This window comes from Symphodus melops (genome assembly GCF_947650265.1).
Source record: "Symphodus melops genome assembly, chromosome: 18".
NCBI lineage: Eukaryota > Metazoa > Chordata > Actinopteri > Labriformes > Labridae > Symphodus > Symphodus melops.
The window spans coordinates 8323669-8612026 of NC_136708.1; the positions used below are offsets into that span (position 1 = coordinate 8323669).

Genomic DNA, 288358 nt, shown 5'->3' on the forward strand with positions numbered 1-288358 from the left:
TCCTGCAGAAGATTTTTAATTTTGTGATACAATAAACATCAAGATTTGAAAGTGAAAATAAATAAATAAGCAATCTCTGTGCTGTCTTCAAACTGGCTTGATTGACTTTATTGTGTGTGTGTGTGTGTGTGTGTGTGTGTGTGTGTGTGTGCCTCTGTCTGTATCTCTTTCCCCAAAAGTGTATAAGAGAGCTCTGAATCACCTTTCATGTCTCTCTGAGCTTCTGATGGAGCTCTCCATGGTGCTCAAATCTTCCAAGAGATTTGCGTGTGTATGCGCTCGTGTCTCTCTTTGAGCCCGTTTGTGTGTGTGTGAATACCTACAAGCACGACTCCTAAGCTTCAATATGCTTTCCATGGTGCTAAAATTGCAACAAAATTGGCAGATGCTCTCCATGCCTTTCAATCATCCAACTTCCATTATGTCACCATGTGGCTTCCCTTTCACTGTTTATTTTGAGTAACAAGGTCATCATTAGTGAGCATAACCAGGAAAGATAATGAGAGTAGTCATCCATGTCCACTGTCCAATAACACAGTTATTTGAATGGCTCAGTGGGCTTTACACACCAGCAGCTCTAGTCGGCCAAAGCTCTCTAAGACAAGACAACGGAATAAATGACAAATAATAGGGGCATCATTTAGGCTCAAGAATAAGCTGGTAAATTTCCATCTGCAAAGTCAGACATACAAGGCCAAACAAGGGGTCAGGTGATGAGAGTACAAAGACTTAAGTCAATAAGGAACCTTTTTTTAATGGCATTTACCTTGGTTAAATAAGATTGCGTATAGAGACGGGAAATATAGAAAGAGAGAGAGACAATGACATGCAACAATGATGACTGTGCTTCTTTACACGTGGCGTGCACTCGGATGACGAGGCTTAACTCGTGCCCCGATAAGTCGCACTCTTAATTCATCTTGTTTTTAAAAGAAGAAGAATGCCTTTATTGTCATTATACACATTGTACAACGAGATTACTTGGCTTCACTTTAAAGTGCACACAGCTAAAAACAAAAAACAAGAATATAAAAAAAGTGACTCTAGTAAAATAAAGTGGGATATGTGTGGTAAGACTCATTTACAGTTAGCAGCATAATACATTTGAATGGATATAACAGACATATCAGATTAGTTATTGCACAATATTAAATGAAAACTATAGCAGGGTGTAAAATATAAATATTGCACTGTATGAAATGTAGTTTTAGCAGTATATAAAATATAGACATAAGTATTTACACACTGTGAATTGTGATTTTAGCTGTATACAAAATATAAAACAAAATATAAAAATATTTGCACTGTATGACATGTAATTTTAGCAGTACTGTACATAAGATTTAGAAATATAAATATTTTTTCACAGTATGAAATGTAATGTAGTGTAAAAAGCGGCTATATGTAACTTTCTCACATAATTAAATGGCGTTGTATCGCCCATAAGTAAGAGAGCAGTTAACTGACGTTAAAAATGACACATTCACTGTCTATCTGTGTTGACTGTATGACTTTTTATTTTGTGACGAACCCGGGTTCGTTTTCCCACGAAAGCTGCAGGATGCGCGTTCTCGATGTAATCCTCACACAGCTCCACTTACGGAGACAAACAGTTGTGCCTGACTGGATGGAGAATGAAACCAATATGGAGTCTGTTATTACATATAAACCTGACCGACCTCTCGCAAAACACAGACTCCTTCGCAGACTCCACTTAAGCACAAGAAACCAAAAAATCGGTAGAAGCCTATCGAGCCAAACTAGAATCTGACCGGTGTCAGGGCGTAAATTAGAGTGAACACGGGAAAGCTTTTTATTTATAGAGAGAGCTTTGATCAGGTTTGGTTGTTAAAACTTTCAAAATTGAAATGGTAAGATAATTCTTCTAGACCCTTTGGATTTTGTAGCTGATGAAGATGCTCGCTCGTGTGTGGACGAGCACGACAGTGAGAGCGAGCAACAGGATGCTGGTGCAATTAGCCTAGCTGCTTGTGGTTTCACTAGATAAGCAATATTTCTTTTAAAGTTACATATAGCGTCTTTAAAATGTGCCTGATGGGATTAAAAGCGTTAAATTATTCCCAGCATTTACCTGTCAGTGTGCTGGACAACAGCTTTGCGTTGACTTAAGAACAGAGAAGAAGTATACTGCTTGAAGCCTCTGCCAACGATCCCCACTGAACAGCACAGAGAAACTTTCAAAGTGTCTGCCAAGAGGGTTTTAAAATAAACTGTTGTACACAATGGAGCATGTCCCTTTCTGGTTTGGTTGATATCTACAATACTGCCTTGCCAACTGGTTAATGTAGATATTTGAGAGATGTTTACATACTGTCCTATATATTTGGTAAGAAGAGGTCTCCTGATTGTCTGAACATTATCTGCTTCTCCTATTAAAATATTCAACAGTATCAAATCCCTTTTTTCCAATTAGCCATAGGAAATGATAAATTGTAAGAAGAGATTCCTATCAGTCAGTAAGTGGATTGAAGGTGGTGAATGGGGAATTTTCCATCAATGTTATGTAGCTGCAGAACTAAATGAGATGGCATGTTCTATAACGCTTATAAATGAGCGTGATTATCACAGAGGCAGACAGTCTCTCTTTTGATCTGCTTTGTGCTTTCATTTGGTCCAATTTGGGAGCCCACAAAATGTGATTCTCAGCAGAGTCCTCTCAGGCGGTTAGCGAAATGTTCCTCGAAAGAGCTTTCGAGCGGAGGAAAATGTAGGATTTGAAGATATTTTTGAAAGTATCAAAAAAAAAAAAACATTTTGCTTTTGCTCCTGAAATGTTTTATCTCATAGAACCATTGCATATATACTGCAGAATAAACTTAACAATTAATTAGGCAAATATGACAAACTAGCTCATCCCAGTTCACTTTTTAATCACATTTTTTGAAGCTCTGCAGCAAGCTAATGTCATCTTTCCAAACTAAAACGGAGAAAAAGTAGAGAGATTAGGTCTCAGTCGAAGGCACAGACATGATCAAAATCGAGAGCATCCCACAGAGTCAAAGAAAGTGTCGGAATCAAGAGAAAACATTGCCTCTTTTTTTTTTTTTTTACACCAAATGTATGGCCTCGCAGTGCCAATAGGTATAATGTATGGGCACTGACACACTGTAATCTGGCAGACACAGTCCCACTCCCATGATAGCATTTAATGTCTATGTATCATCTGCAGTGTACTGCTCACATAGCCCATCGTGAAGCAATTTTCAAATCTGGCTTGTGAAAGTAATACTGTCCTCTTTTGTTTTCAGCGGCTTCATTGTCACACAGTGTTCCTCCATCTTCCTGTGTTTGGCAGCACTTGTTCTCCGTAGTTGTTGACTGTTCTTCAAATAAAAAAATTTTAAAAAAAGAAAGAAACTGAACAGAAAAGCTTTCATATTCAAGAATGACGATTGTAATTAGTTAAACCACGTAAATGTGCAGGAACATGGATAACCAGATACACAACAGGAAGAAGAAGGCAAATGTGGATGATGGATGAATAAAAGCTGTACTTATACAGCTCCTCCTTCTCCTCCTCCACCATCAAGCCTTCAAAAGAAGCATCCGTCCCAACACTTTTTATTCATCCATATGCAAATATATGCAGCATGGTTCTCCAAAATGTAATCACACCATCTACCCTGTAGGAGATGCCTGCATTATAAGTTTGGGACTGTAACTTAAGCCAGTGAAACTTTAAGGGACAATTTAGCTGTTGAGCTGCATCTAGTTTTGATGCATCAGTCCAAAGTGGAAATATGAAGCCGATGCAAAGTGTAAGACACTGCAGTGGCTGGAGTGTCCGCTGAAGGGCTGGCTCCAAAAGATCCCTATATAAAAAAATGCCCGTTCTTTTTTTCTTTTTCTTTAACAAGGATAAATTAACCAGTTTACAGACTGGTACAAAAAAACACTTTACTGGCCTTATTATTTATTGTCTTCATGGAAGCACATTGTTGGGGGGATGCATTTCTTTCTATGGAGCATCTGTTTTGATTTTATCTACAACACAAGTTCTGAATGGTTAGGAGTGTCTGATCTGATTGACAGGTGAACGCAATGTAACGATTTGTCAAGAGGCAGAAAACCCGCCTCAGCTCCAGCGTCTAGCCTGGTGTTAGGTTGACTAAAAGTTTGGTTGAGACAGCATGTGACTTCATACACACTATGTCCATGAATATTATAATAAACAGTGTATGATTAAATAATGCATTGTGAATAATTGACACACTTTTTCTTGCACTCTCTCTTGTGTCCAGAATACAGCTATTTTGTGCGTTTTGAAATTAAATACTGCTCTAATCTGGTACAAAGCATTTTTTCTCTGTGAGATTAAAGTTATTTTTGTATATGATCTCTGATAACTAAATTAAAATGGGTTTTTTTCTTGTTTATTCAGGACTTTTTTATTGTTAGTTATTTGCCATTTGTACTTCTAACTTCTAATGAAAAGTTTACTTGAATTTGACTAAGTTTTGATTGAAGAGGACAAAAAAAAGCCATTAAAAAAGTATTTCATGGTGGGCTGGTGTCCCAGTGGTTGGTGGGCTCGCCCCATGTTCAAAGGCCATGGTCCATGCGGATGGCCGAGGTTTAAATCCAACCTGTGGCTCCTTCACTGCAAGTCATTCCCCACTCTCTCACACACACCAATGTCAGACTCTATCCACTGGGATAAAAAGTTCAAAAATAAATCTTGTGCACCGTGCAGAAATTTGGTTAGCACTTTGTTAAAACCTAAAAGATTTTTTTTTTATCTATTTAAAAAACGTGAAACACTTTTGAAAATAAGTGATCCTTTAAAGTCTATGCCTCATTCTGCTAATTTTGTGCTCTGTATTCGGAAACTGCGCGTGCTGACGTCACGACGGGCAATGGAAGCGGGGGTAGGAAGAGCACGAGGGAGGGAGAGAGGAGAGGAGGGGTTCCGCTGTGAACGCGCCCGACGGATCCCCGGCGGAGGGCAGCGAGAGCGCGCATCTCTGTCCTCCGCTTGTGAAGCGACTGCAGGGGAGCCAGATGCCCGACTGTGAGCCGCTGCCTGTGGATGCCCATCCCGAGTGCCAGCGCAGGCGAGAGAGACACAAACACACTTCCTCTGCGTGGGAAGAGGAGATGTGCAGTGAACGGAATTGTTAATTAATACATCTTCTCGCAGTCTCTGTTTTAATCTCTGCTTTAAATGAGGCGCTTCCTCGGACTTGGAGTACTGGGCATCAGTAGAGAAGAAAACCGTTATCCCACTCTGCCCCTGCTGCTGCGGCGCTGCTGCCTGTGAGCGCGTCCTCTCTTTGCATTGGAATATACAGCGTGCCTATATGCGCAAAACCATGGAGATTATGTGACGTGGATGTATCTTTGGAACAAAAGTGGACATCTACAACAGTAACGTCCCTTCTTCTTTTCATTTCTTCTTTTCATTGCCTTTTTTTTCTCTTGCGTCGCTCTGTTCTGTTCGTGTGTTTTTATATCTATGGCCACTTTATGATTTCATGTCCTTATTTATTTTTTTTATTTTTTTTACCCCACTCTTATGATTTTTTATTTTGGTCCGTTTCGGGAGGCATAAAAGTGGAATGCCTCACAGTGAAGAACATTTGTCGGGAGAAGATTCCGCGCAGCAGCGAGGGATGAATGAGTGATAGTCTCTCCTCTCCATCTGAGACGTGCCATGGATGGGAAACTTAATTTGTATCCACGGAACCGAGCGGGGAAAAGCCGTCGGATCGAATAACTGCTGCTGACAGCGATCAGGTAATTTTTTTAATCCATCAAATTGTACATCTCTGTCAAGAACCGTTTGTCTGTAGAGGAATAAGGACTACATGGCGCAAACAAACACTCTGCTGTCGAGTTTGGTCATTTTAATCCAGACTTCCTCGTGTCAAAATCACAGTTTACACGTGTACATACTTTATGGACGCATGCAGGCAAGCCATCGCTAAAGTATATCGATTGTTCCGAGGGGATGTGAGATCTGTGAACCTTAACAGAAGTACTAATCACAGGAAATGAAAAAAACAATTCCATCTCTGCTGGTGAAGAGGAGCCCATTAGTTGAGCACAGGTGGAGAGAAAAAGCCCTCTGAACGCTGAATCCCTCAGTTGTTGCCTCTCAAGCCGCTGGCAGACCTGTAACTTTGCGCAGTGGCCAAAATAAACACACACACACACACACACACACACACACACACACACACACACACACCCACACTCTGTGCGCAAACCAGCTGCACAGACTTCTTTTCTCACCTTCCATACCTGCTCTCTATTCCCAGCCAACACACACGCTCGCTCACTAAAACACACGATGCTGGTGTTGTCAGTTTCCACCATACCATTTGGAGTTTAGGCGAAGATGGTTTCATCACAGCTCCTTTAACAGCGCTCCTCTAATGGCTTGAACTGATTGAAATCGGGACGGTGTCTGCTTCGTGTATAAAGCGGGGGCTTGGAGTTGTGATAGCGGTGTTACTTCCCCGCTCCGTGCGCACTGTGCGCCTGGGTGAGTGGGTGCCTTCTCCCGCTGAATGCTAAAGAGGCAGGATGTACCAAAGACGCCAGTGAGCGTGCACTTTGAGAAGGGGGGTGGGGGAGGGGGGGGGGGGGTTGAAGGATAGGAGGGGACTTGACTTACATCCGTACTGGCATCTAACCAAGCAACAGAAAGCCCTTTGAAAGCTACCTGATCACGCACTGAGGTCCGATTTATTTGTGGCTGTCTGCCGCAGTGCCGCTTCTCGTTACCATTCCTCCGCCCCAGTCTATCCCGGGTTATTTTCCGTTTAATGATGAATATATGGGGTGTTTAATGGAGTCTGTAAGAGAGGTTCTCGAGTCTCTGGCCTTGACTCTCCCTCTTCAGAAGCGAGCAGGTGGCTCCGGTGACGCTGAACTGGAATGACAACCCAGGACGAGACAACGGGAGTGCAAAGGAGCCTCGGAGAATCCTCTCTCTCTCTCTCTCTCTCTCTCTCTCTCTCTCTCTCTCTCTCTCTCTCTCTCTCCCTCTCTCTCCCCCTCTCTTTCCTAACCCATCTGTTGAGCAGGCAGCTCGTGCGCTCTCTCTGCACGCACCTAAAAAAATAAATAAGTAAAAAACTCCCATAGATACAACCAAATCCCCTTAAAAAATGGAAGGGAGCGCACATGGCAGCATGAAGCGACCTCCATTATTTTATTCCCCAAGTAGCCATCTGTGGCATGCTGAACAATTTCCCTACAAAAAATGAGCAGAACTCTGCTGTGGCAGCCTGTGGGGGAACTGGTGGAGCCTGTTTAACAGGAACACTGATTCATGAGCTGTCTCTTTAGGTCTTGGCACATTTAGTATTTGGATTAACAGGTCACATTAAGCCTGTAGTGTAACTCATGTTTCCAACAGAAAGTTAAGTCCTTCTGTAATCATTACGAAGGGAAACTATACAGTACGACCCCAGAACATTATTAAATGGATGTTGGAGTGGCTGTGTTGTGTCCCTGCCTACGCCCTGAATGTAAGCTGTGAACAACCATACCCCCCCCAGCCTCCTCTCTTATTAAAACACACTGACTAACCTTGTTCGTTCTGGGGGCTTACTGCTGTCGGAGCTAATGGAGCCTGCAGGGCCATGTCCCCTTTTAGCAGAAACGAGCAAACCACCGATGACGGCTGAAGCTGGATGTGAGAAAAGTCTCCTTTTTAACCCTCAGCTAGGCCGAGGACAAAGGGTGGGCAGGGGGAAGCACTTGGTCTCTGTGTTAAAGCAGTATGAATTTGTAACCAAAACACTGAGTCGGCTTTTAGTGTCCATTTGTAGGATTCGTATGTTCTTTTTTTGTGTGTGTGTGTGTGTGATTTTTTTGTACTCAATTCTCTGCTGCTATGACTTCTTCGAACAGCTACATCAACTACAAGAATTCATGTTCACATCAGAACTCTATTTGCGTCACTGACAGTTGAATCCCACTCAGTAATTAACTCTTTTCATCTCATGAAAGCATTTCATGCATATTCCAGATATTTATTGTCTTTAAATATCCAAAATCCAAAGACAGTTTAAAGACAAACTAAGACAGAGGCCAGACTTGTCTTTGTGTGACAACATGAACAATTTCAGCCGGTTTTAAACAAGCGAACCCAAAAAACTAGAAAAGTAATCTCACGTCGCAAAGTCCGATGGGATTTGATTGACCATATGACAAGACTGGTTGGGATGCTGGGCTGGTAAGAGGGGAGAATCTACATGAACTGATCACAGGTTGAACAATTTGTTTTACCAAGGTTGACATTACTGGAGAGTAGGGTTCAACTCCATGACAAAAAAAAGAAGAAAAACAAGCTTTTCTGTATATGGTATGGTAGTTTGGTAAGGTTATTGGTCAGGTTGATGAGATGAAGACAGTTATTGTCCATCAGTCCCCACCAATAGGATGCAGTGAACGTTGGACGTGCACTCAGAGCAGCCTCAGATTCAGCACCATGGAGAGCGCTCAGGGCAGCCTGTTTCTACAGGAACAGTGAGTGGATTATCCTGGATTACTCACAGGCCACATTAAACTTGCTTCATTTGAAGTTGTCTATCAAAGAAAATGCATCGTACCCCCCTTTTTTTAAATCACTGTTAAAACCATGTGTTTGGGTTACCCAGACTAAGAGCTGCTGTTTTAAATTCAGCTATTATTTGTGGATTTTTTTTCAGCAATTCCAGCTCAGTTGTTGCCTCAAAAACAAAGATAACCTAAACTGGAACAACAACAAATCCTTTATACTGCTAGAGCAGACGGGAAATCCATATTTATGTAACTTGAACATATGAAACAGTCATTTGATAACAGAAAACAAAGAGCCTGACACTTTAAGATGAAGAAGCTTCTAATTTAATATGTAGTTATCCATGTTAGCCTTCCGTTATAGGAGTCCAGTTCAATGGCTATCTGTATGTGTGGACAGTGCTGACATGATTTACAGTGATTAACTGTGATTGGGTGATAACAGGCAAAAGAGCATGCTGAATAAATGGCTTGTCTTTTCGCAGAGCAGGGCTGCCATCTTTTTTTTTTTTTTTAATTGGACAAGGTCCACTACCACAACCCTTAAGCTCTGCGTTTGCATTGTCCGTCGCCAAGACGGCCAAAGCAAATGTTTTCAGACACCTCTGGAGATCTCCTTCGCTCTTTTCGAGACGCCTCTTGAAGTGCACAGGGAGATCTTTGTGATTCCACAATGCATTTCCTCCATTTTACCAGACCTAGGACTCGTTACGAGATGTGCAAAGTGTCATCATGACACTGATTATTGTACTGATTCAGGTTTACTTGGTTGAAATAATTGGGCTACATAAAAGGAAAGAAGTTGGTTTTCTGAGAAGGACAGTTGGCTCTAACTCTCCCCTTTCAACATATTTCAAATAAAACATAAACGTTCAAGATAAAGATCATTTGTTTGTTTGTATGTTTAGATTAATACTCAACTTGGAAGGACATCTGAATGCCTCATTTCAAATAAGCACAACACATTTATTGTTGAACTACATTTAAAGAAGTGCGTCAACCTGAAGCTCAGCGGGAAGGTTAAACAGGACGGACAGATGAGACTCCACGTAATGGCGGCTCCATCACTAAATGATCATCTGAGCAGCTGCTGGAAGAGCAATACAAATGACAGCGTGACACGTATCAGCTGAAGATGTATGAAAAGCAGCCGGCTCTGTGGCAGTTTTATAAGGCCTGTAAATGTGATACTAATAACATCTTCAATATCCGCCCACATGTCATGCACTAATGCAGGCAATGCTAAATCTCTCTCTCTCTCTCTCTCTCTCTCCCGCTTACACACACACACCTTTGCCTCACCCATTCCTCTCTACTTCCTCGTTTAGCTTTCACTCAAGCTGCTCCGATCAGCTGATGTGCAGGAGCTTAAGTCAACACAGGGAGAGAGATAACGCGGTAGTCAAAGGGATAGTGTTACATAAAGCTATACGTGTGTGTTTGTGTGAACATGCATGCTCTTAAAATGTTGCATATGGAGCAGGGGCTGGCGACAGCTTGGTCTTGCCTGCATCACTGCACCCTGGCTGGGCCATTGTTCCTTTGAAACCCCCTACGCACACACACACACACACACACACACACACACACACACACACTTCCTCCCCTTTCTCTTAACATGCCTCATGCTAATTTCTCCCTCTCCTCTCACGCTTCCTTCTCTTCTTCTCCTCTCCATCCATCCTGCTGTTTTTGCCTCAAATTATTCTCCAGTTGACTTCTGCGATTTCCTAATCAAGTCCCCTTGCTGTGTCACTGGTAATGCCCAGGCTGGTGTGTTATTTTAAGTCGTGTATGCCTGTCTTCATTGTGCTTGGATGAGCCGGTAAGAGTAACATGCCCCGACACCGGGGCTTGAGACTTTTCATCGTCACATCTCGAGACAGCGCTGTCAACTCGCTGCACATCAGCCTCCACCACACAGACCTTGGCTCAGCAAGGACGAGAAGGCAAATGCGGGATGTTGTGGGTTGGGGAATTCCCTCAGAAAATTGACGACTAAGTGGTTTAAAGTTTGGTCAAAAAATCTGTCTGGAGGCTTTAAGCGATCCAGGAGCGAATGTATTTGCAGTATCTACTTCCCCTTCTCCCCTCTTGTCGTTGTCATATATTCTGCCCGCCTACTTCATATGCTCTGCCATGCTCCATTTGGAGCCACAGATGCCTCTGTCGCTGGGGCGGCATTCATTTGGCGCAGTCCCTGAATGACTGTGTCAATATTTGCAGCGAGTGCCATTTCGGTTCGGGGCGCTCTGTTAACGTGAACTGGGCTCGGGCTGAGGCTAAAGCTAAAGAACAAATCAACAGGAAACAAAGAAAAAAAGAGAAAAAAAACCCGGCCCTATAGACTCGCTAGCTACAATTAATTAAGCTTTTTGGCAAGAAGAAGTGGGAAGATGGTGCTTCCTAGGGAATAGATATGGGTTTGAGTTGCAAGAGGATGAGGAAGGGGGGGTTGAGAGAAAACAAAACAAATTAATTGCCTGGAATTGTGGGGATAATTCACATCTCTAATTAATATTGATCACACGTGGGATAAGAAAGTGCCACAATGTAACCATAGAGAGCAGTTTATACGATGAGTTTTTGTGTTAATAACTCCATGAAGAAGGAGTTTTTGTTATGTGAGGAGGTGACTGTGGAATTCAAGTGTGTGTGTGTGTGTGTGTGTGTGTGTGTGTGTGTGTTCTTGTTTGGTGCCTGTGTGTCCCGGCAGCAATATTCCCCTCTTTTTATGTAATGTTTTTTCATAATGCATGGCCCCTTGGGGGACAGAGAAAGAGCACGAGCTGGCAGATTGTATTGATTCAAAGCATCTAAAGTTGCTGTTTTATTGTGCGGTACAGGAGGGCCTGTGAGGATCGTCTGAGCTGCTGTTTTTTTCACGATTGCCGTTTCTCGTGTTGCGACTCAGCAACTTACAAAGTCTTGCCTTTTCATTTCCATCTCATCACTGTGCATCTCTCAGCATGAAGAGCTCTCTCTTTCTTCCCCTCCATTCTCTTTGCACCTTCCTAGCTCTTTTTTTTCCTGTTCATTGCATTATGTAACCGAAAATGTCCAGACTCCCAGTTTCTTTTTTAGAAAGACACACACACGAAGACTAACACACACACACACACAGTTGTTACCTTTTTTTGCAGCTCAGCCACCAGCAGGCAGCTCCTTTCACTGCTAAACTCAAGCGTTCAGAGGCCACAGACTCATCTGCCTTCCCACACTGGCCTCATCATCCACAGAGCACCCTGCTGTGACATCCAGCGGCCTCTGTTACGGCTCCTTTTGAAAGGATGCCTTGTGTTTGCAGGCCAACAAGTGGAATGCTGCTCTCTGCCGAAGCAGACGGACGAAGCCTGCCCTCCTTTTGTGGTGTGAGCTGATGGGATGTGATTGTGTCAATGTGCAGTGTTTGGTAAATATGATATTGCATGCATCTGAGTGATTGTAGAGGACATATATCGAGATATCATGACGGTAGACTCAACTGCAGGATTTCATTTGAAAATACTGTAAAGGGAGGAAAAAAGAAAGTCCAGGTTCAGAAAGGGTCAATGTGACGTTTTTTATAAATTATTTGTTGCTCCACACTTTCTTTCCCACGTTTTTTTTTTTTGTCACACACACACACACACACACACACACACAGGCCCATAACTCCTGACATCTCTTCACATCTTAACACTAATCCTCAGTGAAGGAGAGAGAGAGAGAGAGAGAGAGAGAGAGAGAGAGAGAGAGAGAGAGAGAGAGAGAGAGAGAGAGAGAGATTTATGACAAAGTAAGATCCCACAATTATCTCGAGAAAAAAGGGCTTCGCAAACTCCCCGGGCTGTTGCTGTAAATAAAATGTGTTCTTGGAATGTGCTCAGCTTGCCTGTTGGAATAAAGGTTAAGACAAAAAAAAAAAAAAAAAAAAAAAAAAAATCTGCAAGGCATTCAGGAGTAACATGCTGTGATTTTCTGTGCTGCCAGTTTTCATGTTTCATTAGTTCTCTGTGACCCTGTGCGCTATATGTGTGTATGTCGATGCATGCGCAATTATCCATGCTTGAAATGTGTGTGTCTGAAAGGGTGTGTGTGTGTGTGTGTGTGTGTGTGTGTGTGTGTGGAGAAGCTCCTGGGGTCTACTAGCTTGTCAAAGCTGCCACTTGTGTGTTTTTGGAGGAAACACAGTGGACAGGTGGGTTTCCAGCCTAGGGGTTGCTGGGTAAAATCACAGTGCGTCAGGCGTGTGTACATTTAACAGTCTACAGTCGCCGTGGGGACGATTAGACTAGTCCCAGTATTGCTTCGTGATTTATCACATTTTCTGTCCAGGAAGAATCATTTTTAAAGACTATCAATGACAACTGACTGTGTTTCTTTGTAAGGCAACATGCATCCTTCACTGTCTAATTCCTGATTTCCACAGAGACAGACGAGCGAGGCAGAAGAGAAACAAGTGAGAGGGAGGGTTGTTCAGAAGTGCTGTTCTCATAGCTTCAGACTGCAAATGTCTGTATATAATAATGAAGTCATCTTTGTTACTGTCAAACAGATTCATCAAGGAGACTTGAGATCGGAGGCAGGTAAAGAAAAACAAATCCAATGGAAGAAGTGTAATTTCTTTTCGGTGGGAAGGGTAGTCAAAATGGCATCCTAATAAGTTATCATTTTAATCTTTTTCCAGTGATTACATGCAGTCAACGGCTATCACAAGAGCAGTCTCTCAACATACAATTAGCTCACATCAGCATTTTTTTAATTAAACCAGGGTTTCCCCGAATCCGACACGTAGATCTAAAACTGGATGGGCTGCCCAGGTTTATTCACCCACCAGTTTTTGTATTTCTGCATGTTTTGTTTTTTTTACGTTTTGAAAATTGCCATCAAAGGTCGATGAATGGCTGGACAATCTCCCCTCGCTCTTTCCTTACTCCTCCCATACCGCTCGCGAGTAGCATCTGTGTGCTGCGCAGGTGGTCAGAGAATGAGACGCTTGTAATAAACATTTTGTGCAGCTGGTTTCGCTGATGTGATTCTGCACTCTCTCAGATTTTCTGTCGCCTCATGTGGTAGAGAAACTTTTTAAAAGGAAAGTTGTGTTTGGGCAAACGTCTGTCACCACAGTGATAAGTCTTGTTGGAATCCATAGAGCACACTGCAGATGATAAAGAAATGATTATGCAATACATTGACACTCAAACGAAATGCTTTTTGACTGGTGTATAAATCTGCTAATTAGCCGACACAGATAGTAACTTGGCTGATATTAATGACTGGACGATTAATCGGTCAGGCTCTAATTACAACTATAGGCAACAATACAGTCAGCAGACAGCTCAATGTTTACCTCAGTGTTATTGGTCATAGATCCGGTCCAGTTTGATTCTGCGGCCCGGGCTGTTGGGTTTTTTTTTTTGTTCTGTTTTTTTTGTTCTTTGCCGTTTTAGGTTCTTTTCAGAGGAACAGTTCTCTCAAAACTATTTATATTCCATTTCTTCACATTCCTGCTGCATGGTTTCTACTCTCAGAGAAAAGAAGGTTGATGTTTAGGTCGTGATATGTTGACAAAAAGAAAGACATTTAATTACTTAAAATATTTGTATGTATACATATTTTTGTGTGCTTTCACATAGAAACAAGTGGTACAACATTCATATTTAATTTTAAACCTTTATTTATTCTCAAAAGGACACTGAGGTTTCCCTCATTTGCAATGCCATTGAGATTACAAGCTCAGTAAAACCGGCAAAAAACACTCAAAAAACACAATCAGTGGAAAACCACAGAGAGCCGTAAAAAACTGTTGCAATTGGAGACATAGTGGCTCAAAATCAATTGGGCTAAAATCAATTTTAGCCAAACTCTTTAAGTGTTTGTATTTGAGTGGGGAACACATGTAAAACAATGTTTGCAGATAGCTATGTTTTGCTCACTGTTCTCTTCCTTGTCATTATACTGAACCCTGAAACCAAAATGTCCCCAAAGCACTGATTTAAAGGATGGCTGTTTTTCCACCTACTGCAGCCTCATCACACTGCCTCTTAAAGTAACGTGTGATATCCGACACTGAAGTGTTGTCAGCTGTCCCCAACTTCAGCGAATAGTGATTGGATATTAAGTCACGAGGAGTATTGCATGGAAGATAATTGTAAGCACATTGGATGCCGTACCTAACTGTTTAATATTGTGTTGACTATTGTTACATCTATAGTTTTAATCCAGTGTCTATGAAACTTTGTTAGGACTGCTCCTCTAACAAAAAATCTCTTTAATCAAACTCAAATACAACCACTTTTTTGTTGGATTACTTTTGTCAAAGAAATAAAGCACACTCTACAACATCATCTAAAACTAAATGTAACTAAAAGCAAAACTTGAAGTAAATCCAATATTTCATACAAAACTTCAGAGGGACTATCCATAGAATATTTTCATACAGCTCAGTAAGGCTTCTGTGCAGATATTGACCAGAAAAAAAGGCAGACAACAGGGCCAAATTATAAAGAAATGGTTGTTGCTGAAAACAACAGAATAAAACCTTGTTAACTTGGAGGCACAGTTTATGGAAAATGTGAATGTTTAATACCTGAGGTGTATGTGTCAACCAAGCCCATAAGCTTTAGGAAGTATGGCTTTATTTGAATTTGTAGACAGCCACACGGCTCTAAATCGGTTTTGATTGTCCAATATCAAAAACTCCTTATTTCATGTCCTCAAAATACCTCCAAGGCCGCCCTACATCTGAGACTTCACAAATCCATCTACACTAATCCATCCAACAATGTCCTTACCCTGAACCTCAGTTATAACAGCCCAGTGCGTTATAGAGGTGATAGGTAGAGCTTGTATAATTGCACACTTTAAGAACTCCTTCAGTGGTTGCATATGGATCCAGAAAATGCAGAAAGTATACATACAGTAGTAGCAAATCCCAACTTCCATCCACATCAATTTTCTATTCATATAGGGACCCAGACCTCACAGTGTGTGTAAGTGTTGTTAAGTGGTAGCAAGTACAGTGATGTGATTTCATGTGAAGTAGCTTTCTTGAAAGTCATGATGTTGGTTTTCTCTCTAACTCCCTCGAAGCATATTTGATGGCTCTTGCATTTTTTACTGTCTGTGCCTCTTGGCCACCAGCATCAGGAGGATGTGTCCCTACATAGCAGTGCAGATGTTTGCTTTGACAAAAGAAAAGTGACTGTTTGCGTGTGTGACAGTTCAGACTGACTGTTTTCAGACTTTAAGGCAGCTTCCAATTTCTCTTATTTCCCCTTGGACCATCATCCTTCATTGCTGTCTCTATACATTCATCAAGCGGAGAGTTACAGCACTTTATAGCTCGGGGTAACGTCAAAATGGTGCTCAAGTTGAGACATTTCCATCCTGAGTTGAGGAATATTTTTTTGAAGCCTGCAGCAAATCTGGACCTGTGTGCCTCCTTCAGCATCCTCACATACATTATGTGTGTTTATGTTTCCTTTAGATTCGGCTTTGTACTGTGTTATGCAGCGGAGGAGCCAGATTTCAGCACACTTACTACGGGGAAGGACTGTGGCGGCTTTCTCCCAGTATGACTGGGGAACAATAGGGGAACAGCCAATAGGGAAACCATCAGCAGCTTGGGGAGAGTATGAATTCAGACAGTTTAGAGGAGTAAGGGATTGTACCCATTCTACTGTGTTCACAAACCGTGGGATTATGTTTGCTCAATTTAATGACATTTTCTGCAGAATTTATCTATTTACGCCTCATCCCTGATATTTGGATTTGCATTGGTTTACCTTAAATTATAGTATCAGGCCTTGATAAAAAAAAAAAAAAAAAGTTTCCCTTCCTATTGGCTCACAGCATACCGATATTTTGAGTGTCTATCAAATGTGGATAGGAGCTAATGTCTTGACCAAGTTTTTACAGACATAGTCCTGGAGGCTAAGGCCTAAAAGGACGTTGAGGCATTTTTAGTGGTGGTGTATGAGCTACTTATAATTTATTGCCATAATATGCTCAGTGGTTACTGGTCAGCAAAGCCCCCATTTTGGAGTTCGGCCAGGGTAACAACAGCAACCTGGGTAGGAATGTGGAACTGAAATACAGTTGAGTCCCACAAGAAAGGGCTTTGTGCTAGCAAGGTAATGGAAATACATTTGGAATTATTCTGTTTATGACCTGAACCTTTTTTTTTTCAGTGGTTATTTTTAAAAAACATTGTTTCAGATTCAGAAAGAAAATCAGTCAAACAATAATATCCCCAATAACATTGGTGAGTCACAAGGTCTCTCATGGTTCTAGTGTTAGCGTTTTATCATTTTAAGGGAACCCAATCAAGTGAATGAACATAAAAAAGGTTAAAAAAAATCAGTTCTGCAAAGCAAAAGTCTTGCAGTTTTAAAACACTCAGTATGAGTTATAGTTGTTAATAAAATGACTATGGTTTTCATGCAGGTTAGGTTTAGAAGCCACACTGAGGTCCCCTCACAGATGTGTTGGGTAATTTACTGTCTCCTTCTAAACATCGTGACCGAGGCTGTGTCATCTTTTGCCCCCCTTGCTACCTTCAAAGCAATTAGACAGGTAGATGTAATGAGAGTGTTGCAGAGGCCAGCTATGTAATTAAACTCGGAATAAGAGGCCACCAGGCTCATATGAAGTAATAGGCCTACCCAGCTCGCCCACAGACTGTGTAGAAACAGGGATTGCCGCAGTGTGCCATTCATCAATACAGTTCCATATTCCGGTGAAGACAGAAAAGCATTAATTTCAACTCATAGATGACGAAATATCTACAATATATCAAAGATGATCTGCTCTGTAAACGTTTGCCCCTTAAAGCTAAGCAATCTCTAAAGATAAGTACATTCAACAAGCATTGCAGTTGCTATATGCAATATTCTGGTATGTAAGAACCAGAAATCGTTATTGTATATAGTGTGATTCACTGTTAGCATTTGTCTGTGTTGCAAGACTTATGCAGACCACAGACAAAGGACTGGATGGATTTATTTCAAACTTTGTTGGTTGATAGACATTCGGGTTACCCAAATAAATGTTCAAACAAATGAGTCTCTCTCCACATCAAAAAGGATCAACTCAGCTATAAGAACAACCCACATGATTGGTCATGTGGGGTGAATAGAAAATGAGAGGACCACAAAAAAACAACTGAAGCTATGATTTGTCTCATCACATCTAGTCTGAGCGTAGAACACTCCCCTGAGTGTGCTCTGTTGACACGGAGGTGTTTCGGCTTGTTGTAAAAATAGAGGCTGTAAAAGGCCAAATAAAATGGCTTGTTGGCCAAGTGAGCTTAACATTTGTGACATACTGCTTGGACAAATATTGTCTGCGCTCACTGTAAACTAACTTTTCTATACAGTTCAATTTGACTTGCTAATCAGTTGGCGTTTCCATGCTTGAATTACTACAAGTTGCCTCAGGGGTCTTGCAGAACCCTCATGTGTCTTCAGAGTTTTTTTTTATGATTTGGAAAAGCTTAGGGTGATTGTTCCAGCACTGAACTTTGTGAATGCATGTTTATTCAGTAAAGCTCAGGCAAAGAGAATTATAAAAGGTCTTAAACAGCAGATGGCACAATTAGAGATAAAAAGGGTTTGCATGGATGTGGAGGATTGTCATTTATTTTTATTGATTTTATCTCGAAGCTAAGCCAAAAATATTGCCCTTTTTTATATTGCCCGTTTTCTTATCATATAACGGTAATTCAATCAGTAGGCCTAATAAATTCAACTTTTTTTCCATTGAAAATCAAAAAACTTGACTGTCTTTTTAAGGTTTTAGGCTACCTTAAAGCATGTTTATTGATTCTGATGACACACATACATATTCTCATGTCACCTTTCATTGCATATTTGTATATTCATATAGCCAAATTAGATCTACGGCAAATCATTGTATTACTTGCCATTCACCTTACACCCTTAGACTATACATCTTTATACAAATACTAGCTGAGGAAAGCTCTGTCGATGCATATCCAGCAGATGACATCTCCATCTTTTCTATTCTTTCTCTGTTGACTTCACACTTTTCTCCTGAGCCTTGCACTGTGTACAGTCAAACACGTATAACTAGGCTTCCCATGTAGCTCTGCTAACCACACACTGCACAACTTTGCCTAAAAGCAGTGAATTGATAAAGTCATAAGACGGGACCCATCCAAGTTCTTTCCTTGGTGTTTTAATTGAATACTATTGAATACTTTTGACCTCACTCATTTGCTCAGATGTCGAGGTCTCACCAGCGTGATCCCGAACATAATCTGCTTTTAGATACATATTGAGTGCACACTCGCATCCGGCTGCTACGAACATTTACAACCATCCATTAAGACCACAAGACCTCTATATTTGCTCTAGTAAGGAAGAAAATCCTCAGTGACACATAGATAGTTTTCATTGCTTGCAGCCTGACAGCGTTTTTTAATTCCCCTTACGGTTCCAGTATCACAGCAGCCCAATCTCCCCTCACCATACCATCAGCACCTTTCTCCTGGACCCAATTTAGTCTGTGATTCTAAAACGAACACGCAAGACACCAGAGAGATTCAGAACAGTGCTCTTTGTGGAATAGCACCCGAGTAGGATACCTTAAAGGAATAGAACGCTTCAGAATGTAATTAGATGCTGCCAATCTCTGGCAATGACTTGGGACTAGAGCGAGTAGGTCTCTTAATGGAGACGGTTTCTGCATGAACATATCCTTTGGAAGTAGAGCAGTACTAAAACCGGCATGTTAAACATCAAAGTATCCCGTTTAAATGCCCCTTCTTATGAATGTCCCTCGTTGGATCCGATCTCATTTGTGAAATGATGCTTTGTTTAACTTGCACGTTGTAAAACAAACTCAGAACATTCACAACCAGACTTTCTATAATTAGGAAAACAAGAGTATTTGCATTTTTTACTTTCCCCAAAAACATAAATTCATCTATTGGGAAAATTGAAAAAGCAAAGTCATTAAATATCACACTCTCCCAAAATAAATTCTGATTACACAAGGTTTGGTGTTGCCTCAACATTTTGGGCCGACTGTGTCTCAGTGTTAGGGTCGGCAATCTCTCAATTACAAAGTAAGGGGAGGGTTTTTAATCCCCAGCGCCTATAGTCACATGTTGAAGATTCCCTGGGCATGACAACAAACCCTATACTTGCTCCTGCCACTCGCTGTGTGTGAATCTGTCAGAATGGAGCTGTCCAGTTGGGCACTTTACATGGAATCCTCTACCAGCAGTGTTTGACTATGGTGTAAATGGTTTGAATGTGACATGCAGTGTAGTAGTCGGAAGACTAAGAAAGCACTTTACAAGTCAAAATCCCAGTCCATTAATATCACACAGTCTGGTTCTAATATCACAAGTACTGTCATGTTGTACTTTCCAGACAGCTTTGATGGCGGGTATGATTACAACTGAATCATAGTCGCTGATGATGTGTTAAACCCCTGCTATAAATGTGGTTAAAATCCTCCAGAGCTTAATCTATCATGGAGTTTATGGCACTCTTGTCTCTACAAAATGTATTTCATTAAGCGCTACTGTGAAGGCTTTTCAGGGTACTTATGATATGACAAAAACATAAATCTCTATCAAGGACCTGATAGCGGAAGATTAACCTGTAAAAGCCCTAAATACAGGAGACGCTCGATGACTCGTCTAAACATGCCCTGCTAATGTATGTCGGCATGTACGTACAGGCACTTTGTAGTGTCAAGGATGGACTCCACTGCACTGGCGTTGTTGTCCTTGTAGTTCCTTAAGGCAGTGTTAAATGGGTGTAAATGCCTATTGAGTGAAAGAGAGTCCAGGTTGGACCACATGAGTCATTGTGTAAGTGTGTATAAGCCTGTGTGTGTGCGCATGTGTGTGTGTTTTAGTGAATGGTTCTCAGTTCTATGGATTTGCCTATGTGAGCGTCTGGCAGTGCAATGATAGAGATATGCCTCTGTCTGCAGTATAGCCCATATCTACACTGTTTCACTCTCACAGGATTATATTTAACAACCTGTGTGTGTGTGTGTGTGTGTGTGTGTCTGTGTGCATAGAGGTGTTGGAGTACTGTATGTACTGAAGCCTATCAGCAGTGAGAGCCGCTGTCGGAGCCGGACAGCAGAAGGTGACGGCAGGAATACGAGGCTGCTGGCATTATTAACCCCTCACTGAGTTGAGTGGAGCAGGCAATTACAAGCAGTCATATGGCTGTCACATTGCCAGAGGGAGACAGCTCAAACACACATGCACACACACAGGAAATAGGTGATCTTTGACTTAAGGGATAATTAAAGCTTAATATGTATGTAAAACAGTGGGAAATGAATAAAAAGATTTGAAATGTGTAGATGACAGAATTTAAATTTAAGCAAATGCAGTTCCAATCAGAGCGATGTACAAAAGTTTTAGCCAGATATATAAAGGTGGTGTAAAGTAAGGATACCTTCATAAAAACTGATTATTTTTGTGTGAACTAACAAAAGAAAGATCTGAATCAAATCAATATTTGGTCCAACTACCTTTTGCCTTCAAACCAGCATCCTTGACCAAGGGGAGGTTATGGAAGAGAGTTTAATGTCACAGGATATGCACCATGGTGAGACGGGGCACAAAAACAATACACAAAAGTAGTTGTACAACATCAAAAAAGTTTCTCCAAGGCAACGAATCCCAAGCAGAACGGGTTTCCAGATGTGCTGTTCAAGCTCTTTTGAAGACAGATGCAGAAACAGGCAACGTTGAGATCTTCAGGCTTAGCGGTGGGCCATAGAAACTCTTGCAGCTGATGAAACATCATGCTAACTTCCCTTCGAAATTGGAAGATGTCAAGCGGTGCCATCAGCTCAGAACTGGCAAAAAAGCAGGTGGGACTCAGGTACAACCTACTGTCCAGTGAAGTATGGTCAGAAGTGGACTTTGTGAAAGCATTGTGGCCGAAAAGCACCACCTCCGACACGTAAACAAGGTCAATCGACCCAAATATGCACAGAAGCTGAGGAACTGGGGTGCAGAAAATTGGCAGCAGGTGCTTTTGACTGATGACTCAAAATGTGAAATATTTGGCTGGAGCAGGAAGCTGTTTGCTTGCGGAAGGTTTGGAGAGCATTTCAATAAGTGTGCCTGCTGGCAAAAGAAAGCATAGTGGAGGTTGCTTGCATTTTTGGGGCTGCATTTCCAAACTGTGCTGTCAATGTCATCAGGAACTACCTTCAAGTAGAAACGAACAAGAAGTCCTGGAAGATATAAATAAATACTACATAGTCCACAAAGTTGCTGTTGCAAAAGTGAGGACCTAGACAATTATACAAAAACAGTCAATCTCATCCTTTTTATCTGTTCTTTAATAGTCATTTACAAAATGTGTATTTTCCAACCACTGCTGACACAAACATCTGTAAAAAAGGTTTCCCCCTTAATTTAACATACGCAGCATCTTCCCTTTTCTCTGAGCAGCCCAGAATACTGCTTCCTTTCCTCATCACTGTATTGTCTTGTACACTTTCCACCCACACGGACTGTCTCAGTCTCCTGTTCTATTTCAAGGTGTTAATCTGCTGAACATGACCAGACCAACTTATATCATTAAATCTGATCAAATCAATACCTATTTCTTTCTCTCACACTTCTTTTTCCTATTCTTTGCTCTCGTTTCGGACTGTGGCTTCAGCCATGATAAGATGATCGGAAGGCGATACATCCACCGAGTCTGTGGTGACTGTATGAGATAGAAAGGGGGATGGGGGTGTCATCAGTGAGAGAAGCTTTGTCATAGATCACTGCAGTAAGGTGTTACCAGATCCATCAGTGTTGCGCGTTTAGTGGAAGCCTAAGCTGGACTCACTCGTCTTCCCTTCACGTCCCCATTAACAGCCTCACAAGACCAATAAGGGAACAGCTTGAGTTGTCTTTTAACACCCACAGAACCTCAGCAACATGTCAGCCATCTGTCAACAGTTTTCAGTTCCTTTCCTTCCTGCCCACTACTGTGTTTTTCCTTTGGTTCCAATATTTATTTTAAACATTTAATTGTATCTTCAGTGGGGGCTGAATCTTTGTTTTGTCTGTCGAGAGACATTTATTATTACCCAGGTTTAAGAAGATGGTTCACTTTGTTGCAGAAGTTTCTGTTCAAATTACTGAGTCTGTTTCCTGCTTGCGGTTTGTGTTTTCATGCTTTCACAACCCTGATCTTAAACAGGTAGCTAGCAGCAGCCGGTACACTGTGAGCATATGTGGGGATCTGTGCCGCCTTTGTTTTTGCTCTTTTATCATCATCTGAAGACTCAGCCTGTGTTCACACATGCACCTCTGTGGATAGCTGTCCAGTCCTATCACTCGAATTCGTGCCGGCCCCCTCCATGCTGTCATCCTCCGTTGCACACTCCCTTTAAAGGTCTCTCTCTCTCTCTCTCTCTCTCTCTCTCTCTCTCTCTCTCAGACCGATTAAATTCAATGTAAGCGGAGGAAACAAAAAAAACTGAAAAATTGTTGGTATTTTATTCACAGCTTGTAGCAACAAAGCCAAAATAGTTGATCCTTACACAAGACCCTCTGACAAGTCAAATAATCAAAAAAACAATTGGTTTGAGATTTTGGATTGACCACGCCCCTTCCCCCTTTTGTCTCCCAGAGGGTAGCGGGGAGAGCCACTGGTTTAGCATTTAATACAAGTTTGTAATCTTTTCATTAGGAAAAGTACAAAACCTGACAAGAAAGATAAACCAAGGGGAAGTCCTGCTTGAACTCATCTAATTGGGCAAAGTGATGCTCCAGTCAGGCAGAGAAAGCTAGGACTTAGCTTTTTGTATTTAAAAATACTTACAATGTGTTAATTGTAGATAAGGCACAGATTGCAATTTACTAAATTTACTAGATTGTAATTTGTAAATTTTCTGCGACAATTCCACAATTAATACAAACATCCAGATAATTGTGCCAAAGTCTGTCACTTTGCCTCACCCTCTCTTCCACCAGCTCTCCCATCCTCCCATGTTTTCCCCAACTTTGCATTTCATTTTGCCCAGTAACTCAGTGCTAGTTTTGTGGATTGAATCTTCACGTATTTAAGAGAAGCACTCCAAATCTAGAGAAGGGGTGCTGCATCTCCTTTTTCCCCCCCTTTGTGTTGGCCCTCATCCTCTCTATCTCTTTTCCTTCCAACTGATTTCCTGGAAATGTTCCTCTAAGGTGCAAAATGGCAAGACCGAAAAACCTGAACCCAATCGAGACATGCGCTCCGATGGGCTGACAAACACATCCCCTTTGCTTGGGATCAGATTTTTGATAAACACTCTTGCATAGACTGAATTTAAAAATAGCCCCCCAAAAAACAGATGCGTTGCCCTCATTCCCAGGAACATATCGTTGCTTCCTTTCCCTGAACATAATGACTATGGCTATGGTCAAATTAGTGTTCTTTAAATGACACCCTTTTTGTTGGTTCGTCTCTGCATGCATGGTTACAGGAGATCAATTCATGAGGATAATGGTCGCCCCTAAATGCAGAAAATGTGGCTTTAGTTTGACACATAGCCTCCAACGGTACATATGGTCACTAACTCTTAAAGACCAGGGTCCATCAAGAACCGTATAGTAATAACACTTTCAATAAAGCACAACCGAGTGTGAACAATGCAGAATTGTGTGGCTTTGGTGTCGATTTTGTGCCTCTAAGTCTTTCTTCAAGATGGGGGAGTACAGTGGGTATGGATTATAATAAGAAGAACCCTCTACCAGCATTAGGAGCTGTTATCCTAAGCTTATCTTGAGGAATTAGCTCCAAAATCTGCATCATTAAAATGAAAAGTGTAAACCATTTGACTTAAAGAATAAGAGCATAATCCTTGTTTTATTAAAGGCTGAACAGCCCTTTTGATGGAGACACACATATTAGTTAACTATTAGGCTGACTCTTTTTGTTTATGTGTATTAACTGTTCAAGCACACTAATGTTTCTATTTGATGTTCTTTTTATGTATTAATAGTACATTGTTTTTTTTTCTTTTTTCAAGAAGTATAGACCTTGTGCATTATTGGCTAAAAGTGGGATTAATCTAGCTAATGAGGAGGGGGGGAATCAAGTCTTAAAAGCCTGAAGAAACTCTGCCTGAGCTTATTTAAAAATCACTAAGCCAGTACTCAGCCCCTAAAGAGAGGAAAGTGTTTGGTCAAATTAAGACCAAGAGGAGAATGACTCTCAAGATGTTTGCTGGCAATAAATGTTTTTGCACTTTTATTCACCTCATAACTCTAAGTCAGATCTGTTGTCATTGATTTCCCTCGAGTTTCTTCCTCCTTCTTCTTCCTGGGTTTGACGGCCTATCTCTGAGCTTTATGTCTGACTCTTACTGAGTTTGGCCAGTGTTTTCCGATATCTTGTAGTTTTCAATCAATTTTTAATTATTTACGTTTGATTTTTCTGCTGTATTCTTTTCATCATACTTTTGTATCCTTTTACCTTTCTCAAATACATTTCTGCTATCTCTTTGATTATAGTCTCTCTTCTATGAAAGCTGCAACTCTTTTTTTTTTTTTTTTTAAATCTTTTACGATTCATTCGTGCCAGTAAAATCCGGGGTCAGCCCAGGCCGCTGAGTAATGAATTATGGCTGTAATATCTTCCACTGGCTGCCGGCCAAATCTCCTCTCTCTACACTTTTTAAAGGTGTGTGCGTGTGTTTTTCCCTATGCACTGCTGTATCAGGATGATTCTGTGTGTGTGGCTGTTAGCTGTTTAAGTGAAATGATCTGTTATCACCATTCCTGTTCTGCTACTCACCCAATTTTCCATCATATGCAAAATACAAAAATGGACAGTCCTGCTCCTGCTTTTTTTGCACTGTGAGGATTTTAGAACCCTTCCTAAGTTATAACCTCATCCACTTCAATTAGAAGAGGCTACAAAACTTTGTTCATTTAATAAATTCTCCTAGATTTAAATCTACGACCAAATTAGTAATCCTCCCATGTATCAACCAATCTAATGCCCTGTTTGAACATGTGGTCAGATCAATAGTTGACTTCCCGATAAGCACAGGTGGAAATTCACTCAGGAGGCTTTTACAACATCAGATCACTAACATTTTGGAACAGGCATGGAAGCGTTTGTTTTAATGGTTGGATTTTAGGCTTGTCTGCTGTGTCTCTCATGGGTTTACAACATATCTGTACTAACTTACTTCCTCTCTCATGCTCGTCTATCAGCAATCTTTGGCTTTGTTTAGACTCCTGCCCAAATCAGATTTTTCCCCAAATCTGATCAGAATCAAATCTAACTGACTGACTGTCAACATTACAAACTGTAAGTGACCAGGTTCAATCTGCCTGTCTGTATTGACAGGGTCTGATTCACATTGATTTCTATGGTAACAGGTTACGTCTAGGAAATACTGTAGTGTACAACCAATAAATGACTGGACTGACAGAGAAGTGTGTCTATTTCTGACATGAAAAATCTTGTGGAGCAGTCTGTCCATGGGCTTGTTTACTAAATGTGTGTTTTTATTCTTGGTGTTTTCTCTGCTAACTTCCGGCTTGACAGATCTACATCGTTGTTTTTATTGTCAATGGTGTGGCGTTGCGAGTAACGCAGAAGACACACTGAAGCGACCGAGACGTTTAGCTTGAGTCAAATCTGTAGGAATCAGATTTGAATCGCATTTAAAACCACCTATGTATGTGGTTTTATTCCGACTTGAAAAAATCTGATCTGATTAGGCTTTTTGTGTCCAGACTGAAAAAAAAACAAAAAAACTGTTCCAGAGTAGCGCCAACGCTATGCTGGTCTACAAGACATAAACACTGGACTAAATGTTGGGTTATATTTACCAACCTGGCAGGGTTTTGTTTACTGTATAGTCACACAGGAAGTGACGATTCTTTTAACCAATCAACGGACTGCAGTGTCTAGCTCCACCTTTTTGGGGTTGGCTTGATATTCTTGGCACCCCAACGGAAGGGTCACAAAAAGTGTGACGGTACGGGTTGGTTATTTGGGAATCTTTCCCGGGATCAGTCCATGGAAACGCCGCAAAATGTGCGCCGTACCGAGACGAACTGAGCCAGACCGCTCGGTGGAAATGGGGCTTTATCCAGTTATGTATGCAGTGGCGTAATAACATGACTCTCAAGCATTGAACAGCAAACAAGTACTTAGATGGTTTGCAAGTTACACCAGCACTAATCGAGCACTAGCACCACTCCAGAACCAGCCAATGGTTCAACTTGCTAGAAAAGGGGTATATCAGGCAACATTGTTTTTAATCAGTTGAATCAAAATGATAGGGGCCATGTGTTTATGTACATATGGAGTTAGGCAAACCTTATTATAAATGGTCACTGCAGAGGTCTTATTACTTCGAGCTGTCCACTTCTGGTTGGATCACCTAGGATACAAGTTAATACCAGGTGTAAAAAGGGCTTAAGAAGAGTCCACTTTAATGAGACGGCTCTGGGTGTTTAAGTTGACGTTAATTCTTAATAACCACCATATACTCCGACAGTCTGCAAGTAAATCTTCTTGGCAAACAGGCAAGCTTTTATACAGTGTGAAATATGTCCTGGGATGCTGCCTGTTTTTTGGCAGATGTCTAAAATAACTAATCCTAATTGGTGTGAAAGGGCCAATCCCACAGTTGGTACTTAGTCATTCAGCTTTAGACCTGACGACATGCAGAGTGTTTGGCCAGAGAGGCTAAAATGTGCCCAACGTTTATCTGTGCCACAACATGAAATCATTTACATACTCATACAGGACATGTGATAAGCATTCATGAATGTTTCCATGCGGGAAGAAGTGGTGTGTATGCATATATGCGTGTCGAAAATGCAACCAACTGGATCTTTCTTATGTACGCTAATGGGAGAACAAGACAGATTCATTATGTTTTCTAATGCAGGGCTTTAAACATGAATAAACACTGACAACAGTGTCATTCATCCTGTCAATTATGTGCTCGACACATGTCTCTGCTGGGTTAATGATAGTGATCGAGTGTTGTTTGTGTGTACATTCAATGCACAGACATGGCGTTTTGTTCTGGTGATTCCTGTTTTGTTGAGTAGAAATTAAACCGTTCACTTTGTCACCATGGGGGGGGGGTTCAAAATCATCAGTGTCTAACTCGTGCTTTTCTTTGTCATTTGCGCATGTGTTGCTGCTCAACAATTAAAGCTCTTCCTCTTTGTTAAAAGTCTGGCACCGTAACCAAGGACATGCACAGCAGTCATTGTAACGCAACAATGATAAGGCGAAGCAAGAGTGTGGGAAGAACGCAGCGACTGAGCGTCTGATTTGGCTGTAGTGCTTCCTTCTGTCTGATCTTCAGCTAAAAAGGCCCTAACTCCTACAACAGGCTTATAACCCCTCGCTAATCCCCCCTTCTGACTCATTTCACTGCAGTTTGAAGCCCTCTCTTTAAATCTCTCGTTCACTCGCTGCACTGCACTTGCACACACACACATACACACATATGCCAGAGTCTGTGAATAACAAAACCCTTCAGTTGAAATGGAAATGTCTCGCTGGACCGGTAAATTGCACTGTGAGAAATATCTTTCGCCAAATGTTCGCGCACAGGCACAGGCACAGGCAGATACACAAGTTGACACTGCAAATCCATTTGATGATTTTGTGTGCTTAATGATAAGTGTGTGGATGCTTGCCCTGCGTGACCTCCATTACTGCCGATTTTTGTTGTTTTTTTTGTTTTCTTTCAGCTTATGTTAAATGTTTTCTTGTTTCAGATCATAATGCTTTTTCATGATGAAAGGAATAAGGACCCACTCAGTGGATATTCACAATACGCGTGGGTGCACACACACAGGGAACAAGATACAGGCCCTTATGTATGCATCAAATCACCTCCTCTTTTTCTTTTTGTCCTGTTGAGTGAAAATCAACAGATTTTTTTTATCTGCAAACGGAATAGAAAAATATATTGAGTATTATTAGAAAGTTTGGCTGCCAAGGGTTGTAAAAGGACAGAAAGTACCCCCCCAACAGAAGGCCTTTGTGTCATTATTACAGATTAATGTTTCTACAAGCACCAGAGGAATTAGCATTAGTGACGGTTTTAGTGTCAAATGCTTGTTTCAGAGCTGTCACTTGCGCCGCCTCTCGAAAATGAGACGACTTAATATCATGGCATTAATAATACCAACCTCATCATAGTGCCAAAATAGCAGATCACAGACATGGGTTTTAGTGGTAGGGGAAGAATTAAGGAGAAAAGACATGGTTCTGTCACATTGCACCACTGATGGTATTCATGGGAGGCTAAAGCTATGTCTTTTTTAGGTTGGTTTCATTTCTGATTAGCACTATTGTCTTTTAATTTAAGCATTGGCCGGAACATAAACAGATCATTTTTGCATCCTTTCTGTATAAAGATATGGAACACCAGGGGTTTAACAGACAATTAAGCTGCTGATTTGTGCAGATTAATGCTAAATGACAACATTAGGTCAAATAAAAATAGTCCCAGCTTCTATAAGAAGTACTCAATAGCCTTTCATCTCTTTGTGGTATAAGCTCGTCTATAAGAGGTCCCTGCACTCAGTATAATGCAGAATATTCCTTATCCCGCAGACTCTCAAGTAGCTCCAACTGATATATTAGGCTGCCTTCTACGTGCCGCTGCAGCTGCACTCTCCATCTTCATTGCCCTATGGAATTGCATTGACCACTCACATGTGAATGGGAGGAGAATACGGTTATCCAGAGATGGATATTTACCATGCAGAACGTATCACCATCTGTCCCACTCAGAACCATTAGTCTCTATACTCACACTATATCTCGACCTCTCTTTAAGGCCAGACTATCAGGGGCGATTCTTTACAGAAACCAATTACCTTTGTTCATCAGACAGGAGTGAAATGTCAGTGATTCTCGTCGTAATTTGTGTGCTCTCAGACTCATGAAACACATGCTTGAACCCAGATACCAGTACTCTCATGTAAAATGATTGTGTAATAGCTGAGCGATGAGGGTGGGCTTATCATCAGGATGTATGGACCATTTAGACCCCCATTACAACCATGAATATACTGTATTCAATGAGCAAAAGGCCATCTTGATCTTTAGTCTGCATGCTGTGTTTGAAAAGATCATTGGTGGAGAAACTCTAAGCTCTCAATCTGCGTTAATCAGTATTTTTGGTAATATTGAGTCAAGTGGCATGTGTAATGGGAAAGTGCTCCCTTTTAGTACCTACTGTAAATCATTGTATTAGCATTATTGTAGTATTCACAGCTAACCTTGAAGCGCCCCATAGCTCTTTTAGCTGCGTGGGTTCATAGGCACTTTATAATTGTGTTTGAGCAGCTTCATGAACTTTAGCTGATTGCAATATTAAAGCTCCCACACACTGAAATAATATAACATGTGCTTTATGGCAGAAAATGTTAGCACGTAGATGGCTGATGCTTTTTTTTTTTTGGTAGGGACAAAAATAGAACCAAATCTCTATAAATCTTCAAACAACAAAATGTAACCTAAGATGTGAAAAAAATTGTTGATTGTTTCTCCGTGTTACTTAACTAGGAAATTGGCCACAATAACTTTTTTTGTCATTGTTTTGTTTTCATGTGTTGTCTGCCCCCTGGTGGCCAATATTTTAAGAAAGCAGCTTTCAAATTGTGAAATGATACATTTTACGACCAGCCTTTTCTGCATTCATAATTTTTTTTAGTGCCAAATTATATTGATGTGACACAAGTTATGACAGTTGCATACTTTATCAATTCTAATTCTCATTGTAGCAATCCTCAGTTGGCAATAGAGTATTTAAAAATAAAGTTTCTGCTTTTTGCCCTAAGATAAGGACAGTCTGTTTACCTCAAATTGTTAATTTGCAAACTATTCTAATTTGTGTTTATTGTTTTAATTATTAACTAACAAATTGCTCTATAAATCACTATTATATAACTATTGTCCAGTAAGTCAGCTCCATTTTAGCAATGAAACAGCATAAAACAGAAATGAGCTTTGAGCTGTGGAGTATGTTATACATTATGTTCCCATCCTTTGCATCATATTTCAGTCTTCTTGTTTGCTTCATGTCAGCGTCAGTGAGTTTAAAGTTTACAATTGATTCAAAGAGAAGATTGTCTTTAAAAAAGGCTTTCACCCACAATATACAGATTAACGGCTTACTGATAAACTCATTTCTATATTGTTAATTGTATCACAGTGTGATCGCTCTAATACCCTAATGTCCTTGCTTTGCATCTTTGCTGTACCATTATAACACCTATATTTGCTCATGTTAAATGCTTTTAGAATTAGCTCTATGCCTATGAGAAAACTGGGTGGTATCGCACTAGTTGGTATGCAAGCGGAAACTGTTGGCGATTGAGGCTTTTCAACCAATGTCGATGTCGGTTAACAGCTTGTCCTGATTGAATAAATATAGTCATAGAGAGCATTCAAGGATGAGGAAGATGAGAGAGTACATGTTTGATTAGCCTCTGAAGAGAAAGATGTGCCTTTAATCCCCCCCTCTAACTAAGCCCTCTCCTCTTGGAGGGTCCTCACTGCCTGGGGCAAAAATGTTGTTAAGTCCTGAGTGTGTAGCCAGCGGTCAAACTGTGAAGTTTTTTCACATTTGTACATCCATTTCACACTGCTTTATGACTTCTTATAAACCTAGGACATTGAACCAAGGCGTTTCATTTGCAGGCAGAAGTAGATATGTTTACCAATTATGTTTCATTGGAATAAATACAAAGTCTTGCTACCCTTTTTCAAGCCCAGCACAGTTTAGCAGATGGCTGTTCCGTCATGAGCCCGGGTCTGCTGAAGATTTCTGCCTGTTAAAAGGAAGTTTTTTTCTTGCCACGCTATGACGGATTAAGCTGGGTTCTTGTAAGGTCCGTAAGTAAGGTCCTTTACCTGCTTTTTGTAAACATAATGATGAGCATGGTCTTGTTACCTGCTCTTTCGTTAAGGTTAGCAGACAAACAGTAAGGTCCTTTACCTGCTTTTGTAAAGTGTCTCGAGATAACGCCTGTTATGAATTGACGCTATATAAATAAAGATTGATTGATTGATTGATTGATTCTGTAATCATTATAAAGAGTGTGCTGGGGGTATGGCTCTGGGGAATATGTTTGTCTCTTGGTCCAGAATGAATGAGCCCATATTGCAACATTTTGAAGCCTAATTAGTCAGGGGATTGGCACATATGCTTTGGTTTTGGTTAATGACTGAAGGCTTGGAAGGCATCCCCTTCAACTTCAGCTGTGCTTTGGATGAAGCGCTAAAAACCAAAGAGGAACATGCTATCATGTACACTAAGATTGGCAGCATGATTTACATTTGAGTTTATAAACATAAACATGGTGGCATTGCATTGGTTTATTGTCATATTTTCAGACCCAAAACAAGGCACTGGAAGTCTTCTGCACTTTCATGCTTTTGCATGTCTATTTGTTGATGCACTAACAAAAGGCATGATATCAAAAAATGTCAATTTTTTCTAATTATATTTTTTCCACAAACCTGATTTATTGATAAAACTGATGTATCGCCCAGATCTAGTATAACATGAGCACACCATTTTCATTACCTAGTTCTGAGCGAATGAGGGAATACACCTCCTGGAGCTCTACCGCAAAAAGGCCAGCTAAACATTAGCATACTGAGTTCTGTCAGTATGCTAATGCTGCCAAAATAGCTTCAAGGGTCATGTGACTCAACAGCTTTGATAAACAAAGGTTGATTGACTGACTCAAAGATGGACTAGTCAGTGTTGAATTACCTGTCTGAATTCGCACGCTACATGCTGAAGACAAACAAGGAAATTGATTGTTTACAGACCTTTAAGTCAGAACTTGACACCCTGTTGGACATGGTATCTTGTTCCCATTAACTAAATATCGAACAACACTATAATGAGAAAAACCTCATTGTTTCCTCTAGTTTTACATTTCTTTGTTTCTTGTTTTTTCTTTCTTGTTTTTTTTTTTTTGGGGGGGGGGGCAGACAGACACCAACATGAACAAGAAAAGGAATCTTGGGATACATGCTTTTCTTTATTTTTAATGACAGCCCTCTTGTTCTATCGGAAAGGTATCCTTAAATGATTTCATTTGGGTTCTGATGCCACGTAGAAAATGTCATTCAAATTAACTTGGGGATTAAGGTTCCCTGATTTCTGAATCTATCCTCTAACCTATCTCTACAACGAAAACACTGCTTACTTACAGTGGTGCAGGGTGACCGTAGACTTAGGAATATTTTCCGTTTTGTGGTTGGATTTGGATTTACACCACGCATGTTCTCCAAATTTAAAACAAGTATTTCATCATTTGAAAGGTTTTTGATGTCACTTCAGAAATATGTTCTCCTGTACATGTGTCCTTCTGATGCCTTGAGGAGTTTAATTTTCAACAAACAATTTAAATCTTCAATTATAGAGCAGGATTCAGGGGAAATGTGAAAGCTGAACTCCCGCACTTGGGCACAGCATTTTTACTATGCAGCAGAAAAACCTGGCAGCAAAAGCTAATTGTGAATCCCCATTCACCATTGGAAGTGGAAACCTCAGCTTGTAGTTTTATCCTGAGTACTGAGCCTCAGCTGCCTGTTCCCATTATGAGCTAACATGCCAGAGCATATCTTGTGCTGCGCAATTCAATTTAGCCAAATGAGTATCCGGGCTCCAAATAGTATGCTCTAGTAGCTCTAGCAAACCTCCACGAAGACAGCAGCTGTCAAAAAGGACTAGTCGCTGTGTAGTATACCAAATGCTTTGCCGGTGGTATCGATGTGTGATCAACATGCAATAAAAACTCATTAAAGCATTCTGTGTTCTGTCAAGGAAATTAATTCCAGAAGACAAATCTGCGATATGTCACCCTGGATATGATTTCAGTTCATCCATGCAGAAAGAAGTTATTTAAAGCAAGAAATTGGATATGGAGTGGAGGAAAAAGGGGGAGAGTAAGAAGAGGTAGAGACAGAAATAAAAAATAAATAAATAAAAAACTGAGTTGGAGAGAGAAAATGGGAGGATGAGAACAACTCATCTGGAAGAGAGGAGACAGAAAGACTATATGACAGCCCAGCATAATGAGATTTGGTAGTCTGTGTGGCTTCCTATTCACCTGAAAGAGAATTAACATAAAAAACACTATTCTCCATTCTGCTCTCATCTTTTCAAACCATAATTGCTGCACATGCGTACCCTCCCACTCAGTGATTTCAGCATCTGGCAGATCAACCATCTGACTGTTTATTGCAAATGCTTTTTTTTTTTTTCATACGCGGTTTAAAAGCAGCAAGACAAAAATGAGTCTAAGATGTGTGATCCAACCATATTTTCCCATGCAAACAGGCAAGTGACTTTCCCCCAGCGGGATGTTGGTGAACAACGTTTCAGCAAATGCTATTTCGGTTTAATCTCGCCTTGTACGACTGTTTCTTTTTTGGATACTGCTGTGAGCTTTTGGGGTGGAAACATATGCAGACTCAATTTTAGTGCAGGATCATCTATGTCTGCGTTCTGCTTTGCTTGGATAAGGACCCAAAAATACAGCTGCTTCAATAACAGCTCAATCTATATGATAAAACCTGTTTGCTGTCGAAGGCAGACCTCCTCCTGCTGTGCATGCATGATATTCTAATTTCACTTTTGACAGTCAATGCATGTACGTTTTTTTTTTTTTTTTTTTTTTAGGAGGGTTGGAATAAAAATAGACATGCAAACATGTTACAAAAAATACTTTAGCCTACGCTCGCACCTTTCCTCCTTCTTGATTTCATCCTCTAATCCCACATTACTCTGATACACATTAATATGAAATATGTTTATTGATCGCCTCAGTTGGTCCCGTTACATTTTCCTATATGCCTACAGGGTAAAAAAACCCACTATAACAGACACTGACGGCCCGATTTTTTTGCACATATTTAAAAGTTATATGAATATTGATCCATTCTTGGCTTTTATCTGCACAGGGTCTTACTCCTCTACACGGCTCCAGGACTTTTTAAAGATGAAGCGAAAGACACATGCTTGCTAACTTGCCAAACTTTGACTGATTTAGCGTTGCTAGAAATTCTGGAGGTCTTCAGTGGTATGGACACTTCTCCTCCTCTCATTTTCACCTTTTAATCTGCTCCGCTGAGCTGAAATAGTATATTGATTCTCGTTGCATTATAACAGTCATCTCGTTAAACAGGTTTTGAGAGCAAGAGCTGCTGTATGCACTCACTCCTGATCAATGCTGCAGATTACTTACAAAAAAAATTGCGAGCTCACAATCAATGTAAATTACACCTAATCATTTCGTCTACCTGCCGCACTTATTGGTACTCATTTAATGTGCCTGATGGTGGCGCAGCTGTGTCAAGTCGTGACGATTTTTAAAAGTAGAACACTTTCTATTTTCCATCATTATCTTGTTTTTGTTTTTATTTCCAGTGTCGAGCTTTAGCTTTTGTTGGCATGCTGAAGGACTTGTAAAGAAGCAGAGTAGAAAGGGTTTTTTTGCGTGTTTGAAGGTTTTTTTTGTGTGTGCATGCTCTGACTGCAGTATTTTTTTTTTTGTTCTGAGTCAGATCCTTTGAATAGCTTGACTAATTTTTCCATTTATCCCTGACTCTGCGTTTACAAATCGGCCCTGTCACATCCTATTCATCACTTCCCTTTTTCCACCCTTTCATTTATTCAACATCCATCCCTTTCTTTTATCCCGTTCTCTCCCGTTTCTCATTTTCTCTCCTTCAACAGATGGGGCCGATTTACACAAGGACACACAGCCAAACGCCACACAAATAGTCCATGTATGTGAAGGATGAGAAATCCTAGCTTCATTCAGTTTCAGTTCAGCTTCAAGTCTTTTTCTGTCCCCGTATAACCCTTCTGTCCTTAATTTTTAAAGTCAAATTTATTTGTTTGTATTTGCATAACACTTTAGGATATTTAGTTTCCATTTGCCTACATTAGGCATGTGCACAGAAATAAAAAGCCTTGGGAATAATTGTATTCAGAATTGCTTAACAACACACCGGGTCATTGCCATGTAAAATCACAGATGAATATTTATAATTCCCCCCCATCTGGTCGATGACTAATCATCATCGCCATTATTTGCTTTGACAGTAGCCTTGGCTCATCAGCCAATCACAGCCCACCTTGACCTGAAGGCCTGCAGTCAAAAGTATTTTTTTTAAAAGATGAGTAGACCAAAAGCTACTCATTATACCGCAGCACAGATTTAGCTCTTGTTGCTACCTGAAGTTGTATAATCTTATCCGCTGCCATCGCTGTGGCTGCGCATACAGATCCTGAATATCACTCCATTGAGACGGCTCATGGGAATTCATTGAAAGTGTATGAATCCAAGCATGTCTGTCTTTTCTGTCCCATCCGTCTTCCATTAGTCTGGGTTAGGACAGTGCTCGGCGGATTGATGAATGGGGGAAGTGGCTGGCAGGGCATTTCCTTTACTACTCCTTTCAGCTCCAGCACTGAAGCCTTGCCAACTTGCCTTTCAACCGGTTCAACAGTTTATGGCAGCTTAACACTGAATATGTGCTTCCTTCTGTTTGTATATGAGCTCATGTGGAAAAAAAAAAAAAAGCATACACAAAATAAATCTCATGTGGTGGTTTACGTATATTTCGGACTGTGTTTATGTGCTAAAAGACCTGCTGTCTACGAAAAAAAAGAAATGAGGCTTTTCACCATCGAAAAACCCAGTGACAGCAATACGTATATGGCTCAGCTTTCACCGCCCAGGGCTTCATCTGAATTGACTCGTATAAGGCTTGTTTACTCACGTTTGACTGCAGCAATATCGCCTGTCTATGAGCTATAAGCCATATCTGGTTTTTCATTACCTAGCTTCTTCTCAGAGATGAATAAAGGTTATGCATTCATCTCTAAAAAGATATATGTGTAACATTTTATTTCTCTTTTTGAAGTGAAGGCCATTCAGAAGGCATTTGACTCAGCACTAAATCTGCAGCTTTTCTTCTGGGCTCCAGAAGAGCAAGTGCACATAAAACATGCTTGGGGAAGTTTATTAAAACTTTAAAGTGCTCTGTCTTTTTCTTTTTTCTTTTTTTCTTCTGGTACATACACATACATTTTTTTTAAAAGACAGAACTGAAAGTCTTGTGTCCTTTTCAAACCTTTTTAGTGTTCTAAAAAAAATGGATTATATAACTTTTGCTGAACACAAAGCACTTGAGCTGCTGGTGATAATATGTGGACATATGCCTAAATCTAAAGGCTCAAATGCAGATTCATTCAAGTCTTTGTATTTCTTCTGATCAAAGGTTTGGGGTTTAAACATGGGAGCAAGGAATAGCGTCAGGATTTCTACTGCCACAAACGTGCTTTGCACAGCGTAAACAACAGATAATTTGAAGTTGTTGAAAAGGCTTATCTCGACTTCAAACTGGCCCAAGGTTTACCATGAGCTCCTTTTACAAACTGAACTGGAACGCTTTGTTGTGTCTTCAAACTGTCTAACTTAGCAGGGCTTTAAGCGACCAAAACATTGCTTCTGATGCTCGCCTGACATTTGAAAACCTTGGAGATGCAGCCAGCAGGAAGCTTATTTGACAATATATTAAACAGTGTGATTCATTGAGCTCCAAATGAAAACAGAGCTCAACGCGTGACACTGAACACACAAGACAGGTCTAAAAAAAAATACCATCTAACACATGATTTAAAAGACCTAATCAAATTCACCATAAGCAAGCTCAGCAGCAGCTCTAAGGAAAAAGTCCTTTTTAACAGAGAGACACTGAAGCAGAATCCAGAATTGGTGGGAAGATTGCTGCTAGTGATGCATGACTTATAATTAGAGCAGAACGACAAAAGTTCCTTCGAATGAACTGTGGCAGTGTTTGTGAACAGTTGATGCTTAACTATTCGTCATACAACCTGCGTCTTTGCTTGTTTTCTTTTACCACTCAACCAGCAGTGTGCCTGCCAGTGGATGGTGTGTGTGTCCTGATCTGCATATGGCCGCCCCATGTTTGTTGTGTATGTATTTCTGTTACAGTGGGTCCCTATCGCAAAGAATCCTAGGAGTAGAACACAGCTGTGGGAGATTTTAATTGACTTCAGGGCAGCTTGGAGGCTAGAGTAGCAAGTGTGTGTGTGTGTGTGTATGTGTGTATGTGTGTGTGTGTGTGTGTGTGCATATATGCATGTTTGCAAACAGGCACATTAATGGTGCGTTAACGTAGCTATTAATGTCACAGCTGGACGGGGGGGAGCATTAGCGTGGTAAATGGAATTTGTGTACTTTCATGTACGTGCATGTTTGTGTGTGTGTGTGTGTGTGTGTGTGTGTGTGTGTGTGTGTGTTTGCAGGTACATGTAAGGGCGATGTGAAATGTCACACCTCATAGGAAGCGGGAGGTTTTGATGTCTGCGTGTGAACCCTAAAATATCTCCTGGGTGTCTTATTATCTCTGTGAGGATGGAGCAGGGTGTGTGTGAAGGGCGTTGGAAAAAAACCCAAACATGACTGGCCTTCTTGGAAGAAGCTCGTCAGTCGTTTCCAACCGGGAACATGCGACCAATCAAGAAATTTATAAAGCGTCTTGCGATTGATGCCAGAGCAAGAGTGATAACTTTCACTGTTCACCAGAACACAGAAAATAGGTCAGTCTGTGAAAGGCTTTGACACTAAGAGAGCATGCATGAGAAATGGGGATTAGACAAACACAGACGCGCTAAAAGAACAAAAAAAACAAAACAAGAACACACACTCCAGCTGTTATGTTCCCTCAGTAGACCCCAGTCTCCTCCACCTCTCCTCTGACCTGAAATTAAAAAGACCCCCATATGCCCATTTTCTCTTCAACACGGCCTCTGAAAATGTCTGCTATGGTTCGATTGGTTTTCAGTTATTCTCAGTTATTCGTCAGGTCTGTGTTTGTCATAAAAATATTCAAGCATGTTGGGTTATTTGTATAATGGTTCAGCTCAAGTTGGTTTAAAATTGATGAAATCCCAGTTCCACTGTAGCATCAAGGCTGTAAAATATTCATTTATGTGTCTCTAACCCTCGTAACATTTTTTAAGTTTGAAAGTTCAGGTGTGGCCAATGTTGAAGTAAGACAGTGCTTGTCCTGAAGTCTATCTATCTAAACAACTCGTGGATCTCACATTCTGTTTTTTAACTGAGAGAGAAAGATTCCCTCTTAGGTGGGCTTGTCATACTGTCAAGGTGGGAATTTTAATAAGAAGAATCTGGTCACCACATTTACCCAAAGATCAAATCAGCTCAGGTGACGGTGAAGGATCTAAGAATATATCGTTCATCCTCTTTGAGGTGATTCATCATAAGAGTCTGACAATACCGTGGAGAAGGGGAAGAAAAAAAAACCAAAACGTCAAACTGTCCAAGTTTTTTAATAGTTGGAAAGAGTGAAGAAGAGTCAGTCAGTCAAAGTCGAGTTGGAATGTTTACGTCGATAAGTGGCTGACAAGCAGTCAGCGGCTGGACTCGCGCGCACACACACACACACACACACACAGTGAAGCACAGTCTTCACTGAGTCCAAGTTTCTTCAAAGTTTGGAACTGATCAGTTGGGGAAGGTCAGTGAAAAAGGTTGGTTTGCATTAGCGCCTCAGAGCAGTGTTTTTCAGAAGGGCTCAACCGAGATAATCTATTCTGTATCAGATGGACAGAATATCCCGCCTGGCTGTGTAAACATGACCACTTTAGCTATGTACGAAGCCATTCAGCCAACCCATATAGAGCTCTGCCAGCTTTGGTGAAAAGGTTGCCCACTTACGTGAGGCTGACTGAACTGAGAAAGCTCAAACATGAAGTAATTTGCTGGTGTTTTCACACAAGGTGAGTCGTACTTTTGAATAGTCTACTGAGCCATCGAGGAGGTTTGGTTTCTTTTTTTTAAAGTGAAATAGGCCAGTCTAAAGCACAGTGGTGTCATTATTTTCTGTCACAGCTGCAGAGAGATACTGCAGCACTAAAGGGACAAAATCGAATGTGATTATGATTTTTTTTTTTTTTTAAATGTTTGGACATTGGACACTTATTTCACATTCTTCACATGCATGACCTCAAATTGCTCCTGCTGCATCGGCACATTTATGGATGGGGTGAGTTACTTCTGATGGACACTTGACATAGAAACCTCTGCCATCAGTGTGAATGGGCAGGTGACGGTGTGGCATAGCGTAGTGCTCCGAGCAGTCAGACAGCACGAAACAATCTGAAGTCCGTTTACTATTCAGCTGTTTGTATTAGCACTGGGAGACAGCTAGGACACATACGCAGGTGTGCACAGTTTATACGCAGCCTCTTTCGAGGGGTGTGTGTAACCAATCCTCGACAAAGATCGCAGACAGATTTGCAGTGAATCGGCGGATTGGTACAAGATAATTATGCTCTTGTGGAATCAATGAGTGTACGAAGAGGTAATGATGTGAGCTCGGTAACGGCCTGTTTAAAGAATAACAAAAAAAAAAAAAGTCTGAAAATGTTTGAGGATTCGGTAGCTAACTAAAGGGGTAACGCTAGTTCTGAACATCAAATCATAATTAAAACGAGAAAAGTAGAAGAATTACCCAAAATTAGAAGGAGAAGAGTCCTTCCAGCTGCTGAAAATCAAAGAGAGTGTGCTGCACCTCCATCTTTTCAACGTGAGATAAATTCTGTGTTTTGCTTAAGAACAAGGAATGTAAAAAAACAAGACAAATAATAACTCTGCTTGATCTTATCACTTTAAGCTGTTGGTTTTTCATTTTGTACAAGCTGATATGAAGCCGTTCTGTCACAATGCTTTCCCCATTCAGTGGTAGGAGGAGGGTGCCGCTGCCCTGAAGTGTAATCCTCTCACACAATAATACATTTATTCAATCCACAGCGAGTAGATCCATGATGACATTTTTGCTCTTATAAGCTCCTTCTTTTCTCCCCGTGTCTCTTCCTCCTCCCGTCGCTCCAGCTTTCACACATACTGTTATTTTTTGGGGGGTTCGAGGAGTGAGTCACTTGTTACTGCTTATCTCACCTGTTACATCGTGAAATCTTACACATGTGCATTAAAGACAGGGAGACACAGATGCCCGAGTGAATAGTGCGGAATATAAGGATGGATGAATTCTCGAGCTGCAACACAAAAGGGAGAAAAGAAGGAGGGAAGGGCGAGGGATTAAAGGGGTCGAGGAAAAGGAGAGGAGAAAAGGATGGAGGGCTGAGGAGTGTAGATGACAAAAGAGAGCGAGGGGGGTGGGGGGGAGCTTATCAGCATTCACTCACACTACAGTGGATGAAATTACCCTTCTCTGTCTCGCTACGTCCGCGGACACTGCTATCTTCCTGAGCTGGGGATTTGCGACGGTCATAAATCTGTTTGTGTGTGTGTGTGTGTGTGCGTGCGTGTGTTTGAGCGAGATGTGTGAGAGTGCAGGGTGTGTAAGCGCAGGTGAGTGGAGGGTTTGTGTTTGGATATTTTGTTGTTAAGATGAAAAGACTTTGTGTCCAGAATCACAGAAATGAAACTGTGGCGTTTGGAATGAGCACTCATAAATCATAGGTGTGTGTGTGTGTGTGTGTGTGTGTGTGTGTGTGTGTGTGTGTGATGTAGTAGTTAAAAGGAAAGCAAGGCCTGAGATGCTCTTCTTTCCTCAGCTTGCATCGAGTTAAATAACATTAGTAACTATTAAGTGTGGGAGTATTCATCTTTTCTATAAGCTTTGTGGGTTATTCTTGATGTGTGTGCGGATTAGCCTGCGTTGAGACATTAGTTAAAAGAAGCCTCCGGTTGATGAATTCTCTTTAGTGAAAAAGCTGATTTAATTGGGTTGCTCTCAAATCCTTTCACCGATAAGGAAGCCTTGATAAAAAAAATAAGTCCCCCTTTTTTCTCTTTGCTTCCTCTTCTCACATTTCTCGCCTGTGATTCCTTATCTGCCTTCTCTCTTAATTTCTTTCTCTATTTTTTTGGTTTTGCATATTTTACCTATTTTACCCCCCGCCCCCCCCCCCCCACACACACACACACACACACACACCTTCTCTGCATCTACAATATCTTCGTCTCTTGCTTTCCAGCTTCCTCTCTTCTCCCTTTCCCTCTAATTTATTTTCTCTCTGTGCTGTGTGTGAAATGCTAAATTAGGAGTCGGGGTAAAAAAAAAAAAGATAGAAAGAAAGAGGGCCTCGGAGCAAGAGACATCAATAGCTTCCTTTTCATTCTGAGAACTTCTTTGCCCCCACTTTCCTCTTTTTTCTCTCTATCCCCTTTCCTTCTCTCTCTCTCTCTCTCTCTCTCTCTCTCTTCCTTTTTTTACCCTGCTAATAAAGCCAAATTGGCATGAAAGCTAGTGACCTCTTCCCTCGCTTTCTCTCTTGTCTCTGCCGAAAGAACCAAGTCGGGGTTGATAAAACGACAATGGCAAAAAGCCTGATGTCGTTCCTCATCCAAAAAAAAGTATCTCTTGCATCAAGTTCCTTTTATTTTTCTACCTTTTTTTTTTTTGACTTCCTTTTATGCAGCTGTACGTCTAATCTATTTCCTTCAGGTGCCACTCATACACGCCAGCCCTCTCTCACAAAAGACCTCAGTATTTCCTTTCTTCATTTTATAAGGTGTTTTTTTTTATGCATTCTCCAGAGGAATAGCGGGTTTGAATTGTTTTTTTTAAATGTCTTACTCACTTGGAGTGGATTAAGTAAGGCTGCCTGTCAGCTGGGTACCTGCCTGCCTCTCTGACTGTTCCCCTATTGAAAGCGTCGGCACACAACCTGAAGGTTGGCACGACCCTCACAGACTTTAGATTTTAACAATCACACTCCTTCTTCTTTTTCTTATCTTTTCATTGCTGTGTCTTGTCTGACCTTGAGGGGCTCCATTTTTTTGTTGTTTTTTATCTTTTTTTCTTTTTGACTCCCTGTCACTTCCCTTGCTTTGTAGAAAGAAAGAAACTCCTCGGTCCCTAAACTCAGAGGGGGGATGTTTTTGAAATTCCATAAAGGGCAGGCGAGAGTTGAGCACACCTGTCATTCGCTTGTCCTCCCCTTTTCATAACTTTGGCTATGAATTATAAATACTGCATTCACTCTTTTTATTCTTCTCAATGTGTGGTGGACACACACACACACCATGTCCCTTTTGGGTTATTCATATAGTGTACATAACAACACTTGACCCATAGCTTGTTTGCATTCCTTTGTTCTCTGACTCATTTTTGGTCACCTTCTTCTCTTTCTTTTTTTTTTTTTTTTTTGCCCATTTCTTCAGCCTTTGATAGAATGTGACATAAAGGGCAAAAAGTTTGGAGAAGTATGTTTGCTTTGTCCTCTTTGTGTGTGTTTGTGTACATTCCTGTGTGTTTGCACTCAGCCTGGCTGTCTCTGCGAGTAGGTCCTGTCCCTCAGAGAGTATTTACACATTAAGTTTCAGCCTGTGATTATTTTGACTCGATAGCCGTGTTGTACTCAGAAGAGCCGAGGCGCTAATATAATTGGCAATTAAATTAAGCAGGCAAGCTTTCCAAACACAATCCCCCCCCCCCCCCCCGGTGAGTTTGAACAGTGTCTCCTGAAGTGCTCCGCACACTTGCATTCAGTTTTGTGACGTACACGCTCACTGAAGTAATGAGATTGCTAAAATTGTTGGAAGATATGTTTAAGCGGGATTGTTCTCAGCACTTTACCGAGAGAAGATTTTTTATTTTTTTTCCCCCCACAATCAACACTTGAACACGAACCAGAGCTTAACTTCTTGGGGATTGAGTTTGATGTGTTGAAATCCTGTAATTGCTTGATTAAAACACGTCTCATTCAGTTCAGTCTGTAGTTAAGCTTTTAGATATTGAATGAATGGTTGGTTTCAGTTATGTTTACAGTGTTGGAAGACGTGTGAGACATCATTTGTCAATGCATGAAAAACACTAGAGAGTCACACCTGCTTCAAAAAAAATAAAAAATCATATTCAGGTCAAGGCAGGTAAGATGATTGGAATCACGACTTCAAATCAAAGATGTAAGCGTATGTCTCTATTTGCTGACGTTCAACTGTCCAATCAATACGTGCCCCCCCAAAAGAAAAGAAAAACATTATTCGATAGTACAGAATTCCTGGAGCTGGGGGCCGAGGGATTTAGGATAATGAAAAATTCCACATTTTGACCTATATAAGTGTTTTTTACCATTTTCTACTTTTGTTAACATTTATCAATCAGTGAAGGTTGTAGGTTATAGCAGGAATGCTGAAACACAGAGAAAACTCAAACATGACGAGCACTGATTACCCTTTAGGAAGAATTCATTAGCTTATGAGGTGTGTTCGACTGGTTTCATCTTTTAGCTTGTACACTTATTTCCAATTATTATTGTTTTTTTATGACATCCATTGACATGAAAGAAACGATCCTCTCAAATATAATAGGTTTAAGCCCAAAGTCTCTCTAACAACACAATTGTTCTCAGGATAGTTCTGTTTAAAAAAAAAAAATCCAAGTAAAGAAATCAGAGCATTTTCACTCCGTACTTCCACTTTCCAAGGCTCGACAGTTCACAGAGTTAACATTAGCATGTGATACATCCCCTCTCCTCAACTTTGTAAATTACACTGCTCTGCCCATTAGTGGGTGCCCAATAGGAGTCGTGTTTGTTTAGCTCTTCTCCAACGGGAGTGCATGTTGTTTGAAGGCGAGCCATTTCAATCAGAGTTGTTGTTCAGCTGTTGTTGTCTTTTGAGCAAACCTGGTCAGGCATGTTGCCATGGGGACACATGTGGTTTATCACGCCTGTAATTGGATTAGATTTTGCGTTCCCTGCATTTTCCCTTTTTTTTTTTTTTTTAATTAGGAGACAGTGCCACTTAAAGCTGGTGGGAGAGCAATGGGAGGAAGGATGGGCGAAAAAAAAAGAAAAAAAAAAGAGGAAGACAAGACATTGTGCCCAAAGAGAAGTTGCATGGTGATTTGTGAATTGGGAAAAGGTGAGCAAAGTTCATTGGTAATATGGGTGTTTGTCAGTTTACAATTAGTCTCAGTCCTTCTCAAGGGGTGGAAGCATTTTATACACAGAGTTTTTTTATTTTTTTATACAGTGCCAATCTATTCACCTTGTATGCAATTGAGCGTCTCAGTTCCATAGTGAGACTGAGGCTGTATAGAGGAGGGGAGGCAGAGATGTATGCAAGGAGCTGCATTGATTATGACATGGCCTCTATCTCAGGGGAACCCATGGTCAGACCATTTGTTTGACAGGAAAAGATAGGGGGAAGTCTATTAGCGGGGTGCCTTCATGGACTGATGACAGGCAGCTGCAGTGGCACGGGCCGAGCCTGCAGGGACTGACCCCTTCAACCCACCCCCACCCCCCACTGCTGGTAGAGGTTGAAAGAAACGGGGTGAAAGATAGCGAGAGATGGGGGGCTAATGACACTCCCAAAGGGTACTTTGAAGGTCAAGTTCTTTGGACAGCTCCACATTTTGTCTCAAGAGAGAGAGGACACACAGTGTGTTTGACGAGAGACAAAGAGGGCGGAAAGGGCATAATAATGGGTTTCACCTTCTCTCTTTAGTTACCAGACACGGAAAGGGAAAAAAAAAGCTATGGCAGAGTTTTTGTTTTCATTTCTTATCACAAATTGTTCTTCTTGTAAAAATCCATTTTAACTTGAAACAACAGGATCACATTCTCGGTATTGGTAAATGGTATTTCTCTTTACATTTCCAGGGGGATGATATTTTCTGCTGCAGAGGTTTGAATTGATGTTTTTAGAAAGGCTAAATTGATTTTGCGCATTGATTGTTGGTTACTTGACAAGTTCCTCATGGAAGTCTAACCAGATATTAAAAATGTATTCTCACTTGACGGGGAGCCCAACACATCCAAAAACGTATGCAATAAGCTAAACTATTCTGAAGCATTTGACAAGCAATGACCAGGCAGCCTCTCACCAGGCTTCCAGATGAAGAGCGTAAAGAGGAGAAATAGTTAGTTACAAATTCCAATCACAACAACACAGATTATGCTTTTAGCCATTAAAGCTAGTGTAAAATGTCCATTAAAGTAGCAACAGAGGGGTACAAAGAGTTAAAGTGTGAAAGTAATCAAGGAATTCAAAGACATGGCCCAAAATATTTTACCTATTCTACACAAATGGATTGTTTTGTTTTTTTCAAAGCAAAAGGCACCTGACAATCAGAACTTGTACCATCACACATTTAACATACTAGCTGCAGCTGGAGGTTGGATTTCAACGCATCAATTGAGAATGAAGAGTGGCAGACAGGCATTTATGGGTTTATTGCTCTGCGCCGGGAGCATTTGAGTAGCCACGTGCAGTCGAAGCTTCTTGGCCTCCAAAAATAACCTCGGCAGCTTCCTCCCTGACTGTTCTTGCTTCAGCCTCTAGCAGCCCCTCTCTCACCGTTTTCACTGTCAGAGATCAAATTTGGGTCCTGATTCCGACTTATTCGAAATGTTCTCCACATGACTGTCCAAGCCCAAGCACACAGCCCTGTGCTGAGCTCGAGTTAACAGCACAACTTTTTTTATTTCATTTCCTCTGAAACTGACTCGCATTCTGACATCTTACTGCCCTCCACGCTGCTACCCACACAACTTGAGTGGCAATGCTTCGCCCACAGCATCGCACAGTAATCCAAGTCTGGCACTGAGTGACCAGCAGAACAAGATCATTATGTAGGCTGAAGAGCCATCACAGCTGCCATACAGTGGGATACTTGAAGAAAGAACATTTGCCATGTTGATTTTGTGTTGATGGTTGCAGCTATAGGAGCGGAGAATATCTGCTGTGTACTTTTAAGACGGTGGGAAGATGGGTGAAAGATGTGGCTTAAGCTGTATACAGCAGGTCCGTTGATGTGTGCACAGCAATTGGACGAGTGTTTTTGAGAAAACACCAACAGAAAGGGGAGAAAAACAATTTTCTTGTGAATTTTTGGACCACTTGTCTTTAATTTTCCAATCTGTTGTTACAGTTCCACATGGGCCCGAGCCCTTGACTCCCACTCCCCCCCCCCCCCCCCCCCCCCCCCCCCCCCCCCCCCAAACAAAGTCAGCAAGACAGAAAAGTGAGATTGATTTTTGTCCCCAGGGTGCAATCTGAGATTCAAGCATAAACACAGTAATTTTCATAGCAACTCTGAAAGGTTATGTTGTCTGAAAAGGATTGAAATAATGAATAAAACTGAGCGCTTGTCTCACAACACGCACAGACTAAATTGCCACCGAGTCAAGTAAATTGCCGTTAACGAAATAGAGTCATGATTGAACCATTTCAGTGACAGAGAAAACACAGTGCATTTACACGTTACTGGAGTGAAGTGGATTTTTTTTCAGGGAGAAAAAAAACCATGTTAGGTGATACGTGAGGACTGATGCGTAAAATGCTTGTGCTCCCTTGAGATTATTCCCACAATGACTCCCAATGTGAGAATGTTTCAACTTCTCAAACATCTTCTTTCCCGGTCGCAAAGAGGAATTTGAGGATGTGCAGTCGATTGAGTACAATCAACTTTCAGACGAGTATAGGGTGAAGTCATTTATTTTCTGATCTATCTGCTCTGTAGTTTGTAAAAGGAAGATTTGCACGTCTTAAAGAGCTTTATTTGAAGAGCGTAACTAGTGACATGGAGGAGCCGGCATTAACCATCCTGAATTCACATTAAACCATGCTGAACTCGTCACCTTAGGAGATTTCTCATATTGGCCTGCATTTTCAACACCTGGGAGAATTCAAAAGGGTTGAAAACCAGAATCAAGAATAGAGGGCTAGGGCTTGAAAATGTGGGCGTTTTTGTGCTTGATCACACATACGTGTCTCGACCCGAGATGTGACTGATTAACAGTCATCAACCTTCTTCACCAAAGCAATGCGTAACCACGTTCAGCACAGGCACGTAGAAGTTAACCTGCAAGTAGAACTGAAGGTGTGGTAGCACTGCTATGGTTAGACGCTCTTAGAAAACCAAATTAAATAGAGTTTAACGCAGAGATGAGGTGCTGTGTTCAACGGTGTTAAACAAATTGTGCTTAATTTAGATTATTTTCTTAATTCAAGACAAGTACGCAAGTCCAAATTTAGATTCGCTTTTAAGTGACAATGAAAGTGATCGTCCTGGGCTGGACTTGACAGCCAACTGTTTTGGTCGGTCTGTCATCGTCCTGCTCTGCTCAGCAGTACTGAAATACCCACTCAATCTCTTTCTATCCCTACACACACACACACACACACACACACACACACACACACACACACACACACACACACACACACACACACACACACACACACACACACACACACACACACACCATTCTGCACACACAGTCTCATTCTGTCTATTCTGTTCCTCTGGCCAAAGCTGACTCAGGATATATGGCAACCAAAGGACCAGACAAAGAGCTGACAACACCAGGTCATTTGGCGGCTTGGAGAAAAGGGTCACATCAGTTTACAACTCGGGAGGATGTAGCATTTATGAGCTCTTCATGGAGTGAGATGTTTCCATTCGGGCATTTCAACAACTAAAACAAGCTTCCAATGCCTCCACATTGAGCATTTCATCCATCAAAGCTGGACTACTGATATTGAGCAAGATGAAATGATATTCAAGGACAAGACGTTTCGTTGACCAGAACCACAACAGTCAGCATTTCCTCATCTCATCATTGATTGGATGCTGGATTAGCCACCCACTTTGACCATCATGTGGAATCGACTGGTTGTCTGTCACAGCCAAGAAAGACTCGAGGTGGAGGATACTGAAACTGACCTGGCAACCTCTGAACCTCAGATGGGTGTTTAGTCGGTTACAACAAGGTGTCATTCTTCTGTTGGTGCTCCAAGTGTCTCTCTGACGCATACACCGTTACTCAACATAAAACTAATTTGGTTCGTCGTAGTGATTACTCCCCATGAGGAATGCATTTATCAGCCTCGTCTTTATGTATTACTTCTGCATTACACCCTTCAAATTGCCAATTGCGTTCTTGGTGACCTTCTGAAATGAAGATAATTCAGTCGTTTCAGCTGAGTGTAAATGATCAGGGAATCCAAATAGGTTTAATGTCCCATAAACTATGTAATGTTCCAGCTGAATTATGTGGGCTGCTTGCGAGAGAGATACACCAGAGTCAAAGTGAATGTCTTTGTATCTCAGAATGCATGTTTGGAGGTATCACAGTGGACAGTTTATGGGTAGGTAGTCAATGTTAAAGTTGTTGTTAAACAGCCTCAAAACACTCCTTTGAAATCGGTCCTCAATCAGATGAATATTTGTTCCATCATAAACTATCTCACAAATACAAGTCAACCAACTGTAACCCGTGATTTCTCGAGTTGTATGCAAAATGAATGCATTCCAAACAGCCTAGCTGTTCAGGTTTGCTTCACTAATGCTCGCACGAGGTCAGCAGCAGATGCTTTTCAGAGGTGACACCCACATCTGCTGGAAATCTGTGAAGCCAAACATGATGTAATCAAGGGCAGCACGCAGTATAAACATTTAAATGTGATCAGTCAGAGGATAATAATCCCCTTCTTTGTAAATAAATGTCCTCTTCAAGTATATAAGGGAAAACTGACTGATACCATGTCTTCGTTGCAAAAAAATAAAAATAAATGTTGCGCACTGTGTTGGACTCTGTGGAGAGCTCAATTGATGCTGACTGAATAATCCTGGTTAAATAAAAAAAAAAGGATTTAGATTAGGCATGTTATTTTTCCTCTTTCCTCTTGAGATTGTTTGACTCGTCATCACTATCCAACTTTACTTTACAAAATGTGTTTTTGGGCGATTAGAAGGTAAAATATGTCTGGTGTCTGTGAAACTGTGATTTTATTGACTTTATAAGTAAGCAAATTCTGTTAAAGATTTGCTTAATATTAATCTTGGAGATAAGAATTACTCCAGAGTAGTCAAAATGTTCAATCATTTGCATGTACTGTAGCTTTTTTGGACAGGTGGATCTATTTATTGTCTACTCATCCTAATGCTTGAAAGAAAATTCCAAATGTATTTAATTTTTTTTAGGTTTTCCCACACTTTATTTCAGGCTGTATTCAAATCATTATGTACTCCTGATTTATCTTGTCTTGTTTTTTTTACTCTAGTTTATATGATGTATAAAAACATAACGTGTGTGTCCCCCCTGCTGTGTATGTGGTGAATCTGTGAGTTGTGCCTGTTAGTGCTCGTCCTATCAGCTTGTTGCAATCAGCAGTGTGTATGTGTGTGTGTGTGTGTGTTTTCGGGCTTCGTGGGGCCTTTCTGGCGTGCTGTTGCCAGCCTGCAGCTCGAGATAAAGTTCTGGCCTAAAGGAGAGACGTGGGCCACATCCACCCTCTCTCTGCTTAATCCGCCCTCTCTCCCTCTCATCCCCTCCCTTGTTCCCTCTCTCCATCTCGCTATCTCTCCTCTTGCTTACCACCTCTCCGACCCGTGTCCTCCAATACACCACACACTCTCTCTCTCTCTCTCTCTCACCAACTTATTCACCCATTGCTTTTTTCCCCTTGCTTCCCTCCTCCTGCTGCTCCCTCCCTCTGCCCTGTCTGTCTACATTTTATTTTCATTTCCTTCTATCTTCCCCTGTTGCTCCTGTATCTATCTCCTCTGACTTTGTCAATTATTTTGTTAAATGTAGCTTGAATCACCCCAGAAGGTGGACAATCTTTTCCTCAAAAAAGCTCTGTCGTTACATTAGTCAGGAATCACTTGTGGAGGCTTTCCTCTTGGTCTTTATTTCCCATATTACTATTTTTTCTTGCTCAGGTGAGGAATTGTGTTCGTGTTCATTTTTGAATCAAATGTTTCATTGTTTCTCATGTCTTCAACATAACTTGTATAAGACACAAGTTGGTGGAATATCTATGTCAATAATCTAATCAAAGCATGCTAGCTAAAATATACACAAAGAATACATCCCAAACATGTAAAATACATGTAAAAGATAAAGACTGTGATTTTTTTAGGACTTTATTTTCAGAGCAGTGTGCTATTTGCTGGGTTGAGACGTTTATCACTTTTTGGATTTGTTACTCCATACCTCAAAAGGTCTGTATTTCTTCATTATTGAGAAGAAAAAAAAAAAGCAGCTCACATTGTAAAAAAAAGTTGGGTTAGTGTTCTTATGAAAACAGAAAGGACCGTGGGAAAAATGTAGTCATTGGCACTAAACCGTAAAGATTCTGCTTATTGCCATTTGCCAAACAACGTTTATTAGTAAAGAAAAAAAATAAAAGGCAGGTGAGAAGGAAAATAGAGAGATGTGGCTTTCAGTTTTCTATGAACTTCCTCCTTCCTCCTTCCTCATTTGAACTGGTGAGGATGAGCAGGTCAATAATTTCCCCAGCTAAAAGCATTTCTGGCTTTAATGATCGCAGAGGAGCATTTAAGATACTATACCAGACATTTAAAAATACATTTATTGAAAGTAATTGGGCACTGTGCTTGTCTGACACGCAAGTACACCTTTTTTTGTAACTTTTTTTCCTGGTGATACATTTAAAGGAACTATATATATATATACATACATATATATATATATATATATATATATATATAGAGAGAGAGAGAGAGAGAGAGAGAGAGGCTGCAAGAGGCTGACATGATATCCTTTCCCTGGTGTTGTTTCTTGAGAGAATATCTCCTCAAAGATAGAATCTGTCTTTGTTACGAAAGGGAAAAAAAATCTGTCATGCACTGTGTTGGACTCTGTGGAGAGCTCAGTTGATGCTGAGTTGATAATCCTGGTTAAATAACATAGTTTTTTCTGGTACATTTGTTCTTTCCCCTTGAGATTATTGTTTGACCGCTCATCGTTACAAAATGAATATAAATATAATATATATATATATTTGCTTTTTGGTGACTAGCAGGTAAAATATGTCTGGTGTTTGTGAAACTGGGATTTATATTGACTTTTGGACTCTGTACACAGCATATACACGACCCAACAACTCAATGACAAAGCTTACTTCCTGTGAAAGCTGGTGTTCAGTCAAGCATTTTTCAAGTCAACATCATGGTAAGACGACATCACTGCCACCCACAACGGACTAGTCATGCCTCACTGATTGTTTGCATGGTAAAAAAAAGGGAAGGGAAGTCACTTTTTAGCCAACAATGGTTGTTCTTTAAATTGTTTCAAGGCTCACAGTTCACTTAAAGAAGTCTGCAACATACTCAGACATATTGGCATGCATTTCTTTATCATTAACTTGACATTCCTTCTCTCTGACTTCTGAGTGAACTTCGCTCACTGGCTACTGGCAATCTCGACGAGTTGGAATAAATCCATCTCGACGCCCACCCAATCTCTACCCTTGCTTGAAATATTTGGCGTTTCTCAAAGTTATGTCTTTTAAGGATGGCCTTCCGGACTCTGTTCAGAGTACTTGTCGACAGTTTGGGCAAATCTTGAACATATTAGAGATGAATGAGTCCAGAATGGAATCTAGCCAGATTTTTCAGTGTGATTTGTGAGCTAAAATGTGTGTCTCTTAGTGTCTGTGTGAGACTGATTGTCCTCTGCCACTGTCATTAACATTTGCATTTCAATAGTCCTTGCTTGATTGAACACCAACAGCAGCATAAGTGGTTCAGCATGGCAATTTCCTTTTTGCTTCAAAACAAACATCCACCCTTATTGATGTTTCTCTTCATCAGACGCACGGCTCTGACATTGTGTAATGCTTTCATTTTGTCTGCTGAAGAATATTCCATCTATATTGTCGTTTGCATTTCATGTATCTCTTTATCATTTAATTCAATTTTCTGTCTTGGATACTGACTCTTTCATCATAGAGGCCATAGACTCATTAGAGTTTACATTTGATATCGCTGCTATGTGTGGGTCATCCACATGCTTGTTTACTTATTATGTGAGGACTGGCTAAAGGATAGATTGTACACTTTGTCACAGACATGGATAAACTCAACAGAATGTAAATAAATGTTAAAAGGTCATTTTCACTGTTGGCTAAGGTTGTCGACATTTTTAATACTCATACTTTTTAATGCCACATGTCTAAAACAGTAAACAAACTCGATAACCTTGAGGATTTTTGGTATCAAAAAGTACTCAAACTTAAAAGAAAGGCAAGCATACAGAAGAAGAGTGAGAGCAGCAGCGGTCCATTTATAAAAAAAATTGCTTACAAAGAGAAGAGAGGAGGTGATGCTTGCTTGCTAAAATGCTATGCAGCATTTCAAAAAGTTGCCAATGTTATTGAGGAATTTCAATGGCTTGACAGAATGTGCCAACTATTCATAGCGATTACCATAAAGAAATAAACCAACACTGAGTTCTTACTATTTCTATGTGTTGCCTTTGTATTAATATTGTTTGAATTATATTTTGCTTTTAGAATTCTAGTGTCGTGACAGCCCTTATCCATGAAAATACTTGTTTATCCATGATTCAAGGATTGAAACTTGGATACATTTCTAAATATACAGTATATATTTTCACATTTGATTCAAAACTCCAATTGGACTAAATAGACAAACTGATACAATTTTGTTTAGTTAAAGGTCATTCAAGGTCAATCTTGTGACTCATCTGTTCGAGTGAATGACAGATTTGGATGCTCTTTTGAATCTCCCGTAAATGTTTCTGGTAACTGTTGTCAAGATGGCGATGGCCAGTGTTCAGTAGACTTAGACTTAGACTGAACTTTATTGATCCTTTGGGATGACTCCCTCAGGAAATTTAGGTTCCAGCAGCATATACAATAAAAGTAAAAAATAAAGATAAAAATGTAACACAAAATACAAAAATGTATTGTAAGTAACAATATAAAGAATAATATATTAACGCTAGTTTAGTGGAAGAGAGCACAGAGGGAAACAATAAGTGGTCTTAAAAATGACTTGATGGATTGCCATGTAATGTTAAATGACTTACTTGCTTATCCCAACCCCTAACCCGAGCACCCACAGCAGGTTATTTAAATAATCCAGTGGAAGATACCACTATCTACTCGAAGGATTCACATTAAGTTAGGAGTCCTGATGTTTTTGGGGATTCCCGACACTTCCAAAAGGGCTTCTTGATGTCCTCTTCCTAAGTCATTGTTTGTCGTTTATTTACTAGATTACTCATAAATACCCATCAGCTTTCCATTTAGCCTCAGTTTGACTTTGTTGTTATTGCTAATGAGCAAATATTGGCATGCTTACACACCCGAAAATATGCATTCTGATTTTGAGGATCTTAGCATTTAGCTAAAAAAGCTCTGTGCTCCAGTTGACCTACAGCAGCATTAGCGTTTCATTTCCTCTAATATACATTTGTGATGAGGCTACAGCTTCTCAAAAGGGACTGTTGGGCAATCACATTCTGATTTAGAAAGACTCTGAGAGACACACTGCAATCAGGCACAGACGTGAGTTCAGAGAAAAAAGCGTTAGCCTTTACAAAAGGTGACATGTTCTATCTTCTATAATAGACCTGTACATGTGAGTTGCAGACGTGGGAGCAGAGATGTGTGAAGATGGAGCCATGCTTGACATCATTCTGTTGCCTCTATGTCTCTATCTGCCTCTTCCTAAGTGTCTTACCCTTTATACAACATGTTACATTTACTGCTGTGTCTCATCCACAAGTCTTTTATTTAATCATCTCATTATCTATGACCATCTGAAACCAATGTCAGCTCTCCTTTTCCAAAAGGCAAACTCCATCTATCTCCCAACTCTTCCATCTCGTTCTGTCCTTCCTCCGTTTCTTTCCCCCCATTGCCACCTACATCTCACTTTGATATATCTGACCGTGCATGACGTGAGGAAGAACTGAAACCGACAAGAAATGCATCCCGGTGAAAGACAGGTCTGGATAAATAAAGAAGAGGTATACCCAGCCCTACCCAAGGGAGACGACGAGAGGGATTTTTTTTTCTTCACTGAGGGCAGCTGTCAAGATTTTGAGAGGAAAATGAATGGGTGGGGGGGAGGTAAAACAAAGGAAAAGTTGCGTTTAGAGAAGATGTGTTGGGCTGGATGGGATGTGAAGAAATTGTGATAAAGTAATCTCCAGAAGAGGAGACCTCTGGAGGCCGACGAAGACGCTGAAAAAGTCTGGGGGCATGACTGCTGAACTGAATTCGATGTAAGTTACAATTGTGTAAAACATGGTCAACATATTAACAATGAGGGTGTTTAATAATAACGTGTAGAAAGAATCAAAACACGGACCAAAGGATTTGGTTTAAGGACATTTTTCACATCATTCTCATCGGGTAAAGAGCAGATAACCTCAAAATGTCAGCTTTCCAGCAGCTATGAAAAAGTGTTTTCATGCAAGTAATTAGTTCTGAAAAAGGTGTTTAAACCCAACAGCTATTCCCTCAACCCGCCAAGGATCACAGACTTCAGGGAAAGTGAAAACTTAAAAACTAAAAATTGCAATAACAAGTTTTTTTTGTTTTTTTTTACCTGACAGCCTTGATATGTCAAATTAGCAACGTGCCAATGGGCACTCACATCACACTTTCTGGACTCTTAAGTAGATCTACTTCAGTCCCAACTCCACTCCAAATTACAAAACTTTGAAGATGAGCATTAAAGTTTGTTGTATCTAAAGGTCTGGATGTGTACTCTTTACGATAAGCATAACAGCCTCTCCAAAGAATCTAAGTGATATCTTCCCAAAACATGAAACATTGTTTTTTTGTTTAACTATAACTTCCTTCAGCTGTCTGCCATCAAGTTCTTCTGATGCATACTTATAAAACTTATACTTATAATTTAGGCTGAAATATTTCCCCCTATGCAGTAAGTAGAAACTTGAAGGGGGACTCAGTTCATTTGGACGCTTGGATTGGCAGGTACTTCAAATAATCCCCTTGTAGAGGGGGAAACATAGTGTGTGTAAGTGTAGGAACATTGTGGGATCTCTTTTTGAGCTGAGCCTTTCTGACTGTGGAGTGCAGGTGTAGCTTTCCCCCCCTAAAGAATGTCCTTTGCCTCATCTATGCGTTTATCATTCATTCATTTTACATTAATTGTGCTTTCTTTCTCTGAATTATTTGAGCTTGTGTAACAAGCAACTTTAATTTGGTTGTTCGCGCACACACACACTTGCTCGTCTTAAACACAGCGGCTGGTCGCGCCCCGCTGTATTCTGCAGTTTTCTTTTTGTTTGTCACTGTTTCTGCTCCTTTAACAACTATTCACCAGCAATATGGTAAAAGCACTCAAATAACTTTACACACGTTTTAAGAAGTTTCACTTGACATTTGGTTTATCGCATCAGATGATCCACATTAGAGGAGGCTTATTGATGACGGTGCGTTTGACAGCAATCACAATCTACAAATGCAGGCAACATCAGCAGCTGGCTACTGCAACACGTAATACAAACCAAAGCAGGAGAAGAGTGAGTGTCGTTGCTCCTCAATCTGTGTATTTACGCCAGGACTGTACGGCCATTGTACCTGACACTCTTCGATGCATGCTGCAATTTTATTAAAAGATTTTGCCTCAGACTAAATTCTAAATGATGCATAAAAAACTGTTAGTGTTATAATACAACACGCTTATAAGTCATTCTTCTAAGTCACACAATGCAGGAGATCTATCTTCTTTTTTGTTACATGTCAGACAATACTAGAATATATTCCAGAATCTGGACTTGACTTTGCTAAATGTGTTCTTAACAGGATACTGGCTGTTGTCCTCATTTGTTCCTCACTGTACTCAATGAGAATGTACTTGGCAAACCCGGTGTTTTCCACTGCAGTTTGGCAAACCCAGTTTTCCCCTGTTCTGGGATTACTTGTTCTTACAAATACAGTGTTGCCGTCAGGATTTCCTCCTCATTTCCTTTTAAGACATATTCAGCAGAGAGCCAAGGTGTACATTGCCAACACTTGTTTGGCGATTGGAGCACTAAGAATGTTGGCGTTTATTGACATATTGTCCCGTGAAGATTATTAAGGCTGTGAACGAGCTAAAGCACTTTGGATGTGTTCTTTTCATAAATTTGATTTGCTTTCAAGTATGAGTAAAATCTGAGTCAGCTAAGTGTGCTGCAGGCCACATTATGACCCATTTCTTAAATAATAATGAATAATAAAATACAAGAATAGTAGCAATTCTCTATACTGATAATCATATGTCAGGCTAGTCATATTGAAAGCCTACGGCAAAAAAAAACAAAAAAACATTGGCTCTAATGTTAGTTTGTTGCTAATTAAAACTGCAGGGGAGTGTTTTTTTTTTATTCTATTGGCAAAGTCCTACTGAGCATGTGTGTAAGCTGTAAAATGCAACTAATTATCTGTGGAGCGCTTCCATTTTTCGAGTTAACCAGCCCCCATTACACAGTAATGGTTAAAAGCAAGGATCACTTGGGTTACTTAAAAATCAGCTTTCCAAGCATTAAGCCTCAAACCACAGCTGAAAAATAGTTGTGATTAAAACTTTATCAGATACTTTTGCCGTCAGTTCAAGGGCAATCACGTCAAGGGGTTCATGTCAACATTTCTTTGAATTCCCCCCCCCCCAGGGATAAAAGAAGTTTTTTTTTTTTTATTTCATCAGAATAGACTTTATTGACAATATGATGATTTTTACCTATTCCGGCCTTAAGCAGTCATGTTGACAGCACAGCATTTTCCGCCTTACTATGCGGTTGGAAATCAACCAAAATCTTAAAAAGTGTATCTGGAGAAAATTAGAGTGTACATTATGGAAATTACTAGTACTTCTCGCTTTTCTGACAATAAATTACTATAAGCAAAGTGGGATTTTCTGGCACAGATTCACCAACTACCAAGGTGAAGATTAATGGGCTTGAAGATGTAAAATAAAATGATTCTATCAAGGCTACTTCTTTAAGTCAACGTGCATCATGTGACCACCCACTCACTTTGCAGTCCGATCCATAAGGTCCATACGGATCACACATGCAGATCATGTACTTTGGCCTCCATGACTGCAATTAGTTTGTAGCTTAAAGCTATCTTAATGAAGATACCATGTGTGATTTCTTTTAGAAGGCTAAAGGTTATGATATACTTCTGTGCAATTAGAGTAATTAGTGCTAGAAGATAGCTGTCAAATCCATCTGCAGGTGTGAGCTCCAGAAATAAGAGAGATTTTATAGTTATATACGACACCATTTTGATACTATTTCTCATCATGTGTATGAAGTCCTTTTTTTGACTATATTTGTAAAAAAAAAAAAAAACTGCAAAAAAACTGCAATACTGCTCCATCCCGACATATTGCGCGCTGGGTCGATAGCTGTATGTGAAAGGTCAGCACTCCCCAGAGGCCCGGTGGGTGTTACAGCTTCATTGTGGACACGGCTGACTGTAACCCCCTGAACCCCGAGGAGGTGTGACACGTGTCACAGTCACAGGGAGAAAGGTCAAACACAGATGAGGGTGCTCAGTAAACGTGTGTTTCCTTCAAGGTTTCATTGTCTTCAATGATGACGTGATGGACACGTGTAGGTGTGGAGCAAGCTATGTTGAATACAGTATGTTAATTGTTTCTGAGTGCTTGATTTTATTTTTATTTTTTTTATTTTTTATGAGTAGGCTGTATGAAAAAGACTGATGCCTCAATATGACCTGCAAAAGCAATCCCAACACTGCAAGGGTGGAGTTGGAAAGAGAGTTAAGGCAAACCGCAATTTTTTTTTTCGTTTTTCCATTGCATAAAATTGACAGTGGCACTTGTGACTGTTATAATAAGGCAGGATGACATTCTTCACCATAAAACCCTTTTACATATGTGCAGGCGATAAGATATTTTGCATTACCACCAAAAACAATGCGCACCAAAAGTAGGCTACCTCACAGGAGCATCTAGACCTCAAAGAACATTAACATGTCATCCTTGACATAAAACACATCTCCAAGTCGAGACAAGAACTATAGGCTATGTGTCTTCGCTTTGCAGGATTACTCGTTTTCCCATCCCTGTGAGAACATACGAGGCGGAAAAAAAAAAAAAAAAAAAAAGGCTGTGAACGACACTCACTCACACACAGTCCTGAGTTGTTAGACCTGCACCTGCAGCGTCAGCTTTCTCTCGCTTCGGCGGCTGTCTTCCTCTTGATACCGAGCCCTAAAAACAAGACGAGGAAATAGAGAGGGAGAGGAGATAATGAAATAAATACCCTGCCTGGCAACACTTCAAAGAGACCTGATGTGCTCTGCTACTGCAGCGAGCAATGTTACATAAAGTGAAAAAGATGGGAGATAGGAGCAGCGAGCACTCTCACACACACACTCTTGCAGAAAATCACAATGAAAAATTTGACTGCTTTGGAGCTTTTTGGTTCATGATCAAGTGCATTGTTTTGCACGTTGTTTTAAGTCCCTGATCAGCTTGAATTCATATTCACATAATTCACATCCTATCCCACCACTCTGGCCATATAGGCTGAATGGATCCATGTTTATTTCTGGCGTCGAGCAAGCACAAGTTTCTTTAGCCCCACGCTCTCATGTCATTGCTTTAATCATTCATGTATTCATGTTGCACTGGGGCACAGGCGGGCAGGAGAGGTTTTGAAATATTCTTCGATGTCCACAGTGCCGTGAGTGTGTAAAGCTGTTGTCTCAAACGCTGTTTCCACTTTGAGGTCATGGTCTGCACTCACATGTAACGTGACAAGTACATACGTCTGTCGAACATAAATAGTATATATTTTATTACCATGAACAGAGGTGCCTGTTTTAGTATAGAATATTTGAATGGAAATGGGATTTCCTTCAGTTTTGACAGAAAAAACAAACAAAAACAAAACCACATGGACACTTATTCCATGTCACAGGGGGCAGGGGTGACCCCATCTGTGGATGATAACAATGCAATAAAAGAGGACAAATAAGAATACAGAATATATTTCTTAAATATGTGATACACAGAGGAAAAACAACGTTTTAAAAGTCAGAAAACACAATACTCTATGCAAACAAAGACATCAAGTTACAGAGAAACTTGAAGTGAAGAAGGAAAAGAAAGTGTTTACCTATATACACAGATACTGTGTGTCTTCTCTTGTAGTGCAACTTCTTCTGTTAGCCACCCACCTACATAGTGATGCGTGTGCAACTCCCCTGCTTCAGTCTTGCATCAGTTTACACACCCTCAGACTCAGGACTACACACAGACAAAGAACCTTTCTAATATGCACTCTATCGTTCCATCTCTCTTCATTTTGCCCCCTTTAAGTGTAATATATCAGTTGACATTAACAATGAATTTCTCTTTGGCTGGTTTTTATCCATCATCCCGAGGCCACAATTATATTAAGCACACTTTTGCTTTGTGAGACATATTGTCTTTTTTTTTTTTTTCCTTATTTTTTTTTAATGAATGTCTCTACACGCAGCCACTCCGTACTCAATCAATGAGTTTCAAAACTTAGAAAGTTTCTTATAATGCCTCCAGTATCCCATTTAGATGACCTTGCTTTTCATGAAAAGTGGTGAGCCACATTCTTCAATATCTCAGGCCTTAATCAAATTGAAGATCAGGTTTGCAGCTGGGGAATCGGAGCACTGATGCGCAGCTTTCCCTATTTACACTGGCAGGAATCAATTTTTGCACATATTTTTTTGCCTTGAAAACTAATCATTTGCTCGCAACATGTCCCCTTAACACAGTCGCAGAGGAAATGAAATTCTAATTTTTGAGTGGCTCTGTTGTATGCTCAAGGTCCTACATAAATATTTATTTTTTTCTTTATTGTTTATTCTGATAAACCTAATATTAGATTCGACAGATACCTGTTTACTGCACATCTTTGTGATCTTTAGCTTAAATAGGAACTCCTTCAAGTATTACCATAAGTTTATTCAAACTTAAAAATCGTTGTCGGGTGTTTTTAATCGTCTCGTTTTTTGTCCTCATAATGACTTCTTCAGGGCGAACAATTTCCTTTTTTTAATTATGTCTGGGAAACAGACTTAGCTTCTACGTCTGCAAACTTTATAATTAAAATAGACTATTTCCTCTTCAGTAGGTCTGCAATTTTGGGTTGGAATTATTTGTGTGTGTGTGTGTGTGTAGGTGTGGATGTGTGTGTGTAGGTGTGTGTGTTTGGGACTTTTGGATTAAGCCTCTGAAACACAAATCACTGAAAATTAGGAACCGAGTTTTCACCAAAGCGTTATGTCTGTGTTTCAGCCCCGGTTGCACATTTTTACAGTTGTTACTTCCAATCCGCACCGTGCATCTGTCTTTTTGAGAAAAAGAAAAGGGAAAAAAAGACGTGCGTAAGCTGAGATGTTGGCAGGAATACATCGCAGAGCAAAGCCGATCAACCTCTCCCTTATTCTGGGATTGTCTTTTTCACAATGAAACCCTGAAAATTCCCTCCAGGGCCCAAAACAATACGTCAAGGCCCTTTTCCAACGCCTCACTGGACACCCAGCACCCCCACCCTCTAACTCACACACACTAAAGACATATTTATGCAGATGTATACATGTGTGCGTACAAATGCCTCTGTGTTCTCGACACAAAAAGGGAATTGGTCTGCTTCATTTTCAGTTCAATGGAATACAACTGTGTGTGCATGTGTGTCACATCACATTTGGGTCCAAACACTCAACAGATGGTGACATTTAGATATCTTTCCCCCACCATGACAACAAGGTTAAGGGTGTTCTGCCTGAGTGGGTGTGTTGGGGATTTTTCAGGGTCAAGCCTGACATATGCTTCTGCATCTGTAAATCTATCATCTGCTAAAACTCCCACTTTATGAGGAATCACATTGATTACCTGCTGAAGGTTAGGTGAATGAAAATGTAGCAGACACTGGAGTGGCTAACATTTTGATAATGCAGCCACTTTACGACCCACACTCCAAAGATATTACCCATGCTATCTTTCACCAAAAAAAAAAAAAAGAAAAATCAAGGCTAAACTAATATTAGCCAGCTAGCTGCCTTAGCTCTTTTTCTATGACCCCAAGCAAGACATATTTAGCCAGCTAGTCAAGACAGTTGATAGAGTAGTAAAAAAGGGAGAAAGTGGGAGCCACAGTTTGGATTTGAAAGCTAAACCACCTGCCTGGAGGATCATAGCCTCTGTACATGGAGCGATGCTAGGTCATCTGCACCCCGACAGAGATATAATTTTAATTGTTTAGCAATGTTTTAATCTACATCATGAAGTGTGTTAGTGCTGTGATGAGGCCAGAGATAAGCCTGTGGCAGCAGTTAGACTAAGGCTGAAGGTGAATGACACTGAGGTTGTGCATTCAGTAGACCTGTGTCACCTAAACATATCCATCATCATCGCCAACATACAGTTTACATGTCTCTGGATAAAGAGCAGGCTTGTCCCCTCAAACCGTCTCCCAGTTAGGTGACACTCCCACAGCTAGCTGTTTATTCTATCCTCTGAGTCTGTCTTCTAACCATAAACACTTGGACATCGTGTGAGAAAGCCAGAGCCACCCAAGTCCTTTTAGAGAGGGGTGTGGTCAAACACAGCTCATTTGCATTTAAAGCTACAGCTGCAGAAACTGCCTGTTCTGAGCAGCGCTGAAATAGATGTCTACATCAGGCATGAATAAAATACAAGCTTAAAGAGGAATTTCGGCCAGAAACTTCACAGACATGTTTTAGAGAGCTCTGAGACATATTTTAACTGGATAAAAAGGATTATAATATGTGACCTTTAAAGTTACTCAACAATGATTTAAACAACTAATGAAAATGATGAACGCATGATTATTTTTAAATTATTCCGTTTGCTCAGTTTAAAAAAAAAAAGAAGGAAAAAATGTCAATGTTTGTCTGCAACACGATGAGTCCTTCACCATGGATTTGGGCGATTGACGTGAGGTTGCACACTAATATCCGCTCTTGAATAGGCCCTTAGTGTGCATGTCTATGTACATTTGAAACACATTGTGCATGACGATCTTTTTTTCTGTATTTAGAAGACAAAAAAAAATAAAAGAAAGAGGGGGAATTAACCTCCACACATATTGCTGCTCTGCAAGGCATTTCTCACCCTTGTTTGCCACCATGTCCAACACAGTTTTCTAATCACTTGTGTGAAATGAATGGGCGCCATTTTCAATATCTCCCTTTGAATGCAAAAGCGATCGATCTTGAAATTAAGATTTAGAACATATTGAATAAACGTTATGGTGCCAGCAAATTGTTTTCAAGAGCTATTAGACCATCTAATAATGAGCTTGAATGTTTTACCCCTGAAGTGATTGGATTAATCTCTTGCTCTAAGTGTAAACATATGAGTCTAGACACTGACAAATGAGATGAAATTTTGTTGCAGCATTGCAAGATGACATGTCAATGAATTTCTACCACAATATCACATTACTAATGGCATTGTCATTCCTTCTGTTTGTTTACGTAGTATGGATAATGACACAAACTGCACTGCATAATACAGCTCTGATATAGGAAAATGAGATGCAGCAAGCTCACAGTTGCTATTGGGTTTTATCTCACAGAAAATAGCTTCCTGAATCCTGATAGTGTTGGCAGCGATGATAGCCATTTCTGTCCCGTTTAATCAGAGCTCATTTTCTCTGCTTATACTGTCTGTTTCTGTTTCGCTGCTGATTACAGATATTATGGATCTCATATCGGTGAACATTGCAGTTATGGAGTTGTTATTCAGGAGGTGATGCTTTGCACTGACAACACACAAAACATATGCTGTCACCTTGTTCTACTTACTTGAAATCTTTTTTTTGCAGACTCCTTAAGTGAACATTTTAGTTTGATTAGCTTTGAATAAAATTAACTTTTGTATCTGTAGATTCTCCTTACATCAGTTCACCTTTCCTTCCATCAACTTTATTTGTTTTACATTCTGTTATTGAGAGACTTGCTTTTCACACACATAGGCCCGGTATACACACGCATGCTGGACCTACAGACAGAACAGAATGACCTGGACGGTGTCCAGTCAATTTCAAAATAAAACACCACATACAGACTTACAATCGTATTTTTATTTTATGTAACAACAGGCACCAAATTTAAAAACAAAGCAAGCTCAGAAACATAAAGCAACGTGTTGTTTGCCATTTATTCCTGTGTGATTTTGTAGTTCTCCTATGATGTGTGTACAGTTGTGGTTGCGCTCCGCTATGATCAAGAAACGGACCCAGTGGAGCAGGGAGCGGGGGGTTCAAGGGCGCAAAACCCTGGGGCTAGCCCAATCGGAGTATGTGGGAATTGGCAGTTAGCTTATTGTATTGGTCTTTGGGTGATTGTTGCTTGTTGATTATATATAGCACTTCTATCTTCTTTGGGACAAACAAATCACCTGACTTATTTAAGATTAATAATCTCTGTAAATACTTCACTGGTGTTCTTTTGTTTTTAGTTCTGGGCCTTTTGTCATTCCTTCAGCACAACTTTACTCAGTGTACCCAGCTTGAGTTTGTGAGTATTTGAATAAGTTGAACACGTTTGAAAATAGAGGAATAATTATGCAAATCCACCCAACCTGATCCCCTGAAGGCAACACAGGGGATCTCTGATTTATAAAGCATTGTCTTCATTCAAACTCCACTGAGGTCTCAGGTGCATTACACTGCAGTCTCAAAGCTGCAATCACATGCTTAAAAAAACAGTATTATAACTGTTGCACAGGGAATTCCTATTTCACTGTTAAGTCCTCAGTTCTGTATGTCATGTCATGACGCCCTCCTGCACTGGATTTCATATGCACAATTAATTCCCTACTCAGTATTATCACATGCTTATGATTTATGCTTTGTTCTCCCATCACCACACATGTCACATGGCATGCTGACATTAGTGTATGAATATTTATGGGGGCATGCATGCATGTAAGTGTGTGTGTGGTTGGTGTACGCCATAACCTGCAGGGGAAAAAAATTGTACTTTGATGTGATTGAAGGGTTTAGTAGTGCTGTCTCTTTTCACAGCATGAGATGCTCTCTGCCTGTCTGCCATTTGTTAATAACTGATAAGGCAGAGTGAAAAGCACTGACTTGATGGTATACTGGAGTGAGCTTGATAAAAGGACAAACAGAATATTGACTTCCAGAAATGTCAACCAGGCTTAATCACTCCAACAACATTTGGTTTCTGGTTTACATCCAAAAGATCATATCCAGATAAAAAGACTGAAAATGAAGCAGACATGGGTGCCTGTTTATGTTGGTAAATAAATTAAGTTTTGCTTTGAGGATGGCTGAGATTTTTGAAGGTTTGGAATCTAAGATAAGAAGGGTTAAAAGTGAAGTTTTTCTTTTCTTTTTTTTTTCCTGCTGGAACGTGGAGACAGAAGATGCACATTTTATGATTGGATCATTAGTAAGATAGATACTTCAAACACTTGTTAAAAGAATGCAGGCTGGAATGAGTGGCACATGCAACAATGCACATTGGATTAGTCAGTGTGCATTGTTTGGCACATGTGTGAAAGCTTACACAAGGCCCACATGCTGCTCTCCACTGAGGACTGCAAATGAGAGAAATACTCCACATCAATAAATCAGACAATAGAATTCTCCACCACAGTGCACTTAGATGTCTGTGCTTAGAATGAGAGATTAGGATGGAGGCAGAGGCAAAGAGGAGGGAACCAGACTGAGATAAGAGAGGGTGTCATGATTCTCAATTGCAAACCTGCAGTAATGCGTTTCCCCCAAACACAAGCACCCTACCCAGGGATATTATTAGCTCTATAGAGCCCAAAAGCTATTTCATTCTATTATTTCTCCAGAACAAGAAGGTTCATGGGAGAATACTTGAAGTGTCATGCATGAATTGCTTCTCATCTAGCACTTTTTTTTATTGAATAAGAATGTATTTACTTTAGGGATGTTAAACAACTAAAAATAAAGCTGTGCTTTGAGAAAGCACAGCAAAAAAAAAATCAACGTGTAATCACAACCACAATTAATCCTTTAAAATTCCAGTTTTTTGCAACTCAAAAAAAAAAGTCTTTAATGCTTTTATTTTTGCAGTCAAATCTGCTTTTATTTTGAAAGAAAATAAGGAATTTGAGCTAAAACACTAATTAAACCATGGGGAAAAAAAACAAAAACTTTTTATGGTCAGGAAAGTAAATGAAAAGAATTACAAAAAGGTTAAAAGTTTAATGTCAAAGGATGGAAATCAATTTTTTAAAGTTTTGCAGTTCTGAAATCATTCATAGACACGTGCTGTTCGTTGTCATCACTGTGGGGGACGTCGATGTGACTGCAGTGGCTTAATAGAGACAAACTAGAATCTCAATCTCAGTCACTGTTCATGGTCCTAGCATGTAGATGATCAGTGTGTTTGAGTTTGGCTCAAGCAGCAACATCCAGTATAAGAATAGCAATCCAATCTGAAGGTAAAAAGAAAATGCAATTCCTGAAGTCTTCACTTGAAGATTGCTCAAAACTTCAAAATAAGGGTTAAGTCTAAGCCTAATAAAATGGAAGTGCTTTCGTTCAGAATGAAGGTCAGATCGAAATTCTGCAGAAAGAAATGCTTTTGGTTAATCAGACTTATTGTAGCAAACAAGTTTCACACAAGTATTAGGTGGGGTATAAACAGTATGCATTGTGCAGGGGTAACATTTATACTCTCAAGAATGAAATCATTTACCTTGCGTTTTTATAATTCGATCATTCTAAGTAGTTTGTTTTTGTGTGTTGTTTCACACCATGTTCGTTTCCATTTTGCCACAGCTCGATAGGATCCTGATAAAGCCTTCCAGTATGCATAACAAAACCTTCCATAGACGGGCATGAGTAATAGAATAATCTTTGATAGTTTCCAGTTGTCTTTACCATCATGGAAAATGTGCAGGCTCACAGTGTGTCAATAAAAACAAGAAATATTAAGAATAAATAAATAAATAAATTTCAAGCCTTTCCGAAGGGTAAATAAATAAATGGGTGCACAGGCAGGTCACATCTTTCACTTTTATTGCAAGTTGATTTTTCCTTCAAATCAGCACACTCCGTCTCGTAACAAAGACTTAAAAAAGTTTCTCCTCTGAAAGTAAAGCACTGAAAACACAGCGGATGTTTTAAAGCAAACGTTAAAACTTGATGCCGCCATAGAGTATCATGAATATTTGGTGAAATTATCCCTTATGTGGGCTCGGTGATACTTTCGGAGCCTTGATAGTAGTTTTTCACTGGAGTGTCCCAGCACTATTTTCTCTCCTGTATGAATTTTACAGCGGGAGAAAATAAATAAATAAATCAGATCAGTCATATTGTCACTTCAGTGCATTAAAAAATGAAAATGGAGCCGAGAGGAGAAAAGCAGAAAGGGGGGCGGGGAGTGACAGGGAGTGAGGGATATACATATTTTGCCATCCTTGGTGATAACATTACTGTCAAGGTGGAAGGGGGAAGGAAGACATCAAAGCTAATGAATATTTATGGATGCCCACAGTAAAGTGCTGTTTTAGAGTGAAGTGGGACAGAATGGCCTCATGAAGACAGCACTTTAGGGCCTACTCTTGCACAGACTGTGGCTCTATGAATATTCATTGTTCATTGTCCCAAAAACAATTTGCTTAACGCTTTGGACTTCTTATCATCCGTATAATGTGCGCGCACAATTTCACCTATGCATGGTTTGGCCTATAATGCTAATTTTTTGGACCTTTGATATATGTGGCAAAAAAAAAAAAAAACTTTCAGTCCTTGTACCAATTGTTTTTATTTTTCATATATAGCAATCTGTTTGTATCAACCAATTCTCTTCAGTTCCAGTTGGAATCAGGCGAAGCTGTTTGTCATTCTCTATACAACACTATACATTCATTTCTGGATGTTACAATTCAGTGACACATTGCTAGCAAGATGTGTTATCATCTGCAGACAATGTAGAAGATATATTATATTACATATGTTTGAAAGAACAAGATTGCGCTCCAGTGGCAGAGTCTATAACCCTTTCATATGTAAGACAGCATGATGTCCTTGGGCATATTTCACAACATGCTACATTAGTCTTCCCACAGCACTACTGTGCAACAAATTTGTCAAGGTGTCACCACGGCCCGAGCCAGTGGAGTTAAAAAAAAAAAAAGAAAAACCCTTGTGTCAAATGTTTTAGAGGGAAATATGTGAATGATGTTCAAAAAACCAAAACAATAAACAGATCCAACAGTGGAAAAGATAGAGAAAGTAGAAAAAAAAAAAAGAAGAATAAATAATACATTTCCAGGTCAGGAGATAAAGAATGCCCCTCACACATAAACCACTGTCTATTGAAAGAAAGGGGCTTTTATACTTGCTTAACAAACATGTCTCTGGCTGTCAAGCAAATGAATGTGAAAGAAAAGGCTTTGGAAAACCTCTGTGAAGCGTTGTCGAGGAAAACCAAAGAATGGTGTGCTATTCTATCCAAATAAACTCTACCTCTGTAGAATCTTCCACTCTTCACTCTAGAGCCACACTGCCATGTTTTACACAGTGGGATGATTTTACAGTTGAGAACTCCCCATGACCCCGTGGTAACAGCATCAATGCCTGTCCATCGAAACATGAGGTGTAGAGTCATTCTTGAGCATGACAGTAATCGCTTTTGGATTGTGCATTACTCTTACTGAATCGTATGCTTTCGTTGCGAATAGAAATATAATTTTCGCTTTCCTTTTTTACATGATAACCAAATGTAAGAAGTGTAATTGGCTCGAGCACAAATGAGGCGAAATTCATGTATTCAAACCAGGTGAATTTATCACCAATAAAAGGTACGCATCATGTGCAGCTACGTTTATGTTGCAAGTCAGAGTAGCAACAGGTGACAATGAAGATAAACGATGTATAAAATTGTCTTTGTTCTAGAAATTGTCGCTGTTCCATCTTTTTATGAAACACAGTGTGCTGATCTCAAACTCACCAAGACATGTTTTTTGGTCATGCTATGCTAACATTTCAAAGATGTCTTTAATGGCCTGATGTAATTTATTAAGAGTGAGGTTGTGCCCTGATCGCTTTAGGGAACCAGCTAACCACCGGAACACAATATAATAAGAATGATGATAATGCTCATCACTCCTCATGTATCCTGCTCATCCTTAGACATGTTGTGTAACCATCATTAAAAGCTCCCCTCTAAGTGTCTGACTGGTGTAGGTTTACCTCTTGACATGGTGAAGTAAGTACTGTTCCTATAGGGTCAGCTCTTACCCAGGCCCTGTGGACTAGGTGTCTAATACTGGTGAGCCTTTCCAGACTTACATAAATCCTGTCAAGTGCAGACTACTGCTGTGTTTCATTAACCTAGGCCTTGGGGAAGTGGAGTACCTGCTGTAGTCACACACACGCTTCATACTGAGGCTCTTTCAGTTGTGTCACATGTTTAATAACCTTGGTTGGTGCTGGCTTGAAGATCAAATTGAAACAACCAGGCGAACAAAGGACATATTGATGTTTAGCTAGTGCAAAAAAAAGGAGGACTGCTTGTTACATTTTCTGCCAATTTTTGGAAAACTTGACAAAAAAACAGCAGGTCTAATCTCTAGCCTGAGCCATGTAGTCCACTTCAATTCAGTATGTTATTTTGAAAATAGTGTTCAGTTCAATAAAAAAAAGTCTCCTTCCCCTATAGCCCTACATTATTAAGCTTTCTAGCCAGAACACGTGCATTTAGCAAAGGAAATGCTAACACTAGTGTCTACACAATACGTTTTATTGATAAAACATAACTCATGCTACATTCCCTTTCAAACCATTTCAGCTGAATTGGATTGATAAGAAAGAGCTAAGTGAGCAGTCGTACACGATAGTGTAGCACATCCCTTGACTCAGAGTCTTACAATGCTAAAGAAAAAAACTTTTTAAGCATTTCCCTAAAACAGAAATGGGAGCTGTATATTTCCTCCTTATTCAGTATAGTTTGGCTGTCTGTAACGTGTTTTGGTGGATTTTCAGGCTGAATATAACATTTGGAAAATAATTGATTACCTATTTTTTCTTCATGATTAGAATGAACCACAGGTACTGTATGATATATGTTACAATTACTATCAAGTAAAGATATCATATTTCAGCCAGCAGACACAGAAAAAAATCTATTGTTTCCAAATGTGTTAACATTTTCATTTACACAACTACTGTGTTCATTAGATTAAATTATTAAAACTTCCAAACTAGTGGAAAAAAAAACCTGTATGTGCTGTAGTTTTTTTGAACTATTTCTTCCATCGAGTACATAAAGTTGGATATGTGTTAAAACTAAATGTTGTTTTTCAGAGCTTGGTGATACTTTAATAAAAGTTGTCTGGGTATCATGTTATGAGGTTATCGATAGAGTGGTTCATACATTTCCCATCTCCCACACATCCTCCTCAAACTGCATTTATGTGGAGCCACTCAAAAATCCCAGGTGATGGAGCAGACACAAGTGGCGTATAAAAATGTAGTGGATATTGAAGTGGTTTCAAGCAAAAATACGAAAACACAGCATGCTGTATATGGCATTTTGTCATCAGTGTGTTTGTATTGTGTGAGTCAAAATCAGGCTGTTGGCGGACCCTCACTGTGTCGGTGATGGTAATAGTTTGCTGGAGCCTTGGGGGAGCTGCTCAGCAGGCGATGCTGTGTCTGTGTTTGTGTGCACATAACAGCAGGAAAGGGTAGAGCAGGCCCCACAGTGCATGTCTCAACAGCCAAGTCATCAACCTTTTTAATCCAGCCCAGCAGGGATGTGTTTGTGTTTTTGACAGTGCATGTGTGTGTGTCTGTTTGAGGAAGAACTTTGTGACAGCTGCTGCCATAAACTTGGCTGTGCTATACTCTGAGACAAGATGTTAGTCCGTCCAGAAATATTTCCAAACGTGAAAATCTTTATTCCAAACAGGAACATTGATTAACTCTTCGCCTCTCTATAGTTTTTTTCAGGTTGGGTTTGAAGATATTTCCTTGTGCGTCTCACTCACAACACCATCTAATACTCAACTCTTCCTTATTTTTGTCTTGCAGGACGAATGTCATAGGATGAACACTGCTGGTGGGGTGTGTCTGTCTTTGCTGTCCTCGCTCCTGGCTGTGGCTGGAGCCCTGGTTGCCTTGTCTGCCCTCGCCCTAGCTCCTCTCTCTGCACTGGCTGAGGCTGCCCATGGGGCTGCCGACGGCATCCCCAGCAATGGGGCAGAGGGCGCCCCATCACCCGTCTCCTCATCATGCTCCAGCCTTGTAGCTGGGGTGCTCTATGGCTCTTTCTCCCTAAGGGAGCTCTTCCCCTCGAGGGCGCCAGGCTGTTCCTGGTCCCTGGAAAACCCGGATCCCACCAAGTACTCCCTCTACCTCCGCTTCACTCGGCACCCTGTCATCTGCAGGACGCACTCCCCCATGCTACTGTCCCTTGACCATCACCAGACCAATCAAAGCTGTCCCCCTCATTTACAGACAGCTACTGTCAGGGATCAAGAAGTCATTGATCTATGTGGCAGCCAATATAACTCAGATGGACCATACTCGTTCTTACAGTTTGACAAAAACTTTGTCCAAGTATGTCTGACCAGACATCCAGCTGCAGATGAGCCTCAGGTTACGAAGGATTTGCTGGAGTTAAGATTGGTGGAGGTTTTACTCATAAACAATGAGAACTCCAGTCAGTTTACCTGTGGCATGCTTTGTCGATGGTTCGAGGAGTGCCTACGGACAGGACACAATGGAGACCAGGAGATTTCTGATGGAGATGGCTGTGGAATGACCCAGACGGGATGTATCTGCCCAAACCACAACATCATGGCACCACCTGTACCATTACTTCCCGAGACCCCCCACAGTTTCAGCAATGGTTCAGTATTTCCAGACGACTGCTGCGTCACCGAGCTGCATTCCAATGATGCAATCGCCATAGCACCCAGAGACGTCCGACAAGGTAGGATTATGACCCATTAGCACACCAATTCAGTACACCAAAGGCTCACTTTTTTTAGTGGTTCCCTATTATTAAAACACGTCTGTACACTACTGTGTACCCACTACTACCCAGCTCGCAGTAACGGCAAATAGACAAGGAAACTTTGCCCTGTCATCCTGCCCTTTGATGCCACCTCAGGGAAGTCACAAGCCTCCACTTGACAGAGAATCTGTTATTTGGATTTTGTTTGTTGGCCTTTAATTAAAAAATGAAGCAGTTCAAAGGGAGACCATTAAACCTCCCATCAAAAGATTTGTAAATGACTGTCAAAACTTCAACCGTCTGATCTATTTTTTAGAGATCTCCCCATGTGGGCAAGAGGTGCGGACTTCAGTTTCCATGCTGCACATAATTGTGTGTTTATCTGTGTGTGTGTGTGTGTGTGTGTGTGTGTGTGTGTGTGTGTGTGTGTGTGTGAGAGAGAGAGAGAGAGAGAGAGAGAGAGAGAAAAAGAGTGAAACCATCTGTTGACGATGTTAAGACAAGATCAGATTTGACACCGATGCACACATATGTGCACATGGTCATTCAAACATCAGTGGGTCGGACATGAAGCTGATGATCCCTTTGCACAGTAACACATGGGAATATGTATGCATCTCTGCATCTGAATGAACCTCTGTGAGTTTCATTGCGTGTGCCATGCCTATAAAAGACAGAAAACTGCTTTTATCATACAAAGCTTGACACATACGAAAGCATTATTAACCTTTATTCTAGTTCGTTGAATTTGGAGAATAGTGTTTCCTGAGAGTCAATCTAGACATGAGCAATCAATTGAGAACAAATGTGTTTTTCATCGCATAGTTCCCAGAATTATGTAATCATATTCCATAGGGTGTATCCAGGCATGTTAGCATAATGAACAGCACTAATTAGAGGCTGACCATCAGTCTTCTTATTGTAAGACCCTTCGCAAACACACTAACATACACACTCAGCGCTCAAGGGGAAGTGTTACTTCGCTGATGGGAAGGTTATCTTTCACTGGATTTAATCAGCAGAGGGGTTGTTATCATTTAATAAACCCAGAGAGGGGGGTAAGGGAGGGGCAGAGCTGAAGCGATGGGGAGAATCTCTCTCTAATTTGAGTCACGCTGAAGCACTATTTCTCGAGACAAAAAAGCAAAACGAAAAAGCGCAACTCCAAAAATTGAGGGTAATTCTTAGCATATGCCAACTGTCTGGAAGCTCTGTTAGTGTTTTTTCTTCTCACCTCAAAGTCACTGATGATGCACACATCTCGCTTAGCTGCTGGTCACTCAAGGAGTGATGACTCACAACTCGCAGATTGTGAACCTCAGAGAGACCCATGATGAGAGGATACCCTGAAGTAGTGTGTGCAAACCTTTGTGTGTGCAGAGTTGTGTCTTTTTCTCACCAATTCCCCAATGTCCTAATTACCCTATAATATCAGCTATACAGTAAACACAACAGCAAGCTGTCAGGGAGAGAGAGAGAGGGAGCGAAGGAGAGAGAGAGAGTGGGGGATCTTGCCTCCATCCTGTTTCTCTCCTGTCCCATTTCTCTATTCATTGAAAGACAAACACTTGCGCCCTCGCTGAGTCAGACTCTTGAAAACAAAGCTTTAATGCTTCCCACGTCACTCCCCATCTCCTTCTCTCAGGCGTTTTGTTATCTTTTTTGACTCTGCCCCCCTTCCTGCAGCTTTTTGTTTCCACTGTAGATATTAGAGGCTTTCCCCTTTTGTGTCAAGTCGAAGGAAGGAATTTGGGATGCCCATATAAGACATATTCCATGTGCAACATTCTGGTCATTTTAGCCGAGGACCATAGATACAATATCCCATCCAAAAAGTTCAGCAGCTTTAAAGTTTACTCCACCAATTGGTTGGTGAATGCCGCTTCAACCCAATCTGTATAAACATTGACGATATTTTTCAATTTTAAAAAAAACTGATTATGACGTATCTTTTTTATATTTATGAAAACTTACTTTAGCCAGCTCTATATGGATTACACTATTTATTCGGAAAATTGTAGAATTGTGCTGTGGCGACACAAGTCCATTTTGATCCTGAGAGCAAGGTATGTCATGTTGAACCTACCTAATGTAATTTCTATCTTTATCGTTCTTCTCGACATGAGCTGCATCTGATTGTAAAAGTTGAAAGGACAATACAATATAAACGACATGTCGAAGAGGCCTCTTTGATTAAAAGAATGACAGGGCCGAGAGAGGAACATGTTAAAGGTGACATTCCAGATGTTGGACAGAGGAGTGTATTAAGCCTGCTGGTGTTGCATTCGATGAGAAGAGGTTCTGTATGCCCTTCTCCTCATTGGACTAATAAACCAGCCTTATTGAAGCTCAACTTGTTCTCTGTGTGTGTCCAGAATTTCATCTCTTGGTCCAAAAATCTGGGTGTAATCACAATATATCCCATTTTGCGCTTCGACAGGCACTGTTGCTCACACAATACACAAAAAGCATAAAATGTAGATTAAAAGCCTCAGCGTTACGGCTTTCGATTATTCCGGTCTTTATCTTTTTGAAATATCAGTACACCTTACACTGAGGTAATCTTTATTTTTTCTTTGAAGGAGTTTAATTATGCATAATTCCCTTATAGAAATACTGATAAGCAAGTAATTAACTGTAATTTAATGTGGACGGTGTTTTTGCCTCCAAACTAGATGGATTGTAAAATCACATCTTCTTTTCTGTACAATACTCAGCCCAGTTTTTATCTGCCCAATTACATTGAGCTGTAATGGGTCTTCCCATACTGACTGACCTTCACTAAGCTTATTGTATTATTTCTGTATCGGCAAAATTCCCCCTGCAGGCCTCTCTGCCTAAAACTGAGCAATGTTTTTTCTCCAGGATAATGCATCTTTATTATGGGTATGCATGACAGGAACAGTGGCCAAATTACCTTTCGCGTGGCCTTTGGTGACCTGAGACATCACTTTTCTGCACCATAGAATCTGTCAATAATTAAGAAGAGGCCTATTTGTAATGGTTCGACCCAAATGGAGCATGAACAAGGATTCATTCTTTACAAAGTAGACGTGTGAATGATTTGCTCTCTGTGGTCTGTATTGTGACATTGTATTTGCAATCCACGTGTATATTCTTAATTTTATCCGGAGAGGTCCTTTGGGTCTTTGTCCATCAAATATATGAATGTATTACCTCGTGACACAAAACAGATTTGAACCACATATCTATGTAAAACAGGGTTAAACAAATGTTGTCTCATTTCCATATAAATTGGGTATTAAGGGGCAAGGCAAGTAGAGTTGTGCTATATAAAACAAGTTTGCGATATCATTCCTACTTATTTACTTAATAAAGATGTATTCTTTAATTTTGCATGGAGGTGTGTGTTAAATGCAAGACTTTAAACGTTTATCTCTCTATAGATGACAAATGACTTTCTGATGCAACAACAATCTGATGTCTGACAAGCTTCTAGTCACGCACGCTATATTTTAAATTATAATACACACAGGCTGCAAGGTGGTGTAGCGGTTAGTGATGTTGCCTTCCAGCAACGAGATTCTTGTTTTGAATGCCTGTCGGACAGATGCCTTTCTGTGTGGAGTTTGCAAGGTCTGCTTGTGCATGAGTTGGAACTCCGGCTTCCTCCCACAATCCAAAGAGATGCTTGTTTCGGTTAATTCATGACTCTACTGTCCATTAGCCCTCGGTGTGTATGTGAGTGTGGCTGGTTGGGTGTCTTTGTATGTCAGCACTGTGATTGACTCGTGAACGGTCTAGGTCAACTCTGCCTCTCGTCCAATGACAGGAGGGATCAATTCCAGCCCCCTGTGCCCTCTAACAGGATAAGCGCTATAGATAATGGACGGATACTTTAACACCCTTCAAACAGCTCTGGTGCCTGACAGGTTGAACAAAAATTGTCAGTGAATTGTATCACAGTTGAACCAGATCAGTGCGTGATGGTAAAAAGAAAGACAAGTAAGATTTTTATTTTTTTTACTTGCAATAACCAAGTGAGTTTAAAGGCAAAGTTTAAGTTTCAGGAAAGTAAAAAAAATGTCCTGTTAAACTTCTTAAAGGTTACCTCAGTCCAACTAAATAACATTCAGAAGAAACAGAAAACATGCCTCAAAGCACTTTTGTGCACATCTAATTCTAGTATTATCATACTCTGCTGCTTGGGCAAAAAAAAAAAAAAACGTTTCATGACTGCCTGTGTTGCAGAGTTAGATCAACACACAGCACATTCCGACACTACACGGGCATTATCAAATTCCAAATTCTGCCCTGCTTATGATGCAAGTTGTAGAAACCATATAATGTCACCGAACCTGCAACATGCACACACACACATTCTAACTTTTTTTTTTTTTTTTTGAGCTCCTGTGACGAGTGACTGACTGTCAGGTCTGCTCGAAGGAAATATAGAAAAAAGAAAGTTCCCCAATGGTGCACCTGTCAATCAAACCCCATCATAACCGACATGGAAGGTTTTTGAAGCTGAAACAAACACACCGCTGTGTTGCATCTACTCATTTGCACTAATTGTCTTCTCTTCAGCATGGTAACATTTTCATTGTATTGATCCCTGTATTATTTCTCCCTCCCTCGCTCTTCACATATTTCACTTTTCTTTCAGCCTTAATGAACCAGTAACTAGAAATTCAGTTGCTGGTTGATTTTCTGCCAAACTCCTCTGCCTGACTGGATGCCAGAAAAAAGTACTCTGTTTATACAAATGCAGCTTGAAGTATGAACTCCCCTGTACTCTGGACTATCAACTGACTAAAAATGAGGACTTTTGTTTTTTTTAGAATCAATGAGAGCAAACATGAAGTCTTTGGAGGAGGTTGGATGAGCAGCAGCAGCACATTTCTGTAATAGTGCTCTGATCACGCTTACAAAGAACAACGGAAATAAGAAAAAGGAATCTTTATAAAAATACCTAAAGCTGAATGATTGTAAAATTACAGTATCCTTTTCTGTAGATAAAACGTCACAATATGAGAGAATAAATAAGGGGCTATTAAGTGATTCCAATGTAATTGGCGGTGATGTGGATATAGACGTATTCTAAGGATTTAAATTGAGAGGGAGGGATTTAACCTTTTCTCAAGTCTAGTATTTCTTCTAATTGAAGTGATGGCATGGACTGCAATATAGGTAAAAACAAACAAACAAATGAAACAATATAGTCATGCATGCCCTTTCCGCACGTCATCCCGCATTCTCTCTCTCTCCCGGATTTCTGACTCTCTTGTCCTGTCTCTCAATCAAAGGAGTAAAAAGCCCCAAAATAAAAACAAATCAGTTTCCTCTCACAATTATTTCATGCATTCATGGACTACAATATGTAGGACTTCAATTTATTCAAAGTTCAGGTGAGGGTACTTGATAACGTTAAAATATCACTCCAGTCCTTCAAACACTCCATTGGCTTCCCTGTTCAATACAGAATCACTTTTAAAATCCAGCGTATTCAACAGGTAGTCAACATTTTTCTTTTTTTTCCCCCCTTTAATTTGATGTCAGATATGGATAATGTATTCACTTACAAGAAGTTCAACATTAGGAATGGATCAATAAGGAGGATTCATGTGGGCTTATCGCAGACATAAATGAGCTCACTGCTTACTGTGGCATATGTAAGCACTCCACTGCACTGCTAGCATAACAGCGGATATGTCGCGAGGGATCAGTGCTGTGATCTGGACACATATGTCGATCCCCTTATTCCATCACCTCATTACTTCTGCTGCGTTCACCATTAGAAGAACAGTGCAACAGCGACGTTAGATCTATCCTGTAGTGTTTGTATGGGCCTCTTAATGTTATCAGCTGTTCTCGGTTGTAAAGACAGCTCATTTGTGCAAATAATATCTTTAACATTATTGTTCTCAATCTGCATCAATCATTTATGGGGAGAAATTACACCATCCTCTCAGTGTTGGCTCATCCATCATGCTGCAAGCCACCACTGCTGTCCTGTAATTTAATTAGTTTGCTTGCACGCATTAACTTGTGGCTGCAAAATGGAAGCTTCTGTCGTCTAATTTCTTTTTCAGAAGGAGGCTGAATGTTGGTTTATTTTCTTTCTTAACTTTTTGCTGATCATGGTATTCAAAGAGTTTGGCATCACTGCAGAAAAAAACCTAAATTAAAAGAGGACCTGAGGCTAACATTACAGTATGCTTAGCAAAGCAATTAAACAATTTAATTAAAAATGTAATTACATGGAATATGAATTAATTACTTATTTAAAAAAAAGTGTGTATATTTACAGTAATGAATGAGCTTAAATGTGGTTAAAGTTACTTCAAGCGAGTTTGAGCAATTAATCCATTTTCACTAGCCATGGAGACTTTTTCAAACACTTAAATTCACTAAGAACAGATTCCAGTTGCGTATAGAGCCATGGATATCAATCAATCACCCCCACTATCGCCTTGCTCTCAAGTTCCTATTAACAAAGTGTATTACATTAATGATATCCAAACGCAAACATGCCCATAAAGTTGTCCTGCTCCAGTCAATTTAATCTGATTTTGAATTTAATTATGGAGAGAAACTAGCTACATGTCCACTCGCCACTAATCTCAGAGCTAATTTCTGTCCATATATACTGTAGGTGGTGAGCTGGGAGAGGGTATTGGGACTCTTTTTACAGTTTAAAGTGAGGCCACTATTTCCTATTTATCAGAAAGCTTCCCCCCTGAAACAAGCCAGCAAAGGAAATTTAAAAAGAAAAAATAAAGCTTTCCTGCGTAACAGCTCGACACTCTCTTTGTGGAGAAAGTGTCCCTGCATGGGTTCAGATAATGATTTTTTTTTTTTTTTGGCCTTTGTTGCCTGTATTAGATAGGACAGCTTAAGAAAGAGAGGAAACATTGGGAAGAGAGAGTGAGGAACCTCACTGCAATGACTGCTATAGCCTCTGTACATACAGCATGTGAAATAACCTCCGTCGGCTCTCCAGTCCCCCGTTAAAGTTTTTCCTTTATTATTATTATTAATTTATTAATAGGACACACAGGGGGGGGGAATTGTTGTTGTTTCCACCAGACGGTTTGAGTGTGACAACTAAAGCCCTACTGCGTGTGGCGGTTAGCATGAGTGTTTAGTGCAGGACGTCGGAAGCTTTTTAATGAGGCTCATTTACAGACAAAAGGGTCAATTTTGCTCAAAACAAATGCACAACAACTCATTTAAATATGTGCAAATAGCACCGGAACACACAGACACAGTGTTTGCTCTGTAGCCTGGTTTAGAATTTATCCCCTTTGCATGTCGTTTGTCTTTTTCTCTCCTTTTGATCAGTCAAAAACCGCCCACATACAATCCTTTAGTGACTCTCGTCTTCCATGCCCTCCAAAAACACTTATTTCCAAGTCTCATCTGTATTAGATCACATTTGAGTAATGGATGTGCGCAGGTTTTTGATGGTATTTTTAATAACGTGCACCGTTCTGAAAACTTTAAAAATGTTCCACGCAGGTAATCAGCTTCAATGTTTATAAATGCATAACCAGCAAACTGTCGCTGAAGAAACATTACCATTCAATCAATTAATCACGAGTATTTCCTTTTGAGAATGTGCAGCGAATGTTTTGTTTCATGGATAAAGCATGACAACATTTTAAGTGTTGAGTGACTCTAAGTGAGTGTCTCCAACACCCAGGTGCAATCTGGCTCTGAACTGTCACAACACATCCAGGTCACGGTTGTTATGTTCAAAGTGTTTTAGAAGCAGCAGTGCAGGAGAGGTGATTTCTTTTTTTTTTTTTACTGCAGTTTTTCTTTAACTTTCTTTGTCCCCCCCCCCCTCCCCTCCCCTACCCCTCACATAAATGGGTATGCCTGTCTTAAATAAATGATCTGACATTAATCAGACAGAGATGCTTTTCATTGTTTTCTATGTGCAGTCCAGCACTAGACTCTGTGCATACATCTTAAGTCCAGTCTTCTTAATCAAACACGTTACTCCTGTAATAGTCACAACTTGCATGCGTTTCTATTACATCACGTAACACCTGATTTTAAAGTCAATGACATTTGTCCCTGAATGTCATTTCCCTGCATGGCAAGCCTGCATATTTAAAATACCAGCGTCTAAATCAACGTCAGCCTGTTCTTCTTGGTCTCGGTCCCTTGACAGGCACACCTCCCTGTGGTATAATCTGTGCATACACACTCTAACACACACGCAAGCCTAAATGTGTTGTGTTTTAAGATGGAAAGGAAGAGAGAGAGAGAGAGAGAGAGAGACAGACAGAGAGGGAGGACGGGGATTAGGACAGAACTCTTGGGACCAGATCACCCTGCACTGAGCAGGAGCCAGTGTTCCGTCACTTAAGAAAACACGCACATATAGGTTTACACACACACGCGCGCACACACACACCCACACACACACACACACACACACACACACACAAACACCCTCCCATCCTTGTGGAATACTATCTGCTTCCTGGTAATTAGAGCAGAGAGAAGTGTTGTGTTTTTTTGTGAGTGCATGCAGGTGTTTATTTTTTCACACCGAGCTGGCATCCTGTACATACAGGTGTTTTACTAACCTTTAACTTTATACAGCGCACACACAAAAAACACACACACGCACAGTGAAAAATGCACACATGCCACAACATATGACAAAGAGTAATTGCATGCTGCGCAACCCAGTCGCTGTGATTTTTCCTAAAATGAATGAAGCAAAGCTGCATGGGTCTGGATATGTGTGTAGGTGTGTGCTTGTGTGTGTGTGTGTGTGTGTGTGTGTGTGTGTGTGTGTGTGGGTGAAGGACTGTCTGCTCAGGGTGACTGTGAGAGGATTAGTATTCTGTGCTCATGAGCTATGGCTCTCTCTGTGAGAGCACTGAGCCCCTTTATGCTCCAGCAAAGGCCTGACACACCACACACACACACACACACACACACACACACACACACACACACACACACACACACACACACACACACACACACACACACACACACACACAAATCTTGTCATTTATATCCATTCCCGTTTTCTCAACAGATCTCTTTGGATCAGTATGGATTTGTAGACCGTCTGGCCCTGGCTGTATTTCAACAGCTATGAAACACAGGCCAACTTCCTGTTGATGCTATTAAAAGTGTCATAAATCAAAAATATAGGAAGACTTATAGTGCGTAGCTTCCAATAAATAGACCACTCTGTCCCACTGCATCAACCACAGCTGGAAGCTTGATTCTGGTAGATTGTAAATACTGTAGATCTGCAGATCGGCATGCTTTGTTTATTTGTGACATACATGTTTGTGTGTGCTGATTCCTCAAATACTGAAGCTGTTATTATGGCTTCAAAGAGAAGCTTTAGAGAGTATTTTATATACCATATTCTGTCATTTTCGACACAACTGGAAAGATGCCAAGAGATAAAGTGAACCTTATTGAGCCAGAGAAAGTGGTTCAAACGTATGTACTAAATGTTACAGCATAAATGTAACCACAAAAAAAGGAACTCCAAAAAGTCAATTTAATCAGCCAAAGAGGTCGCTGAAATAAAAAATCCAAAATGGTGTTACTTTTGACTTGTCTACTTCTAAAAAAAAATGAAATGTTCTTTTCAGTCACTGAGCCTACAGGGAGATGCTGTACTTTAGGTGTGCCTCAAGGGACAAAGTGGCTTACTATCAATTAAATAAAAAAAAAAGGAAAAAAAAGGCGTTAATTTTTGGTCATCGTGATTACACATCAACACTGACAGCCTCAGTTCAAATACCTGAACTGTATCTTTCAACTGCCGTACCTTATTTTATTTTGCACTGTGGGGAGGGGAGAAACGTAATTTTCGATTTAACTGTATGTCTGACATATTTTGGAATTGACAATTAAGTAAACCTTGAACCTTGCATTTTATATCATCCAGTTGATCAGATATTGTGAAATAGCTTTATATAATATGTATTGTCCGGCAGTATATCAATGAACGCACATCGTATCAAGTGTTAGATAGATAGATAGATAGATAGATAGATAGATAGATAGATAGATAGATAGATAGATAGATAGATAGATAGATAGATAGATAGATAGATAGATAGATAGATAGATAGATAGATAGATAGATAGATAGATAGATAGATAGATAGATAGATACTTTATTGATCCTGAGGGAAATTCACGTTTTTAATTTTTTTTAGTGTGTTAGCGTGTTATTGTATCGTATGGAGTTAACCGGTGGTTCCCACCCCTAATGTACAGTACAAGAAAGGAAACTAAGTTCCTACTCATTGATCTATAGCTATATATAATAATATAGAATACATTGTCTGCACCTCACAGCCATATAAACTGCTCAAAAAAAGTTTGTAAATGTTATTTCGTGTAATTATTTTTCCCCTTTATTGCACTAATTGCTGATGTATGATATATCATTGGAAGGCCTGATTAGTCTCCTTTCCAACAAGGTAGAATTTGTAATGATCGTGCATTAGCTAAATGTGTTGGTAGCTCATGAGGTTTCCAACCACCAATTAGTATTATTAAAGTGGTGAAATAATTGACCGAGACAACATTTCCACTTTTAAGGAGTTTATAGGCGCTCATACTGACTGAGCTGTTAGAAGGGCCTACAAGAGGCTTTTTTTTTTTTTTGAAGTAAAAAAGTCTTTCAGTGTTTAGTACACAGCGTCCTCTCTGAATGAACCAAACAAACAAAGTTGCATCTCTGTCCGCAACCTCCATATCTCTCCACAGACGTGGATGCATGTCGAGTCACTGACAGCCCTGGACTTGTTTGAGCCCAAATTATATTAATAATCGCCACGTCGAAATAATTACAAGACTTTGACAGATCGTTTATTTTAAAGACAAACAGAAGCACAATTGTTTTCCTGATTGCTGGAAAGTTTGTATGTGACGCCTCGGAATCATACTGTTATCACTCTGAGTGCAATTTGCCCTTCTTTATGTAAAATTAGATAATCACAGAGAGTGATAGAAATAGAAATTGCACCTTTTTAATAAGGGCCTCAATGGCGTTAAATGGCACCACTGTAACTGTCCATGGCAATTAGTGCTGGTCTTTGTGAATTAGACAGTATTTGTAACAAGCATATTTAGATAAGAAGGGGGTCATTTTGCTGAGTTTTTTTTTCTCTTTTCTTCTTTAATATTCCTGATTTGACATGGATGCAAATGAGACAGGCACACCCAGGAAGCTGTGTGCTTGGCAGTGCAGTTTCCATGCATTTCACCTGAAGCGCCTTCCTCTTGGATTGATGGAGAAGGAACACCAAGTTGATTTTTTTCCTCCTGCATGAAGACGCTTTCGCTGAATGGACTTGATGCCTCTCAGTGTAGTTGCTGCAAACACAAAGAAGCAGCCGGTTTGATGAAACTGGACCTCTCCCATGATGCTGATCTTTTTCTTTCATTTAGAAAAGACTGACTATAAAACTATTAACAATGATAAAAAATGAATAATTCATTCATTTAAAAAAAAAAAAAATCCTATATGTATGAATGTGGAGTAAGGATATAAGTGACCTTGGATTGAAACACACATGATAATTTATGTTAGAGTGATGACTTGATCGTATACACTACATACTTTAAAATGGACACATATAGATACAGTGCAGCAGGACATAGAATCCATGCCCTTGCTTCAAACCCTTTTTAGATCACCGGGGATTTAACTAGTGGAAGGGAAAGGATAGGGTGTAAAAGTTCGCTCTGAATTAGGTCTATCACTGCACCTTATGAAAGTTGCATGATGGGAGCAGAGCTGCACTGAAAGGTAGAGTCGATTTGTGAGCAGGATTTTGAAGCGACGTGATGGAGTGAAGCAATGGAGACGTAGCTAAGGCACCAGTGGGCCCCCCCCCCCCCCCCCCCCCCCATGCCTGCCTGCCATGGAGGATTGTGTACATTTCAGTGTGTCTGTGGGTGAGAAAGTGTGTATGTCATGTGTGCCAGTGAATGGATGACAAAAAGCCTTAGAGCTACAGTCTGTCTCAAAAGGCTCATGCAGCTCGAGAGTGGTCGTAGAGCAATACGATGATAATGGAGTACAGAGATGTATTACTGCGCTGCACACACACACACACACACACACACACATACACATAGAGACTCGTGCAGTCTATATCACTCTCTGGCCCACTGACTCCCAGTCAAGCTCCAATGGCTTCATGAGATCGATTAACTGCAGAAAATAGACGGGCATCTCAGAGTGCAGCTGTGCCCATAGTCATGTGATACAATCCCTGCAGGTCCGTGTTTTCATGTATCTTTGTGTGTCTGTGTGTGTGTGTGTGTGTGTCTGTTTGTGTGTGCATCTGCTTGCCAACGTTCGGATTGCGTGATGATTCCTACATTTTTGCGATTTCAAACCGCAACCGTGAAACTCTGTCTGACAGGTTTGACATTTTGTGTGAATATCAGTCATCGTGCTTAATAAAAGAAGAAAGAAAGAAAGGGTTTGCGCAACACTGCACATTGATTCTCAAACCCCAAAAACCCCGCTGTTGTTGTTGTTGTGGCAACAATGACATTTTGTGCGTTCAAAGCCTTGACATGCAGTTCAGAGCAAAGCATTTGATTTATTTTTATTTTATTTTTTTTGTGAGGACTGAGGGATGTTTCAAGTGCATGAAAAGATGATTTTATTTCATTGCTTTGAGCAGGCAGACAGCTGCGTCCCACAGTGATTCAGACAGTGACTAAACACAGGCCACATACTGGGCGGACACAACGACACCAGTAGAGGGGCTGTTGAAGTTTCTTTGATGAACTCTGTGAACCGAGCGCCTTCACAGCCTTCATAGCTCTGTCTTATTTGCATTGAAGTCATAAGAAATGGCCGACAAAAGCTTGTAAGAGACAAAACATGGGTTTAATCATTTAAATTGGTGGCGTTGATATGCTTGTTTTACAGATATATTAGAGCTTGTGGCTGGGTTACCTGGGGCACCTGTGGCTCAGAGGTAGTGCTGGTCATGCTCCAAAATGGTGGTTTGATCCTCAACTCCTTGTGACTGGATTTAAAGTGTCCTTTAGAAAGATTGACCCGCTGGCAAAGTGTCGAGCACCTCTTTCGGATTCATTTTATTTATTTATTTTTTTTAAAGATTTGTTTTGGGCCTTTTTGCCTTTAATGATAGAGGGAGGACAGTGGATAGAGTCGGAAATCAGGGAGAGAGAGTGGGGAGAGACATGCGGGAGATGGGCCACAGGCCGGACGCGAACCCGGGCTGCCCGCACGTGAGGACTGAGCCTCAATACATGGGGTCGCGCGCACTGCCGCTGCGCCACCGGCGACCCCTGGATTCATTTTTCTGACTGTATAAAGGTTTACAGTTTTTTTTTTTGGTCAAACTAAAGAATGGAGAAAGATAAAAAAAAAAAAACGTCCTGCAGAATCAACAAAGGTCCTAACGACCCACGGATTGAATGGAAAATTCAATTCAAAGGGTTGGTGGCCTCATCTCTTCGGAGAGTCAAAAGCAAACAAGGTCAGCTGACTTGAGTTAGTAAAAGTGAACTCAAGTAACGAAACATGACGTTAACAGAAACCAAAGCCACATTTTCCGTTAATCTTTTTTTTTTGTAATCCCTGTTAAAAAAAAAAAAAGATTCTGATTCAAGGACATGTGCTCATCCTGCAGCTCTGAGATACACAGTACAAGCCTTTAAATTAAATATTTGATACTTTTTGGCTATTTTCTGGGAGTTGAATAATTATTTGAGCTTGGATAAAACTGTTGGGCGAATTCAAAGCATCTAAAGCTTGGAAGAACAAACATGGTATTTAATTATCCGGGTTCCATTTCCTTTTCATATGCACTTGGTTGATCTCAGAATGCACCCATCTCTTAGTTCAACACATTGATGTCTTTGTTTGATCTTGTTAAAGTTCCTACGAGTCACGGCGGAAATAAAGGACTCCTCTTTTCAATGGGATCCGGCCTCTTTCAAAGAGCTGCTCATCTTAAAAGGCATTAGAGAAGAGCTTTGGAGAACTTGAGTTGCCCTTGATGTTGTACCCAACACGTGTGGGACATCATCCACGATGCAGTAATGAAAGATGATGAGAATGTAGCTGTACAATAAGACTGATAGCGGGGTTTCTTCATTTCTAAAAGTGCACTTTGGAGACAAAGCATGCAATAACATTGCACAGTTGTGACCCGTGTGTTAAGCAACTGGCCACCTGAGCCCACGGCATTTACTCTGCTGGGTGTTTTTTTTTCTTCTTTTTTTTCCCTTCTTCTTCTGACATCTTCTAACATGCACAACATAAAGCATGTGTGCATCCCTGACCGTATGTGCGCACGCAGGCATGTGAGGAGATGATCTTCCTCGCTGAAGCCATGGAAAAGATTTACAGCGGCAGTATAATTACCTTTTGGTACAGTACAGTGATTTAGTGCGCAAGGCTCCTGTCACCTCTGAGGTGGAATGATACCGAAAGCGTCGCGGCTTTTGACAACCAGTGGTTATCTAATGCTATTCTCAGGGTGCTGTATGTGTGGGCTTCTATCCATTTGTAGAAGTGAGTTGATGGTAGTGTCACCAGGGAGAGACACACTGAGACAGACTGGAGTTATTGATTGCAAGCAGAAGGTGGGGTATGACAAATCACAGCCTGACTTAATGGAAATGCATTATTTTAAAATGCAACCCAAGAGAGAAAAAAAACAATGCATATCTGTGCCGTTACCGCAGAGTTAATTTAAAGGCACGTATGGTACTGTGGTCCTGAGGGGTTTCTGGTGGTTAAATACAAGGCTGACGCAAGGTGCAGCCATGCCTACTTTCTGGTTATCACCCACAACTCCTCCGATGTCCTTCACGATAACTGTCACCGGGACGGTCTTTCCCTCCCTGAAGCGTCTCCTCTGGGGAGCTCATTTGTGTTCATCTGGCTTGACGTGAGGGGAATCTGTTTGCCAGACATGGGCTTACATGATAGACAGGGCTATTTATCCTAATACAGGAGAGGACGTCCCCCCCCACCCCCCACCCCACACACATACACACACACTTTTCCATGTGCACTAATTCATAGACACAAATTCAGGGATTTGCTCACTCATGCAAGCGGCCACAGTGAGCAGTTTTTAGGTTTTGTTATAAAATCACCCGTGGTCATGACGTATAGAGATGTTTCGCTCTGTGCTGTTTCTCTCCTGCGTGTGTGTGTGTTGTATTTTGAGGGAGGGTGGTCACACGTTCACTCTAAAAGCATCTGTGCATAATACAAACACCCACGCACCTGCCACAAGAGAGTGTGACCGTGTTTGCATGCGTGTGTTCGTTTTGCATCTTTTTTGCGTTTGTGCGTTGTAAACAATGCATCATCCCGTCGTCTAGAGTGACAGTAGAAGAAGAAGAATTAAAAAAAAAAAAAAACCTATTGTGGCCCTCTTCCTGAGGCGAGGTCTCAATGGGTGATGATGACACACGATGAAATACTTGATTATCCCGCGCAGATACACAAACGCACACACAGACGACCAAGTGAGCAAAAACACCACAAACGGACAAGATTACATGAGCGAAAAGAGACATAATTGTCACTGCGAGGGAATCTGGCAACACAGTCGGGAGGAAGACAATAGCTTGGCATGAAAGTGGACACGTGTGTGTGTGTGTGAGTGTGTGTGTGTGTGGGAGGGTGATGTCGGTGAGGAGGCAGACATGTGACAGCGGTAGGTACAACGACACAGCTTCCCGAATAAAAGTGTGTTTGGACAAATGGATGTGTAATCCTGACCATGCCCTGACAGTCTTTCATGCCCTTGCTAAGTCAAAGTAACTTCAAAACAAGTGTGACTGCCTTCTCTCTCTCTCTCTCTCTCTCTCTCTCTCTCCCTCTCCCTGTCTGCCTCTCTAACTCTTTTTGTCAACGCGCATTAGCATCACCAGCCGGTGTGTGGCAATTAACTATATCCCTGGGCAATGAGGCCCTATTTAGAAATCATTACAAGACATGGAAATCTTGCCCCCCGAGTTTAGCAGAAAAAACACATGAGAAGCTTTCTGTGTCCGCCTGCATGTGTGCGTGTGTGTGTGTGTGTGTCAGAGGGGATGTGTGTGTGTGTGTGTGTGTGTGTGTGTGCCAGTGCACATTCGTCATTCTGTTCCACTCATCCATGGCTGTTTGCTTCTGAGATAAGTCTCCCCCTCAGACAGACTCACGCAACACAGTGAATCCTCCCCTCCCTCCCTGCGTCCTTCTACGCATGCTGATCGCAGATAATATCATCTGCATGGCAGTCTAACGCAGCCATGGGAGGGAGACACCATGGTCAACTACAAAAAAAGTGTGTGTGTGTGTGAGATAAAGAGGGAAAGAGAGTGCTTGTTGAAGAAGGGGTTTTAAAATGTGGGGAGGGTGCAACAGGTTGGATTCAAATCCGAGCTTCCTGCTTGGAGGACTAAAGCCTCCATACACGGGGAACACTGGACTCAAGGAGGCTCCAGAGATGCCATGGAATTACTATACAATCTAAGGGACTGCTTATAGAGACAAGACCCCTTTTTGTAGACAGTAAAATGGCTTCCTAAAGTTTCTTTTTGAGAGAGTCACAACGCATGCTCACGCCCTTCATAATGCATTATGCAGACTAGGTGTGATGCAGACTAGGTGTGATTATTCAAATATGATAATTTGAGCGTGGTAGTATTAGTGTAGTATTTAATTATATGCTGCTTTTGCATGAAAAAACAACAAATAATTACAAAAAAAAGGAAGAAATGGGAAGGTTTCCCTGTGTGAGGTTGTGGTGACTTCCACATGTTTTGCTTAATTGTCAGAGAAACTTTGAATAATGATCCCATTAGCTTTTTTTTTTTAATTATTTCAAACTTTCCATTAGTGTTTTATGGCTTTTTTTTTTTGGACAATACAGTAATCTGCATCCTTAATGTGATGTTTGGAGGAATGAACTTAATCACCAGCATTTCCGCCTCATGTTTCACTGAGGCGACGAGCAGCCCGTCATGCTAATGCACGAGGACCTTCTTCTGTCCATGCAAAACAACGAGAGAGATATTCAGTAGTTAGGACACAACGCTGAAGAGGCTGCAAACAATTCATTGCACATATTGTACCAGGACACGGCCTAGAACTACTATGAAAGTTTATGGTGCATGCGTACCCGTTAATACATCAATAATAGGACAAATAAGTGGATACGAGGTGAAAGAAAAAAAAAATCACCTTGCCGTCTCGTTCTGCAGGGGACATAAAGCGAGATATGCTTCCCTGGTCTTGCAGGAAATAAATGCGCTTGGGATTTATCGACACACTGGCTGTTATAAGCCTACTGTCACACTACAGCAGTTACCCATGGCGGATTTAAGACTCAGGAAAGAAGAAACACTCTTAGTCTCCATCTCGGTCTTGTTTTCCTTTTTCCCTTGCACCCTGCTGCAAGTACTTATATGCCACTGCATACAGTCCTCCATCTAAATGTGTTCAACTGAAACACGATGGGCATTTTTTTGGGAGTGCAAATTTGGTTAAAGTCCGACAAAAGGAGCATCTACATGCGGGCCGGCCCATTTTAATCCTGGCCCATCATCTCTGTTGATGGCAACAGACTTGGCATGGATCCACAGCTCCTCTCCACCACCTCTGTCTGAACCATGTGCACAGCTGCCTGGAAATTGCGTTTTGTTTGTATGACGGTAAAATATTCATGGGGAAAAAGAGCTGTGAAAGCTGTCCGTATAATCCCCCCATAAACTGATAGCTAAATCCATCACACACATACATGCACACACACACACACACACACACACACACACAGACACACAACACAGCGGCGTAGCCGAGCAATGAGAGCTGAAAGCCTCAAGGGCACGATGAATTGAATGACAGCAGCACCTGCATGCGTCTCTCCGGAGTGCCAAACATCTTGCTCGTACACCAACGGATAGGCACGGACAGATGCCCATACACTCTTACCGGCACACTCGCACACCAACACACAGAAAGTGCCCAGACGGATGCTGCGGTTTGGGAGTCAGTATCGATTGACACTCGTCAGCATGTCCTCTATAACAAGCACTGTCCCTGAAAGCGCCGCAGCAAGCCTGTCAGGACGAGAAAAACGGACAACTGGAGGGGGAAAAAGAGAGAGGGAGGAAATGTGACGTCCATCTGCACAACAGTTTCGCAGGTAAAAAGCTCCAGTTTGTGAATGACCACAAATCTGCACAAACGTTGATGCGCAGAGATAACATCCAGAGATATGGAGCGTCACACTGCATCGCCTCGAGGCCAAGCCTCCGAATTTGTTTAAAGACTTTTAGTTTTATTTTCTTTTTTCCTTCTGCTCTGCCGAGCCCGCTCGAAGATTATGAGCAAGTGCAGAGTGGCTGAGACCAAAGCACACAGCCTGATGATAATGATGAAGTATCTAGCCACCCGGCTAACGAGAGCCCAGATCTGCCCCGAGTCTGCCTGCTATGCAAATTTCTCCCACACCAGCAATGAATCAAAGGCGTAGCAAAGCAATGTTTCTCTTCACAGCACTTTAGCAAAGCCATCATTCACGAAGGACACACCAAAGGCACGCACACTTCTCGGAGCGAGCGCGCACGTATTGAGGAAGAGGACGCAATAACTTCAGCACAATGTGCAACAGCCCAACCACACGTGAAGCTGTTGTCTCCTTCTTTCTTATACCAGACCGAAAGAAAAAAAAAGAGAGGAAATACTGCTAATGTGTGTTCGTGAACAAGTTTGTGTCTTTCTTTCTGATGTTGCGACGTACACTTCAGAGCACATGGCCTCTAACATCGAGTCGACAATAACAAGACTCCGGAGACAAATTCCTCTAAATTGATGTTCTTGGCAGAGAAAACACAGCGACACAAGACTGATCTGTTCTCTCCCACGCCTGCTCTGACCTCACAGCACCTCAGTGTTCCTGCGGCGGGGAATCTTTTGCACTCAACACGTGAAAAACTTCTTTTGTTGCCAGGATTTGAAGTAAGGGATCCCGCGACTTTCATTGATAGATGGCGGCATGGGTCCACACGCAGATGCATGCGCGGTGTGCTACTTTGTGTGCCCTTCATTCTCCCTCCCTCTCCCTCTCTCTCAGTCCTCTCATTATCTTGTTGCTCTGTTGGGCCCCATAGCGTTGCCTCTGGGGTGTTGAACTGGCAGAAGTAAGAGTATGACGGTAATTTGCTGGAATGGACGGCTGTACGGGCTCACCTTGCCTTTTCATAAAGTGTCACACGAGGGCCGAACGGGGAACCTTTGGCACCACGATAAATTGCATATCGCATGCCGGGTTTTTCTTTGCCCGCTAACTGGATTTACGTTCTAATTACATGCCAACACATGAATACTATGCACATTAATGCATGCAAATAAATAGCAATGCACACATTTATGCACGTTTATAGCGGTGCTTAATGTAAAGCATAATTGTAAAATTGCAAGCAACAAACACCAACATGCATGAACTCGCATGTCATGCAAGCACACACACACAACACACACAGACGGTGACAGGCTTTTAAGCCTTTGTCAGATTAATAGCCACTTTCTCTCTGCGGTCAATAAATGCTTTGGGGAGTTCCCTAAAGGCTGCAGGATGGCTTCCCGTGAGTGTGTATGTGTGTGTGTGTGTGTGTGTGTGTGTGAGCATCTAACTGGCCTCATGGGTCAACCTGTCACCACAAAGATGGCTAAGCAGTTGGTTGGCCAGCGGGAAATCAATGTTAGGTGATGAGGCTACTGTGCGTGCGCGCGCGTGTGTCTGTTTGTGTGTTTTTATGTGTACCTGTACTCCTGTGTGTGCATCCCTTTACTTTAACACAGACAGGGGAACTTTGTACTTTTTTTTTTTTTTCAAGCTGTGAGTACTATCTTAAAGGGGCGGTGGATGCAGATATGAACACTTACAAATCAAAGCTCCTGTGAGGAGTTTGTAGCTGGTTATAAAACTGACTGAAACTAATACTGATGGCTTTATATGATCGACTGAAGCAAACGTGGTTTATGTTCTGTTATTATTATGAGTAAAAACCAAAACTGCTCCTGCGGGGGGGGGGGGGGTTGGGTGTCGAACGAGGCGAGCTCACTCCAGAAACTGCTTCATCTTAGATATTCCACGGCAACTATTCAACATGACTGATGACAGTCATTTTTCTGTCAAAAGAAAGCAGGATGACTGTTTTCATGAGAAAACATATATTTAATATCGGCATAGACATTAGAGGTACCACTTTATCACCATGGGGCAACACAAACCCAAACTGGAAGTGCCTCATGCAGGCTTTAAAAGCTTCTCGATTTGTATTTAACATCATTTCCAACTCCAACTAATTTAAGCCTCCTGCAGATGTTCTTAAAAAGGAAAAAAAAAACATGGCTCCAAATGGCAAATTCAGAGGCGGTAAGACAGTTAGTAGTGGAAAGACTTTTTCGATGCTCACACCCACACAGTGCTCCTTTCCTGGGTGGGTGGGTGGGTAGTGGTGGTGGTGCGGGGGGGGGGGGGGGCTGTAGGGCCTGAGGGGGTCAGGGTGTGGGTTTGGAATCATGTGGCTAAGTCCTGTTGCAATGTCGGCACGAGATTATAAGACTTGGAAGCACTGGAGCCGCTCTGCTTTCCTGCTTCCTCCAGCTCCTGAGAGTGTTGAAGCTCTAGCTCGCTTCTCTGCTAGTGAACCCTGGTTGTTTAAACGAGCCCCAGCGGTCCTCATTACCCTTTCCCTGGGCGCACTCACGCACACAGATGCAGGCGCACACAGTCGTGAATGTGCAGCAGCAGCAGCAGCAGCTCGTAGCTAAAGGAAAAGGGAGCACTTGCACGCACCCAGCTGCTGGCTTTGATGCAATGAAACAGAACTGGGTGCTGGGTCCAGTAGCTTGATAGGACAGCTGTACTGTCCCTCATCAACCTTTGGCTGAAGAGGTCATTCCCACTGTAATGATGCATGGATCACATAAGGACTGATGCCCCAACTATTGAGGAGAGCAAAAACTGATCGATGTAATCCCACTTTACATCACGTCTCCAATGATAAAAGCAAAAAAAAAAAAAAAAAAAAAAAAAACCCTCTCAAGTCAGCTCGGTTAATTTCACATGCTGCTTGTGTTTTATATGCAAGCTTCATTAAAGTGCATTCACTATTCCAAGTACCTAAGTACAGCTATTTAAGCTGCCTCCACCCTCCACCTCCAGAGTGTTTAATCACAGCTTGAGACTGCATGAGCTCAGTGAAACTACACTCCCCTCCATCCACTCTCTTAACTTCTCTTTTCATTCACTTTTTACTTTTGCCAAAGGTTTTCCATCACAGTCTCTGTGAATCTATCGTTCCTGAAATAAGTCAAATTACCCATACGTCCTCAGACGTTTTGACTATTCCCACATTGGTAGCGAGGAAGATATTGAAACTTTGACTTTTCTCGTCTTCTATCTCATCTTCATTTTTTTCTTGGCCTTTTTTTTTCTTACACTTTTGATCCCCCAGCTCCAGCACACAACACCTATGGAGCTGGAGAAAGAAATGCTGTTATATTACCTTCGGTGACTTCTGTGAGTGTGTGTGTGTGTGTATGCTTGTCAGTGTGTGTGCATGCATTTGATATCGAGCACTGTTTGAAGCATCCAAGTGAAGTCGCGGTGAGGTTGAGTGAGACAGTGATATAAGGCAGCAGAGGTCCTTCAATGCTTCATGGCAGTGTGGCAACAAATGTAGCCCATGGAGGTTTTCTAAAGAAACAAGTGATTGAAAAGCAGAGCACAGGAGAGATAGTATGTATGTTGCGTCACTCCTTTTTTTTCAGCTCAGGTTCAAAGTGAGCAAGTGAAAGATCCAGTTTCAAAATGACTGTGGGTTTAAGATGTTTCATTTCTCTATGACTTCTCACGAACAACCCTAAAGGGATCGTGTAGCAGTCTGAACAGAAGGCTTTATCTCTTTTATTTGGCAAAAAGGGATCTCAATGTTCTTTGTCGCTCAGTGGCGTGTGATCTCTCCAAGATGACACAGACTGGGATGACCCTCCGTGGCACAGCATTGCTTATACATCCTTGTTCATGACTTGCTTTTATATCAGAAGTGTGCAAAAAAAAAAAAGCGAGTCCTTACTATCTGAGGGGTGAACCAGAAAGCCATCATGTGGCAAAGTCAATCAATGTGACTATTGGCTGGGAGTAATCAAGTGATTAATCAGCTCGACGTTTAGCTTACGCAGGGAATTCTGCAGGGAGAGACTTATGGATACGGAAAGAGAGGGAAGAGGAAATAGAGAAAGACTGTGCTCGATGTACAGTGAAAGCAAGTAAACATGAGTTAAAGTCCACAAATGGTAATTGGGGATGTAGGATGATTGGATGTTTGTGCTCAATGAGGAAAACAGCTCAGCTCGAGTAAATGAAAGAAGATAAAATGGCATAGATTGAGAGTTTTCTTTTTTTTTTAGACAGCAATGGTGCAACCCATTCATTTATAATTCAAGAGCAAAAAGTTGGATGGTGAAAAGAGGCCTCAGAGTTCAAGTTGACAAGGTATAAAAAGTATTATTCCTGAGCTACTACTATGAATTTTCATGCAATGATGCAAGGTGTTGAAGGCAAGTTCAAATGCCTGCTGCCAGCTTTCTTTAAGACGTGTTTGAATAAATAATAGTTTTTGACGGGCTTCTCATAGTCTTATATGAGAGCCAGCCATACCTGGAGTTTGGAAACACACAAGCTCACACTTCCTTCTTCCGTCACTCATTTTTAAGGATTTGTTTATGTATTTTTAATCCAACGTAGGGTTTACAGAGATTTTTTTGCCCCATGTTTTACACAACTCACGCCCCAATCTGCACAAGCTTAAACACTGCGCTAAAGCCCCATTTCACACCAAGCGGTCGGGTATGGATCAGTTCAGTTTGGTATGGGTTTGGTTTGGTAAAGCTTGATACTGTTTGCGTTTCCACAGCCAACCGTGCTATATTTGGTTGGCGGCGTGTAAGAGGAATGCCGAGAGTTACGTAACGGCGTCACATCATAGCAGTTAAAACCAACGATGGAAGACGTCGAACCAAACTGAACCGCTTAGTGGAAACGGGGCTTATGAAGCACAGCTCAGTATTGGCTGCATTGTTGTAGATAATTTTGGTTATTATTTTGGTTATAACACCCCTTGGTATGACTCTTTTATTCTCAAGAGCAAGACTTCTCACAAAACTCACTGAAACTAGGAAGGTAGCAGCGATGGTAATTGGCTTGCAATGTGGTCCATTGTGATCCAATTTGTCTCTTCTTTGTTGTATTTCACACAAAAAAAACACATGCAGTCTTTGTGCAAATAACCAAACAAATCTAGCCTGCACACTGGTTAAAAGCTTTTGCTGTTCATATTTCCAGTTTTCTGGATAGTCAAGAAAAGGCAAGTGGAGGCAGAAATGATGGAGTTGAAGAAAGATCAGAGGAAGTGATATTAGATTTCCAGTTTCATTCAAAGGTAAGACTGCTGAGGGGGTTGGCAGGAGATGGAGCGATTGACAGAGAGGTGATGGGATAAAAGACAGCAGAGGATGGGTCAAGGGGGCTTCCGGTAGTCAGGAATTGGTGAGAGCAACCAAAGGAAGAAAGCTTTGATGGAACAGTAATGGATGGATGTGTAGTAAGCAGGTGCCAAGAGTGACTGACAGTGACAGGGGATATGTTGGGGTGGCACATTAATGCCTCGAAGGTACAAGAGTGGGATGGCTGATAGGTTGTTCTTGAGAAATGGATATTTGAAAGGTCAATTCTCTTTTAATCAAACTACAAAACTAAGTCATTCAGTCCCTGGAGATGCTTGTCTGCAAATGAGTCAAGGTTTCTGCTCCGTAAAAAGAAGATTTTTCATTTCGCTTCACTTCTTGCAAAGTGCTGTCTCATTGGTGAAATAATGATAGATATATTGTGAATTATATTGCTCAGAGTATATCATCGTTCTGCTCTTTTGTCATTATGCAACTTTTGTCTTTATTTTCTTCTATTATGAATTTAAAAAATGATTGATTGATTATGTAAATGTATACAGTAGCAGCATCAAAGTCTGATCCCATTCATACAAGGTCGAGTCCAGGGGTTGGCCAGCAGTTGCTACGGCCCACCTTAAAGTCTCGAGTGCCATCCAAAAACCCTTTATTGGCTATTTGCTTTGTCGGATGCAAGAGCTACTGCAAAATCAACCATTTGGGTCTCTGTTGCATTAGGCTGCTTTCAGCTTTTGAGCAAGTGAGGTTTTACTTTTTTACTTTACTTTTTAAATTTACTTTCTCTCTTGCTAGCTGGATTTAACAAACATAATCTAGTTCTAATGAGATACGCTGAGACAATGTTTTTTTTCTCCTTGCCTCTCCATAGTGTGGCATAATGGAGTAGTGTAGCAGTTGGGCCACCCCAGTCAAGAAGAAGTCAGTATTCACCCCTGAATTCATATTTATTGTAAATGAAATAAAGCTACTGACCAATAAAAACTTCTTTACAGTAAACTCTAAAACCCCTTTTTTTTATATATTGATCAATCCTCAATGTGTTCAGTATGTACAGTATGTCCAATGTAGATGCTGAAGGAAAAAGAATGAAAAAAAAACAACTTAACAACACACTGTAGTCTTCTCTTCCAAAAGCATAAATATCTTGTGGGCTTTATTTTTTACAGCACAGGATCATGCAGCTCAGTGAATTGCGTATATCTCTAACACCGCGGGGGTTAGGGTTAGGCCTCCCACTGGGACATGCTTGAAATGTCTTGTGGTACTGCAAGGCAAAATAGAACACTATACATTTGTTTTTGATCCTGTACTGTACTGTACCACAGCAGGGGAGTGATTTGCTATATGCCTCAGTCCCACTGGATGAATCCTAAAAATAAATGTTTTGTTGCTGCATAAAACACTGTAAATGTAGAGATGCTCTCGACTTTCTGTAGTTACAAAGCCAAAGTGACCCCTCTCTTGTTCTGATGTAAATAATTAGACTGAAGTTGGACATTACGCCTTCATTCTTGTAAAACCACAAGGCTCCTACGTGACAACAAAACATCTGTTGCTTTATTCAGAAGGAACGTTTTCTTCAAAGAGTTTAACCTTGATCTGGTCTCCTCAATTCTTTGCATTTTACTCTACAGCAAGCACTTATTTACCACATCTCTCTGCTACTACAACTGTGCACTTTATCTCTGTGAATATGAATAATATAGACTTGTGTGCGAAGACACAATAAGCAGCTGCCCACGTTTCTGTATGGGTGAGATCCTAACCCCATTATAACATTTAATATAAGCAAACCATTTAACATTGCAAAGGAGCCTTCTATTACGGCCGACTGCGAGGTTGATTCTCTGTGGGATCGGCAGTATAACCACCTCTTCACATTAAAGGGTACTTTAATTTATCGTTAATTTCACAATTATTGCTCCAGGACAGAAACACAGAGGAAAGCACTGCTCTTACAGTAGAAGCCTTTTTTTTTTTTAAAGAATGGCAGATGGTGTAACATCTGAATATCTGTTGAATATTCACAAGTTTACTCTCTTAAGTTAAGTAAAAGCGAGAAGAAATGCAAGAAGAAATATGCCAGAGAGAGCAAATGAGGACGCAGAGGAACTAACTTTTTTGGGAAAAAAATATTAGAAAATGTATGCAATTTTATGTTAATAACGTCTCACTTAAACGTATCCCGAGTACAAAACAGCTTACCGTCACATCTCACACTAATACACACTGGAAAAAAAAAACGAAAAAAAAAAAAACATTTGCATGCCCACACAGACTTTGCTTTGGCTCCACTTCGCATCCAAAAAATCTAGGACAGAGTCTTATTTTGATGATTTTTGACAAGATCATTTAGCTAAGCATGCTGTTCTCTGAAAATTAGGGGCGTTTTAATTCCCATAGTCACCTCAGAGCTGGTGGGTATTACACAGCATTTATTTCACCCTGAGGAAAAAAAAAGAGAAAAGAAATGCACTGCTCTGATTACCCCTGCTGACCTCCATGGCTGAAATTAACTCTTTAGCAGATTGCAGCCTGAATGCTGCATGACTGCATTGCTTGCTCGATTAGCCTTGTGGCATTACGGCCTGAAGTTATTTATCCTGAAGCTAGTTCTGCACAAGACCTTTTCTCTCCTTGGACTAAATTGCCTGAGACATTGTGTAGCGGGGCAGGAGAAGGTAAGAACGAGCATATCAAGAACTGATGAGGCCCTGGCAGTCCTTGAGCCCCTGTAAAGGGGAAGACTGTTCTCAATGCTAGCCATTTGTGTGTGTGTGTGTGTGTGTGTGTGTGTGTGTGTGTGTGTGTGTGTGTTTGCTGTGTGTGGACTACTGCACACTGAGGAGGTGTGAGGAAGTATTATGCTGTAGGTCAAGGCCATACTCCTGTATCCGCATTTTTTTTCTCACTTTCCTCGGAGACACATTGAGAGGAAGCGAGAGAGAAGGTAATAATATGGGAGACTAGGGCATAAAGAGGAGGAGACAGGGATCATTGGGAGGGTGGAGGGCGGATGATGGGGGTGTATGGCTTTCCAGGACTAGTCAATATAATAAAATCACACACAATCTTTGCTTTAGAGCTGATAAAAAAAAATGTGATTTCAGTGTCGAAGTATAATTAAATGAGGTTGTTGTTTAACCAGTAGTAGTTTGGTTCATTCAACCTGACCTTGTTAAGAGTAGAGACAGTGTCTCATGTTGTCCATGGTCCCTGTGGCTCATTACAAATGATGCTGTGTGCTAGCATGGAATGGCAGGTAACTCATTCATTATACAGTTTAGGTGATGCCCTCCTGCAGCATCAGCACTGAAAATTTGGGTGACTGACCCCCCCCCCCAAAAAAAGAAGAAGAAGTGATGAATTATGAATGATTGTCCGTTAAACAAGTCTTATCTGTTCCCCTACTTTCTACAAAACCAATGAAATACCGAAACTAGCATATTTAAATGATGGTTACCTCATGTTGTATCAATAAACACACGGCTTACACACACTCAGTTCACAGTTTATTTGTATTTATTGGGATCCTGCCAAAAGTAATGCAGTCTAAAACAACACTGTAGAAGCAGATATTTCCGGCAGACATCTTGTTCTTTAAAGATGCATTGAGAGGGGTAATGGCCTGAAGAGGTGAAAAAAGTCAGCAACACTTGTAGTAGAAGGTATGTCATTGAAAGGCATGACAATTTCATGCTTCTAGCCTCCATCTGGGGTCTTTATGATGAGCATCTGCGAATAAATCCAACATGAGCTCCATAAAGGTTACAATCTCTGAACTCATTGGCTACAATCTTACAGCCTCTGGGAGGGACAGTAAACTTTTTTGGGCTCTCTGGTGCTGCCAGCATTAGACATAAAGGACTTCAGGCCAAGACTTTCTTCCCACGCTTGGCTAATGTTTTCAGTGCTGATAGCGAATTGGGATGGGACAATAAACAGGAGTTGAGAAGCAGTCTTTAAAAAAGGACGTTGTCAGCTTCATTTGCATGCAGACACTGTATTTGTTTACAGATTAAAGCTGAATCATTGTCAGAACCCAAAAACCTGATGGGTCCAAGTATTGAATTACAGCCGATGGATTCCAAAACATGAGTGTGTATAAATATAAAATAATTATATGAGCATGTAAGAAGATAATGATCCAAAGACAAGTAAATCTTATTCTCTCCTCCCTTCAGCTGTTAACAACGCACGCAGAGGTGTCAAAAAGCATAGTTCATGGTGTGTAAATAAATAACATTAGATCCTGATGGGAAGATTTGCACCTTGTATGACACCCTCCCCAATCAGTGTGGGAATGTGCATGACAGGCTGTTAGTGGCAGTAGTTTAAAGAGCTTCAGGTTGTTGCATTGCTGCGAAAGAACTACATTACGCTTGTACTTACAACACTATAAATAAATGGAGAACGGAAACAAAAATACAAATATGTCAAAACAAATGATAATTCCTAAACCTAAATCTCTTGAGGGGAAAAAAAAAGCTTTATTTGTGTACTGCTGCTACCTACAAAGTGAGTGCAAAGCAGCAACAAGATGCCAAATTCATGCAACAACGAATCACTGAATGTGACTTTGAATTACTAACTTATTTGGGCAAGTCTAATGTTTCAGAATGGAGAAAAAATGTGCATAAGCATGTTCAATGGTCAGTCCAAACTATTACCAAAAAAAAAAAAAAACATTAAAAATTGTGCATGTAGCTCTCTCTCTTTCACTCACTCTCTTTCTTTATCTTTACTGGGCTGACAGAAATGGCAAAGCTTTTATTAACACTTTACAAAAATATGTGGCTTCCCTTCAAACAATTCCCTTGGCATGTTCCTTGCGCATAATTTCCCAGTTAATTAAAAAGACATTTAGATTCAGAACATAGCCAAACTGGACACACACAAAAAATTAAGCAGAAGAATTTCTTGTGCATTTCTTGTCACGATACGTCATTTTAAACCAAGTAGGATCACAGGGTGTGTGTGAACAATGTTAAATATGTTTGCCAAGTGGGGCTAAACACCTCAGGGAAGCATTTAAAATATGTGCTTAACAAACTGGGACTTTGTCGAGACAAAAAAAGAAAGAAAAGAGTAATAGAAGAACAAACTTCACAGTAGAAATTAAATACTTGTCTGGATTATCCCAAATACATATTTCCCAGACACAAAATCTCAGTACACTTCAAACCGCTTAACACCTTGAGGCAAAAGTTGGTCCACCCCAAGAACCAAAACGCCCATACCGAAGCATCGTTGTTTATGCTTTCTTGGGCAATGAGGAATGCAGGGATTTACACATTGAAGAAACTAAACAACTACAAGGCAAACATGTGGCACAGCAGGAGAGCTCGCTCATCAGGACAAGATTCTGCTGTCCATTGTACATTTGAAGGGAAAAGGGCACTCCTTTAAAAAGGTGCACATCCTGGCCAGGGAAGACCGTTGGTTCGAAAGGGATGGTAAAGAAGAACCTACACAGACAGTGTAGCTAATGTTAGCAGTGCGAGCACCACCAGACTTCAGGTCTCCTTGAAAATAAATGCCCACATGCCTGTGCTATTTGTTGGTTATACTTTGCTCTTGTTGAGTGGTTGTATGCCAGTTTAACTTTACACAGCATACATAGAACTTTATCTTCATTTTATATTTTAAATTAGTGTCAAACCACTCAGCGCTACAAGATGCTATCCATTCACAGTGGTTGTTATATCCCCAACGAGTGTCAGGTGTCTGTGTTACATCTCGGTCACTACATTAGACTGGCATTTCAACATATAAAGATAATCATTATTTGATTAATTCTGATGCCAAGTAGTGAGGGCGACAGTGTTAAATTGTTTAGTTGGCTTGTCTGCACATCCCTATAATTCAAACAAACCTGGACCGCAAGATATTAGTCAAGTTGTGACTTAGATACAGTGAACTGCCAAATGCAGCTCATCAAATCTAAGCCCGACTTAAGTGCTGTGTCGCATCGAATGATTTTCTTTATTTATGCAAAATGACGCAACACATTTCTTCATAAGAGCGGCTCTGAATCGGTAAGAGCCTTCAATATGTCACTGTGTAGTTTATGTCCACGCTTATTTACATTGGCTTTATAGATTCTCACCTCCACTTTGAGGACCTGAACTGCTGGTTACTTAAGGATCCATCGCCAGTGTTGCAACCATATTCGATTCCTCTGCACAAGTCATCAAGGTCACTCTGTACAGGCGGGAAGTAATAATGGGAGTATGTTTTTTACGACCTATGCTTTTTCTTTTTAAATACACAGCCATGAAGTCATGGTTGTGTGTTTGTGTGTATTTCAGGTGTATTTTGTGTAAAAATATTGTTCCTGCCAAGAGAATGAGAGACATGAAGTTAAATAGCGTTCATTTACTATTATTCTATTATGATAGCTATAGGGCTCAAGTTAAGGGCTATTATATCTTAATTTTAGAGGAAAATTGTCTGGAACAAAACAGAACATACTCTGTTATGAAAAGACCAAAATGATGTGTGCCATCTAAGCATAAGTAGAATAAAAGTGTACACAACAAAGAAAATTCTCAACGAGAACATCCATTCATGAAAACACAGCGACAGACAAAGGTGATATATTGTAAGTTATAGTGTTTTGTTTTGGTTTTTTTCACTGCAAATTCAGTCTTCTCGTTCCCAGCAGGAAGAAGAATGTAACAATGTAGAAATCTAGGACATCGTCTGATTCAGATGGTTCAAAGGAGTGATATTGAAGCCTGGTTATGTGACCAACTTGCTGAGTTCCTGCTTATTTTAAGGATTCACCTCAATTACCTGCTTTATTGCCGTTTTTTCCTCACAAGGATTCACCTTTTTCTCCCCTCTAAAAGAAAATGGATTGTAGAAAATGGGACTGTTTCAGCTTATAGTCTGGAGCTGGGCCAAACTATGGTGAAACGTCTTTTTGTGTCCGTGTGTGTGTGCGTATTTGAGCACAATAGTTGAGGTGAATGTCGGTGTGCATGGCCCCAAAGACTGCCCCCACTGTCCTGCTGTGCTGACCCTTTGCTCTGATGAAAGGTAGTTGACAGAACAGAGGTAAGTGGTGTGCGAGTGTTGGTTTACTCAGGGGAGGGGCTGAGGGCGAGAGTCAGCGTGAGAGTATCGTTTCTTCTGCCCGCTCAATCGAGTGGAGATCCAAAGTCTAGTAATACTAGACCCTTCTCATGCTATGCCGGCGTGATTCATGAGAAACACCTGCCAGAGTGCACCGAGGGCTGATTCGGCCCGCGAGCTAAGGGCTCATGTAAATGTAGCGTGTGTTTGTTTGTGTGTATACCAAGCAACACTTGCATGAATGCATTTCACTGTGTGTGCTGATCTGGCAGCGATCGCATATTGCACATTTCTCTTATTAGCAGGCTGCTCAGGCTGCTTTCATTGTTGATTACCAGAACGTGGAATCAAAGCCATGCATGAATGAACATTCATGGCCAGCATTAACATGTGTGCTAATGCACTCAATGACAAAACAGAGACACGCGCAGGGATGTGTTCCGACGTTTGGGGCACTGACTATTACAGAGGTTGCATATAAATATATTCATTGAATACGATGTCTAGCTTCAACTATTTACTTTGACTGTTGACATTGAAGTATATTTCAGATGAAAAAAAGGATTGAGCGTTTGCAAAAATAGCCATGAATCAGGGCTGGGCATTTTTTAGCAGGAAAACGGAAAACGCACACTTTCAGGCTAATAAAAGGGCGAAGGAGAGAAAAAAAACAGTTCAGTAAAATATTGGTCTACAGAAGCCCCAAATGTCAAAACCCAAGCCAACTGAAACTATGGAACAGTTTGGGGTTTTGTGGGGTATGGGGAGACTGGACCAAAGCATAGATGGGAATATAAACTATTTGTTCGAAAAACAAAAAGGCAAAACGAGGCTTAATTTGAAGGGGGACAAAAAGCCCAAAGTAAATTAAAACCATCAAAGGTGAAAAACAAAAGGGGCCATGACAGGTAACAACTACTAAACACTGAGCTGTGGCATGTACATGGACTGAAATACAACACTGAACTGAAAGAAGGAACTCTAAGGACTAAATAGACACAAGGGTAATCAAACACAAGTGAGACTAATGACACAGGGGAAGACAATCAGGGCAATCAGCACTGGAGGGAATCAGAGAGGCAGGACTTAAAACAAAGAGGACAATGACCCAATGAATCATGATTGAAGACACAGAAAACTCAAGAATGTAATAAAACACATCATATAACACTGGGATAAGAATTGACTAAATACAACAGGAAACACTGAAGACTAAGCTCTGAGACATTAAGACAAAAATATACAAGGGAAACAAGCAACACAAGGAAGAGTGCGAAATATTAACTAAATAAGACCACATCAAGATACTTTCGCCATCAAAACCCTCTACTTGGTGCTGAGATTTAAAACCATCGACCTCATAGTTCACTGTTCTGCCCCTCATTCCTCTAAGCCATGAAAAACCCAAATATTGAACTATGTACAATGGTAAGGCCAATTCATACGATGGAAAAGTGTGAAGAAAGGGTTTTTTGAGCAGAAAGAGACAAATCACAAATACATGGTGATAAGCAAAACTGTCCGACCTTGTAATTATTCAAATCTTCTAAAAATCATATATCTCAGACATCCCATCGGATGCACAATAGCATGTTAACCCAGGACACAAAGTAACAAGCTGATCATTTCAGTCAGGTGTGTTGATACAGAGACATCTAATGGATGCAGGACAGGGTCTGTGGCAAGATTTCTGATTAAGGCATTTCAATTGAAAAAAATGTGGGAGTAGAAGTTTTTAAGTTTTTGAATAAATAAATAAATACAGTGAAGGATTTCAAAATTTCTCCCAAATCTGAGCATCCTTGTGTTTCTGCTCTATTTGGGCTACAGTTTGATGTACGTTTTAGGATGTATGGTTGATTTGCTGTATGGTTGACTTGTTAAGCGCCAGGACAATTAGCATACAAAGCAGACTAAGTTTGGCATGGGTTTGGACTGTGCACAGTTTGGTGAATTTATTGTATGGGAACATGGATTTCATAGGAAGATGAAGAAGAGGAATAATACTGACAAGGAAAAAAGGCTCCTGCAGCTTAGCTGCTCTGCCTCTGACAACAGTGAAGAGAGCCGTCTTTCCACACCTCCCGAGAGTGTTGCATGTGCATGCTGGTTGCCATGTACACGTAAGCGTCAGTGTTTAGCCAGCTCTGCATCGGTCTTTAAACCGCTCTAGGTTCTTATCTCTCTCCATTTTTGAAAAGACTCCAATATCTATCCTATTTTCACCACGTTTCTGGTTGTGGAGCTCATTAGAAAATGTTGAGGTTTTTAAGGTTGTGTGGAGTCAGTTCTGTCTGATCCACTTACTGCGCAACGATTTGCTGCAACACTTGTTTGTTTGCCATATGCCTGGCTAACAGAGGTCATGTGGGGTTGCCTTAAAACCACCTATCTTGCCTGCACAAAACAAATACAGGTACCATTATGTACCTGAATCAAAACTTCACCAATCCAGCACTTCACCACAGCATGTTTCTTTAATGTCTGATGACATTGTAAGGGCATTTCATCAATTAATTTAGAAAATGTCTTATATGTTGCTCCTTTACACTAAAAAAGACTAATAACTCCAGCACAGCAGCTGCCCTTCACCATGGTTAATAACATCCGTCTGCTTCCTCAACTCAGCGCTCAGACACAGGACTGGCAACCGCATGTGGACACTGATTTATAATCCACCTCCCTCCCTCTGTCCTTCTGCAACACCCATCTCCCTACTATCACCACCACCACCCTCGCCCCTTCTTTTCCTTTACGGCATCAGCATGACGATGTTGCTATGGTAACTATGGGCACTGCAAAGGGAAAATGTATGCAGTAATTGATCTTTTTTTGTGTGACTGTGTCACGTACGGTACATACATATTTCTCTCAGCATGAGAAAATCAACATGGTGAAAAGCAGAGCCAGACAGGTAGATATTTTAAGGCAGGAAAAAGGTGAGGGTAGAAAGAGGGAGATGACATGTGACAAGTATTGTAGGTTGCTCTGTCAGCTGAGTTCAAGGAGCAGCTTTATAATTTAGAATCTATGTCAGAGATTATATATTATTTTTTTTAGGTGGCAAAATCCTAATCATGTGCTTAATTATCCTTGAAGAACAGAAACGTAAAACTTTATTGGACTCCCTCTAAATGTAATATGTTGGATGACCAAACAATGAAAACTCTTTTTCTGAAATAAATGTTCTTGTTCTTGACCATACTTACAGCATAGCTCTTCCAGCATTGTCAGCTGGTTGGTTCCAAATTAATGCGACGTTAACACTGCAGGCAAAAAGTGAACTTAATTACATTTTTTTTTTTTTTGCTAATGTGTGACTCAGATCAGATTTTTTTTTAATTTTTTTTAACGTCAGTTTAAACAGCACAGTTCATGGAATCTCATCTGTTTGAAACCTTCTTTTGTGGCCCAAAATTGACTACATGTCTCGACTCGATGTACTTCATTATCCTTCGCAATGCGTCCTCAGTCTGAACAGCCAGGTTTGAATGCAAGCAACTTGGACGTCACACTTACAGTCAATTGCAATCAATGAATCTAAACATGGAAAATCACAGTGAGTGGAGGGACAGTAATGTGTTAGACCTCTTTAGTATTACGGGGTGACACTTCAAAGTAAAACCTGAAGGGTCATTTTGTAACCGACATGTTTACATGCTGTTGTGAAGACTGTGTCCAGTTCACAAAGGAATAACATACAGGCCAAATTTACACGAAACGTGACAAGCCTTATAAATATATATATATATATATATATATATATATATATATATGATTTTTACTGACTGTGATTGACCCCTTGTTCTCACTCTCAAGTGTTGAAGTGATTAGGAAAAGAAATACCAATGCATTACCATCAAAAAGAGTTTTTCTTGTATTTTTATTTTGCTTATCTCTCACAGTTGCGGTCAGGTTGGATCCCCAGAAAGTTGTTACCATGGAGATTGCAAAATTCTTTGTTTGCATTTTCACAGTAGTGTTAAAGGGCTGAATTACAGAAAAGACATTCACTTGATCGGATAATGAAGAACTAACATGTACCAGTTTGTCCACTGGGTCAGCCAAACATTGACATGCAACAAGAGTCCCTTAGAAAAGTTTTGCTCAGACAATTAGCTGTGTAAATCTGGAGCCAATGTCTTAACTTTTGAATAGTGTGCATCAGACTGAAACAAGTGCACAGGCTTTGCAACAAGTTCACCAGGGGCTCAAGCTTATTTCACATCGATCCATTTAACACACTCCCTACCATCATGGTAAACACTGCTACACAGGCTCAATGTAAATGCTGCATACAGATGTCACAGCAAAAAAAAACAAACAAACATGCTAAACCATGGGTGTAATTGTCCGCCATTGATCAGGCCAATGCAATGCAGTCGTCGTGCTTACCACCCTTTGAATGATTTGCTCTGACCACCCCCCGCATTGATTTCTTTTTGATTTTTGTTCTGTTGCATTGCTGGGAGTCCACTGGACTGTAAATCCATCCACACTCTCATCTTGTTATGGTACCAAGACAAAGAGAGGCTGTGGTGGAAGACAGAGGATGAGGGGGTGGAGGGCAAAACGATACATCGAACAACTGTGCGGTGTGGGAGTTGGAAGATTCGAAAATATCCAATAAAAGAAGAAGAAAAAAAGGGGGCAATTTGAGATTGAGAATGAAAGTGAAATGAAACAAAGCCAATTTGGCAGTCTGGAGGTATAGCTGGGTTTGTGTTGATCTGTGTGTGTATATAATGTGGATGTGTATGTGTGAGGGGAAAACGGCAGTTGGCCTGTGGGCCTGAGAAAACTAGATTTTAAATCCATTTTGAGGGCAAACAAATGACCTTGAGGCACCAATAGTCAGGCAGATCCAATGCTGCACCAACTTCCCTCTTCATATCTGTTGAGAGAGAAAGAGAGACAGAGAGAGAGAGGGTCTGTCCAGTAGCTTATAAAAAGTCCATTATAGTTCACTTCTATCAGTTCGGGCTCTCCCCGATGGACCCTGGAGTAAATAGACAGCAGCAGAGAGCCATAAGCCCAGATTTGATATACGGCTGTGGAATAGCTGTGAGTGTTTGTGAGCGTGTGTGAGTTTGTGCGTGAGAGAGTGTGCATTCAATCATACACGCAGCACCGAAAGAGCTGACATTAGTCGATGGCGAACATTTGCGTGCCACTGTTTTTGTGCATGCCTTTTACTTAACACAGCTGTTTGAGCGTATTACCATATGTGCTCCCTTGCCGCACAAAAACACACACAAACGCACATGAAGTCTTCCCAGCAGGCTTAAATCCCGGCTCAGTCTGACAAAGGAGCCTGTGGCTCTAACTGGCTCTGGCCCAATCCCCATCCCTTGCCTCCTGCTTTGTAAGGCTCAAAACCGCTTACTGCACAACGTTTATTTATCAGCCATATTTACTTCCTATTGTGTAAGGTGTGTGGGTGTGTCTCATCATGTTTGTGCCCAAGCCACATCAAGGTATATTTGAGCTGCGCCGCCATTGTAAATGTGAGCATTAAGATGTTCATAAGATGTGCTCTCATCTTCATGCTCGTCTGTGGTTATTGAGGGTATCCCACTGCTCATTGCATTGAGTTGAGGAGGCTGACAAAAGCCTCTGCCGGCTGAGTGATAGCGCTCAGCAGGCAGTGAATGGGACTTTGTCCTTCTACATTCTACTTTATCAACTGTGTGTTTGTCTGGAAGAAAGAGAGGAAATTGCCTGGAGCAGAGAGGTGGTTGAGATGGATTTAGAGCCACTGTTTTATTCTTAGCAGTTGGATACAGGCAAACAAATCAAGCGATTATCCTTAGATAAGCAGCAAACCTTGAGACTGTGTAGGATTCTTATGCTGTTCCTGCACCGCAGTTACTGAAAAATAGAATCGGTTTTATAAAAGGACCAGCACTGAAGTGCTTTTCACATGCATTTCATGAACTTACATGAGTGCGATGTTCTTTAAAGATGTTTCTGTGGACTGAAATATCCGAGAGTATGACTTTATGTTCACTATGATTAGATTCTGTAGTTTCTGGCTTTGTTGACATAGGATAAAAGCATAGGGTTGAAACTTATGGTTATTATAGTTAGTGATTAATCTTTATTATATCAAAATTATATTAATCACCAATACACTATAAATAAAGGGATGTCTCTGGATGATGTCAAAACACACATTTTCCTTCTAAAATGACAAAAGGCAGGAAGTCCTGAAATACGCACATTTTTAGTGGGAAAAAAACTAATTGTGATTCATAGTCTGCAATCGTTTTATCAATTTGCAATCATATAATAGTACACAGGTCATCACTTACACCAGTTATAAAGCTTTTTTGTTAACCTTGATAAGCCCATTGTTGAACAGTATGAAGTCATTTCAGTTCTAACACTAGCAAAAAACACAAAGCGCCTTTCAGAATCCGGATTCTTCCGTTATGTAAAAGTCTGACAACAGTAAAGCCCAGAATATGTCAGAGGCTCCGAACATTAATCAGCCCATTTACAGTTTTTGTACCAATCTTTATAACTGCTTAAGTCTGTACTTAATATGATTAATTTACACCCAAACATATGCATCAAAGTCATACTAAAGGATTATCGTCCTTAATGTATTCCATTAAAGAATAAGGGAGAGCTAAGTGGGAACAAGATCAAGAGTGACTGGTTTTCTTCACACTTTTATATCTGTTCTTTCCAGTGTTATTAATTCAACTCCATGAAGGCAGCAGGTTCACAAAAGTCAAGACTTGTGACTCAAATGCCTTCACATCCCATATTCATGGTAACCTATCATCTTATATTCTTAATAGTCTACAGCGCATATCTTTGTTATGATCTCTTCAGTTGTCAGTGGCAGATTCTCAAACACTTTTTCATTTCGTTGTCACTCAAAAAACTAAAGCTGCAAAACTGCTAAAAGTAAAATATCACATCTCCACCTCTGCCCCCAACCAATCATAGGCTTATCGACCCTGCTCGCGATTGGAAGTGATACTGGTAACTATAGCTCGAAAAAAAGATTCCTCCGAGAGATGGAGAAAGAGCTGAAATTGTGTGTGTGCGTGTGTGTGTGTGTGTGGGGGGGGGGGGGGGGAGCGAACTTGGGATAAGAGAGAAAGCAAGAAGATGTGATGAAGTGTGTGATGATGTATCCATTAAAGTGCAGTCCAGAACATTAAACAATATAGTGAGGTTGGTAAAGGTCAGTACTCTTGAGGAGGTTTATCCATATTGATCTCTCCTTTCGATTCTGCTGGACTCTGCACTCGTGTCCCTCTAAATCCTCCACTGTGCTGTAGACCAAACCGAAATGTGGATAGAGATGGTGAGAAATAAAGAGATAGGGAAAGAAGTAGTTCTCACTGGTCATTTTATGTGAGACATTACTTCTCTCTTCTGCTTCAATGATCTCTATGTCACAGATGCATGGTGCCCTGAAAAAGGGCCTGCCAGAAAATGTATTGAGGAAATCCCAGTTCTATCCACATCCAGTATTTTAATACTGGGTGTTATTCAACTTGCCCATATGCATAGTTTTGGATATCAACACAGTCAGATAATGGAAACATGCCAACATAGGCATAAAGGAAGTATGTCCATACACTGTGTGTCTTCTGGGTGAAACCATGTTTAAACAGAATGTGACTATTTTCGTGAAGTTGTACAATTTCATAGTTCTTCCATTCTGGAAGAGTTGTTGATAGTCAATCAATGCATTTCTAACTTCTACTGTAGCTGTCAGACTATTTAATCCAGATGTCAATGGAGGACTGAAACCCAAGGACTCAAGTCTGGATGACACTCTAAGTATTGTCTTTTATTAAGCTTAAATCAATCAACATCTGGTATTTGAGCCTATGACACTGAGGGGCAGGACTCACTCAAAAAGGTACTCTAGGCATGGACTTAAGGGATTATGGGCTCAATGGCTCCATCTACCAGGGCACTTTATGGCAGTGGGATGGAATATATATTTTTAAAGATCCCTGTGCCAACGGAGCTCCCCTTTTTCTTCACTTAGAGTCTAAAGCTGGAATTTTGGCAAGGCTAAATAGAATGGATAACCAAATCCCTTGCTGTGATGACACTATTTTCTTATAGAAGCTTGGCAGCAAACCACCCTCCAGGTTATCCAGAGCGTCTTATTGGGTCTGCCTCTGGTGCTGGAATCCCTCATATGTGGAATTCATTTTTCCAATTAATTTTTACAAGTTAATTATGATGCTCTCCAGTGAGCACACAGACCCTTAACCCACTTAACTTGCTTCATTGGTAAGATTGAAGACTGACTCTGTTGCACCAGCTTGCAGAGCAGAAGGTGTATCATGAAAAGGATTTGGATAACTTGATATTTATTCCTTTCGGAAGCACCCCCTACTGCTGCATCACATGCATAGCTTTTATCTACAAACTCTAGCACATTACATACAGTAATTAAGAAACAAACATTTTCCAATGGAATTAGTCAGTCTTTTATAGAAGTAAGTAAGTGTCCTTGAATTAACACAATTGGTCTATTCATGAGACCCGATGTGCCCTTTCTGGATTCAATTGAATGTGGGCAATAAAGACAACTGGGGGAAACATTTGACTTTAGGAACACATGTTTTACACATTTGATTTACCTGCAACGTTCATTTATAGAGAAAAGTTGACCATGTTCCTGCCTAAAATCCTCTCTGCATTAAACAAATATAAAGCACTGACCCTTGTACTTAGTGATAGAATATTAGGCCTTTTTCTGCTTATAATCAATGTGTTTACTGCAATAAAGTTTCATCACCCGGTCCAAAGCAAAGGTTTGATATTTACAGTTTGAATGATGTTCGCTTACATTTATGTTATACCAGTTATTTTATCATGTTTTATTCCAGGTTTGTGTGTGTTAATAAAATTGTCATACTTTTCAGTAAGGTGTTTGTGTGAAGAGGGCTTGCAGAAGTGAGTGCACATTCCAACATGTGTTTTTGGCCCTTTAAACTGAATCACTCACCAAATCAAACATAGGTTTAGTTTAAGGCCCTGAACAGTTAATTACTCACCCACTTTTATAGGTTCAGTGGGCCTTGATAGTTAATCACTTAAATGGTTTGTTGCTTAAAAGGAATTGGTTACTAGACTAGATGTCTGCTTGTGATAAGAAACAGGCAGGATGTGTCTTCCCCTATAGAAGGACAAAGGATTCGGGAATATGATGCACCAATGAGAGAAGCGGAACCAAACATCAGGAGGCGCATAATTTGGAAAGATGTCCCAATCAGAGGAAGGAAACCGCACATTCTCAAATGCATAATTTGGTTAGATATTCTCTGTCTAATGTATAAAAGGGTTCAGGGAAAAGATAGTCGGGGCTCAGACTTCACGAACTGACCAGGTATCTGTCTGTCGTCAGGGACACGTAGTGTTGAACCCAGAGACTCTGTAACTTGTATTCTTGATTCATCGGGTTAATAAACTCTGTTAACCTGAAAGAGAGGAGTCAGATTTCTATTAACAACATTTAGGAAAAGGATTAAATAGCAACTTTTATCCTTCATTAGCATGCAATGTTTAAAAAAACAAAAGAAGAATAAATAGTTGATTTAGAATGCACTATTTATTGTATCACACATATTAACATTCAAAAGTAGCGTGTTTGTGTCCCTTGACTGTTCTGGATATTCATCATTGGTTTAGAAAGACAAAAACTTATAATATTAAGGTTTTACTTGCATTTTACCTGTTAAAAAAATACTTTGGAACCTCTGACTTCTGAATTTAGAGAGTCGTGAACTGATTTTGCTGGGCAGATGGAGTAGATGAGTGTAGAATATAGCCAGGGAGAGTTCAGCTCAGTGAGTGGGAATACAAGCCACAAATATCTCGAAGCAGCCTCTCCTGGTACAGGGTTTAACGTTTTCCATGTGAAATCTTTTACTGTAAAACCTGAAGCTATAAGTAGGCGTTTGTACTGTGTGCTGACCCTGGGAGGGCTCATGAATCCTTGGGCTGTTGGTATATACTGTACATATCTGCAGTCTCCGTTTGATTGTTAAGTTACATGCAACAATATCTTTTTTGGGGGAAAAATCTAACTTTTTTGTTGTCTTCGAAAAAAGTCTCAATTGCACCCGAGCACCACTGAATGATTCATGTTTGTTTCAAAAGAAAGTGAAAGAAGCAACCCACAAAATGCACATAATAGATTGTTAATCATCTAAAAAATTAAATGATTGCACTGTTCCCGTGCTAGAATATTTAACGTTGGCCCATAACCACAAACTATCGTGTTGAGAATAACAGACACAATAAAAGAACATTAAAAAGATAACGTTTAAATGAAAGAGCCAGAGATAGGATAAAAACAACTCGTTTTTTGTCTAGGCAAAGTGCTTTTGTAAATGGCTGAGTTGGAACGCTTTTTGAATTCAGGTGAAGATTTCTATGGTTCTGTGTGTGGAATACGGGAGAATTTCTTGTGCTTGCATTGATGTCTATGTTCCCTAGATCATCTCCTTAATAGAAGCTAATGTGAGGTAATTTCAGTGTCAATCACAGAAGTGAATCTGTAATCTAATACACACTAGCACACACACACACACTTCTCATGTGTATAATGTACCTCTGATACACGGTATATGTTCTCTTTCTTTGGCTAATGCAAAATCCCACAGGCAGGATGTACCCAAGTGAGAAAGATCTGCTAAATTAAAGATCATTTGGCCTGCCGAGGGACTTGATTAAGTCTTGTGTTGCTGAAACTAAGCCTACAAATCCATTTGCACAGATCAGAGCAGTGTGTGCTCATGCTTCCATGTGTTTGTACCAATGCAGATAAAACCGACTTAGATATGTTGCATGATTTCTCCCCCCCACACACACTCTCTCGATTGGCAATGGTTCTGTTTGAACAAATTTTCACAAGTTGATGGAATTCCAATAGACCCTATATGAAATACATAATGTATGTATTCAGGCTTTTTGACCTTTGCATTCTGTTCTGCATCATGACATTTCATTTCAACATGTATAGACTTTTTATTGACACTTCCTGTTGTCCCGCTTAGGTAATGAGCCGGTAGGAATTGACTTCCCTCTGAGATTATGTTGCAAGCTTGACATTCTGTTATTTGTTTTCAGCACGATGTGTTCCTTAAATATTCTGCTACAAGTAGCAAGCCAAGGAAATGTAGGCGTTTGTATTTTTATTTTGCCAGAGTCGTGTTTTGGATGGACTGAAAACTTGCCTCCTTGGACTTACACTTGATGTACAAAAACTAGCAGAGGGTGTTTATGAGCACTTATTTACTATGGCTTTCAAACCATCTTGCTATATGTTATGGCAAAGATACATGCCGAGGAGTAAAAAAAAAAAAGCATCCACTCTTTTTCTCACATATTTAGCCTCTCTCTGTTTTCCGCAGTGACTAAAAACACACCTCAAAGAAACAGAAACAAAGGACATCAATTTATCTTTGTCTTTTCCAGACCAATATGACGATGATGATCTGAAGGTGAAGACCCAAAGACCAAGATCAGCTGACCAGCCAGGTGTGTTTCAGGCACAAACAGGTGAGTATTGTGAGTGTGAATATGGCAGCGTGTGCCAGTGTGTTAACGTCTGAGTGTTTGTGTGTGTGTATGTGCTGCCCTTGGCCAGGAATGCAAGCTGCCAACTTGACTTTGTTTTTTTTAGGCTTAATATTTAACTCAAGGAAGAATAAAGAAGAATTTCTACACATTTGCCATTGCAGAGCCACAGGGCAGCTGCTTCGTTTGTCCATAGCAATGTTTAAATATGTAAAAGTATGACTCCGAGTGTGCTTGACTTAAAAATCTTACATAATTAAACAGCTAGGAAATGAAAGATTTAATTATTCATGACATAATACATGAGTACATTAAGAAAATCATATTTATATGCAGATGACTTTGATTTATACATATATTGTATACATATAGCTGCTTTATCCAAACAAGAATAGGTCAAATAGTCATACACACTGTCTGTATTCACCGAGTGTGGAGGAAGGAGTCCCTGTACTGGGAGGGAAACCCCTGGCTGTGTCTTGTCCTTCCCTGTTCTCCCCCCTTCCTCACTTCTCCCCCATTCTTCGCTTCCCGAAGGCATGTGTGACGAGCTTAAGCCCTGACTCACCGCATGTTAATGAAGATGTAATGCGATTAACGGACATGCAATTAATTTGATTTCCTTCTATGCCATGTGATGATGCCTCCATCAAAGGACACGGCACTCATACAGAATTTAGAGGAAGAGAAGTAGAATGACTTTACTATTAGTCCTCATTTAAGAGCGCTACTCAGTGGGGAAGAATGGGACAGTGTCAAAAAAAAAAAAAATCGCACCAAAACACCCACTCTTTGGGTACTGACAGATAAAGATAACACTCAGGTTAATATAATAGTTAACTGCACCGTTTTATGTACAGTTAGATCATATCTGCCAACATAGGTTATTGGAATAATGCTTTAAATATACTTCTCTAAAGGAACTTATCTTCTAAATATTTGATGGGGACTATTTCACACTCAGTCTTAAATCAATGAATGACACACAAATCCCATATATTCCATAAGTACAAAGAGTGTTAGAATATTATTTGTTCGTGATACAATTGCATCACCGTCAGAGCCAAATCAAAATCATTAACTGCAAAACTTTTGACGTCCGAAAAAATATGGGTATCCTGTCTCATACAAATCTTAAGGTTTTTTTTAGGCATAGAATCTCAATGATTCAGTGGTTGGAAGGGGGAAAAAAGGTCCTCTAACTGCACAACCAAGCTCTTTCATCATCTGTCAGACAAGCCAGCACTTTTCCCTCGACACTCATATAGATTATGATTTTGCCTGTCTTTTTTCATTGCAGTGAATTTGTATTGGTGTCACAGTCATTCTCGGGAGCTTTCATTTTATTTATTTGCGTAAATAAAGAGCAGAGACGCACAAATATTTGCTACAACAGGAATCAATAAAGCAAACATGTTTTGATTTTTTTGTATCCTTGTGGGGGAGTGTAGCTTAAATAAGTCAGTCATCCTTAACCTTTGAAAAAAAAGCGTCACATAAGAATGGTGCCAAAGTAAGTTAACTTTTAAGACTTCCAAGTTAAACAGATATCACATTTTTTGAGACAGCTATCACCATCAATCCTCTGGCAGTGAAAGTTACACTCGTGAATGGATTGGTTCCTTATGACAAGCATTGATTTATTTTGCGTCCAGTCACATGACACATTTATTTCATTGACAGAGTATAACATGTGGTTGGTTTTGTTTGCTTGAAACAGCAGAGCAGAAAAGTGCGTGCACTTGCTACCATACATATTGAAGTTCAGCTTCATCTTTGTTTACTCCCACTAGAAATATAAAAAAAAGGAAACTAGTACACTTCTTTCCTTCTGTGGCGAGTTGCATAGGCTTTTAGGACTAAAACAGAATAATTAGACTTTAAGAGATACATAAATAGCTGAACAACACAAATGCAGACATCATAGTGAAATACAAATAAAGCCTACCTTACCTTACAACTGAAGGAGACTATAATAAGGACAAACAGTAAAACAGTATTATAAGAGAAACACAATCAATGCTCATAGACTTGCTTCAGTTTCAGTCTCTGTTTCCCTTATGTCTTAAAAACATTGAACTCTTGTGAGTTTTTTTGTTTTGTTTTAAATTTGTGTTCTTCAGGTGTATTCCTCTTACTGAGAATAGTGACTGTGCAAGTGTAGTTCTGCGTTGTATTGCTCTTCAGTTTCCACCCGATGTAGTCCTTATTCTGATTTCAGTGTCTGTTTTACCAGCTGTCAGACTGTAGTGAGGTAAAAAGTTTACAAAAGTGAATGTATCATATTTCTTAAGAGCGAGGCAAGAGTGCTTTCTAACAGATTTTCGATCCATTCCTTTCCATACCGATGTATACTGTAATGAACTGATGGTTGAACTCATTATGTCCATCTCTGTGTTGCTCTTCAGGTGACCCAGCGGCAGAGGAGTGGTCGCAGTGGAGTGTGTGTTCTCTGACATGTGGCCAAGGTTGGCAAGTGAGGACACGATCGTGTGTTTCTTCTCCCTATGGGACCCTGTGCAGTGGAGCCCTGCGGGAGACGCGCATGTGCAACAACACCGCTTCCTGTCCAGGTGATCCAGGGATCATTGGCTCAGGTATGTTAACTGAACATCCCACTGACTTTTAAAAAATAAAATGTTTTAACGTTGCCATTTAGTAAAACTTAGCTGCACTTGGATACAGAATGTTCAAGAAAATGGGGTCAGTGACATCTTCCTGAACAGGCGTTTTAAAGCCTGATATGGTGGTCGCCACGTTGGAAATGCTATCTATACCCATCTTGTAATCAGTTTGCGAAACAAGAGAAGAGCTGGGAGTGTGGCGGGCAATAAGTCTCCTTGCAAACTAAAACAATGCACAGTATATGTAACTCTTAGCTCTCGTAACATGAGTTATAAACCTGTGCAGTTATAACAATAAAGAAATTAGGTGTTTAAACCATTCTTTTTTTTGTTTTTTAAACTAAACTTTGTAAAATGTTTGTGTGGTAAACAGTATGTATTTAATGCTTCTAATGGAGAGTCCCCTACTGTTGCAACCGGCCTTAAGTGGACACTCAAGGAACTGCAGTTGTGTTACAATATACAATATCATTGACTTCAACACCAGAAGCAGATGTTTGATAATATCTCAGATATGTTACAGCGGGGTGTTGTCTCCAGAATGCCTGCCTCCCAGAAGTTTAGGATAAACAACCCAGTCATGATTATAAAGTTGAACAAGGCTAAGCAATTGAATATGTCAAACAAATGCCATGCAGTTTGCGTTGTGGATTGAAAAAAATAAAAACATAAAATGTGACAAATGCAGCTTTAAATCACAGGCGTTCTGCTTAACACCTCTCTCACCCATGCAGCATTTACTTGTCTATTTACAATGTGTTAAGAAAGCTGCAAAACTGAAGGAAGTAATGACGGTGTGAAACTCACTTCTGAAGGAGGTGGGCGGTATTCACACACACATACACACACACACACACACACACACACGCACACACACACACACACACACACACACACACACACACACACACACACACACAATTACACAAATAACACTGGGTGTGCTCAGCCAAACCATAATCTATCCTAGGTGGAGCAGGAAAAACATACAGCAGAATATAAATGTCATTTTTGTCACTTTAATTCACACTACTGGCCAGCTGAGAGAGGCAAAGTGAAAAATACAGATAGACAGACATGACACCTGAGCCGATGTCAGCAAGTCTATTAGACATGTCACAGCTCAGAAGTTCATACTTCCTTGCTCCTCTATCTTTAGCTCCTCTATCTTTAGCTCCTCTCTGCTCTTTCAATTTTCTTTCAGTATTTTAATTATTTACTTTGTCTTTTCCAGATCTCATATGGTATCTACTGGTATTTATATATCAATGGATTGGTGTAGGCCATACATAGGACATTTTTGAAGGTACATGGCATCTGTAATTGCATTAAAAAGCTCAGAAAGAACTCCCAGTGCAACAGCCAGGCTTTTGCTTCATATTGGAAAGCCTTTTTAGCAACAGACAAAATCTCAGCTTCAGCCAATCAAAAAAAAATTGGCATTATTGCATGGCCAATCAGTGCTGATGTATTAGTGCTGCTTCAAAGTGGCAGCAGTTAAATGAGAACAGCACCCATTTTTGTTTCCCACCAACACACAACACAATCACGGCAGATCAAATCACCGAGGGACCTTGTGTGCCGCTCATCCTGAATAATGTGGGCTTTGCTCTTGATTGATTGCTGGCGTGGCGTCTTTCCTGGATGAAATTGTGAAGTGGTGCCTGTCCTCTGATTTGATTGCGATGATTGCAATTGAACGGAAAACCTGAATTTCATTGACTCCCTCTTGCCTGGCCTCTGTCCCTGGCCTATTATTCTGCTAATGCACAGTCCTCAACCTTAGGAAATCAAATCACAGTCTGTCCCCATATTTGATATGTAGCGACTAACTGCTAGCCTCTGTGGGCATATAAGCAGTCTTTGGCCTACTGACCAGATGAGGCAGTACAGCTTTGGTTCACTTTTAGTACCATGAAAGACTCAACATTTGTCACCTCAGGTGAAGTATGGGGCAAGGGGTTTTAAGTTTGGAAAAAAAAGTTTTGAATGTGATGGCAACTATGTAGAGGTTTTCCAATTCCTGTTTGATTCAGGAATCCAAAGCTAACTATTTGTAGTCTAGCAACCAGATTATGATAACAAGAAAGGAATATACTGTTTGAAATATCCATCCTGCGGGCTACTCAGTGGAGTCAAAGGAATCAAGTCTGAGCCAGATATGATATCAGACAGTGTACTCTACCAGCCTCTTTTGCAGTAGAATATGACAAAGAGAGTGACCCTGACTATGCAGCGTTTGGGGACTGACAGTTGACTGCCAAAGGAACATGTCAAAGAAAGCTTGCATTGTCGCTTCACTGCAAGAGGGGAGGAAAGCCTGGCCTTTTATTGTGGATGGCAGACAGGGGTATTTCTCTCGGCTAACCTCTCTGCGCTAAATGGTTCCATAAGACAGTGCATCACAGGAAAATGGCACCATTGTCCTCAGTTCACAGCCATTCTAATAAAGATATTGATGGGTTTGAGGACAGAATGTTAAATGGAAAATCAGTGCTCATAAGTTCTCTTGGGAGAGATAACTGAAAGGGAAAGTGGGGCCACTACTTTCTAAATGTCAAAGTGTATAGTCATTAGGATTTAGCTGCTAAATCTAGAGCCTAATTATTGGACAGAGCTTACCAATGGTAACTTAATAGATACTGGTGGAGGAACTTCTATAGCACAGGGAGTTTTATTTCCCTATAGGTTCTTTTAAAAAGGAGCTCCAGGGTTCCCCAAGCAAACTGCCATCTAGGTTTCAACTAAATTCTAAAGACATGGGAATTTTAGAGTTTAAAAGAGGTCATTCCTTCCATCTATTTGCATTAATAAACATTATCTTAACCCATCAGTCACAGATGATTGTATTAAGACCTTTACATATTTTATACCATGTGGTCTGCCCTTTTGCCACTGGTGTATAAAGGTGAAATAGAAATGAAATTACACCCTCTCAGAGCATTAAAAGGTAATTAAAAAGGTATTGTAATACCTTAAGATAGTTGAAGCACCGGATGTTAGTGTTCAACTTGCTGGAAGTCAAGCGCAACCAATCTCAAATTATCTGTGCTGAAAGGCCAACTCTCTAAGTTGTACTTTCAAGATGTGAAGTACTATCCTTTTGGGATGTAAAAAAAACATTAAGCTCTGGTCACCAAGGTCGAAATTTGAGTATACCTCCAAAAGTCTCTTTTAATGTTGGAAAGTTCCTGCAGTTTGAACAAATCTATAAAGGCAGCCTCTCTTTTAAAATATACTCGTCATGATTGGCTAAGCATACTTTTTCACAGAACAGGACAATGGTTTATTAAGTAGGTTCTTAAAATAAAGCTTTAACAACGAACATCATGGTTTTATATTTGTGGGGAATGTATTGTTCTTGTGTGTATGAACAAATATGTTGTGTTTTTTTGTCTTTGCATCTTCGTGATAAAATAAGCGTCATTAGTAAGAGTTCTCTGTTAAATTGTCACATAATTGCTCGACTCTATTTGCATTTTCCTGAGTTTGAGTTTTGAAAGTTTGTGTTACATGAGCATATGTCACTGTGTACATTTGCACCACATGCACATGTTCACAAATCAGTTAGAAGTCAGTCAGTGTTTACTCATGCAAGCAACCACCAACCTAAAGTCAATGAAATAAAGTACGGAAAAAAATCAAGGGAAGCCAGAGGAACATTTCTCCTTCCCTGTCAGTGCATATGCTAATCTTGTTTTTATGCAAATGTGTCGACGCGATTTGTATGTCTAAGTGCCTCATTTTCCATTCAGTGTCGATATTAATATCCTCAGCTGCTCCTTTGATGGAATATTGGTAGCTGTGTTATGTTCCGTTTATTATTTCATTCCCCCCCCAGGCTCTTCTGATGTTTCCTGATGGAGTTCTGGAGGGGTTGTAGGGGCACTCCAGGGATTACCTCAAAATGGGATCAAGTCAAATTCAAGTGGGCTGGGAGGGCGGGAGTGGTTGCACATACATTAGTGAAATGAATTAGATGAAGTATACGTTTCTATTTCATTCATTTTCTTATTATTATTGCCATTTTCTGGGTAGAGTCTGGGTTGATATTTGTTGTTCGATGAAGTCCTAGGGATTAAAAAAACAAACCCAACCAAACAAAGAGCAGTACATTGAAGCCAATACACAGAAAGTAGGACAGCAGTAGTTTTAGCTTTCAATACAACAATGTAATATTAATGTGTGCATCTAAAAACTATGCATATGGTACTAATATAACAGAAGCCACAGGTGTTGCCTGTAGCCTTTACTCTTAAATGAAATGCTCTGAAAAGAAAAAGAACCATTTTCCATCCAATCCATTTTTATTAAAAAAAAATGTTGAGTGTACATGTTTTCCTGCTTGTAGTCACAAGCTTCTCTTTTTAAACTTGCTGCTCAAAACATATACCAGACGTGCCAACTTTCTGATTTATCTGATAGATCTTTTATCTGAAGTTTTTTTTTTTTTTTTTTTAAACCAACATCCTTCATTCCGTTTCATTTTATCTTACTCAAACTTGCAAATATTGCGCTCAAACAAGCATAAGGGAACACACATTTTCACAGTTTCTCCCAAAACATCCTGAGCTGACAAGTATGCGTAGTCTGCATACTTAATTTCTAAGCAATGTTTGCCAGAATCTTCTATTCAGATTCTTTTCATATATATGTTAGTACTCAAGATGAGGGTATGGAAGTGGGTGTGTTATGAGTGCGAGTGTGGGTGGATATGTCTCTGGGCGCATCTCTGTGCATGCTTTTATGTGTCTGCTCAAGTTACGGAACATCAAAGAAAAGTAGCTTGGACATAAAGCCAATGAAGTGAAAACAGAAATTTTTTTCTCTCTGTTTTATCATGGCCAAAACTCTTAAATTGAGGTGGTACAGATAATCAATGTTAAGTAATAGTGTGGCTCCTGACAAAGCAAACTAGGCAGTAATTGGTCCAGCAAATTAACTTTTTTCTCTTTTGGAATATATGCTAAAATATATCAGGCCTTCATGGCCCAAAGCGTGCAGAGTGAAGTAGTACCCGTATATTTCTGTTCTACTTATCGACTGCTCATTTACCATAGATTCAGTGACATTTAAAACATGCAGTGGAACAATGGTGCATGATGAATACAGCGTGTCTGGGTCAGTGCGTAGTCAAACGCTGCAACACCACACTTTCAGTAACCATTCAAGCGAGAGACTCGGGGTGCATGCGGGGACTCAGTCATGAAGTGATGGCAGACCAACACACTTAAACATACACATATAGTATGAGATAATCTAGCCATGCTGTGCTGTCATAAATTTAAATTGTTTTTAATGATGGTACTTCTCAGATTTTGTACTACACACATTTCAATATCAGCAGCTAGAAAGTGTTGACGTGTACCTAATGTTGTAAGCCTTAGTAAATCTCCACATTGATTTAAATGCATGCATAAGTCATGCAGCCTATCCTTTGTGTGTCACATAACCATATTCCCTGTGGTGCTTTGTGTGCTCTATGCTACGAGTGCTAATGTGCACAATGTTGAATACAGAAAGATAAGCATGAAAATTTCATTTTGTTTTAATGGAGATTACTTGCATTGCATCAGAATGGTGGGCCAGAATAAAGTGATATGCCTTCTTTTTTATGTAAAACATCTTTCCCCTAATCTGCTAAAGCAGAATTTCTGGAGTTCATGAACTTGATTTGGTGACCGGGTCATTGACAGATCTGTCACACGAGGTTTGATCAGCACTGATCTGCTCATTATTTCATTCTTCATGCTACTTTGCTGCTGTAAACATGTTCTTTTTCACCTCCCCCTGTGACTGCAACTCAAGTGGAACAAAAGCTCCCGTTAATGTGCACAGTTAGACTAAAAGATGTGCTGTAATATGTTAATGCCGCAACTGCTGTCATGATAGACAATGAAGCTTTTCTTTATACCTCTAGGTTAGCGTTGTGTTGTTTCCAATGTTTGGTGTTATACAATAATCATCTAAGTATCCGAGGACGTTTTTGTAATGTCCTTTTCTTATGAACAGATTTGTATGTCTGCTTTAACTTGCATCCATCTCTTATGGATTTTCTTCTTTGAATGTGTCTCAATCCCAAATCTGCTTCCAGCTTGATTTTAAAGACAAATTAATTGGTTTCTGTACAGTCAGACTTCAGACACACCTAAACAGAGTTAGAAAGACAGAGATTTGATTTGAATGAATTGGTATTGACTTACAAGCAATCCTGTACAAAAAAAACAACTAAAGTAAGGCTTCCTGAATTATATTTATCCTTTCTCTGCTTTTCATTGTATACAGTTCTGGAGTAGGGGGGGAAGCTTTTGCAATTTGGGCAGAAATACCCATAAGAAACTGGCTGGCCCCACATTTTCATTTCAATACTATTATGAATGTGAGTGCAGCTTCATGTAGATGTAGAGCTACTAGCTCTACTACTGTAAAATGTATTCATGCAGTAAAAACCTCAACAAGTTTGAATGAAAAGTTCTCATGAGGAAATATCAACCTCGTAGTTTCAAATTTACAAAAGTATAAAAATGAAAAATATCTAAGTTGGTTTTGGTGGTTAGATGATGAACGCTTGGTAAAACTAACGTTACACTGCCAGGGCCCGAAGTCACGAATCCTCCGAAGCACTAAGAGTTGCTCCTAAATTTTCAGAATCATGACATTTTCTAAGAATTTTTCCTCAAAGTGCAGACTAGAGCCTTTTAAAGATTAAAGTTATTGACAAAGTGTCTTAGCCCTTAAAGAGCTCCTAAGGTGTCAAACTGTTAGAAGAAGTGAGGAGGACTTCTAACAGTCTTAAGAGTTTCTGAAGCCAAGGAGAAAATAAAGAAATGTTCTTTAAACACTACATGAAGAGTGTTTTAGACTCACAGTTGGGCAGAACAGACATGTGATTTGTGCAGATATTTCGATCCATCTCTGACTTTTTTCAGTATAAAGTGAGACATGCATGTTGAGTTTCTCTACATGTAGTTACCTCCATAGGTGCATCCAATCACTAATTGAGGCTCTTCACCTGCTGATGTAACGATCAGCAGGTGAAGAGGCAGCTGCACAAGTGGGCGTGTTATTTCAAACATCTTGTTGGCTATATACTTTTAAAGTATAGCTTACAAATTATCACACAGATGTTCATTTCATAGTGTTGACAATCACACAATGTCTGATTAAAACTAGTTTTTTTGGGGGATTAACCAATAACAGCTTCCAGCAACAGGGGTCAACCACACCTCCTCAAAAGGATAAAAAGTCTTTCCCTTGCTCAAAGTGTTTTCTAAGAATGTTCATAAATTACTCTGAAGCTCAGAATCCTTGCTAGGATTTTTAAGCTAAGTTAAGAGATCTCTGAGAGGATTCTCAGAATGTTTGTGAATACGGGCCCAGATGGTTTGACTGAATATGATTTAAACATTTGTTCTTAATTATAGGGCTTGCATTAGATTGCATCACAATTGTGATCTAAATCATATAATCAAGTACCGTAAATTCCGTACTATTGAGCGCACCTGGATATAAGCCGCACCGGCTAAAAATAAGTAAATAAATGTATTTGTACATATATAAGCCGCACTTGATTATAAGCCGCAGGTGTCCACGCTATAACAAGAGCTATTTACACAGACGTAGGCTACCGGTAACATCCGCAAATACTGTAGCGTCCGTACGGACGTTAAAGGACGACGAGAGCGTTCAAATATTAATAACTTTTAATAACCCGGTCACTGTCGGCCGTGACCACGCCGTTTACAGCAGAGAGCAACACATAACTTGCCGTAACAATCCAACTCTCTCCCCCAGCGTTCTCTCATACAGCCACTCGACACGTTCTCGCTGGTGCATTCACTGACTCTCCACATAATCGGAATTATGAACACATTATCAACTACTGACTTTACAACATGAACCGTCACAATACGAAGCCTAGCCGACGGTGTCTGTAACACGGCTGATGAAAAAGATGACCGTAATATATTTCACAAGAAAAAGTCCATCCATTCACTGCCTCAGAATGACTTCATTACTCACTTCCTCAGTCTCTGTTGTCGCTGTCAGTGTCATCTTAACGTGCAGCAGCTCTGTTAGCTTCTTTGACAGCCAGGTCGATCGCCTTTAACTTGAAAGCTGCATCATATGTATTTCTCCGTGTGTTTTCCATCATGAGGGTGCGTGCATGAAGCGCAAAATGACTGATATTAAGATCCGACGTGACGAAGTCAAATGTTTTTGCGGCAGAAGCTCATTGTCCCCCATAAAAAATCCATGCATTAGCCGCACCGGAGTAGAAGCCGCAGTGCTCGAAGTGTGAGAAAAAAGTAGCGGCTTATAGTCCGGAATTTACGGTAGTCCTTCGATATTTGTACAAATGCTATGCTATGGACAAGCTAATTCCTAATGCTAGCTTCATTGTACTTTCAAGTAGGGCTCTGAATGATACATTTGCACAATTGTGATGTATGCCAAAAAGAAGCACATAATGATGTGATCCTTCCATATGTGTACAACATGCTAGTACTACAGCAAGCCAATGCTTGCTTCATTAGTTGGCAAGAAGTGACACTCCTGGCAGTTTCTGTGAAAACCTATTTATTAGCTTGCAACTTTTTTTTCAAAAAAATGTATTTTTGTGTGAACTCACTTAAACACAATCACATTCTAACTTTCTTCATTTGAAAGTGGCTGATGAAACTCACTCTATTAGCTAGAACTCTGAATTTAATCAGTAAACAGTAGCTACACAACAATCAGCAACACAAATGCTAATGAGTGGATACAGTCCCCATTCTTGTTTTACCACTGCCATTATTGCAATATATAGCCACTTAGCACAGCAGTTTAAAAAGCATTGATTGTGTTACTGAATTTAAAGACGTCTCACTATTTAACCAGCTTCCCCATTTCTCTGAACTTTTTCTTTTGCCACCATCTTCTCTCTCTCACTCCTTCAGCCTTCTTCTCCCGCTCCTCTGAGCCTTCCTTCACAGAGTAGACTTAATTATTTATCGCCATGATTTATTTAGCTTTGCTCAACACAGGACCAGCAATCTCCATCTTGCTGTCTCAAACTTTTTTTTCCCCTTCCCTCACCGCCTCTGCCTCCTCGCTTGCTCTGTAGCTTTTTCGCTGCAGCTCTCTAAATCGGCTTCCTCTCTCTGCCTCCCATCTTTTTCAACAAGACTAATCTCCTATGGTGTCTCGCTGAACAAGCCTACATCTTCAAAATACAAAATTCCTTTTCTTGGCGTCTTCTTTTCCTTCAATGTTTTGTTTTAACTACATTTTTTTTGGTTTCTCTCAAATTGCTTTTCTTTTTTTTTTTCTTTTTATGGTAATCTGTTATTTTAAGTCGCTGCTTTAACAAATCCTTCCCTTTTTCTTTTGTTGCACGTTTCTTGTGTTCTTTTACATTTAATATTTGCCACCCCTATACCTTTTCATCTCAGGTCAGACATCACCCTAATGATTTTGGCAATCATATGTGTCCGCAAATGTGTATACCATTTTTAGCAGGGCACAATCTGCTCGTGTCAATGCGCTTAAAAATACAGATCAAGCATCCAGCAAAATCTGACGTTTAATAAGGCAGCAACACGAGAAGTCTCAAGTGACCATCATTATCTGCAAAGTTTTCTCCTATTCAGTCCACACAGTTCGTTTTGATTCATTTCAGCTGCATCTGTTGCTTAAATAGGACGAGACATGCAGTAAAGAGGGAAAGAAGAGAAACATTTTCAATATTTTAAGTGGTGTTTGAAGTGTTTGAAGTCTTCTGATCCTTGGTGCACTCACTGGATGCTCTAATAGTTTCAGAAGCAAACTTATCACATTCATTTCCTCCTCATGACTTGTGCTTTATAACTGCATGTCTTCAAATGTCCATTCCTAACCTCCATTTTCTTTCATGTAGCAACATGTAAGTACAGATTCATTTTCTGTGTATCTTTTCCATTGGAATGGGAATGTTCGCGAGTCTAAAGGTCACCTCTTTCATGTTTTTTTTTTTTAAAGGAATGTGCTAAGTCTCATTTAATCTCTTATGTTTCTCTCATTTTCTAACCCTTCTTGACTGCGATGGGATGCTCCACACCTTTCCTCTCTCCTTCCCTCATCCCTCATGCCCATGTCGTGTGCGTATTTGTGTGCGTGTTTGTAGTGCATGGGCTGTGGGAGGAGTGGTCGCTATGGAGTCTGTGCTCCGTGACCTGTGGGCGGGGCTCCAGGATGCGAACCCGGAAGTGTGTGAACGGAGGAGGGTCCTTGGCTTGTGGAAGGCCCGAGAGCCAGACCAAACTCTGCAACATAGCAGTGTGTCCTGGTTAGTACCATCCCCATTTACATGATACACCCAGTCTCTCTCTCTCTCTCTATCTTTTCTGTCCATTGAAGTCTGGCTCTCTTCCTTTCTTAAAAAAAAAAAAAAAAAAAAACTGGATTGCTGTCAAGGCTCTTAGATTTACTGTACAAACATTTGCATTCATATTTTATGTTCTTCCATTTCAACTCTACAATTCTACCAAGTGTTGCTCTTCATCTGCCTAAATGTGGACCAATGTTGCAATTTAGAGGAGCTGATTACAAAAAATATGGATAAGCTGTAGCCTTAGTCTTCTAATATGGATTAGTGGTCATTTGGTGAATAGAAGTACAAACAGTCAACAGGCTGGTTGCTGCAAAAACACTGCCACTGGCAGTCGCCATTACTAGCAGTCTGAAAAAAACAAAAACAAATGAAAGCATTTCAGCTAAATTTAATTACTTAATTCTCAGATGTTTTTTTTTCTCAAAAGCAGCCTCTGTCTTACAAAACTTGTTCTCAATTGATTAATTAAATTTATTGTTTTCTCTTCCGACTTAAAAACCGTAAATTGGCAATGGACTTGAGCTTATGTAACACTTTTCTAGTCTTCTGACGTTTCAAAGCAATTTTTCAGGTCCAGATTTCCCTGTACGTCTTGACATTGACATTTTATCGTTTATTGTGAGTTATTTTGACACAGCTTGGCAGGCCACTGATTATTAGAAAAGGAAAAACATTCCCTTCAAGCCTGTACTTTTAGTAAGCAGGTTAGAGTCGTAAACTCTTAAGTCTGCTGAAAACCAGGGTTCAAGCCTTGTCATCGTGAATTTACTAGCATGCTAACTGTTTCACTGATTGATATTCAGGCAGGTAGAATTTTGACTCCTTCGATGAAAACACTTTTTTTTTTATTCAGTTTAGCCACCAAAGAAAAAGACAAAACTCGTTTGGTATGTTCTCAAAAAAACATTAGAAGGAGAACATTGGCCTTTCATCCCAGCCTGCTCCTGTAGTGACAAATAACCAGCCAGCTTATTAATCATACCTGTTATACCCTGTCACCTGCTATCCTGACCAATCAGGAAGGAGCTCTGTAACATGTGCCACAGGTGGAATCAAACTCACAACACCTGGAGGGAAACAAGACTCATGATTTAGAAAGAAAAATATCCTCTTATGAGGTGTAAGTAGAAGTAAGCATTAACTTTGTTGGAATTTACAAATGGCAAATAAATCAAACCAATTACATGAAATAAACTTTGATTACAAGACTGCGACGAATGTGCAGCCTCTCTCCTAGCCTCAATATCACAATTCACAAAGACCAACGTGCTGTTTAAAAAGCTAATCTTGGTCATTTAATCATGTTTGATTCACTGATAAACACTTGTGAAGAATATTAACTGTTTTTTGCGGCTCTTCTGGCTCTGCTGACATTGCATGAATGCAGCATGACTCCCAACCTTTCCTGCCTGCTGATTGCATTACCTCCAACATTAACATCCATCCCTGGTCAGCCATGGAATACATGACCGACATAACACATTTTTTCACTCAGCCATCCTGCAGGACTGGACCATAGCAAAGCCTTTAGGTTGGATTGATACGCTTCATTCTTGGTTGGCTTGGATAAGATTGCAGTGAAGTCCATCGGTGGAGCACTCAAGCTTCTGTCTTAGAGATTACCTGTTAGGCCTATACCATGTCAAGAACAGCTATAAGTCTCTAGTGCTGCCCCGTCTAATTCCAGTGTCGAGGCTACCTCAGGACTTAATTCCAATCTTGCTCTGTCTCTTCAGCTGAGACATCTTTATCAGGCTGCCACTGGAGTGGAATTGGACAATTGAAATAACGTCTCAGAGGAGCCGACCCTGAAGGAAAAGTAGGGCAAATTTTAGCCAGCAATTACTGGAGCCTATCACTTTCTATTTTGAGACGTCAGCTTACCTCCTGATATAAATAACCTACAAGAATCCACTCATCATGCATTGTCCCTGTGCTCTTTGATGTTTGTATTTCAAGTGTTCCTCTATAAAAACCACTTACTTTGAAAGGATTGACATCAGAGGAAGGAACTATCATTTCGCTGGTTTAATTTTGCCACGCTTCCTGCGTTGGCGGAATATATATAGTTTCTGCATAACATTGGACATTAATGGATGTACAGACATTAAAACATCAGGCAGCTTATCACAAAATTGGTTGCTTTTTTTTCTTCCTTTCCTGAATTGATCACAGTCCAAATGAGTGTGTGTGCTTGTATAGTATATAACCACTCACAGGCTGTGCAATTAACACAGGGTAAGAGCTCTTTATTTATCATTGCTAAAAGAAAAATTCCTCCTATTTCCTCTTGGTAAATGATAATTATATTTATGTGAACGTTGTTGGAGCCTTCCTGGACTACAGCCAAACCTCTCTACTGCATTTTCTGCACTTATCATGATTATTTAGATTTTTTTTGTTTTCAGGTTTTCCATAGTAGGGGTTTTATAAAGTTAATATTCAAATAAAACACAATTGCACTCATAGCCAAGGTGGCTGCAAAGTTGTGTCCCAAAAAGGGAGGAATAAGAAGACGTCCTGATCCAAAGTATGGCCCGCGGGGATGTTTTGGCATGCTGTTTTTTGGGTAAGAGTGATGGTAGAAAAGGGTTTTGGGAGAAAAGGGTGGGCTTGTCTTTCAAGGGCCTGAAGGAAATCTGTGTATTTGTGTCTTCATATGCTGGATCTGTTTGTGTATATGTGTGAGAATATAGCACAACAGCTTCAGCGTGCTTTCGGGAGTTCAAAGGCATTGGGCCTTTGAAATGATGAATACCAGCGAAGGCCTTTTGGCACAAACGGCCATGCATGGAAAATAGAGCTTTGATGGATCTGTTCTATTTCTGCATGTGTGTGTGCGTGTGTGTGAGTGCCCGTGTTAGTAATAATACAATTTCAATGTAAACAATATATACTCAGAGCAGACTATACCATTGAGCATTATCTTTAGTGTCTATGTGATATGTTTTGATCCCACTCATTTGCTGTTATTTTTTTCAATGTTTTATCCCTTAACACAGGCTTATTCTTAGCCAACACATCATTTCATTGTATGGGTGGACAGTTAATGCTACAGGTGATAAATAAATAAAAAACAATCAATGCTCAATACGTTTACAAGCTCTGTAAACAGAGCTACAGTAACTTGATTAGGCCATTAAATTGGACGACTGACACCAGTCTACAAGCACTAGGGTGGAATGGATTTATTGAGAGGAGCATGTTCAACTCTTCAGTGGTAGTAGTGATGTGTTCCTTTTGAGCTGGAGTCTAACTTATTACGACAACAATCAGACATACATCCATTTTAAAAGTTTTGTTTTGTGGGGGCCCCGGCGGCCTGGTTCACTCGCTCAATGTGTGGTGGGCTGGTGTTTGAATCTGAACTTTGGAGCCTTTAACTTTTTCTAATATAATGTGCACCTACCTACTCACTCATCAGTGTGATTTGATCCTTTCAGATATTTTATATAAATCAAATGAAAAGAACTGAAAGGCAGCAAATTAAAAATTAGTTCAGAGTCAGCCATATTCAGGTGTTAATAATTTTGTTTTAATACAGGGAATTGAATACATGGTTTTGGCCAAAAAACAGCCTTTTCCCCACTGACATTATATGTTCTGATTGATCAAAACATGCTGTTATGATCAAATGAGACTTTGTTTTCTGCTGGGAAATGTCTTAGGATAATTTGTACTCCCAGATTGCTTCTCATTAACACAACATGCAGTGGTTCCCTGCTACCGATTCAAGATAGGTTGGATCGATAAGACTTTTGTATCGTGTTGGAGAGAGAGAAAGGAAGCTTTGACATCAGGATTTGTTTGATGGCTAACCATAGTTTTTTTCTGATAAAGTTCTGATTAAGTTTTCATTAAACAGACTCTCCAAGTCGATCCTGCCGAAGCAAATCAGTATATGAAGAGGTTGTGACTGATGTAGTTCAGGAAAAAAAAATACGCCAACAAATCAAAGATTGGACACAGGGGTATAAATCAGGTTTAAGTGCCTAAGGAACAGCTTTTAAGTCTGACACAGGCGATGACATGCAGATCACATACAGGCAATGCAGGCAGTTTATAGAATATATTTTGAATCATAGACGACATCAAAGGGTATGATTAATAATCGGATAGATTAGAATTACAATCCGAACGCAGAGAGAGAGAGGAGAAAAAAAGAACAAAGAAGAAGACCAGAGAAGGACTCTATACTGGAAAATTAGTACATTATGGAGGCTTGAAGATGTCCAGAGACACCTGTTAATCTTTTGTAAATATAACAAAATGGAAAATTAATGTAAAGAATTTTTATATTACTAGATTGTAACATACAGTATACTGTATACATTGAAACACACTGATGTGATGCTCTTCCCACCCCGATTTATTCTTACTCTACATTTTTGTTCAATTGGATGTATGCACGAGTTGCAATCAGTGGAAACTGTTCTCAGATGACGCAAGGATCTGGGAAGCCTTCAAATCCATTATGATTACATATTTCTGTACTTCTGATGGGAGGAGGTTTGCGATTTGTCACTTTAATCAATCCGGATTGGATTTGAAAATGTCTGGTTCATACTTGATTTCTAGTTCAGAGCTCACTCGGTGCAACATCCCGCTCAGTGTCGGGCCCCAGCCAGTTGGAACACTGTACAAGTCGCACATGCCGTGATTGACCACATCACCGAGGAGAGCTGGCAATGTTTTCCCACTTGGGAGAAGCAGACAAATACATTTACTGCACTGTATTTCACTTTGTTCGCTATACCCAAAGCCCCTGTGTGTGTAGAATGTGTTGCCTCAATATATCATCCTGAACTCAAAGTTCTCACTTTGAGTTTGTTCTCTTGTTAATACAGTGACAAATAGACAGGAAATGTACTGCCCGAGAGCACATACTCAATATCACTGCTAGTTGAACAGCTGTGAAGAAAGGACAGATGTTGTTTTTTTGTATTTTTAGATTGATTGTTGGGTAGGCCTATGTATGAGTTGGAGTTAGCACTGTCTAACTTGATTTACTGCTTTTAGTGGAAGAAAATCTTTTTTTTCTTAATCATGAATCCATCTCTAAATCCAAAGAGTACAAGCCAGTCTTGACTGTGGGTGTGAACAGAAGTTACAATAAAGAGTAAAAATAAACTCTATTAGTTTAAATAAATATTCAAAACTACACCACTGTGAGCAAGCAATTCTGCTAAAACCTCTTGACGCTACCTGCCTACCACTTACAGGAGCAGGCAGACGAAGTAGCAACAACATGGTGAGGACAGTGGAGCAATTAGCGGCTAAAGAGCCCCATATTCCCCTCTAGACTTGGGACAGAACAAAACAAGTCTAAATGGGAAATGAAAATTAGACTTTCATTAGGTGCCTTGAAACATGACTTCAATGCTAAATAGCGAAGGTTGTAGGGGTAAAAAGGGCAGTTTATTGTCCTTAAATGTTCACTTTATTACTGCTCTAAGGCTAATAGAAGGTGGATGGAAAGTCTTGGACATTTTGGAGAGAAGGTGTGCTGTGAAAAAAAAAGTGTTCAGCAGTGTTTCATTGCTGTTGTAAAAAGGGATGAGAATCAAAACAATTTAAAGCATATAGCTGAAGTCCACATCAGTAATCCAACTGGAGGCAACACAAGTTAATTATCTTTTCTACCAACAGCCTCGGACAAAAGGAGGCATAGTTTTCTTTATTGAAATCATTAACTCTAGGACTGTTTTTTTTTTTTTTTTTGAGTAAGTAAGCATTAAAAATGTATTTGACAAAAACAATCAAGTGTTCAGGATATTTCATTACTGTTTGAATAAAAGTCTTTGTCGTGTAACATGTTAGAATAATAACCACTAATAACCATTACATGGAAACAAACCACAAATGTCAGCAGAAACTTTGAAAAGCACTGTATTCAGCTTGACCAAGTACAAAGTTTGACAACCTAACTATGCGGCTGGCAGCTATGGGAGGAAAAAAAAAAAGGGAGGAGATTGAGCAAGAAATACATAATTATAACTCCATCTAATGCTAAGTGATAACACTCGAAAGGTAATAAGAGGGACGTTCGTTTTCAACACAGCCTTTACGGCATCACATTGAAACTATGAGCTGTCACATAAAGCTCCACAGCTTCATCTCCTCCATACAGAAGAACACACTAAGCAGGTTCATTATAGTGTTTGACATGTGCAAAAATGATTGAAAAAAATGAAGCTTTCTGACAATGCAATGTTATTTAATTGCAACATACTGCACTTAGGTGTAGATATTTTATGCGGAACATCAGGAGAATAGCATACAGACAGTTTAATTGCACAAACACACAGGCTTCTTGGATTTTTATTTCTCACATTTTAGACTAAAGCGATGAATTTCAATAAGGTGTTGTGTTGCCTCAGGCCTTCATTGAGAGGACTGCTGAGTTTTAAAAGCCAACAGATATCATTGTGATCGCAGTTTGAAGCTTCGAAGCTTCACAAGACACCATCCCAACCTATGTACGACAAATCTGCCTGTTTTTGATTGTCCTATTAATTACATTTTGAATATTTTATTTGACAAGTCTATTACTTCAGCTCTGCTCCCTTATTAAAACGGCTTTGATTCCACCTGTGCAGGCATCAGGTTTTGGTTCAGCTATTTGGTATTCATACATTGTCTGACAGGCGCTACTGGCTTGTATACTGCCTTTTTTTTCCTGTCTGCACAAACACCAGTCAAGAGTTGAAATGTGGTTCCTTTCTAATAACGCTTTAAATGGAAATCCAACTGACTGTACTCTGTGTGAACTCTTTAAAACAAAGCATAAAAAGGAATTCTAATCAGATATTTCCTCGATTGAAATATTTAAAACTTCTATAGAGCCATTAGGGCTTCTTGTTTGTTTCTATATATGGAAAATCAAATACTCCCCATAATTTATTTGTTCTTCCTCCAAACTCATTCCCTATTCTATTTGCGTGTAGTTTAAAGCTCACTTTATTTATTCTGTCTTTTCTCCCTTTACACCTGTCTTCTCCCTCACATCGTCCTTCCTATCCCTCAAAACCCTGAATCAATTTCCACTGATTTCTCCTTGTCTCTCAAAATCTACCTCTTTCCATTTACACCCATTTCCCCTGTTTCTCCATATCTACCCACATCCCTCCTGCAGTTGAAGGCCAATGGTTAGAGTGGGGGCCTTGGTCGAGATGCAGCGTGACCTGTAACACGGGATCGCAGAAGAGGCAGAGGCGCTGCAGTGCGTCTGTTCACGGCTGGGCAGAATGTAAGGGCCCCCATGAGGAGAGCAGAGAATGCACCAACCCTTCCTGCAGTGGTAAGGCATAAAATCAATGCTTAGCATTCAAACTGACACGCTTTCAAACATCATTATTCAAACATGGCATTCCTGTTCCATAAGCCCATAATTAGTGGGTTTGAATCCAATTTGGCTTGTGGTCGAATTCTAAGTATAACCTCATAGGACAAAAGGTACTACAGGGTTTAAAAGAACCTGGCACTATATGATCATACTGACATACTTTAAACATGCACCACACTAAAAAATGTAAAAGTCTTGCAAATGTTGCCTTCATGTCTGAGCTTAGCAGTTCACAGAGGATGGCTTTATATATGTTTGGTTTTGCTTGAGGTTTCTTCCTGTTACACTTACTTTAAATTGTTGCCTTACAGTCTTGGCTTAGGGTGTATTCACACCTACCTCATTTGGTTCGCTTGAAACAAACTAAAACCCTGGTGCGGACCTTTTGGTTAGGTGTAAATAAAAGCCATCGAACTCAGGTGCGCACCAAACAGCCGGACCGAGAGCCAGCCGAAGAGGTGGTCTCGGTTCGTTTCCAAACAAACCCTAGTACGGTTCGTTTGAGGTGTGAAAGCAACGAGACCTCAGTCCGACCCAGCTCGTACGCATAACAGACTTAACGGACTCCTGTTGACTCACGCATTAAGGGAAATCATTGTTTGGTTAGCAGCACAGTGTTCTCGTTTGTTTCTATTGCCTACTTCTTTGATATAAGACGCGGAGGTCATCTTCAGACTACCTTTCAGACACTTTCACTGGTCTTTCATCGCTCTGTTCTTTTATTATCCAATACTTTTAAATCACACAGACTATTCCCCACAGCAGTCTGATCCTCCTCGTTTCCCCTGCGCCACATACTTAAACAACGGTTGATTGCCCACACATAGGTCTACATTTTTTCACACAATGAAATATTTTTTATGGATGTTCTCCAGGATTGTTTATTTTCAGTTTGCGATTACCACTTTACCCCGAACTTAGACTTTGTCCAATGATTGAACAATCTTTGCACACATGTGGTTTGTTTATGATTTCTGGGCCTCTACCGCACCAAAACAAAAAAGAAATGCTGTATTTGGTCCGAACCAAAGAAAGTGGACTAAAGGACTTTCCTGGTGTGAATACATCCTTAGACTGTCCCAGAGGATGTACTCAGATAAATCAGGTCCTTTGCCGTTCTCTTCTCCTTTTCCAGGTGGAGGTAACTGGGGTAGCTGGAATCATTGGAGTCTCTGCAGCAAAACATGTGACTCTGGGTGGCAGCGTCGCTTCAGAATGTGTGAGGGCACCGGATTACAGGGATACCCCTGCGAAGGCTCAGGGGAGGAGGTCCGAGCTTGTAACGAGAAGAAATGCCCAGGTCAGTGAGTCTCTGCATGTGTATGCAACTTTAGATGACGAGGAGAAACCAAAGTACTTGTTATTTATGCTTTAAAAGTCTGCGTAAACACTTTATAGCTCACATTTTTTCTGTGTGGCTGCATTTTTTTTGTACGTCTCGACTAGTGAATCCCTGTCAGAGACTAAAGAGTGTCTTTGTGTGTGTGTGTGTGTGTGTGTGCGTGTGTGTGTGTGTGTGCGCGTGTGTACCCAATCTGCATTTGAGCACTATTTGTCAGGCAGAATTGAAGAGATTCCCAGTGGTTCGCACCACAGCCAAAGGCTTCTATTGCAATTTTAGAACTGCATTCTTCTCATCTTTATCTGCCTCTTGTCTGCCATCCTGTCGATTCACATACCCATCCATCTTTACCTCTCCATTGATTTTGCTTGTCCTTGTCTTGTGGCTCTTTCATTTTATCCTCTCTGTTTACCTGAGAGATCCTCCATTTCTGCTCATATCTCTCCTCTTTAACATTGTTTTTGTCGCACTAATCTCGCTCGTTCGCTCTCTGTTCTCTCTCTGCCTGATAGAGGGAGAGATGTTCAAAGTCAGGGTGTCAGCTGCTGCAGGAGACACTATGTTTTAATAAACATCCCTATTGACTGAGACTGTGTGTGCGTGTGAATATGAAAGCTTATTTTTCTTTTCAACCCTTTATGAAATGCGTGTACATTAATTCAACGAGCTCTTTCAGTCTACAAATGACAAACTGTACGGTACAGCTTCCACCATGACCCTTTGTTTTGAGTACCTCTCAAGCTGCTTTGACACCAGGCGAGGATCTCGTCTGTTGGCATTGCAGGGGAACATAATATCATATTTTCTCTCACTCCCTGCATCTCTCTATTTTCGCTCTCCATCCCTCTTCATCTTTCCGCATCGCCTCTGCCAACACTCGGCTGCCCCCCTCGGAATATCTTCAGAGCACTCCCCCCTGTTTTTCATCAGGGTTATGAAAGAGAGGGAGGGGGAAAACAGATGAATAAAAAGAGGGAGTAAGATGAAGAGGGAATCAGATACTGTACTGAGGCAGTGACACTGACAGAGAGCACTGAGCAATGTACAAGGGAATAAGATAGGGAGCCACTGTAGGAGAACATTGATTTGAATCTTTTTTTGTGCTTTTCTGGCTCTCTTTTTCTTCACATGCAATAGTGTCTGTAGGAGCATGTACGTGGGGATATTTCGTCATTGCTCTATGCAAGTGTTTCATTTCACTAATTTTTTGTATTTTTTTGCCAACATTTACAGCTCCTCATGAGATATGTAAAGATGAGCACCTTCTTGCTATGGCATGGAAAAGAGCATCGGCTGGAGAAACTGTATACAACAAGTGTCCAACAAATGCCACTGGTCAGTAACACATGCTTTACTTAATGTCTATTAGCTGCGAGCATGTTTTGATTACAACTTGTGTGAATTAATGACACAGTTTTGCCTCCATGTTTAGGAAATCGTAACACCACATTCAATAAAACGAGGATACAACCAAATACAAACCAGCCACAAGCTGGCATTAGAATGGGTTGTTTTGATAGTCTCACACAATTGTCCTAAACACTTAGCATAGTTGCGTAGTAAGCAATTGTTTATCATAGCATTGCTAATCGAACCCCTCAACAATTTGACACTTACATCATGAAGAATTTAATAATTATGAGTTCAGACTAAAATATATATGCCTACAACAGATGAAAAAATTGTTCTTTAGGTTAACAAACGATGATACTGTAGCACCTGCATTTGAGTTGGCACATAAGTTCGAAGGCAAGTTATAATGAGTCATGCAAGCTAGCTAAAATCACAGAATCAATGTGCATTGACATAACTTTAATTACAGAATACATAATGATAATAATTGTCATATACTCAAAAGAACTAAAAGTATGTGTGTATCATGAATTTAATAAAAAAAAAAAGAAGCAATAAGCATAGTATTATTTTATCTAAACAATTGGCTAGCCAAGTGTAGCATTTAAAAGAAAACAAAAAATCCTAAAGGCATCTCAAAATGTCCAGCACGAGAAACAGAAGTTTAGGGCCCCCCTAATGTTAGGCTACCATCTGTTAGTGTAGTGACTGCTCAAGCTAGCTACCAGGTGGTAACATTGGCAGGCTCGCCCACACGTGCCTTAGGGGAGAAGGTACTTCAGCTTCACACATATGATAATCAACAATTGTTTTTCACTGCCTATACTGTTAGAGTAATCTCAGGTAATATGTGGGGTATTCAGCACATAGTTAATTGTATACATGTCAAACAACATTGTAAATGATGGATAAAAGTAGTTAGGCTACAACTGATTTAACTAAAAGTCAAGGTCAAAAATGATGTTTATTTGTCTGAAAGAAAAAGGTAGATGGAACCAAATGCTAAACTGATATTTCCAATATTTTCTCTCATGTAGAAGCTAACATGTTTGCTTGAACACAGTTAAATCTTTTCTGTGAAGAAATTGTTGCTGCCTCACCTTTTCTTTTACCTTTCAAAACAGCAACAAGAACAAATTGTCCTTTTTTTTCCAAATTAAAGTCAAGATGCAGTGCCTGAAAAATAAATACATGTTTCAAACTACAGTGTTGGCGCTATCCTCAAAACATATCCGCTTAATTCATGTTTTTTCTGACAAGAAAAAAATATAGCTTAAAGTACATCCCATTTCAGGTAAATAACACTGATAAATGTAATTAACAGAGAAACTTCACAGTTTATTTATGTCCATTTTACCCATAAAAGGCCAGAGACAGTGAGTGATTATTATTGGCTATGGAATAGGTTTTGTCTTAGTAAAGTACTGTGTTTTGGCAGCCATCAACAGTTTGTTTGTTGGCTGCCAGGATAGAATAGTCAGCAGGTATGAGTTGCCAAACAGAATAACCCTGCTACAAATGAAATATTCAATAGATGGAACCATCCGGATAAAAAGGAAAAGTCACTTTTACAGTAAGTGTTTTAAGTATGCGGTGGTTTGCTTTTATCGATTGGAATGATTTAAACAGAAGCCAGTTGTCGGACCCCTGACCTTAACACTGTTATAAATCAGAATTCTCCACAGTTAATACCAGCAAGACATTAACATATTTCTGGAAGAATAAAAAAAAAAAGTATTTTCTTTTTATTTCTAAGTCCTGTATGTGTTACTCTGGCACTACAGCAACTTCTCAAACTGTGAAAGTAATACATTATCATGTGTTCCTGTTTATTCTGTATTTTTGACAGATTCCCTGTAAGTAATTGTCTCTTCTTCTGTCTTTAGGATCTGCTAGTCGTCGTTGCATGCTGGACAATAATGGAGTTGCTTTCTGGGGTCCTCCGAGCTTCGCCAGATGCGTCTCACTTGATTATAGATATTTACATTTATCTGTAAGTTCCCTTTGAATGAATTACTCCCAAACTCAGGGACTTTCTACAGTTTTTCAAATACATCTTCAGCAGAAACAGAGTGTTTGACTGAGTTGCAGTATTTCTTTTTCTTAACCCATCTTTATAAATAAACTATCACCTTTATGAGTGATTTAGGAGAAAGTTAAGTCTCTGTTTTTGAAGTTACTCACTGCCACACTTTTTTTTTTTTTACCTTTTCAGCTATCATCTACCTTTGTTTGAACTTTTCAACCTTTTCTTTTAACTTTGTGAAAACATTTCCAAAGTATACTGAGAGTCTTTACTCAAGGCTTGACGGTATCTTTAATTAGCTTTTCCAGAGCTTTGCGCTTGCACTTATCAATTAATAAACATAATGAACGTGTTTATCAGCCAGGATTTTTTTCCGGCTCTGTGAACTTCCACCTCTTCCAATCTCTCCAATGAGGGCAGAGGGAGATGACGGTTAAGGATTCCTCAGGACAGAGCTGATTGCACCGATAGCTTCTGTTCCAACCTTTGATTAACACCAAGAGTCAATTATTCATTTTCTGTGATTGCTGTTATCTTCTGTTCTACCAGACTTTCTCTCTCCCCCTCTTGTTGCATTTCGCATTCACAAAGTCTTGCCTTCTGTATCTCTTTCTCTGAAGTGATGCGATCCAATTTCTGCCTGAGAGTGCTGTAGGCCTCTTCTTCGCTCGACTATTTAAAGCACAAACACAAAAAATCCAACCATGTCATATTTATACTCCTGTCTTGAAACGATCCCTTCGGCTCACATCCAAAACATTGCTGTGATTTCTTCAGAATAACAAAACATGGACTTGGTTTATTTGAGGGGTTTTTGGGGCATACTTTTAATAGCTATACATTTTTGAATAAGAGCAAGTTTATAAAAGTAAGAGCAAGTGGCCAATTATCTGATTAACCAGCAGACAAAACCATGAAATCTAAATGTCTTGTCTTTCTTTACACCTTTTAGTTACGAGAGCATCTCGCGAAGGGTCAGAGGACCCTGGCTGGGGAGGGCATGTCTCAGATCGTAAGGAGTCTCCTGGAGCTCTTGCAGAGGAGGAGCTACTACAGTGGCGACCTTCTCTTTTCCACGGAGATTCTGCGAAATGTGACGGACACCTTCAAAAGAGCAACCTACATCCCAGCTCCCGACGACGTGCAGGTAAGCACATTGGCCGAGCCTTCCTTTGAAGACACCTTCAAGTCGTAAACCGTACCAAACAAGCAGTCACAGACACACTCTCGCACAGAGATTCTCTTCCAAAGCTTGCAAATGTATTCAATGTAGAGGCAGGAATTGGTGCTGCACAAGGTGTGCATAACAATGAACTACAGCTACACAGTTGCTACGGCCTCAAAGGGATTTTATAGCACTGTTATTTTTTTCCTTTTCACTGCCTGTAAGAGAGCAAAATGCTTCTGTTTGACAGCCGTTATTTTATGTTTTACACAATGCCAATATTCATACGACAACTGTACTAGACTTGACAGGGAATACACTGCAGCAGTACTAATTGTAGATGGGCGCATTTCATCGACAAATTACAGGACAAAGGCTGACATTCCAGTGTGCATGCATACAGATGAGGTTACAAAATCTAATAGCCTTCTGTAGTATTTAATGAGAACATCTTCTTCTTTCGTCTAGAAATTCTTCCAGATAATCAGCCACATGTTGGACATGGAAAATCTAGAGAGATGGGAGGACGCTCACCAGGTAAAAGTCACCATATGTTGTTTTTTTTGCATCTGTATACACCTTTTTCCCATCATCTGTTCTATCTACTTCTGTACCAGGGTGTGACCAACGTGTCTGTCAATAATTCCTTTATTTGCATGTGCATAAGTGAATTTGAGTGTATTGTAAAATATGACCACGTCCCCTATTAACTTTTCATTATAGCCATAAAAACACACCTGTTTCCGAAACACAAAAGCCATTTATTCATTTTACTGCTTAAGTGTGAGTATGGGTGCAGGTTTTTATGTTTTGGTGTGTGAGCCAGCCCTTGAGTCTAGGTGTGTTTACTTTCCCATCTGCACACAATAAACAAGCAACTAAATATGATCTAATAGCCTGAAGGGTTACAATTTACCACCATGGAACAAATTCAGTGGTCTGCATAATGTAATGAAAAAAAAAAAGTGTCAAACAGGGAGACAAGTCTCATTGAATGCTGTCCAAGGATTATAATTACAATGACATGGTGATGGATGCTCGCCCCTTCCTTTTTCATTCCTCCAATCCACAGGTCGCTCCCGGTGCTGCTTTGCTGATGAGGATATTAGAGGATTTTATTCACCTCATCGGAGAAGCCCAGAAGCCTTTTCAGAGTTTCTTGGTGGTTACCAACAACCTCAGTAAGTGCCACATAATGCCCCCAAAAGACATCTAAAAGATTACAACACCAGTATCTGTAAAATAAAAAGATTCAATTATAGTGAATCTTTACTACCTCAGTCAAGGCCAAAGTGTCTCTATCATATAAATTCTACTGCCAGATCTTGTATTTCCATACAACTCGTTTCATATTTTGCATTATTCCCTGATGGGTTTTTTTAAAAAAAATTAAATGTGACTAACAGACTATTTAAAATGGGTTTCAACCTTGTCCTGCACTGCAGTGACATCTTAACTTTTATTTTCTCCCCTCTGTATCTTTATTTTTTTACTCAGTGATAACCATCCAACGAGAGCCAGTGTCAGCAGTTTCAAGCAATATCAACTTCCCAATGAAGGGCCGGAGAGGGATGAAGGACTGGGCCAGAACTGCTGAGGACAAACTCTACATCCCCAAAGAGTTCTTCACCAACCCGACTGAAGGTAAAATAAAGAGGCTCGATCTATTGTCTAGGGTTTGGTCACAAACTGACAAGATACTCCTCTCTCAATACATAGTTCCTGTGTATTAACAACAGGAGTATCTGGAGCGTCATGCCCTGTGTCACGGAAGGAAATGTTCTACAACTATGTGCAAAGAAAGCTACGAACAGCCTATTGCAACAAAGCCCAAATAGTTGATTTTGAAACAAGTCCCACCTCTGCGATGGAGAAATGGTTCTCAACAAGACCTGCTGTTTGGTCGACCAAGGTTGGGGACGGAATGCGGTCACCACAACAACATGGATGGATGGGGTGACTTTAGTGGGTGGTTCATTGGTGACAAAAACAAGCTTTTGATTTTATTTTTTAGAGCAAACCCATGTTTAGAAGTTTACATTAATCTCTACACGTCAGGTTGGAGTACTCACAACCGTGGTTTGGATTTACATTGGGTAAATGGACTTCAGCTTTTATAGTGCTTTTCTAGTCTTCTGACTTCTCCACAAATGTTTTACGCCGCAGCTCACACCTACCCATGGAAACAATGATGGCAGAGGCTGCTATTTGAAGTGCCAATCAGTAGAGAGCAATCTGTTCAAACACATTCACCCGCCACAGCTGGAGCAGAGGGAGCGTCTCTGGGTAAATTGTATTTTCTGAAGGACACGTTGGAAATATAAGTGCATTAGGTGAGGATCAAACACCCACTCTTCCGGTTGTAGAATGACCAACTATGCTACTTAGCCACAGCAGCCCAATCCTAAGTGGCAGTATTGACCCTGAGACGTACGAGGACCCGTTATCCCCACGCTTTAAAGCCAAGGTCAGAACAAGAAGAAGTTACGCCAGTGTGAATTCACACTCTCAGAGTCGTCTCCTGGCAAGCAGAAAGACGGCTTTTCAAGGACGTCAAAGAGTAATGCCGAGGAAGACTTGGACTGTAAAGAGACCCTTGAGAGCTTTTGTAGAAGATGCAGGTCTTTCATCTGTGAAGACATGTACTGCGTCCCCTCGAGAGAGCAACATGTCCTCCAAACCATTTTGAAAGATGTGTGTTCGCTTTTAGCAGCGCAAGAAAGTTACCTGCTGTTAGTGTAAATGGCTGTGAATTTTTTTCATGCGGAAGCAAGAAATGAGCAGAGTGAATGTTCAAACACACATCCAAGAATGAACTTTGTGGAGAATAACGGGAGAAAAAAAACAAAGAGGAAATAGAGGAATGAAAGTTTGAAACAGGGAAACAAGGGGACTTGAAAGAAATGGCAACAACCATTACTGTGGCACATGACGTTGACTACAAATTGACTACAAACCAAGGCAAAGGTCACATCCCATAGGAAATTAGACTAGCAGACTTCCTGTCTGGCACATGGTCCTCGGTCCAATTTAAAGTTCAGAGTGGTTGCAAGCTGATGAAGGCAGAGCTGGCCTTGACCTCTGACTCGCACTGATGACACAGACTCTCTTTGATTGTCGTTCAAGACAACCTGTGTTCTAACCTCAGGGCACTTTACCTCGAATCACCTACGCTCTTCGTCTAATTAATATGCACAATGTTACACGCTTATTTGTGCTCTTCTTCAAACCATTACCCTATTTTTTCATCCATCCTACTTTTATTGAACAAAACCTTAGTTGTTGTGTTCAAGTTCTTTTCCCAGATTCTAAGGTACTGCACATTCAGATGACTAACAGGAGAAAAAAAACATCTTTGCTTAACCATTGTTAAAACTTTGTCCTCTTACTTTTTCGGCATTTACCATTCCTTTTGTAATAACTTAACTTGTGCTTGAACACGACTGTTTCTGCCATCAGAAGAGTGAATACTTTGAAATTAGTCAAGTCAGCCCTTTAGCTTAACTTCACAGCTAGCTTAGCTAAGCCAGTAGCTTCCTGTCTGCAGCTGGCAAGTCATGAGTTGGAAGTGCCATCGATTTTCTCATTTACTTCTCAGCTGAAAGGCGATTAGCCTTTTATCTTGACCTGGTTATCTACCATCATAGTAATAAATCTCTTGATTAGTTGAGAATACATACAATTAACTAAAAATAAATGTTTTCAAAAGTGATGCAAAAACAATTAATCCCAATCCCTTTGATAGGAAAAACTGCAGGCAATTATTTTTGTTGTGAACTGGAGCATGTTATCCTGTCAGTCTGTTAAAACAGGGTACATTAATTGTATTCTTCTGGTTGTAGAGTATTTTCTTTTCACTGTTCAGTGCTGTGTACAAAAATTTGGAAGGAAGCAAACTAGCATAGGAAAGAAACAAGAAATGAATGAAAAGTAACTCACATGGAACTGTTTGGATGGGGCTTTCGATATTTGATTAAAACCATAAATTATGGCTGAGCTTCAAGTCCAACCATATCTTTCCCTGACAAACGGCATATTAAAGTTCACAGCTGGTGACTGGTGGTTTGCCATTTGCTGGATTACAGCTGACCACCAATCATTTAGATGTTCAGCAAGTGAGCAGTGACGAAAAGTCACTTCATGGGAAATTAAAGTTTGGTGATTGAGTGCTTTTATGTTATTAATCATCCCGGAACGCAGGACTTCCACCCCCTCAAACACTGATTTACCCACAATACACTGACTTTCCCATTTGCATGCTTTTGCAGACACTGTCCAATTAGGATCCATCAAAATCACATACTTTCTCATGCTGACTTTGATCTTTTTTTTTTTTTTTTTTTTTTGGGGGGGGGGGGGGGGGGGGGGGTCCTCGCACTCTCACAATTGTTCTTTTGTTCCCTCCAGTGTCAAGATCTTTTTGTCTTTCTCACCTTGTCCGTCTCTCACGGCTATCTCTCTTCCTGAGTATTACCTCTCAGGCAGCGGGCAGACAGATTTTTGGATGAGTCATCCAATGCGTCTGATACCATCAGCTTCCCCAATCTATCCTCTCTTTGTGCCTATATGCTCCTTCGTCGCTTCTCTAAGCCTAAAAGGGCAAAGGAGGGAGTGGCATCTCTCAACATGAACTCTCCACCTCAAATGTTTCCTCTCTGTGTCTGTCTGCCACCCTCACTTGAGACAAAGTGACATTTACAGAGGGACGCTATATATACGTCTCTGTGGGAGCCTTGGCTCTTTTTGGCTAAAAACTGGATGGAAGACAAGGACTTATGAAGACTGACTTTGAAAAGGATGGAGAAGTTGGGAAAAAAGAAAGTGGGTTGGGGGATGGCGGCAACAACAGGGAAGGATGAGAAGGGCAGGGACAAATGAAGATTAAGTAAAGAGAAGAAAACAGGAGAAAAATACATTAAATTTAATATTCAAGCAAATGGACTTGTATAAGAAATTAGACTTATTTTTAGCAGAACTCCTGGCTGCTAATAGGCAAACAAGCACAGTGAAATTATTCCTCTGCCAACTGAAAGTGTGAATCCAGAATCTTGCACCTGCAATAATTATGTATTTTTAACTTATTAAGTGTGAGCATGAGGCATGTTTCTATCCTATCAAGCTTCTGAAAGGTGAAACTGTTCAAGTTTTTTTTTTTTTTTTTTGTCAGTTGTTGTCAAAACAGCATTTATTAGTTACTGCGTGGTTGACGTTAAACATTGATGTGACAGAGGTTTGAGCTTGTTTGTCGGCAGCTATATTTATCATTTTTACTGTATGTGACATAACCCAGTTGTAAGTGATCTTTTGAAACCAATCACAACACCACAGATCATTATGTATAATTTTAAAGCGCCAGTGAGGAGTCTTTAACTGGTCAGAAAACTGACAGAAATTAAAACTAATGCCTCTCTTTGACAAACAAAAGCAAAAGAGTTCATCAGGAAAAGTACTATTTCTATGTACTTAATACATTTGTAATACCGCAAAGACCCCTCCCAAAACAGCCTGTTTACATCTTTTACTGCTAAGATTTTTGATGACTGATTTGCTTGGCTGTCAAAAGAATGAAAACTTGTGCACAAACAGATCGATATCATAAAGATAAAAGGTACCACTTTGTCTACGGGGGGCGCCAAAATCAACACTAGCTCTTTCAAACTACAACAACAGTTCCTCACTGATTGACAGTGTTTAGATATGATGTTCAGATGGACTTCTTTCATTTGACCTGGCATGTTGAGGCTAATCCGCTGCAAAAATTGTGTTTTCTTCAGACACAGAGACAGACTCAGAGACTACCATGTACTATGTCATTGGAGCCATCCTGTACAGGACACTGGGTGTCATCCTACCTGCACCAAAGTGAGTACTACAATGAGTGGTGTGCTATCAAATTTTTTTGTTAGAATATAAATTACATCTCATTGTCATTTGTCCTCTCTTTTACCTTTCTGCATCTCTTTTTACTCATACATTGTCTGACAACTCTTCATCTCCAATATATTTGCTTTTTTTGCTCCCTCCCTCACTACTTTTCTATTTCTATACCCTTTCTTCTTTCACTTTTTTTCTCGATGTAATTCCAACGTCCAATTCTCCATCTGTCTCCCTCTGTATTGCCTCTCTCGTCTCCCTGTGCCTGCCTAGTTTATCAGACAAAATGTCTTGGATGTCTGAAACAGTACATATCCCTAGATGTTTTTCTTTTCGCATTGTCAATGTATTTTTGGAAATGTACAGTTGTGCTCGGAGAGTGTGTGGGCCTAATAGTTCCTGAAACTTGCATAAAAGTTGCAAAAAATAGAAGAATCAGAAGCTTGTCAAAAGGCCACTGCGATGTGGTGTTTGTGCTGGCCCTCGGCCATTTTATTCAGGTCAGTGCTCTTGGTTGTGGTTGAGCTGGATCTGTTTAAAGCCCTTTCTCCCCGTAGCTCTGCTGAATGCTAATAGGTCCAGGGATTTGTTTTAACTCCAGCTTTCTCATTCTCTCTTGAGGTTTCACGTTAAGATGTATTTTTATGCATGCGTGCATATATTTTGCAAACACACTCAAACAACCATCAAAAGCATGACAGGGCATTTGGAGTGTGTCGTCCTCTGAGCGTGTTTGGATGTGTTCCTTCATCTGTTTGTTGAAAAAAAAAAAAAAGCAGCGCACAAAACACATTTTCTTTCTAGTCATGTCCAAAAACAACGAGACAGTTCAAGCCAAAACTTGATGTGTGCAACACATTTTTTGATCTGATCAAAAAATGTGTTATAATAACATCCTTCATGTCTGACTATGCGTATCTTTGCAGCCCCCCTGCCATGATCAACTCCAAGATCCTGACAGTGACAGTGCGGCCAGAACCTCAACCCAGTGAGCCCAAAGTGGTCGTCGAGCTGTCGTCTCTGATCAACGTAAGTTTCTCTTTTAAAAAAAAACTCAGCAACACACTGTTTGTATGTGCTTACAAAGAAATCCCTCCAAAAATGGGTCACGAGTCTTCAAGATCCACATCAAGGGTTATGTGTTGGATTTGGAAAACCTTCAAATGAGCGTGCGCTGTAACTTCTAACTTAAAGAACAACAACACTTTTCTCGGTTCAAAGCGTGGTAAGGAATACTCAGATGCCAGAGTTTGCATTTTTTGTGGTATTACATGTACTCTGAGCGTGCTGTAAGCCAAGAGACCAAATTTGTGTAAGGCTTTAAAGGATTTCTTCACTCCCAGCTGACCCATGTTTCCCGAGTTCAGATGAAAGAAAAAGTACTGCATGCTATAAAGCGCCATGGCGCTCGCTGAATTGCCTGAATAAATGCAGACCTTTTTGACTTCCTTATATCGTAGCGTCTCTTGGTGCCTATTCAGTTTATATTACAGTGGAGTGTGTTATTATAAACGACTCGTGGGGTGTCTTCACTGGAGAGAGGACTAAGTGCAAGTTTAATGAGGGGTCCTTTTCACAACCTCAATAAGATGCCGGTTTCATTAGGCTTTCTTCTGGGCAAAAGGTGAGCGCCGTTTTTTAAAATAATGTTGAATATTTAATTGTTCTTCTTAGACAACATAAACACACAAATAAATACTCAGATGTATAGTAAAACCCTCAGATAAAGTCCGCCCCTTGCTGTGTCAACCAACACCTCAGGGTCAAAGTTATTGCACAGTGTTTCATTGAAAAGACTTTGTATTCATTTCCCACCCCCAGCCGCTTTATCTCTCTGCTCTAAACTGCTGATTCATTACTTAATTATGGCATCTATTTTATGCCACTCTTTATTTTCCTGTTATGCAGCTTTTTTTTTTCTTTTTTTTTTTTTATGTAGAAGCAGAAGTACTGCAGGCAGCGACCTGGAAGAAAGTTTGGCTCGCGCATTTGTGACTCAAACCAGCTCTTTACTACGTGACGAACATGACATAACTGTAATTTTACGTGCCCCCCCCGCCCAAAATAGGTCAGGCACATTATTCCCATCAATCATTGCAAAGCTGAGAAGCAGGTGCCATGGACATGCATGTTGGTGTGTATTCACTGTGATTGGACGGACTGCTTTGTGGTCTGATGTGAACATGGAGTTGTAAAAAAAAAAAAATTAGAAACTCTTTTATTTATACACCAGAGGGCTCCTACACATGTAAAGGGTAAAAGACTCCAAACACTCAAAAAACCTTTATTAGAACTGTGTGCAATAGAACGTGTATTGTTGAATGTAATGAAACACATTTGCTGGAATAATGAAGACGATACAGTTCAATGGAATACTTCAGAAATAGCCTAGTGGTTGGTGAGTGCGCCCCCCAGGCTGTGGTCCTTCACGCAGGCGACCCCGGGTTTAGGTTCGACCTCTGGCTCTGACTCTATCCGCGATCCTATCGCCAAATAAAAAGGCATTAAGCAACACATAAAAAAGGACGCAGACTTTCTTATTGTTACATTGTTTAGCGTTTATTATTTATACTTCAGTTTTTTTCTCCTGACACATATCCTTAAACGTCTTAATCAACAGAACCACATAATCAAACCTAATCGTATAGGAATAAAACTCTTACAGTGAAAATTTGACAGTTTCACTACTCAGTCAAACTTGATGTCTGAAATATTGACATAGTTGTACATCTTGACGGTTTGAATGCAGAACTATTTCTCAGAATGGAATATATTCACAGAGTCTGGCATCCATGCAGATTACCAGTCCAGTCCTGACTGCAGGTTTCATCATCAACCAGAGGATGATGTCTTCATGCTGACGATAGCGTGCTGTTCTGGACCGCTAACCTGAGGGCTCCTGCTGAAGACGCACGCTGTGCAGGGAAAATGCCCGCATGTACGCTTTGACCGTTGTGGTTGTGAGACTACGTATTGCTCATAAGGAAGTATGACAGACTATAACACCCTCAAAAAAATCACCACAGATAGATGTAGAAAACAACAGGCAAGTCAAATGCCAAAGTGTATGCCATTGACAGGTCAAGAGGTCAAGCACCAGCACTGCCTAAACTGCCTTGTTAGACTTTTCTTGTCTGAGAAAGGTGACACTCTTTTACAAGCTATTTGAAAGTTTTTTGCAGAATAAATCAAAGTCTCAGGTTCACAGAAGCCTAAAAAGGTGATTAGGTCAAATGGATGTTGACTGAAATTGAAGCTAAATTGATCAAAAGGATTAAGAATAAGAAGACATACTGTGGGAGTACAAGGGAGTACTTCACTTCAGAGTGTGATGTACGCCATCAACCCGATGGACAATACACCATTAATCTTGTGGTTTTTTCCTGTGGTTGGAAGTGATGTTCAGCGTCACTTTCATGAATGTTTGTTTAGTATTAATCAAGAGCAAGAGGCCAGTAAGATAATATGTCCATCAAATCAATCTGCTTTTCTGACTCTGCCTGATAAATCGTTGATCTGCATTTCACTGTAAACTCTTCCTCTTCAGACACTAACAATTGTGTGTTGTTCAGAGAAACTATCTGCCAAGGCTTGCCAAAAACCACCAGCTTTTCAAAGTCTTATTTTAATCAAAGGTTGTTTTCATCCTTGCTTGGAATCAACTTCCTTCGTGAGGAAATGCTGAGCATTTAGATGGCAACCAGCAAAGACAGGAAAGTGATAAGAAGTGCAGGGTGTCCTAACAAGGTCTTTAACTGCTGTAGGTGTCGACCTTGGCTAGTGTAGAAAAAAGCCCCAGCTGCTGATGCGATACCCTGGCAACAGCTGCCTCAGGCTTCACTCTCACTGGAGGGGGGTTTAGGGGTCTCTGTGCTCTGCCATGTCTTCACTGGGATGACATCTGCTCCAGCCAGACTCCCCGCGTATTTCCCTGAGTGTCAAAGTGTTTGCGTGCCTTTAATGGTGAGTAAGAAGCAGAAGGCCAGAAAGATCTGTGTCGTTATGGTGGACCAGTAGGACAGATGCCAAATGTTTTCCCACAGCTCCTCCTTTAGCTACCCTTCAGCTTGCTTCCGTAATTTATAAAAAAAAAAAAGAGAGAGAAAAAAAAAAAGGCAGCACTGGTTAGCGTTATGAAACATTCACCCTGAGCCTTTCTGGTCGTTTGGCTGTAATCTAGTTTACCTCCAGGTTGCTCCATTATGTTTCTCAAAATCCATAATCTTTCAAATGAAGTAAAAGGCTTTCAAGACTTCTTTCGTTTTGTTTTGCCTGTTTCTGTTCCTGTTCCTGTTTTATTTAATTTTTTTTTACACGTATTCCCAGGCAAGATGCATTAGGAGTTTTACCACCTGCTGTATTTGTTTTAGCGTGTGCTTTGTAAGTACCTTGGAGAAAGTGATTCATCTATCGGAGAGAAAAAGACGACAGAGCCGTTGAGGGTGATGCCATTATTACCGTTCATCAAAAAGGCTGTTAGAATCAGAAACACGCTGCTCCCTTTGAGAGGCATCAGTCGAGCAGACGCTGTCATTATGCACCGTACCGACGCTAAAGAGGAGGCAGACATTGTGGGAGTACACGGGTGTCACTCAGGCAGAAGCGTACAGTCAGACACGCTGCCCACTGATTGATAGTTGAGCGCTAAAGAGAGCTCGCGACGCTGATGCACGCCCAGGGACATCGAATGTCGGTGACGGGCGGTGGTCTGAACAAAGCGCCGCCGTCCATCAATCTGTGTCACGTTGCCTTTGATCTGGAGTTTAGACACGTTGCATCATCCAGTCCTCTCAAGTCCATCCATGCAGAGACCCCAGGACTCAGTGATTCATGGGAGATCAGTGGCAAACTGTGCAGAGAGGGAGGGTTGACCTTGCCTTTGGAGAAATAAATTCTCATGATGCATACCTTAATGTGAATCACCTCTTTTTGCTCACTTAAACATGGTTAATATTCAGAAAAGGATTCAATTTGCTCTCCGCTGAAGAAGAGGTGAATCCTTTAAAAAGGTTCCTCAGGCTGGAGTGAGTGTGCTTGCAATGGGCATCATCCTGTTTTGACTGGACTTAACAGTGTGCCTGTGGAATAAATGCCATAATCCCCTTTACCATGAGGGGGAGCTCAAAGGCAAACCGTTCCTGCAGGACGAAGGAAGGACCAACAGACTGGTGACAGAGAGGGGCCTCTATTTTCCTCTGTAATCAGTCCAGTGGATGAATAACATCTCAATCCAGAGAATCTTTTCCAAGACTTACTCAGTCTCACTCTGAAGGAGAACGGGCCAGCCAGTGGAAGCTGCATGACTGCCGTTGTGTCTTCATTTCCAGTCCACTCTCAGAATGCTTTTTGATGTAGGAAGGAACGTGAAAAAACAGAGTCTTTAAATTCAGACCAGCCAGACCAAAGAGTTTGCCTGAAAAAACCAATCAACAATCCAATCCTTTTTCCAAATGAGACACACGGGTTGAAAGGGCGCAGACGATTCTTAAAAGTAATCAATGCCCGGATCACAGAGGATCACCAGTGGAACAAGATGTGATGAGTCAGTTAAAGATATCGACCCTGTGATTGATTCCCTGATTGAGTCATGGTGAGTCTTCCTTGGGCATCAGGCATGACTGAGCTTTGATTAGCAGATGATTCACCTGCCGCTGGACCCCAAAGCATCGACTCGTTGGCTCCATGGTTTAAGGACGCGCTAAAAGCAAATCAGCAGCTTTTAGACTGTTTTGAGCGCTCTCACCTTAATACGGTTGGTTTTAACATATTTTTAATAAAGTCTAAGGGTTCTTATGAGGACGCTTGGATTTAATGGAAGGAATACCCTATATTAAGTTGACTTGTCTTTGGAGAGCAGGTTAACAGGGCCTGTGCTCCACGACAACCACTCGTTTTACTTAAAACACATTTGACTGCTGAATAGTTACTTACTTTAACTTTACTGCTTTCCACTTGTTGTACTTAAGGAAGGAATCTAAATGCTTCTCCACTAAGGGATGTTTATGACCCCAACTTGTTGTGTATTATTGTCCATGAAATGGCTTTTCTTTCGTTCGTCTCTTCATTCTCTCGATTCACTGCTCACACACCATCCCTTCGTTTTGCTGCAGCAGCGATTACCGACTCCGTCCTGTGACAATGACTCTCTCTCCATCTCTCCCTCCGCATACGTCCGTCTCAATCCTTCTCTTTCATTGTCTGTTTACCTCTCTCCGTCGCCCATGCAGCATCACTCTTTTCTCCTCTGGCAAGCAGCTATTCTGTCTTCTCTGCCTCGCTCTCACTCATCCTCTCGACTGGCAATAACAGCTTATCTTTTCTCTTGTCCCTCCTCCCCTATATCTTGCAGGGTACATCGGATCCTCAGTGCGTCGTCTGGGACTATGGCAACCTGTAAGTTATTCTAAATGATTCTGACACTCGTCTGTGTGTGTGTGTGTGTGTGTGTGTGTACAGTGCAGCAATCCTTGCATAGCTGCCACTGTGTGTGTCTTGATGTTTATCTCATGTGTGCTCGTGCCCAGTCAAATTCATTTTATTAATGAAGCGCAAACAGTCTAATGAAGTTTCCCGTGTTAGTGTTAATTAAATTACTCAATGAGAACAAACAGCGTTCTCTCTGTGGTGTGAAGAATTTAAAAGGATCATCACTCAGAATGCCTTTGAGGAGCAAGTTGTCCTCTTGGATCAGTCCTCTAAAACCTTCATTGGAGGTTTCATTGTCACGAACACCAGCAGATGTTTCACTTTACGTTCCTGAATCTCTCAGCGGACATTTCCAGTTTTGTCCAACCAGTGACTTGAACCCTCACTGTCGACCCAATCGGTTTCTTTTCACTCATCATCTAAGTAGGCCACTGTCTCTTTGACATTGTTTTGTCACCATCCAGTGAACTACATAAGTGAGCTACATAATGTAAACCAGCACAATTGATCATCCTGTTTAAACCATTAACCCACATAGTGATTAGCTTTTGGTCAATAACAAATGCTAACTTATTCACAGCCATTTTACCAGCATGTGGTTCCAGGTCACACTTTCATACTCCCCAGCCGTGGTATCCACATGACCTATATGTTTACTGACTTTGGATGGCCCAGTTCCTCTTCCGAAGCCAGCTTCACTAAACAGATGCAACTCTTACACCTAAAAGCACACATTACTTTGTTATACTAAAGGAAAGCTCACAGTTGTGATTTTGAAAGTCAACACATTGTGTCACTTAAATGAAGCAATCTTTAGACAGAAGCAGAAGCAAAGCAACAGCCTTTCAGTTTCCTGAATATTGCCAGAGGAAAGTTCTCATGGAAGTTTTTTTCTTCTTGAGGGTGGCGGGGGGTGTGAGTGATGGTTAAAAAAAAACATTGATTTGTATTGTTCACAACATGTATGGAAACTCCAAACAAAAGAAACATTCTTTAAGGTTATGTCCCAAGTCCTATTCAGACAACAACGGACTGAACAGGACAGCATGTGTGACAAGAAGAGGCCAAACAGTTTGCTGGCTTTCAAAACCATTCTACCCTATCACCTGATGTCACTGGCCAATCAGAGAGGAGCTCTGGAAAACGAGCCACTTTGACCTGGAGGTAATTACATCCAGCCTCACGGTAACAAAAATAACTTGTCAAATTGACTCTCTTAAGAGGCACAATGAAAAGTATAGAAAGTCAACAACAACAAATAAAGTTTTTTGACAGCTTACTTAACGGCACAATTTAAACATTTACCACACTTTACAGAGAGATTTTTATTTATCTAAAAAAAAAAACAATTTTAACAGACAACTCTGATAGTCAAATATTGGACAAAGGAAGTGGCTTCTCATAAGACTTGACATTTCCATGTGGCCATGAGAATAAACCTCTATGTCTATGCTGACACCCAGATGACTCATTTCTCCCCAGGAGACGACATTATTTCATGCAGCGCTCCAGGAGTACTCTCTAGTGACCAAAGCAAGTGAATAAGACATTGTAACTTATCAAACTAACCCTCTTCATCAAGGTAGGAGCGGAACAAAGCTCGGCAAAGTCAATTAACTAGCCGGAAGATTACAGCTGCAAACAAATTAAATTTGCAGACACTGCGAGGGCAGAGAGCCAAACAGAATATAAAGTGGCAAGATGGCAGTGATGTCTATCTACAAAACCTACTCAAACTGGGGAGAATGCACAGAAACATCCAAATGTGTTTACTGGGGGATTAGGTGATCTGTTTGTACACAAACACACACACACACACACACACACATACACACACACACGCACACACACACACAAAAAGCAAAAAACACTGACTTCCACTCTGCATGGGACCTAGGTTATCGTGAGCTTCACTAAAACTGCAACTACAGAGTCTTCTTTTAATATCATACGTATTTACCAACCCCAGCGGCAAAGCTGCAAGTTCCAGTTAAAATAACGGAGGCTGTCTTCACCAGCCAGAAGCATCATGGAGTGGAAAAGAAAAACACATCTAGCTTTTGATGCTCAGTTAAGCTCAAGGACATGCTACTTATGATCTCAGTGGGTTGTTTACACTTTGAGACTTGACCTCTTCTGTGTAAACAGCCTCAAGTTATTACAACATCATATTTGGTTGCACAGAGGCTGTTAGGAGGAAGTGTCAGCTTGCTAACACCCAGCCAACTGCTGTGCTTCAATTACAATAAGCCAGGAATTAGAAGCAAACACCAGTGTGGATACATTGTCCATACAAGGTGTACATTTAGTTTATATGCGCAATATACAAGGGCAGGAAAGGACACTTCTGAATGGAGGCACAATAAACATGCATCCATACACACTGGCTGAACAGGGTTTTTTTTGTATGTCAGTCCCCTGTTTGCAGATCTTTGATTTGAGCTGGGCTGCTGGTGTTCAGTTGATACGGCCAGAGAACATGCTGTACAAAGCAGCCATTTGTTTGCTGGAGGATATCACCTCTCTCAACCTGGCTGTCTCTCTGACTGAGCTTTGAGGGTTGAGCAGGAGGCAGGCAAGAGGTGGAGAATGTATAGATAGCAAAGGCAGAAGGAAAGGCAATACATGGCAGCAGACAAGCAGGAGGAAGAAGTTCAGCTCAGATATGGAGGGGGAAAAAAACAAACTGCAAATCTATGACCTGTTTATGGAAATATGGAGGCTCTATATTTAGAGCGCACAGATGCAGCAACATTCAGACAAAGATGATGCACTGTAATTGCTATAATGCGCACATGTGCCGTGTACATTTACATGAAGATTAGGGATCACACAGAGGCTCAGATCTCTGACGCTTTACGTCTGTGCACATGCTTTATTTTTCGGCGATAGAAATCTGCAAGCGATTCCAGTGCAAGCTCTCTCCCATTTGCGCTCTCCCTCAGCTGGCTAAGTTGGCCAACAGTTTGTGGCACTCACAGTTCATCTCAGTATTTATGTGCGAGTGTTTATTTATTTATTTTGCCCCTAACAGGCCCATATGTCGGCGCCATCTGCCCACCCAAATCGCCGTGCTTGCCATCCCTCCCTGTCTTTTCCCCGTGCGCCCGTCTCCTCAACCTACTCTGGTTCATTTCCACCCTGCCGGCTCGAGTAAATACTGTTCTGATACACTCTTGTCAAAGTTTCACTATATTCAAAATTGGATGAAAATGAGGAGATGTGGCGGGAAAATGTTTATTTGCTTTTTTAACAGAAAAAAGGAAATGGCCATGTTTTGTACATCAATAATCTGGATTTAATCCCACTTTTTAGTTGTTGTTTTTTGTGTTGCCTCATACTAGCTCTCTCTCCCTTTCATGGAAAGTAACCATGATTGGTGTTCATGGTTGCTGACCTTGCCTCTGGCATTTCCATTATTTGACCCTCACTCTGCCTCAGCATGGGAAATCTGTTCTGAGCCCCTGCTGACATGCACACGCCCACTGTATAGTAGACCACTTATTTTATGTCTGGTGCGTTACTGAGGCTCTGCTAAAGTGTACGAGTGACAATCCCAGATGTGCTACACTGGTTTTATAGCTGCTGAAGAAACTGCTTGTACCTATGCAATATTCACTCTAATATGTAAGCCTTTTAGGTATCATTTCTGAGATGCAGAGAAGAAACATACAGATGTGCAAATGCATCATTGGCGTGCAACTGAGCAGTCTCATTTTAGAGGGGCTTAACAACCTGACCCAGTAGTTAAAGATAGATGTAATATACACTCTAGATGGATGCATGGCAGTAAGCTTGCAGAGGGGTTGAGGGTCACTTAATCCTGTTTCTAATCCCCCAGTGGTCCTCAGTCTGATCGGAGATCAGTGGTAAAAGACCCAGGCGCCCAAACCCTGCTTCACCACCCTCTTCTACCCATCACTGCAGCAGAGTAATAATGGCCTGGTTTGCAGAGAAAGTCACTCTAACATCCTCAATCTGACACGGTAGATTGAGGCTTGCTTTGGGCTCAGACTGATCTGGCACAGCTATCAGCTCTGGCGCTGGCAGGTCTCAACCTTATATGAAGTGAAAAGTCAAAAGGCACATTCTGCATGCTGCCAAAAAAAACGAGCTGGACACAAATGTGGCCAGAATGTAATCACGTTTATTTCACAACAAGGCACAGTGGCAAACCTGACCTCAGTCAACTGTACTTCATTCTCATATTGGCTGTGCTACATGCTATCTATTGCATTCCTATGAAACAAACAAGAAGGCTGATGAATGGCAACAATAGAATGCTATTAAAACGTTTTAAAGCTTAACATTCAAACTATCAAATCTTCTTTCCTCTCTCAGGGTACTGCAGTCATTTAGAAATAGAACTTGTGAAAGTCAGACTGGACTGGAATAGAAGGAAGCAGATATCACCCTTAAAATAATACCTAGTCATTTCACTGGCACACTACATTACCCAAAATGCATCTTGTCCACCAACAACTTTAAAATGTACATGTTGCTAGTAGCAGCTTATGTATCATTCAGCGGCTACCAAAGGTAGGCTAACAAGGTCAGATAATTGAAATGCTAGCTTGGTTTGCATTAAAGTCAGCGCCCCCTGTGGTAGTTAGAAACCAAGAAATGATAATCTAAGCTTTCTTATCGTGGTATCTTTTTCTTAAGAATCTTTTCAGTTAAAAATATCTTCAAAGAGTCATTTTTGCAGTGTGATATTATTCTTAGCAGATTTTCCCAGCAATAAACGGAAATATTTAGATGTAGTCAGTATTTGTGAAAAACTGTCTCTTTTGCTTCTGTAGCTCATTAGCAGCTGTTAGTATTCATTCCAGTTTACTATATCACCAACCAAACACTACTCTCAGGAGTTTTAAGAAACATTTATAGTGAAAAGTAATTTGCCTTTCTCTGAAGTTGCACATGATAAACCTCAAGATACATAAATATTTATAATACATAAAATTATAGGAAGCACAACACTCACACGTTTTTGGTACAGTCCCTTAACATGACATCAGGCACCTGAGGTATTTCTCAAAACCTTGTGCTCCTCATGCCTTTGTACATTACAATCTACAGTTGGAATGTATGTCCTTCACTGTCACTCCTTAAACAGACAACTTGGAAGTGTTTTCTCTGCACTGAGATACATCCGGTCTGTACATGATGCACGCTGACGCTCAGAGACTGAACGCTTCAGTGTATACTTCAGCTCCCATCAATCCTGAACAAAATAAGTCGGTATAAACAAATAGAAAGTGGATGGATAGTTCAATGTTCATGCGTCACAAACATTGTTATCCCTTCGGACAAAGCATCCGTCCTTGAACAAGACTCCACATGTTTACGTCCATTTAAGATAAAGCTGAGCACACTGCAGAATGCAGCAGAGGATTCAGTGCCCATCATAGCTACTTTGTACAATATCGGACCTATTCTTATTTTACAAGGCAGCTTCTGACCTATAGTATAACCTCTATCATAGAAGAAGACAGCTCTCTGTTAGCTTTTCTGTGACCCCGTCTACAATATAGAGTTATTGTATTAATGTACCACTGTTGTGATTGTATTTGTCTTTCTCTCCATTATCACAACCTAATACTTGCATAGCATCCGACACACTAACACACTAAACAGTGTAGCCACCAGGAGGAGGAGGATGTGGGGGGGAGAAAGGGGGGTGGAGGGCAGATAGGGCTTTGCTCCACTTTTCCATCTGACAGAGCAGAAGGGATCAAGACTGTGTCAGACAGCGAGTCAGAGCGGCAAGAGGGAGTCGGCCGGCAGGGCTTATGTGGGCTCTTTGCCTCCACCGGGCGTCACGGACGTGGACGGGCTCATTTCCCCCACAGCTATCACAACAGTCCTTAGAGAGCGTTTTTAACACCGCAGCATGGATTCTTGCCCAGGTTTTTGTTGAAGAAGAGCGACTTTAGGGTACACTGGATAGCTTTTAGCAGGTTAAACATGTTTGGATGAGTCTGAACTTTAGATTTCATTTCTTTCTGGACTTTCTGGATAATCGCTGCTGACACCCGAGAAAAGTTCTCCTCTCTGCTTGATCTGCTTGATCTAGGGTTTTTTTTCCCCCGCCTCTTCTTCATGCATTTTCCTTATTGATCGCATCAACATGTGACCAGTGAAAGTGTAATGGAAAAAATTGTATCTCGTCGTACAGTCAGGGATAGCCTTTAGATGAGGTTTTCCTCTGGGAGAGATGGTGTTAGCATTTGCAGTGATTAGTATTTGAAGTCTCTGCTGGAATACATAACCTCCTCACCGCTCCACTGCTGCACACTTTGGAAGCAAATAGGTAAGTCAAATATACACTCCCCCCAAAATCTGTCCTATAGTTTAGTGGCTTTTGTTTCATGACTGTTTTTTCACAACGAGTCCACCTTTAAGGGACCTTACATGTGCAGTTCACACAAGTACAGTTGCTGTTACTTATCTTGTTTATGTGCACATGATCCTCTTTACTCTGGTCCTGCTGGAAGTAGGTTGGCAGGGCACTGTGTTAGCGCTTTACGGGACTCTCTATGAGTTTTCTGCTAGGCCTTTGAGGTCTTTAAGTCAAATGCAAGATGGTCATATAATGTCTAAACTGTCAGCTTGCAAAAGCACAATGAAAAAACAGTGCTTTTTTTAAGAATCAGAATTATTGACTGATTTTCTGCACGAGAGCGCAAACTTCAGAGCCATGTTAACCCAGAGTGCAAACAGTCAGAGCGAGAGGCTGTTGCTGTAGCCGAACCCTGTACTGCATCTCAGCTTTTCCCATCAGCACACAAGCTTGCACGAGCAGGAAGAAAGATAATCTCGGGGAAAAGAAGCTTATAAATTAGCCTGTGGCCACGCCAGAGAGCAGATTGGAGCAGCGCGGGTCAATGACAAAAGCGTCCTGCTCACACGAGAGTCTTGGAAGAAGTTGGAAGTGACAACCTCACATGACAGGCTCCACAAGAAAGACAAGTAGGATTAAGCAAAGGACAGTCGCCTTGTCTTCATCACGGACCTACTCCACATTCCATTTGTATTTAAGTGAGCCAGAAATCAAATATGTAGAGGAGGAATGATGGGCTTATAAAACGAGTGTGCACCATCCTATACAGTTACAGCACCACAGCCAACATTAAAAACATCAGCTGCACAATCTTGCACATCACCCTAACAGCCTACTTAAGATAATCTCAGAGCATGTTCTTGTGCTTCTAAAACCCATCTTTACATCATCAGTCTGCGGAAGAAATCTAAGCTTCAACTTAAAATCTGGGTCAAATAGATTTACGCACACATACACTGAGATATATATGTGCGCTGGACAGTCCCTCATAAAAGGCGCGATGATAGGTTGAGTAAAAGAGGTGATTTGTGTCATTTAAAGATTCACTTCAGTGGTTTCGAGCTGTATAAAGAGGAAAAGGCCAATGTGAGGCGCCTCTGGTGAATGTGTACTCTGGCTCCCTGGTGATCAGGGATGTAATGTGGACTGGAATAGGTTCCATCAGCGCAAGTAGATATTCTCTACAGCACACATTTCCCACATGTCATTCAGTGGTCTACACATCATAGGACTAAACTCCTGGCTCTCTAAACGGAGGCTTTTAAATTGGATCGGTTCACACAGACACATGGCTGAAAAACAACACCCTCCTGCAATTGATTGTGTTCTTAAAGTATGACGATTCTGGAAAAATAAGACATTCACAAATAGCTGTTTTAGAGGATGAACAGATGTTACACTTATCAGTCTAAGTCAGACTCAGTTCAACTTACAACAGATTGGCATGGTCTTAGGTTGCTTTCGCTCCACCAACGTCATAATATGCACTTATCACATCTTTCCTAAGTCTCAGACAATGTGATGTTCTCACAGCAAAGACACTGTGGGGCAAGTATTTAGAAACACTCTTTGAGATATGTAAAATAATTTAAATTAAATTAAATCATCAAAGCAAATAATACAAATGCAAAAAATACATACACTAATACAAAAAAAATCCCCTATCTGTGTATGAGTCTATCTTAATAGATCTACTGTGTAGTCATGAGAACCCAGCAGCAGCAGCAGCTATAGTACCTTGTCTTACCATACAAGGAGACAATGAAAACTGCTGCTTATTGGCTACGATGCGAAAAATTCCATGCTGATTAACCTGCTTATTTTCAAGGCAGTATGATGTCAATTGACCTTTTTTTTTTTTTTTTTTTTTACTTAATACAACATTGTTACTTTTCAGACATAAAAAAATGGAGTTCAACAAGTTTACATGACTTCCATATGCTTGATTTTGTCAGGCTTGTATTATAGCTGGCAAGTCTGCCAGAAACAATCTACATCTGAACAGCTAAGTGTACGTGTGTTCATAAATACATTTACAGTAAGAAAGGAAAACTCACCAAATCCCAGAGATATGAAATATTGCACACACCATCAAGCTTCATAAGGCAAACTGTGCAAACTCCCTGCCCTTTGGCGGAGATACTGAACCGCGGAAAAATAATGCTTAATTTATTTCACATAACCCATGTTGCTCTTGTTGCCAGAGTGTGATTGTTGCTGACCTATCGCGGCCAGTTCTAACCTTTAGGTGTTTGTCCAATTGCCTCCAGTCAAGGGCGTCTTCTGTTCATGATCCTCAAAATCCCGCTCAACTGCTGCTAACCCCCTCTGTACCAGCCCTCTCACTCACTCACTCATGTATAGACTGTGTATCCCCTGTATGTATGAGACTATAAACTGTACTCCTCCATGCAAAGACATCTAAACATCCGCTTATACAGTATCCGCTGCACTTCTCAATTTCTTCACAGCATCCTGCGCTGAATATTAAACCAACCTCTTCTTTACACTTTACGGCAATTTGAGATGAAAGTCTTCTCTGTGCAATGAGGATGCAACTTCTTCTTGTTTTCATGCTTTTGATTCCCATCTACGTGTGAAATTCTTTTGCCATCCCTCAATGCTTTAATCATCGCTTTGCATTTTTCCTTTCGGCCTTATTCCTTGTGCATTTTTTCGGTTGTTTCCTCTGCATAGTTGCATTGCAGTGTGTGCACTTCTGATCACTGATGACACAAAGGCAAATCATTACAACAGCCTGATGACTAGAATGAGGACTATAGAGCACACAATTTTACTACTTTGATTTTTACTGCTGTCATCTGGTTAATCAGTTTTGACAGTGTATGCCAGCAGCTAAAATTAGCCAATAACGTTAATCCTCATTACATAGATGCCATGGTTATGTAGGACGGTATTATCCCATGGAAAACTGGTTGAAATGTTTAGAAATGACCAGAAGATAAACGTGCCCACATACAGTGCTCTAGCTGCTGTGCAATAAAAACCTAATTTGCATCTCTAACACTATCCTCTTTGTTCCTTCATGACGTTATGTCATTTTGCCTGCTGAGGATAAAAGGTTACTTTTAGAGAGAGACATTGGCAACACATCACTTGTCAGGCAGATGGAGGGGTTTTGCTTTTTCCCCTGACTTTACCAGCCGCATCAAATCTCCACATCAAGCTCTTCAGTTTTAAGGATTCAAAGAATGTTTAACCTTTTTTTTGTTTCTTAACAGGGTGCAATTGGCTTTCATAGTGCTGCCCTTTCAGTCAAGGGTTGGTGCCAATTTATTCTCACTGGACATAAAAGGTCAATTTATGCTGTTTAGGAGGTATTTTCCTATGTAACGTAACAGCTGCAACATCATTATAATACCAATCAGGAAAAAAACTATAAAGCATTAGAATATGTTGCTTGGTCCATGTTTAACACGATGTACTTTGTTAAACTATTGTGTGGCTGTAGGAATGGCAGTTTTAGTTGATGGGTTCGACATTTCAGCACTCTAACAGAAGTCTGTAACTGTTGCTTTAACACTTTGGTTAATTGAGCACCCTCCAGAGCAGGGTTTCTTAACCATGGGGCCGCGGCCCTTCAAAGGGCCGCGAGTGCCACCTGCAGGGCCGCGAGGGGATAATATGTTTGCATCTGTGGGCCGTAAGGGCCGTGATCGTTGGCCTGCAATATACTCTCCGACCACCAGAGGCAGTATCATCAGTTAGAAGTAGGCCTACATCACGAGAAGGAGAAGAATATTTAGATTAACGTCTATGGAGAAGTCTCAACTCTGCTAGGTGACTACCCTGAGGCCCCGTTTACACAGAGACGCTATGACAGAAATGCATCGAAACGACCGCACTCCGGATTCGAAGTACAGACCGTCTACACGGCAGTCTTGCCTGAGTGAAAACGATGTAGTTGTCACGCCCGGCCAGTAGTGGGCAGTGGAACTTTACAACGCGACACTCACCAGTACAACCACTTCCTCCACAACATCCTCCTCAGCGGCTAGCTCTCCCAAGTCTTACCTAAATGCTGCGTATGGTCTCCCTGTGCTCGGGTAAAGGTTGAACTATTTGCCGCAAGTATTCGTTGCTCTTTCGGCGGCGACATACACAATGTATCATATCAAGGTTCTGTTTTAAAAGACGATACAACGCCAATAGCTGCTGAAGCACATAGCCGCCGCCATTGTTGTTTGTTCTCGACTACTGCGCATGTCCAAATGTTTCGTCTTACTGTCACAGCGTCTCCGTGTAAACGGGGCCTGAATCTGAATGGAAACGTAATGGAGAGGTTCTTAAAACAAAAAAATAATGACGGCAACGGGGGCAGCGCTACACAAAACAGAATGCTCTTTTTAATTTCACCAAATCTACCTAACTTGAGCACCTAATTTTATTGCTTTTGTTGCTAAGTTTATATTGTGTTACTTATTTGACAAACATGCACTAAAACATGGTTTTATATGAGCAAAATTAATTAAATGATCTTAACTTGTGCAAGGTTTAATGCATAGTTAGCCAATGTATAGGTTGATATATTGATTAAAAAACATACAAATGAAGAACAGTATTCATTATTACAACACAGTGACACAAATAGCTATTAAATAAAAATGACCGCAAAAGTTAAATCAGAACCATTCACTCGATTGGGCCCCAGACTACCTTGCCCTGAAAATGTTGGGCCCCAAGGTCAAAAAGGTTAAGAAACCCTGCTCCAGAGGATACACATAACAGACTTTTAAGAGTCCTTGATTTTTTGTGTACTGCAAAGCATGTCAAAGTTGTCACTTCTGCAGTGAAATACACAAACACCTTCAAAAAAGATCAACTAAAGTTTCTGTACAGACGTTCTTGGTCAAGATGGTATATCCCAATGATGCAAGTGATTACATGACTTCTACTACAAGGCCACTATGGAGCTGTTTGTAATCATGTCTCGCATTTTGATCCCTATAAATGGATTGGATATTTACGATTCCATACCATGGAATTCCATACTATAATTTCATGTCACACAACATATAGTACAGTGCAATGCACCATACAGAGTAGGGTTTACCCCCTTTGGATAATGAGTCTTGAACTCCAGTGAGTTCACATGTATCTGCCCCTAGAGATGAATCAATGAATCAATAATTGGAAACTATAGAAACAAAAATAAAACCCCCCACAGATAAACAGAGAAGCATATAACCATGTAAACCACGAACAAAATACATCATAAATAAGAAAAAAAACAACTACGAAAAAATAACACTATGATGCTATTGACACTTGAAGTAGCAAACAGGCTGCATTCAGATAATGGGTTGGATACAAATGACCAAGCTGAAAGTCAAATTGCCAGTATGAGCATGTTTGACTGCTGACAATGCTCGAACAAAGTTTGCCTCTAGCCTTACAGCACAGCCATCATTGCTGGACACTTTCAGTTCTGAGTAAATTTAAAAGTGCAGAGCTTTTGGTTTGTCTCAATTTGGCCGAAACCCCTGTGAACAAATGAGTACATCTAATCTCCTTGATAATCTTGACCTATATATTATCAAGAAGAAGAAGAATATATCATCATTTTGGTATATTCCAAAATTCAAACGATGGAAACCTTTCAGTAAAACATGTTTTGGCAATTGTCTCGTATGACACATACCCGGTGGTAGTTGTTAATGGCTTTAAAATAATTATATAGAAAGAGTTAATCTTCTCGTTTACGGTATGGTTTTGCTTCAGTAGTTTATGTCGAGGCATCCGTGTTCATTTCAGTATGTTTCATAACCAGCTAAAAACTCCTCTTTGATGGATGTGATTTTGGCCGAGGTAGGATGGATATAACTGTGCAATCTCGATGTGCACTCAGGGATTACTACCTGTCAAAATGACGCCAAATAAAACATCCATTAAATACAACTTTAGACGTATCAAAGCCAAGACCAAACAACAGATGTAACGATTATCACAATGCTAGCAAACTGGAGGGCGTGGAGTATATTTACACATCTTAACACTTGTTTGGAGTCTGCCAGGTTGATATCTTTGCAGTATATGTTTGAGATCCATAGCCTGAAAACTGACTATGCTGATATGTACATCTGTTTGTACATCTGGTACCTGTTTTCCGTGATAAGAGTAGTCGGCAGCAGCAGCCGCAGCAGCAGCAGCAGCGATGGGACCATTCAAATGCAAAAGTAAAACAACAGTTATGTATCCAACTGATAATCTAATGCCTATATTTGAGCCCAGCGGGGTCCAGAGCAGCAGTGTGTCTTTGTTGCAGTAGAGTAAGAAGGAAAAATGTGATCCAACTTTATGGGCTAAATAGAAACAAACAAAAGTCCAACCAAATCAAATCCAGCTAAACTCGATGCCGGGGTCAGCGGTAAATGAAGCTTGAAATTCAGCAGCAGAAAAACAAAGAGGTCACAGATAATGTGCGTTTGTGTGTTGCTGCTATCTTCAGCTTGTTATCAACCCCCTGTTGTGAGCTGTCAGACAGTTTCTCATTACCCAAACTTCCTGTTTGCAGCCAGACTGGCATCTCCTCAATGTGTCCATGTCGTTGCGTGTGCGTTCTCTACATGTCTATTTGTGGCGGTTAAAGGCTGGCATGCATGTTCTCACAGGTTCATCCACTGTATACTCGAAGTCAGACACATGCAACATTTCCTCTGTTACCGGCACATTCAGTGCAATCATTAATGCATGTGTTGTGGCAGCCCATATGGCTTTGTTTTAACTTGTGTTAATGGAGCCATTTGTAAATCCCTTACTTGACTTCTCCTGGGAGCTCCCATGTTTCCTATTCATGTATGTGTGTGACATCGACAGAATCACGGCAGGCTCAGTGGATTCTATATGCACGTTTATTTTATTTTTTTTAACATGTAAATGTAACCTAAAAAGTCAGCAGGAAATACCTTAAAGTTTCATTTGCTCATGAAAGGTAAGAGAAGTACACATATTCTGTCAGTTAGTCTATTTGTGTTTATCTCTCACGCACACACACATAAACACACAATCCTGTGCGCAGTGTTGCTACCTGTCAAGCTGTCTTTCACTGCTGTGACTCGTCTTCCGATCCTCGGTCTTTGAAGTGTCTCTGCGCAGTTGATCGTCATCAGGGAATTGTACTCCCATCTCATTACTGACATTAGGAATTGAATGGCGTGTTTGTTTGCACTTCCTCATGTTCACATATAGTTTTTAATCTAAATGTTGATTCTCTCTTGTCACATATTGTCACATTCACATTGTTTGAGTGGCCTGTCAGAGCAGAGTATATTTAGTCTTGAGTGACATATTTTAGTGCGTAATGTTATCCGTGGGTGGTTTGTGTGTTCTTTAACCGTACGTTTGCTTTAATTGATTGACAGCAGAAGAATCAACATCGCAGCTTTTTTTCCCCCTGAAGTCAAGAAGCAGAAAAACATTATTTTTATGGTGTAGTATGCCTTATGTAGTCCATGATTTTTGATTTACAGACATGCTTAGCTTGCAAGATTTTAGGTTTCTGTCCTAATTTGTGTCAAGTGATAACAAAAGAAAAAAGTTTGAACTGCATCACATCACATTAACATAGGATATGTCCTGTGTGACTAATTTCTACTATTTGAGGCTTATAAGCACACAATTCATGTAAATTCAGCCACCAGGGGACTCTCAATCAAACATCAAGAATCATGAGAGTGACTCTTTCTGCAACGCCACCCTCACCCCAGATGAAAACGAACAGCGAGTTGACCTTAGTGAGGCTAATCGGAGGGAAAAACAGACCGGAGGAAGAGGATATGTTCACAGACAATGTATCCAAGTGTAATTTACCGTTTTTATCACCATCGATAAACATGGCATCTGTTTTGGCTGTAGTCAGAAAAGACACAGGGCTGTACAATTTTAAATTAAAAGGATTTCTCTGGCTTTGGTATCCGTTTGATAAAACATCAATCTGTTCTATTTTATAGCAGTTTTTGTAAGTGGACATTTTGTGTCTTTAATCATACAAGAGCGTAGTACATTTTAAAATTGACGCTACACAAAAACTACAAATGCATCAAAGTCAATATTGGGATAACCTTGGACATATCAAAGACTGATTTTTTTTAAAAATCCCCCAGCCACCATTATGCAGTGTTATATGGCAAATAAACTAATTTTGTGTGTTTTCCATTAAAAAAAAAACGATGAAAAAAAAAACATTAGCATTATATAATCAAACTGGTATTTCAAGGGTTCACATCATAAAATTGATTGAATGTCTGGTAGTTTTGAGCAGGGGCGGAGTTGTTTCAGAGTTTTGCGGAAAAAAGTAGAAAACAAATATTTGTCGTAATTTTATAGCAGTTTTTGTAAATAGATATTGTTGTCAACTAATGACTCTATAGACATGAATTTAAAGTGATGCCTGAAGGTTAAGCAGAAAAACTGGCTCTCCTCACAGCTTTCTGAAAACAACGCATCAAGCAGTCTGCTGCTCTCACAGACATTAAATACCATGTTACTTGTCCTCTTGGGCCAATCAGAGAAGAGCTTCAATCAGTGACAGATTGACTCCGGCCCTGGAGTGAATGAGACTCAAGCTGCAGAATGATTCAAGAAAAATACCCAACTTCCCTTCTGAAGTCCAAACATATCAAAGAAATATATAGCAGGAACATTTAGTTAAATTTAAAGAGGAACAAAGAACAGTTTAATTCATTGATTAGTTTGAGTTATTTTAAGGACTTTTAGTCAGATAAACTACAAACACTCATGAGTGAGTGAGAAGACAATACACCTTCCTCAAAAAAATCTAATTTTTTACGTTGGAGACGCTTTGCTCCATCACATCCTGCAAACAAAAATAAGCATGACTGTCAGCTTGTCAGCCACTCCTGCCCTGTTGCTTTTCCGTCCGACCTCGGCAGAATAAATCTAAGAAAATCCACCGTCTGTCTCAGGATGTTGTCATAGAACAATTCCGGAGGAAACACCCCCACCCCCACAATGTCCAAAAGTAAGACAAGCCCGCCTGCTGTAAACGTTGCTCTCATACACCGCCTGTCAAAGCCCATATATGTCCATGCATCGATTGATTTGAGTGCAAAACTCAAGCAAATCTTTCCAGAGAGCAGTTTGTAAGCTGTCAGGTCCAGCTTACATTAAGGGTGCGCTAGTAGCTTGAGAGGAGGTCATTACTTTCTCTTCGCTTTCGCGGTCAAAGAGCAGAGCATACTGAGCTCTCTACACAATCATTACATGTCACCCGTTCTGATTAGAAACAAGACCTTTAAATAGCAAAGAACAAAATGTAAACAATGATTATTTAGATTCAGTTGGAAAACATCCACAAACGTAACTTCAAATTGGGAGAGACTGAATTAAGAGTTACGCCATTTCTTTAGCAGTTTAGAAAAAAATATGAAACGTCTAGCAAGAGGATTGATGTGAGAGGTTGTGGCAGAATCTGTTTCCATCGTTAGTTCAAGAGTAAAAGCTCAAAATCAGATGATGACCAGAGCATGGAGGACGGAGGGAGTGGTCGAGAGGGAGTTGAGAGAAGAAAATTGAGTGAATGTGTTGGAGAATATAACCAGCCTTCCTGCTCGAACTTAAACTTTCAGCTCCATTTGTCATACCTTCCTTTGGTCTCTATCTTCCAGAGTATATCAGTTTGTAGTTATTGAAGGTATACAGTAGATGCACCTAAGCTTGAACCCAGAGGCCTTACAGTGAAGTTGACTAAACCAAGACAAATGTAATACAAATCACATTTTTCAACTGCTTATAAATGGATTTCATAAAAAAAGAAGCCGTTTCCTAATGACCTTCATACTCCAACTTTGCAATTAGTATTCATAAGTAAAGTTTGAAAAGCATTTGTAGGTGTTATTTATGAGGAGTTTTTGCAAAAAAAAAAAAAAATCTGTTTCATCACGACGCTGTGGGTGTGTGGGTTTATTTTCCAGATTTGACCAAACATCCCACAAATGTCCTCAGATTCAAATTCAAGAATTACATAATCCTAATTGGTACACGGCAGCATGTGGCATTGCCTTTTTTAAGAACAGCCACTCGAAACAACAAGCAAAGAAACAACGTGCACTCATGTCGGATCACAGAGCTAAGTTTCTTGATGCCTTTTTTTTTTTTTTTTTCCCCATCACTCAGGAAGTTGACCTTCATGACCAAATCAGAGCTTTTCTGCAGCTGAATCTATCAGCCGCCCCGTGACGTCTCCACCTGTCTCTGGTGGCTAGCGTAGAAGGATGTCCCGGGTTAAATGTAAGGTTAATGTGTAGTGTGAGCTGCTGGAGTAATTAGTTCATTTAGAATCATATTGATCGACCTCTTCACTCAACCTCCTATTTAATGCATTTAGTGGGACGTGGAAGAACGGGGGTGGAATAAAAGGGAAGAAGAAAGATGGAGAACAATAAAACACAAGGCTCTATTGTATAGGATCCTTGGCACTCTGTTCCTCCTTAGTTACTCGTTGCATGTCAGAGCAATTGACCATTTAGTGCTGAATAATCCCCATCCAGCGTTTAAGCCGCATCGGTCTTTGTTTAGTGTTAGCTGAGGCTCCAAGACTGTTCTTCCAGGAAAAGGGAGATGGAATAACAGGAAGAAAAGATGTGAATGAGAGTCTTTGAAGGTGCTAAGTACGAACTCAGGACAAGAGAGGTGACATTGGCAGCAGAATAAATGAGCCTGTCAGCATGCGGGAGTGGTGATCTCTGCATCTCAAGCCTGCGGAGTGGAGTGGATCTGCTGTGCTTTAAAGTGAAGAATGCACAGCATTCAACAATACCTTACTTGTATTTTTTTTTTTTTTTTTTTTTTATTCAAGTAAGTGTCTAATAAAAGTTCAAGGCACATGCTTGGAAATTGTTTGTACTTTTATTCTGTAATTGAAGAATGCCATGTTCTCGAACATTACCTTGAGACCCATAAAAGGGCATGAGACTGCAGAGCAATGTGCACACAGAATTGAAAAGAGAAGTGAAGAAGAGCGGAATGCAAGAATGGAAGGTGTTGAATGGTGGAACTGGAACAATAAACAGGCTGATTTATTTTACGAGGGAAGGACGTCACCAGATGAAGTGAAATAAAATATTACGCTTTCAAATAAAGAAATGGTGGGATTTGAAAGTACACATATTTGTCTGAAAAGCTGTAAAACAAAATAAAGTTTGTTGTGAATTAGTGATCTCTTTTCAACATGTTTAAGATTACAACCACTCTTTGAGTGGAGATTTAACTTTAGCTATGCCGTTTAGAACAAACATTGGCACCGTTTACACAGAGACGCTGTGACAGTAAAACGAAACAGTTGAGTATCGGATTGGCCTTTCGTTCACACGGCGTCGGTGTTTCACGGGGGTGAAAACACAAGCTTTTGAATTCGACCTCCAGAGTGGAACGAAACTGATACGGGGGGGCGTATCGCAGCCATGTGAACGAAACAGAGCGAACTCTCTGGCTGCGATGACCTCACCACACCTCCCCCCATACGTTTGGACATGCGCAGTTGTCAAGAACAAACATAAACAACAATGGCGGCGGATTCGCTTGTACTATGTACTTCAGCAGCTATTCGCGTTGTATAAACAGAACCTTGATATGATACATCGTGTATGTCGCCGCCGAAAGAGCATCGAACACTTGCGACAAATTGTTCAACCTTTACCCAAGCACAGGGCGACCATACGCAGCGTTTGGGTAAGACTTGAGAGAACTAGCCGCTAAAGAGGATGTTGTGGAGGAAGTGGTTGTACTGGTGAGTGTCGCGTTGTAAAGTGAAACTACAGCGTTTTCACTCAGGCAAGATCTGTACTTTGAATCCGGAGTGGGGTCGTTTCGATGCGTTTCTGTCACAGCGTCTCCGTGTAAACGGGCGATGGTGTTGTTCAAATGAAAGTTAGCTACATTTTAATGAGGGTTGTGTTTTACTTTGAAGCCCCTGTGAGGCCTTTTTTAGTTGTCAAAGAAACAGATTAAAATGATGATAAGTTGCTCTATACGAGCCACAAAAACCAACCAGGCCATCAGAATAAAGGTACACGTTTATATTTGGAAAACTGAAACTGCTAAAAAAAAAAGACCCCCCCCCCCATGAACAAACAGGGAAACATTCAAAAGTTAAGATGAGATTTGTGAGGGAGACAAAAACAAAACAAATACTGCTTGTACATTTACATGGCACAATCAGCAGAGATAAGAAGAGGAGCTTAAATAAAATAAAACCCCCCCAAACGAATGCAGTAACCAATATTTTGCAGAAGCACGTCAGTACTCCAGTGTGCACAAGTACGCTGTAGAATCCAATCTAGATAAGAAAAACCATCAAAGAAAACCATGTAAGTGAGTACAAAAATGACAAAAGAAGACCATTATTTATTAGACCAGCTGTTCAAGGAGGCCTCCTATCTCTAAATCGTGTATCTCTTTTAATCCCCTTTTTGAGATGGAACTTATTTGATGCACGTACATGTCATGTGACAAGTTTGTTACGTGTAATTGTCTCACAGATCCTTTTTTTTTCCACCCGCTCCTCCTCCTGCAGGGAAGCTGGCGCAGAAAACTGGGGCACAGAAGGCTGCGAAACGCAAACATCCACCACTGTCCACACCAAATGCCGGTGCAGCAGGATTTCCACCTACGCCCTGTTAGCGCAGCAAGCTAAAGACCCGGTGAGTTCCCTTTTTGCACCGCCTGATGAACTCTGTGAGTTACGAGGCAACTCCTACCGTGGACTCAGGTCAGATGCTCGTTTCGATGAGATGCTAAAGCAAGATGTCTTTCTTTACCTGCGCCGCTCATCTAAGAAGAAAACAGCTGCAGACTAAAAAAAAAAAAAAAAACGCTGTCAGTTCTAACTTTGTTTGTGGCAGCGTCTCTTTGGTTTGTCTAATTATGTGCTGATCGCCTGCCACTCTCCGCAATGAAGCTACTTTGTTCTTGTTTAGCTTTCGCTTACAGGAGGTCAGCTTGTTCAGCGAGTGACTTCAACCAAAAGAAAGGAGGAGATTTTTCTTTTGTCTGTGTGTGATTTCCGCCTGCAGCACATAACCTGCGCTCCTATAAATATCCACGCGGCTCGCAGTGTGTGTTTGACGTGATTAAAGGCGGCTTTACAGCAGTGCAGGTTAATGCCTGGTTCGGAAAAACATTGACCCATTCTCCTGAATGGCACTAATGGACATCTGATGACCTCACACCTTTCTCTAAACAGCCTCGTCCTTGTCTGTTAGACATTCATTTATTGTCTTACGCTCCCGTTTCCATTGAATCAACGTCTCATTCTCCTTACACCTTTACACATCTTTCCCTCTCCTTTATATGAACACCTACACTTCTCAGGTGTATTCTCCTTGACTTTGTTGGTTGCAAAACATTTCATTTAGCTCGTCTTCTGGATTTTCTCAACGTTTACTTTTGCACCTATGCCCACAAGGACAGCGGTTAAATAATTAGGGAGTGAACGGAGCCGTTTGTTGTTTTTTTTCCACGCACAAGACTCTGTCGAAGTTTGGTCCGTTTGTTCCCGTGTTTGTGTACGTGGGATGTGATTTTCTTTAGAAAACGGAGCCAGTAAAGCAGATCCCCGGGAAGCACTGGAGGGTAACTTCAGGTGTCACACACGTGGAAAGTGGTTGTGAAGAATGAAGGATTTCTGGGAGGAAATGTTCAACCAAACAGATGAAAAAAGGCAGACTGGTCTCAGCTGGCAGAAAGAGAGTGTGTGTGTGTGTGTGTGTGTGTGTGTGTGTGTGTGTGTGTGTGTGTGTGTGTGTGTGTGTGTGTGTGTGTGTGTGTGTGTGGGGGGGGGGGGGGGGATGTTGTCTGTGCTAAGTAATAATACATTAGCAAACAGTGTCACTGAGATAAAGAGCTGCAGGCTCGTGTGGACATCTATCCCTGTGTAACCTCTTCAGAGTCAAACAGTGCTTCTATATGACAGTTGAATATATTAAGGAATGATCCAGTCCTTACACACACGTTGTACCAAATATGGGAAAAAAACAAATCATGTGGAAGGCACTGTGGTTTTGTTACTTTACAACATTTTTTTAATTTTTTACGGAGTCATTATTGAAGCCCCCTAACGGTCTACTGGATGATATATTGAATGAGTCTAGCTGCTGGTTACAAAAAAACGATATTCCCAACTTAATCATTGTTCCTAATACTTGATGTTTCTCATTGGTGTATCATTGGATAATACATCCAATCCAGTCGTAATAGGTGATAGTGATGCTCGGGACATGTTTCCACAAACTATCACCAAAGGAAACCCGATTTCTGTAGAACCGAAAAAAATATATATATTCATTTTCACAAAAGGCAAAAAGTCCAAAAGTCTGACACTGACATGGGGAAAACATGAGGACGACAAGAGGGAAGGAACCGTGAGAGTCAAGAGACACACAGGTAATCCAACACAGGTGAAGACACCACAGAGGCAGGAAGAAAATACAAGAAACACTGAAGACAAGAAGTACAGAATAAATCCAGAACCACAATACACACTCGGAGCGAAACCTTACAGAGGAACGAGGAAACACGAAAGACGACAAGGCAACATGGACAACACACACACACACACAAGGGAAACAAGCAATCCGAAACTCTGAAATACAAACTGAACAAGACCAAAATCATGACACACACACCGTAATACCCATGAGCATCTGGCACCATGACCAGAATATCCAGAGCCAGCTGCTGCACACGTTTGCGTGACACTCAGAGGTATACATGGCTCATTTCTAGAGTTTTTATCTGTCTGTGTTTGTTGCCAGAATCAGAAATACTTAATATATATAAGATATCGAGTCGTGAGAGTCGCTCCTACACATAGCAGTAAGAATGTAAGACTCTGAATAGACATATGAATGAAAGAAGTGTATATAAGAGGAAAAGCAATGAGTGTAAGAGTGTTTAATACAGCTGTGTGTCAATGGTGAAAAGAATGAGCTCTGTACAATGTGCAGAAGGTTCGAAGGAAATAAGCATTATGTTCAAAAGGGAAGTTTTAACAATAAGTTCAGTACAGTGTGTTTCAGCATCGCATGTTGTGTTAGTGGACAGATGGCTTTGATAAGTATGAAGTTCTGAATAATTGAGGAGTTTGCGGTTGTCAAAAGAAAACGGAGAGCGTTCGGTCGTATATGATGAAGAAGCAGAACTTTTTTTTTTTTTTTTTTCTTTCCCTTTAGGGTTTCATACAATCATGGAAGTGCTTGAGCTGTTAAGTGCTCAACAGCGTCTTGAGGAAAAGATTCAAAGTTCTTAGAACCAAGCGTGCCAGAAAAAGCTCCTCCAACTTCACAACTTGTCGTTACGTTTTAATATAATAGCCAGTTCTTCAACCATATGCTTACTTTTCCCGGCACTGTGTCTTCTAAAGTTAGTGCTCGATTCATTTAACTGTCGTCTGCAATGCACAAGCACATGTTTGATGTCCAGATGCTGAGTCTGCTTGGACACATTTGACTCTTTTTAAATGCAAAATAAAGAAGAAATGCTTTTAAACAAGCGTCCCCCCCTCCTCCTCCTCTGTGCAACATTGGGATTTCTTTGAACACAGAAAGTATACTTGCACAGTGCTTCATAGGTCGCACACCAGGGGTATTATAAGGCAGTTAAAGGTTCCACAAAGCTTAAAGGGGGATCGTACTGGGATGGGTCATACGGGTTACAGCTGCTGTGGACTTTCATTCGGCTGGATCAAGTCATTTAATCCATCCAAGTTTGGATAAGCCAAGTTGAAAGTTGATAGTGTCCCCAGTGACACAGCTGAGAGGAAGAGATGGCTCAGTAAGTCACTCACTTTTGAATGCTAAAGCTTTTTTTTTTCTTCTTTACCCAAGATGCTTGATAGCTACACGATATAATCCTCGGATAATTGTAAGAGTTGTCATTTTCCCCCTGGATAACCCCCACCCCCCTTTTCCTTTTTTTTTTATATTAAATGTAAAGAGGGTCAAAGTAAGGTGATGGCCTTCAGTGGAGTAACCACAGTTATTCATTATGTTGTCCCTCAAAGCTTGAATTACTCCACAGGGCTCTGGAACCTATTAAAGAACTGGGGGAAATGTTAATTCTTATTATATGGAAAAAGCGCAGCGGCTGCGACCTTTAAGCCGAGAGCGTCATTCCACTCACTGTTTCTGGCTCCTGTGACTCCTCTTCCAACTGAACAATATTTACTTCGCCATCGCTGCAGCGAGCATGTCAGACATGTGGAGTAAAACAGGAAACACATTGACTTTTTGTGGCATTTGTGGCATCTGTAAAGAGCGTGTGAGTCATTAGTGATTCACCAGTCAGCCTCTGGTGCCACCATTAGACCTGATATAGAGGCCTGGGGGATATGGGTCAGAGTGTTTGTGACCGTGGCTCTCAGTCAGGGTCTGTTGTGGTCAATGTTGAGTGCACTTTGTAGCTTTAGGGTTCTTTAGAGTTGGATTTGGTTTCAGAGGGAGATTGGATTGTGTAAAGGGAGCGAGGGAGGGGACGTCAGATTGAATTTGGCAAGGCATAAGAAAACAACAAAAAAAAACAAAAAAAAAAAACCCTCAGCATCATCCAGACATGCCAACATGGGTGACAACACTTCTGTGCGCGCATGCGGGCCTGCATGCAAAGAAACTTTGGATCAAAACACACATTCGTATGCTGCGTCCAGCCTGTGTGGCTGCTGGAGCAGAGCTGAGTATCAGCAGCCCCAGCTCTGACAGCTTATCCCAGGCCTCGGCGCTAGGGACAAGGAGGGCTGAGGATTAACCTCCATGTTTAATAGAAAAGGGAGGGGGGGGGGGGGGGGGGGGGGGGGGGGGGTGGAGGTGGTTGTGGAAGGATTTAGAAGCCGTGCTGCCATTACAGGCCGTTTACAGTGAAGCGAGGGATAGCCAGTTAATCCTGTTTACTTTCTATAGCCTCTGAGATTTCTGTGTGTGTGAGTGTGTGTGTGTGTGTCTGTATGAGTATCCTGCTGTCTCTCTCTCTGTGTGTGTGTGTGTGTGTCTATAGTAAGACCTCCTATCAGACACAAGGCAGAGGTTGTTACTTTAGAGAAACATGAAAAAGAGAGAGGTAGAGAAGGAGGATGAGTTTGAGTTCACAGAGCCAAACAATGAACCAAACCACTTAATTCCTAAAATGACTGCAGTGGGAATACAAACCTTGTGGACTCATTGCCTCTAAAGTTCTCATATAAGGATCATGGGAATTGGAGTTTAAAGGAGGAATTGGCTTTATTAGAAAAAAAAAAACAGTTTAACATTCTCAACGAGTTAATCAAGCCAGTTTTACCTCTTCGCTTCACTATTGTCAGCAGATAATGGCTGCTGTGCTATACGGTGTTGACAGGGAGAGTTAATTACGCTTTTCAAGTGCCACTCTTGCAACTCGCTTTCACAGCTACAGTTGAATTCATGGCTTGTGCTTACTTAAGCAGGTAAGCAGAGATGAGAACAGAAATGTCAGTGGTTCAAACAGCACCTGAGACCTTGATCTGGACCGGCTGGGTGAGTGCACAAACCAGGAAGTGAATCCACGCATGGGCAAAGAGGGGGAGCGGAAAGGTTGAGAAAGATGAAGGTTTTTCAAACAGGAGGCTCACTGGGTGCGGCCATGCCCATGATATCATGTAACTCACTGTGTTTAGTTGAGCTTTTATTATTTATTTTTTTGCAAGACAAGAGACGATACATCAACGAAAAAAGACGAGCTTTTATTATTAAGTTCATCACTGGCCAAAGAGGCTGCTCGACTGTGTTGTGATGGCAGATATGATGGAGGTGCCTCAAGATGGCGGCTGATATTTTAACTTATTTAACTGGAAAGAAAAACAAGGCCTGCCCTAGATAAAGCCTGACTACAAGGTTACAGTATGCAAATATGTTGCGCTTGTCAACTGCAATTAAAGCTCGAGGGCTGCTCAAATTTATGAGGGGGACTCATGAATCACATTAGATTCCTTGGATCCCTTGTCGAATTAATTGAAGGTGAGTCAGTGACACGGGAGATGATGAGAGAGTAAACAGGTGAAATTATTTAGCTGCGCGTCTCCGGCTTGGGAAGCTTAATAGCTGAGCGTGGGTGTGGTCAGGAAAGATAATGGCATATTTTAAAAATTAAGTTAGTTTTTTTTTGTTAGGTTTTTTTTTTTTTTTTTTTTTTGGGGGGGGGGTGGCATTTTTTGAACTTTTGTGGAAAACAATTTTTTTTGTCTAAAAAAAATGTTTGCACAGAAATGAGCCCTTTTGTTGACCTCATTTCAAAATCTGATAGTGTTTTTGTTGAACTAAGCCGACTGCAACAAGAGTTTATAATAGAACTCTGGGCTTCAGGTTTTTGCCTCCATAAGCAGGACATACCTCAAATAGTGTGAATTAAAAGTCCTCAGGACAGGACCAGCCCCTGATATGATGACTTTACATTTTACTGTAAGTCACAATGTCAGCCCTTCAGGTTGTCACACACTGACAGGAGAGTTATGGTTTGTCTTGAGGCCACTGAAGCCAGAGCCTGTCAAGGTGAACCCTCCGGGGTCGGATGAATTGATTCAGCTGGAGCATATCGCAGGCAATATTTACCTAGCGCCTTGACAGCAAAACAGGCAGGAACACTATATTAGCAAGATGTAGAGCTTGAAGGCTCTGCAGTGGCACGAGCTGCTTGTTTGTTCAAGAATGTGGTTAATGGAGCATTACTACTAAAAAAAAGCACATTGCTTGAATTTTCAAAATACCATCATTTTTGGAAGTTTTTCAGAATTTCACAAGGGGCTCACAGTTTCCATGGTCTACATGGGGCTATGAAAGAAAAAAAAAAGTGGTATTGGATACCCACTTATGTGTGCAGATTTACATCCAGAGACTAGCTTCACAAGAAGAGTGACAATATTGGAAACTGAAACAACATGAAGTATTTATACCTTCTTGGGCTGGGAGAGTTAGGACTGCACACTAAAAGGGAATGACGCTCGTGACATGACAGTGGGTTACCTCTGGGAATCTGTCAGGCACGAGTTTGCTGTGGCTAGGTTTTTCAAAATAACATCATTGTAACAAGTTAATGGCATCTTATTTCCTACCAATCACAACAGTTATTACCATAACTCACACCTGCAACTATTTTAATTTGGCCCATTGGAGTAAAGAAGTAAACGCCTTGTGTAAGTGCACTCACACTGCTCCAGGACGAACCGGGACTGAGCACAGTTACCTCTTGTAGCCGACACAACATCTCAAAAAAACACAAAAAAAACGAGTACTGTAAATCCTCTGTTTGCGAGACAGACGGACTCGTGAATAAAACAATAAAAAAGGGACAGGGTTTATTTTGAGGCATTTCAGGTACAGCCATAACACCGCTGATTTCCTGATAATGAAAGGCTGCGCTTGTGTTCGTGAATGAAGCACACCTCTTCCAAGCAAGTTCCAAGTGTACCGTGCTTGAGCACAGATCAGAGCACTCACGCTAGTCAAACAAACTGGACTTTGAGAGTGAAGCATGCTGGGTCATGGTACAGATTGATTAGTTTGAGTGTGCCCTGAGACTTAAAGGGGACATATTATTATTATTATTATTATAAAAAATATTATATTATCTTTCCACTCTTTAAAACAGTCCCCTGTGCTCTAAATGAAACATCTGTGCTGTGCTTTGGTCAAAATATAACATGAATCAAGCACCAGAGGAGGTTTGTGACCCAGAAACCAGCTCTCTATGAACGTTCTGTTTTGGTGTGTGTGTCTCTTTAAATGCAATGATGTGTTGCAAGACTTATGCAGACAACAAACAAATGGCTGGAAGGATTCATTTCAAATTTTGTGCCTCAATAAACACTCTGGTTACCCCAAAAAAAACGTTCCAAAACACTGTAAAAGTGGATTTTTCATAATATCGTTATGTTTTAATAATATAATTTCTGTTTTGGACTTCGCTATTTTTGCTAAATCATACACACTCAGTAACCTGTAATTATCTATTCTGAGTCCTGTTGCTCCTTTTTATATTGAGGATGCACGTATAGGGTTACTCAGAAAAAGTGCACCAAATGTTGAATCTGTATGTCATCCTGCCCCAAAGGAATAGAGAAGTAGTAGAAATAGTAAAAAAAACAAAAAAACTTGGACTTGGCGTAGTGAAGACCAGGATGAGACGGACCCACCGCTGAGACGTTAGCAAGAGCTGGTGCTAGTGTGGAAAGAATGGGAGACACACACACAGAGGGAGAGACACAGAGGGTGGATAGGGAGGAGTGCAGGCAGGAGGGGGAGCCAGTGAGAGGAGATAAGTAGGTTAAACTTGCTGAGCTGAAAATAGCTATCTTCTCCATCACATGGTAGCTGAGCTGCCCAGGGGAGCCTGGCCATATACAGCACCGAGCCACAGCACACTCTCCCCTAATCTGGAGTCACTCTCCTCTCAGACACACACACACACACACACACACACACACACACACACACACACACACACACACACACACACACACACACACACACACACACACACACACACACACACACACACACACACACACACACACACACACACACACACACACACACACACACACACACACACACACACACACTAAACACAGGCACCTATCCTCTTTAACAGGAACACAATATTACTGTATCTATCTAAAGCAGGGCATTTGTGTGACACTGTAGCCTCGGGCTGTGTGTGTGTGTGTGTGTTTGTTTGCGTGCATGGGTGTTTCCCTCCTTTTTTTTTTTTTCATTTGCAGCATCCTTCCACATTATGAAATTCGACGCCTCATCTTATCACACGCACACGTAACCTTATCACGCCAATTAAGGAAACACTGTTAGACAAAATGACACAATAAAGAGCTCAGGGACAATGTGTGGATGTATGTTTAGTGACTAAGCCTGATGTACAGTCTTTCCATTGGCTGCCTAAGTTCAAACAAAGACAAAGTACAAAGAGGCGGAGAGGGACGAGGAAATTCAACAGGCTTGTGTAAAGTGTGTTTGTGTGCGTTTCCACTCATGCATCAGCCATGTTTGATCCGTCATATCTCAAAAAAAACACACACACAAATATGCCTGCATATCTTTTGACCTTCCCCTCCACATAATATCAAAAACACAGACTCTCTGTTCCTTTGCACTCTTCTCAAGGGGCCTGTTCTTTTTCTCATAAATCAGATGCTTGTCATATCCTCTCTTTCACTCTTTTTGTGAAGCTTTTCTGATTATGCCTCACCTCCATTTTTCCCCTCAAGTGTTTTTGTCAGCTTGTGTGTGTGTGTGTGTTTGTGTATGTGTGTGTTTGCAGTATTGGTATTCCAGCCTATTCCACCTTCCTCTGGAGAAAATGGGCTCCTTTTGATAGGCCAGGAAGAAAAAGCTTTGACTCTCCCTCGTTTTCTTCTCTCCCCTGTTTTGCTCCTCCAACACTCTGCTTTCTCCTAGTCGTCTGTAGCTCTTCCCACTCTGTCTCTCTCTCTGAATCATCTCCTACTCCTTTTGAGTTTTTGCTCTCTTTACTCCTTCCTGAAGTCCCCTCAGATTCGGGTTTCCCTCCTCTGCCTTGTGCTCATCTTAAGACACACACACACATACACCTACACACACACACCTTAAACACAAACTGACAACAAAACTACTTTTGGCATCTTCTTGTCCGTGCCTACTTGTGTGAGTATGTACTTTTTTTGCAGACTACACTTTGTGTAGTGTGTGCATGTGTGTGTGTGTAGTGATTAATGTTTGAGATAAAAAAAAAGAAGGCTGGCCACTCCAGGAGGTAAATTGAGGTAAACTGTGTGATTGAGAACTTAAAAGCAGGCCAACATTTAGCCCATTTGAGACGCGGTGGGGTACGTGCTCTAACTGTGGCTTCAGTTGTCTGTCCCTCATCCTTTCAAAAAAGGCACACCTCAGGAGAGAGGCAAAGCAGAGGTGCACTGTACATCATGACCTAAATTGTTTAATTATGCACCGAGGTCTTGTGCTTTTTCCTTTTTACATGTGAAATTATGGAAAAAGTGTCAATGAGCGATATCAGTGCACTTTCCCTGCATGGGAGCTTGATTTGTGTCCCGGAAAATGATATTAATGTGCCCTATAAATAACAGTAAATGGAAGCGTTAATGATGATGGCAAGGGATGATTCTAGAAAAGGTACATTGGCAAGATGATAATTGGACGACATAGCAAGCAGCATCCTTTGTAATTAGGTGACATTATCCTGCTGCAACCAGCGGACTTTGAGGATTACAATTAAAGGTAATTGTATACAATGAGTAGAAAGTTATGAACAGGGGCTATCAAAGGGATTACATTGAAGAAAGTGCTTGATGGATTATGGAAGTGCAAAGCAGGAAAAAGGAAAGAGTCAACAGTTACTTTAAACCAGCCATAAAAAAAAAAAAGTGCACCACACTATAAAGCCAGGTCCCATTTAAAAAAAAAAAAAAAAAAAAAGCAGTATGCTTACAGAAAAAAAAAAGCGATGGACAGATGTTTTTTTTTGTTTTGTTTGTTTGACAGTGTGATTGTCTTACACAGTCTAAATCTGCAACATGCAGTTTGTAAGATATCAAACTCAAGAAGACGCAATTGAAAAACAAACAAACAAACTTTGGGATTGCCAAAAAGCACAATATTAATCCTCCATTTGTTAAAGATCAGTATCGGTATTGGCCATGATTTTAACAATCGTTGCAGCAATTGAAAAAATCAAACAATAAAGACAATAAAATGTTTCTGGATTATTTATTGCGCTGACTAAAAGGACTAAATATTCCTGCTAACTCAACACTGTCTGTCTGGCTTTCTCAGTGCTCCTCTCCTTTTCGCCTTGTTTTTCTTGGCTGATTGAAAGAAGTTAAAATACTTTGCTATTTTTAGCCAACTGATTGATTCACGAGGAAGGCTTTAGCAAGTCAAAGATTGGCACAAAGCCCCGTACAGCTTAGCTTTTATTTCTACAGTTTGGCTAGTGGAATGAGTGAGTATCAGATCCCCCATTCATCCACTATCTAAACTGATTATCCCGCTCGGGGTCATGGAGAGGCTGGAGCCAATCAAAGTCGTCATTTGGCGAGTCCAGGTACACTGGTCGCCGGTCATCAGATCCCACAGTTTTCCCATTGGTCCTGCTGAAGCCTCACTTTCTTATTGTTGAGAACTGCAGTTGTCCTTAAACATATTTTTTTGTTTCTTAAAATAAAGAAACGTTGTTTTTTTACATGCCAACAGAACATTACCTTAAACTTTAAAAGACATTTCCTCTCATTTATTAGATGACAAAAGACACCAGAAAAAAACAGCTTTATACGATACAAATCCAACGAAAAACAATGGATTGTTGTTCTTTCTTGAAGGGGAGGGGATGTGACTTTGTATGACATGATACGTGACATTACATTGCACATTTTGTTTTATTGCAATTGTAAAGGGCAGCTTGCCTGTTCATGATATGGGAGGTCTGCAGCGGCACTGCTGTACGCCAATCATGAATCTATGGTCAGTGTGTGTGATCTCATAGCAGAGCAGCGTCATCTCCTTCAATCCGATGAGATTCGGGGGCAGAAGCTAATCCTTCCCAACGTATAAAGCTTGTTGTGTGCGGCCATTTGAAAAGTGATAGCATACCAGGAGTCGTTTGCTTGGATTTCAATTGGCAAAACAAAAGACCAAGCACTTTGAGTGATCTCATGCGACCTGAGTTGATTTGATTTTAACCCCTTTGTTTACTTCATCCCACCACGTATTTCCCTTTCGATTATTTCACATGACGCGGGGCGGCCCATGTTCAGGGGCTGTCGTCCTCGTCCCAGCGGCTGTGGATTTGAATCCGACTTCGACTCTTTGCTGCATGTCATCCCTTACTCTCTCCTCCATATATTTCCTCTAAAAAATATCTTGAAAAAAAAAGAGAAAGAAATATATCAGATGACAGAGGCTTAAGATGATCTGACTGTCATTTCACTTTGAAAAGCCTATGTGATTCTTTTTTTTGTTATAATTAAAAAGGCTTTGTCTCGCTGGATGGGAAAATAACATGAAGTAAATCCATTTTCCTTTCTCTATCCCTCCTTTCATCTTCCTCTCGACAGGACATGGGTCCGACCAGCATGCCCTCTGTGCCCCTCATGGTGGGCTGTGGGATCTCCTGCACAGCTCTGCTCATCTTGCTGCTTATCTACGCTGCCTTTTGGAGGTACGTGCACACGCTTCCTTGATGATCTCATGTCTGCCTTATATGCCCCCCCCCTGCCTTAGCAGAGAGCAGTGATTTTCCCTCACTGCTCTGGGCTTCTGCTAGTACATAAAAAAAAGTGCATTTGATGTGTGTCCTCTGCTGTGCCAACACTCCCAACGAGGCCTTAATAAGAAACAAATAGTTTGAATGCATGCAGTAGGGGGTGGTGATTAGATTTTTGGTCACACACATGACAGATGGCGAAATGAAGCTAATGGCTCGGCAATGTCCAAAAAGATCAGATCATTAATCTGTCATTAACACTTATCGCACATGTCTCTCCTCTCTCTCTTTGTCGCTGTGGCCCTCTCTCGGCCCTTCGCTCTGCAGGTATATACGCTCGGAAAGATCCATCATCTTGGTGAATTTTTGCCTCTCCATCTTGGCCTCCAATTTATTGATTTTGGTGGGACAATCACAAACGCTAAGCAAGGTAAGGCAGAAAATAGAGAAGGCACTAAATGTAGTGTGTATTGCAGTAAAATAATGCTCCAAACAAGCCTTTTGTTACGTCTAGACACAAAGCAGTCAGGGAAAAAACTAAACAAAAACAATCACAAGGCTCCAGTTTGGACACCTTTTACTTTAGTTCTCAAAGTAGTAGGCTTAATTTTTTTTCAGGCACACATTAATCTCAGTGCTCTGACTAAGCAAGCCCGCAGTGTGTTGGTCAGTATCGATCAGAATGAGCAGCACAGCACAGCCAGGTACAAATCCTATTCCTCCACTTTGCTTTGTGCTTTATCAGACTCCATTTTTTTCCGTTTTTTGTCCTCTTTATTTTGCAGAGCTTTCATTTTCCTCTGCTGACTAGTCCCGAGAAATGATTCATTGTGACACCTCTCACAAACCGACTTTTCTGTAACTCTCTCTCTCTATTTCCCTGACTTTCTTTTTTCCCGGTGTAGGGCCTCTGTACTGTGACTGCTGCCTTCCTGCATTTCTTCTTCTTGGCGTCCTTCTGCTGGGTGCTGACAGAGGCGTGGCAGTCCTACCTGGCTGTCATCGGCAAAATGAGGTCACGACTCATCCGAAAGCGTTTCCTGTGTCTCGGCTGGGGTGAGCACATGCATTATCCTGCTTTCGCACACTCACTCATGACTGCTGTGTAAAATCAGGCACCTGCAGCAAGACGTTACTCACTTGAATTCAGGTGTTAGCAGGACTTCTCTCTTTGGAAACTTTGAGTTTAGTCATATTTCAGTCTTTATTTCCCAACAAAAACTACATTTATTTCCCCCCCCCTCACGTCTGCTTATCAGTGTTACTTTGAAACATTTGGTCCATGAAATACCTTCAGTGCCTGCTAGCTAGCAAGCATAGCTAACATTGCTAGCAGAGATATGATTAAATACATCACGCTGCTTTTTTAGCCATAGGTCTGGAAGCTAAATAAACATGTCATGAAAATATGATACTAACAGGTGAAGACAGTGTTTTACTGATTCAGTAAATCATATTACGTTCGATTAGAAGGGTCAAGCACCATAAAGACGTGCATTTTAACAGCAGTTTTTTAACCCATTGGTCTCCATGCCCATCTTTGTTGTTATGTTCTGCTTGGAGTTAAGTATTGTATAATACTGATGTGATTTCCGAGAGACTTCTATCATGTGTTCACTGTTTAGCCAATTAAAATGCTGGCTTTCAATATAATTCTCTGTCCTTCAGTTGAACCTCAAGGTGACAAGAACTGATGACAAAAAGTGGCAACACACATTTATTATGTGAAGAAAATGAAAACAATTATAATTTGTGCGCGTTTAATTTGTTTGCTTATTTGTATCGTTTTATTGTTATGCATTTATTTTCTCAGTACGTTGAGGATTTTTTCGGGTAAATTTGGCAAATAAAGCTTAAATAATCTTTGGTCGCAGACACAATCAAAGGGAGGGAAGGTAATCTGTGCTGTACATCCCCACACCGTGCTGTCCTTTCACTGAACTACAGCCTGATGCAACAGGCATGTTAGAGGATAATCAGAACATATGATAACATCGCTATGGTGCAGGGGAGATGCTTTAAGATAGCATCACAATAAAGCACACACACACACACACACACACACACACACACACACACACACCGCCTGTCCTTTTCACGTCATATCGATCCCACCCGTCTAATCTGCCAAGTCATTGATGCCCTCACCTGATACAGAGGAGGGAGAATGCATAGATTGTTGTACAGTCAAAGATAGAGAGAGAGTGATATCGACACAAAGTGTGTGCGCCTGGGTGCGTGTATGTGTGTGTGTGGGTGTGTGTGTGTGTTTGGAATGCAGTGGAAGATGTGCGATTATACTTCCAAATACACGTAAAATGCATGAAACATCGAGCCGAGTGGCGGAGATCAAACAGCTTATCCTCTGCACGTCCATTCGGCAATTTTCTCCCTCAAATGATGTGATTTAAATCAGTTGCCATGGAAACAGGAGACTTGGGGTGTGGACTGGATCTGTGTGAGATTAGCAGCTGTGTGTGTGTGTGTGTGTGTGTGAGTATGCATAATGCAAAGGTGTGTGTTTGGGTGTGTATCATATATTGGAACGTGCTCGATTGATGTTGTCGCTATCGTAATGAAACTTTGCATGTTGTTGGTTCATGGACCACTCCAGTCCGGCTCCCCCACCATCTTATTTTGTTAATGTTAATGTGACTCTTTCTAATTGCTTTTCATTTTGCAGCCATAATCACTGCTTTGTTAATTACATGAATATTTCAGCGCCAAGCTCATTACGGGGGCTGAGCATATTTCCTCCTTTTTCTGGCACACGCTCTGTGACACTTAGTCTCACTCTCTTTCCTACTCATACACACGTATACATGCAGACACACACACACACACACACACACACACACACACACACACACACACACACACACACACACACACACACACACACACACACACACACACACACACACACACACACACACACACACACACACACACACACACACACACCATCTTTTGATTGAGCTAATTAATGCATGACTAATTGACCACTGCATGCTACACCTCATATTTTTAAGATCTCTTTTCCACACACGAGGTCACACACACTGCTGAAAAAAAAAAGAAAAAAAGGTCAACAGCAACGACACACACACAGTCTTACAAATCAAGCTGGATCACAGCCCAGTTTCGTGCCTGTAGCTAGCCTTTGTGTTGGCGAGCACATGCAGAGAAATAGTCTCATCAATAGGGCACCCAGTCAGTTTGAATCACACATGTTACGTTCTATCGCATGGCTGCTTAGCATTTGAATAAGAAGAGCTGCTTGGAGCCTTTCATCCTGGAGGACCTTATTCGGCCGACATGCTTTGTCGTCCTCTATAGGACTGGCTTTCCTCCTTTGAATAATCCTTGTGGTCTTCTTCTCCATCTCTCTCTCTCTCTCTCTCTCTCTACAGGTCTTCCAGCTCTAGTTGTAGCAGTGTCAGTGGGTTTCACCAGAGCGAGAGGTTACGGCACAGACAGCAAGTGAGTACCACTTCATAGCTCCCTTCATTGTCCTTTAAACCGGTCAGGATTTCATCACTTAACCGTATTTATGTGTCTTTATTTAAATTCTGATTTGTGTACGTTTGTCTGAAGGCTCTTCAATGCACCTTCTGCTAATAATTGAATGGATACCCACGTTTCCCTTCACCGTTAAAGTAGTCTCTCTGCTTGTGTTTACTTACTTTTTATTTTGTAACCTACCAGAGGTGGTCAATGGTTCCCCAAAGGCTCAGCTGAACAGAAACAGCTGTAACATCTGTAATCTTCCCAGCATGCATTAAGTGCACTGATGACCACCTCGAGCATACTCTTAGAAAAGACATTAGTTAAGTTTCATATGTATATTCAATCGCTGTTTATTTGATGGAGTTCATTCAAGTAATACGGTTCCATAGCATTGATTACATATACCATGATGCATCATGCCCAAGAAAGTCAGACCTCATGTTGCATGCATTTCCTGAGCTGTAGACTCGGCTACAGTATAAAAAAAAAAAAAGAAAATCGACGAGTATCCAGTCATGAAAAGTACATCTTTGTCCAAACTACCCTGACTTCTCAGTGTTTGTAGGTGATGCATTCATGTGTCACATGGCCGCTCTGAAAGCGCCAAGGACAACTGATTTCTAACTTCCCAAAGTTGTTTCTGAAGAGATGCAAGAACCATCATCTAGAGCTGCAGATTTCTTTTGCACTCTATAAACGCCACTTAGATAGAAAGCCTCTTCTTTTTAGATTTGAAATAATCTCTTGTATGGGAGCCATTGCCAAGACAGCGGCATGCAAACTAAAAGAAGAAGTCAAGGAAAGTTGAATTACCCAAACAGCACAAACACACACACTGTTGTCAATGCCACTATTCATAGGGCTTATCTTTCTATGAATGGACAAATTAAGGCCCCATAAAAGTAGATCGGAAACCTGACATAACCTCCAATCTTAAATCAGGAACTTTGTGATGTAGCGAATTGTTCACGTGTTTCGTGTGTTCAGAATAAGAGTTTAAATCTCAGCGGATTCCTCTCCCCCGAACAGTTTGTGCTAAAGCTGGAAAGATACTGTAAATAAGAACCCTTTAACTGTCGACATGTTTCTGTTGAAATGGTGCTTTGCTGTGATTACACCAACTATGCCACTTCAAACCGCAGACTTTAGCACACAGAGTACGGCAGGGACCAAAGCACGAGTGCAGAAATCTCTCATTTGAAATGACTGTTTAGACTACTTCTCCTTTTCCACGGGAGGCGGGTCTTTCAGAACTTTTTAACTAAAAATCAATCTCATTTGTTATTGTCAGCCCGCAGGAGCTGTTGCATAGTTCTAAGAGCTGTCGTAATTCCTGGAAGAGAAACGTTCCAGGGTGCCAGGGTGGTATGAATGCAGACAGACAAAAGAGGAAAACATATATTGAGATAACTTAATCAGCCACCTGAGATGCTCTGAGCTGTTATTTCAAAGCACCTCTTCTATTATAGAGAATTGATATACAGCAACATGTAGTTATGGTGTATTTCTAAGGTTTCTGTTGAGTTAAATAATCAAATTCAGAGCTGTTAATTTCAGAGCCGAACATTGAAAGACACAGAATACAGTCCTCTGGTACCTAGTAAATAATGAAACTGATTCAATCAAAACCCTAGAAAAGAGATACACAAATGAATTCCCTCTCACTGTAGTTAACATCCCATTAATACGAGAGCTTTTATTAGCTTTTGGGGTTTGTTTGTTTTTTTTGTATTTTTTTTATTGAGCTGCAATTAAGACAACAAAGGGGATTCAGTATCGCTCTGATGACATCACTGGAGGACACGTTTAAACTCATTAACTCTCGATAGCTTCCGCCAAATAAAATTTCACAAGACCATTCAGAGTTTTAGGAGACGTTTTAGGTAAACGTAGGCTCCATAATGAATGTGCTCAGCACTGAGGGGGATATTTGCAGAAACAGACATTTACCCACAGCCGAAGAAATGGCTGCTTCATCTCTCTTCAAGCACATGTGATCCCTGTAATTGGTTGTGTATTTGTTTTGTGGTTAAGTACTTGGAAGACGCAGCAAGCAAAATGTCAAACCTGAATGTGTGAAAGTGATGGGTTTTTTTTTCCCTTTACAGTGGTAATTATTGTATGTCATTGCTGTGCTTTGTACCTGAAACACTTCCCTGTTGTTTCTCTAGTTGCTGGTTAGCCTTGGATGGCGGGTTGCTTTACGCCTTCGTCGGACCTGCTGCTGTCATCGTATTGGTAAGTTGGTTTAAAGACACTCTCTTTGGATAAAATTCCCTCCAAACCCACTTCCCTCCTTCCCTCCCTGGTCACATTTCATACTTCTGCAAAAAAAAAAAAATACAAGTTAGCCTTCATCCCAAGAGCTTTAAACGCATTTGCAGCTACACTCTGAGGATTTTCCTTTTCCCTCCACCCGAGGGTGTCCAACGACAAAATGATGACATGAGCACTTTGATTGCTGAGTTTAAAATGTCAGACCAGAAATACATTCTATTAGACAGGAGCTCCCCCAGCAATGCAACACATGCCTGGCCTGAGTGTCAGCCAAGCAGTCAAATACCTCACTCTTATGTGGACGTACATGACAGGAGTCGGCGTGCAGAGTCAATTTAAGGTGAAATAAACACACAGAGATACATACATTCTCCATTAAACCTTTTTTAAAAGTAAACATTTCAAACCAGCATCATAACAAAGTGTATTGTTGGCTTGCCTTCGTACATTTCGATAAAACCCATTCTTCTCGTGTGCACTTATGAATGTACGTTTTTATTGTTCTACAGCAAAATTGGGTACATTGATTGCATCTCAGTGGTGTTTTAATCACCCGTTGTTGTGTGTGGCTGTTTCCAGGATTAGCTAATTTCTCCTAAATTAATTCCTGGGTGGATACTTCCACTGCGAAGCCCTAATACGTCTGGATGTGGTCCTAAACCTTCATTTGATAATTGCTGCAACTGCTGTAGTTGTAATAGTAGGTGGTTGTTGTTTTTTAATCTTCTTGTTGTTTTTCCTACACTTATTGCATGGTAAAAGACAGGGGAGAAGCGTGACTGCTTTGCAGGTGTGAAAAGGGAAATGAGTGTTTTGTTTTGAAGTGACAACGGAGTCGTTGTTTGACAGTCTCTTCACTTGGTGACTCAGGGTAGCAGGGACGGTTCAGAGCAGAATCTGAACGGTTAAGTTCATGTTGTGGCTTCAAATCCTCCTATGCTCCAGAGGCAGGTTGATGCCCAAGCTTCCTACATCCAATGTATGTACATACATTTGCAGACAGTAACTCCCACATTCTACAACAAAACAGTCCAAACGCAAATCTGCATGTAAACATAGCAATTGACGTGTCTTTCTTGGAACATTTCCTACTTGATGTCATTGCTACCTCCACGATGTTGACGTCCAATCACAAACACCCCAGATGCTGTAATATGTCCCCGACCCCCCCGGTGTTGTTGCCGGGGCCCCGACTTTAACAAACAGCTGTAATGAGTGTGGGACGCTGGGCAGAGAAACGCAGACCTTCCCCACAGGAATCTTCTCTAATTAATGAACCTGGCCTAGGGCAAACAGGAGAGCACGATGATGCTGACTAACAGAGCTGGGGCCAGACATGACTGGCATGACAATAAGTCTCTCACAATCCGGCACGTCGGAGGGTCGTTTTTTTTTTTTTTTTTCCCCCAACACTCAGAAGAGGGAAGGAGATCAGAGGGAAAGCGGTTTTTTTTCTTTCTTTCTTTTTTTTTCTAGCAATTTGCAAAAGCTGCCAGATGTACTCTAGATGTAGCAAAGAAAGAGGCTTCAAGCAAAAAAAAAAAAAAAAAAAATCTGCCTTCAGCAAAACAGGGAATTTGACTGACTGCATGAAAGCCAGACTTTAAATGCTCTTTCCTATAGGATTTCTAGCGAGCGTGTATGGAATCTATAAAAATCACCAGCATAGCCAGATACTGCTCTTGGTGACAGATGAAGGAACGTATCGAGGCAGACAATCACTTTAGGACCTTGTTAGAGTAGAAATGCATTGAACACACAGTATATGTATGAATGAATGTCATTTTATCTGCAATTCACCTCACTGCTGACACATGCAGATGAATAAGCAAACCGAGGCTCCACAGAGGAAGCCATCCAGGGTGCAAAGAAAGAGTATGAGTGAATGTTGGAAGGATTAGAAGGAGCGCGTCGCCAGGATGGAAAATCTCCAAAAATCGGGCAGGATTTCAAGGCATCTGGCAAAACCTTGGCGCAGATTTGTGTGTACGCCGGTGTCGCTAATAGAATCTTGATCAGTGGCTCACTATGGCCAGATGTTTAGCAGGCTTAGCGATGAACTCGTCATTAATTAGGGAAGCCGGGATGAGACTCAAACATTTTACCCCATTTTTCTTAAGTAATCCAAACATTTGTGATAAAATCTCCTGCTGTTTTGAGGGAGCTCTTCTAAAGGGACTAATCCCCCCCCCAAAAAAAAAAATACAGAAACAAACATGAACATGAATCTTAGCTGAACAAAAGAATAGAAAACACCACATTAGAGGAGGGTTGATGCAGTGAAAGTGAAACATTGGGATGGGCATAAACAGTGTCATGAAGCTGTTAGGTCATAATGTCCATAAATACTCCTCCTGGGAGATGATTGGACATGAACTGCTATGAAGCTGAATGAGCCAGTGATGGCTAAGCATCATTTAAAAAGTGAAAGCGATTCTTCTTTCTCCACTTTTGCCTTTGGTTATTACTCCTCGTCACAGAGGCGTAAGGGTTGTGGCGTAACATTGCCTTGTAAACGTCACTGAGTTCTATATTTTAGTACAACGGTGTCTCAACGATGGAGCTCTGTCAGGTTGGGTCTCGACTCTCTGGACTCGGGTGGCCCAGCTGGAGCACTGACCTGAGAGGGTGACCTGAAGTGTGTGTGCACACATAAATAAATAACATTGATTTACCCCTCATATCGGCACTCATCACATCAACGTTTACGTAACCTAAAATGATGGTAACACATACACTACTCACAAGAAGTTAGGGATATTGTTTTTCCTGTTTGATCTGAATTTGAATGAAATAAGTCATAGTTCCCTTTGATAGTACTATTAATGAATGAGAAGAAGCACCATTTTCATAAGTGCAATATTTATTACCCCGACAATTTAAACAATAACAAATATAGCATGAAGTCAGTTGTACTTGTCTGAATCTAACTCTGTGACTTGTGTTTTTTTAACTGGTACAAACATCTAGACACTTTACTCTCTGCTGTTCTTCGTATCTAACTCTGTGATTGTATTCTCACTTGTACTAACACTCTTGACACTTATTCTTCTTTGACACTCTGTTCTTTATTGGTTAAATGTTTTAGTATAGTTGCACTGTTATTTACTGCTCTGTGTGCCCTTGAATTGCCCCCTGGGGACAAATAAAGTTTTTTGAATTGAATTGTCAGCGACGTCTCGTGCTCCGAACTCGTCTCATGATGTTGTTCTGAGCCGTTGTGTTCCACTCTTCCACAAGTGCTCCACACAGTACTGCCAGGTCAGGTGGGGGTGGGGTACGAGCATCCAGTCGCTGCTTCAGCTGCTCCCAGACGTGCTCTATGGGCTTCAAAGGCCCTCCGACTTCCCTAAACAATTCTGGCGCGATGTGATGGAGCATTATCATCCTTGAACAGAAAGTTGGGGGTGTGTCTTTAAGGACTAAACAAAAATATACAACCAAGGTCACAATTGAAAGATCTGAACACTAAAAACTCTGAGCTGCCTGTTAACATAGTAAATACATTTGGGGTGGCATCTGGGGCCAACACTATTTCAAGAGGGACCCATGCCATCCCCGGCCACCCATCAGGAAACACCCCTGGTTGGGATGCAATGTCATTGATAAAAAGGGCTAATGTCTATAGTCCACAATGACTGACAGTTGGTGCCACCAATATGCAAAGAAATGGAAATGATGTTTGGTGATTTTTAGGACAATTTGATGTTTAAATATTCATAAAGAAATAATCATAATGTGGTTGTGTTTTTTGTTTAGATGTGAGGTCATTTAATTAGAAATATCCAAACTGTGAGTCTGACGTCGAAAGCACACAGCACCGGATTAGCATCACAAAGTCAGAGAGGTTGAATTGCTGTTGTTTAAACTTTGTGGAACAGATGTGCCAGAAAATCTGTTTAAGCCGTGTGTAAAATGTGATCGAGATGAGTTTGCGTTTAAAAACAGGAGGGAGTCAGCCCCAGATCTCTGACAGCTCAAACACCGTCATACTTTCATTTTTCGAGTCTGTGAGACAATTAAAAAAAAGTCATCTTCCCTCTCCTGAAACATATTGAAAAGCTGTTAAAGAGCGAGCGAACGTAATCCCCGTCGGCATCCGAAACCTTTACAGTAATCCTGATCAAAGTGTCCTCTCTTTTTCGTTGCAGGTGAATATGCTCATCGGAATCGTGGTGTTTAACAAGCTCATGTCTCGAGACGGCATCTCAGACAAGTCGAAAAAGCAGCGAGCGGGGTAAGTTCACTTCCTCAACTATCAGCACCTCACACACGCACACACACACACACACACACACACACACACACACACACATACACACTTTCATCAATCTACTCAATCTTTGTTGGGAAATGACTACAAATTTGCTGCGTTTGATAAATTTCACCGTCTGTCAGGCACAATCTCAGTTTGAGTTGGTTGCCATGAAATCGTCCTCTCCCTGTTTTCTGGCTGTTTTTTTTTTTTAACACACATACACACCTTTTGCGTGCACCTGCCCCCCCCCAATCAACCAAACACAACCTCCGTTTTGGCGACAAAATGACAAGACGTGTTTATTTTGTGACGCTCGGTGAATTCTATTAGAAACTGCCAACCAATTCCGCATATTATTTGTTCATTTCCCATTGAGTTCTCCCTGTGATGTAGACAAAGAAATGAGATATGGAAATCAATGGCAGATGGAAAGCTCATTATGTTTTATAAACAGCAGGATTAGATGGATTAAACCAAATGCACTATTGAATTCCGATACGATTTCTCTCTGTTATTCCTCCGGACAAGCATGCACACATGTGATATATGCATACATATCAAACATGCATGCATATGAATCCACCTACAACATTATTTCTGTTTCACGTCCGTCGTCCATCATCTTCACTAATCCGCAGAACGGAGATTCCTTCAGCTCTTGCAGAAAATCCATGCTTTCATTTCCATACCAATTGATTTCATTGTTTTTTTTGTGTCTCTCTCTCTCTCTCTCTCTCTCATGAAATATCGCCCAATGATTCGGATACCTTGTGATAATTGAAATTGATAATGTGCGATTCGCTGCAAGGGTTAACAGCTCATACTGCTTTTGTTACCTGGTGACTCAAACCAGATTAGAGCTTTCCATGTGTACAAACATGCCCACACACACACACACACACAGATGTACCTATATTTGTTCCAGGAAAAGTCATCAGTGTTATCCGATTATTAAGCACTTTTCATCTCAGATTCTTAGAAGTGTGTGTTCCACGCACACGCTTGATCTTGATGTGCGGTAATAGTCGGCGGTGTTGCTAACAGGACGGGCTGTCATTAGCCTAATGTATTTTCATATGAAGCCGTGGGGATGTGGCTGGCTCTAAGGCAATGAGCTGTGATGGGGCGCTAATGTACCATAGCGTGCACAGCCCTATCATTCTGCATCACTATATACACTACACACACACACACACACACACACACACACACACACACACACACACACACACACACACACACACACACACACACACACACACACACACACACACACACACACACACACACACACACACACACACACACACACACACACACACACACACACACACACCTTTGTCTATTTGACAAGTCAGCTGCAAGCAAACAACCAGGAGTCTTTCCCCTTCCCTTTAATGCCCCATCGTACACAACAATAACACACACACTTGGTGGCTGTATTTCCTGTATGTGTCACTGTGAACTGTTAATCCACATGACTCTGTTATAACATTGCAATGTCCGTCTCACTTTCTACTTGCTCTGGATCTATCTGACTGTTATTCATTACTGCTACTTTTTCAGATCTGGTTTTAATTTGCCTTTCTTTCTTTTCTTCCTCCCCCACTTCCCCCCTTTTTGCTTTTACCCTTCCCTTTGTTTGTCTCCACTATTTTTTTTCTGTTATATTTTTCTTTTTTTCTTTGGCAAAATGTGACACCTTCACTTTCACCTGTTACCATAAATGGAACCTGTCTTTCCATACATCCCTCCCCCCCACTCCCCCCTCCTTTCCCCCATGGTTTTGTGAATTTTGTTTGTGTGTTTGTGTGTGTGTGTGTTTGTGTGCGCACATGTCCTAAAGTGTCCCGGCGGAGGCGCGTAGCCGACTGCTCCTGAAATGTTCCAAGTGTGGCGTGATCTCGAGCACCGCTATGTCCAGCTCTACTGCCAGCAGCGCCATGTTAGTCCATCTTCATCATCTTCTCTCTCTCTCTCTCTCTCTCTCTCTTTCTCCCCCCATCTCTCTCTCTGCCTCTCTCTCTCTCTCCTCCATCCTGTTAATCTCTGGCTGTTGGTAATGATGCAGGATGACATTCAGACTTGTCTCGTTACAAAAACAAACTAATGAAAGGAAAAAAAAAAATCACCTGCTTTGCATGCTGCCACTGTTTAATGATGCACACGTCTAGATCTGAAGCGAATTTTCCTCGAGGTCGTACTGAAAACCTGATCCGTGTCAAACACTATTTGTGAATACTTTTTAGAGTTTGTTTTAACTTGTTTGTAGTGTGCTGTTGCCGAGGCTTTAACACATCAGGGCAGGACAATGTCAGTAATACTGTACTGTAATGGCACTTAGCTTGTGTCATGATATTAATCACACGTGGTGAATGGGTCCAACGTTGAACTCAAAGTAAGAGGTATCAGATTTCAAATGAAAGGTAGCAAGCAAACTTACTGGAGAAGCAGATCTGTTTCTGTTATCTCTGTGAAATAATTATGAGTTGTGCAGAAGCCTGTGAAAATGGTTCTGTGAAAAGGGAGTTTTGTCGAGTCTAAAAAATGATGCCAATGACATTGAAATTCTTTTCGAGCTTCGAGACTACAACACTGAGTTTCATTTTGAGATGACGTGACTCAAGTTAGCCTCATTGTTGCATTTACTTGTACTGCTCTTCTTCTTCCTGCTCGTGTTTCTAAAAAAAAACCCAAAAACTTCATGAAAGTGCAAATAAGTTAAGTATTCCATTACCATTTAAGTCCTGCAGCATATGACTCGAAGTAGTCCTTCAACCAATGCTGATACATGGAACCCAATTATATTCCAACACCTTTCTTTGTCCAGTGTTGAACCTGAAGGTGTCTTTCAATCTCCTGAGTAGCTTTTTTGAAGTGGTCGCCTCGAAGAAGTTGTAAAAAAAAAAAAAAAAAAAACCCCAATAATAATTAAATACCTTTTTCTTAAAAAAAAAACATAAAAACAACAACAAATAAAAACTGTTTTCCTGACTGATAGAAGGAGCCTGGGTGGTCATGGCTTCATGTTCCGTGCTGCCAAGTCTATTAATTAAAAAGACCCTCCTCCTGTTTAACTGCTGCATACACTCCCGTTCATTTTTAAGTATGTCCTTGAACAAATCACTCATTACGACTTTGTGTTTGTTTTGGAAGAGTGCTCCATTTAAAGCAGCACCTCTGCTCTTAGCTCCTTTTGTTGGATCGTTGGATACTGTGATTGGAGGGTAATGGGATGAGATTGCCTATTTGCAGTAACAGCTTTGTATCAGGCTTTTTTTTTTTTTGCTTCCCCGTAGTTGTCACTGAGAACAAGCGGAGCCATTATTGACTTTTTCCAAAGTGCTTAGCTGATCTCTGAGAAATGTCTTCGCTGAAAGCCTCATAGTCCAGCATGAAAATATTCAAATTTTTAGCCCCATTATTTGTCCATAGCATTGGCTTCAAAACCCAAGATGCCAAGATGTCAATTGTTGTGTACCTAAACACTCCTTCATTGTCTGTCTTTTCTGCTGTGTGTCCTGACCAAGTGATAATGGGGACTCTAATTACTTTTGAACACTTTCACACTGAGGACCTTTGGGCATAGCCAGAAGAACTACGTTTTAGCTTCTGAAAAAAAAAATCTTAACATGTAGACAACAAAACATGTTAACCTTAATTATTTCTTCATAAGGTTATGGAGTGGCTGTGCCGAAATTATTTCTGCAGAAGTTAAAAATATCATGCCCTCCAAGGTGTTGGTTATTAAGAGTTGATGGATGACGTGGGAAGCGTGAAAATCTCCGGCACACGGAGTGTTAGCGACACTGAACCACAGCCGATTGTAGAGTTAAAACTTTACACATTAATGACAGGAAAGGGCAGCTCCAGCTTTCATGGTTTTACTTTGGCCACGCACCTCCAAATGGCGCAAATATTCCTCAGCGTAATTACACAGAGCTGCCTGTCCGTCAGACTGACAGCTACAAAACCATGACTGCGTGCTAAAACCGCATGAACAATTTACATTTGTGTGCCACTCCGCTGATTACACACACACACAGAATCCCGCACACGGTCTCCTCAGAAGCCCTCGTCTCAGGACTTGTCAATGGCCTGTCTCAATGCCCCCCCCCCCCCATCCCTGTTGGCCCCGCTGCCTGGTTTCTCGTAGTCCACCAGCATGACACTTAGAGTGCATCAACCATGTAATTGTGAGCAATTGTCAGTCTCATAACTATCTACATGATTACACATCATCTTCCACCTCTCAGTTAGAATATTAAGTCTGATACAAACATCAGTGTGTCAATCAGCTGCAAATTGCCCACCACTGAACCTGTGACAAATCAGTGTGTGTGTATGTGTGTGTGTGTGAGAGAGAGAGAGGGAGTATTAAGTGGAGTTATGTGACTTAACAGAGCTGACTGGTGGTGTTTTAGACTGAACCCCTTGTTCCCCTCTCCTTCCTCCCCCTCCTCCTCTGCCTGTCTCTTTCTCTGACAGGGCATCTCTATGGAGCTCCTGCGTCGTTCTTCCTCTGTTAGCATTAACCTGGATGTCAGCCGTGCTGGCCATAACCGACCGCCGCTCCACACTCTACCAGGTGATGTACCTCACAATAGGATCAGATGCTCACATAGCGTGACTCGCGCACATTTCAACTTGTGACGCCTCCGTAGAGAATCTGCTTTTCAAAAAAAAAAAAGGGGGGGGGGGCGGGTGTATGGCTTCATAAAGTGGATGTTGCATGGAGAGACTTCTGTCACAAGCTGGATGCTTGATGTGGAAAGAAGACATGGTCAGGGTGCAGACGCAAGGAACGTGAAATCTAAGATACAGGGTGATACTTTTTTTTCCTTTTTGGTAGAGTAAATTGTTATATATACACCGGCTGATATGACAACACATCCAAAACATTAGAAACCTGCCACTCTGAAGTTCAAGGTGAAAAAAAAGGAACATTTAAAAACAGAAAGTAAATTTTGTAAAAATCACGTTTTAACTAACTAATGTCCAAATGAAGATGAAGAATGCATTCAATTGGATAAACGAGTTACCTGAGTGAGAAGCACAATTAAAACCTTTTTTTAAATATAAGAAATTGATGAGAAAGATTCTGATAGAGGAGCAGGTTGAGAGAGTGATGTCTCTTGGTGTAAATAAATAAAACACTCAATTATTATAGTTTTCATTTAGTGTCCTGATGTGTATTTACCTATTCCACCAATTATTCTTAGACCTTTATAATGACAATTGAAATTATATCCAAATTATGTCCAAGCAGTCAAAACGACTGCTATGGTCATTCTAGTAGTTGTAGAATTCTGGTAGACTGAGTGTTAACCTGCTCTATCAGAAACACGTTTGCTCAAATGGCCATCTAGAGATTTTCCCTTCATGACATCACAAATGGCAGTAACCCCTCCCCTAGGTGGGTGACACTCCCACAGCTATAGGTGTTTGTTCTGCCCTCTGTGTCTGCCTTCTCACCTTGGCATGAGAAGACAGCTTGGCATGGAGGGAGAAAGCTCAAGTCACTCGAGCTCTTTCAGAGAGGGGCGTGGTCAGACACAACTCATTTACATTTAAAGCTACAGGCACACAGACAGCCTTTTCCGAGCAGGGCTGAAATAGTGGATTTTATAATGTGATACAATACAGGATCAGAGTGGACTTAGGACAAGAAACTTCAAGACATGTTCTGTGGAGCTCTGAGACTAATTTAAACTTGTTGAAAGAAGGAGAATATGTGACCTTTAATCAATGTTTTTAAACATGGTGGATATACAGAATAATTCAACTTCATAAAGCATGCTCCACAGACCAACAGAGGGTTTCATTTAATTCATAGAGAAAGTCTACAAACTGTGATGATTTATGAACAAATGGCTGACTAAATTAGTCCCATGTCAGTCCCTCTCTATTGATTACTTAGTGATTCATCACAGAATAACAGGTATAATCACTGCCTTAAAGACTTGCGACCTGTCACAAGTTTTGTTTTCTAATTTTTAAAACGTTTTCACCCAACCAAGAAAAATTAAATACATGTGCTCAATTATGTCAAAACACTGAAAATACAGGACACGAAAATCCCCATACCAAGATACTAAATTTTCAAATAAGTTTAACCACAGCAACGACTGGGTTGACAGCTTACAATTGCTGGTTGTCAGAGTAACACATGTTTTCTTTTGGCTCAGGAGTCGTGCAGATGTACAGAAGTCAGGGAAAAAAAGGGACTGTCAGAGCAGTGATGGAAGGATTTGTCACTGTAAACAGTGCTCCAAGAGATACTGATACATCTCAACCTGTGCAACACAGTTTGAGAACAGAACCTTCCGGCCAAAAACGAAACAAACCTAAAATCAGCTTTACAATGCAGCTCCACGCTTACAGCATTCGATGTACGCTCAAATGAATGGAATACACCAACAATGCAGTATCAGCAGAGAAGAAAATGACTTTCCAGCCAGCACAGATTTTTAAGTAAAGTGCAAGAATTTACACGCAAACGTCTTATTGTCTCCTCCAGGTCCTCTTTGCTGTCTTTGACTCTGTCCAAGGTTTTGTCATCATCACCGTCCACTGTGCAATGCGCAGAGAGGTGAGTGTTCGAATCAGCCATGCGGATGCCAGACATGTTGAACTCTTACATTTCTAATTCAGCACCACGCGGTGACCTCGGCGACACCGACTCCCTGCGACAGGTGGGATTCGTGTCGGCAAATGTCAGGCTAGTTTCCGGGTCAGCGTAAAGACAGGGCACGGCACAAGTGGATCAGACAGGAGAAGGATTAGCATGGTATTTATGTCCAGTGCTTCTTCTTTTTTTCCCCCTCATAATGCAGTGTGATAGTGGAGTATTGTCCGTCTGATCCGAGGCTGCTTTAAGGAGCTTATGAAAATGCTGTATGGAATAAGACGATAAGTCCTTAACTAATACCTTCTACTGCCTATTTGCCACAGGCTTTGCTTCCCCCCCAGGGATACTGAATTTTATACTCGCTGTGCACATAGATGTAGTTACGGCCTTGATACAGACATTTACAAGCATTTATTTAGCTATGGCCTCACTGGCTAATACACCAGCTACAATTAATGGAGATCGTTTGTTTCCCTTAACTGTAAGAAAGCCATCTGTTGCTGGTGCATGCACACAGCACACAGCCGTGCCTCGATGCAAAAGATCGTTGAGATGTTGAATGCACTGCATAGTTTATGTGAATTCTGAAATGCTTGGAATGCTTAGCTGTAGGTATTACATCAGTATGACAAAAGCAGCAGGGATTAAGGGACAGTAAATCCAGGAATGATTTATGTTAAATGTATGAAAATCTCCTGAAAGAGAGACAGAGGAAATGCTGCTGCAGAACAATAGCAGACAGGAGTGGCACACAGGAGCGGGGGGGGGGGGGGGGGGGGGGGGGGTTATGATGAAGCATTACGGTGCAAAAACAAAAGAATAGCCAGTACAAAGTGTGATATTCTGTGAAGGAAACTACAGACAGAATGTGCCGGGGAGCACAGCGGCGTGTAGCCCTCCTAGATTGCGCTCGCTGCTTGAAAAGGTGCGGCGGAGAATGAAAGGACCACGGCAGGCACAGGCGGCCTGCTGAGATCAGTCGAGGAAGAAAGGGGGCGAAGCAAATGAACATGTGCGGCGTAAAAGGCGTTGTGGTTAGCAGGCAGCAGGAGAGGTAGAAACAAGGGAAGGAGAGGGTTTTACTGCAAGAAAGGGTGAGGAGGTAAACGTGAAAGAAGCTAAAAAAAATGCATGCAGAGATCTGTGGGGGGGGAGGGTGTTTCAAGAGCGTGGCATGGGATGATACTAAGGGAGGAGGAAATGGAGAGGGAGGTATGGACACATTGAGGCGCTCTCCTCTTTGAAGTTGAAATAAGCTGCAGTGGGTGCCAATATACACACACTAACAGAATGGGGAGCAAATACTGCAGAGGATGAGTATGGACATACTGTAGAGGGAAGAGGCGGATGGAAGGAAACAATGGAGGCAATACTCCAACTCATGCAGAATTTATCAAACATGAATTCTTCTCTACTTTATCACAACAGCTTGACACACACACACACACACACACACACACACACACACACACACACACACACACACACACACACACACACACACACACACACACACACACACACACACACACACACACACACACACACACACACACACACACACACACACACACGTGGATAGATGAGACCGCCCGGCGAGAGAGGAGTTGCACTTGCACAGCTTAGTCAACATGCCCTCATGTTTCCACCAATGGGAATGTTACAGGATTTGACAGCATCAACATTGAGAAATGATGTTCTTCCTCAGGAAATATCTAGGCTATCTATAATGCAGCGTCTGGTGTGGGGGGAAAAAAATAAATCTCAGTGTGGGTTGTGAGACCCATTCCACGTGGATTCATTTGTTTTGAGCTGCTCCCAGGAACTACCTCTTTGACAGTGGGCTGGTGTGTGTTTGCTTAGACACCATATGTGGGAGGATAAAGAAAAAGAATATGACACTGGGTAGAGACCCAGGGGTTAGAGCATCTATATACTGTGCTGTTGGTTTTAATTAGAACTGTGTGCTACTGATCTCTGAAGGCTCAAATAGGCCACTTTGAAGAATTGCTTTCTATACTGCTTGCTGTCTCTTATGTAAGATGTAAGCTGAGCTACTTTGAGGATAATATACCGGCTTCGTTTACCATTTTCACTCAATTTAATATTCGCTGAACATCTGCACTGACAGATGTTCAGCAAGATTTTTTTGAAAAGTATTAAAGGAGTAAGTTCATAATGCTCCATTATTTGTCAAAGCAACTTAAGTAAAAGTTCCTCCACTAACTTTTTTTCCCCTTGCGTCATCCCTGAATCATTCCCTCGTCCCAACTTTTTTTCCTGTCGATATTCAACCTCCTCCTCTCCTCTATCTTTCTTTCTTTCTACCTGATTTAGGTTCAGGATGCCGTGCGTTGTCGGATGGGGGGATGTAAAGACGACAGTGAAAACTCACCCGACTCCTGCAAGAATGGACAGGTGCAGATCATGGTGAATAGCATTTCCATTTCATCCCACATTGCTATTCATTAGACCTACATTAAACGTCGGGAGCGCTTCTAGAAGATGCCACTTCAATAGCAGGAAGACACTGCCAATATTGACGCGCTCAGACTTTCCTTAACCATTTTTTGTTCCTGCACAGGGGTCATTATTCTTTTCACTTTGCATGTTAGGGTTCTCAACATTTCATTCCCCATGGTTATAAATGATCACTCCCTGCCTGAAACTAACCTGCAGTATAAAAGAATGAAAATCCTGCTTAAATCAATGTTAATCTCAATTTGAAATGTACATTTTGCCATCAGCATTTCATGTATTAAGAAACCTCAATCATCAGCACTTTTATTTACTCTTAACCTGAGCTTTTCCATCTTTATTTGAAGAGCATAGCGCTCCCATAAGGTTATTGCATGTGTTCCAAATGTGACTAATAGTGTGATAAATCATGCAGACCTGAACTGCCGTGCCAATGTCAGAGCGGTCATACTGCAATAGCGACTCTCCCAGCGCTATTTCCTTTATTTCTCCCTTAGACCTGTTTGCTGTAACGATTATGAGTTCCTGAACGCCCCCTCTGAGGTTATCAAGATTAAACTTCAGGGCCATCATTTCACTCAGAGAACCCATAATGACACTTTCTCTCGTCTCTGTTTTCATAACCGAGAGGAACATTTACAGTCTAACTGTGCTTTTAAAAAAAAATTCCAGAGTTAAATGCATTGCTATCTTACACACAGCTCACACGGAGAGCTAGTTTCTATGCCAACTGATTCTGGAAGACAGCTCGTAAACCTTCACGTTTCCTGCAGGCTTTTGATTCCTAATGTGTATGACTTTGAAGAGATGTTTTCAGAGAGACAAAAAGTTGCATTGAGAGCCGTTGTACAAGAAACAAAATAACCTTGAGGATTGTAATTTTGATAGATAATTTGGCAAATCTGGATCTAGTTGTACCACAATCACAATTACATCACATGCCATCCTCTTCGGTGTTCCCGCCTTATTCACCCCTGAAAGTTAGAGGCACAAAAAAAAATGTACTGCATCATAGTCTCATTTTAAACTCAAGTGAAAGCTGCCTTGAAATAAATCTAGTTAGCTTAATTGATCTTCAAAATTGGTTAAATGACCGTTTTGAACAATTTAATTTTATGTTTTTCATTGATTGTTTTTTTTCCATGCCATCAGAAGGGTCCACTTGTGGGCCAGTGTGGGCAGCAGTATGGCTCTCTGCGTTATGGCACATCAAGCCTGTCAAGTTGTCACTTGCAGACGTTCCCACCGGCGTGCCAGCAGGCCTGTCACCACAGTCTGCCCCGCAGCAACCACGGCCTGGAGCACAGCCACTCCATGACCTATGTACACAACCATACCCCAACCCTCAACAATTCCCATAACCACGTTCATAACCATAACCACGCCCACAACCACATCGGCTGCAGAACAGTATGTCACCTATAGAATTCAACAGTTACTAGTCATTATAAATAGCAGAGTGTGTAGATGTATAGCCATATATTCATAACAAGTATGGACAAATGTTTTTTTTGATCGTTCAACTTTCTTTAAATTATTTTGCTATTATTCAGTTATTTTGGTGAAAAAAAAACGTATACCATTAACATGTCTGTACCTTTCATTTGGAGCTAAAGCTAGCAGGCTAAGCTAAGCACAAAGACATGAAATTGGCACACACTTTTAAGCTAGCAACAATAAATGTGTTGCTCTTTTATTTACTTAATTGGATGTTTTATTCATCATGATATTGTACCTGAAGGTACCAGTGCCAGACTATTTCTTGACAAGGCACTTTTAAGACTTTGTGTCAACATCAGGTTGACACATCCTGAAGATCACTAATGGCAAAGACAGAGTCAAACAGTAACACCCCAAATAGACCACAATGAGTCATTTTAATAGATTTATTTTTTGTAAACAATTTATGTGAGCAATGTATACAAAAGGGAGGTTACATGGTGAGGGGCCTAGGTTGGCTTATTTTTACAAGGCTGGCTAGAGCCAAGCTAGCTACTTCCGCCGGTTTCCTGTCTGAGTTTAGCTAATCCTCTGCTAGCTTCAGGCTCATGATTACCATACAGACATGTTAGCAAAGAGTTTTCCTCAATCTCAATAAGAGTGAAAACTGAAAAATCTTCTTTCCATTAGGCGTAGTATTATCATGATTAAATGTTGCACATGTTAATGTACTGTAGTAGCATTAGATCTGTTGTATATGATCTAGCACTTAGCAAGTCATGCAAAAGATTAAATATTTAAATAGATTAAATATAACCCAATATTTCTTGGGTGTTAATTTCAGAAATAACCTTACACAGTCTGCTCTTTAGTTCAGGATCATGACTCAGTCAGTAGGGCTCAATTAGGCTTGCGTTACCTTTTGTTTTTCCAAAACAGTTGACTTTGATGACTCACTGTGCTTAACCTATGACGCTGTTGCAGAAAATTTGTTCCATATTTTAAATAAATATGATTTGTTTTTCTCAATTTGGATGAGAATGAGGGACTGGGAGTAAGAGAGGGAGAGAGAGAGTGAAGTTTTCTTTCATATGCGCATTTGTCCATTTAGCAGAGACCCATTTATGGAGCTGCGGGTGATTTGCGTACTAAGAGCTTTTCCACTCCTCTGAGACCCTTGCACATTCGCTCAGTGTCTCACTCTCTCTCTCTCTGTTTCATTCGCCCTCCCTTCCTCTTCTCTTTGCCTCTGTGGCGTGCCCAAACTGTCTGAAATCTGTAGTTTATTATCCAAACAAAGGCTTTTGTCAGTGAATCCCACCGAGTACAGGAGGAGGCTCTATCGTGAGAGAAAAGGAGGACCACATCTGCATAGCAATGAGCTTCACTTTCACTGAAAAGTTTTAGAAGCTTGAGGGGTGGCGATTTTGAAAATAACACTTTACTTCTTTGTTTCATTACCCTGTGGAGTAATACCACCCAGCTTTTCTCAAGTGAATTCTACATACAAGCATAAAAACACTTTTTTAACCCTCAAATAGCTGCATGAAACCCAAGTATTGACAGCATATTCTGGCATTGTTCAGAATATTTTGTCAGAAGGGAACTCGGTAAGGGCAGCAAAGTTCTGGTTGGACAGCAGATAATAGTTGAGCTGCTGAGTCTATGTTCTCATCCTGACAATAGTGGGGCGACTGACTTAAGTAGTCTTAAATACATGGCAAAGAAGGAGCCACAAAGAAACAGCACAGAACATGGGTAGGTGTATGTATGAACTGAAACAGAACAGAAGGAACACAGAGACAAAATGCACTTGGGTAATCAGACACAGGTCAGACTAACGAGACACAGGTGAGGACAATAAGGGCAATCGTCATGGAGGGAAAACAGACAAAACAAGAAACAAAATAAAAAAGGAACAACTTCAGACAACAGTTTAAACAATAGATGACACAAAGGCAATGATTACAAAATAAGACAGGAAACACCAAAAACATGACTAGGGAAATACACACAGGAAAAAAAGGGAACCACAAAGATACAAGTGTGAAAAGAAAACAGGAAAACTCCTAAGTACCAGGAATATGACCAGAAAAATACACAGACATTAAAGCAACATGAGGGATGAACAATACAAAATAAAACAGGAAATGAAATCTGATCACTGGAATCAACAAATATTTAAAAAAAAAATCATGACACTTAGGACACAGTCTCCAGAGAGAATCATAACTGAACAATTAATAAATGGCTTAAAGCTCCTGTGAAGGGTTGTGGCTGCTATTAAACGCAGATTGAGACATTGGCAGAATGCAATCAACCTAAATAAGGCTTTAAATTATGTTTTGATCATTTGAAGTGACCAGGGTCATTACATGCAAAGTCTTTGACTACCTTCACATTTTTTCACATTTTTCTCCAAAGTTATTATCTAAAGAGAGGTTCTGTTAGGAAAAAAAAGACGTGGATGTACAGGTCAACATCAGCAAAGCATTAAGAAGTACTACTTTGTCCGCAGGTGTCAAAATGTAGTGGCTTAAAGGTGACTTTTTGTTCTCATCAAAAAAGGGCATCACTGTGTTACTGAATTGTACAGTAACTTTCACCATTTCAAAACATCACATACTTCACTAAAGGGAGAAATTACAGCATCAGAGTCATCGGATCCAGCATTTACATTTAATATCCCATTCTTTATCAGGCCTGTGCCCTTACTAATGTGTTCAATGTAACTTGCACACACTGATCGTCTCTCTTTTTTCCCCACCATGCCGCCTTCTCTCAGACCGACTTTGAGAAGGATGTGGACTTGGCATGCCAAACAGGTAAGCTCTCCCTTTCTCATAATTTTTCCCTTCCCTTTTCTTCCCTTAACTTTTTTTTTTTTTTCGTCAAACACCAGATTAGCATTGCAAAGAGTCTGTTACATTCTTAGTTCGCTGCTATGCATGCTGAAACACTGACAGGAGATGATGGGCTACATTTCCACACAGTTGTTCACAAATTATTATGCTTTATCAATCACACTGATCCTGCCCAATAAGTGTTCAGTGAGCATATGTTGGGATGAAACTGTGTTTAATTGTGCATGATGATAACGCCCCTCAATGTGTTCAGAAATGTTTCACAATGGTCCTGTGTGTCTAAGTGTCTGTGGATGTGTTACAAATGTACCACAATCTGGTTTATGTTGTGTTTTGAAATAATAACACAGTCACTCCCCCCCCCCCCCCCTCCCCCTTGCAGAGAGAGGACACCCATGTAAGTTTTGCACCCAACTGATCTCCTTCACACTGCCTGGTCCACTCCTTTAGACTTTAATAACCCCTATAGACTAATCCGGGTTGTAGGTGGAAGTACAAAAGTTACTATTTATTGCTGTGGCCCCCTTAGCCATTTACTCATAAAAAATAATTCTTAATTTATTTTCTTGCTCTTTTATGGCAATACACTGATTATAAAATCTGAAACTAAAATCATGAGGTTTTGTTTTATTTATCTATTTATTTATTAAGACTTTCCCATCTGCTTTAACATTTAAGCACATCTGAAACAACAGAAATAATAATAAAAAAACATCAATTCAAATTATATTAAAACATCTTAGGAACTTAAAAAAAAAAGTGCTAACCCTAAAAAACGTTGCTAAAAACAAAGAGCACACAACGTACTTAAGTGCAGCCTTCAAAAGCAGATGTTTAAATGTCACCATTGATAATAATATCAGTTAGTTTTATCAAAATATATATTGTGTTTTGGAGGTTATGCAACTGACAGAAATGAATATAGAGGTAGGTCATGATGCCTGCCTTGGTTTATGGTGATTAATGTCTTTGTTATCATAATCCATCAAAAAGTATCAAGTGAGCGGTACTGTATGTTTGAGTGATAAAAGACAGCTTTTTTTTTTCCTGTAAGAGACTGCTTCCGATGCGTGTACAGTATAAGCAAGGCTGCACAGAGAGATAAAACATACTGCCTTGTCCAGAGATGTTCACACTGTAAAGGAAGGACAGGAGCTGTATTTCATTTCCTGTTTATCTCTTTGCACATCCTGGTTGGAACATGTGTTAGAAGTCGACACAATCTGACATCCTATAATTTTGTATTACACAAAGACTAAAGGAGTGCCTTAAAGAGTGACACATGAAACAACCCTCGGATTTGTCTATAGGTCACATGCTGTTTATCCAACATTGGTTGTAAGTGAATGGATCTGATTGGTCAGACTTCTTGAGTCCTGTCCAGTTCTTTCACATCACTCTGCACCAACAGACATAACAACATTAGGTTCTGTACTCAGCCTCAGTGTCCTCGCTGGTTAGTCTGATCCAGCGTCTGATCCAGCTCCAACTTCTTATGAAACGTGTAGCCTGACATTTTGTCACATCAATGCAGTTAACATGAAATGGTCTGCTCTGTATACTTTGGTTGAGAACTGGATTTTGGGGCCACGTAGTTAAAATTTAATTGTCTGATGGTGACAGAATGAGCACGATAACCAAGCATGAATCTCCAGACGGTTTGATTTGTGTATGATTGTGATGATAGATCAATGTTAGGTTGTGATTAAACATCCCCTCATCAGCATGTCATAAGTTAATGTTAGAGACGCCGAAAATTGTGTAGTATCTGTTTGAAGTTTTTCACACACAAAAAAAAAGCATGAAAGTGAACCTGAAGATGCGTTGCGTTCTTTATTTATGGCATTACGTCATAGCAGAAGAATCTCAAACATTGATGAGACATTAAGACAAAGGAAAAAGGAACAGTGATGTGGTGAGGACTATTTGGGGTAGGACTCAGTAGTGAGGGAATTTGGCTCAATCCAATTTTAACACCGCAGCACTTTGTACTGTGTCCCTCTCCAAGCTAATAAAAAAAATCTGGCACACCAGCAAATCTTGATATGGAGCGAGACTTAAGGTCACAGTGACGGGAGGAAAAAAATACTTTTCTCATTTATTGTGTGCCATGTAAGCCCTAAATGAGAAGCTGAAACTTTGCTTTTGAGCTCTATGAACAAACTTCCATCAGCATGCTATGTTAGAATGCTTCTGTTTCTGCTACTTTACTGCAACAAACATTATCAATCCCTGTCTGTTCAATTTCCATCTAACACTGTTGCTTTTTTCCTCTTCGCTACCTCCCCGTCTGCCCACCGTCTCCACGGTTTCACTTGTCTCCTCGCATCACACTCCAGTCATTTTCAAAGAGGTGAACACCTGTAACCCGGCAACCATCACTGGGACCCTTTCCCGCATCTCCCTGGATGACGAGGACGATCCCAAGCTGGCGGCTCATCAGGAGGGGGGAGTGGGGGTCAACTTCAGCTCCCTCCCTGGGAACATCCCCCCTCCCAACCTTATCGTGCAGGTTGGATATACTGAAACATTTCCTGTATGAGTAAACCGATTGTGCAAAACCCTGATTCTTATTTTGTATCAACCATCAGTACTGAAAACAATACATTTTACTTCATTCCTTATTATACCCCACCATGCATCAGGAAAACTCTAGTTGCATTGATTTACACACACAACAAAATGGCTTTAAATACAACCAATTTCAATTGGAAGGAGAAAGACAGACTTTTGATGAACTTGTAAAAAAAATTTTATCAGGCTAGAGGACGTTAACTAGGTGGAAGACTCAAATATTGCTTTTCCCACAAGGTTCCAACCCTCGGGGGCTTGAACGAGCTGAGCGAGACGCCGCTAAAGAAGGAGGTAAACATGGACCAGCAGCGTCAGCAGGGGCAACAACGCAGCGGGGCTCCTATCTACCTGTGCACCGAGAGCGGCCTGGGCTGGGCTCGACCCCCCACCTCCTCCAACACCTCTCAGGATGGGAGTGCCGGAAGTGGAGGAAGTGGAGGGGGAGGAGGAAGTGGCGGAGGCGGCGAGGGAGACTACATGGTCTTACCTCGTAGGACGGTCAGTCTCAAACCTCCAGCCTCCTCCTCCCAGGGAGGGGGCCTGGGACTGGGGGGTGAGGACAAGCCTCTCAACATCACAGTGGATGATCCCCCATTCCCCCCGCCTCCCTCTCCGCTCACCCTGCACCCAGCCGAGAGCGAAGCCTACCCGGCGGATTTTGTGCCATCAAGTGTGGGCGACATGAACATTGCCATGAACCTGAACCGCTCTTACGGGACGATCAAAACCATGCCCCATGGGCATGGCCACATGATGGCTCAAGGGGGTATTGTACACTCCCACGGAGGACACATGCACTCCCATGGGCACTCGCTCCAGCTGAAGCCGGGTCAGAGGCCATCGGTCAGACAGATTCTGACCGGGGGGACCACAGTGGAGAGAACCAGGACTCTACCACGCAACCTGGGCAGCACCAACGCAAACAGCAGCCTCTCTGCAGGATCCCTGGAGGTGGGTAGGAGATTGTCAAATGAGGGAAAGATGGTTTCCCTCTTGGGGTTAAGCCTTTTATAACATCCACCTTTTTACTGCAGCATTTCCACAAGGTTTACACTTTTAGACATGGTGGGGTTGTTGTGGCGTAAGCAGTGTTGTTGTTGCTATAACAGTGAAGTAACACAGATGAGAGACCAAAGACAAAGTGGAAGGAAAGGGAGGTTCTTGGTGGAAAAGGGTCCACTTATTGAATGTGACATCCTGTGTATGAAAGGATTTTAAACTCTCAGTTTCTTAAACAGGAAAATCCAAATACCAACATTGGAATAATTGCCATATCTTTTTTACCTTAGGAAAAATAAGATGCAAATTTCACTACTAGACTCATGAATATATGAATATATTTTTTACACATTTACTATCACAGTGATTCCAAGACATTGCAATAACATATCCGGCTTAGAAAAAGTCTTCATTAAAACACTGCTATTGCACTTGAGCAATATTTATCACTGCTGACTGAGACAATGAGCATTAGAAATAGTTATTTTTCCTAATGATGGACAGCTTCTTCCTAGATCAGTGTCTGTGTGTGTGTGTGTGTGTGTGTATGTCTGTGTGTGTGTGTGTGTGTGTGTGGGCAGGTGTGTGACAGTGCATTTTATATACAAGGTGGCCTAGCAGATGGATTGAGACGTACCAGATCAGAGGAAAAGACCTTGCTGAATGCCTTTCAGCCCACCTTATTTTTACACACACACACACACACACACACACACACCATACAACGTAGCCCACAGTTACAAACACACTAAAACACATGTACACTCACATTGTAGCCTAACCTTAACGTGGCCCTCTGTCTGACTCACCAGGTTGATTGAAGATATGAAAATGAAAAAGTGCATATGCTTCATTTGAGGGCTAAAGACGATTCATTTTAAGTCATAAAAAAAAATCACTTTCTGAAGATCTACGAGTGCACTCTTGAATACAAAAAAGAAAAACCTGCACAGGAACCTACGGGACATAATTTACTGCTGTAATTTCACCCTGTTTGAATGTGCTCGATGTGGAGATGCATATCAGAACGTGCCTCTCAAGATTAAATCACAGCAGTGTTTTACTTCCTAATTCAAAAATAGTGATGCCTAATCGAGGGATCATGCAAACATACTCACGTTCTTCATTTCACGGTTGATTTTTCAGTTTGGCTTATAAATTTAAATCTTAATGGTTACGTTGATTTGTGAGAAAGTATCATGGAGCATTTGATTCTTTAATCGTACAATGGGAAACCAGTTGTGTGAGTATTGAAATGTAGAATGTAGAAAAGTGTTTCCAAAGGAGCTTTTGGTTAAGACATTGAATGTGTGAATTGATGTGACTGCAGCTGACCACAGAACTGTTGTGCTATCAATGCAGAAAATAGCAGTAGCAAATGTTTCCTTTACATTCTGTATGAGTGTATTCATGACTGCATTGTGTGTCCCCACCAAAACATGCAGTATACTATACTTTGTAAGCATGTTGCATGTCTACCATGTTAAAAAGCAAAGTCAATCACGGAATGTCTCTCTTTCAAAAGGTAAGGATTTCTGCATAGGAGGGTAGTAACTGCAGAATGTTTGGGAGCAGCGACATTCACCAAGAGAGCAGGACATCTCCTGGGAGAAGCTGCCACTTATGTCTTTGCATACCTTTACCTTATTCTTTTTTTAACTTGGCCGCCACAGCATCAGATCAGCAACTCTGCCCTTTCAATAAACGAATATAGCTTTTAACTAACTGTGGAGAGCAGCCGCTCCGCCTGCCAAATGCAAATCTGGCAGACGGCGAGTGCAAGATAGGAAGTCAGAGATGGAACGTAATGCAATGTCAGGGCCAGATGAGTTGGAAATGTCTGCAGCTCTTAAATTGGCGGCCTGCTTGCCACTTTCTGTAGCTGTGGAGGCACTTCAGAGGAAAGTGGAGGGGTCCAAACAAGATTAGGGGATGAAAACCAATCTCTTGTGGGGGGTTTTAGCAGCTTTTTTTTTTTAATCATAATGTCTCCAACAAATTCTCCAAAAATAGCAAAGTGTATGATATATGCTAGCGCTGTAATGATTGTATTTGAGGGTGTGTGAGCTGAGAAATTATTAGCTCATTCTAATTCTGTGTTATTCCACTTCGCTGATCTCATTACGTGGAAATAGACTGAATAATTTGCCTTTTCGCCTTGGCATGTAGTATGTTGGGGCACATTAGTCATCTTCTTGTTACTACACAATGGCGCTGTGAGATCCACACATTTATAGGAAGGAAGGTAGTACAATAGTGGTCGAGAGGTGGTCATTGATGCTTTCTTCTCTCCCCTGCCCCCCCCCATCCTCTTCCAGAGGAAAAGAGTACGGTACTCTGAGCTGGACTTTGAGGTAAGATCTCGAACCTTCCCCGCTGTCATCAGCCTGTCTCTGCTTTTCTTGTGCTTCTGCCAGGACTTAAGTAACGCATAGAGGAGCAAAAAGCATCGCTAAACCCCTCCCAAGCACCTGTTCTTCCCTTGCATATAGAACTACAAACTCTTTTCGACTCCCCTTGTATGCTGTTTCTCCAACAATGGCCTTAATCAAGTCCTTCCTTGCTTGTCTCAATAAATTGTTTGTTAAAATAAAATTGCAGCATCGTAGAAACATCCCACTGACATGTTACAATCACATCAAACAGTGCTGTCATGTCTGTGTGGGGGTCCTGGTTGAAGAAACAGCAAAGTAGATTGCTTTCTGTGTCTAAATGAATTAAAGTAATACAGTTATGGATCCACAAGTCTGTGTTTAAAGTCAATTGGCTGGTTATATATTTGTTGGAACGACATTGGTTTGGCAGTGTGTCCCTTTGTTTGTGTTCGAGTGACCTGGGTGTCCTGTGAATTTCCAGTCTTTGGCAAGTATTCAATCACAATAAAGGACCGTCCCTGGCTGTGCATTGCTGCCTTTTGGAGGGAATTAAGTTTGACACAAAGTGTTTTAAAGACTGGACATTCACCGTCCAAAATGGAGATATATTGGTTATATAGAAGGTAGCTATGTGTGATTACCAGCTACTAACAGTGACTATGGCTTATTGTTTGCTTGTCTGGCAAATTTAATGGAGACATTCAACCCCTGCATGAATTTAGCTTGAGGAGTTTGGCTCTCTTAGAAATGAACTGTTTACTCATTAAATGACTATTGACTTTTGAGAAAGCATTTGGCCTAGAAGAACCATTAAAACGGGGGAAGAGCACACTTCCATCATTTAATGGAAGGTAAACCAATTTTCATCAAAGCATTCTTCCTTTACTGAGTTTTGACAGTCAGAATTTACTTTTAACATATTGTCAAACTTGTACCATTCTAAACAACTTTAAAACTTAATTAAGAATCTGGCCCTTTTAGAGTAAAATAACAACTGCCTTAAAACTAAAAGTAATACTTTGTTTGGAAACTTGCGAGGGAACGCGTCCAAAAAACAGGAAATCTCAGAGGCTCACTTTTGATCCTTCATTTCTCATAAAAGCCTACTTCTTATGAACACCACAGCTTTTTTGTTTGAAGGATTTTAAGTTGCTGCTCCAAGCTGGGATAAATGAACCGCATTTTGGTTATTGTGATTCATGATAGTTGAATCTTTAGAGCTCACCTGAATTAGTGTCTTATTGTAGAAAGTCGTTGTGCCCACTACCGGGACATCATAGCATTTAGAGTTGTAATTGGGCTTTCACAAAAAAGTTAAAACAGTTGGGGCCTGATTTACTAAAGGTTTGTGTGTCTTCAAACATGTGCAAACTTGATAGCACCCGCTAACAAATGGTCTATCTGATCTACTAACTCGCTCAGTGAGGCTTGCGTCTTCAAATTAGCAAAACAAACACATGTTGTCCATTTAGTATGTTCCCCTTAATGGACGTGCAATATGGGGCGTTTCTACCCTAGTGTGCAAAATACTGGGAGGAGATTTACCATGCCTGACAAAAATCACAGTGATTGTGAAGGTGTCTGTATTAAACACCTTTTGAAGGGAAGTTGGTAATCCAGGAGCCCAGTGTTACTCACAACAGGCTGCAGTTATTGTAGTTAAGAGGAGACATAGCATAAAGATCGCGTTTTTTCCTACACATGCTAACATGTTTGGAATGACATTTACATTCAATTGTTAACATAGAGAAACACCATGATTAAACATATCATAGACTATTTATAGCCAAACGAAACCAAACATTTAAAGCCAAATGGTCATTTTTGTCTTCCTTTTTCTCTCTTTTCGCCAACATTACTTTTTTTTACTGGCATTCTCTCCGTAGTGCGCTCGTCTCCTCCCTCTACAGCCCTCTGCTGCTACGTTGCAGGACACAGCTCGCACCTCCTGCGTAATTTATGACAATCCATCTTCAAAAGATGAAGGGAAGAAAAGAGAGAGCCTGTTCAATGCCAAGGTTTACTTATAAACCTTTTTTTTTGGTGATATTCAGATGCATCTACTACAAGTTTATCTGCCTCTTCCACTAATATCTTTTTTTGTGCTTGCAGTCATTCTGCTTTCCGTTTAAACTCTCCATGATGTAAACCAGTAAAACATGCAAAAACCTAACTTAAATACCACTGCCTCCATAAGGTTTGCATCTGTTATCATCAGTGCTATTTTTCTTAGTTCTTTTCTGTAAAGTGCAAGTTTTTGGAGTGAACACACTTTACTTTCCACTTTACTCTTTACTAGGAATCTTAGTAACTCAGGCCCTTGGACTCAGACAATGGTATGCCAAAAAGAGAGATCAATACTTAAGACTAAACAGAAAAAGGACATGTAGGAAAGAACTCGTAGCACCCCCTCAGTTGAGCAGAGATGAGAGTGCCCACTCTGAAGTAATTGGAGCCGGTGCTAAGAGCCAGTCCTCGCCAGTAAGTGTGCTGGTGTGAGTGCTGGCATCATGCCCCTGTGTCACTTTCAACCTCGCAAGCTGCTTTGACGATTAGCTACTGGCGAGCAGCTCCCGCACTGCCCATTAGCACAGAGAAACAACAGCAGTGGCACTGACGAATGCAGTTCACTGTCAGAAAATTAAAGATCTGGTTTTAGCTTTCCTTTCAGGCAGGCATATTCAGTATAGAGGAAGGCGGTTTTTGTCGATATCCCTTTGCTAGGGCAAGAGTTACGTTCCCGTCCATCTATTAGAGGCTTCATGAGTTTGACAGAATCTTAAGTTAACAGGACCACAAGCTAACAGACACTAGTCTGTAACAACGGCATATTTTTGCCATATTATCACCTAAAGAACTTCTTTGCAGCACTCCCAGTTGCCAAATTCTTAAAGACTGAGGAAGTGGATGATGTATGAGCATGAGCCAGCAATCGATCGATCTGTCGCGTACCTCTCTAACCCTTTTTCATGGCTGGCATCTCTGCAGTCCTTCAGCCTTTTACCCATTACCCTTTCCAGCTGCCTGCCCTTATGCTGGCCCTCCTTTCATTGGCTTTTTTTTTTTTTTTTTTCATTTCTGTTTGGTTCATTTTTGCTGTCCCTTCCTTTCTTTCCCTTCCAGAAAGTGATGCATACTCGCAAAAGACATTCTGAGCTGTACCATGAGCTCAACCACTCCTCCAAGTTCCACACCATAGACAGGTATAACAGGGACCCAGCCATGTCCACATTCAAGGTAAGACCATTGCCCAAACGTGGGGTGGGAACTCCCTGTACCCATGAACCTCCAACCCCCTCTCCACTCTTTGTCACAATCCCAAAAACCCAACCCCTTTATTACTGAAAGAATTGAACCAGAAAAGTAAACACTGACATCTGGGCCGATCGAATTGCAGTAGATTTATTTACAGGCAGTGGCAAAACTGGCTTAACTGAACAGCACTATTAAAATGGCATTAACTTGTAAACACAGCTTTCAGATGATTACAGTTGTAAGAACTCTGGGTAAAGCTTCCAGTCGTGTCAAACACTAGTAAACTTGTGCACTTTTCCTAGTTTACTTGTGGCTTTAAAATACCAACTCATTGTTTGTTTTTACAAGCGAGCATACATGTAACGCCAACATATATGTACCTAATTGCAATTTGATTAATTCACTGAGCTGTACTTATTACTATTGATTCCATGGAGAACCTACCATTAAGTAACGCAGAAATATAACCATATAACCAGTGCAAAATCTCTTCATGTCTTTATTTTTACTGCTATAATTGGCCTGAATTTAATTAATTCTCACTTGTAATCGGTGCCTCATTAAATTCTCGTCGAACTAGTTGATCACTTGAGCTGTTCACTGAAGGATAGTCAATCATAGCTAGTTCATGATAATTCTCCAATTAAAGACCTGCGAAACTTCAACTCTTACAGTATCAAGCACAATAAGCGTTATGTGCCTACACACTAAAGTGCTCTGTCTATGCCTGTGTCAACTGGTTCATGTGTCTTTTTATAATTGGATTTTATGTCTATGTACTGCCTGTGACACTGTTTTTTTTTTTCATGCGTGTGTCAGTGTGGGTGGTTAGGTGGGCACCTGTTAGCATGAGACTTCTTTAAATCATTAATACGTTCGTAGCAGACGAAGGAGTCCCTGCTTGCTTTGTACTGACCTTCAGAGGGCCAGTTTCATTAAGATTTAAACACACGTGCACTTGCCCTCGCTCCTCTCATCTGCCGAGCCTGAGTGCGTAGAACCATGATGAGTTAGTCAACCTTGATAGGTGTACTTTCCTCAGGCATCAGCAGCATGCTGGTTCGCATCTCATTTGCCCCGCCAGAAGAGGAGCGGCAGCGAGGCTGACATCTCTCATATTCCCCATGCCATGTAGCCACACACATACTATACACACAAGCACACACTGCCATTTCCTAACACTAGGCTGCCGGCCTTTTCCTTCACTCCTCATTTGCACAATGTCTTGATCAGGGTTTTCAGAAGTACCGGGGAACTCTCCATTCATCGATGCCAAGCAAATACTTAATGGAAGAGAAGAAAAATGGCCATAAGCCATCTATTAGAAGCCTGACTTCTTAACCGTTTCACTGCATCATGCTAATATGCCTCAGAGTGAGCTCAGGTGTGCTTTGAGATTATGCCCAAATGTGAAAGAAATAAAAGTCCAGTCACAAATAATATGTAGACTGTATTAGACTTAATTAAGACAAATTGGAAGGCATAATTCCTCTGGGTTTGCAGTGTCATATGGAATATGGAGTTATGGAATGAGAGGCCAGCATAGATATGGCTTACTCATCCAATTCCATTATGTTAAAAGTAAGTAGGCAGTTCACTTAACTGTGAATAATTACACGGATAATGCTATCAGTGTCGGGCCTTTGACAGGACCTAGCTTGAGTTCAGCTCTGCTGTTGTCAACATCTCACGTTGAGAGTCACCCCCGGACACGAACATGCTGACTATACAGTAATTATGGAGATGAGAAGGGTGGGTGTGCATGTGAAAGTCCATACACTTTTATGTTAGACTGTCAACTGTATATGTGTGGCTCAATGTCTTTATGAGTGTAGGTTGATTTTTGGATGAGTGCGTGTGTGGTCTGTGTCCTCTTCTTCTGTTTATGTGTTCTTCTGTTTTCTGTTTGAGATCTGCACTGTCTGTGTTTGAAGCACATAAACTGTGTAAGGAGACAATTACTGCATGAGTATTGATATAATCGTTTCATAATAACTCTAATAACCTCCTGTCTATGCCATTTGACAGACTCTGAAAGTGATTTTCACACAAGCTACATGATATCTGTGAATTAATTGCAAACATAATTGCTTTTCATTAAGATGTCTTGTCACGGATGGACACACAAAGCACTCTAAAAGTTGATATGCAGCCTTAACTTTAAATGGCTAATTTACCTAATGACTTAAGAACAGGCAAATATTGAACGTCTCACCTTTAAATGACGAGGGAAGCTAGTCAGTTTAGTGACGGCTCGTAGAAGCCTCACTCTCCCGTACAGGTTAAAGCAGTCATCTACAACCAATGATAGCTAAAAAGCTCTTTAACTGACTTTTGCAGGCGTCTCTATCTGATTGAGTGTCTAAACAGTATCCTAATCCCGGTACTAAACAACATTTAACCCTTTTTAACTCCCATGGTCGGTGTTGGTCCACAACAGGTCCCCCCTCCCCCACCACCGAGGCAAAACACAGAGCCATCACTAGTGCGCAGAACGTCCCTCGTTTACAAAGAGAGTCAACGTAAGACATACTTAAACATGAGTACAAGTCTTGCTGTAGAGCCCCCCCCCCTTGACTCCAAGGCCCATGAGTTGATTTACCACATGTCACTGTGTGTTCTTCACAGTTTGCTGTATCTGTGCGCTGCAAAAAAGAAAATTCTCATGAAATTAGCCGTTAAATTAATCCTCTAAACCCACCAATAATAGTGGAAATAGATTTAATCAACTATAACTTGGCACAATCTGCCTGTAAAGCATTCAATTTCACACAGCCCTGTACTGTAATATGTGAAAGCTGATGTCATTTTTTGGTCACCTTGATGTAGATTGGATAAAAACATATTATTTTAATTGAAAAAAAAAAAAAAACACAAGCTGCAGTCATTAGTATGTCTAGCTAACAAGGTAATTACACACATTGAGAATTTCTCAAAGTAGTGGGGGGTTCGAAAAATAATAAAATGAAAAAAGCCCTTTCACTATAGCACATCCACTCTGGAGTATTTTATTTCTGTAAAGGCTTTGTTCTGGATGCAACATAAGAATGTAAACTAACTATAAGCAGTGCTTTACTGCTCTTAATTCTTACGATTGGAGGCTTTAACAGGGCTATAAGAGAATATATAGGCTACTAAGACAGGGAGGGTTTCCACTGTTTTAGTGCAGTTGCTTTAACGTTAGTAGTAGGTAGCAGTGAATAACAGGAGACCATTTCTGAAAAAAAATTCTTTTGCACAATTCTGTCAAAAAAAAACCCTCAAACAGTTATCTAAGACAGCCTTCTCTATTAGTCATGAAGCTAACGTGTATGCTAGCTTCATTAGTTAGCTTGGTACAGTTGAAAAAGTCAGCTGTTAGCTACAAAAATAAAGCGGAGGATTCCCATAAAAAACAGAATCTGTCTTTATTCTACCTCTAAAATGAAGGATGATTACTTTTTCATTTGAAAATGAAATAATCTGTTATCATGAATTGTATTCCAAACAGTTTTGGGAGGCCTAGCTAAAATCACCAAAGAGCCTGGGGCCCCTCTTTACAAATCCTAAGTAGTAAGAGTTGCTCCGAGTGACACAATTCTACGAAAATTCTTAGAGTCTTGACATTTTCTAAGAATTTCCCCTCAAAGTTCAGACTAGATCTTTGTAAAAATTAAAGTTATTGACAAAGTGTCTTAGTCCTTAAAAGTTACTAAGTTACAAACTGTTAGGAGTAGTGGGGAAGACGTCTAACAGTCTTAAGAGTTTCTGAAGCGAAAGAGAAAATAGAGAAATTTTCTTTAAACGCTACATGAAGAGTGTTTTTGACTCATAGTTGGGCAGAACAGACAGGTGATTTGTGCAAACATTTCGATCCAGCTCAGACGTTTTTTCATTACCTCCACAGGTGCATCCAATCACTAATTAAGGCTCTTCACCTGCTGAGGTAACGATCAGCAGGTGAAGAGGCAGCTGCACAAGTGGGCGTGTTGTTTCAAATGTCTTGTGGGTTATATACTTTTAAAGTATGTTACTAATTATCACACAGATGATAATTTCATATTTTGTACACAGTGTCTGAGGTGATGTCTAGATTCTTCATTTGACTTTTTCTTATTTTTTTAAATTAATCAATAAAAGCTTCCAGGAAAAAAAGCCTTGTACCAATGAATGGGGTCAACCAAGCCTCCTCACTAAGGAACGTTTCTGTCTCTTCCTTGCTCAGAGTTGTTCTAAGAATGTTCCAAAATCACTCTTAAGCTAGGACTCCTCGCAAGGATGTTAAAGCTAAGCTAAGAGCTCGCTGAAAGGATTCTCAGAATGTTTGTGAATATAGCCCTCGTTTTAGCAGTCCACACCATCACCTGCCTGAGTGCAAGTGACTAAAACAATTTCAAGTCTAAATTGGTCTTCAGAGTCACACAGATACAGTCAAACTGTTAGCATATTCCATGTAGCTGCTCATCCACTTCCAGAAAGCGATGTCTCACAGTGTAGAGACTTTGTTTCACGAACCTATAACTGCTCCCCCAGTGGTGTGGTGGTGTAATAGTTCAATGCTTCACAACTTGTATCCCATGTGTTTTAGCATTCATTTAATGAATGCTAAATCACCTTTCTCCATAGAATTCAGCAGGCTTTTTTGTTGTTGTTTTGCTGATTTGTAGGTGTTTTCATCACCGTAGCCCCTCTGTGTTGTGACGATCCATATTGTCAGTGTGCCCATTTCAGTGCCTGAATTAAACCTTATGATCTAAACAACTCATAACCGAGTGATAAATCAGTTCATAAAGACAATGACCCATTCAAAGCGATTTATAATCACCTCATAAACCATGTTATTCCGCTCATAAACTAGCTCATTGGCACTAAAAAGGGCCAAACACAATGCACTTTTTATGGGTGCTGATGACAGACTTTAGGAACTGTCACGAAAGCTTAATGGGGTCAGAAGATACCTGATCCATTTTACTTCTGTGAAACAGGTAGGATTTATGTGTTGGCTGTGTTGAGCAGATGAGTGGATATCAGAACCCCCCCCCCCACACACACACACACACACACACACACACACACACACCCACACACACTTTTGTGTTTGTACTCTCACATCTTCTCCAATGTTAAGGGTAACAGCAGCAGGCTTAAAGTGCTTTTGAGTATTACATGTGCCTTCAGAGATACCATCCACATATTTCACACTCTTAATTCCTGCTGTTCTTGTCTTCCCGTGTCTCTCCATACCACCATTTTTGTTGACCCCAAGTTGACTGGTATCTGGTACCATTTTCTACATATACGTGACCTTTTAAACCTCCTCAGCAAAATGACTTACAGTACGAGTAAACAGTGGCTAACAAAGGTCACTAGCAGGCTGTGACACAAACATATTTATACTGCTTGTGTTGGACATCATTCTGTGAACTTCTTCATACCAGTAACATGCATACAACCTTTCACATTAAAAAAAAAAAAAAATGGCTTCAAGAGTTCCAGAGATGTTTTTGATCATTTTAAGCTATTATCGTTTCATCTGTCGACTACACAAGTACCTGCTGACCTTGAATCAAGTGTTTGGTTACAGATAGCTCTCTGCCTCCATAAGAGAATAATATTTGTTGCAGAGGAAGCGATTGCTTTATTTTCGGTTGAAGTGGATAGAATGTGGGCTTAACAATACTGCTAATGCAAAAACATCCAAACCTGACTCTGATTTAAGTACAGAAGATGCTCTGACAGGGGCCAAATGGCTAGCAGGAGGCATGAAGTCCATTTTCATTTTGTCTCATAATAGAGAGCGGATACAAATGGAGTCAGCAGGGTTACTGAGAGACTGAGAGAGGATTCAGTGTGATTGTGTAACGCAGTATTACTGTTCCCGCTAATGTTTAGATTTCAAACAGCTTATTGGCCTCTTTCACTGTGCAGTTAGCCTGTCACTTTCTGTACTCTCTACGGGGTTCATAAGGTCACAACACAAATCTGCATGCAGTGCCCAATGATGCAGTGTCTTGCCTCTGTGTGTATGGACTGGAAGGATTGTGAGAGTCTATGAAAGAGAGAGGGAGCAACAGAGAGAGGGAGGGAGGGAGAGTTCGCACTGCGTAATGGTCTGGCTGATGCATTTTTTAGCCCTCAAATGGGATATATTTCCATTCCTTCGCCGGCTGTGTTCTTGATTAAATGAAGCGTGCTTGGCTTCCCCTCTCAAGATAGACAGTGCGGAGTTGTGCTGAACGCAATGGGTTGGAGAAAAATAAGACAAAGGAAACAAGTCTTCCCCTTTTGTTATGATTTCACTCGTGCTAGATCAGAGCGGGGTAGGCCAGCAACATTTTTTGGATTATGAAAGATAAATTTGCAACTCAATCTGAGTTTGAGGCATGTTTTTGGAGTCTGTGATGAAATCCTTGTCTGTCAGCCTCCATATGGAAATATATTGTTGAGGGCTCTTTTATTAGCCTGCCCTAAAAAAAGAGAGACACGACTCACGGTCACTGCTCTCTTTAGCAAGCACTGTTAACATTTGAGGCTTTTATTGATATTCGGGCATTTTTATTTTTTTTTCAGGCCTCTTAGAAGACATTTTTCTAAGGTAATGGGTCTGCTTTAAAGGACGACTCCGGCAAAATGAAGAAGTATAATTTGAAATGACAAAGACTTCATTTTTGTTGATTCAGTGAGGGCAATTTTCCGCAACTTGCAAGCCCCATAGGTCCTGATAGTCAATTTGCTGGCATTAAGCTAAGGGGCTTCAATTTAACATTCCAGCAATAAAGCAAGTTCTCCCCCTCTTCATATCTCATTCTCCCCTCGATTCATCCTCACGGCGTGACATTTTCTCTGTTACCTTGTCCCTCATTTTCCCATTTCTCCCTCTAAACTCAGCCCTCGGTGGCACATTTGAGGCATTAATTGAATAATTAATTCCACTCATTAGCTTGTTTTTAATTATTTCCTTGCCCCCTTCTCCCTGCCGAATATAAACTCATCAACTGTTTTCACCCTTCCACACAAATTGCCCATGAAAACTGAGGGCTGGCGGAGTGTAGCTCTGAAGCGCACTGGCTCTATCAGTGGCTCCTAATGAGGGGACAGTTAGCCCAGGCGGAACGAGCCTAACACAGGCTTCGTGCACCAAGAAGCACAATACTAATTTAGCTCATTTAGTGTCCTTGGGCCAATTAAAGGGAGGTGAAAAGGGCCGAAACGCGAGCTGGAACGGTTTTTACTATAAGAGAACTAGCCTTGCATTGCACAGGGCCCAGACAGCAGGAAATCAAGCCAGTGTGTCTGATTGCTCGTTTGTTTGCAATGTGTTGCACTAATGGAATTTATTTGCCCTACATTTTCCTGATTCGGCTCCTTTGAAGAGCCTTATTACTTGTGACACAGATTTCTTCCCATGCTAAGGGGGTAAATGGTGCTAAAGACTGCAATGCCCAGTTAGTCTATTTTCATGCCCCATCATGAATTATTCCAGTGCTAAATAGGCAGTTAGGATGATATCATTATCTTGATGATGTAATGAAATAAACACAAAGAAACATTCAAATAACTCAGCTGTGGTGCAACAACTCTATAAGCCCCTCTATACAACTCTCATACTCTGGTATCCACTCAATCTACTCTTGATGTTTCATTTTGTTTTCTTCATGCATTAATGTGATTTAAGTTTCTTCTATCTGAGTCTCACGCTCAGTGCATGTCTTTTCATTGACTTCCTGCCACTTTTTATTGATTTCTGTTTTGTTTTTTTCTTTTTTTTTCCTGTTTTTTTCTTTTCCTGTTTTATGTTCTATGTTGGAATCGTTTTGCATGCTTGTTGTCGTGTCCCAGTTTGAATCTAGCCAGACAGTCAGCAGATCCATGGGCATCCAAGTCAACCAAGGTAAAGTAATCCAACTTACAGCCCATCCTCCCCCCATCACATCCCATCAAAAATAAAAAAAAACAAACAAAAAAAAACCAGGCTGACACATTGCTCACCCACATCTAGACACGACTTCCATTGCATGGTCCAAATGAGGGGGAACTCTGAGTGGCAGAGAGTGGGCCTCATCCACCAACACTGTAGCAGAGGCTTCTTGAGATGACTTTAGTTGTTCGTTCAGTCATTTCTTTACAAACTGTTTTCTGTCCTCTCCTGAAACTGAATGACATGGCGATTGGACAAAAATCTAAGTGGAGCCTGCCCTTTCTCCCCAGGCTGTGCCTGCAAAAAGTTAATGTATGTGTGTGTTTTTTTTTTACTGCACCCACCGTATGCCAATTTAAAAAACACACTTTGAGGTTGAGAATAGTTGACAACATTCAGGTAACGCTTCAGAGAGCCATTTTACTAGTTCCAGTACAAACACTGATGGCGCTCCAAGTGTACTTTTAGAGGCTAATGATTGAAACACTTTTGATGCTTTGGCAGACATGTGAAGGCGCTCATTATGGTGATCGAAACTAGCAAGTAAGAAAACAGGCTGCCAGCCATAAATCAGGCTGACAGTGATCATCCCATTGCCCCACTTTGATATCTTCTTCGAGACTTGATATGCTCCATATGTTTTGGCATATGTTGGATGTGGATAAAAAAAAAAAAAAAAACACAAAGAAAGAAGTATAGTCAGGAAACTACAACTGATCAAATAGAGTTGATTATCTTTTGCTTCTTTTCCAGTCAAGTATCTTAAATATGATAGGATAGGATAGGATATTACTTTATTGATCCCCAATGGGGAAATATAGACTTTAGATCAGTACTTTGAAACATTGTACTTACTGAAATCCAACAACAGAAACTGTATCAATTTTAATGATCAATGTTACACCTGGGTATTCTCACAACTACACAATGTCTCACACAGAATTCACTATCACAGCTGTTCTTTATTGTTGGGAATAACAGCAGACGTATAAAGGTTTTACAACTTAAAACTCTTAAATTCAGGTCCTCAGAGATCAAAGAAATACATTAAAATAGTGTAATCCCAGAGGTATGGCTATGGTGTTATAGTGAACTGCACTATAGGTTGATTGTCTTTTAAAACTATCGTCACAGTTTTGCAGCCATAGCAATTCTTTAACTGTATCTGCTTCCATAACATTTGCTTGCTGTGGATTTTTTGGGGGGCTCAGACCTTGTTACAATGATTGCAAATTTAACATTTCAAGTTTTTGGAATAAGCAAGAATAATTTACTGCAAATTCCTCCCTAAAATGGAAATGTTTGGCTTTCGCAGCATGTTAGCACTCTGTATTAGCACACAGTATTGGTTTGGTCCACAAATGTTCGTGGGCTGTAAAGGGCCAAACAATTTTTGTTGTGAGAAGCAGAAGATAAAGTAAAACAAAATCAGAAATGACAGAAATGATCAGCGAATGATATTATATGCAGCCAAAAGCGGACTTTTTTTTTTTTTTTAAAGTAAACATATATTAATATGTTCTTCTTATGAGAAATACTTTAGGTCATTGCAGCATCTTTGCACTTGTCAGCCACCGCACAAAAAAACAAAACAAAATAAAACACTTTGGCCTTGTGTTTTTGCTACTCACATGAAGACTCACTCTCAAGCACTTACACTAAATGAAAGAATGATGAACAAGTTTGTTGAAGAGGAAGAAACAGGACAAACTTGCATTTTAGTGTTGCAGAAAAAGTTTGAACATCACCGTAAAGGGTTCTCACAAGAAAAAAAAGATCCGCTCAATACAGTCAATATTAGCCAAGTTTTTAAAGTCGCTGTAGGGAATCGATGGTGTCAGAGACTTGTGGCAAACTGAGATTTAGAAAGTACATTTGACAGCGCCAAAACCAGAAACTTTATAACACAGCTACTTTTTGTTCTATCTGACTTTTTGTTTCCGTGTGTGCTGGTGTTTTTTGACCCATTGCCAGCCTGCTCCCAGGCCAGCCAGATAAGAAAACACCTGTGACTTGAGACCACCTGTAAAATTAAAAAAAAAAAAAAAAAAAAAAACAGAACAAAATCACCCATACAAAAGCCAGATGCCAGAAGCAGCAGTTTGCTTAAAAAAATATAAGACCATAGAAAAAAACAACAATAGATTACACTGCAGAGCTACAGTATGCTAAGGAGGTTTATGTGTTTAAGCCAGAGGCGGAACATACAGAGTCAGCTGTGTCTGTTTTATAGCCGTCTTCAACTATTTTATGTGTCGTGTTAACACATACTGCGACAAATCAATAATGCAGATAGTGTAGATAGTCTTTGCATGCACTAATAACCAGATTAGTTTTCCTCCTTTCAACAGTATTTAGAATAGATGAGCTCCGAAGCCTCTAGCACCGCACAGTAGACTTACTGTTAACGGCTTTTAGAAACAATTTACTGAACACACGCCATCCTCTCTTTTATCCCCTGTTGTTGCAGTAGTAGTTGATATTAGCGTAGCATGTAGAAGCTCACGGTCACACTCTTTGGTTTGATTCTAGGTGTTATCCTGTTAGTTTAGGATGCTAAAAAACATAGTGCCTATCGTCCACACAGTTTTCATCATTGTTTGTACTGTTTCTGTTCATGTGTGCATGTTGTAAGAGTGCGCATAAGTTGAATTGTCTCAGAGAGGGAGGGGGAGAGTGTTGGGGGTAAGGTGTTAGCACGAAGCAACAACTCCCTGTTCACCTGCTTCAAGGTGTGGGATGAATGCCACTGTTTCAGGGCAGAGTTGTCAGTGACTGTGATTCCCCCACCCACCCACCCCTTCCACCACCCTTCAACCCTCCCAACTTCCCGTTCTTCTGTCTCTTTCTTTTCACTCTCTCTCCCGTCACTCCTCTTCCTTGTCTTCTACCTCCCATTTCATCACCACAGAGGGAAAAGCGATGGAGCATTTCGTCTGCCGGAGGTGAAAAGAACTCATCGAGTGTAAGTAAAGGGGTGGCTGTCGGGAAGAAAAAAAAAAGAGAGAGAGAGGGGAATGAAAGAGGGATGAGAAGGTTCTTTGGGGCAAGGGGGAGACACAGGCAGGCAGAGATAGCAAAAGAGAACATATAGACACGCAGTGGCAGCACAATTGCGTATGCCTGGACTCGCAGGGAGAAAGTTGGGCTGAACTGCAGTATTACCCACACTCCTGCGTTACAAAATGTTCCTTCGCCTGCATTTAGCATGCAAATTGGCTCCCAGATTATGCCTTTTGTATTCATTTTACCAACTGTCAGACTGTGACGCAGTGAGAATAATAATCAGGCATATATTGCCCCCTAGCGCTGCAGTGACAATCATCACACTGTATGAGGGAGAGCTGTGTGATTTTAGATCAATGAGTCGTGTGTGTGTGTGTGTGTGTGTGTGTGTGTGTGTGTGTTGTGTTGTGTGTGTGTGTGTGTGATGCACAGAAAGACGCATGAATAAGTCAGAACGAATCACATGAGTTGCTGTGACAGAAAAGACAAAGATTTGTGAGCGGATCCAGTTGCTCTGTCGCTTATGGATTGAATATGTACAAACATACAAATACTCCCACAGCTGTGGAATAAGCAGTTGGCATTTTATTGAGTTGTCCTCTGAAAAACACTTTCCTAAGCAATTATGATAGGCTATTTTGTCCCATGATTATTCGATTGTAAATATTCAGCTTCATGTCTTCCAGCAGCTGGATCCATCATGTCAGCAAAAAAAGCACACAAAAAAAACCCAAGCACCAAATGGTCTTTCCTCTTTTCGACTTTCTTTCTTTATTGTCATTCAGACTTCAACTTTACAGTGTCTCGGTTTTATTCTATCAAGACTCGTCCTGGCCCACCATATCTTGTGTCTTTTCCTAATCGTATCAGTGGGATCATTGACTCTGCAAGATAAGTCTGATTCGAATAATGGTCCTTGTCTGGTGCATAATGCTACCTCTGATTTGGGTGTTTAGCTAATAACTGAACATGTATTTTACATTCATGGTGGGGACATCTGCAGAGCTCATGCAGCAATAATCAGCCAAATCCTAAAAAGCCTTCAAGCCTTAACCAGTCAATCTGACAGGTTTCTGTTTGGAAGGAAAGTTCAGGTCTGTAATTAAAAAAATTGTTCATTGGCCATAGAGGGATCGGTGTTTAGTATGTAGATTTATATGGTCCTGCTTTTAAGTATTTGTTGGGTTTAATAACTACCAGAAACTCTCTGTTTTTTGCAAGAAACAACAATCTTAAAAAATAAACATGTGAGTGAGTGTGTATTTGTAATCACTTAAAAATCTTTGTATTGGCAAATATCATCCTCAAAAGGCAATGGTTCAAGGGAGCATCATTTTCTTACTTTCCAAATTTAACTGAGGATATCTGGAAACATTTTTCCTTCTAAATCCAACATGGCGAGAAGCAGGCATTTCTTACACAAGCAAAAACTCAGCCGGATTATGTAATCCAATGTAGTGTACAGTATGTAGAAATCAACCTAAAAGTGATCTTCCAAAACAAGTTTTAATCATTTAACAGGAACACTATAACCACATCTACGGTAAGTAGAGTGGATCAGAATTCAAGCAGGAATTCAGGGTTGTATTTACCCTTCCAGCGTGCCGATGGGCATGCATGAATTGTGGGCACCAATTGGGATACCCCATTGGTTCCAGGAGTCAATTGGTTTTAATACTAATATAGGCAGGCTAATTTTAGATTTTCAATGTTGAATACACACATAGTCTTGTTGGCAGGTCTGGGTGAAGTAGTTTTTAAAGCAGGTTGTGAACAAAACAAAAAAAGTTGTCTCGTGTCAGCAGAAGTTTAGTGATAAAGACTACAAGCTTGAAAGGGAAGTAGTAGTGGTAGTAGTAGTTTTTAGAGACATCAGTTTACCAGGTTTCTAATTAAGGCAAGCACTTAAGGATACATAGCTGCCATAATAATTACAGACGGAAATCTCATTGTTGTCAATCGCGTTTCCAGTTGCATTGTTTTTTTTCCAGGTTTGGACAAAACTTTTTTTCCCCCCAACTTTTCGCGAGACAATTCAAATCTAAAATTGATTTAAATTCTAAACTGAAATGCGGCGATAAGAACGCCCTTATCCTTTAAAGGATCTGTAAAAAGACCAAGTGTTAGTGATGAGACAATGAGCAGACTTCTCTAAAGCAATGGGCTTGGTCCTTATACACATACACCCCTTATAACCCTGTTCATTTTGTTGGAGTCATTTGGGCAGTCGGACCTGTTGGACTGATATCACTTACTGTTGCTTATGTACATCCTCAATTCTCACCGTAGCTCCCTTTTCAGGTCTTATCTGCCAGAATAATTAAACACTTGTGTGGGCGTACAGAGACTTTAAATAAACTGAACAATCCTGTACTCATTTTTGATTGGTCTAAAATTGGATGGATGTTGAAAACAAAGTTATCTCTCTCAATTAAGTTAGGACATTGCTTCTTTGATGTCTTGACGAAAAAAAGTTTGGATGAAACTAGTACTTTTCTCAACTGATGTCTTCATCTATTTTTAATGTCATCAGGGGCAGGGTCTTAATTTGTACTTTATGTCTCCTTATATGGCCCCCTTTCTTTGTCCTCCTTTTCCATCAGGACAAGTCCACCCCAGAGGACCAGAGCTCCTGGGACAGCTTCAAGACCATGACCCCCGAGCTGTCCATTGTGCCTGGGGAGCAGAAGGACCGGATGGAGCTGCACAATAAGAACTGGGACTCCTCCTCAGCTAACACACCTGACTCGTCCGAGGGAGACTTCCAGACTGAAGTGTGAAGACACACGGACGTAGACGCACTTACTTGAACACGCGCGCGCTCGCTCATGCCGAGATCCAGATGCACACAGAGATACTGAACTTCTCAAAAGCTATACATACGTCCATGTTTTTTTTGTTTTTTTTCCCCGCAAAGATCTCGCACACACAGCTCTCCGTCTCCTGCAATGTGCTGTCGGATCCCATACTGCATTTGTTTACTGCTGCGGTGGACAGACAAGGAAAGAAGACTGTTCTACTCTATATTTTCGCAAAGACTATTGAAAAGAAAGAACAGGAGCTTGACACGTCTGTGAATGAAAACACATTTTAAATGAACAAAGAAAAAAAAACTATAAAAAAAACAAAACTCATTTCTGAGAGAAAAATGTCTTGATTTTATTCTGGAGAAAAAAAAAGAAATCTCTCTCAATTGTTTGATGATTTCGGGGGAGGGCTAAGAAAAATAATATTTCTGCACCACTGAGTTCTTTTTTATAGCAAAGCGATACAAATCACACTGAGGTTTCCCGCACTGGTAGCCCCCCCCCCCCTCTCATTTATTATCGTCATCTCTTTAATGGATGACGGCAGCATCTTTTATTTGTTTCTTTACTTTTTTTTTAATCTGTTGGCTAACGTGGATGGCTAGGGAAGGCAGGGAAAGAGCTGCTCACTGATATGTGCCATTCTCTTCACTCTTTCAGGCTCAAGTTTAACAATCCCATCTATCCATGGCACTCACATCCTCTCTGTCAACATCATCTTCCCTCTTTATTGTATGTTTTACTTATTTGTAAAAAAAAAAAAAAAAAAAAAAAAAAAGAAAGAAAGAAATTGTCCTCCCTTATGGTTCAAAACTTTTAATGGAAAAATAAGATGAGTAAAAGAAATAACTGAGTTGTGTTTTTATGATCTAACTGTTCAAGAGGAATTCATTTATTTTCAAACAGTTTTTTTTTTTTCTGGTTCTCCTGCCTTTTTTTATTATATATATTTTTTTTCATTTCCTGTGAGAATTAACCCATGTGGAGCTTTGATAAAAAACATGATTTTAGGGCTCACATGGCAAATAAATGTGATGTTGCTCCCATGAGGGAAATGAAGGATAGTGATCAGTATGCAGATTCTTGAATCCCCTTTTCCCCTCACTGCTAAGAGATAAAAGCCTTTAAAGATTAGCCCATGTGAATCCATCTCAGCCATCACCAATCACCGTAATGCCATAAAAAGAGGATATTTCAGTCCTTTTCAACCCAAATACAATCCATGCTGCTCCGCTCAGCATCTCATATTCTGCCAAAGCGCTAGCTTTAAACTCTTAGATTGAAGAATTCGTCAGTTTAGCAGGTAACTCCATCTTCCCCAGTTTCAAAGAAAACATTTTTTTTTTTTGTAACTGAACGTAGGAGGCTCTTCAACCCAAACCTTACCAGCTGATCGAAGTCCAAGATCGCCATCATAGCTTCCAACTACCACCTAATGTCTCACTCTCTGTTGCTCATTATGCCCACCATCAGCGTTGTGCAAACAGGTTGCACCAAATCCTAACATTCAGAATTTAGCCGGATGTTGAGTTCCTTATGAGCAAGCAGCTCTAAGAGAGATTGACTGAGATAGAAAACTGTAAAGGGAGCCCCAGAGATTGGAAGGTGGAAAAGTGAAGGGGAAGCGGTTTCAAAGAAAGGCTGGAGGTGTTTTGCTTGTTGCTTCAAATTTGACATCCCTACTTCAGTCTCTGAAAGAGGTTTTCTGCTGTTGCTGTTACATTAGCACATCCGTCCTCCACACGAGTGGGAGAAATGAAAAAAAAAAAAAAAAGCATTGGAGTTCAGGATGAATTCAATAGACATCATAATAATGTTTTTTTTGCCGATTTTCAAAGCAGTTCCCATTAATCTAACAGCTCCAAGAAGGAGATGAGAGACAATTTAGGTGGGAAAAAAGTGCATGAGAAAATGGTAGCCGAGTAAGAAGATCCAAAAATACATATAATGAGAAAGCTCGAGGCAGGCAGAGATGCAGATTAAGAAGGCAAGAGCTCAAAACAGTAATTATCCGGGGATGGCGATTTGTCCTGACATTTTCAGATGCAGCCCTCAAACCATCTGTTTAAAGATCCCTAATGTGGTGCTAGTGCAACACAGCGCAGATGGTGAGACAAGAGCGCGGCCCTGCTAACCTTTCAAGCTAATCAGCTGATAGACGAGCCTTACAGCTCACTCCTTCCTCCTCTGAGCAGGAGGAGGAGCGAGGTGGGTTCTGTCCCTGTGTCGGCGCGCTGAGGTCACGTTCTTCATGACTTTCTTTGAGGATCCCCACAGTACAAGAGCGTCCACGCCGAACGGAGCAGAGCAGCGGCCTGTATGCTACACAGTATCAACTCCATGTGGTGTGAAGCAGAAGGGAACATCAGTCTCAGGGCAAAAAGATTTGACCTTTAAACTGACAAATTAGGTTTTTTTATTTAGGGCAAACTGAGCATTTTGATAGATACCTCTAGATGGTTTCTCCGTTAAGCCTTGTTCCTATTTTAATGTATAAATGGGATTTGATGAAAGAAAGGAAGGAAGGAAGGAAGGAAGGAAGAAAGGGGAAAACAGAAGGAATGTGAATGTTTTATTTCAGCACAGTTTTACTTCTTCATATTTTCATTATTGCACATGAACACAGAAAGGTTTCACCTCAGTGAGGGCTGGATTTCTTTTTTTTTTTTTTTTTAGTTTTCAACTCCAGGGACGGTAAGTGACATGTGCTTGACTGATTCCGATTCATCCTTTGAATGTGCCACCAGAACTAAGGATCATCTATTCCCCCCCTCCCTTCTTTCTTTTATTTAAATGAACTCTTGTATGATGCAAACGCGTCTACATGACGGTCAGAGTGTGTTATGTCATCTTGTTTTCCTACGTGTTGAAAGCCTGCCAAGCTGAGAAGCCTATAAAGATATATGAACACTGGCAGATGCCAAATCAAAACCCTACTACTCTCACCTTGACCCTCCAGCTCTCGATGCTAATGTGTTAGCCGACTGCTAAAACCATCCAACATTCTAGTTGATTTACTCTTGAAAACCCCCTCCTATTCCCTTTGTCCCACATTTTTGGTTCTTTTTTATACATAATATTGTACAAAGTAGTCCTCTAATGTTTTCATAGTGTCTTTTTTATATGAAAATAAATTTTCAAATTGATCTCAGTGTCTCATGTGTGTCCCCACTGCTTCAAGGGCATCTGTGGTTGAGAACAACTGTCCTCTTTCTTGATTTGCTCTGCTCTCACAATCCCATGTTTTCATAATATCACTCTGGCTGTTGGGTATGACAAACTCTGTTACCCAGAAGCACTGGAGCTTAACTGTGACCAATCCGAGGCCCCGCTGGTCCGTCTGAAGCTGTGAGAGGAACAGCTCTGCGGGGTTGAAGTTACGTTGCACTGGAATAACCGAAGGGGGAAATGTCAACTCCAAGTGATTATTTCATTAAAATGTATAAACTTTGAGCAAGATTTATGCTAATAATAATCCCATTCAAGAAATGGAATTTCACCCCCCCCCCCAAAAAAATGGTTTTCTTATGCAACATGTTGGAAACGTTCACAGTGGACGGGTGGAAAAAGTTCAGACAAGCTGTGTTGGAATGAAGAAACAGAAGGGGATGACGGTACACATGCCTCAGTCACTCTTCATTTGCCCTCCAAGGGGCTTGTGGGTAATTAAGTGCGGGTGAGTCCTTCCATCGGAGCTGCCATCCCTCACCCCAGAGAAATGCCACCAACTGTACGTTTCTGAAGGGAATGAGCAGGAGGTCGGGGGTGGGGAGGGGAAGAAGAAGAAACAAGCCTGAATGCATGGTGACAGAGTAAGAGCAAGGAAGGAGCTTTCACATCACCTCTGGCAGTGGAGTCACAGTGATTACAGTGCCTCTCGGTTATTTTTCCCAGAGCTTTGTGGGTAATTAAGTTGTGCTACTGGTGTGTCACAAGTAACTTCAGGGGAAGACCCTGCTGACAAATAATACAGGGGGACAATTTGGAGAGTGGACAGACATTGGAAAAAGAGCAAATATATTTCATTCTGCCCGAGAGTGTCCACCAGGAAAATCTCGTCAGCGCCGCCTTTTGCTTGATCTCCACGGCAAAGACAAGACACGCCATTGCGTTTTGCTGACAGCACTGGGAGATGAGTGTGTGCTAGTCCAAACAGCAAGTCCTAAAAGTTTAATCATGCTGATTCTCACAAAAGGAGCAATGCAAATAGTGCCATCATTGCTTTTAAATAGTGACTTTAAGCAGGAAAATGGAGCGTTAGAGTTTTTTTTAACGGATCAGAAAAACTGATTATCCACAACATTATTTTTCTGTTTGCATGTGTTTTGGCTCCCTCTACAACAAGCAATTATAGCTGTGCTGTTGTGCTTTTCCTAGGGATCACTGCACAAATGTGATCAGTACTACCATATACAAACAAGTAGGCTGAGACTAAAAAAAGAAAAATACCCTTTTCTATTATTGGTATTACAAATCTCACAGATATATGTCTGGAAAGCCAGTGTTTCTGTTTGTGTTTCTGTTTGTATCTGACAAAGCACCAACAAAGGTGAATCCTGAATTGAACTAGCAGCAGTAGCTGTGTCTCTCTGAGAGGCACTGTCGCTAGTTTAGATTCCTTTTTCTTTATTTAGTTTACTTTAAATGATGCCCGTTTCAAAATACAAATATTCCATCATCCCTTATTGCTTGACACACAGAAAACGACGGTCATGTGTTGTAATGCTGTCAGAGCTCCTGCATGCACTCAACTAGATGGAAACCTGGAGGCGGTATCATCATTGCACCTCTGTGTGCTAACTTCATATTTTGGAGATGCGGTTGCCAAATTATGGAGCCAATAGTATTTTTGACTGAGCTCATCCATAACAGCAGTAATGGAGGACAGTCATTCCCCAGGCGCTTTTCTCCTGTCACTGTGTAATATTACCAGGGTATGTTACCTTTCACTGCTAGCAGAATTCAGGTAAAAGCTTGAAAGCGTTTACCGTCAAAGATTAAAATAACCCATATATGCATCCTACATTCAGGAGCAGTGTTCTCTGCCATGTTGTCCAAACTACTTTGTTTGGGGGGGGGGGGGGGGGGGTTATCCAAAATAAGATAATCGTATAATGTCATACGATTATCTTATATATATATATATACACACACATATATATATATATATATATATATATATATACACACACACATATATATACATATACATATATATATACACACACACATATATATACATATACATATACATATATATATATATACATAACAAAAAAAACATTTTACAAATGATCATGGTCTTGAAGATTTGGAAATCAAACTTGTCTTTAGAATTCACATGTTTAAACATAGAAGGGAAAGTGATGTTTGAATTGAAAGCATGGGGAGATGGAGACTGGAGAGAGCTGTAGTTGTTTGGCAAAGTTGAAATAAAATGCCAACAAAAAACAAGCAATGAAGTAGAAACAAAACCATCCCTGGAACATTGAGGAATTTAGAACAATTGACAGTGTGAAACAGCTTGGGAAAGTGCAACAACCCGTGTGTGGCATGACAAGTCTCACTTTGACACTCCATGAAAATTTGAAGGTGAGCAGGGGATCCAAGAAGAAAGGGTTGGGTTTTTTTAATCCTGAGACAGCGAACAGTAGAAATCCATTGTGCTAATGGTCGCAGCATGTCTAACTGTCCCTACTCGCTGGCTGACAGATGGTTTTGTCCCACAGGCTCTGGTGCCATGCTGCTTAGAGAGCACGCTGAGAATGAAGCATACTGACGGATCAGAAGGGAGGAAGGAGTTGAAGAGGCCACAGGAAGCACTGATGAGAATAAAAATTAGACACTGGGAACAGTTCCGTGATATGTTCCTTTTGGATTTGTGGCAAAAGAGAAGATCAGCATGCAAACTGAGTCATCCAAAACTTCTAAATCAGTATTTTGGACATTACCACAGACATATTCTTCTGATGTTGACTGAACAGCACGATCTCATCTGTGCTGCTATGGATCAGATCCCAGAATGCTTTGCCATTCCAACATAGAGTCTGGCCCAGATTGGTCGTGATGGCACTTCCAGAATACTCCTTTGAGACTATATCCCACAAAAGCGTTAGATGGCCGTCCATATGAAAATGCCCTCGCTGCACCTCATCCAAATTCTGGCTCAGCTTATCCACCGAGTGTCTCAGTCCCCATCAGACAGACGGGTAAAACACGAGTGGTCTCTGACACATCGAGGCTGATTCATTGAGAGCTGAGGTAAAGGAGTCATTGAAGCTTTTTTTTTTTTTTTTTTTTGGGCTGCACACAGCTCTCTCCACAAAGCATTCTTCACATATCATGGCAGCCTACATTTACACAGGATGAATTGCTCCTCATTACTGCCAAGGCTTTCTTGAAACACTGGCATAATTAAGAGGTAGGCTGAGCCTAATGCAATCTACCAAAAGGCTCCATCACATGCAAACAAATGTAATGCCCTGGACTAGCAACATGTTTAACAGTCTCTCAGCTTCCACACATCCTACAGGATGGCCAGAGAACCAAGAAAAGAACACTTCATTGAGCTGACTTTTAACCTTTAGTCTTGTGGGTGTTGGGAAACACCCTCTGAGGTTTAAAGTGTCCCCACACACAAAACAGCCAATATGGCTCTGCTATTGGCCAATAACTGTGAATTCTGTGGTTTTGGATGGTTTAGCGGTCATTTTCATTTGCCTAAAATGAGAACGACCATTTCTGTGTTTGCCACATGCACTTCACATCTTTTCAGTCGTGTGTATCCATTCCAGATTCTATATTGTCGTCTGAGGGGTTTCGAGCTGAGGAGATTGTCGGGGATGTGATTGGAGGTTGCAAAAATACCTTCTTAGGGATTTCAGAAGTTACATTTTGGAGCTTTTTACGTAAGAAGGGCCAAATCTCTGTATGAAGATCGTATAAATGTATGGTTCTTAGGCAAAATAATATATTTGACATAATTCATTTTTCATTTACAATCAGGGACAAACAAAAACCAAGTTTCCCAACAAAGAGACTGCAAGAAAACGTAAAAATTGTCTTTTGTCTCTGAGGGGCATCTTGAGCCCTGAAATAAATAAGGTGGTGATTCTTCATTGCATAGAAAAGTAAAGCTTGTTGACCCACTTTATATGTCCAAAAGCATGCGTCTTATTCAGGGAATACTAAAATTGGTGTTGCCCATTTAGTCACACTCCTTCATGGTACTCCTCAGGCACAGAATAAAAGAAAACATTCATGGTGATTGCTCTGTCCTCCTTAATATTTTGTTTTGTATAGGCAGCAATCCTGCTGGAATCCAGAGGAAATCATTTTTATTTTTGCATTTTCCAGGGTGTTAGTCAGCATAGTTCTTTTTATATTACAATGCGAGTATTTGGCAGGCGGGTGTATGCATGTAATTTTACGCCACAATCATGCATGCTCAGCATATCTGCCCCCATGTTCTTTATTATCCCCCTCCTCCTTTGCATTCATGCACAAAGAATAACTGAGCACATTTCTAACCTTCTAAATAAATGTATTTCAAAGTAAATATACCACACAATACTATCAACCACATACAGAAAACGTGTGCTGAATGCTTCAGTCTCATTCACTTCCTTTTCTTCCCTCGTGCTCTTGTAATGCTTGAACCCTTGAAGGGTGGCCTTAGATAAAAGCAGGATGCGGTCGGGGACCGCGTGTAACCTCTGAGGGGGTGGAAGTACTATTTCATCCCACTCAAGGAGCCTCTCTGTGCCAAGTCAAACCCACCGACAGAAATACAATCTCCTTCCCTGCCTCCTTCATCTGCCAACCCTCTCAGTGAACCTTCCCAACTGGGAAAATTGGTTTTCATTTGCACGCCCATCTTTCCATGGTGATGGCGTGACTTTTGCCACAGACAAGTCTCCAAAAAGTGTAACGTTGATGGCTGAAGAATAGTTTCCAATCTCAACTTTTATTAACACTGTGGAAGCAAACATCCTCTGAGCATCCAAACAGTGGCCTTTGGCAATCTGGTAAACCATCTGTACTGTTACTGGCGTTTTAAAAAGTGTGATGAAGCAAGCCTCCCCTCGAAAACATTTTTTAAAAAAGCAGTCCTTCGACCAAAACAGTTTTAGGAAATATTCCTCTTTATTCCATAAACTAAATTTAAAGAAAACTCCACAATAGCCAACCAAATTATTGTTGATATTGAAACGTCAACTTCTGCAATTTTGCACAAAGTGAACTCATTTCAACTCATTCAACACAAAGGCCAGTTGGACAAACAAAATCGTCAGTGATTTTGAAATGCCATAATATAGGTCACATCAGACTGCTGCCGAATACAGGAAATCATGTTTCCTTCTTATTAATGAAAGTGGACAAGCGTCTTACACAGTGATACCAATGATCCACAGCCACCCCACAGAGAGAGACAAGTCCTACTTTTCTGCTCCTCTTAGATTTGGTCTCCGGTTGAAAACCATATTGTATGCTTGCAATGTGGAGAACTATAAAAGTAGTAAACCATACATTAAGCCATTAATCTCGTAAACTGGTTGGATGGACACTTTAAAGTAGGCTTTGTATTCCGGTAACTGAAATGAAGTAATCATGGTAGCTCAAATATTTCCATTTTCCCCAGGTGGAGCAATTGTCTATTGCCATTTTCTGCAGCATTCTACAGCCTTTCCATTTACCATGAACATTACCATATTCAGCCATGGTAATGAGACTTAAAATACATGGTCCTTCACCTCTTGTTCAAAGCAGCAGCAAATTGTCAGTGAAAATCATGAATTGGTAGTGTCTAAATGATTTCTCATCTTTTTAAGTGACCAATTATCATCTTTAAACTTCCTCTGTAGTAATGCTATACAAATGTGTCCGCTCAATATCTGACAATTCTTTCGTATAGCTTCAACAAGTAAAACCCAGCACCTGCACTGACGCTCATTTTGTACAGAAGCAAGTCATGTTGTGATTAATGTGCAGGATCCGTTCTTCGGAGGTTTCCCCTCTCACACTAAGAGAAACTCGATTCAATCTTTAAAGCTCAGATAATTGTGCTGAAATGAAAAGAAAGAGTTCCTCGCTCTTTCACTCTCAAGTGTGCGCTGCATTTTTCAATTTGCCTTCTTGCTGTAATGTCATTACCTCAGTAATATTCTGCAACTGTTTCAAGAGAATTATCGTAGCATGAGGTGAGACAATGATCGAGTCCATCTGACCACTTCAGTAGAATCCAATAAAACAGGATATTTTAGTTGTGGCTTCTTCTAAGCCTTTTGTCTGATGTAATTCCACTTTCTCAGGTTTTCTGAAAAAGCATTTTAAAAGTCAAAGTTTTTGAACGCTGTAAGCTGCTTGACATCAAACATCCAGATTTTGGGATTAAGGACACATTTTAAAGCTGTGCTAGTGGATTTCTGAACACCGGGCGGCAAAGAACTCCCACCTTAATAAGCCTATACAGCTTTGATGGCAAACAGTGACACAATTCTGACACACATCTTGAGCATACACAGAGCACCATTATGATTCCATACGGATGTAGTTCATCAGCTGCCTTGCTAAGAATGACTTGAATGTTGATAAGTTACACATGACTGTAAATGGAGTTCAGCTTTACGTCTGACTACTCAAAGCTCGTCGTACATCTGCCCATTCACATTCCGAGGTTGCTCCCTAAAGTGTTCATCAGTAGTAGCTCATCCATTCATACACTGCAGCTGCAGCAAAACGGGGTTAAGCGTCTTGCCCAAAGACAGAGCTGGCGATCGAACCTCAACCTTCCGGTAGAGAGATTGCCGACTCTTCCTCTGATCCACAGGCGCCCCACCAAATCTTGATACAAACTATATTAGAATTTAAAGGGGTCTATTATTACATACATGAACCCATAAAACAAAGCACATGATGTCAATTACACGTTCTGCTAAATGTCAGCATTTTACATATCTGGCTCCTCATAAAGTAATTAGCTGATATGCATTTAAACAGCCTATTAATTAGTTTCCCAGAGTAATCTGTCAGAAACTAGTTTTTTTTTTTTTTTTTTTTCAGCAACCTGCAGCTGCGAGGGAAAATGAGAAGCAGCTTCTACATCTTGTCCTAATTTGTTCCTGAAGATGGAGGTAAAACTTGGTTCCTGGTTGAATGGATATGCTGAAAGAGGAAAGACGAAGATGATTCTGCATGAATGCACACCTCTGCCTTCGGATCAGGAGCTGAGCAATGTGGAGAACTAGGCAAATAAAGTCAAGGGCAGCGAGGCAGAATTTGACTTACAAAAATCTACCACGAGTGTGAGGTCTAACCCGACCCTTACTCTTTTTCCTTTAAATGGTTACTAAACCCCAGAGTTCTGAATCTACCCTGGAATTTATCATACAGTCTATGCAAAAGACACACACACACACAAACGCTGATTAGCAAGTTAAGCTAGGTTAGTTAGCCGGAAGCAATGATTCCATAAACAGCAATGACTCTTTTGTGACAGAAATCTCATTTGAAGTAGAAGAATCCTCCAGAGTCTCCTGTAGGCTAAAACCACGGCGCTCCAGAGCCGTATCAGTTTGTAGTGAGTGCTGAGACGGCGGATGTGGAGGTCTGAATCGTGATGTATTCGATTGGCAGACACTGTCCCCAAAGGCTTTCAAAGTCATGGCTTTAACATCTAAAAGTCCCTCTTTCAAACTTTACAACTACCACGTTTTACAGCAAGCAACTTTAATTATTATTTCCCTTAATTTCCCTAATCCATTTGACTTCCCACAGTTTTGCTGATGTCGTTGGGATCCGGTTTTACAAATGTCACCAAACACCAAAATTCTTAAAATCATGACATTTTCTTTTATTGTGAGCCATAACTGCACTATGTGTTTTGCAACAGTGGACTCAGGGGATCATGTTCATGAAGCACTATAGCTTTTTGGGGGGTTTTGTTGCCAGTCTGGACACAAAAAGTCACATGAGATCAGTTTTTTTTTTTTCAAAATCTGATTCAAACCACAGACACAGTTGGTTTCAAATGCATCTACCGTAAATTCCGGACTATAAGCCGCTACTTTTTTCTCACACTTCGAGCACTGCGGCTTCTACTCCGGTGCGGCTAATGCATGGATTTTTTATGGGGGACAATGAGCTTCTGCCGCAAAAACATTTGACTTCGTCACGTCGGATCTTAATATCAGTCATTTTGCGCTTCATGCACGCACCCTCATGATGGAAAACACACAGAGAAATACATATGATGTAGCTTTCAAGTTAAAGGCGATCGAGCTGGCTGTCAAAGAAGCTAACAGAGCTGCTGCACGTTAAGATGACACTGACAGCGACAACAGAGACTGAGGAAGTGAGTAATGAAGTCATTCTGAGGCAGTGAATGGATGGACTTTTTCTTGTGAAATATATTACGGTCATCTTTTTCATCAGCCGTGTTACAGACACCGTCAGCTAGGCTTCGTATTGTAACGGTTCATGTTGTAAAGTCAGTAGTTGATAATGTGTTCATAATTCCGATTATGTGGAGAGTCAGTGAATGCACCAGCGAGAACGTGTTGAGTGGCTGTATGAGAGAACGCTGGGGGAGAGAGTTGGATTGTTACGGCAAGTTATGTGTTGTTCTCTGCTGTAAACGGCGTGGTCACGGCCGACAGTGATCGGGTTATTAAAAGTTTAAAAGTTATTACTTGAACGCTCTCGTCGTCCTTTAACGTCCGTACGGACGCTACAGTATTTGCGGATGTTACCGGTAGCCTACGTCTGTGTAAATAGCTCTTGTTATAACGTGGACACCTGCGGCTTATAATCAAGTGCGGCTTATATATGTACAAATACATTTATTTACTTATTTTTAGCCGGTGCGGCTTATATCCAGGTGCGCTCAATAGTACGGAATTTACGGTAATCTGATTCCTACAGATCTGAACGTCTCATTCGCTTCCATGTGTCTTCTGTGTCAGTCGCAATGCGATATCATCGACCATAACAATCCAGCAAGCCGGAAGTTAACATTGGTCAGTGGATTTTGACCAGATTTGGGGAAATATCAGATTTGGGCGGCAGTCTGAACAAAGCCAAAGAGTTGCTCCTATATCGTGACACAATTGTAAGACAATTCTTAGAGTCTTGACATTTTCCAATAATTTCCCCTCGAAGTTCAGACTAGATCATTTTTAAAAATGGAAGTTATTCAGTGTCTTAGCCCTTAAAAGAGCTCCTGACGTATCAAACTAGGAGGAGAGAAGAGGACTTCAAACAGCTCAAGCTGAAGAGGAGAAATGTTCTTTAAACACTACATGCTTGTTTTTGACCCCACAGTTAGGCGAATAGACACAAATACATTTGCACTGACGTTTTAGTCCATCTCTGATTTTTTTTTTTTAGTAAAAGTCTGAGCCGTACGTGCGGTTACCTCCACAGGTGCATCTAATCACTAATTAAGACCCTTCACCAGCTGATGTAACGATCAGCAGATGAAGAGGCAGCTGCAGGTGATTTCACATGACAAGCGTGTTATTTCAAACATCTTGTAGGTTACATACTTTTAAAGCATGTCTTACAAATTATCGCACAGATGTTAATTTAATAGTGATTATAATTGAATGTCTGACTAGATTCTATGATTTGGCTTTAGCTACATTTTTTTGTTCTTTTAGTGTAACCAATAAGAGCTTCTTAAAAAACGTGGAGTCAACTCTCCTCACTAAGATAAAAGTTTCTGTCTCTTCCTTGCTAAGAATGTTCCTGAATTACTCAGCTAAGACTCCTTTCAAGGATTTATAAGTGAAGTTACGAGGTTTCTGAGAGGAGTTTCAGAAAGTTTGTGAAAACAGGCCTGAGACTTTTTGTTGGAAGCTAAAGTGCACTAACCGAGTAATTCGTCATGCTGTGTAATGTCACTACCATACCCACTGTCAGGGGAACACAGGGGATCATTATATAACCATCTGAATCCTATTCAAATCATTTGATAAAACAATTGTTTTTCCACCATTAAAACCTATAAACCTAAAATAAACAATCTGCTCTCAATAAAATAACTGCAGATACAACAATCTAGACACCAAAAAGATCTGGGCCGTATTCAAGAAGCCTCCTAAGTAACAAAATTGACAAAATTCTTAGAATCAGGACATTTTCTAAGAATTTCTCCTCGAAATTCCGGTTAGATCTTTATAAGGATGAAAGTTATTGACAAAGTGTCTTAGCCCTTAAAAAGAGTAATGTTCTTTAAAAGAGTGTTTTTGACTCATAGGCTGCGTCTTACTTCCCTTATTTGCACCGAGTGTCCTCCAAGTTGTCTCCTCCACTTGAGTCTTAGTCCCGCCCACCAGAGATGCACGGAGGAAACGAAGCCGAGGAGAGAGGACCGAGGAAATCAGCTTTAAGACACATGAAACGTTGTTTCCTCGACAGCGTCACATGACGCGACATCAGCTGATCACGTTCAGCTGTCAATCAGCCGAACATTTATGTCCACACAAACACGCACTGTATTATTTCTCATCAAACACACACAGTTACAGAGTTTAGTCTCTTTAGCTGACAACAAACACCTGAAGAACAACCTGCAGTCTACTCACAACCAAAAGGACAATTTCTACTGACTAAAAGATTTCATTTGGAATTGTCAATAATTATTGATTATTATTAAACAGTTTTGACTTAACTTAGCCTGTATTTAGACAACGAACTCTGTATTTTATAAACACAGATATTTATGTGTCAGGAATACTGAAAGTGATTGATTAGAATCTAAATGATGAACCTTTCAGAAGATAAATAAGTGAGAATATAAAACGGACTCCTCTTCATGTCAGACTCTTTTTAATCCCAGCTCATCACAGAGCGACTCTTTACAAACTCACTGATGTTCATCATCTGTTTAAATGTCCCACGCTCCGTTTAGCCTCTTTTTAATGTAATGTCTTTTCTCCCGTATTAACCTCTGCTCATGTTGAGAAGTTTCACTGAAGTCTGATCCTGTGCAGCGTCCAATCAGTGAGTGATATACGAGAAGGGGGCGTGTCTGTCAGTGAAAAGACTTCCGTGAAGTCAGCTCTCGTGTCTCCTCGGTCATCGCTCCTCGGATCTGCCTCCTCTCTCCTCGATCCTCTCTCCTCCGTTCGCTATAAGAGCTTTGGGACGATCCTCAACATGGCGGCTTTGGAACTACTTCCGGTTCGGCCGAGGACCGAGGAGACTGCAAGTAAGGGAAGTTAGATGCAGCCATAGTTGGGCAGCACAGACAGGTGATTTGTGCAAACATTTCGATCCATCTCTGACTTTTTTCAGTACAAAGTGAGACATGCATGTTGAGTTTCTCTACATGTAGTTACCTCCACGGGTGCATCCAATCACTAATTGAGGCTCTTCACCTGCTGATGTAACGATCAGCAGGTGAAGAGGCAGCTGCACAAGTGGGCGTGTTATTTCAAACATCTTGTGGGTTATATACTTTTAAAGTATATCTTACTAATTATGTCTGTGTGATAAGTTGTTTACAATCGCACAATGTCTGACTAGATTCTATGTTTGAGTTTTCTTCTCTTTTTTTTCAGATGAACTAAAAACAGCTACTGAAAAAATGTGTCATATAGAAATGGGGTCAACCACACCTCCTCAGTAAGGTAAAAGTTTCTGTCACTTCCATGCTCAGAGTTGTTTTAAAAAAGTTCCTCAATCACTCTTAATTAGTATTTACGTCAGGCTTTTGTGTGCTGTACTGGTTTACGGAGAGTTTGGGCGGAAAGTAGGATGACTGCAAGCGCAAAATAGGAAGAGGCAAATGAACGTCCAGTATTTTCAAGTCATAGCAGATCAATCTGAATACAACAAAAAGAGAACTTGGCTTAACAGAAAACCTCTGCATTAAACATGGCCTCTCTTTTCTACCCTCCATCTTTTGAAGGAATTGTCATACGTTGCGCAGGAGTTGCGAGCTCTGCCCTCTATGGCACGGGCGCACTTCTCAGGCCGTTGTTGATGTCAGCAGGTATCGAAGACCAAGATACAAACAGTGGCGATGTCCCAATCCAAGCATTCCACATTGTAGTAGCAGGGGGCTGAAGAGGGGGGAGACGAGCGCCATAGGGAGAGTAGTGCACGGATGAGCTGTGGAAGAGACCCAACCCAAGAAAACTTACTACAATAGCAGCAAGAAAACTTACTACAATAGCAGCGGCCTGTTGTGTCTGACACTGAGCTCCTGGATTAGCATGTTCCTATCAAAGGTGTTAAACTCAGACACTGCCACAATCACCGCAATGTTTGCCAGGCTTGGTAAATCTCAACGCATGTACTAACTGAACTTCCAGACAATACTTGTTGTTTTGCTCATATGACAGACGCAATCCTCACAGCACGCTGTTAGTGGACCAAATAGCACATTTTTTGCCGGTTGTGTCAAAACTGCACACGTTTTAAGACACGTAAACCTATAGTAAATCAGGCGCAATGTGTATAATTTCAATACCTTTTTACGAAAGTGTTGAGCTCAAATTTCAAATTCATACCTATTAATGGAGAAGTGTTGCCCGAACAAGTGGGCAAACGTAATTTATCCCAAGTGTCCCGTCCAACGGAGGCGAAACAGCCTCTGTGACATGAGACTCCTCATGCACATTTAGTTAGCGTGTCCTCGTTCGAGTTCTGTCATGCTCTGAATACCCGCCTAGCATCAGTTTTGCACTTGCAGGGTTTTTACGGGAAATTTAGCAAAAAAAAATGGTGGACATTGGAAATCAATACAGGCTTGGCGTAGAATGTAATTTTTGTCATCTGTAGTACCTTGGCAGGTTGGTGGTGAACAGGTAAACAAAGGTAAAGAAAACCATGATGACGAGCATAGAAATATAAGCTTGCTCATACAGTTCTTCATATTATATCTTTAAACATTGAATGACAAGTGTAGCCTATGCTTTGCAAATAAAACATGTAAGCTATTCAACATTAAAGCGTAAACCTGAACCTCTACATAATTATTAGCTCAGGGGCCTGGAGTACGTTCACCCACTAAATCCCAGAGTCAGTATCATCCTTGAACAGTTGCCAATAATGTGATTTCTCCTGCAAGACTAATGCTGCTGTCTCTCAGTTTCCCTGCTGCCTGCAGGTATCATGAGCATCACAGCAGTCAAGTGTCAGTTTTATTCTCCTGAAGGGTTTCAGAGTGTTACCAATGTGCAGTCCAAGGTTGAGATATATGTTGCTCTGCTGGTGATTGTTTGCCCATAGGAAACAAGTTCTTTCTGCTACAAGCAGCTAACAGTGCTTCTACTGTTATCACTCTGCTCCGGACTGAAGATCTGGACACAAAGTGTTATTGAAAGAAATATAATATATATGCATATATATGCATAACATATATAAAATATATGCATGTATGTTCGGGTTGGAAGTGAATCAGCTGTCTAAATTATACTACATCATCGTCAATATTATGTTTAGATTCTGTTTTTCAGCTATTTTCTAAATGAATACAACATCATTATCAAGCCGGAGCGGAATCCAGATTCTCTATCTATTTTTTCCCCAACTCTATCAGATACGGTCTTCATTCTCTGACCAATTCACTCGACGACTAATATGCAGGGGGGCTCCCATATACAATGGGGGCCTTGGAGTCACAACGTTGTCGATGCTTTGACGAATGATATGTGACGCAAGCTATGTTGACCTATGTTTGAAAATGTTACTCTATTGTTGCTGGATATTCGTTCACAAATTGCTTTTCTGTGCCGTTGTTCAGCCTGCAATCACACACATTGTGGTACTGTGAAGAATTGGATGCATTACTAATAGCAGTCATTACGGTGCACATTGCAGTTTAGTCAAATGGAAAGCGCATTCAGAAAAAAGAAAAAAAAAATGTTTTTCGCCCCTCTGATATTAACTCAGTGGGGTATGTGCATTTCCAAAAAGAATACCAAAGTGCGACCACATCATAGCTTTCTCTTCATTTTTTTTATTCTGCTGAGAAAGAACTCAACATCTCACAAGTCACATTTTCTTAGCATGAAGTTAGAAGCAACCAATTGCGCAAAGAAAAAATAGTTTTTTGATATCATGACGTACCTTTTCAGCTCATGGCTGAAACGAGATGTTAACGCCATTATGACAATGGTGCAAGCTTCATCAGCTGATCTGATAGAAAAAATGAAAAAATACGTGAAAAAATATATAAAGTGTTTAGGGAGATCGTTTTTTTTTTTATCCCTAAAGATAGTAGTCTATATTTTCATTAAGAAATCTGAAATGACCATCTTTCTTTCCCAGTCAGAAGCTTTCTCTGTCAGCGGTTTCATTTGCTGGAAACCTGACACATCTCCTAGATGGTCACTAGACAGCTTTGTATACCATACCCATCATTTGAAACGTGTGCTGCCACATGTGAAGAGGCCAAAAGCCTCTAACCATATAAGAAGTGATACAGTTTTTCTTCAATGTAATATGTGAAGTGCAAGCCCATTTGAGCCTTGCTGTTAGTACATCAACCAGTTTGGTGCCGTCTTCAATATCTGACTTACTACTGAATGAAAAACGATCACTGTTTCATGCTTCACAAAAGGAGTCAATCCATTTGATTTGGTGACTTTTTTTTTTTTGTTGCAAAATTTGGATGATTGTTTCACTTCCAATGATATAAATGTGAGTTGGTGTCATTAGAATGCAATTCAACTTTCCTGCACTCATAAAAAAAAAAAAAAAATTTTCATTTTACATTTACAATCTATTGAAACACACTTTTGGAACACACTGTGGTGTTATGTGAAATGAATGTTTTGTTTTTGAATTTTAAATTCTCACAAATATGAAAAGCTTTCTCTGTATGTGCCAGGAGTAACCATCATCCATTTTAATGTAACTACATTACATATACAATACATATTACAATGTTTAAATTCGGTAAAAAGGCTACTGACTAAACTTAAAATGTCCTTTTATTCGGAGCCGTTCAGTGGAAAACAGTCTTTACTGTACCTATTCACGAAACATATGCCTGTCATAGTATTGTAAGCTCAATGTAATTGCAAGATTGTTAGCATTTTGATATTAGCATTTAGCTCAAGGCACAGCCTCATAGAACTGTTCTCCTGACTCAACAACAAGCACACTATGGATTCACAGGCTGACTCAGAGGGAGCATTCAAACGAGTACAACTTTGAATGAAGTCCAGTGTTGAGAACGCAGCGAGGCCAAAACATGTCAGCAAAGACATCCAGTGGAGAAAACAAAAGGCAGGGTCAAGGACAAGGAACATACACAGAAGAACGATGAGGGAAAAGCTAGAAACTTCACACACTAGGATTAAATACACAAGCAATCAGGGGCTAACGAGACACAGGTGGGCTTAATTAGGGCGGGGCTGACACACAAGGCGGGAACATAAGGAGCAGGATCTAAAATGACAGAGGCAAGGGTGGATACAGGCTGCAAAATTAAACAGGGACTAATGAAAATATCAACAACAAAAAAAACTTAGGAAGCATTTGACAAAGCGAGTCAAAGCATTGTGTTGTAATACAAATCATTTTATTTAAAGTAGAAATTATGTTAAGTTATGTGTATGATGGAGCCATGCATTCACATACCGTACAGCACGGTCTGCTTCCAGACCATCATGTACTGTGTGATATATGACTTCAAAACTGCCTGATGTAGCTCATAAGAAGTAATCACATGCTTTTAAGGCCAACATTAAATGATGTTCCCTTTTAAAACATGGCTAGTGACAGGGGAATGACTGATTTGCTAAGGTGGACCATTAAGTTGAACCACTGGAGAACATTATGACGCTATGAAGCCAAATCCACAGTCCTGTAAAATGTTCACGTTTTTCTCTTTCTTCTTGCCTTTCGCCCCATGGTCTTTGTAATTGGTCTGGTTACATTTTTTGTTTCCTTGACAACACTTTTTCACCTCTCCTTCCTCGTTAAAGCCCTCCTGTGAGTTGAGCACGATTCGCCTGGTGGTTTAGCGGAAGGTGGTGTCAAGCAGAGAAGGGAATATGTTGCAAATACATTTCACACCTCTCTCGCACTATATTAAAGCTTAAGTTGTCCCTCAGGTTGGAGGGCTGTACACATTCATGGACGACGTAAGGAACTACAGCCGTACTCTTGATTAGATTTAAAGAAAATTGAAGGCAGATAAACTAATGAGTAAATCATCGCTTATTCATGTCAGTTGCATCAGATTTTTTTTATCGTTGTATGATCACAAACTTGTGCCTTTGCTTATCATCTCACCACTGGAAAACTGTATGTCTCACTGTCTATGTGGTGTCTGCCAGCGCGCTCTGTGGTTAGGGGGGCTATTTCGCATGTAGGGGGAAGAGCACATCTTGCAAATGGACATGTCATGTGGAGTAATGCCCAGCCAGTAAGAGTGCAGAGAGCCCTGGGGTTCAGGAGCAGAACAGCCTGGCAGACACAGAGCAAAAGGGCTTTTGACCAGGCCGAGGATTCTCTCTGGGCCAAGCTGGATTCAAGAGGCAGACTGAGAGAGAACGAGAGATGGGAAGAGGACAGAAAAAAGGGGTCTGTGGGGTTTTTGGATGACTCCAGGAAAACATATACTCGACTGCATTAAAAAAAGACAGGCTGTTCTGTCCTCGGATTGTGTTTCCATACTGTGAAATTACACATGAGTACTTAAGTTAATATAACATGTATTGATATACATTTATTATAAGGCTTGTGATCTTTTGTTTCTTTCTACAATAACAGTCTCAGAACCACGAGGAGCTTCTTATGCAATTGTATAAGAGCTCTTTGGACCTTGACTGGGCATTCTTCTTTTTCTGTTCTTGGATCAATATGAAATGTTCTTTTCTGTCAAATTCAAAATGGATCCTTTCTGGGATTATTAAAACTCTAATTCAAACGATGTAGGAAGAGGTCTCAGTTCTGCAGTCAAATGGGTTCCTGTGGTGCAGTTTGTATCATGACATTGTTCTACTTTGTATAGGGCTTTCAACCTCCAGGCCACCCTTACATGTTACAGCGTTGCAGAAGCACCAAATGTAAAAAGTGTGAGCTCCCACACACAGGGGACATGCACGCACAGCACTACTTCTTCGCTGACTTTGTCTCACCCCTGTAACACCTCTGTTCCTGCCTCTGAAGGCAGAGAGGAGTCCTCTTAACCCCCCCCCCCCCCCCCCCCCCCCCCCCCACACACACACACACACACACACACACTACACTTATGTGACATTCACAGTGAAGGCGAGAAGTCCTAATAGGGCTTAAGTGCATGTTGACATGATGACAATATACAAGCAAAGAAATGTACTTTCATATCTCAAATTCAAGATTCTAAAACTATCACGCAGGGACAGAAAATGACTTTTGGTTAGGAGCTTAAACAACATTGAAAACATGCACACCCACTCGACGCATATAAAACCAAAACGAGACAAACAACAGTCTCAAACCATGAGTCGCTCAAACAGAGGAGCGACCCCATATTTTAGATTCATTTCTGTATAGTGCACTGCTACGCCGGTGTGGTCTGAAAGTATATCTTAGGAGACAGCGTCAGTGTGAATATTCAGAGAAATTGAGTGTTTTGATGTTTTAAGAATAATACTGTTACTAAGGATAAATGTAATGACTCTCGCAACCAGTGACACCCAGTTAATAGAACGGCATTTTCACTTGCCAGGAGTTTCAGTTTTGTTGCTTTCTCTGTTTAGTACAGGTTCTTACAGTTGGAAACTATTTTTCTCTGCGACATAGTTGCAACAGGCAAAGGCACAACATGCCAATCCGAGGACATCCTTTCACTGAGAATCTTTCATAGCGTTGCAGTCATTTGACACCAATTCAGCAAGTGCTTTAGACTTCTTATATTTAGTTTTATTTACAGGTCCAAAGCGGCATCAGCTTAAGCGATAACGTTTCTAGCTGACATCAATCTGACTGGCTGAAGCTGTATTCTTACTGTCGCTCGTATAGGTGGAAGCTCAAACACAACGTACGTCCTTATTATTTGAATTCCATTTGACATAAGTTGTCTAACCTGTCAACTGAGCGGTCTGGGTTTTGGGTTTTTTTTTAAAGTGAAATGAGCCACTACAAAGTGCAGTGGTGTCATTATTTTCCACAAGGGAACCCCTACTGCAAGCTTAAAGGGACAAGAAAGCCCATAATTAACATGCTTTAGAACTTAATTGCGTCCCAATTATTGTATAAACACGAACAGCCGCAATTTATATCAATTATAAATACTGCTTTCCTAATCTGCCAATCTCCCTAAAATTGTTTTAATTCCAATATTATTTCCTCTAGTGCCAGACAACACTCCTAAACTGAATGACAAAATGACATTGTTTGGTTGTGGAAAAGAAAAAAAAAAAAAAAAACCCTTTGTGTTTAAACTTCAATCCCGGTGACTTTAATTTATTCTGCTGTAGCCATTTATTTCATCAAAACGCATTGTTCATCTCTCTTTGTGCACTAGAGGCCATGTCAAAGGTTGAGTCTGCCATTTTCTTAATCAACAGAATGCCAAAGACAAGAATTGTGATTTGGATAAGACAGCTTGTATTAAAAGAGCAATATGTAACTCTGACCCCTCGCATTTCAAACGGGCACTGCAGTGAAAACATTGGAGAGCGCTGTCTCTTCCCGCCCACTCCTCCCGAGAATCAATGCACATACTGGTTACCATGTCGCGGATACAGACGTTTCAGTGTTTTTGCAGCTCTGCATCAGTCTTAAATTCTTTCTGCGTTTTAACCTCTCCATTTTTTAAGTGCATCCCCAATATTTATCCGACTTGTAATAGGCTTAATAGACAAATGCTGAAGCTTTTCAGATCATGTGGAGGTGCCTTAAACTGCTTATAAAACAAATACTGACCGGAATAGAAACTTAGAAGGACATACCGGCTGCTGCATTCTTGTCAGAGAAGCCAGCACTTCAACACTGCACATTTACTTAATGTCTGATGATATAGTAAGGTCTTTTGTGATTTCATTCAGTAGCTATATCTTACATATTTGTCCTCTGGATTGTCATTATGGTCTATAAATGGCAACCCTGAGTCTGTCTTACGTTCTGTTAACTCACCTTCCCAATCCAACTTTGTGAAAGATTTTTTGGCACAGGAGCCTCTCTACGTTGTTACAAAAGCCGCAATAAGTCACTTTTTGTTCAAAACAATTAGTAATTCATGATCACAGAGGTCATTTTCAGGCTAACGCGACCGTACGGGTTCATTTTAAACACTTAAACAAGAGATTAATGCAGTCTTTTACTCCAGATGACAGTCTCATTTTGCCATATTGTAAAGTCAGATGCTGAGTAGATAGGGTACAAGGAGGGGGGGGGGGGGAGAGTGGGGCGCAAAGGGAGACAGGTCCAGAGAGGGAAGAGAGAAATCATCCAAGTGTATAACTTTAATGAAGCATTATGACTCCCTGACTGTTCCGATGTCCTCCTCCTCCTGACTCTCCACAGACCCCCACGGTGTCATCCTGACAGGGACGGTGCCGCTGTGACTTCTGCTGAGCCCAACTTGTCATGAAGGAAATTCTCAGCTAATTTGGAAAGACGACCCTTGGACTGGAGGGACTCAAATGGATTATGGGGGTGGGTAATGTGATTGTCAAGCATTTCTACTGAAATTAAAGAGTGTCTTGGTTTATTATTAAACATGAGATTGAATCAATATTCTTAATTTAATGCTCAATGGTCATATGACCCCATGACTGATGTATTTGTTTTCCCACAACACCAGTTGTCTTTCCAAAGAACCACTATGACAAGTGGATGGAAAAATAACATGCATTATCACATCATTAAATAAAATACAGGAATACAATTTGAAAATATTAGTTTAAATTAACAGCTCTGCATTGGAGTCATGGAAAGTTTTTTTTTTTTTTCTTCTTCTTTTCATACAACAAATCAAATGTATCCGCTAAATAAAAATGTCAAGTTAACATGACTATAATGAAAATTTGAGATTTGTTTGACACCGGTGAGACTAATGACACAGGTGAAGGCAATTAGGTCAATCAATATGGAGGGAAACCAGACAATGGGATGTCATGGATTTTTCTGTTTGAATGAAGATCTGAAAGTAAAGTCTTTTGTCTCTGGGTATTTTTTTGCATAAAATAACTTTCTGCAGAAGGGGGTATCTGCGATGTGACTTTGTATAAGTGCCTCGCAGAATGCCGGACAGTCTTGTTTGCGCTGAAGCTTTATACTCTTAAAAACGGAGTTGTACTGCATAAGATGTTTCATTGCGTCACTGTGATTGGTCTTCTGTAAAATTCTGAGACACCATCCCTGCAACAATGACTTCATGTCATCTAAACCGAAACTGGAGTTGTTTCAAGAAAAAGAGTCAAGGTTGTTTGAAAACAGGGAGTCGAGGTATGTCGAGAACAGGATGTCAACGATGGCACATCCAGTGTATCTCAACGTGAAGCACCTGTGAAACCTTGTGAAACTGTTACATCTTACGCAGGCAATATCAAATTGCATTGTTCCACTACAGACAGGAAGTCAAACAAGACAAAACAAGACTGGGGGACAAGAACCACACTATAGACCAAGAGAATTCAAGAAAGTAATAGGAACAATACATACACACTAGGACATAGAGAAACACAAGGATAATACAATGACTAATTAAAACAGGAAACACTAAAGATTGAACTAAGCATTTAAATTAGGAAACACACACAACAAGAAATAGGTAAATGAATACAGAAATACAAAACTAAACCAGAATCTCATGACACACAAAATGTGTATTTTATGATATCCATTTGACACTTTGAAACTACTGGACTAGAAAAAGTTAGACTTGCTTGAGTGACTTTACTTACTTTAGTAAGTCTTTTCTTTAAGCTCTTTTAGAGCTCCAAGCTAATTAAATAGAGTGTGATTAAAACGTTATACTGGGTTTCCTCTCGGATGGCACAGGGGTGTCCTTGTTTTGTGGATTCCAGTCATTTCACACAACTCTTTTATCGTCTTTGATTGGCTTTAGTGACAAAAAAACAAAAAAAAACAAATCCCTGCAGACAAGTTCCAGGTATCTTGCTGTTTTCAACAATGCAGCTTTCTCAGGCAAGGATTTCCTTTTCACACGCCTGTCACAAGTGTTTACTTTCTTGTAAACATCCACAGACATTTTTGGCCAATAGAATCTGGTTCTGAACAAGTCAAGTGCTCTCTCCATCGCTATTTGCCCCATGTGATCATGAAGAATGATTAGGACTGTTTCACCGAGTTCTTGTGGCAAAACAACTTGATAGAAGCATTGGGATTCTATGGCCTTGTTCACATTGCACCTGCAAACCAATTTTTTAGCAACGCGACACCATCGACAATAACAACAATGACGTAGATCTGGCTGGCTGGAAGTTAACTTCGGTCAGTGAAAGGAAACAGCAAGAATCAAAACAAACGTAGTAAAACAAGCCTGCGGACAGACCGCTCCGTGAAATTGCTTGCATCAGATATAATCTCACTTCTCTGTCATCAATTTTGCTGTTGTTTTTTTTTCTGGGCATTCCTGTTACCGTAGAAACCACTGTGGATCAGACCACATCAATATAGCCAGTCAGTCAGTCCGATCAGATTCTGATCAGATTTGTGGAAAAATCAGATTTGGGCAGCAGTTTGAACAAAGCCTATTTGTATCATTCTTACAAGAACGTTGTTTCCCTCTCCTTTTGAGATTTGACATCATCAGCTCGATCAGTTGTCAAACTTTTCAGGCCGCCATAACGGTGCTAGAGACTGGGGACCCCCAATGTCCCAGGAAGTGATTAAAACATTTAACGTTGTGCACAGCCATGCACATTGTTAGGCCTCTACACACACTGGCAATAGAACACCACATAATAGCCCTAACACCATCATATCAGTTGTGTTATTTGTATTTTCACGATAAGTGAAGTTTGCAATTTTAAAATGTTTTTATGGTGTTTTTAGAAGAAATATCGCGACCCACCGAACAGTGTCTCGTGGCCACCCAGAGGGTCCTGACCCCCACTTTGGAAAACACTGAGCTAGATCACCATGGGGTCTGCGAGAAAACCCATCTGCACAATACAAGATTTTAAAGGAAAACGGTGGACAGTGCAGCAAGCCACCTGTAGCTGTAGCTGGTTGCATTCAGTTTGACTGATGTGAGGAGGCAATGAGAGGGTTACAACTGTAAAACTGTTTCCATAAAAGGTATAGTCACTGATTTTTTCTGTTGCTGGACTGCAGCAGGTGTGAGGTTTTAAATTCAAAGGCTATCTGACAAGCAGATGTCCATTGGCCACCAAATGGTTCTGTTGGGTTCAGGTATTCTTCTTGTTCAAATGTTTAAATGTCTTCTGTTGGGTGGATAACCAGATGTGAGGTCATGCAGTGCTCTAGACTAATGCCTTGAACAAAGACACTGCAGAAGGTTTAAAGTCAATGGTAGCTGTAAGCTTTCCTGACATGGTCTGGCTTTTTTTTTTTTTGTATCTCACTTCAAACTAAGATTCAAAGACAAAAACATCACAGTGTGCGTCTGTGGGTGTGTGTGGAGGCGGTCTGCATTTTCAAAGGCGGCTGAAGAACCTGCTCGTCCTGCAGACATTGTATTGTGCCAACCTTTGCTCCCTTTCTCTCTCCTTTTTAAAATTCCCCAGGCGCATAAATTGAAAAAAAGAAAAAAAGAAGCTCTTTAATTATGGCAGACACGTATGATTAGCAGCCACCCCCCGCTCTCCTTTCTCTCCTGACTGTGTCCCTGTGTGTGTGTGGCTCAGATGTGTCTGACCATGTGAGGCCATGATAGGATGCTTATAAGGAAGTGAAGCGTAACACCAGAGAACTAGAGTGAGACAGACAATTATAATGGGGGAAAACTGAATTAAAACGAGGAAGACAAAAAATGCTAAATGAGGAGAAGGGGAGAAGAGGGAAAGCCACTTTAAATCAAGCACCTTCTAATCAGCACTCTCACAATGGGGGACATAAAGATAACAAGGCAGAGAGAGGCTCCTGTTGGCTCTCGAGGCGGTGAAAGTCACAGATTTATTGCGAGCTGGGGAGAGTCCTCTCAACCATGTTTAAGCCACAGTGCCAAGCTGCTGGCGAGAGGGATTACACGAGCGAGGCCAACGCCAAACACGTCATGAATTCATCTGGGATTCAGACTCCCAACCTGGTGGCGGAGTGTCTCTGTCCATCATTAATACCTTGCAGGGAAGATCCACCCTCATTTCACTATGATATCTTTGTACAGTCCAATATCCTGTATATGTGTTTCAATCCAATATGAAAGTGCTTCAGTAAACTCAAGACAAGGCATACGTTTGGTTTTATTTTGGCTTCTTAGCATTACCGTTTCATTCTAAAAATGCAATGTCCTCCAGTAGAACCGCATCATCCAGGCAGAGTGAAATGTCACCTCTACTCTTTCAGCAGAGAAAAAGGCCAGAGTTAACCTACAAAAAAAAAAAAAAGATTTGATCCCCAATGACATTTTTACAAGCCGAATTAAAGTGCAGTCCAGTGAGGCCTTGCACTCAAAATGTTGCTTTCAAACAGAATCAAAGACTAATTAATTAAGACGATTCCACAACGTCAATCTTTGCTTCTCCGTTTACTGTTTTGCGCTTCTGTATGTGTTTTTCTTAGTGCTATGTGTTTATGTATCCATGTATCAACTGAGCAAGCTGACAAGAAATGTTCCCCTTGCCAATACAGGGTTGCATTATATTGTATTCTAACAATAGTAAAATTGAGCTAGCACAGACAGGGGAGGCAAACTGAAAAGGCCGACACGTGCTGCTCAAATAAGTAAAAAAAAGTTTGTGTTTTTAATTTGAGTGAAAAGTCATCAAAATAAAACCTGACGAACCAAATCAAACAAGAAATCAGCAGCACGTCTTCCTTTAGTTTTCATGTTTCACTGATGACAAAAGACAGCATGTGGCATGCTGAATGGTAAATGGTAAATGGACTTGAGCTTGTATAGCGCTTTTCTAGTCTTCCGACTACTCAAAGCGCTTTTACACCTACCCATCACACCTACCCATTCACACCCATTCACACTGATGGGCTGGATATGTGGCCCATCCAGTATCTATCCATTCATGCCACATTCATACGCCCCAGACGCAGCAGGGGGAGCAATTTGGGGTTAAGTGTCTTGCCCAAGGACACATCGGACATGTTGCTCGCAGGAGCTGGGGATCGAACCCTCAACCTTCCGATTGAGGGGCGACGACTCTACCAACTGAGCCACAGCCGCCCCATCATCAATGGGGCGGCTGTGGCTCAAACGAATCAAACGAAGCATGTCTGATGGTCAGCCTAGCTTATTAAAGACGTGTATGGTGCTGTCACCTGATTGGTTGATTGTTTTAACGCTCCTGTACAGCAATCAAGCTTCACCAGCAGCAGCAGCACAGGTGAATGACATTAAGGCCTGGAGGATAAACTAACCAACATCCACAAACTTGAGTGCCTGGTTTAAAACAGTGTTTTCATCAATGTCACAGATTAAAGATTCCTCACACATGTTGTAACTGCATTACCTTTATTTAATTTTTCAAAAATGTATGAAAGATTCATTTTCTACTTTGGAAGCAGAGATTTGAGGCAGTTGTTAAATTCAAGAAGACCAGGTTGTGATGATCTGATATCTTGTATCAGAAAGGATAATCATTTTACTGAACTCTGTAAATCTGTATTCTTTTGATGCCCCAAACTCATGGAACAAATCCCACTACTTCCCTCTCTTTCAGAGTTTAGGAATTTGATTTCGAGCCACTTTGTTTCAAATTGTCACTTTTTTTAATGGATCTTAGTGGTTTCTGATTGAGTGTTTGTTGTGGTTTTTTTTGTTTTGTTTTGTTTTGTTTTACTGTGCTTGTAATGACAGCATTGGAAATGAGGGAAACCTCTGTGTTCTTTCAAAAGGTATGAAATGGAACTCTGAGATGCCTATTTTTTTCACTGGAAGTTATGAGACAAATTAGAAAAAAAGAACCTACCTGAACTCTCAAAATGTGGCCCGGCCTCGTCTTTATTTTTAGCCATGAAGAAAAAGAAAATACTACATAATGGGCACTGCTTATTAGCTTTATGATTGATTCACATTTGGTAAATGGCCCTTATATAACATTTCTGCTGAAAGAGCAGAACAATTTTCCCAATTTCAAAATATTTGCCGTTTTTTTGTTTGTTTTTTTTTACATTATTGAAATCTGAGGTAAGTATCTCTGGTCAACTCGTAGCCTTGTTCTTAAATGATTTGCTTAGCAGAAAACGTGTTATTCTATCCTAAACCAAGGAAAAAATTTAAGGAAAAGCTTTTATTATTGGCTTTTCATACATTTAATTACTGACTGTCTCCAGTGAATCAACACATAATATGGGGCTGACTCATTATACAAGCATGTGTGGCTTTGTGGCGAAGTCGATCATCTCTCAACGGAAAAGTCAAGGGGGTTCGATCCCCAGCTCCTGCACACACGACGATGTGTCCCTAGGCGAGACGTTTAAGGTTGCTGTGGCTGCTTTGTCGCCGGCGTGAGTGTGAATTCTTATGGATACTTTAAAACCCTTTGACTCTGTGAATGTGATGTAAGTGGGCAGTTGTGACCTGTTGTGTAAAATTGCTTTGAGTTGTCAAAAGTTTTGCGCTACAGAATTGCTCAAGTCCATATGCAGTAAAGATGAGAGACAGAAGATAAAGTTGACAATGTATTCCATAAATGTGTCTTTTCTTTTCTATTCTGTGTTTTTTTCCCCCTCTCCCTCAGCTCCAGATTTTATGTAGATTTTGTCATTACACTTATACGTTTCTCATACTCTCTGCGCCTCCCCGACTCCATGCTATCAGCACTGCATCCATGCCTTCGGGCGACACAGCAGGCAAAACATTTCCTCTGCAATAATTCTGCATTGTGTCCAGGCAAGCAGTTCTGTCTTCTCCAAATGGTAGCGCATGGCCTTTAAGCAACTAAACCCAGAAATAATGATGACGGGGAGGAGGTGGGTGGCGGCGGCGGTGGTGGTGGGGGAGGTTTTGGCTCAGGAGGGGAGTGGTGGTTGTATAGAGGGGTGCTTGAGTCCTGCAGCGCTGGTTTGTGATGACTGTTTGCTAGCCGCAGGGGCACTGCTGAGCTTTCGACGCCGTGTCCTGTGCTGGAACATCTTGCAGAGAGGAGGCCTTTTTTCACACTGTACACTTCCATCTAAAGCCAGTGACTGACAGCGTGACGTTTCTCTTGACATTTCTGGCTACCCATAAGGCAAACGTGTTTGTCTGTGTGTGTGTGTGTGTGTGTTTGAGCGCATTTGACCACCATCTCGTACCCACTGTTTTCCCATCATTTTCCACTTCTCCTTCTAACACCCACAGCAATGTTTTTACAGAAGTACTTGGGGGTGGATCTTTGATGCCTTATATGGGCTGTTGTGTTCCACATTTGAAAGAACACTCCTGAAACTCTTTGTGAGAGTTTCAGGAGTCAAAAAGCTTGAAAGGGGTTTCTAATTTTCTTACTCACATTTGCTGCATATGAGTGATCAGGAAAGAAGACAAAGAAGCCTTCATCGGCAACACTTGAAACGGGTCCGTTGTTGTTTTGTACATTGCCCTTGCCCAGATAACGGAAACCTGAAGGACATTTAGTGTGCTGACTTCTCTGTCTCTTTTTTAGCTTCAAAGAAAGCCAGACACAAAGTATGATGCAATAAATTGTTTACCGATCTCAGTTAGATGCCTTAGATGTGTCTGGCTAAATGACAACACATCTGAACTGAATTGTTTCAGGATCTTGAGGACAAATGTCAGAGTGGCCAATCCCCCCTCCTCTCACCTCTCTTCTATCTTTGGGCGCACTATCTCTCATGTGACTGGGTGACCATGTACTTGTTCACATATCTGCGGGTCTGTAGACTCCAAGGTAATAGCGGAGTGGAAATGCAGGTAACCCAAGTATTTTCTCTTCACTTTCATCTTTTGTATTGTATGTTGTTTTTTTTGTGCTGTTTTTATTCTCCTGACAGCTTGTCAAAAGCGATCAAAAGCCAAGACAGGGTAAGAAAAAGAAATGCACAAGTCTTTTCATTTAACTGATGGTGTTGCTGGAGATTGCATTGTCTTTATTAACTACGCAGATTAACAAAGAGGAAAAGATTCAATTAGCTGTGTCCTCCATAGAATGAGAGCCATCTGCAGAACTTTCTTTTGTTCAGTATTGATCTTGTATTTGCTTGGTTATCATCCATCAGATGTGCGTTTGAGACTCATTTCGAATGACTCGTTATTTTCATTTGGCTCTCGCACTCGTCTGCTCAAAGATGTGTTTTTTCTCCACACTCTTAGAAATAGGGTGAAATCCAGACTCATTTATTTAGAATGAACTCTTTAAGTGGAAATCAGATAGATAGAAGACACAAACTTAATGCTAATATAACATTTGTCAAAAGTTTGGAGTTAACTTTAATTGTAGATTTGTTTTTGATGATTGCAATGTTTTATGTACTTCTTTTTTGAGCAAGAATAATGTGTACACTATATTTCACTTCTGACCCAGCAGAAGAACTCCATGGTTAGAAAAAGGAAACAATGTGGTATTGCAAAAGCCTGCACTTGAAAATGGCTGTTTCAGGCTTGGATGGATGGATGGATGGATGGATGGATGGATGGAGGGATGGAGGGATGGATGGATGGAGGGATGGATGGATGGATGGATACTTTATTGATCCTGAGGGTCTGTTTTTACAACAGAAGTTTACAGCCTGGGTCAAAAATAATAAATTGTTCTGATAAGGCAATGTCTCAATCGGCACACACTGTACAGGGGGTTACATTTTTTAATAACTCATCAGATTGATTTTATGAAGGATAAATGTTATTGACAATAAGGCGTGTAGCTGTCCTGATTGACAGATGGGCGTGATTTAAAACCCGCCTCAGCTCCTGCTATTTGCCTTTTGTTAGGTTGACAGAAAGTTAGAGTGAGACAGCATTTTAACATGGCCACATCTATTAATGGGTCTCTAAAGCCCCCTGCTGTAAGAGACAGGAAAGTCACTGACCCCGAACTTCCATATTCTCCGTGCGCACCGTGGTCCGTCAACGGAGTCCAGTCAATCGTTTTGTTTCCAGACCAAGTGCCGCACTCTGTCAACTTCGACAGAATATGAAAACCCGAACAGGAAGTCAAGACAAGAAAACACACTAAGCATCCAGTCAACGTCTAAATAAAACACAATAACAGACGTGCAATTGTATTTCTATCACTTTATCAACATTACATCAAAACAGGCAGTGGATCAACAACAAACTATCCTCAGAAAGACAAAGCAACCTGCTTGCACGTTTTCTCTTTATTCCTGCATTGTTGTTCTCCTGAGATGTGTGTACTGCTGCTTATGGCTTCGCTCCGTATTGCAGAAACGGCGCAAACCATGGCAATGACAGACCACGGCGTGCACAGAGTATATGTGGGGATTGGAGGTTAGGCCTAGACAATTAATATTTACAATCTATGATCTGATCGCTAGGGAGCTAATAAAGAGAGGATGACTATACACTGGTATATCTCTCTTCTTAACTCAAAACTTTGGAATAGTTGTAGAGAAATCAAAGAGAGTCACAAGCATGGTGTGTCATGTTCAAGCATTTTAGGAGCTGGTTTGAACCAAAAATAGCAGGAAGTTAGGACTGCACATACTGCAGAGCTGACAAACACTTTATCAACACATGGATATCTCAAAATACTGCTCAGAGAAACATTTTTGTTTGATTTAAACTTTTAGAATCTGCTACTCAGGAAGGAAGAACAAGAGGCGTAGAGCAAAAGCTCAATATCTCTTTGGAGGATGATCTGTTGTAGATACACTGACTGAAGACATTAATAGGGAATACATGAAGTTCTACTAGGACTGCATTGATATGTTTGACCTTCTCCAGTGAACTAGAGTAAGTATCTGGTTGGACATGAGTCACATGAAATATAGAGTCACATCAAGGTATCCTACAATTCACATGCTGAAAGCTCTGCATTGAGTTCTTGCCCGAGCTATCATGAATCATGTTCTCAGGGTTTCTGCAGCATCTTTTCTAGTCTTCTTTTTTCTTTTTAAATCATCTTTTCTTCAGTTTCAGAGACAAACAAGCCAAATTGTACAACAATGACTTCCTACTGAGTATTAACATGATGAGGAATGAAGTCCCTCAAAAAGACATACCAAGATTTAACCGACAAACCAATTAAGAAAAAGGACGTGGGTTACATTTGACTTACCCAATGGAAACCAACAAACAATGAACCATGGTCCTAAGATATATCTAACACAAGAGATTTGGATTGGTACCATTTCACTCATTACAAACTTGGTATTGCAAAAGTTTAATAGGTGAGAAAATGTAAAACTCAAGACAATCAAAGAATCTTGTGATATTATCTTGGTCCTATACATCAGGTTAAATTGGCTCGGTGATCTGTCCTCTCTGATCTTGGAATCCCAGGAGGTCCTTTTACCAGGGAATTTTCACCTATGTATCTCTATATCTATCATGTGAAAAATTATTACCAATAGCGGATTTGAGTTTTTCTGAGAAGATTTGTCATTTGAGGCCTCATGTTGGCTAATTTCAACAGCTTGCACAAAATACAAAATCGATCATGCTAGAAAACGGCTTGGACTCCTGCAGTGGGTCCGTTTCCCTCTTGATGTTGGTTCAGGACAAAAACAAAGCGAGCCTATGGGGATTTTCCACATTCCACTCGATATGACTACTTGACATACACACCTTCATAATGCATGCATGTGTTTTAATCATAAATTATATTTTTTTTAAAAAGAAAAAAAAAAAGGGGGTTCAAAAACCTGAAGCCAGGAATAGAATTCACTCCTGGAGTTGGCAACAAATATTCCCCTGTTCTTCATTGTTGATGTTTTATTCATATTTAAGATGCAACAACTCATTTCTGACACTGCTGCAGATAAAGTTGCAAAAATGATTAACATGCTGATGTTTATGAAGATGCTCAAGGGAATGCTTCAGCTTGACGCTTCGAACCAACTGATACCCAGTCAGGTTCTGGAACATCCATCCATCAGCGTCAGCGATGTCGTTCTTTCTTTAAATAGGAAGCATGTCCCACTTCAGTTTTAACAAGTCAATACTCATGACGCTTGAAACATTGAGTTATTGTTCCTAGCTAGCAATGCTGGGTGCAGAAAATACACCGGCTGGATGATGAAACAAGATTTAAAAATTAGGTAGGCTCACCGATATTAAACTGACTTTATCTTTTCTTCTTATGTGTTAAGTCATTGTTGAGCTGTATGCTAACTCTTTGAAAATGTGATCCGCAAACAAAGAGAAATAAAAGCATCTTAAGTGTCAATGCCTGGCCCTGCAGCTTAGGATATTTTTAGAGTTGTTGAATCGTGCTTGAAAGTTTACGACCATTTATGTCACAGATGTTGGCTGCAGGGACAGGGTATCAGATTTGTTCAAACCCATGATGTGGACTGAATGTTATCCTGTGAAATTCTGAAATGCTTTGTGTATGAGACTGTATTCATTTTGTATTTTATTTTAGATGGTTACATATTTTCAGTGAAGTTTAGTTTCCATTTATTTCTGGAAAATTCATTCAAAAGACATTTAAAGTAGTAAAAAAGTAAACAGGCACTGTAGTCTGTAATTACAACATCACTGTGTACATTATTTTGTTTTTTGTTCACATGCTGGGATAATTGTGTTCTTTGCAAATGTTCTACTTTTTAAATTGGTTTTTTTTCATCCAAGAATATTGTCATTTCATCCCCCCCAACGTAACAGTTGCAAAGCATTGTTTTGTTCATCATAATGCTGGATCTGTTTTTTCAGTGAGTCTCTCCCTCTTTATATACCACCTACACTCTTCCTTTCTTGCGTCATCAAAAGGAGAAGCTCTGTGAGGCGTTGAATGATGCAGATCCAAATTGGCAGCTTGAAATAAAAGTTAACAGTTCTTCAGCCTGGCTCCCACTGACAAATTCATGGTGTTGTCATGTTAAATGGAGTGTGCTGAAGATCAGGTGCTCTCTGACACCAGGACCAACTTCTCCACCACTCCCCCCTAACCTGCAATCATCAATCCTACATCACGCCAGCTTCCCTTTTTCCATTTTGTCCTGTTCCTACATCTTCATTTCCACGCACCTTATTTACTGTTCTCTTCTATACTATTTTTAATTGGTTTCTCTGAAGACCTCGCTAATGGTGGAATAGCAGTGATTAGGATGGGTTGTGCATGGTAATCAACAATGATGAAAATTTGATTCTGACTGATATTAGATCGCAGTCTCTTGCTCGTACAGCATGCTGATCAGCTTCGTGCTGTGCTGCTTCCTTTAATATCTTGGTTTCACAACATGGTAGACATATTCTTGTCAATCAAATATGTAGCTCAAAGTGGAAATGTTTTGCACATTCACATCACAGCTTATTTACTGCCTAGTTTTTACAAGAAGCCCAATCTCAGAACCCATTGGCTTTCAGCTGTGGTGGTGCTGAAGCCTCTGATCTGAGCATGATGGCCAGTAGCTTCACATAAATTAAAGCTAGATGACTGCAGGTGACTTTGTGTTGCAAAGGATTAGCTAGATAGAATAGATTTCATGCTGCCACTTTTGCACTCTACAATATCCATCCATTTTCTGCCACTTATCCGGAGCCGGGTCGCGGGGGCAGCAGTCGAAGCAGAGATGCCCAGACTTCCCTAGCCCCAGAAACCAAACATAGTCTCTCCAGCGTGTCCTGGGTCGACCCTGAGGCCTCCTCCCGGAGGGACATGCCCGGAACACCTCCCTATGGAGGCATCCAGGGGGCATCCGGAACAGATGCCCAAACAACCTCAACTGACTCCTCTTGGTGTGAAGGAGTAGCGGCTCCACTCCGAGCTCCTCCCTGGTGACCGACCTCCTCACCATATCTATAAAGGGTGCACCCAGCCACCCTACGGAGGAAGCCCATTTTGGCCGCTTGTATCCGAGATCTCGATTCTTTCGGTCATGACCCAAAGCCTATGACCATAGGTGAGGGTAGGAACGAAAATCGATCGGTAACCACGATGGACCGACACAACGACCGCATGACTGCAGACGCCGCACCGATCCGTCTGTCGATCTCACGATTTAGAGGTGCTGATCCTCATCCCAGCCGCCTCACACTCAATAGCGAACCGCCCGGAAGGTCCAGGTTCGATGGAGCCAACAAGACCACATGATCCGCAAAAAGCAGAGACAAGATCCTGTGGTCCCTGAACTGGAGCCCCTCCGGCCCCTGGCTGCACCTAGAAATTCTGTCCATAAAAGTAATGAACAGAACCGGTCTACAATATTTTATTTAATTTTTTATTTTTTTTTGCATTCCGCAAAAGCCTGCTAAAATGCTAGTGGAAGATTCTGCTCATTTTACAAACAGAAACTCCAACACTTTCCATCAGGGGCGCAGCTAGAGGGGTGGCCCTCGAAATCTGTTTGGCCAACCCGGGTGCTGTGAAAATAAACTCTGACTATTTGCCTTGGCAGAGTACTATTCTGACTATTTTGCAAAAAGGGTGATCTAAATTATTATTTTTTGTCTTTTTCCATTGTAATTAAAAACTGTACACATCTGTTTCATAAGACAGATGCAAAGGAAAGTAAAGCACAGTGTCTTGCATGCAATGAACTACCTGGCCTATTTTCGGGACCAAGACATTGCCAATCAGTGTACAGTATATAAGTAAGACAGTTTGGAAAGGTTTTTCATGAAGTACTTTACATAGTGAATTTGAACACAAATCTTTTTTGTGTCACTAATGACTGAAGACTAGAGGATATATGTTTTAATTATCTTGTGCCATAAAGTAGATCATAAAGTAGATGTGATTTGTAAAGTTAGAAAGGATAAATAATTGATATTTATTTTTGTGTGTCATCACACAATCACACGTCATACTTCAGGCCACTCCTCCGAAAGTCAGCGCCACAGCTGGGCCACCCAAAAGATGTACCAGAATTTAATATGGGACGGATTTAAAAGATACACATGAAGCACTTTCCTTTCTCGAAGCAAAAACAGAAAATATTACAAGGAAAAGAAAACTGGAGGCGTGTACCTTTGCCTAACAGTATTGAATATTGAAGTGGGTGAATCTCTTTTTGGGCAAATTTGTGAAAATATTTTGTTTACTGTGCAAGCATGTAAACCAGCAGCAGAGTGGCTGTGAGTGATTTTTTATATGTATTGTAAACATGTTTTTGTGATAGCGCAAAGTTCTTTTATATATAAAGATTAGATTTGATCAACAAATGTTTTAGGCTTTCTAAACATAAACAAATACAAAAAGATTGGTTATTTTGTGTGGCTGTCAATCAAACACCATACAACATTTACTGTGTCGTTCACAAGGTCTTGAAGTTACAGGGTTGTCTTATTGTGATGCTGCTTTTGTCATTTTCTACTTCTGTATGAAGCTTTTTTTCTTGCTTGAGTCCAAAATATTAACATTCTGACTTTAAGATTGATTATTCTTAGAGAGCAAAAGATTCAGAAAATCATTACATTATTTTACATCCTCACAATTATTATCATTGTTAAATAAATTGTTCTTTTTTCTTAAACGTAAATGTGCTGTGGCTCAGACAAAGACAAAACGCCTCCAACCTTTTGTGTCAAGTCATGCAAACATCTGTTAAAACCCAATAACACATGACCCGAGTGTACAGCATATTTCTCATCAACAGAGCCATTGTGGTGGAACCCACCTCTCTGATTGCTTCCCCTTCTCTCTGTGCGCATTTCTTTAATTTTCTCCAAAGCTGTCCTCTATTCATTCTTTTGTTTCAAAGCAGCTACTTTAATTACTTTGGCCCTGCGACGTGAGCTTTGCACGACGGCTTTCGCTCAACCCTGGCATTGGGGAATGGGAAGAGATGATTTGTATTAATGATGGGTGGCGAAGAAGGGGAGATGACAAAAGGGGGAAAAATGATATGAGACAGAAGGCAAGGGGAGCTGTCAGTAAGAATGTAGCTGATGAGCTCCAGATCATGGCTCAAATGAAGCTTATCCAACCTTTTACCTCTCAGCCAATAAACTGTTGTTTAGCCGTCTATCAACATGTCTTTTTATGAAAGTGACTGGTAATTAAAAAATTAAATTAAATGTTTATGCGAAAATGAAACTTTATCATAACATGATTACTCATGTATCTAAATTTGCATTTTAGTTTTTAACCTAAAAAAAGGCACATTAATGGGATCAATTAAAATAAGAAAGAAAATTATTTTTATGTTAATTACTGCCACCTATTGTCGGCCTTCTGGATGGATAACACATTTTGCCTGACGTCACTTTCCTGCACTGTCCACTTTGCCATTTCATTTGTTTTAATCATATGAACCACTCAGCATGGCAAGTTTGAAAACGAAAAGTCAATTACCTTTTCCTTTTAATTATGTAATACAATATGCATAAATGGAGAGGAAAAATATAATACAAATTGAATGACAAAATATTCATTTTAAATAAATCGGTCAAAATGCACCTTTATTCTGAAAATTGAAACATGTTTTTGTGAACCTATTTCCATCTTTAAATTAACATTTTCAATTGAATCATGGTAAAAATGTAGTGGGACATACATTGATTTTTTTTTTCCTTTTTCATTTTAGTTTAGTCAAATAATGTGCATATTTGAGATTGACAATTAAAATGCAAATTAGATAAGTTAGTAATCATTTTAGTTTTGAGTCAAATAAAACACCCATATTCTTTTTTGAGACACACCCCTAGAGCTGCTATGCCATATGTTGTAAGGTAACCTGGAAAGCATCTGGGACATGATTTACTTATCCTCCTTTATAGTCCTCAAAGTTGCTCTTAGTTACCCAATTCTCAGAAAATAATTAGAAAAGACCTTGTAAAGGACAACAACCGCTTTTATCATTTGAGTTCCCACAGGCCTTTAGTTAAAAAGGGAATTATGCCAGATAAAATATACTTTCCATTTGACTTAAAGGAGTTGTCCTGTAGCATGTCAGAGCTGGTGGCAGCCTTTCCCCATCTACTTGTTTGCTTCTCATCACACTGCTTTAGCCTAAGACATCGATTGGTACTGAGGCGAATCCAGAGCATGTTAACAGACAAGAGGTGAGCTCACTTGTTCACTAAGGCCTTGATACGGTGTGGGCCTCCATGGAGCGGTATCCAACAGGAGCTAAGTGTTGATCAATGCAGCGAGCGGGGGGGGGGGGGGGGGGGGGGGAGATGAGGGAGGGGAGTACAAACAGAGGAGAGAAAGGCCACTGCTATCGCTCTTCCATGACGCTGAGGATCTGGATCCGCTGGGCTCCCAGGCTAAATTAAAACAACCGGCGTTCCATTGATTCCAGCACTGACAGGGACCATACATCACCCTACCAGCCAGGGAGAGAGGAAGAGAGAAAGAAGATGCAGGAGGAGGGATAATAGAGAAGCAAAGAACACATTCTGGGGGAAAAAAATGATAACCAAAATGATAGGAGGAGGAAATACAAAAGAGGAAGGTAAAAAGAAAGAGAAAGCTACATCTTTCGAAAATAAACTGGTAAGGTGAAGTTGGTGGAGGAGGGAGCAGAGGGAACATGGAAAGAGATGAGATGGCAAACCAGGCGTAAGCAATTGTCCGCTGACAAGTCAATTTATATCCTATGCATGGCTGACGATTACTAAGAAGCAGCAAGAACTTTTTTGTTGGGAGAACTGGAGTTGGAGAAGAGAGAGAGACAGCAGCTGCGACTTTTTAGTACACACAAAACTCTTAAGATGGACAAAGCCAATAGGGATAGCTGTGAATAGGAAATAGGGATAATGGGGGGTTTCAACAAATGACATCCTCCTCAGCGTACTCAGTTGAGACTCCTTTTCTTATTCCTGTGAATTTAATGACCTCTTATCTCCCAACAGTATTTTTAAACCTCAGTCTATCGTGTGAACTTTCTTGTTTCAAATCACTTACGCAGCTGGATTCTAGCAAAAGAGGAGTTTCATTGATTGCATTGGAAATGAAAGAATTTTTCAGCTATTGTTCTGTTATTGTTAGACATGATCCATACGTCCAGGCATACAGTAAATACAGTATATCATTGATGTTTTAGGTTCAGCCACATTAGCCAGTTAAATCATCAGTCAACATTTCAGTCTGAACTACTTATGAATATTGAAGTTATAGTGTAAATCGAAAGGACCTACTTTTTTTTTTGTGGCGAGGCTGCTTCTTAGTTTAGCGCGAAGCTGCAGTTGGGGGTTTGATCTTGAGTAACATGATGTTAGTAACATCCTGTTCCCTCTCTGTAGCTATTAATGCTTTTCTGGGTTGTTTTGGTTTTACTGAAAATGCCACTGACTTACATCATTGTACATTTAGTCTGACTCACAGGATGGCAAAACTTGTTGTTTGAGCACTTTTTGCCTTTTTGATCGGAAAAGTTATATTACATAGTCAACATAAGTCTTTTTAATTTCTGTCTGGCCTATGTTTTTTTTTTGAAGGAAAAAGACCATTTTAATGTCAGGGACTGGCCCTCATACAAAAAGACTAAATCAGTGCCCTCACAAATTATGTTCGCATGGACACTGCTGCTGGATCTTGGGCTCTACATTGACCAACACTATTGTAATGGGTTAGAAGCAGGTTGCGAAATACAGGGGGTCCCCTGATTGACACTTGAGCCCCCCTAAAAACCTCAAAAGCAACATGTTGGGGGGTCTCTGGAGAAAAGGGGGGGGGGCTGATTGCCTCTGGGTATTTGGTTAGAAGATAAGATTAGAAAATAACCTATTTCTGGACTAGGTGCTTAAAATGATGAAAAGATGAAAAGCGAACATTTATATTTTTCGCATTTGTCCTTTTTCCTTCAGCCTATAAAATGTAATAATAAATACATTTAATTGGCGCTCCAACTTATTTCTGTGAATTCATATTATTTCTGGAAAAATTAAACAAATGTAGACTCTGGACTCTCTGCTTTGCAACATTTTTTAAAGGTCAGTTCTAGTTGTTTTTTGTCAGTGCTTTATAACCTTCCCCTCTGCAGTCGGTCTGGTTCTTTTTTTGTCTTGTCTTGTTTTTTCATTTTGTATGTTTGCAGGAGAGCAAGATTGGAAAGATCAATGAGCAGGGGAAAAAAAAAAGATGAACTCTTCATTACATCAGGCTGAGAGGGAATGAGATTTTAACTTTTTAAGAGCACTTCATAGACAATGACAATAACTACTAATTAAATTGTATCCACAGAGTCCATGCACATCTCTCCATAGAGCTTAGTGCTCTCTAAAAGTATGTACAACAGCTTCTAAATAAATACTACATTATTATGCAGCACATTCCTCGAGAGCAGACACTACAGATGAAACATATACATCCCACCTGTTCCTTCCTCAACAGATTTCATCTGCTCAAAGGGAGGAACTTTTATATCATGGATGAAGTTATAGATGGCCTAAAAAGTGGACTCAGAGCAGATCGGCAAGTACTGCAAGTACATCTGAAATGTTGTGACATCAATATCAGCACGTTTAAATATACATGAGCAAGGCAAAACTGCGATTGCATGTTAGTTTTGACGCTATGGGAATGAATTCAAAGTGGTGTGACAAATACAGATCACTGTATGTCTATGATAACGATTATAGTGGGACTGATGTTTAGCTAAAGCTCCTTCTAATGTCGCTATTTAAATATGTGCACAGAGATTGCAGAGGTCGCGTGCAGACACTCTATAGACCGTGCAGCAGTCACAGCATAGAAACGTCTCTCGCCCTCCTATTGGCTCGAGCTGAATTCTCCAAAGAATATGCTGCTGCGTTCTTACATTAGCCCACTCTGTCTGCGTTCACATATAAAGTTCCTGTGTGAGAGAAGGGCTTAAGTAACATTTGAAATAGTGTTGGTCAGGGGAGAACAGTAATGCCAGAAACACGGGTATATCCGAAATGCCTGCAGTTGTCACATGCAACCTCGAAGGCAGGACATGTCGTAAAAAGAGCAACGTGGAGTGGAGGACTACAGAACGCTATTAATGATATTTGTCTTTAAATCAATGCTTTGTGTACTTCAATGGAATAACAAAGGAGATCATAGCGGTCTCGAACAGTCAATGCACTGCACACTGCTCACAGGAGATAAACATCATTATCCTTTACCACTCGCTCCAGGGGAATTCTCTGGATAATATCCTGTTGTATTCACACATTTCACTTGCTGCAGAAAAAAAAATACAATAAGGCGTCAGTATGTGTGTGTTTTTTTTTTTTTACATTTAAATTTTGTCAAACTACACATAGGATTGATACTGAGGTAAATATTTGGAAATCTTCAATTCTGTGTTATCCTTGTTACATCATGTCTTGGCTTAGGAGACCTCCCTGCCCTTGTCCCCTTCCCTCCCAACAGGGGTTAACTCCTACTGTGAGGTGCAAATTCTCAAGAAATTTTCAGTGGTGCTCATGTGAAAGCAGCATTTTTGGAACTGCAAAGATAATCTCCAGACATAAATCTAAAGTTAATCAGGTTAACCCCCCCCCCCCCCCCCCCCTTCTACAAAGAAACTGTCAAACTACTCTGTTCCAAGGTCCCAAATCCCCTTACATACATCATGGGGTGTGAAGTCATTGTTAATGAATAAGGGTGAACTCTGTGTCCTGTTCAGTAGGCCATCACTGTTGTATTAACTTTACATGAGGAATGTGAGCACTGAATAAAAGGTACAAATGAATCATTGGAGACAGAAAATGTCTGCAAAGTGAGCTCTCCAGTGTGAGAGCAGGGGGAAGTAAAACAGTCCCTCTTAAGAGCCTCTTATGAGTTGCTGTCTGTTTTAGTTTTAGAGATATCAGGTTACAGTGCGTGAATGTTTGTCTCTAAAACACAACAATGTGACAGACACATTTAATACCAGGATTTTAATTGTGAAATAAAGTTATCTACTTCTTCTTTCTCCATCCTTTCTGTTCCCTTTTCATCTTCATTCCTCACTCCTTTATGCCGCTGATCTTCGGTCTGTTTCTTCTCTCTTAGTTGTCATTCTCTGCTTTTCTCTCAGTTGTTTCGTCATGGATATTCTCTGCACACGTTTTCCTCTTTTTCAAAAATCATCTTCTCTCATTCTGCATTTTAACTCAAAAAAGTGAAACAATGTGAATGGAAGAATGTTTTGTGATAAAATATTCTTCTATTCATATCTTCTGACTAGATGAATTTGATATGTTTTGTCTTTTTTTGATTAGGACTGTAAGTAAATGAAGGTTTTCAACACAACATTTTATAAATACTTGAGATGGCAAGTCTTTCGAATATTTTCCTCATTAATCTTAAAGTATTGCGTTAATAGTGAACATAGATTGTAGAAATAAGTCAGGCCCGCTTCTACAAGGGTGCAAAAGGATGATTTGCAACCTCAATTATAATGTCTTCACTGCCAATTGAATTGGATGCAAGAAAGTAACAATTTTCTTGATGTAGTAAGTAATGACTTTCAAATGATAACAGTGTCTCAGATCATGCATGATCTAATGGTCATGACAGGTGCTCTTGACTTGTCTGTTCTCTGGGGACCACGAGCAGGACCCAAAACACCCACAATCACTGACGCTGCTCTGCAGATTTAAGACATGTTGTTCTAAAACCAGTCCTGGAAATAGGTCTGGCGCGTCTTCACTTTTACCCAGAGGTGTCTGTCAGTGAGGCTGAAACCACAGAGACTGAGTAAGTTGGCCTGACATCTGTCAATCAAATACTTTTGAAAATGGGGATATTTCCATTTAACCTCTTTTGACATTACAATTCCAACAGGCGAAAAGAGTAAACTTAAGAATACAGGAAAACATGTGAATCCATACTCAGACAGGCCAGCCCAACTGATATGATCATGGCCAATCAGACTTTTGGCCAATGATGAATAAAGGGCTTGTGGAATTATATTGTGTACGGAAAATTACATCAAGCATTTGAAAAAGTTTAGGGACATAAAAAAGAGACCTTATGGTGAGCTGTGTTTATCCGTTCTGCTCAGCTAAGAGAGCAGTGTGTGCAGTCGCTGTTTTGATGGCTTTTCACACACTGAAATCATTTTTAAATGGTAATCGCTGGCTGAAAGGAATCCGTTTTCTAAGTGAAATCATCTCCTCTGAATATGTCTATATCTTATGAAAAGATGTGAAAAGATAGTTTGGATATGTTTAAGTTACATAGAGATTAATGGTGGCAGACAGGGATGGATATAAATTGTCCACACACACACAAACATGAAATGATCCTCAACAAATCCATGGCTGCTTTGATGTGGAACAAAGTCTGGGTTTATGCGAACCTGAGCGCATAAAAAACAAAGCACTTTACCCGACCTGAAGCTTCTGAAAATGTTCCAGTCCGCATAGACAAAATACTTAATTCCTAAAGAGACATATACGGCCAGCAAGGAGTTGCATTGGCTCCACTTGAAATCTGACTGGTCACCCCAAGTGCCAAAATGTAAGAACATTTAACTTGAATCTGAATCATTTAAAAAGATTTATATATATATATATATATATATATATATATATTAAACTTCCAGATTCCATTTCACACAGTTTTTAGGTAACTGATGTGCACTCATTAATTAGAAATATTCTGGATTACTTTGAAGGGGTGGGGGGGGGGGGGGGGTGGGGGGGGGGGGGGTCATGCAGGAGGAGGAGAAGCCATCAGTAATTCAGACTGTTTCTGAGTTAATATCACCGCATCATGTTTAAAGAAGTTTCACAATACAGACAGTAAGGAGCAGAAAGGAGCAAAACTGAGCTCAACATAAACATCATCGACCCACCTACTTTCCCGGGATGAACGTTCCGGGCTTTAAACTGCTGTGTTTACACTAGTTGACTTGGGGGAGGGGGCTGGCTTGATTAAGAAAGCATAAAGTAAACATGTAAACCAATTTAGCCCGGTTCACACAGGTCCCCTTTCCAAAAAGATTTGGGAAATTTAAAGAAGAGCAGAACTTGTGTGAAAGGGCCTTATGCTTGTCTTTTGACTTGAAACATAAATATATGTTGTTGCAATACCGCTTCCTTTGGGATTGAAAATTGAAAAGACATGTTGCTCATATAGATGTGTTTACCAAGCGCCTCTGATTTGACACAGTTTTGTTAGGCTTTAATCCTGCTTTTTTTAAGTCCGGGCTTAAACCCTTAGTCCTGTGACATTTTGTGCTTTGATGAAAATGGAAAGGTGCCAGTGGTCATCACGGTGAAAGCTATTCCAAGGTGCTTGGATGGCGCTGCGAGGGTGAAACAACAGCCCATACTCTCCCCACCTGGTCCTGTCCTCTCAGAGAGACAGGCAGTATGGTAATGAATCGTGAGTCTTGCCTGTGTTTGTGTGTGTGTCCGAGCATGTGTGTGTCCAGCTGCTCTCCTGGCCACCATGGCCATTACTGAGCAGTACCAAGCAGCAGAGCATGACACACACCAGCTGGATGTGCACACACCTCCACTGAGAGCGGAGGCCTGAGCCAACGAGACAAGGAGGAAGAGACAGAAGGGAGGAAGGAGACAAAAGGGAGGAAGGAGACAGCCAGGGACATAGGTACCACAGCCAACAACACAGGTAGATAACACCAGCAACACACACATACCAAAGTTATAATTGCACTCCGAAATGGATTTTCCGGACCTCGATGTGAGATTGTGTGAACCAATGCATGTGTGACAAATTGGTTTTTATTTTTTGTGTGCAGGTGGAGGTGTACTCGACAGAAAAATCTCAACTATGCTCCATATTGTCACAGCCATCCAGCCATCAGAGTATGGCCATAATTACAAGCACAGCACGACGGAAGTGCACATGCTCTGTGTCGCTTACAGATATATGGAAGATGCCATTTTTGTCTACAAGGCATTTTCCCTTTTCAACCTTTCTTTGGATCTCACTTTCATGAAGATATTCACAGGCACCCTTGCCAGTGATGAAGAAAAACATTATGCATGTATAGATGGAGGTGGTGGGGGGGGGACCACAGAAAGATTATTCATATGCCTGAAGATAAATGCATTTTCTCTACTTGCCCTCACTTGCAACCTCTCTTCCATCTCTTCCCTCTCCTCCTCCCTCATTTCGTATTCCCAGTCCAGTCGCATTATTCCTGCTCCTCTCTCCACCTCGCCTCTGTCTGGCCGGCTGACACTGAACGATAGAGCATTCTGTCACGCCGTTTGGAACACACAGAACATCACTTGTCAGCAGAGGGACGACAATGGCTGGCACGGAGCACGGGGCCCCCCGCTCCGTGCCCCATTGGGGGGGGGAGTTAAACATTTTACCTCAACCCATTTCTGTCTTTGTTTAAATCCCATTACAGACAGACTGGAGTCTTCTTTTCTTAGCTGGAAGTCTGTTGTCGCTTTGTATTTATTTTCTTTCATTTTGCAAAAAAAAAAATGCCAGCCTGCTTATTCACTCGAGATTCAGTCATTAAAATTCATCAAATGAATCTAATGTTTGGCTCTTAAAACTTCCAAGAGCATCTTACCAAAGCCTCTTAAATCGATTACCTATGCAGGCAAGCAAAGCATTCAGTGACAAGACCTTTTTTTTCCCTAAACTTGTATTATATTATTGATGCAGCTGAAAAACTCATTTAACACAAACTCATGCGGACAGCCTCCCTCCTACAAATTTGTTTCTACACAGTCTTTAATAATGTTCCTGGGTTTGTTGTGAGATTGCTCAGCAATTTTGGACGGTATTCTCTGTAAAAAAAAAAAAAAATAGTTCATGTGAAATATTAATTGGTTGTATAAAATTCTAGGTAGCAGGGGGCATTTCCACAAATCTATGATCAAGGATTTTTGTAATTTATTTAAGAATTTGTAAATATGTAAAAAATAAAGTGATTTGGAAACTGCATGTCTGATCCTTTCATTTGAATTTTTTTTTATAATGGCAATTTAAAAAACGTTTAATTCAGAATTTCATTTCAAATCATTCCTATGTTATTTTTCAAATATGTCAATTATTATAAGAGGTTTCATATGAAACGGCTGCAGACTGAAGAAAAATAAATCTCTTTGTACCCATGTGTTCCTTCCTTCCGTCTGTTGCTGATCATAGCTCCTAAATTTCCTTGAGGGAGTCATCCCAAAAGGATCAATAAAGTTCCGTCTAAGTGTGATCATTAGAGTTACTCTGTAAAGATTAATTTATGAGAACAGATATCGCAAGCTGCACTGAGAATCAAAAGGGCTTTCAGACTTGTCATAGGAAAAGCTCAGGAAGGTATCTTCATGCCACCTCTTGTAAAAGTGAGACTGCAGGCTGAGTAAATAGTACTAAATGAGATTTGGTTTTTGCTCTGTGTCATGTCAAAATACATGAAAGGGCTTGTTCAGTTCTTTCAAGACAAAACCAGAGAACCATATAAGTAAAAAGTCACAGCCTGGGAAAAATGACATTGCTAGCATGTTTGCACACTGTTGTATGTTTAAATACCTCTATGCAACATTGGAAATCACACAGACTTCCATGCTCATGTGCAAACCAAAGTAGTGAATTGTCCGATGTGCCTTCAGCTTTTAGCTCAGTAAGTTTTTGTCTTCTCCAATCTTGAGTCAGCTGCTAAATGTTACAAAGCTAGCTGCTAGCATCATGTGTTTTTCGCTAATAACCACATGAGCGCACACAAAAAACTCAGCTGCATCGTTGATGACAGGAGGGCTTGCAGAAGACAAAAGTGAAGAACAACTGAACACTTTCAGACTTATTTGTTCCTTCAGAATGTGGCGACATCAGTCACTACACAGGTCCTTCTTCCACCATACAATCTGCTGTCAAGCGCCAATCTGAAAGTTCTTACATCAGCTGGCGACCCCTCCCCCTCAATCCCAAACATCCAACGATCAACTATGAGGCCCTGTTTACACGGAGACGCTGTGACAGTAAAACGAAACAGTTGAGTATCGGATTGGCCTTTCGTTCACACGGCGTCGGTGTTTCACGGGGGGTGAAAATGCAAGCTTTTGAATTCCACCTCCAGAGTGGAGCGAAACGAATACGGGGGGGGCGTATCGCAGCCATGTGAACGAAACAGAGCGAACTCTCTGGCTGCAATGACCTCACCACACCTCCCTCCATACGTTTGGACATGTGCAGTTGTCAAGAACAAACAAACAACAATGGCGGTGGATTCGCTTGTACTATGTACTTCAGCAGCTATTCGCGTTGTATAAACAGAACCTTGATATGATACATTGTGTGTGTCGCCGCCGAAAGAGCATCGAACACTTGCGGAAAATTGTTCAACCTTTACCCAAGCACAGGGCGACCATACGCAGCGTTTGGGTAAGACTTGGGAGAGCTAGCCGCTAAAGAGGATGTTGTGGAGGAAGTGGTTGTACTGGTGAGTGTCGCGTTGTAAACTTCCACTGCCCACTACTGGCCGGGCGTGAGAACTACATCCGTTTTCACTCAGGCAAGACTGCCGTGTAGACGGTCTGTGCTTTGAATCCGGAGAGGAGTCGTTTCGATGCGTTTCTGTCACAGCATCTCCGTGTAAACGGGGCCTTAGCTTCACATACTCATTCTTACTAGCGCCCCTCTTGAATAAGTATTCTTCCTTATGTCGCTTTCATTCTTTCCGCAGTTCTTTTTTGTTGTGCGTTTCATTGTGTTTGTTCAGCTTGTGGGTAATGATTTCTCCAAATTGTCACAGGACCCACACGCAGAAACAAACTCTTTTTTTTTTTCGCAAACAAAAGGTTATGCTGTAAATGTTGAGGTCTCTGTCAAGATACAAAGAAAAGTCTAACTGGGAAAACACAAGGCAACGTTTCAGGGATAACGTATGACGAACTGCCGACAAGAGTGAAGGAGCTCACAGACTAAGTAGACACTGGGGTGGTCAGACACAGGTGAGGCTGACGACACAGGTGAGGACAATCAGGGCAATCAAAGTGGAGAGAAACCAAACAAACGAAGGAAGAAAGACAAGACAAAACTGTAGACTAAGCTAGGAAACGTTCAAATGAAGAAACAGATGAGTGAAACAACAGGGAAGAATGAGACAAACTAAAACAAGAATGTTTCATACCTGCCGTCTAAATACTGCCCAACTACCTTAATTGTCCTCCCTCTCTCTGTTTTGCACTGTTTGTGCTTTCACCTTTCCTCACAACAAAAAATAAAAAGACTGTTGTTCTCAAAAGAACAGAGTTTGACGCAGTCGCTCCATATTGTGTCACTGTGAGTTGCAGTTCTAACACGCCTCCTCTCTGTAATTCTTAATATTCACAATTTCAATGTCTTTCCCCATCTCCTCCTCACCTATTTACCCGTTTCAATAACAGCAAGTCTCGAGGTAGGTGATGCTAGTGCCACCATCTGTGTCAGTCAGGAGTGCCCTATTTAAGGCAGCTAATTCATCATGGCCTGAGAACGTACATACGCTACGTATAATTACCCCCCAACGCAAACAAGACCCTCACAGTCCCAGTGATTTATTGTCATGTCAAGGGAGAGGAGGCACAAAAAAATAAAACGAAAAAAGAAAGGGATGACAAAGGTATGAGCAGGAAGCAGTCGCAAGGGGTTTGGGGGTGAGTTTAGTGCAGTCTGTGGAAATGAAGAATAGGATTCTTATAAGAGGACAGGTGAAGGTACAACGGGAACAGAGAGTTATGAGACATTGTGGTTGTGACGTGGCTCTACAAATCCTAAGGTTATACAATATTAATAGTGGTTAAGCGTGTCAAAGTCAAGGATTCCTCCCTGTACCTTTCTCATTTTTATCCCTCTCAGTGTATTTAGAGAAGGAAATCCTCAAGGCTTCACCTTTCATTTCAGAGTCACATCCACTTTGACTCTCAGAGACAGCTGCTCCGGCATTGCTGGCTGGAAGACGAAACTTCTGCCATTGTTTTCCCACGTGCCTTTTCCTACGAGAATGCATCACTGTCCTGTTTCTATGGCGGCTGTATTGTACTGCTGAAGGACGATGAGATGGCAATACAAGTGAAACAGAAAAAAAAAAAAAAAAAAAAAAAGTAGCAGGGGGAGATGGAGGAGACGAGGGGAACAATGAAAGATTTATGACAGGCATTGAGAGCAGGCGGAGGTTTTATCAGCCTATTATCAACCAAATCGCCCCCACTGTGGTGTAGCACATATCCACTCTTTTCTGCACTCTGTCTGCTCTGCATCCCTGCTCGCTCTCTTTTCAGATCAATGCTCACCCCTGCCGCCCGCCATCACCATACATACCCTGACTCTCCCAACCTTACCTTTCAACCGTTCACTTTTATTTTTTGCTCCTGCAGTAGTCCTATTTACTCAGCCCTCACCTCCTCCTTGTCTCTTTGACTTTGTGTCTCTGGCTCAGTCGACCCTCTTGCCTCTTTTTTTTTTTTTTTCTCCAGCTCATTCTCGTCTATTTGCTTTATAACCCTCCCTCCTCACCCTCCTACTTCCATTCCCTAACCACTGGAGTATTTTCTGTCTACTTTGCTTACGTTGTGTCCCCGCCCCCCCCCCGCCCAACTGCCTGTCTGTATATCTGCCAGCTCCATAACCCATGAGGGCTTTCAATAAATGGCAGTTCTTGCTTACCCTACTACCTCCCATTCGCCGCTTACCACCCCCTCCCCACAAACGTATTTTAACACACATACACACCCCTCCTCCTAGGCACCTATGGGGTGAGCAGGTTAATGTTCTGGCAGTTTGAGATACACTTGTGACATTTCAATCCGGCATCTGTTTTTATCGCCGCTGATTTAAGAAGTTCGAGGGTGTGTGAGGGGGTAATGGAGGGATGAAAGGAGGGTTGGAGGGAAGGGGAAGAAGGAGGAGGAGGAGGAGGAGGAGGGGGAGAACCCATGGGACGATGCAGCTACACCCAGAGAGTGTGGTCTGTGCATAAGGAGCAGCAGGGGATGTTAAGAAATGGAAGCATATGGTAATGTCGCCCCCAAGTGGCAAGCACCGGCACTCAAACTGCGGCAGTGCAACAGAGCAAATAACTGCATAGGTTCTTCAGCTAGTGAAGATAGAGTGAAGCAAAATGCAAGCATGCTTGAAATAACTTGCTTTTATGTGCACAGAGCATTATAGAGTCATCTGTATTCAACTCGGTGTCCATCATGACCTTTAGAGGGAATAATAAAAGTTTTCAAAGAATTGATTAGACTGTAGAAAGCTGCAGAGATGATTACAGAATGAAGTAGAGAATGTCATAAGAGGGAAATAGATAGTGGTGGAGCAAGAGGCCAGGTGAGGACAAAATGCAGAGCAGAGGCACAAACACAGTTGGGGCAGAGTAAGAGGGAAAAATACACGGGAGAATGGCAAAAAACCTCAACATTTTGGAAAGAGCTACGGATAAAAAAATTGGGGGAAAAAAGACCTCCAGAGGTTTTGAGCTAAAAAGAAAAAGATAAAGGAGGACTACAGAGCGAGAGAGAGAATACGGAGATAGAGGGGACAACTACAGTCTCCCAAAGAGCAATGAGGACAACGTGGATTGACAAAGAAAAGGTACACAGGACAACGATATGAAAGAAGAAGAAGAGAATCAGGAGAAACTGTGCTGGATAGGTTATGAGCTGCAGGGTGAGGAGGATATATGTGAGATGGAGTACAGGTTACCTGGATTTCAGGATATTGCTACACACACCGTCACCAGGGGCTTTCACCATAGTTTTATTTGATATGAATTCAATAAGCGACAGCTGATCTCGGTGCCCTGGGTGTAATTACCAGAAGAATAGAGACGGTATTGTGAGGCTTAGCGGCCGCCTAAACGCCCCCCCCCCCCCCCCCTCCTTCTCGCCTCCAGGTCAGCGATGCTCTTGTCGGAGAATGTCAATTATCATCTTAAACGCCATCTGAGGAGCAATGACAAGAGCAGGTAGGGGGAGGGGGTGTAGAACCATGAGGAATGGGAAGTTAGGGAGGAAATATTTGCTGAATGTTGTAGTTTAAGACTAAGAGGAGGAAGAGTACCAAGGATAAGGCTAGAGGCTAGAATACTAATGAGTTCCTCTTTGTTCTTTAATACCAGATAAAAGGCATAAGTGAAAGGTAGAATGTATTCCCTGTGCCACTTCGCTGAATCTCATATCATCTCGTGGCTCAGCGAAGGTGAGCTGGGGCTGAGGTGGAGTGGCACGGGGAGTAAAGCCTTGTTGGACTGTCTTTTTTCCACCAATTCTTGTCAAGTGAAAAGACACTAAGGCGTTGGTATAGTAATTACTTTTTTCTTCCTCTTCTTTCATTGCCAATGACCATCTCTAATGTAGTAAGAATTGTTTTGTGGCCTAGCTCCCATTAGAAGCCTGGCAAGAAATACTGACTTTAATACAGTTTTTTACATTGCCAAGCCTCAGAGCCCAAGAAACACTGTCATGTCTGTACAGTTTATATGGAGCTGGTTAGCTTAGCTTACACCACAACAAATAAAACCAACTGGGCTGAGAAAAAGAGACTGACCTGAGCATTCAAACTAACTCTTGTCCTTGTACAAATAAAGTCAACCTGATAAACAACGAAGCTATTCAGACTGATATCGTTTATTTGAACAAAGTTGTAAACCTGTTTATTTCTGACATAAAATTGACCTTTTTCAACTGGGTGTGTATGTGACATCCATGGCTTTTCCAGTCGGCCTCGAGTGGAACTGCATGTTTTTTTGCACTTCCACATTGACTTCATTTTTCAACACCAGGGGTTGCGCCTTTTGGTACAAATGAGAAGTCCTTAATAAATAAAACATCTTGTAGTTATAGCAAGGGACTGTTATGTACTTTTTTTTATTTTTGGCTAACTTTAGCTTCATGTTACATTACAGACATGAACGTAGCATCTGTGTTCTAAACTCCTGGCTATAACGATAGATTAAATTATTTTGGCAGTTTAGAAAGGGCGAAAAAATGTTCAAAGTCTTTTTAATATATCTTCAAGGTTTAATTTGTAACCAAGGTTGTAAGTCTTGCAGTACTGCTGCTGTATGTATGACACATTAGTTTGTTCAAGTCCTCAGTTGACCACATCCCAATTATTTGCAACACAGAAATCAGGGACCCTGCGTCCAACTAATGTCAGTATCTCTCCGAAAGTGACATTTCACACCAACATCACACAGAATTCGGAACCAAATTTGTGAATGAGGGAGGAGTCTGAACTTGTCTCTCATCTCTCTCCTTTCATTTATATACAACTTCTTCTGCAGTGCTAGCTTTTCATGTACAAATATGCCCAATGCTGTGAAATCTTCTAGGAGACACTGTCTGATCAGCTCTGTCTGTATAATGAACTCGCATACACAAGTCGTCTTTGCACTGTTGATATTTTGAATGACTTCTTGTAGTCTTGTATTTTCTACTTTGTGATGAACTCCAGCTACGAAGTTTCCCCAGAATTCGTATCCCCTTGATGTAATCTGCTGCCATTTTCACTGTAGAGATATTTAAACTAAATCTGTGCTTCTCTCCAGTCATGTTGATCCATTTTCTTAATGTCGCTCATCTTCTTCTGCAGTAGAGTCACTTTCTATGCAGATGATGTTCAACGGTCTCTGTGTCCTCTGCAGCCCTCTGTGAGGATTTCTGTTGAGTCACTGTCATCCTTTCTATAATAGTTGTGGTCATTCTTTCATTATTTCACCCACACATGAAAGCTTCATCTCTTTGTCTTTTGATGGGGAACTTTCGCTCAGCAGTGTCTGTCAGCCTTGATTGTTGCCTTCCAACTGTGTGTTTACTCCGATGGAGCTGTGTTGAGAATCACTGCTGCATGTTCTAATACTTCGTCCTAACAACGTATTACACATGCTGACTATGGTTTTGCCTTTTATGTGGCCAGCTGCCAGAGAGGTTGTTTTTTCACGATGAAACGTGTGATTTATAATCACATCTAATGAATGTTATTTAATTTATCTTGAGTAACACGGTCTTTAAGATGCATTCTGCCCCTTTTTTCGCCAGTGACATCAACACACATGCATTACAGCGCAAGCGTGATCCTGCTGTAATGTATGTCTGTATTCATCTGTCTCAACATCCATCACTGATTCAATCCACCCCTGAATCCAGCAGTAAAGAAACCCATTCGTCCTCCTCTGTTTCCTTCCCTTACTCCTCTTTGCTTCCCTTGAAAGCCCTCCCACCCCAACCCCCACCCCCACCCCGTACCCCCTTTGGTGGGTGCCGGTGGGAGGGGTCTGCCTTGATCTGCACTCAGATCAAACAGCCTGGTAAACATCATGAAACATTTAGAGGAGGCAGAGCAGTTTTCTTTCTAATTCAAACTGGCAACTCGAAGACGCACAGAAAAAAAAAAACAGCTGCTCCCCAAAGCTTGACCCAGCAGAGAGGGGGCTTTGTTCAACGTGCGCACACACGTGTACTCTGTATGCCTTTACATGATGAGGGACTTTGGAAGACTGAGCCTGTATTTGTGTGATGCATTTCTCTAAGAAAGTGTTTTTTTTTTCTGGCTACGAGTGCAGCGTTAAATCAGGCGTCTCTCTGCTTTGTTAAGAAACAATCTGCACTAGAATAAGTTAAGGGTTGGTGTGCAGATTTACTCGTTTGGCAAATGCTTCTTTGGGAGGGAGAACAAATGAACAGATTACAATCACATCTCGCTCAGCTGGAGGTCTGCATGTGCCTTGTACCAAACAAAACCCTCTTCAGTCATTCCCTTTAACTCATTCACGCAAGACTGTCTTGTGCTGAACATTTCTACTGATTTGCAAACTGCGTAACCTCGTTGGAAGGGTAAATGAATCAAATGCTGCCTTGAGATATAAACTTAAAAGTTAATATTTACACTTCCCATATGCCCATGGGCATTTACATCATTGAATTCCAAATGTATTTTCCTTCAAAAATCTGTTTTTGTTGTTGTTCTTCCTCAAAATCAATAAGTGCCTCACCCACAAACTACATATTTTCCCAAGGCCATATATATATATTTTGAGCCACAGTGGACACTTTCTCTTCCCCTTCCTGTCCTGTCTCTTCACTGTGAAATATCCATTAAAATCAATGAATAATGAATTAAGGCGTGCAGCCTCTTACTCCCTTTAATAAAATGTAGCAAGTGGAACAGCTTATTCAGTAATGTCACGCATAATTAGCCGTGCTGCCTAGACCACCTTCATGCAGTAATCTATGGAGACCTGACCTGCATTCTGCTTCTCGTTTCGCCCCCCCCACCCCCCCTCCCCCCACACACACACACACACACAAACACACACGCTCATCTCACACTTCACCCTCTGTTTCTGTCATCTTCTCTCTGTTTTTCTCTTCTGTACACATTTTGTGCTGCGATCAGAAACGCAAGAAAAATCCCTTTAAGTGTGCGACTCAAAAGACACTCACACACACACACACTCACACACACACACACACACACACACACACTCACACACACACACACACAATCACACATGCGTGCGCAAACACTCTGCTCAGATGTTGAAAACAACAAACAAGCGTGAGTGGCTGAGCACTTGCGATGATAATAGGCCCCCCCCATGTGGCGGAGACTCCCGTGTGGTGTGGCAAATTATTGACTCAGTGAATGTGTGAGAACATGTACATATCAGGCCTGTAAAAACGTCTCTTCAAAGCAAAAACCTTGGAACATTTTGACAAACGTTGAAGGAAACCGAGCAAATAACTTTTATTTTTGTGTCAGTCCACCAAAGCAGCAGTGCTGTGTGGGCTACAGTGTAAGCCACAGCACGGCAGCTACTTACACTGCGATCAATACTACTAGGCCCTGTTAGGAGGGAATCGATCAGCTTAGGACTTGATGTGGAACAGACGCTTTCTCTCTAAATATCTATCTTTTTCTCGATCTGTCTTTCTCTATTTCATCGTCATTGATCTCGAGCAATGATAGTGACCATATCTTCTCTGCAGGGGTAAAAAAGCAGACATTTAAGACTCTCTGAGACTCCTGATGACAATTGAGGAGAGAAGAGGGGGGGGTCTTTACGTCAGGCGACCTGTAACCTGAATAAATCAACCAGATCAAGATGTGCACAAGAAACACACACTTTCCTCTTTGTTGAGCTGAGCTTCTGTCCACCGCTGACTCTGCAAAGCCCCCCACCCCCCACCCCCCGTGGAGTCTAGTTAATCTAAACTAATTGCGAGGACCACTGGTGCATGCGAAAGAAAAGGAAGAGCGGATGTTAGAGGGAGTTCACGCAGATGGATTCTAAATTAAGGGAACTTCTGCTGCCAGGACTTTCCTGCACTTCGACGGGAGAAACCGTAAAGTCATTGAATGTACAGCCTCCAAAACTGAGAGCGTCCGTATGGAAAGTTGCTGTATGTTCACAGCTGGTCAAGCTAAAAAGGGGGTGGGCAGAAATGACATCATGACAACAGTTGTTTTATGAACCAATGGGAACAATATAGGACGCTTTTTTTTTTTGTTCTTCACTGTTAAGCATTTCAAACATCCCTCACTTGAGTACTACCGTTTCAGAATATAATATTACATATCATAGTTTATGTACACATCTCTGGCCCCCTGGTAACATGCTGAACTGCGTACTGTTGTCCCTCTGCCATGTTTTCATTCATCAACATTTTCATTGTTAGCAAACACATGAGCTTCACTCATCTTATTTTTCGCTTGCGGTCTGTTTTGCTCCACCTTGCGGGTATAACTACTGTATGTTTTGTTTTTGGGGCTGTGAGCAAAGTCACAACACTGCTGAGTGCACACAGAGAGGTATGAACTCTCTGTGTGCACTGACGCTCCGACAGAGCGATGTCGTGCTGATGTAATGTGTCATGGTTTGATGTCGTGATCCTGCTTCCATTTTCCTCAAATTAAATGCTCAGCAAGAATCTGTGTAATCAACACAATCAAAGCTATGGCAGGACCTTCTACATCATTATTAAGTTTGGAAGGGTTTAGTAGTATTCTGAGTTGAGGTTCAGGCAGTAATATTTTAACCACGATGTTATTGGCTCTGAAAAATTAAGAGATCACCATATTTCCAGAAGCCAGTCACAGGATAAGAAGTTCCCCTGAGGTGATTAATAAATTATTTTCTTATTTTATTTTTAGATGCCTCAGTGTCAACCTGACACCCACAGATGTAAATGAGTATTGAGCCTCTCTGTATTGTAAATGCCTCCATTTCTTGGTATGCCAATTAGCAGAGTGTATCGTTTTAGCATTTGAAATAAAAATAGTTTTTGATGCAGAATTTTTAAATTGTACCCTCTAGCATCCAACTTAGCAACCATATTGATATGTATGAATCAATAGGCGTCCTCTATCTAACGTCTTAGAAAACCAGCCCCATATCAGATGAACTCTTATCCAACATATGATGTGATGGAAATGTTGTGGATGGAAATTGGACGGGAAGGGTTGCCAGATGTTTCAGCAAGTTCCTTGCAGATTTTTCAGGTTTCAAAGTTTCTTTAATGAAGCACTCTCCTGTTTTTACTAAATGGGCCGGAACTTTTTTTTTTTAAATTTTTTTTTTTACAATCAAACATGTTGTTTATGCAATGAGTGTTTCCATAGTCTTTAGAGAGATTTTGGATTGATTCTAATCAAAAAGATTAGCCAACCTTTGAGAACTAATACCGAGGATTTAGCCTGTCTCTAGAAAAAAAAAAAAAAAGAACTTCAATGAGGAAAACAAAAGAATACAAATTAATCGCCAAGAAAGAGATGAAGGCTCACCAGACAAAGGTTTGAAAAGAACTCTTGCCACACATGGCTGATGTTTGGAGATGGGATAAAATATGGGAACACTATTTGTCTGTTTGCGCGGAAAATTGTGTCAGCTAAGAAATCCTCACATCACATCCAAAAGACAGAACATAAAAACAGCATGTGTTACATTAAAAAATCACAGCGAAGAATCACAGTGCAGGAGGGACAGTTTCATAAATAATGTAAGAAGATGTCCAGGAAAATGTGCATTACAGCTCAAAGAGTCGAGATGATCGGCGTCTTGTGCAGCCTGCCTCCACTCTACTGTTTTTCACCAATGATGTAGATTTTAAAACGAAAAGAGCAGTTTGTCCTTCTTCCCCTTAACACCCTAACCGCCTCATGTGAAGGCATGAGAAGGGTCCGAGGCATCTTCCCAGCCCGTCTGAAGGGGTTGCTTAGTGCAAGCTTTCGAGGAAAGAGAGCTCAAACAGTGACCTGCCATCTTTGAGCAGATACCCAACAACAAGCATGATACCTCAGTTATCCAAACCCTGCACGCTGCATCTGTCTACGCTGCTGCAGTTATTCAACAACATGTCAGCTCCGAAAATAAATATTTCTCACTTCCCTTGTTTTCGTTGTGGCCATATTTACTTGTAACATTAAAGGAGAGAAAAATAGAGCATGCTAAGTCTGCCTAACCCACTTTCAAATCGCGTCTGTGAGGCCTTGACACGCACAGCTGTCAAACTGAAATGAAAAGGCGCGACAACAGAAAGATCGGCGGCGCTAAGTTTGCTTTACTGACAACGGCGAACAAATAAACATGTCTGACAGGTAGCTGTCTTTGATGCCATTTAGCCTACTTTTGAACCTCTCTGCTCCAATATAGACTCAGTATGCATAAGCACCCTCGACATGAAATACAATGTCATATGTTGCAGGCATCAATGCAGAAGAAACATAAAGGTGACGAGACATTGAGCATGGTGACAGAACAGGGACATGAAGATTCTTTTCTTAGGCTTGTGGCTGGTGCATTGTTTCTGCCAAAGCTGGTTTTCATTGTAAATCTATTTATATTATATAATATTGTTATAATAATAATAATAATAATAATAATAATACATTTAATTTGAAGTGCCTTTCAGGTCACTCAAGGACACTGTACATTACATGAAAATACACATTAATAAAGTGAACTAAAAGAAAGAGAGAAAAATAAATCAATCAATCAAACAGGAAACAAAACAGAAGTGGCGAAGTTGAGGGCAGATTATAGTTAGATGGAGTATGCAGTTCTGAACAGGTGGGTTTTGAGTTATCTTAAACACTGCTCTGTATAGCGTTGTTTGTTTGGTCCTCATAAGGAGATCCGCTGTGTCCTGTCCTGTTTGTTTCTCCATGCCTTTCCAGCTCCAACTTTTTCAATGCTCCAGCATTAAGGGGGGAGAAATGGAAAAAAAACATCTGCTTTGTCTCTCTCCAAAAACAAACCTGTTTACAAATGATCCCTCCAAAAGTTAGAAATGTTATTGTGTGTTGAAACCAATAAGCAATGAATGTGGTGGATTGTTGTGGAGATACCGAGCCTGAAAGGGGACACAGAGGCCTGTGTTAATTTGCCAGTGTTTTTATTAAACCTGTCATCACTGGCTGTCTGAAGTATCCTGAACTCTGTGTGTGCCTCCTTTACCTGGCGGACAATATAATGAGCCTCAAAGCTTCTGACTCCAGGGCTCTTTCTTCATCCTGTTTTTCTTTTTCTTTTGCTGTAGTTTAAAACCTACTTTCAGACCTTGTGTACCACTTACATTCACATGCAAAAAGGTGCTCTTGGCATTCTCTTCACGAGCAAATACAACTTTTGCAGGTATTCAAAAAGCCTGTTGGCTCCCTAAAGGATTTATGGAGCAGATATTATGGACAGACATATGGCAGATACAGCACATAGGTTACAGCTTAGATACTGAACATAACTCTGATATTGCTCACATTGATTTGATTATAAACACCCAGGGAGTCAGTATGTGTGAGCATGCACAGCGCAAAGCATGCTGATATTGATTTAGTCAGACACTTGCTGCGTTATGCGTTTCCTGTGTGCTTTATGGCCTGCTGTGATTAGCTGCAGAACCACTGGAGGACATGCAGGCGCCTCTGTTTTTGCTTTATATTGTCTAGTAAAACTCATATTCATGCTAATGAAGTTTGGCGTCTGCTGGCGCGAGACAGTGCATGCTTCCGCATTGCCAAGGTGTGCACCTGCATGCACTTGTTGTCAATGTGTGTGATTTTGTGTGTAGCCACTCTTGCCAGGATTAACTATCAGAGCTGATAAAGAGAGTGGAAAAATCTTGGGCGATGCTAAATGGTAATATGTATTCCAGGTGTGTCTCTGTAATCTCTTAAAGTGCAGTTTTGCATCTGAGAGCAGATCGAATGCCCATGCAGCTCCTGGGCAATTAGGAGGCGAGTGTCAACAGTTGACCTTGGCTAAGTCTTAATGCTTCTTTGGCCGTCTCCAGCCCTTGAACTAACGACAACACTTCCCGAGACTTCAGCGAGAGAGAAGGGAAGAGGATTTTTTTTTTTTTTCTTTTTGGCTGAGCTG

The 288358-nt window shown here is 40.8% G+C and overlaps 1 protein-coding gene across 11 annotated transcripts; it reads left to right on the forward strand.

The window, feature by feature from the left end:
- Window positions 1–4926: 4926 nt before the first annotated feature.
- Window positions 4927–232146, forward strand: adgrb2 (adhesion G protein-coupled receptor B2). 11 transcript variants are annotated; one of them, XM_079368680.1, is made up of 36 exons: window positions 4929–5757; window positions 70450–71353; window positions 113424–113507; window positions 115934–116122; window positions 126297–126458; window positions 133639–133803; window positions 134984–135148; window positions 136424–136525; window positions 138430–138536; window positions 139522–139716; window positions 140203–140271; window positions 140807–140915; window positions 141232–141378; window positions 145509–145596; window positions 146535–146637; window positions 151958–152001; window positions 170931–171057; window positions 182481–182584; window positions 182957–183059; window positions 183535–183685; window positions 186043–186112; window positions 188311–188377; window positions 192568–192653; window positions 194521–194619; window positions 197163–197262; window positions 199195–199266; window positions 201643–201735; window positions 202936–203193; window positions 206009–206048; window positions 206470–206484; window positions 208427–208599; window positions 208899–209612; window positions 211979–212014; window positions 215159–215272; window positions 226099–226152; window positions 228797–232146. In XM_079368680.1, exons 2-36 carry the CDS (start codon window positions 70465–70467, stop codon window positions 228971–228973), a joined length of 5271 nt encoding a protein of 1756 aa, XP_079224806.1. In that variant the 5' UTR covers window positions 4929–5757; window positions 70450–70464; the 3' UTR covers window positions 228974–232146. The 11 variants fall into 11 exon arrangements, with proteins under 11 accessions (XP_079224809.1, XP_079224810.1, XP_079224811.1 ...); XM_079368686.1 differs by lacking the exon at window positions 202936–203193 and having other exon boundaries at window positions 4930–5757; XM_079368683.1 differs by lacking the exons at window positions 202936–203193; window positions 226099–226152; window positions 228797–232146 and adding an exon at window positions 217731–217996 and having other exon boundaries at window positions 4927–5757.
- Window positions 232147–288358: the final 56212 nt, after the last annotated feature.

What these genes read in the sequence shown, in the direction of transcription:
- adgrb2 (XM_079368680.1), top strand. Translation starts at nt 70,465, where the DNA reads ATGAACACTGCTGGTGGGGTGTGTCTGTCTTTGCTGTCCTCGCTCCTG. An exon ending in ACCCAGAGACGTCCGACAAG is followed by an intron (nt 71,354 to 113,423) that starts GTAGGATTATGA and finishes TGTCTTTTCCAG; the next exon opens with ACCAATATGACGATGATGAT. An exon ending in TCGAAAAAGCAGCGAGCGGG is followed by an intron (nt 192,654 to 194,520) that starts GTAAGTTCACTT and finishes CATGTCCTAAAG; the next exon opens with TGTCCCGGCGGAGGCGCGTA.